The sequence below is a fragment of the Cheilinus undulatus genome, linkage group 1 (genome assembly GCF_018320785.1).
Source record: "Cheilinus undulatus linkage group 1, ASM1832078v1, whole genome shotgun sequence".
NCBI classification, from domain to species: Eukaryota; Metazoa; Chordata; class Actinopteri; order Labriformes; family Labridae; genus Cheilinus; species Cheilinus undulatus.
The window spans coordinates 35685019-35973376 of record NC_054865.1 but is presented as its reverse complement, the minus strand read 5'-3'; the positions used below and the strand labels follow the sequence as shown (position 1 = coordinate 35973376).

At 39.0% G+C, this 288358-nt stretch overlaps 1 protein-coding gene across 1 annotated transcript; it reads right to left on the bottom strand.

Moving 5' to 3' along the window:
* Positions 1 to 47254: 47254 nt before the first annotated feature.
* On the bottom strand, positions 47255 to 200609 carry galnt18b (UDP-N-acetyl-alpha-D-galactosamine:polypeptide N-acetylgalactosaminyltransferase 18b). The gene is made up of 11 exons (XM_041788138.1): positions 200069 to 200609; positions 123455 to 123650; positions 119872 to 120038; positions 101961 to 102144; positions 99163 to 99360; positions 98816 to 98930; positions 70488 to 70673; positions 65241 to 65378; positions 59773 to 59868; positions 53798 to 53962; positions 47255 to 48245 (listed from the first exon to the last, which is right to left on the bottom strand). The coding sequence occupies exons 1-11, from the start codon at positions 200304 to 200306 to the stop codon at positions 48099 to 48101; spliced, it is 1830 nt and encodes a 609-aa protein (XP_041644072.1). The 5' UTR covers positions 200307 to 200609; the 3' UTR covers positions 47255 to 48098.
* Positions 200610 to 288358: the final 87749 nt, after the last annotated feature.

Here is a 288358-nt window from a genome sequence, read left to right as displayed (position 1 = left end):
GACACTGAAAAAAAACTTTTTGTTTAGTAGCAGTAAGTTAAATCAACTCAGCTTTCCTTGTACATTTCTAATGGGCTAACCTGTTTTTTAAGTTAAGTTCCATTTAAATCCAACTTACAACAACAGCATGTTGAAGTATTTTCCTTAAAGCTACATGTTCTTCATCTGCTGCAGTTTTCCCATCTTTCTTTCACACACTTTAATCAAGAACACTTAAGCCACTCAAGGTAAACCGACTGAAGTGATTACAGGTGACAATAACTGACAGGAGCACGCTGCACTAGGAAGTTCTCTTCCATCGTGTTCAGCATCCACAGATTATTGTGGTTGCTTGCCACAGGCGAGACTTTTCTAACCGAGTCAGTAACTTTACTCATGGTGCACAAGTATCCAATGCCAAAAGGCATTCTGGGAAAACTATCCAATCCAAATTTATTTATAAAGCACGTTTAAAAACAACAAAATGCTGACCAAAGTGCTGTACAGTAAAAATTAAAAACAATAAAACAAACAATAAAACACAAGCTGTAAAACTCAGACCAAAGTAAAAACTGGAGGACATAAATGGATCAATAAAAACAGGAAGGATTAAAAGCCAAACCCTCAAGCAGAGCCGAAAGCCAGGAAGTAAAAATGCTTTTTTAAGTTTGATTTAAAGATTTTTAAAGAGCTATGCAGATTGAGGGTTGATTGTCAAATAATTTGGGTATAACTACAAAAATACTCAGAATAATCAAAAATTTAAAATGTGCTTCAACTCAGAAAAATAGAGCTGAAATAGCTTTTTTAGATTTTTAGGTTAACACAACTCATTTTTTAACAACCTTGAACTGTTCGGTCCTACAGTGAAGAACTTTTGAGATTAATCGTAAATTTAAAAAGTCTATTGTTTTTCAGCTCTACTTTAAAAAGCTCTAAAGTTCATTGGAAATCCTAACAACTTTGGTACAACCAGGCAACTCCATCAATTAAAAGGAGGAGGAATCTTTAAATCTAAGAATTTACTCTAAGAATCATCAATGAATGTTACCATGAAACTGAATGAACAAATTGAATTGTAAGTTTTAGCCACGCAACATTCAAACAGTGAATCATTCAAAGACTGTCTGCTTAAATAAATCACTCATCATCTCCACCACTTTTTATTGAATGTGTGTACAAAGTCCCCAGAGTAAAACTATCATTTCAACTTGTTAAAAATAAACTCTTTGACTTTACAAAACATAAATGAGAAATACATGTCCCCATTGTGTCACTGAATCCCAAACTCTGCCATGAGGCCCACTAAGAAGATTTCAAAGACAGGAGTTGTGATAAATCATTGATCTGGTGAGATGGATTCTGAGATTAAGTTAAATTAAGGTGTTTTGTTTAAAGGAGAACTGACAATAAGATCGAATAAAAAGGGACAGACAGGCTAGAGTGAGAGTAAAGTCTTGTTAAGCCTTCTGATCAGGCAGTAGGTCTATAGACTTTGGGAAAGCATTGACAAAAATACAAAATAATTGTGTTTCCTGCCTAAACGACAGTGAAAAGTACACTCAGTGATAAAACTTTGGCCTTATGCTTCTGGGAAGAAAAATATGAAGAAAAGTCTGGGATTTCCAGAAAAGCAAGACTCTGATGAAATGAAAGATTGTTTTTGAGCTGGAAGACAAGGGAAGATGAGACCTGGGCTGGATGGGCAATCTGGCATTTTCTTAGTGGGCTGATGACACTTTGGGACTGGTATGATTTTTTTAACCTCATTTAATTTTTCCTTTCATATTTTCAGATAAACAGTACTGTGTAAAACTTAGGCTCATGGGCAAAAATCTGAACTGTATTAACAAGTAAATCCACCAGAGGGCACCGTCTGTGGGGAAGGAGGATTGACACAACCCAAGTCATGCTTGGGATGTCCATGCATATTACAGGGCGTGGAAAAATAATTCGTTGAAAAGTCCTGATCTTTAGGCCAGATTAAGGGGTGGGTTTGACGAGTGAGCACAACTTAGGGTCCTGTCTGGGTCAGTGGTAGAGTTGCCACAAGCCCCCAGTCATTCGGTGGATGTTCCACGGCCAAAAACTTCCAGATGTCTCTGGGTGTATCTCCAGGGGTGAAAAGGCAAAACAAGTGCCATTGAGCTTGACCTTGGCTGCCGAGTGACACATGTGTTTAGCTTTACTCTGGCTGCCCCACTGCCATCGGCTGTGGCACATCAGACCTCCTGATGAATCCTTAGTGCCCTACATGCCTTAAACTTTGAACATGACTGTAAACTTCAACTGTGTTCACCTCTGACAACAAATGAGTCAGGGAGGGAGTGAATAAATGTCTTTTATTTGGCATTTAATTCAAAAGTAGTTCCGGCGGATAACATTGTCAGACCTATTAAAGGGGACGAAGGAAGAGAGTAGTTATGCCATGTTCTACCAAGAGAAAGAGGTTGGTGTGCGCTAAAAAAATGCCAGGACTAGACTTTCTTCCTGGTCGGCTGTGGATGAGACAAACACATTATCACCATTCTGCAGCTGCTTCTAATATTATGTCAAGCAGTTGGGGGCATTTTTCGGGATTAGATCTTGATATGCAGAGAGAAAGCAAAGATTAAGGCCAAAAATTCCTCTGTACACCCTCTCAAGATGTTTCTGTAAAGTAGGCTGCTGATATGATGCAGTAAAGATTGATTTAAAACCCACCCACTGTCAGATAAAGAAGTGATGCAAAGACAGTATTCTGGTCAGATGGCTTTCCATTAGGTAAGTAATTGTCAAAACTCAAATGTAATTACAAGAAGTTAATTAGAAATTTAATTTAAAGCCATCACAGAAGAATAAAAGTCATTAGGGGAGCTTTGTTAAATTAATTGTGTAACTTATTAAAGTTAATTAAAGTTAGACTCATGAGAAAAGTTTGACAGTTTACTTCCATATTTTAGTTCTAAGCAGAAAAAAAAGATGAACCATTTATAAAATAACAAAAGAGCTGTACAGAATGACAATTTAACAAAAGTCATTTATTTTTAAGGCCAAATACACATTAAAGCCAATAGATGGTGCTAAAGCACTTCATGTGTCTTTACTGTGTAACTAGGAGACACTGCTTGTTCCTCTGTGTGCCTGGGTTAAAAGTAGTTATTTTGCAAACAAAGCTTCAATCATTATCAAGCTGGTGGGGAATCAAATGATGTGAAAGAATGCTAACCTTGTCAGTTTAGTTCATAAATGGCATAATTAAGGGTCATTTATCTAGCAACCTGGCTTTCACTGTTCTGACAGCACCTACAATAAATCATATTAACATAAAGGTAACTCCATTCATCACGAGCAGGTACGTTGACATAAACAGAGCAGGCTAATCAGTCAGCATTAATGATGACTTCAGACGCATTTTATGACAGCAAAGTCTGGAATTGCACAGATTAAGATGTTAGACGTGTATTTGACACAACCAAATGCCTACTGGAAGAAATGTTTACCTCATTTTATATGTTAAGTCCTCTCTAAACCTACGCACAAAATTGTTTCCTTAAAAGTGACACAGATGTTGTAAATGCTGCAGGCTAGCACACATTTTACATCTGTATGAAATAAGCGCAAACTGGAATACTCATACAAGACGATTCATGACCAAGCATGAAGTATAATGTGCCCATCAACTATGATTCAGGCCTGCCGTTATTATGGATTTCCCTTTGAGGGCTGGATTAACGTTGTTTCAATGAGTCAGGGTCTTTAAGACTGTGGGATTGATTGAGACCCACACACACAGGAAGGAACACACAGTTGCAAACTGACTGTGAATATTTGAATCCTCTGACTTAAAATTCATTTAAAATTTAAAGAAGGTTATCTATTAGCTGTAAAGCATCTCTACTTTAAGCCACTCCTGATCATCCATATTGCCGAGACATGCAGATATCAGGATGATCAGAGCTTTTAACTTACAGTACTGAAGGAGTCAACAACTTCAGAAATCTTCAGGAAGGAAAATGTAACTGAGTCCCAGTATAGAAAGCCTGAGTCATGTTAGTTTTCTGTATTGTTCTCCTCATACAGCTTATCCAGGACATCCTTCTCATTTATTACATAACAGTTTCCGTTGCCCAGCATCTAACTGGCTCTTGTTTATCATGATGGATTAATTCATACATGAAGGAGACATTGCGTGGCCAGAGAAATCATTACAAATTAACATAAAGGACTCAAAAACTTGCTCATGCTGATTGTGTGTTTGATATTCGGAGCACACTCTAAATGAATATGCTGAGGTAGGGCAACAGCAGCTTTCCTACACGCCAAATTGTGTTGGGCTTGAGGGACCGTCTGAGTCATCACGGACGAGCCCTGTGTCTGATTCCAGTGATGCTTAGACTCCGGCTGGGCTCTACCGGAGAGCCTGATGGTATTAGCATGAGATTTGTTGGAGAGGAGCGTGCTCCCCGGGGAGAAGTTAAAGTGTTTTCTCTGCAATAAGCCAAAAGTGAAAAACAAAAGAAAACTCACAGTGAACATCCAATCCTGTGAGTTAGAAAAAGTGGTTTTGTATCATGAAAAAATACCTCTCATCAGGGATCCAGATCACTCAGCCCTATGGAGCACAGTTATTTTTTTTTTCTCTTTTAGAAGATAATCAACTGCTATTCAAGCTAGCTGCGTGAGACAAGAGACAGCATGGTTTTTGTCTAGTGTCCATTGTTACAGATTTGAAAAGAAATATGTCACCTATTTAATCAAGTAGTTTGTAATTCTGCCTAGCAAACCAGTGGATTGATCCTAGTCAATGCCGGGGCTTTAGGGATGCATGATATTGGATTTTTGCTGATATCTGATATGCAATACTTACAAATTCAATTTAGTCGATACTGATATTTAAATCTAATTCAGACCTAAAACATAAGTCCTTAAACAACAATTTGAACAATTAGGAAGAACAAATGAACAAAATTCAGTTTTTAAGCCCTTTGCATACAGAATTTTTCTTTTCATCCAACATTTTTGAAAAGAAATCTTGTGTTCTGTCAATCTTGTCTACACTTTACCCTCAAATTCCACATACTCTGTCTGTGCAGTGATTTGCTTGTGCAAAAACCTCTGCTGAGCATATTGCTCCCTCTTCCACTGCATGTACTCCGTTTCGTCTCTGGCGTGCCAACAGGGACACCTCACTCTGCTCGTCTCGAGGTACGGGCCAGGTCTCTTTTTGGCAGAGGCTGCTGCCAAAACCAACAGTCCACGTTGAAGAGATTGACCCAAACAGGAGGAAGAACATGCCAGTCAGTAAACCTTAAACACAACACAATGCATGGACTCTTGATTGTATATCTCATCCTGTGAAACACAACCAATCAGCAGGGGAGTGTGTCAACATAAGGAGAAAACATTCATTTAGATCAGTGGCTTCCAGTTTTTTTTTTAACTCTCTGCCCAATGGTGCCCTTGCCACAACTATGCCTTACTTTAGCCTTAATTTATGGACCAAACATGCTTGAAAGTTCTGCACAGTACTGTGTATTTGATCAAATAACAGCAAAATTTAGGACTTAAGTTGTACCTTGGGGTCACTGTTAGCATTGGCATGACAAGCTAAGCTAATGGTGCTAACCCTGAACAGTCTGACAGTGCAACTAAAGCATGTTAGCACTTTTACTGAGGAGGTTTTATTATGCTAATGTTGGCTTTTGGCCTCAAAGTGAGCTTTCTGAAACTACCATCAAGAAAACAAGGCGCTGGTAAAACAGTCTATAAAACATGGTCTGTTTATTTAGATCTTTAGGCACACTCACAGGGGATAGGTCAGGGGATAATGTCAATTAAGTTTCAGTGTGTTTAACATTGATAAAGGATAGGCTGTAGATCTATTTATTTTTGTCGCTGGATCACAGCTTGGCTACATTTATGCCTTCCTACATAATGAAGACATTTCAATTTGGATTTATATTTCTGGGCAAGAATTTTAGTGGCTCTGGTCGTATTCTTGAGGCTCACAGTATATTTACTTCTAAGTAGTGGTGTGGACGCATATGTGTGTGTTTGTGTGTATCAGAGAGTGTGCACGTTAGAGAGATCATGGCATCGGGGCTCTGGCAGGAATCCATCAGAGCTCGCTAAAGTGAATCAGGCGTGGCAGGAGATAGTGGTGAGTGTGTCCTGGTCCTCTGGCGCCAGAACAGCCACACAATGCCGAAAGCAGGAGAGACAGGAGACAGGAGACAGGAGAAACAAAAGTGCACCGTCTCCCCAGGCATCTGTCCCACTGACAACCATACTGACTGCAAAAAGAAATAAGACCAACATTTAACCAAGGAGATAGATGCTTAGGCCCATTCTTTTGTAGGCAACACACAATAAGCAGAATTTAAGTGTTTTGTAACAAGTGTAACTGCTTCTTCTACTGGCTTTTTCTTGGTATTTAAGTATTTTTAGAATGATCAATTTTCATTAGCTTCTATTGTATGCAAATACTTTACCCCAAGAGAAATATCAACATCAGTCATGACTAGAAATGACCTAAAATGACTCATGCTTATGCTCAAAGGACAAAGCCCTTGACTGGCTATAGTGCATATGACAGGGTTCATAAAGCTGCCTTATGCTGTTATAGAGTGACAGCAGAAGATCTGAATGTTTGTGTCCTGTTTTCTGACCTAAACTGAATATTGCTTTAACCAATGACCAGTCTTTACCACGTTTTCCTTCTGATATTAAGATCAGGAAACATTTCTGTTCGTTGTTCTAGTTAAGTGATGTTACACACGAAAAATGTTAGATTCCTTTTGAGATCTAATAACCTAGAATGAACACGGTGGTGGCAGCATCGTGCTGTGGGGATGCATCTCAGCACCTGGCCCCGGAAGGCTTGTAAAGGTAGAGGTTAAATGAATGTGGCAAAATTTAGGAAAATCATGGAGGATAGTCTTATTCTGTCTGCAACAGAACTACACCATGGGAGAAGATTTATTCTCCAGAAGACAATGACCTGAAGCACACAGTGAAAGCTACACAGACATGGTTTAAAATCAACAAGGTGAATGTTCTGGAGTGGCCGAGTCAAAGCCCAAACCTCAATCCAATGATGTGGATTGACTTGAAAAGGGCTTTTTATGCTTGATTTCTGTGCAACTTGACAAAGCTTGAGCAGTTTTGCAAAGAGGAAAAATTGCAGTGTTCAGATGTACAAGCCTGACTTAGACCAAACAGGGAAGGATTAAGAATTAGGGATTGGAGTTTATGGCTAGTAAGTGAACCCCCATCTACCAGGATATCCCTGATCAAGTTGTTCGTGCATTTGTGTGCAGTTCGACACACGGGGGATCTGGTGTAAGAGTCCTTGACAGCCTGAGACATATTGACTTTATTCGACACCAGCTGTCATGTGCACCTCACCTGCAACCTTATTTTGGAAACGTTTACCAATGCTAAGCTAGAGGGTGGCCAAGAACTCATTGTACCCAAATGTCATATTTCACTATCTGTATGACATTATACTGCAAAAAGCCCCTAGGCATTGGTGTGGAACAGACAATTTCCTCGGGTCTAGAAAACAGAGGAGGTGCTTTTTCTCCTGCATGAAACCAGTCAGTATAATGTACTGTCTGCTGCGGGTGAAGTCTGCTGGCAGCATTCTGTAAGGACCAAAAACTAATGTACTGGGCAGCACAAAAACATCTTCCCTCTACACCCAAACAAGTAATAAAGTCATTTATCAAAATCAGTGTGTGACAGCTACGCCGGAGCCCAATGCTCTAGTCACAGTCCAAAGAAAAGCAGCCAATAAAGGTCTATTATCTTTATATTGGGAGCTTTTTTGCTGCTTATACATGAGGATTTAACAACCTAACAAAGGCATCACAAACAGAAACTGACAGTATATAAAGCATGTTTTCTTTCCATGTTATACTACCTTGTGAACATTTGAAAGGCTTATTGTTGCACTTTGAAACATGCACACTCAATCACAATGCAAAGTGACAATGTATTTTTGTACATTTCTCATCTGAAAGTTCAACAGTACTGGCCTTGGTCTGGAGCTTTTAATGTCCTCCTCTGTGATTGATTTCATAATTGCTTTCAATGATAGATGATTGCTTTCCTATTGAATGTGTCTTTTTGCTGCTCGCTGAACTGTGTGTCAGGAATCATTTTTTCTGTTTCATTCATAAAGAATCAGGCTCCATTGAGTGTGTCTGGCTCATAATTGTTCAGAAAATAATATGTCATGTATTCAGAGCATGAAATAGCAATAAGAGGGAATTAATTTTACCCTACAGGGCCATCATACAGCAAAGGTCACATGAACTCAAGAAAAATGTCTATGAAAAGAAAAGGTGTAGGAAAAAAGCTAGCTCTGAGCAGTGCTATTTCTCACTTACAGCCTTGCTTGACTCTGCTAAATAATTAATTAAATGAATACATAAATAAAAGACCTTGAAGGGTTTTACTTAGACAGTGAGGATGTTACCCGAGGGGAGTTATCAGTCATGCATCCACTAATGAAGAATGCAGAGAAGCTTATAGCCGCTTTTTTTCTTCTCCATGTCGTTTTACATTTGTTTTTGTGTCCACCATTCCTCTCGACTTTCTGTCCAAATAAGGAGACAGTGTTTCTGTTTTTCAGCACATTTTAATGTAGTGGAAATAAACAGCTCAATACTGAGTATGTGCAAGCTTGCTGTGCTGTCTGCATTCATTTTCTGAGCGGCGAATCTGAAAAGGTAAAAAGCACAACAGGTAAGTGTACTGCATGGCTGGATGAACAACCGCTTTAATCATGTAAGTATTGATTGGATGTATTGGCATTTCTTCCACCTTGCTGGATCTGAGCTGCAGAAGCCACTCAGCATTAACTAACATAGAAATTTTTGAAAAGCGCTGAGATTGAAAAAGTCACAGCATCACTCAACCTCTCAGTCCCCCTCTGTAAGGAGGTCTTTTCACCAAATTGCTGAATATTCATTATCCATACAGAGCGCATTCGAGTCATCAATACTGCTGGTTTATGGCTGGATGGAAATAGCCTTGGATTCTGACATCACTGAATTTATGCTATGTTACACACCATTTCACTTTAGGACCACATCTGCAGAACTGGAATTAAAATTGCATAGCAGCTGTTGGGCTTCACAGTCCTGCTGATTAAACAATTTACAAAGACATAGTTCTGTTAATCTGTATAAAATTATGAAAAATAATTTTCCATGCTCTAGAATCTTTACTGGCTAATGGCATGTCCAACTGATTTTCTTTAGACTGGCAGTTGGTGACACAAACATACACATAGTAAAAAAACAACAAAGAAGCTGGGTGATGGGGAGCAGATGGCTTAGTGGTTTAAGGCCATGTACTAGTATGCTTGCGAACCAGGATCAAGTCCGGCCTGTGGCACCATTTACCGCATGTCTCTCCCCCACTCTCATCCCTATTTCCGATTCTGTCCACTGTTCTCCTCTATCAATAAAGGCGTAAAAAAGCCCAAAAAATCTTTAAAAAAAGAAGCTGGGTGGTGCTGGGACTGAAACACTACCTGTGTCAAGCAACCCAGACATTTTTCTCACTGTAGCTGATTGGTTGGTCCTATATTTGTCTTGAACTGTCACAACGAATATGCCTGAATGAAGAATAAAGGCAATCACACATGGCACTGTTGAATACATCTTTGTTGATGCTACATACTATAATCATTTCTGCATGACTGTCGCTTTCGGTCAGGAGAAGATGTCTTCAGGTGGTGTCCAACTCTCACTGGGCGTTTCAACCCTAAACCACAACACCCTCCAGTTGGCGGGTCCAGCAGTGATGGCCAGTCACTGCCCATCTTCTCCTGGCCCCCAGCTCAAGTCCTCCCTCCTACTCCAGAGCCAACAAGATGCTCTTTCCGCTGCCTCCCCCAACCTGCGGACAGCTGTCTTTCTCTCCCTTCCTGCTACTCCCAGAGCTGTGAGTGTCTTCCACACAGACTGTGCCGGGATACCCCTGCACCTGACCTCGACTGGGAATAGCCAGGCCTGCCAACCCCTGTCCCTGCACTGCTCGACAAGGTCCTGGTACTTTGAAGCCTTCCTCTCATATGCCTCCTCACATCCATCCTCCCACGGGACCATCAGTTCTATCAGGATGATCTTTTTGACTCCTCTGACCACAAGACCAAGTCGGGCCTCAGCGATGTTTGCACAAACTGGGGGAAGACTAGTCTCCTGCCCAGGTCCACTCTCATCTCCCACGATTGCACTGCTTGGAGAAGGCCCTTCTTGATCTTCTTGGGGGCTGATGGATTCTGCCCTTCCCTGATGAACTGCATGGATGGTTCAGGTCTCTCGTTGGTCTGCCGCTTTTTCAGTCTCTCCCGCTCCAAGGTGTCGGCCAGTGCACAGAGCACCTTGTTGTGACGCCATCTGTATCTTCCCTGGCTAAGAGCAGTCTTGAATCCCGCCAATATGTGCGCCATGGTTCCTCTCCCTCCACATAGCCTTCACAGTGGGTCCTCCCTCATTCCCCACCTGTGGAGGTTTGTTGGTGTTGGAAGGGTGTCGTACACAGCACGGAGCAGGAACGAGATGAGAAAGGACTCCAGCCTCCAGAGTTCAGGCCAGGTGATCTTCTGCTTTGGCACGTACCACTTTGTCCAGGCTCCTTGTGATCCAAGTTCCACTGCCCTAGACCTCCTCCTCTCCTCCTCCAGGTGCCGGACCTCGGCTTGGATCATGTCTCTTCTCTGACTTGGATCTGCTTTACCCCTCTACTGGAAATGGGTGGATCCGAGTCCTTGCCTCCCTATGGATGTGTTCCCAATGATGCCCTTCAGCTTCAGTGCACTTATTGCTTGTGCCACTGATGTGTCAGCTGCCTATTTGCATCCTGATCTCATTGTAACACCCGCATTTCTGACCTTTTCATCGTTGGAGTCTTGGTACATCAGTGCAGCAGTATTTACCTGCAAGAGAAAGTGGCTGCAGACATCAGACGTCTGTAAACGCATGTGCAATTACGGTACAGCCCCACTGAATTTGTCTATCCGGCAAGCCAATGGAGCATTGTGCTCCACCCACCTCTTTGTTTTCTCATTCAATATGTGAAATTCATGCCGGTTATGACAAACTCAAAATCTGATTGGCTGAAGACTATGAAAATAAACAAAATTGTCCATCTACTTCAACTGCAGAGGGACTTTGTTGAGGTCCTGAAGGCCCAAGGCATATTTTTGTAACCTGGAAACAATAGAAAGGCAAGATTTGATTGAATAGAACCTGTAAATAACACTAGCACTGGAAGCAGCGCAACAGAGGGAGAGAGGCTTTGAAATTAAAATGCTACTAATAGTTAAAATATGTATCAATAGATATAGATTGGTGAAAAATGCATATGATTTTAAAGTATTGGTTTTTTAATGTGACTGTGTGTAGGCTTGACAGTCCACCACTACTGTATAACTTTTCTGACTTTCTCTGTCTTTCCATTGAAGCAATATAACGTACTGTAGCTTCAAGATACAGTTTTCTTTCTTAACCTCATCAGCTCAAAGAAATGGTTATTTAAAGAAAAGTCTGAAACAAATGTCCGTCTTTTTCTTCCTATCTCCTTCCCAGTTTCTCTATGTTGAGATGTATTGGCATTGATGACTAACTCCCACATGGTACAGTCTTTAGTTTTGTTCCTGGAGTGCATTACACATGTTGACAGATGTCTCCAAGCATAGACTCAGACAGGGAGAGATCCCAGTGGAGTGTAGTGACAGGGCGAGGACTCGGCTGAGCAGCTGGGAGACAAACTTGATTCATGCTGAGGTATCGTGACCGGGTCTGAGTTGTCGGTTCAGCACAGGGAGAACTGAAGCAAACTCGAGTCTGCCAGTCCTGTAAATATCAGTCTGTCTGTCTGTTGCAGCGCTCAAGTCTGATAGTCTGGAAAGATTTGAAGTCCTGTCTGCAGTTTCACTCTGTCAGCACAGATCAGATTTTTCAGACATGCTTGAAATGTACCTGCAGGCAGATTCAGTGTTTATCTACACAGCCCATACCAAGAGGAAAAAGGATCCACAGAGAACACTTCACCAGTGGAAAAGAAGCCAATAAAAAGTGCAAAACTGCAGTTCCTTTAATGGCCACTTGAGGCCAGTGAAAAAACAGAGGAGACCCTGATTAGGTCCAGTGTTAAAAACTTGACTGCAGATATTCACATTGTTCTAATCCATCTAAAAAAGGAAGAAACTTGGACAAAGACTAGTTAATACATGCATGAGAACTATGTGGATATAATCATCACATATTTTAGAAGATGATAAGTCTTAGAGTTGTAAATTACGGTCATGGACACTTTGGCCGTCCGACTAATAACAGTCAAAAATAATATGCCTTGCTGTATGGTGAAATAAAAAGCTAGTGCACACACTTTTGTGCCATTGTCTTGGCTGTTACTGGGGGAGTCATTGTCTGGAGATGTCACAGTGGAACCAATTGTTTATCAGCTGGCCTGGTTTAACCAATAGTACGGTGCATCTCTTTCATGATTAGCCTGTCATTGCTTTGGTAACAAAAACAAAACAAGATGACATTAAAGATAGTTTTGACAGTGCAAAACCCCCATCCCTGCCCGTCGACTCCCACCCTAATTCCTTAAGAAGAAAAAAAGTGAAAAAGTGTGGCGTCACATGCAAATACATAAAGGCAAACATTGTAGAAGAGAAGACTGACTGTCCAAAACTTTAAACACAACTGAGAAGAGTCCAACAAATCCATGTATTGGGTAAAAACCGTGGCTAAACTGTATAAATTCTGTTGATGTTAGTCTGGTGGGATTACAGGTAGGTACAGTTGCCACCTAACCTGACACGCCAGATGGATGTGTTTCACACATCCATCTGGAAAACCTTCCATACACAGTGTTTGAGAGAGGGTAGAGCCTTTGAAAAAAAAAAATTACAAGATAGATTTACCAGATGACAGTCTGGCAAATCCATCTGGTTTGCAAGGTTAAAAAAGCAACTACAGTGACAAAAATGTATAAGTATGATAAAACAGCATTTTTCTCCTAAACTCACACATACATTGTTTTAAACCAGTAGTTCCCAGCCTTTTATCCATTGATCAGCCCCTATTTGTAGCTAAGAAAAGCTAAGTCCCCCACAGCACCCACACAATAAAATGTTGCATTGAGGTCAAAGAACTAAAATTACATCTAAGTGTTTTTTAAAATAGCCTTACACACAATCATTCTTACCAAAATACATTTATATAAACTATAAAAGAGGTTTTTCAATATCATGATTCTATCTAGTATGTGTAAATCTAATTTTAACAACCTCAGAGCAGACAGAGCCCTTCCCCTCCTACACACATGCAAACAAACATGTATAGCAGCAGCCTCACGGCTCCGTATAGAAATATTTTCTGCCTCTGCTAAATGCATGATCAAGAACAGGCTTGTTAGGCAGGCACAAAGACAATCAATAAAAAAGACTGAGGAACAATCTGGCAATCAATTTCACATCTTCAAGCACAGAAGATTATTGGTCCCATCTGATTCCCATTCAATAAGGAGAGAGGCTGAAACTTGTATATTTCTTTACAAAGTGAAGAATCAGCATGGGGCAATCAAATACTGTTTACTCTCTAAGCATAACTGATGGCGAGACTTTTAAAGAAGCCTTGAAACTAATCTGTTTTTGTCTAGACTGTTTTGATGAAAAGATTAAATTCTGTATCATTCATCTCCCTGAGAAATGCATTTATTGTAACTTCAGCAGATCTAGATAATGGATACAATTATGTGGCATATAATTAAAAAAAAATCAATACACAACATAAGCTGTCTGCATGCAGCAAGAGTACTCTAGAAAGAATGTCAAAATACCTACATATTCTATAGAAAAATACAGCACCTATAACGTGTGTTCATCCCATTGGATGTTTTACCTTTTTATTGGTTATATAAATCAATCATGGTCCATATAATTTAAATTTTTAGACAAAAATACATAAAAACTCTTCAGTGACAAAGTAATGTCAATGAAATAAAAACATGTAACATAAGTGAATGCATAAATATTCACCCACTTCAAGTCAGTATCAGATATAGTATAGCTGCTATTCATGCTGAAAGCGGATATTATCACATCTGGTCTGACAGACCTCTTCAAAAACATCTGGAACAGTAACACCATTCCTACTGACTGCTTCAAGGGTTTTATTGTCAAAATCCTCGAGTAAGGTGACACCAAAAATTGTGATGACTGGTGAGGGACCACTCTTCTATCTGTCACAAGCAAGGTTGTCTGCAGAGTTCTTCTCAATAGGATGGAGACAGCCATTGACACAAAGCTTAGAGAAGAGCAAGCAGGCTTCAGGAAAGGAAGAGGATGCATGGACCAGATCTTCACCCTGTGATGCCTGGAATGGAACACTCCCCTCTACATAAACTTCAGGAAAGCCTTTGACGGTGTCCACTGCAACACCATCTGGAGGGTTTTAAGCTCCTGTGGGGTACCATCTAAGATCATTACCATCATCAGAGCTTTCTATGAAAAGTTTGATTGCAGTGTTGTCATGGGTAACACCCTGCCTACAAGGGTGCATCATCTCTCCTGTCCTCTTCCTTGTTGCCATAGACTGGATCATGAAAAACACAACTGAGACAGACCTAGAGGCATTCAGTGGACCATGTTCTCTCAGCTGGAGGACCTCGACTTTGCCGATGACCTCGCCCTCCTTACAACTAACCACTCCAGCAAACAGGCTACAGTTTAAAGACTTAAAATCTTTGCCAAACAGGCTAGACTCAACATCAACACCATCAAAACACAAGTGATGTTTGTGAACTCCAGCACCCACCCTTGTAAATGGGGAATCGCAGCCTCATCAGTAAGGACAGCGGCACCCAGAAAGACAACAGTTCAAGGCCGGGAAAGGCAAGGTGTGCCATTCCCTACTTTGTCCCATCTGGAGGTCCAAAAAAACAGTCTTAAAACAAAGGTGATCATACACAGAAGCAATGTGAAGGCTGTCCTCCTGGATGGTTCAGAGAGCTGGAGAGGTGTGTAAACAGACATGAGGAGACTGGAGGTTTTTCACAATGGATGCCTCAGACGTGTATGCCAGATCCTTTGGCCAAACAAAGTTTCCAAAAAGCATTTCTACAAGAGAACAGGTACCCAGCGTCATTGAGGAAATTACAATCAGATGGTTGAGATGGCTTGGGCATGTGCTGAGAATGGAGCAGGATCACGAAAGTTGCCTTAAGATGGACACCACCAGGAAAAAGAAAACCTGGGGAGCCTTAAACCATGTGGCGCAGAACTGTGTCACAGGAGCTGGAACAGATGAACCTGTCATGGAGAGAGGCACAACATGCTGCAAAGGACAGAATACAATGGAGAAAGCTCTTTGAAGCCTCATATTCCATAGGGGACAAAGTAAGTCATTTAGTAGATGCACTTTTTGCTGCAATCACAGCACTGAGTCTGCGTGGATTGGTCTCAATCAGGCTTGCAGATGTGCACGCTGCACACTGCAATTTTTCTCCATTCTGCTTAAGCTCCATCAGGTTGCACATGGATCAGGTGTGGACATGTCTTTTCAAGTCCAGTTACACATTCTCCATTGGATTAAGGTCTGGGCTTTGGCGTGGCCACTCCAGAACATTCAGCTTGTTGTCCTTTAACTATTCTGTGTAGCTTTTGTTGTATGCTTCGGGTCACTGTCTTGCTGGAAAATAATTATCTTTCAGGCTGAATAAGATCATCTTCCAACCATTTTACCCTCTACCTTTAGAAAGTCTTCCAGGGCCGGCTGCTGAGAAGCAACCCCACAGCTTGATTCTGCTACCACCATGTTTCACAGTGGTGTTTAAATAAGGCAAGGGGGAAAAAGTCAAATATATGCAAAACACAAGTTAAAATGTCATCACCCATGCCAATGAAATCGGCAGGGGGTTATGTAAAAGGGTTCTGTATCTTTGTTCGTTTGTTTGTTTGTTTGTATGTGTACAAGATAACTCAAGAACAGAAAGTTGGATCTTCACTAAACTTTCAGGGAATATTGGGATAGTGACAGGAAAGAATTGATTAGATTTTGGTGATGATCAGTGCACCCGTTTGGTTTTTCTTGCACTTTGAATTTTGAACACCATAGTAATCAATGGGAGCATGAGTTCCTCGGTGGCGCTGCTTAGGTGTGGGTCTGCCGCCTCAGACGGCCATTCTAGTTCTTTGAATGCAAAGTGTTAGCTATTTCTCTTATCTCACAGTCGGTACAAAGTCTGTTTTCCTTTCTATAAAGACTTTAATATGAGTTTTTTTTTGGAACATGCCTGTTCCAATTAATCATGTCTGTTAAAAATGGTATTTGTGTGTTCAGTTGAATTCATGTTTAAATTCTTGTGAAATTTACACAAATTGAAAGGGGTTCTGTTTCAAAAAGATAATGCATTGCATAATTGTGTGGACATATATTGCTTAATCCCTTGATTACATTTTTTTTTTTTTTTTACTCCAGATCTGATGTAATCTTATTTCTGTAACAGAGGGCCCTTTGTCAAAATAATTACAGGTGATGAAATGTACTAATATTGGTAATCTGTATAAAGAAATGCTTATAAAACTCCTCCACTTCCACTCTCAATAAAGAACCTGAGATCATAGATGGAACAATGATGGGGGACGCTCTGATGTCACAGCACAAACATCCTCCCTCAGATCAGCGCTATTACTGTGTGTTTGCCTCACTGTGACATGATTTCGTAGGCTGGATCTTCTGTCACTTCCAATAGCAATCAAGTCAAACCCTCCACGTTCTGCCTTACTCATCCTTCAGAGTTGAGTTAGCACAACACACTGTTGGACATGCAGGATGTAAAGTTGTTTCCAGGCACTGTTCTGCAATTGATGTGGTCTGGCACTGACTTGTCATAGCACTTGTGGTTGGTTTTTATGGATGTTCTGCGCTTGCAGACATTGACACAGTCTAACAGGGAGAAAAAAAAGATAGAAGTCAGTCTGTATTTTTACTTTTAAAAATCTGCTCTTCTGCAGCAGAGGGGTTGTATGGGGGCAGGGTAGTCTGAAGGAAGCTCTCTTCTCAGCATTTATAAAAGTTAAAGCAGATTCAGAGCTATTGAAACTAAATGGTGCATTGTCGTGTGAGTACAAACCATTCAGTGCCTGTAGCAGTAAACACACAGCCAAAAATTTTAAAAGCTGTGTTCCTAATGGACCATCATGCTGTTAAGAAAAAATGGACAAAGAGCTCCTCCAGCTTTCAGCACACTGAATCTAAAAGCTTATTGAGGTAAAATGTCATTTTCTATGAACTTAAAACTTAGTCTTCTTTTTTTATTGAGAACAAATGGAAAGATCCAAACCACCTGAGCCTGATAAATAGCATTCTTCTGAGCCACATAATAGCTATTAAAAACACATTAGTGAGACACATGATTGTTCTGGCTGACAATCTCCTCCATGAACATGAGCTCCAGTAATGCCATCTTTCCAAAATAATCAAGAATATAAGAATGCAAAATTAAAACAAGAATCCTTTATAAATGCCCATAAACTTTTTTGTAACTTTAACTTTTGAGAGTCTGTGTCCAAAAATGCAGCTTTCTTTGTGCACTGGTGGCCTCTCTTTCTTGCACGGTCACTCAGTTTGTGAGGACGTCCTGATCTAGGCAGATTTACACATGTGCCACGTTCCTTCCATTCTTGATGATGGATATAACTGAATATCTAGATAATGTTCAGTACCTTGGAATTATTTCGTATCTATCCCCTGACTTACACATTTCAATAAACTTGTCTCTGAGTTGCTTGGTGTGTTCTTGTGTCTTCAAGGTGTAATGGTAGCCAGGAATACGTATTGACCAGTGATTGAACCTTCCAGGCACAGGCGTCTTTATACTGCAATAACTTGAGACACATTTATTGCACTCATGTGATCCCCATTTCACTAATTGTGAGACTACTAGCATCGATTGGCTGTGCCTCTATTGAATTAGTTCAGTCACTTTAAAGGGGGAGAACACTTGACGGCTATCTGTTAACACAGTACTTGCATTAAAAAAAGATATAGGAGACCTAATTTGTATTTTTTCAATCAAGGAAAGAGTGGAAGTAACCACCCCTCAATTTCTGTGACTTCTAATGAGGGAAAAACATTAAATTAAACTATACCATCTTTGCACCAAAATGTGTCTGTGGGGCTTGCATCATTTTTATATCAGTAACTCGCCTTAAATTTCACCTTCCAACCATCATGCTTTTCATTTTTTACTAGTTTGAATAATAAAAACTGCAGTAAAAAAATCACGACATACAAGATGCAAATCATGTTGCAGTTGAAATCTAAGTGCATCCTTTAGGATAACAAGTTCCACTGTGATACTAAGAATAATCTCATTTCACACCAAACTCAGCTTCCTCTGTTGGTGCCGATGCCTGTTCATCAGTAGAGGAGGAATCTACAGGGACGTTTTGGCTCATGAATAATCTAATCCATTTCACAGTGCAGTCAGTCTACAACATTTTCTTGCACTCAGTGAAAATTTGCCTTATATTTGGACAATATTAAATCATGTTTTGTTTTAAAAGAAGAAAAATGGTGCCAAAAAGTAGACTATATGATACATTTAGAAAATGACAAATCTATAGGCTTATAGTAACAGAATCAATGATGCACCAAAATAAATAAATAGCTAAATAAATGAAAGCTAGCTGACAATGTCCAGAAAATGAAGAAATCGGCACTAGAAACAAGGATTGTCAACAAATTGGCATACTGGTCTATTGGGCCTTCCAAGCCTGCACTGAACTCTCAGTTTGAGCTGATATAAGATGGTGGAGGGCTTCACATATGTGTCATCAGCTCTGTTTACATGGACCACTTGTGACTGGAAGAAATGCCTGATCTGAATAAAAATGCTTCTTATGAATACTTCATTCGGAATAAAATTCTTGGCTCATTCTGAAAGACACCTCAAGATGTTTATGCCAGTGGTCGTTTAGATCAGCATCTGTGAAAACACCTGATCTGATGCTCTCTCCCTGTTTGGGATGACTTTTTTTCTTACTGCGCATGTCTGCCACACCTGACATGATGAATTTAGGGTTCGTTATGGACAGAAACATGGCAGGAGCAAAACAAAACTAGTCAGTTGCTGAGACAACGTTTTTACTCAAAACTTTTAAAAAACTTGATCAGATAATAAAAGGTACAATCAGAGTTTTTTGTGCGAGGCAGAGTGATCTGATGGTGGTTTCTTTACAAAAAAGGTGCAGAAGAAGACTTTCTTCTTGTACGGCAATTTTTCAGTAGATTTGACCAGTGGGGTGATGCTACGCATGTCAAAGCAGTTTCATTCAGATCAAATGTATGATGCATAGGCACACATTTGAATTGGATAGCATCTTTTAGCGTCCATGAGAACAAAGAAGATTAAAGCTCTGGCCAGAATAGGTTTAATCGGACTGTGAAAAAAAATTGCTCATCTAACCGCGGCTACTGAACACTTCTCTTACATCTGTTTCAGACCGGCAGTGTGTTTTGCCAGTGTGTCCAAGGGCGTGTGTGCTGCATGTTTGATTTATCTTTTGGCTGTCACAGCAGTGTCTATCAATGTGTTTTACCTAAAAAATCTCCCTACAAGTGATTTGATTCATTGTAAAGCTGAGCTGAAAGGGGAAAAATTCAGAATAAAAGTATTCTGACTAACAGAGATATTTAAACAGGCTTTTGCTTTGAAAATCAGTGACAAAAGAGAACTTGTATCATTTATCTTGCATGTTATGTTTTTTTAGCCTGTAAAAAATGTTACAAGCAAACAGAAAAATTCTGAAAAAGTTTAGGGAAAAACTTGATTAGACAAAGGTGTTTTGCCATTTGGCCTTCATCAAGTCTATTGAGAAACAGATTGCAAATATTTTACACCAATGTGGGCATACAGAACTGCTAAAACAAGATTAACATGGCTCTCTGTCAATTCCCTTACTATTTTTGCTGAGAGATGCACACAACTTGCGGAAAAAATCGCAGTCCTCTGCAACGGGGCGACCTCCACCGTGGTGCAGGAAGTGTTGACCTTACCCAAGTAGGAACCAGAATGACGTACTGAATGACGTGTACTTTCCACTTGCTGTCAGAGGTTACGTTAGGTGGCTTTATTTCCTAAAGAACAGAATTTTTTGAATGAACATTAAAATTTTATTGAGGGAGATAAATTTAAATCTAACACACCACAAACAAAGGAAAACACAGAGAGGGTTAGGTTAAGGCAGCCAAACCCTAAAGTTTAGGGTTAGGGTGAGGGGGATCAAATTAAAAATAACACCATCAACAGTAAAAACTCAACAAGGGTTAATACGTTGCTTCCCTCCCCACGGCCGAGACTGCCCCACTGTAGAGGTCTGCAACAGGTGAGCTGGAGACACCTCGACATAGAGGTCTGCAGCACAAGCTCGGTGGAGAAACCAGCACGCATGAACTCATGTCTGCACCCAAGAAACATGGTGGGATGAGAAGTAGCCCATTAAAATTTAAAGAGACACTACGTCCTGATAAAGGCTGTGCAGAGCTGGTTTATGCAGGGTCAAAAGCCTCCTCTGGTGCTTGATCTATGTTATATTTTGACCAAAGCACGGCACACACATTTTATTTATACCTCAGGAGACTGTATTTAGAAGTGTTAAAAGGGAATGATATGTCACCTGAAGAGCAGCGTGTTTGAACTGATGTGCAGTGAATCTCAGGATATGTTGAGTTATGAAGGATGCAGGATAAAGGTAGACTTTTGGTATAAAATGGGAAACCTTCCTCACCCTACTGATATCAGTCATAAAATAGTCCTTAACGTCTTCTCTCGGTGAACAGTCCTGTTGTTGTTTTACCAATCACGGCTTCAGGGCATGATGCAAACCTCTCCTCTCCTCTCCTTTGAACAGCATTTTTCTTCTCTGTGATTTTATTCAGTGTTTGTGATCTGGTTTTGTTCTTTAACAGGTGCACCAAGCATTTTAAAGCAGCAGTTAAAGGAATCAGCTCCAGATGTGTGACACCGTGTTAATGACAGTTTAAACAATATGGCTGACTAGCAGATGTTTTAAGTGGCATTTGATATATATATATATATATATATATATATATATATATATATATATATATATATATATATCAATACCACCCTAACCCTAACCAAAGTAAGGTTTATGCCACAGCTGCCCTAAATTAACAGCATTGGTAATTACCAAAATCTTTTTATGTTTCTGCAATGGTTAATACACCAATATGTAGAAGCTCTTTAACCCAAATGATATTTTTAATGCTAAAATATAATTATTATTGTTATCCATGGATTTTCAAATGTGCTGATTTACAAAAAAAACCCTGAAAAAATAGTAAAGCACATTAATATTTCTTGATTATTATGTCAATTATAGTTATTTACTTGCATTCCTGAACAGAAAATGAGTTTTAGTTGTTGAATGTTATGCTTGATTCATTTCTGACTTCTCAGAGAAGCCCAGTGAGCCAGCTCAAATTTGGGTGAATTCAGTTTGAAATCCCTCATTCCTGTTCAAAATGGTAAAACGTGGAGAGCTCACTGAAACTGAAAGTCTTCATTAAAGCACTTCATGATGCTGGATGGTCTCTGAGACAAATATGACAGGTGGTCTATTAAATTTGTTAAGCACTGTGTATATCTATCTATCTATCTATCTATCTATCTATCTATCTATCTATCTATCTATCTATCTATCTATCTATCTATTTTTTCACTGTTGAATTCAGATTATATAGAACCATGTCACCTTGAATTCTCCCAACATTTCAGCCCTTTCAGGTTTGTTGTGCGCATGTTAAGAGTGTAGCTCCATCAGAGCAGACAGCTCCCCTCAGCAGTGTCTTCTGAAAATGTCAAGGCCAGCAACTGAGTGCTGAGGAAAGTCAGATATTTTCACAGTTTGCTCGTGGACAGGGGCTTTTATGTAAGCAGACAGTACACGAATATTTTAAAAAGGAGAGCAGAATGATTTTCCTTGATTTAGCAACAAACTGCCAAATTATTAGGTACAGCAAAAAACTTAATAAAAACTTTATAACCTTACATTTTAATAATTCCTTAAATGAAAATGTCTTATTTTAGTTATCTAATATCAAGCCAAGTGTTTTGGCTAGTGCCATGCCAAATGCCCATACTCCCAATCTTTTAAAAGAAATTCTGATAACTGGAACAGATAGTCATTAATATTTGTCAAAGGTATGAAAAGACATTATTTCATGAAGTACTGATGCATTTCCACCACTTACCTAGTAGCAAACCAACATAGATATTGTCTCATCTTTTGGGAGAGATTTGTAGTTTATTAAATGCAGGGCTTTAGTTTCAGTGAGTAAATAATCTTGTTTATTTGTCTCTCTCTCTTCATTTAGGCTTTTTTTTCTACCCTCCCAGTGGCCTATATAAAGTGTGAATAGTGTGGAGTTGGGTCAAAAGCTGCTTCGGCACCTCCCACTCATTTGGCTGTTGTGACTGAATCAGCCTCCTTCGATTAGAAGCTCCCAAGTCTGCCTGAGTTTGATGTGCTTCATTAAATCTCTAATGATCTTCTGCAGTTTGGATTAAGAATCCAATATAACTGTCAAAAACAGATGTTTATCTGCATGATACTGGGTGAAGAAAGCGGGAAAAATAACTGATCATTTCTCAGAAACATGGAGTCTTAGAGGTAAGATAAGATGTAGCTCCTTATTACAATATCAACATGTTTTTCAACTTTATTTAGCATGCATTAGTTATGCATGCTATAGACTAACATGCATATTTGGTTCCTCTTAGGGTGAAATGTATCTTTTCATCACTGCAAAGGTGTTTGATACAAGTTCACCTGTCCAGCTGCTCATTAATGCTAGTATCATATCAACCAACTACATGAGAGAAACCATAGTAAATGGTAAACTGACTTGAGCTTTAGCACTTTTCTAGTTGTCTAACAAGTGCTCACAGGTCACATTTAAACATTCACTCTTCATTCACACTAATCTCAATCATGCACATCTACATACCACCAGGAATATTTTGAGGTTAATTGTCTTACCCAGGGACACATCAAAATCTGACGTGTGACTGCAGGAGCTTGGTGTGGGATGCTCAGCCCTCTGAGAGAGTGACGGCATCTCTGCCCACTGAGCTACAGCCATCAAGTAATTGTAAACTCAGCCAAGTGTAAACTTAGAATATAAGACATGCTTATATTGATTGATGACATATATATACATACGTACTTTTTTCAGGTTGAGGGTGGGGGGTATTGAAGTTGGGATTTGGCAAGTTACACCCTTATTTTTACAGCAAAACAACTGAGCATTTGAATGTGAGAAGAGGCTGCAGAGAGGTAGCTCTAATAGATAATAAACCTTAGCAGCATGGGACCTAATTACCTTGTAGCACTTAGCAATGCCCTGGGCAAAGCTGCACCACTAGAAAATAAGCAGGTCAAAGTGTTTATTAAAAATGCATGTCTATACAGCAATTACACTTTCTTGACCACAATTTACAACATATTGATGCATTTTAAATGGTCCATATACAGGCTGCTTGACCCACTAGTATGATACATAGAGTTGTACCATAGGGATATTAGGACTAAACTGTCTAAAATTAGAAGGAGGAGATGTTTTTCATTTCATCTCTACTTGAAGGGCGTTGATAAACACCCTCAGAAATCCAGGTAAAATAAGTCAAAAATGCCTAACCAGGAATACCCAAATAATATTGAATGCTGTGTTTGTACTGTTGTGTGTATATCACATGCAAGGTGTCACAGAAAGGTAACACTCTGAAGTTTCTTCCCAAACTGCCAGACTCACTGTAACTGCTGCTGATATTGAGTAACAATGGCATGTTGTGCTGAGGTGGTTTTACCCTGTAATGTTTAACATGGTTTGAATCCAGAGAATCAGAGCTTTCTGCTGGTGTCAAGCATTTGGTAAACAGTGCTTATGAACATTCATTTTAAAAAAACTGAATGGTTATTATATAGTTATACTATGAGTCATAGTATGACACATGACTGATGAGAGCAAGGAGACCAAGTGTCTCTGTTCTCACATAACATATACTCTAGCCTCTTGAATTCAGATATGTTCCCAGCTAGCCTGACCCAAAGTGAGCTAGTTATAGTTTTTGACTTCAGCAGGATGAATGTGCAGAGGAGTCTTGAGAACGTATACCAAGAAAACTGCCATTATGGTTGAATGTCACTTGGATAGGAAGTAGCAAACAACAAATTGTTCTATATATTTTGATGACTTAAAGCACATTATTATGTCTTGATTAATATGTCAAATTATAGTTATTTACCTGCATTTCTGAACAGAAAAATGAGTTTTAGTGGTTGAATGTTATGCTTGATTAATTTCTGACTTCTCAGAGAAGCCCAGTGAGCCAGCTCAAATTTGGGTATAAAAAGGTGAATTCAGTTTGAAATTCCTCATTCCTGTTCAAAATGGTAAAACATGGAGAGCTCACTGAAAATGAAAGAATCCACATTAAAGCACTTCATGATGCTGGATGGTCTCTGAGACAAATATGACAGGTGGTCTAATAAATTTGTTAAGCACGGTAGATCTCAGTGTTTTTCATGTTTACAGCAACCTTTTCTAACATATCTAGTGTGTTAAGACACAAAGGTTGGATTTGACTTTGCAGGGACTTTAAATGATGATAAAGTTTTCTTTCTACATACATTTCAAGGCTTTTAATATTCAAGATCTCCTTACAACATTAAACTGAGAAAAAGAATAACTCCTGCTAAATATGAAATGTGTCTTTCTTCTTTACATCCAAGCATCAAGGTCATTGCTGCAGTTCAGAGGAGACAAAGCAGGCACAGTGATCTCTCTGATGTCCCAACTAAATCAGCCCTGTTCTCTCCTTCCAGCAGGGGTTGTTCTAAGTCGGGGCTCAACCCTCCCTGGCCGCCTTATCTCAGTATGGAGCAGCAGTGGCTGGATGCCAAGGTCCCCTGAAATTGCAAATTCCTCACCCTGTCACTCAGGAAATGAGTAGCTCCGTTTCACAGATATCTCACTTGAGGTGCTTGTATGGCTGATGGTCGTAAAGAGGATCAGCCGGTTAATCAAAAGCTTTGATTTGTGGTTCGGCTCTTTTTTCTCCACCAAGGTCTGATACCAGGGTGCGCCGTGCTTGAATTGCAAAACTGTCACCACACCTCAGCTATCAATCGCACAGTTCTTGCCCTCGTTAATGACCCTAGTTGACCTCTCTACCTGTGCCAAATATTGTGCAAATGTGCAACCTTTCCTGTAAGTCAAAGAGAAGGCTTTAGCTGCAGAGCTGTTTATGTAAGCACAAACAGAAGATGAAGCACAGCCCTGCTTTTTTGGAATCACCACAGGCTCACAATAATGACCATTCATCATGTAACAAATACTCTACCTGTGCGCTTTGTGCCCGTGTATTTGCATGTGTTTGTTATTCTTTTTTTCGTCTGTACATATGCTTGTGGGTGTTTATCGGTGTTCCCCTTGTGCTTTTTTTCTCCACTGACAGAGCTCATTAGCATTTCAAACAGTGCCAGCATCTGAAAATCTGTCACATCTTTCCTTTCAGGAAAACAAGATCAGAGTTGCTCACCCCTGTGTCTCGCGGCCCTCAGGTCATTTGTTTTGATTGAGGATGGCAGAGTGTGAAGCATATTAAAGACGTGATAGTTAACGCACTGCCCACTGCTTTGTTTTTTCTCCTTCTCTCAGTTTCCCCAAATGACTCCCTCTCTTGCACTGCTTATAAATGAGGCCAGAGAGAGGAGGCTGAAGTGTCAAAATCTTCTTGGTAGGTAATGATCAAGCTGTGCACCGCACTTACTCTTACATCTGGTATTTTGTAAATCATTTGTCTGCATTTTGCATTGTCATTATCATCAAAAACAAAGCTCCAAATACTGTTTTAACTCTGTTACCTTATACCATGTACAAATTTTAAACAAAAGTTGTTGCCAGTAGGAAAAGAGGGCCGAAGATATCATTAATTCTCACTACATGGTCAACAAAAATGAACACTCAAGGCTGAATTTGTGTACATGAAAGCCTCCTGTTTACTCTCTAGCAGCAATTTGAGATTATGTAGTGTCTACTTAACGAAAGTGGAAGCTAATTACACAATTAGTGCCTGGGACTATGCTTTGAAAATGAAAGACAGCTCAGAGACACATTTTTAGCTGTGGATTTGAGAGAGACCCAAAAATTCAAAACTAGAAACCAGAATGTAGGCTGGTGGTTACGAAACAACATTCACCTCAGACTTCATTAAGTCATTAGAGCATTTTCTAATCTAATCCCATTTTTTACTTATTTTACAAACATGCCCCTTCTTTAACTGGTCACTCGGTCTTTTATACCTGTGTTTTATATCTTTAGTTTGAATGGAGAGAACAAATCCAGGGAATGCAAACTGAGTTTATGTACAGGCTACTTTATGCACACGGAGGCATTGTTACACAACAGATAAACAAATAAGAAACAAAAACTTGCATTTGTGGTAATAATACAGCTGGAGTTAGTTGTCAAAGTTCAAAGTGAATAAAAACTAGATAAAAATGACGCTTCACACAGAGTTGTAGGCAGCATCTAACCTCCAGACAAGAGCTGATCTCTGTCTGAACCCCCTTTGGCAGCACATGAGACAATGACTTCACTTTTAGGTTAAAAAACAAAACAAAACAAAAAAAAACTTCACATCTCAATGATGTACTGACAAATGTGTTTCTGACATATATCCATTCACTTCCCAATTAGCACAAACCTTAGTGGAGCATCAAACCATCGACTGATCTTCTCTCTCACCTCCCACTCACCCTAACACCCCCCCCACAGAGGAATGCGTCACGCTCTCAGCCCCACAGTTAAGCTAATGGATTCTCACTTGATACAGTCATTGACTTATAGACTCATCAGCTGTCACCTGGAAGTCTCCAGCTTGCTCCTCTGGAAACCTTTATGTTAATAAATTACCTGCTTGCAGATTCCTGTTAGCGGTTGTTGTGGCCGGGCAAAGACCTTGACCTTTTAAAGGAACAGATTGACATTTTAGGAATTTCACTTGCCTTCAAGCCCAGAGCTAGGTGAGAAAAATCAATTGCTCTCTGAGCTCTGTCTGTCTTTTGTTTTGAAGCCATTGCCAAATGAGTATTAGCTTAGCTTAGCTTAGCATTTTGGGTAAAGTGTTTTTATGGGCTCAGAGATGTTGGATGGCAATATGGAGAAACTACAGAAAGTTATTTTTCCAACAAACACAGTTAGTGTGTTCTGAATTGCATATTTTTGTTAGTATACTTCACTGCAGTATACTTCAGTATCATACAAACTCATCTTGATAGGGTATCCCAAATCAAGCACTGGTGTTTGCTGTTATTGGAGATGGTGGTTTGTCAACTATCCAACTTGTGGGAGCTACACTTGCTGCCGCATTTTTATCACTACACTTAGCACAAAAACAAAGGACGTTTGTGTTTTGTAGATTATGTCTTTGTTGTGGCAACGCTTTTTGACAATAACTTTGGAAAGCCTGTTTATTTCCCTGTGCCGCATTTGTAAGGAACATGCATTCGTGCGATGAGCAGTGGAGCTGAGTCTGTGATAAATTTGCCAGATCTTCTCCGCCAGTGCCTAACAGCTTATTCTGCAGTTGCTATTGACTCTTGTTTGGAGCTTCTGGTACCACAGGTGCTGCCAATCAGGATTGGCACCTGATTGGCAGCACCTGTAAGCATGGGCCTGCTATAGTGGTCAGTAGGTGTCTGCTCCATGAATCTGCATGCCACATTTGACTGATCATGATAGGGCCTGTGCGATAGGGCGACTTCAGACTAGCGTTCCACAAAACCAAGTTGTGGCATTATTTGGCATTAGCCTGAGGACCATCTCTAAACCGAAGGCCAAGTTCTACACAACGGGGGATATCAGAGACAGACTGTGATGTGGGCATCCCACGAAGACGACACCACAAGAAGATATGGCCAACGGCTTTATGCTCAGACAATCTCCAGTCTCATAGGGCCACCAGGAGGCCTGCCATTACTGCCCTTTATCCTCAGGCCCGTTTACACTGGTGTCGGCAACACGTGCACTGAAACCTGAACATGTGGAGGAATTTTTTATTTGACGATGAGTCCAGATTCTGCCTTCAGCAGTTGGATCGTAGGGTCAAAATTTGTAGAAGATGCAAAAAAAGCTATACTGATAAGTGCACCGATAGAGTAACATGTTTTGGTGGAGACAGTGTGATGCTGTGGGGTAGCATCTCCCTCACTGGAAAAACAAGGCTTGTCAGCTTTGGAGGCAATCTCCAAAGCAGAGAGATATCGAGATGAGATTCTGCAACCAGTGGTAATCCAATAACTCCACAGTCTGGGACAGAACCAAATCCTCCAGGGTGACACCGCTTGCCTAAAAATGAACAGGCTTTGGCAGAAAAGTTTCTTCTTCCTGTACTGTTTCTCCTCTGATTCACTTTTCAGTGTGTTGGTTTGCTGTAGATGTTAACTCAGTACTCTCAATGGCATGGGTCAGTGGTGGTCTTTGCTAAGTTTTTAGTAAATACATGTGTGATAAGTGTCACGTATTATGAAAAAATAACCAAAAAATAGACAGTAGCATTAATCGAGATTCTTTAATTCTTAAACATCTGCCGTAGCTGTTTAAAGAAGGAGGAAGTTGACCAGCTGCCGCTACTGTTGTAATGTTGGAATGAAAGTTGCAATTAAAAGAAAAAAACAAAAAGACACAGAAAACAGGAATTGCACAGTATACAAACTCTTATTTCATGAGGAGTCCTCCAGTATGAGAGCGGACACTTAACACTGATTCACCAACCTCACAGAGGACTGAGATGTCCTTCAGAGGTGGATCATGAATAGTTCAATTCTCTCTGCCTCTATGAGTAAAATTTAGCCTAGATATGTTCAGTACATTTTATTAGTTATAACAAATGATGAGAGGCATCTTTTGAGAGACAACTAACAGACTCTGTTAGAACAAGTGACAAATGCCATAGACCTCTACCTCTAAAAAGGCTGTCAGTACTGACTATTTGCCACCTCTGTTCATTTATTGTCCAAATGACCCAAAAATTAACCCTGTTTCTGGCTGAAATGTGCTAAAAACATGTGTCTTATTATCAGCAATACAGAAATGGCAGAGTTGGCAACACAGACTAGAAAGAGAAACGTTCAAGCTCTGACAAAGACAGTCCTACAGACCACTAATGTGAGACCCTGTTGTAGGTACCAGACGTTCTGACGGATCTGTCCTGGGGCTGGCGCCTTCCACCTGCAACTTCTGATGACATCACAAAAACTGTTGTCATCTTCTTGCCCTGACTGCTACTGCTGTTAAGTATATAAGATTGTGTCTCACCTCTGTTAACAAAACACAATATTTCATATTAAAGACTATGCAGGTACTGATACGGAGCTGATAAAGTTCTTATTATACTTGAAAACATTTTTTGAGGCAATTTCTTCATATTTTCCTCTCATTCCTTGATAGTAGAAAAACCACATTATCCCCTTCGAGGTGTAACAGATGACATCCATACATTTTAATCTCTGAATCACCCTAATAATCAGGATTAGTGTCTCATTACAATGGAAAACACATCTTTGACAGAAAGCCCCTGATATCACACCCTGAAATTAGGCAAAGTATCATAGAGGCTACAGAGATACAGTCCACAATAGTAGGTACACAGAAGAATGAAATTCAGTGGGCCTGAGACTTGATAAGTTAAGAAAAAGGTAAGTGATAGTGCTCCATTCTTGAGAAATATGTGTCTAAAGCAATACAACAGCTCATAGAAATTCAGTATACATAGGTTCAAGGATGAATTAACGAATATAACGGGACACATTTGATTAAAAGTAGCTTTTAGAAGTAGTGTTATGCTAATAATTCATACTTCGCATGAAGACACAAGGGTAGATAAATCTTTGTATCAAATCTCACTATACAAATGCTTTTCAAAACTTTAATTGTACTGTCCCATGTGCACATACAGGTATCCGCACAATAGGTGCTGTGCTTTTTTAACCTCCTCAAAACATAATCAGCTTCTGTGTTTTTCCCAGAGAATTTGTGAAACAGCAAATTGCCTATAGTAAAGAGTGTATAATCCATGGATGGCAGGTCAGGAGTTGCAGTTTTGTGATTAGACTGCAGAGTGTCGTAACAGCAGCTTTGCAGACTGAATATCAGTAAATTGTTGGATAGACATCTGTTTCTGAGCTTCAATATTGCAAGCAATCTGTTTCTCCTGGCACTTCTAATTGAGTTGTGTAAGGACATTCAGAAATAGCCTATTGATGGATTTCTTTCCTGTAATATGCGAAGGATTAACATTTATTGTGCTGTGCGTACCCTTGATAAGTTCAGAGCCAGGTGGCTGTAGAAATGAGCCTCACTGCTTCTAAAACAAACACCGTTGGATCATCGCTCTCCATCTGCCTGACAGATGCTGTTTGCAAGAAATTATTGATTCTGCAGTCGTTCAGATTCTGCACATCAAACACACAATGACATGGAAAGTACTTTAAAGGGGGCTTCAAATGAAAGATAAAAAGGATTTCATTGTCTTTAATTGAGCTAATGCCCCCTCTTTAAATGCAGTGTTGCTCTTTTTCTAAGCTGTGTAATTGTCTTGCCATTCAGACTCAAAAATTGTAGGCCTTCTTTTCTTATGACTGATGTTGGAATGACATGATGAATTTATCCTGTTGTAAGGTATTGTATAACATGCAGCTCTTTTACCCTATGATAGTGCAGATATTTACCCTCCTGTTCAACATCAGTTCAATAAATACAGTGCATTCTGTTAATTTTTGGTCTTGAATAAAAACATAGTAAAACATGTAGTTATATGATATTTTCAAGGGATTATATGCAATATTTACAGATTAAAAGAGCAGTGGTAGTTTGCATGGCTTACATACAGAGGCTGTTGTCTAACTACTGTCCTGTCTCAGTAAATGCAGACAAGCCTAACGAAGAAACGATAAAAAAGAGGCTCAAAGATGTTCCATACATATTTTTGTCATTAGTTACCATGAGACCTCTCCATCTCCAACCATAAGCAATTAGCATCATGAAGCAGAACCTACTATTTCCACTGGGTTTGGCCAGCAGCATCCCATCCATGCCACAGTTTTGCTCCTGCACCGCATGCCTTCGCCCACTGTGCCTGTTGATGAAGCGTAGCAGAATGCTGTTCAGCTCAGCTCAGAGCAGCTGGATCACAAAATCACAAGTGCACATGGAAAAAAACAAGAAAACAACATAGTCGGCATATATTTCAACCTGTAATGGGTTGATTTGCTGTTTATTTGCTTCCTGTACTGATGTATTATTGATATAATGATGGGGTAAATGATCAGCAGTCTCTTCATCGTGTTTTACTGGATGGTCTGTTGGTTCCCATGCATGTCTTCCTGTTAGGGTCGATCTGATCTGTGTAGACTGATGCTGGCAGCAGGCTCCACTGTAAATAAACTCGGTGTGTATCTTGAGAGGAGCAGAGGAGAGGAGCACTTCTGGCATGTGCCAGCACATGACAGATTACAGTGCGTGCTGTGGAAACCCAAATCCTGACTAGAATGAGAGCAAGACAGATCGCAGACAAACTTTATGAAAACTGTGTGGACTAGAGATGGCACCACCCACTCCGTTTGTAGAGGTCTGATGATAGAATTTTTTTGCAAGAGCACAATTCAAGGGGAGCCAATGGACTTCCCAAACTGAAGAGAAGACTTTTTTTGTGACTAAAATACAGTATATGGACAAAAGTATTTGGATGCCTGACCACTGCACCAACAGGGATTGTAATGTGTGTTTCTGCTTTAATATAGAGTTGGCCCTCTTTTGAGCTTTAACAGACTCCACTCTTCCTAGAAGGATTCCTACAAGATTTTGGATTGTGTTTGTGAGGATTTGTGCTCATTAATCCTGTAGAGCATTTATGAGGTCAGGCACTGATGTTGGACGAGAAGGCCTGGCTTGTAATCTCTGTTCCGGTTCATTCTAAAGGTGCTTGATGGGGTTGAGGTCAGGACTCTGTGTGGGCCAGTCAACTTCTTCCACAATGAACCCTTTAAACCGTGTCTTTGAAATCCTTGCTTTGGGGCACAGTCATGTTGGAATAGAAAAGGGCCTTCCCCAGACTGTTGCTGCAAGTTGGAAGCATAGCATTGTCCAAAATGTCTTACTATGCTGGGGCATTATGATTGGCCTTCACTGGAGAAAGGGGGGCCTTGCCCAGACCCTGAAAAACAGCACCTATCATTACCCTTCCTGTACTAAAATTCAGAGTTGGTAAAATGCAGTCAGGCAGGTAATGTACTCCTCTCCAGTTGGTGTGCTTTACACCACTCCATCTGATGCTTGGCATTGGACTTGGTGATGTGAGGCTTGAATGCAGCTGCTCTGCTATGAAAACTGATTCTATGAAGCGACTGCTGTATAGTATTTTGTGCTTACAGTAATGCCAGTGCAGGTTTGGAACTATGAAATCAGCAGAGTGTGTCCTAGATGTCTGTGATTTTACTTGGTCTTCTGCTTCATGGCTGAGTTGCTGTTGTTCCTAAATGCTTCCACTTTTTGATAATATCACTTACAGTCGAGTGTGGAATATCCAGCTGGGATGAAATTTCATAAAATGTATTATTGCATAGTTGGTATCCATCAAAGTAGCATGCCTGAAATCACTGAGCAACCCATTATATTTTACAGATGTTAGCAAATGAAGACTGCATGGCTACGTGCTTAATTTTATACACCTGTGGCAACAGGTCTAATTGAAACGCCTGAATTCAATAATCAACAGGTGTGGCCACTTACTTTTATTCAAATACTTTTGTCATTGGGCAGCAAATCTAAATGCAGATCAGTCCCACAAATGGCCTCCCTGAACTAAAACTCTGTGTGAGGGGTTGGAGAGGAGGGGAGGTGGTGTGCTGATGGACTGTGATGGGGTGGCCAAAGAAAGCTTTGTTTTGGTCCATGAGCCTGGTGTTAAAGTGACTCTACTTGACAGTCTACTTGACATCTGTTTTGAAAGATGCTTATTATACCTTAAAAGCTTCTTGAGTCCAAAGGACTTCTTGGGTCCTTTGGTTAACTGACTCTGCTGCTGATGCAAATCTATCTGACATGACTCAGGAAGAAACATGTCATGTTATGTCATTTTATTCTTTTGGGATAGCCGTCAACAACTTGCTGTCTTCCTTTCTTACTCACTGACCTATCATCCTGTGTTTTAGAGTGACATAACTAGGTCTATTTGTGGATACAAAGCAGTGAACAACATGGATACTACATTATAACAGATACTGTGTACACGTCTCCAGTGAAAATTGTGTTTATTTTTGGTTAAGCGGCAGGACATCCTCAAACATGTCAATTAAGTGGCGCATATACTGTAACCTTTAATAACATTAAGGCATTTGTAAAGTTTAGATGTTGCAAATAATGTTTTTAGATAGATTAAACTGGATCAGGTAGGAATGATCCAAACCAGGAAAGTTTCTTTTAAAGGTGGTATTAATGCTAGGATGTTACTGTGACTAACACAGACATTCAGTTGAACAGATATACAATATATTTTCCTGGGAAATGCAGTGCTAAAAAAATAAAACTATCAACCTTAAATGGGATATAAAGCAATCATAATTCTGCAAATGTTCATTGTTATGTCCCGGCACTAACAGTTAGTTGCTCACAGAGTCGGAGAATAAAACTGACAGCCTGATTGACAGATTTTGTGTGACAGGTGCAGAGAAGCTGTCATGTTCTCAGTCATACCTTGAAAAGCTGACTTTCAGAATAGCGCACGTTTAAAGCCGATGCCACATATCTGCAAGCTTCACATGGATCCAAAATAACACACGACATCACAACTGTGATGCCTATTAGCAGGATTAAAGCACAAATCTTTCATTTGTATGCTGTGCAGAGCTCCTTGTGTTTACATACACAAACTGAAATCTCTCAGAGAGGAGAGCAGAAACAGGGAAGACTTCAGCTGTGGAAACCTTCATGATCAACTCGTCTGTTCCAGAGGATCCCGCATCAAATGCATCTCTGCGCGCAGGAGGACAAGAATAGAAGTGGAGTTTTGCTCCGTTGCTCACAAGATGTCTTTCTCAGCGGTGCTGCGGGAGACGAGAGAAGAGGCGGTGTACAAAACCAGATTGCTGTCATTTTGGCATTCTTAGATTGTGGTTTGGATGTTGCTTTATGTACTTTTTACCTATTACATGAGAGTGGCTGGCATTAATTTCTCAGGTCAGGGGCTGGCATTGTTAGTGATAAGGTCATGTGTTGTTCTTGTATTGTTTGATTTTGATTATTTTTATGAGCTAAATGATAAACTGACCCAGCCTGTATAGCTTTTGTCTTGTTGCTGATTGTTTGAGTGCTTTTTACACCACAGATCACACTTATTCATTCACACTCATTCACTTCACTCTCACACTGATGGTGAAGGCTGCAATGATAAGCCATCATTATAAACTACCCACATCCATACCTACACATTCATTCACATTCACACACCACTATTGCAGCAGTGGGACCAATTTAGGGTTGAGTATCTTGCTCAAGGACACAAAGACACGTGACTATAGCAGCTAGGGATTGTACACACTCCAGCCACCCAGTTATTTTTGATTTGATATGAGTCATTTCCAAGAGTGTTATTGTTTGGTTTGATATCAGTTATTTTGGGTATTCTGGTCGGTCATTTCTACCCTCTTGTTGATAATTTCCCTGTCTGTGCATTTGTGTCAGGGACCAAGCAATCAAAACAAAAAGACAAAGGTGTTAAAGTAGAAAATCTAATTCTTTTTAAACAGAAATTGTCAATTTAACATTTGAAATTAGAATTAAGTGGGGAAAAATGCTAAACTATGGCCCAAACTCAAAATGGTCAACTTAACAAAAAGAACTGAAGCTTCAACCTACCAAGACATAACTAAACAGACACTAAGGGTGCACTCACACTAGGCCATCCGTACCGTGCCTTGGCCCGTTTCAGCCTTAAAGTAAACATTTGGCCAGTGTGAGTGCAATCGTTGCGTGCTTCGGTGCGGCACGCTTCGTGGCATGGAAGGACGAGGTGGGCCTAGGCATGACTAGATGCCAATGAAGGAGCACAAGCGCGGGAATGTGACGTAACACGAAGTAACAACAAAAGGACCCGCCTCAGAGCACAGAGAGAACACCAGGCAGCAGCTGCACACTAGAGACAGCAGGATTTTTTTTGAGAAAGATAGAACCATATATTTTGTCTCATTGTATTTCAACAAGTTACAAGGACTTTATAAGAGCTGAAGAAATTAACTTTGCACAGCTCCACTATGACCTTGTTTTAATGGATCCCAGTCCAGTCCACATTTCTGACCAGTTTCTAGCAAAGTCAGGCATTAACCACTGTGAGAGTTTTTTTTGTTTATGAAATAAAGCTTATGAAATAAAGGAGAGTGCCAAATACGCGGACAATTACAATATTATACTATCATCCACTGAATCAACTTACCTTTAATTCTATTTCATGTTATCAAGAAGTGAAATTGTGATCTTGGTCGCTGACGTTTAAACAGAAGGTCGTTTATTAATCCTGTGGCGTTTTCACTTCCAGCTCTCATCAAATGGTTAAAATTGCTGTTGTTGCAGTAAGAAAAAAAAACTTTTTAACTGAACATTTAATCCTGCTCTGGACACAGGCTGTCCAGTGACATGAGAGCTTGTTTGGTGCAGCACTGAAAGGCATCCAAAATTAGGCAGAGAGATTGCACAGTTCACGGTGCCTAAAGGAGTGCCAGGACTCAGATAGTTCACAGACATGCAGAGGAATGACTGTAGGGGCTCATACAAGTTATAAAGTCCGGGTTTCATTCAGCAGAAGTGCTTGGAACTCTGATCAGGCTCCAGATTATACGCTGTGAGTGGTAACTCTCCGCTATGAACCGCTCTCTCTCTCCTCAGTAGGCTCTGTATAGTTAACGTAGTCTACCCAGACAACTGAAATACTTCATATAAACTTCATATAAATCTGTTGCTATTTAAGAGCCAAAAAACAACACTTGTGTATACTGAGTCATCAACACCTATAAGTTCATCAACGGTGGGGGCTTCGTGTGATGACGTCGGCTCGTGACGTATCCATGCTCAGGCCTGGATGCGTTGAGCAGTGTGAGTGCGGGCCATCGGGGGGACAGGGGAGGGGGTCAAATGGGTTTCAGCACAGTTAGAATACTGCGAGGTACGGATGGCCTAGTGTGATTGGGACTTAACACATGAGGGGGTTATATTCCCATAATGGACTAGTCCAACACAAACAAGGGGGAAACTAAAGTGACTACAAACTAAACATTTAACTTATTTAAACAGAAACCAACCCAAACTACCCTATTTATATTAACTATTTACAATAAATGTTTACTCAACTATCAGAAAGTCCAAAGCAAAAGAAATGAATCTAATTAGCAAATCATGAGCAGCTGGGCCATGGGCCGTAGTTTGGACACCCCTGCTTTAGACCACAGGTGGAAAAGGGGAATGATGCGTCTTCTTTGAATGTCTTGCATCGGCCTGCCTGCCTCTATTTGTTGTGCCAGTGTTTGAGTCCAGTTTCTCTGTTTTCCTTCAGCTTGTGAGGCAGATTATATTTGTCAAAGCTAAATGAGGCATGATTATTCGTCTGTTATAACCTCAAATCCCTTACAGCCTACAAAAGACAAAAACAGATGATCAATTGTTTATCAAGGTGCTGTATTCAGAAACAATTTAAAATGAATATACTATCAAATGTAATATTATATAGTCTCAAGGGTCCAATACAAGTTACTGAATGAGCGTATTGATTTTGGACACAAGCTGTGTGAGACTGTACTCTGCAGCTTGGACTCAGTTTCATTTAAACAGAGTAAATCATAATTACTGTCATTGTTTGATTCAGTGGCAGCTGATGCCTGAATCATAAAAGGATTAATAAAGTCAATACACATTTTCACTGTTTAATCTGATTTATGGGCTTCCTCACAGAACCTCATCCATCACTGTCAAAAACAGTTCAACTCTAATGGATATAATGTCACAATATATACATCCTCTGAGCTGTTAACACAAACTGAATGTAACAGTGAGTCTACTGCTGTAATAAACCTCATGGCAGACACAGACAGCTCAAATATGTTTACTTCAGAATCAGTGGACTGCTGGAAATAAGTGACCAGAAACGGCCTGCAGTAAAAACAAATAGCATGCTGTGTCAGCTTATTGATTACTTTAGAGACTTTAAACAAACTGTATAAGAAGAATATGACTCAGTTCATGAGTTCATGAGTTAAGTAACCTGACCTGCCAGATAGACTGTTTCATACAGTATCCACTGCATGGATATAGTTCACATTCATGCTGGAAACCTCCCATACAAAGTGGTCAGGGAGGGCAGGCCTTTTAAAAAAAATCTCTGAAGGTGATTGGATGAATGTTCTGTCACATTCATGACGAGCCAGTGACAAGATAAAATGAGCTAGTAGACATGCGTAGCAGCAGTAGTGCGAGCTTGTCAGGCTAGCACCACCATAGTGTTTGAAGATTGAAGCTTGCCAGTAGCTAAAACTCATGCTGAAGCCAGTGGGGAGAAAAGATTTCGGTGTGGTTGTTTAAATAAAGCACAGCGGTTGATGTCTGATAGAGTTGCTGCTATGCTACATCTGAGAAAATCGCTACAGATGAAGCAGACATTGTGTACATTAGCTTTCACTACCCACCTGTAATGATTGCAGACTCATGCTGAAGCTGGTCAGGAGAAGAGGTGAAACATCTTCTCTGTCATGTCTTGTCATTTTAAAGAAGTTTGTTTCAGTTTTAATAAAACTGCAGCTGTGGCTACATCCAAGCAAATGGCTCCGTAGCCAACTCCTACTGAGGGTGGCAGAAGAGCGAAAAAATTTAATCCCCAATCGCTGCCAATGCTAACAACCTCCAGTACAACTAAACCCTGCCTGTCACTGCCACATTGTTCTTCTCAAACAGTGTTGGTTGGTCAGATCTGTTTTCAAACCTGGCACAAATTTTTCAGGAAGTCTTGTTATCATCTGCCTTTGGCTATTATTATAAGCTAGGGGCATGGCCTTCATTAAAGTTGTACCAAAGTAAAGCATGTATAGTGAGCATGTATAAAATGTAACGAGCTGTAAAAACATCCAGGTCCACTATCTGGACTTTCATTTGGAAAATTATAAGCAAAAATGCTAAGCATAGCAGAAGACGCTGACGTCTGCCTATTGATTTCATGAGCTAGAGCCCAGCCAGCATGTCCATGTGGGCCCCATATGGGTTATATGCAGGGTGCGAATTAACAGTTAACATGGCCGACCAGAAGAACTCTCATAGCTGAAATGGGGCATTTAGCCACCTACTGTAGCAGAATCAGACATGCTTTAGTTAAAAATCTGTTCTGACTCTGCTACAGTAGCAGTCCAGTTAAATTAAGTAATGAAGTGATCACTTCAGCTCAACTTTGTATGTAAACTTAAAAACCTAAAATTTCTCCACACCAAAGATTTATGTTAGTCACATATTTTACAACTAAAATAGAAAAGATGGGCTTATTTTGGTCAGTGGACATTTGAAAAACTATGTCCTCTGCCAAACCTGAGACGGCTAAAAAGTTCCTCTCAGGAGCTTTGAGTGAGTAGTGCTGGATTAGCCTGAAGAAGATGGTGTCATCCCATATCAGGGATTATGATTTTTTTTAAAGGCAAATGCATGTAAGAAAGTGGTTCAATAGTAGGTTAACAACTGAGACAGAGTTAGAATTCCACTCTAAAGAATGTGGTTATCCATGCAGTATTTATCAGTATAACATCACCATCTAAGATCACTAAACAATAGCGCACAGTCTGCACCCTCTGTTTCAGACATGCTGGTGTAGGTTATCAGAGACAGAGATGGATGGTTGCTGTTAAAACTCTATTTAAATGTGGGATAGAGGAAGGGAACCGTGAATGAAACTTAAAAAAAAAACTTTAAAAATGACTGTTGTGTTGACACACAGACTAGAGAGAGCAGAGAGGAACACTCCTTTGAGTATATATGAAGACAGGGTGTGTTTCTATGGGACAACCCTCCATACCCCATCAGCACCATTTATATATATATATATATATATACCCTCAATCTGTGGGGAAAACCACAATATGACTATTCGGTGTTTTATTTATTTAACCTCTATTTAACCAGGAAAAACCTCTTTTAGATTTAAAATCTTTTTTTTTTTAAACATTTTTCCTTGCAAAGACAGACAGCAGCAGAGGACAGAATTTCAGACACAGAGCAGTCATACACAGCAAATATAACACAAGATAGTCTAAATGCAGTAAGACACAATGATAGCAAATTTAAACATTGCATATTGGCCAAGATCAACCATTTTTGTAAAATAAAGGCATGAAAAGCCCAAAAAACAAATCTAAAAAAAAAAAAAGAAATCCATCGAGAACTGCATAACGCGAACCATGGCGACTGTAGACATGTCAGTACACGGCTTTTGTCGTTTTTGAAAAGAAAACAACTCAATGTTGTTCTTTGTTCTTCTTTAAATGAAGAAATGTCGTCAAGTTCTGATAAAACTTATGCTTTAGCAGCATCCATGCTAATTTCTTCTGCCATAATTGCACCAGCCTCTTGTTGCTGCATGCTTACGTTACAACTCCGCTGCGCCCGAAAGTACTACCCCTCGATGCTGATTGGTCCTGTCACTTTCTAACAAACAGTTCAGATGGGAGCTTTGCAAGATTGATTCACTAGTGAGAAACACAGAAATGGGCTTTGCAAGGTTAGTTTCAATCACTTTTTAAAAAATAAATTACATTCTTTGTAAAAACAAGATTTGTTCCTAAAGTTTTTTTTAAGTGGGCTAATATTGATTATAAGAATATAATGGATATTCACTGAATTATTCAGTCAGTATCCAATGCCTTCCAATTTAGCTGTGACTGATGTTTTAAATTATATAGTATGACAATTTATGATTGTTTTTAAAAATGACATTGTATTATATATGTATTTATAAACTACATAGTAAAAAGATCTTCTGCTTTGAAACATGGCTATCTGGCTTGTCCAGAGATGCTTAAAGCAAAGTCTCAGGAGAAGAATCTTACCTAAATTGCTCCTTTCCAAATGTTTTCAGAAATTCATATCTGATCTCCACTTATTTCCTCACAAACCTCTCCAAGACTGGCTAAACACCACACGATTTTAAACCTGGCTATAGGCCAGATTGGTTACACACAAAAATATTTTAAACCTGACTATAGGCCGGATTGGGCCACCCCAAGAATCCAGGGAGCGTATCCCAAGTGGAGGCTCATCACAAATCATTATTAGTCTGAATAAGTGTGTGCTGATGGGTGTGTTGTACTTATTTGACCTTCTGCCTTCATTTCTCTTTCTGTACCTTCGATTGTGTTTTTAATTTGCCTGTGATTGTAAAACACATTGTGTTGCCTTGTGTATGAAATGTGCTATAGAAATAAAGTTTGAGTTGACTTAACTTCCTTTGTCAGCTTGTGAAAAGAAACCTTCATTTAGAAGAACAAATCTGTGATTGCCATTGTGCTCTTTTCCAGCAGACAGAGTGTAGATATGCACAGAAAACAAACATGCAGGAGTCCGCTCATTTTTCTACGTTGAAGTGTTGAAGTGAAACAATGAAAGGGCTGAGATTACAGTTTCATCTGCATCTGCAGGCAATTACCTCCTGTCAGGTCTTTTTAGAGGATCTGCTCACCCATAACCTGACGCCCAGGGAGTTTTGAGAATACGAAACTCTGGACTTGTCACCATAGTAACACAGCTACAACTTAGATTCCCGCTCACAGAAATCAATTAACAATGACATTTATCCACGTGTGAGGCTTTTGGGCTGCGTAGGGTATACTTGGATTTACACCTACGAGCATTGTTCTGCTTATTCTCTTCTCCTAAAACAATGTTTGCTTGTTGTTGATTAAAAGTTAAGAGTTATTTCTTTTTTTGGCAGGATTTATATTTTTCTTCAACTGTAGAAGTATCTGTTTAGTTGTACCAGTCACCCTGCAGCACATACAGCCTCCACCAGCTACCTGTGGCTCACCTGCAGCAGAGAGAACACAGGAAACTCGTTTGTTGTGGATCCTGCGGGGGCGTTCAGATATTCTCACTCCTGACAAGCTGCTTCCTTTAACCATATGGTACTCAAAACTCTACCAATTCCCCTGATCACGCTGCAGGTTCTGCCGTTAAGTTCAATGTTTAATGTCTCTGTGTTGGGGGCAGAAAATAATAACAAGACATGATGGACTGTCTCTCTGAGTCTTCTCCTACATGAGATGAAAAGATTAATAATAGAGGTAGAGAGAGATGCAGAGATACACAAGTTAGGGGGAGAGAGGTGGAGGAGGTTTAGATTTTATTTCCCAAAATTGTTCAAAACACTGAGAAGTAATAACCAACTTATTTTTTCTAAAGTAAGATGAGAAGATCTGCCTTTATTTTTGCATCATGATTCTGGATATATATTAACGAAATGCAACCCCTAGGCCCACTTATATTAGTAATGCCTTATTTGTTTAATCCATACAAAAACTTGAGACTTATTACTTTTTTATGCTGGAATTTAAGCGCAGTGCTATTTATCATTTTGGACAAGTAACTTGAACAAATCTCATCCAACATTATGAGACACCCCGTATGGATTAAACAGCTGTGATACAATATCTGAGGCATGAGCTGGGGAGGTTCTGTAAGATTGATTTTTTTTGTTTCAGACAGAGCCATGCTTCCTGTTTCCTCCTGCTCTCCACTGATGTGCAAAAATAACTAAACCTGACAGCAGGCTCTGTACAGGTATGAGAAAGGCAGAAATGTTATAACTGAGATCTTGAAAATCAAAATCGCACTGTCATAAACTGCTTGTCTAAAAAAGCTCAAAAATTAGGTTTCATATATACAACTTTATATGAGCCACTGTAAGGCTTTTTTGCACGTAAAACTATGCCAATGAAATGGTGGTGCTGATTTGTTGAAGAGAGAAAAAAACAATTAAGAAGGTAAATAATGGGAGATAAATGCCCAGGAAACCTTGGAAACATGCTAAATGGATTTTTTACAAACACTGACAATGTTGTCATATCAAATATCTGCAAAAATCAAATACAATGCATCCTTTCCCTTCAGTAGCTTTTAATCCAGTTCTTTTTCTTGTGCTTCAAGTCTGTGCCACAGCTCTCAACATCATAGTGGCCTACACTGTTATGGGTACTGTACAGATGCATCTAAATAAATGAGAATGCCATTAAGAAGTCGATTTCCAGTAATTCAATTCAAAAAGTCAAACTCATATTATAAACTGTGGATTCATTAAACACAGACTAATATACTTCAAGTGTTTATTTCTTTCAGTTTTCATGATTATGACTTACAGTTAATGAAAACCCAAAATTCAGTATCTCAGAAAATTGTGAAAAAGTTCAATATTGGACACTCATGGTACCAAAACTCAAAACACCTGCAAAGGTTTCCTGCGCCTTTAAATGGTCTCTCAGTCTGGATCAGTGGCCTACACAATCATGAGAAAGACTGCTGACTCGACAGATGCCCAGAAGACTATCACTGACACCCAAAACAGGGAGGGTATGACACAAAAGGTCATTGCTAAAGAAGCGGGCTGTTCACAGAGTGCTGTGTCCAAGTAATCTTGCAAAGCAGATGGATATGCCCGTTTCCGTGTTTCTCACTGGCGAATCCATCTTGCAAAGCTCCTGTCTGAACCGTTTGGGCCCGGTCAGAAAGTGACAGGACCAACCAGCGATGAGGGACAGTACTTTCAGGCACGGCAGAGTCGTGACATAAGTGAGCAGCAACAAGAGGCTGGTGCAATTATGGCGGAAGACATTAGCGTGGATGCTGCTAAAGCGCCAGTTTTATCAGAACTTGATGACACTTCTTCGTTAAAAGAAGAACAAAGAACAGCAGTGAGTTGTATTCTTTTCAAAAATGACAAAAGTCGTGTACTGACAATGTCCACAGTCACCATAGTTTGCATTATTCCTTGGTAGCTGCGCATGCACACCTCAGTAGCGACTACGTCATGTGTTTTGTTGCTCTGAAAGATGTGACAGACAGAACATTCATCCAATCACCCTCCCAGTTTTTTTCAAAGCCTCTGCCCTTTCCCAAATGCTTAGTATTGAAGGTTAGTAGGTTAGGTGTCAGGTTAGTATCCAAGTGCGTGGAAAGTTGAATGAAAGGAAAAAATGTGTTTAAAAAAAGGCACACAAGCAACAGGAATAACCACAGCCTTGAAAGGATTGTGAAACAAAGCCCATTCAAGAATTTGGGTTTTGGAGTTTTGTCAGCCTGAGAGCTCCGCACTGCCTGAAGAGTTTGTTTCAACTTGTCGGATCTTTCATGGATGTGTTTCAGGATTTTATCAGAGACCTTCTGCCATTTTACAGGCAAATCGTCTGTGTTGTCGCCAGAGTCACTGCTAGCACTAGCATTAGCTGAAGCTGGGCAGTGTGTCGTGATGTTTTCAGGCTTCCTGGGCATGGTGTCACAAGAATCGCACTCAAGTTGGGTCCAAGGTTATCAAGACACTATTGTTACTTACGAAGGTTTAAAAAAGCCTGCAAAAATTTTGATTTTAATGTTTGGCTCGGAGGACATCTGGAAACGCGTCTACTCCGTGCGCTGCTCACTAGCGTCCCCCATCTGTAAGTCCCTTAGTATGTCACTCAAGTAATTTTGGGTTTAATGTCAGGAGCAGGAAACAGATAAACCTGAAACCTTAAGAATGAAAGATGGTCCACAACAAGCCTAAAAGAAATATAGAAAATACAGTAAATACTTCTCCTGTACCACTTATTAACCTAAAGATTATTTTGGTATTTTTCTAGAATACTGGGAAAAGGAGGAATATATTTTCTGTGACTGTGAAATTGATCTTAAATTTGGTTGAATAACCAAATGTATCATCATAATTTAAAAACACTCAATGGCTTATATCATAGAACCTTTTCCCTCGCTGTTCTGTTTTCATAAACCTTGTAACAATAACGTTTTAATTGGGACATGATCACATTAATATTTCCATCAACATTGCAGATAATTGCATGTTTATACACAGAAATCATGCAAAGCCAGGTTCTACTCAAAAAAAAATTGTGTCATTGTGAAAATTCACCAGCATGTTTTGGACAAAGTTTGGTCCTACTGATGCTGCTCTCTAGATACAGCGAGGCAAAGTAAAAAAAGAAAAAACAAGGACCTAAAAGTAAAAGGATTAAAACAAAGAGATAGGAGTCGAGGAGAACAGATCTATTCATGAGGAGATTTCTTTGACATGGACACAAGTACAGATATTTAACTTTTCAGTTACTTTCATACACAAGGAAAAGTCAGAAAAGAAATGTCTGGAAAGTTTTAACTTAAAGAGTTCTCTCCGGAGCACACTGCTGTGATGATTGTTTACATGAAGAAAACTTTTAGAACGGTTACTGCAGAAAAAAAGTAAAGACATAAGTCTAATTAAATTCCTTTGCTAAGAAAATGACTGTAATTTTGCAAATGATGGATCTCAAAAGGGAAGAAAGACATATTATTTCCTCGACTTTTTCAAAATGAGGCCACTGACTCACGCTCATACAGACAGCTTGGCGGGACACATTTTGATGTGTTTTTTTTTTTTACTTTTTTATCTCTGCAGTTTGTTTTATTACAACCAATAAAATCTATTTTGTGGCACAAGATGAGATGCTTCATCATCAGGGGAAATAAAAGTGTTTTCAATCACTGGATATCAAGCAAATGCGCACACAGCCTCTCAATCTAGAGTTATTTTAAAGCTGAACGTTACATTCAGTGAGTGCAAAAGCAGGCAATCAGGCTGAGCGGTCATCCAAAGGAGGAAATAAGTGTGCATGGGAATTCAGCTTTGTTGGATTTGTTTGAAAAGTTTGAGCATGCGGAGGCGCTCTTATTGCATATATTAAGACGTGTTAGTGAGGGAGGTCCTTATGATGAAAGTGGGTTTCCATCTATATTTAATGCCATGGTTTGCCTTGCTGGGCTTGAATGTGGATGCTAACGAGGATTGGCATGTTGAAAACAGGCTGTGCCACTTGTCTCCTCCCCAGGTGCAAACAACAGTCGGAGCGGAAAGCAGCCCCGTTTCTCAGCTTCTGCCCATGTATTTGTCATTACAAACTGACTACATCAATTCAACCTATCTGGCTTTTCTAAACAGCGTGAGTGTGGTAGTCTGTATGGTTCAATAAAGTACATTTTAAAATCTAAATCTCTGCTTTCTTTGGGGGTATTACATGCAGCAATAGAAGGAGAAACTCTCTGAAATCTTGTCTCAGAATTTTGGTGACTTGTAAAAGTAAAGCACAACCGTTGCTCTCTAAATCCTGTTTGCTGTGTGGATTAAAAAAACAAGATAAATGTGCGTGTGACTTATGTTTGCAAAAGATGTTAAATCTTATTTAAACTATGAATGCTGTGATATTTTTACAACATTTATGCTGCATTACTTCCTGGTTCCGAGTCTGACTAACAACTTTAACACCAAACCCTTCATCATGGACCAAAACCCTATAGATAGCACCACTATCATGCATTAGAGAGACGTAATATGTAAAGCTCTGAGAGCTGGAGTTAATTACTAAATGTTTGCATGGTCTGGCCCCTTCTCTGTTTGGCAAATTTGTTACAAGACATCAGGACTCTAGTCGAGTCAATAAATGTGCTTCAGTAAACAGCAACTGTTGCATTTCAGTGCACAAAACCTCATTTGGATAGTCAGCCTTCTCTTTTATAGGAGCAATACTTCAAAATGGTCTACCACTGTGCTAAAAATGCCACAAATTTTAAAGTTTGATCCCACACATAAAACACAGTCTTGGTTTTATAACTCTGCTTGTTTTTATAACTGAAGTGTATTCATAAACATACTTTCTTCTTCTTTACGTCTAACTTTGACCTCTATAGCCCCTTAGACAGCTGTAGAAAATTAGCATTTTGCTACAAACACTCAGAGCACTGTATGTATGTATTATGTATGTGCATGGTTAATTATACAGCACCAATGTTACTGTAAGTCCATGATCATCAACAAATAAATCTTTGAGAAACTGTCAGGTTGACTTTGTTCTTCATGTAGAGGGAATGTAGGCGTTTCTAATCCTGTGAGTGTGTAACAAAAACACACTGATGGATAAAAAGGAATAATTTCAGCAAAAGATGGCCACAAATATTCAGTCCTCCAAAATAAACCACGCTGTTGTACATACACAGTAGTTTACAGGTTTACACGGCATTTGCATTGCTAACAGTACCTCCACAGCATTTTAGTCCTCCGTCTCACAGGCCTCATATCCCATGGATAAGATAAGCTTCTATTTTAATCAATCTAGTTGTTTAAACAGGCCATGTTATTGCTCTGATTATCCCCTTCCCCCCTTTTTAAAGGTTATTTTTGGGCCTCATTGCCCTTATATAATGGAGAAACAGAGAGAGAGGAAAGAGGGGAGAAACTTTGCGGTGACACTCACCAAAGCAGCAGACCAAATATTGGACCATAAAACCAGTGCAACCAGTTCTACACAACCTGTGCTGTCCTTATCATGCTTTAAGTTTCTTTTCTTTTGCTGATTACCTTGTTCATTAATTTGCTGTGTGACCAAGAGATTTGCCAAAAGGCATGTGACTTAGAGTACTAATAAGAGATATTCACCATGTTAGATGTTTTACCCTTTTATTGATTTTATTACTCAAACATGGTCAATATAATTTGGCCTTTTTGACAATAAAATACAAAAAAAACTCTTTAATGTTTAATTTCAAAGTGAAAACAGATTTCAAAAAATAAAAATAATAAAATCATGTCAGTTAAATGAAAAAAATGCAATGTAAAATAAGTAAGTACATCAGTATTCACCCCTCCAAGTGAATATTTAGTAGAGTCACCTTTGGCTGCAATCACAGCAGTGAGTCTGTGTGGATAGGTCTCAGTCAGGCTTGCACATCTGGACACTGGAATTTTACTCCACTCTTCTTTGCAAAACTGTTCAAGCTCTGTAAGGTTGCACAGGGATCAGGTATGAACAGCCCTTTTCAAGCCCAACCACAAATTCTCTACTGGGTTGTGCTATGGGTTTTGACTTGGCCACTCCAGAACAATCACCTTGTCTTTAAACCATTTCTGTGTAACTTTCAACGTATGCTTCGGATCATTGTCTTAATTAAAATAAGATTATCCTCCTCCTTTATTTCCAATTCCACAATATGTAGTTAAGATGTTGCTTGAAAAGTCTGCTGTGTTTTTAATCCAACTATCTCTGCTGCTGTCACAGTCAGCAGGCAGGAGCTGCCAACACAGTTATGGTGGTTGTCGAATTCGTCTCTTTGTTTGATGACCGAAGAAAAAAAACCCACTCGCACTCATTAGTTACAATAGTTATTTTACTGTAACTTATTACAAATATTTCAAATATTTACACATAAAAATAATTCCTTTTCTGATTTATCCAACATTTGCCCACAACTGTACAGCTGAATCCCATAATAAACCTACAAACCTGAGACATTAAAGTCAAATAATTTCAGCAGGGACAGATTCAGAAAGCTTGCTACACAGTAGCAAATATGATAAGTACAAAAAAATGTTGGACCCATTACATCGTCTTAAGTCAACCAAAATCTGATTGTACAGGATTTACCACAAAATATACTAAATTTACTACTTTGTCAACCTGCAAAATATTCGCCAGCTATGGCTGATCCTGTAGGGAAAAATCAAAATGTTTAACATTTACGATGTGATGTCGACTGCTCATCAGAAGACATTGTGGAGCCACAAATGATGTTAAACCATGCCCACTGTTCTGTGGACTCCTGTTTCTATCTTTTCACACACACAAACACATCTTGCGCTTACGAATGTGCACACAAAAGTACCCAATCAGACATGCAGAGTCGTGTGCTTTTCACTGCAGCAGTCCTTTCAGCAGTCGATCATAAAGAGCTGCTAAACAGAACATTTGTGATGAACCATTTCTGTCCAGTGCATTTCTGCAGAGCCAGTTGGTAGCCAAACTCATTGTCAGTGCTCACTACGAGCTCCAGGCATCTCTTTGATTTCCTGTTCTGAATGGATCCTCCCTGAAAAGATAAAAGCAGGATGGTTAAAATTGCGCTGTGCAGCAGGAAAACAATTTGTGTACTCAATAAAACTTTAAACCCACGCTGCTGTGAACACATGCAGATGTGAGCTGCTAAAACGCTGTGAGCATTTTGGCTGAGTTTTACACTATGCAGTGGATAGCATGGCTATGGTTTGAGGGCAGAGAAAACAACAATGCAATTGCCAGTGAAGTCATTAGTATTCTCCCTGGCAAGGCAAAGGTTTTCAGAGAATAAAACAAGTGAAAAAAATCATAGCGAAAAACATGAAAGATTAAACAAACCAGATAAAAACATCCGTTTTTTAAAAAGGAAGAGAGGCTTAAACAAAGGCATGAGGGACCCAAAAACTACATCATTAGTGTCCCAGCCATTGAGATATATTTTTAATGAATTATTAAATTTTTGGAGACAAGAAATATGCCTAAGGAAGTGCAAAACAGCATAGTAAGAAGAAGGTTGTGTCCAACAGCACTTTCCCAATCTGCAGGGAGAGTGCACAATAGCTCAGAGAAAAAAAATCCAACAAGTCTCGGAGAAACAAGGCAGGATTTTCTAATTACAGCATCATGGCCGACCAAGAGCAAGTGACTGAAGAGGAGGTCTTCAGCAGTCAATACAGCATAGAGACAGCTGAGAGGGGAACAGTACAATGAGAGGAAAGCAGAGGGATGTGGGATGAAAAAAAGACCAAAGCATTGGACGGATACGGACCGTGAAATGAATAATTCTCTCTGTATTTGCACAGGAGTGTGGTCTGTCTGTGAGAGCCAGAAGACATTTTTTTTCACGATAACAGATCAGTAATAACTGCTGAAAGTAGGCATTTATGGACCACCATGTACTGAGGTCCTGAGACAGCCTGAAAAAGAACTGAGTGGGTAATCCAAGCACTTTTAAACTTTGAAGATTATTTTTTTAACCACGTTTAAAAGAAATAAAAGCAGGACCTCTAAGATTGTTGCATTCTTAGATGTGATTATGGTGAAGAAATAGTTCTTGAAGTTGACTTTGGTGCATAACTTCACAGAGCTTTTTACAGAGGTTTTGTAAGATGGTCAAACATGACCATCTGAACAAAGAGGAGAGTGCTTGAATCAGCCAAGGTGTACTAAGAAACTGAGTCAAACAACTTGTTAAAGTGCTGCTTAGAAACATCCTCACTGGAACCAAACTTGTTTGGTACAGGGCCATGTGACCCCAATATACCTACTGTAGCTATAACTGTTATCATGACTATTTTAAAACTCGTTTCACGTTTTTCTGTTAAAAAAATGTAATGTTGCACAACTCAATAAATGACCTTTGGGAACAGGATCACAATAAGAATCAGAACTGAGATTATTGGCTAGTACAAAAATAGGGAGTTAGTAAACAGCAGTACTTCTGCTGTCAGGGGGACTTAAATAATATGAAATTACCAGTGAGAAAATCAAATACAGTGTATTCAGAAAGTATTCAGACCCCTTCACTTTTTCAATTTTGCGATATGAGTCAGTTCCAGAGGGGGGAGACTCTTACCCCCCAGGTTCTGTATTTGGTTCTTGATCGCAGAGAGAGGAGTTGAATGAATGGGGGCTACAGGTGGGAGTATTATGTTGTAGGAGGTCAGTGGCGTGTGTGTGGGTGTGTGTGCTGTGGAGTTCTGAATGTGCTGAAGTTTGTTTAAGATGTGCCATAGAAGATGCTTTTGCAGTAGGTAACTCTGAATGGGATGAAGGTGTGGATTTAAGTTTCAGCTGCAGGGAAGGAGAGTGATGGACAGATGCAGGCTATGTTTTTCAGGTGAAAGAAGGCAGTCTTTAGATTTGGTGAAGGATTTGGGGACAACGATCATGATTTCTGATTTACTGTAGTTTAGTGAGAGAAGACAGGTTGTTCGTCTGAGCTCATCACTTCCCCGGTTGCCATTGTTTACCAGCTTGTGGTAAAACTAAACCACACCCATGGCCACTGTGTTGTTCTTCTTAAGTGACACTGATTGGTCAAATCACAAACTTTTCTGCTTGAAGCTTTGTGAGATGAATCTACTTGATGAAGCCTGGCCAATGCATCAGCTTTGCAAGGTTAAGTAAGTCTTACATTTATTAAAGAATACTACATCCTTACATGGCACTACTGGGTGAAAAAGCTGCTCTGCATAGCTCTACAACTTGACTTGAACACATATCTAACACTATAAGTGTTCCATTTTAATTAGCCTGATCATTTTGTTACTCTTCAGCCTTTTTAACCATTTATCATTCTTCCTGATATAAATATTTATTTTTGATTTTGTTTATGCCGTATTAATGATTTTCTGTAAAATCATTAGTTGCCTGTTTGTCACTGTGTTTATTTAGTCTGCTGCCAGAGGGATTAATACATTTGCTGATTTGAGATGAAAGCAATCCTGTAAAGTCCTGTCAGTAAATAAATGAATGAATGAAACCTTTATTGCCCTGAGGGGAAATAATCTTACACTGAGAGCATAAGAACCAATAAAAAGGCAACAACCACAAGACAACACGCAAAAAACATGAGATTACAGTCATGGCACCCCTGGATTTTCACCAGAAAATACACCATTTCTCCCAGAAATTGTTGCAATTACAAATGTTTTTGGTGCACATATGTTTATTTCCTTTATGTGCATTGGAACAACACAAAAAAGCAGAAGAAAAAAGCCAAAATTTACCTAATTTTGCACAAAAATTTGGACCACTCTTCTTTTGCAAATTGCTCCAGGTCTCTCAGATTTGAAGGGTGTCTTCTTCCAACAGCAATTCTGAAATCTCTACAAAGGTGTTCAATAGGATTTAGATCCGAACTCATTGCTGGCCACTTCAGAACTCTCCAGCACTTTGTCTCCAATCATTTCTTGGTGCTTTTGAGGTTTGTTTCGAGTCGTTGTCCTGCTGGAACACCCATGACCTCTTATGCAGACCCAGCTTTCTGACACTAAGCCCTACATTGCGGCCCAAAATCTTTTGATAGTCTCCAGATTTCATGATTCCTTGCACACAGTCAAGGCACCCAGTGCCAGAGGCAGCAAAACCACCCCAAAACATCTTTGACACTCCAGCATGTTTGACTGTAGGTACTGTGTGCTTTTCTTTGTAGGCCTCATTCTGTTTTCTGTAAACAGTGGAATGACGTGCTTTTCCAAAAAGCTCTGCCTTAGTCTCATCTGTCCACAAAATGTTCTCCCAGAAGGATGGAGGCTTACTCAGGTACATTTCTGCAAACTCCAGTCTGGCAATTTTATGTCTCTTTGTCAGCAGTGGGGTTCTCTTCAGTCTCCTGCCATAGCGCTTCATCTCATTCAGATGACGACGTATGGTCCAGGCTGACACTTTTTGCACCCTGAGGCTGCAGGACAGCCTGAATTTGTGTGGAAGTTGACTGAGGATGTTTATCCACCATTCCAACTATCCTGCGTTGCATTCTTTTGTCAATTTTTCTTCCGTCCCCGTCCAGGGAGATCAGCCACAGTTCCATGGGTTATAAACTTCTTGATTATATAATGCACAGTGGACAAAGGAATTTCAAGATCTCTGGAGATGGTCTTTAACCTTGAGATTGTTCATATTTTTCCACAATTTTGCTTCTTTAGTCCTCAGACAATTCTCAGCTCTTCTTTCTCTTCTCCATGCTTGGTGTGACACACAGAGGCACAAACACAAAACTTTTATACATTCTAACTGGCTTCAGGTGTGATTTCTATATTGTTAGCACCTATTACTTGCCACAGGTGAGAATCACATGCTTGAAATATAATGATTTCCCACAGTTATAAAAGGGTGCCAATCATTTTGTCCGTCCCTTTTTTGAGTTTTGTGTAAAATTATGTTAATTTTGGCTTTTTCATCTGCTTTTTGTGTTCAATGCACATAAATGAAATAAACATGTTCATACCAAAAACGTTTGTAATTGCAACACTTTCTGGGAGAAATGGTGTATTTTCGGGAAAAATTCGAGGGGTGCCAATACTTTCGTCCATGACTGCAAATCATCAAAAATAGAAAAATTAAAACATTGTCTGATTACATGTAAGGGATGTTGAGTAGCAAGTAAAGTGAAGGGCAGGTTTTTACTGAATTATCAGAGCCTTTTAGGTATCTAAATGTACAGCAGCAAAGGCAGTACTGTGGGTAAAACTGTGATCTTTTTCAAAACATAAATGCTAAATTAAAGGGATTTTCTTTATTTATTTTCTTCAGTGACCTGTTCATCTAGTTTTAAGTCCATGTGAGAATCTGTGCTCTTGGCTCTTCTGACACTGAAAGTTGGCATCCATATCATCAGTCCTACCTACAAGGCTCTTATTACACCTAGTGTTTTCAAGCCAGAGGACACTGAAGTCCATTAGCAAAAAAATCAAGCATGTGGGTGTTGATTCAGAAGCTTGAAACAAGGTCAAAGTGATGACCCAAAACACTGCAACTCTCACTCAAGATTTTAGCACTGTTTGTTAAAACAGCCTCCAAGAATAATCTAATGAATGCATATGTGAACTGGAAGCATGTGGGAGGATATAGCTTATATTAGATTGACCAAGCTATATAAAGAAAAATAAACTGTTTATCATAGGAAAAGAAAAAGGCATCACCCACAGACACGGACAAAGAAGGCAGCAAGTAAAAAAAGTCATGTGTTCCCTCCCACTGATGCTTTCTAATCAGAAAATCAGCACCTGCCAACACATGACTCATCTTTACATGCTTGTATTTGAGATCTTATGCACATAAAAGCAAAACAAAGTTGTTTTTTTGTTTCCAATTTTATAGTAAAGAGAACAAATCAGTGCCTTTTAGTGGGAGGAGCTTAAACAGCAGCATGTCACTGAAGGAACGGTATCATTTGTCCATATTCTGCTCCACAGTGTTGCTGCTGATGGCTTCATCTTGACACCTTGCACATGTGCAATCAAAACAGTGTCAATAATTCATGCCATATTTTTGAGGTGTGATTTGCTGCAGCCCATCTGATATGTCCCCATCCTACTTACCAAATTATGCAAGTCAACAAAAATTATCTCTTAAAGTTCAGTGTGAGCAGCGGCAGCAGCCATCTAGTGAGAGTAAAGAAGTTGATGTATTTAGCACAGAAAACAACAATTAATTTTTGTAATTGCAATTGCAATTTTGAGTTTTAATTGCTGCTACGCTGACAGCAGAGCAGACAATAACATAAAGTCTTCTGAGCTCCAATCAAAGCATGCTCTAAATCCAATTCACCCACCTTCATGGGCCGTTTTAAGGTTACTGCCTGTTCTGTTTAAAGACCGTGAGCAAGCACGGAGCTGCTAATGAAGAAAGACAATCATTAAGTTTCAATAAGTATTTGCTACTAAATGAGCTGCAGGATAGAGGGGAGCTCCAGTCAAATGGTAAATTAAACCACTTGCATGATTAAAAAGCGGCCTCCGTGCTTGTTTTTCCTCCCCCTACCACCTTCAACAAATGACACAGGCTAAGTGAAAAAAGATGTGGATTTTGGCCTTAATTTTCTGACCGTGAGTGTGGGATGTGTGTGTCATAGGTAGTTACCTGAGTGAAGAGCCAGTGGAGCTTCATGCGTTTGGCTGTAGCATAGCTGCATTCAATGAGGCGCGGTCTGCTGTTCACGTCCACCAGGCACTTGTTGTCGTCGTCATCGACCGTGGGACTGAGGAGCCCGATGTGAAGGTGTTGAGTACTGGTGTAGTACACATTCTGCAAAAAAAAAATAAAAATAAAAAAAAATAAAATTCCACCATATTTTAATTTTTTTGATGCTATCACACAGTATAAAGGCCAGGTAAAGATTAGAAGATTAAAGTCAGCCTGCCTTCTATGCTGATATAAGAAATGTGGAGCATCTTGTGAAGCTATAGCCTTCTTTAGTATTTCAATTAATGTACTAAATGTAGGCATAACTTCCGAACACTAGTGCCTTTGCTTCTATCTTTAGAGCCTTGGTGCAAACATACTAGTCTGTGATGGATAATAACATTTTTTGAATGTTGAATTTTAAACCAGAATCACGCCTGCTCAAAAAAACACTCATTTTTTCCATGTAATAAAGAATAAGAGATACTCAAGGTAACCATAAGCAGTGCTGTAAGCAGGGTATTAGAACCTTTCTGGGATCCAAGATTCTTTTTTATAGTCCTGATCGAAATATGTGCATTTCTAGATGTTTTTTTTCAGACAAAAATGGTAACAATAGCTATAATGTCAGGAGACAGTAGCATAAACTAATCCAGCTTTCTCTGGTTATGATTTTAACTCCAGTTAAGCTGTGTGTACACTGCAAATTCTACCCGATTAAGATGTGAATTTTGAGTCGCACTGCTTGCTTTATAAGTTGCGCCGACTTTATTTTGATCATGTGATCGTGCAGATGGACGCCCATGACCTGACTACAGCATGACAAGCTTTCCTGACATGTTGGACAGATTACTGACATGTTACATGTTTGTGGTATGACTGCAGAATCCTCAACTTTGGGCCAGGAATGCCCCCCCCCCCAAAAGCAGGATGAGACCAGATACAACTTCAACCACTTCAACCTCAGTATATGAGACTTCTTTTTTAAGTAAACCCCACAGATTTTTTTGCAGTCTGTCCAATTAGAATTAAAAGATAAAAAGTCATAATTTTGACTTTTTATCTGAGAATTTTGAGTTAAGATTTTTTTACTTTCACATTTTTCTTTTTTATTTGGTGGAAATGGACTTCCGTAGGAATCCCTCTGTTTTAGCTTTTGAAAATTAACACTTGGATCATAACTAAAAACTCTCATCCTAATTTTATTCTTGAAAAACAACAACTTTTAGTCACCTTCCAAGTTAGGTGTTTGTTTATGATATACAGTGGGTTTCTTCTCTGATGAGTAGTCTTGTAAATTTGGGACTTTTTGACTTCAATCCTGAAATTTCCTTTTATGTCACCCTAATACTTCATCATATTATAATATAATAATAAAATATTAAATGCCTTTAGATTATGGGCCTTCCAAAGCTTGTATACAACCATACAAACACCATACTGTGATGAAAATGAAGCGTCCTATAGTGTTATTTTTGGCTACGATAAAACCTCATTTACATACACTATCCATTTGAAAGGAGGGCGAAGAAAGACAAAGCAATGCACTCAAAATATGCTTATAATTAATTCAGGACAGGGAAGAAAACAAGAATAATCGTGCCCTCTTTGACAGAATCCCTCCTAAATTGGTTTTATTTTGCAGACAGTTGTTTGCATAATAACCTGACAAAAGCCCCAAACCCTTAGCAGGAAAGAAGCAGGAGGAACATGAACATGCTCAGTTTATAGAAAGGAAAAGGATTAGTTCTATACACATGAGAGAGAGGGAGAGAGAAATGGTTGGATATATTTTCAAACGATGCAGTAGTCACAATCTTCTGCTCATAGTTTCTTCTGCTCTTAGTTTTGTGTAGTAAACATGATTTTAAGATCATTTCAGGTTACTCATTTTGATTCATACCGAGGTGGATAGTAAGTGTGCTGCCGTTAAGAACAACTTTAGGAACATTCACTCTTCTCAGGTAAACGTTCGGTCTACAGTGTAAAAAAAATGCTCTCTCTTTTCAAAACCACTTCATTTACAGCTGCAATAATGACTGGTAGATTGATGTCATTGTAATGCACATTTAAAGTAGCTCCTAATCTGTAAGAGCTGTAACCACTTACAGATAGACAATGGCAAATTCATACCCCCCGCATGATTCAATTTCAGTAACTGTTAAAAGCCTACAGTGGTGCAGCGTTTTATTAAAATATCAAAGCAAAGATTTGGTTTATTGAGTCACTGAAGTCAAAGTCATACTTCAGCTGTACCCAAAAATTGAAAAATTGAAAAAAGAAAAAAAAAAAAAAAAAAAAACAGAATCCGAATCATTGCAAAGGAGGATGATACATGCAATAATTTTTCCCCTGGAGGTTTGAAATGGTTTGATAATAATAATGAAAATAAAAGCAAGTATGTTGCAACATTTAAGCAACATAAAAGAATGAATTAGAAAAAAAATGACCACAAAAAATTCCTTTAATGTGAATGAAAGAATCATTTTCAAAATGGCATGAAAAAGCTCCAGGGTTTTTGAGGGAATATATAAATGAACACAGTCTAAATCACAAAGGAAATGCTGAATTAGTGCCCACAACAAAAAAAGGTAGTTAGCTTCAACTTTACCTGCCAAACAGCAAAATGCCAACGAGGGATCACTACTAAGTCAAATCAGGCAGTGTCAGCGCTGTCGTAGATTGCATTACAGGTAGATTAACAGCTTAACCCTCTTTCTAGTTGGCTTTTCCTCACTTCCAAAACAGTCTGTCTGTCTGCACTAGCATGCCTTTCACTGACCCTCTCTCCTTTGGTACTGACGTCCACATCACTTTGACAAAGATTAAAATGTGAACGTAAGCCATCTTTGCTGCTTTTAGCCATAAGTGAGTGTTCTTTTAACCGTTCTGGATTGAATGAGGTCTGTCTTTTTGGCATGCTAATGTTCTGTTAACATGACCACATGAGGTGGGGGTTTACGTTTTCAACCAACTATATATCAGATAAACATTTCACACCACTTTCAGCCAATCATATTTGTTGGCCAATAAGCATCCGGGTAGAAGCTGTGCCGGATGTTCAAATTCCAGACTGTCTGGCCTTAAGCCGGACATATGGCCACCCTAGTTACTACATAAGCCAATGTAGCTAAGTTAGCTTTAGCAATGTGAGTGTAGAGAACATAGCCACTATTTGTGCCTACCTTATGTAGCTAACGCAGCTAACCCAGCTAAAGCTAAGATCACAAAGCGGCTATGTAAGTTATGTTTGCTGCGTTGAAATGTTTTCACAAGGGCAAGCGTTTTTTTTCCCTGTTTAGTTGCCTTTAATAAACGTTTTGTATTCAGGTTTTGCAGGTTAGGTTTTTAACTTATATTTTTGTATCCTAACCATTACCTTAACCCTTAGTATTGCCCTAAACAGAAGTTTAATCAGATTTGATTTCAAAAGATTTAGCTTGTATTTTGGTTCTGAAATAGACGTTCGGATGAACTGTCTGTGAGAGTGGCTGTCAGAGATGTACGGTCTGCAGCCAGATCCCTCTCCCAACTTATATATTTAATTGAACTATAAGACTATAATACTTTCAACTTGCTCCCCTTTAGTCCTCTAAAGTTTTTTTTCCCCATTGAATCAGTTTTCATAGCTTTCAAGCTTAGCCCATCTGTAGACAAATCTTCTTGTCAATGATGTAACAAAACAAGTAAACCCGCTTCTGTATGGCAGCAAAGACTTTTTAAACAGGGAGCTATATCAAACATAAAATATGACAGAAAATAATGCACAGCGATAGACGTTCAAAGTTCACTTTAGAACATCTCTGTTTATGTGTGAATGCATGTGGTTATCTCATTAGAGGCAGACAGGCAAAGAAGGAGGATATATCACCTATTAATCAACCTGAGATGTTGTTGATCTTGGGATAGATTAAATAATACATATTAAGAGCAAAAAGAAATATTGGCTTGTGTTTAAACATATTTTCTACAGTGAATGTCTGGTGGCATCATGGTGTGATTTATCGGCACATTTTAAAATCAGGTTAAATTCATCTGATTCATTATTCAAAAATAATTGCAACTTAAACTAACAAGCTGCCTCAAGGAAAATAGAGAGGATGATCGATGAATGTTTAATTAACACAATCAAAATGATTAAGATGTGTGCATGATTGTTGTATGTGAATGAGGAGGTAGATTTATTTTAGAGAAGATTTGCTTTGAAGCTAAATATTCAGCAGGGACTCTTTCTCCATCTGGGACAAAGATGGTCACTAAATTAGCACCCCAGTTTGCTACCAAAAACACTCCAATCATTTTAGCTCCGCAAAAAAAAAAAAAAAAAAAAAAACATTTTGGCCATGCTTGGTTGTTGTGCTGCTTGTGCACTTCTCTGTTTACTATAATCTCGTATTATTTGTCTGAAATGCCCAGGAAAAAAAGCCTCCCATCCCCTACAGAGCAGACATGACAATGTCTGCTGTGATTTTTGTATTTCTTCTGGAGCGCTGCAGACTGCCTGTCTGTTCTGTGACTGTTTTTTATTGTCGCTGAGCTTAAGTTGGTGTGTTTTATCACTGCTTGTGCTGAAGTGCTGTACTGTAAGATCGCTGACAACATGCTCTTATAAAGTCAGTCACATGCTGGATTGTAAGCTTTTTATTTCTTTTTCTTTCAAGTGTGCCTGTGCTCTGATGTACAACTTTTACCACAACACCTACGACACAGAGTGCATCTCAGCCGAAGCAAATCTGGAAAAAAAACCCACAGCTGGCATTCGCAAAAGCATGTTTAGCAGAAAACAGCAAACATTCACACCTCTCTATTTGCATGTTTTATTATAGAGGCAATCCAGGGAATAATTCCTCCCCATGATGTAACACGGAAACACAAAAATAGAGCAGACTGGATTTGTCTTGCACAGATCCCTAATCTCATTAGAAATGCTGGAGCTGCTCCAATCCGTTGTTTGATATGCCTGGATTTACAGAGATTTATAGCATGAAACAGATTTGTGATTAGTATGTTAAAACATTTTCTGGGTCTCAGATACAGCTTGAGAAGTTCACTTGTGTGTGTTTTTTAAGGCAAAAGCATGGTAAGATTATCTAGCTTTCTCCTGAATCAGTTTTATTTTGTGCTGTAGTGTTAATATCAATAGAGGCCTTATGAGTGTGAAATGTCCAGTAGATTTATTTCAATTGAAAGGAATAATGTGAGATCAAGTCTCACTCCATAAGACAAGTTTTCAGCTGCCACAGCAAGGTTAAACAATCTCTGAAAGCAATCTGCTCAAACATAATGGGATGGAGGGATCGATAGAAGCTGGAAGAGCAGGGAGAAAAGTAAATGATAATCAGGCTGTGCTAACATTTAAAGACACTTGAAGTGCCTGTTATTTGAACTGAAATATATCCTGGACAAGTGGTCTGAAGATACACTTTAGGAGGCAGTGACTGACTGAAAACATGGGAAAATTAGACCAGAGGTGTAACTGGCTAAATCTGAACTTTTAAATCTTTTAGCCTTTACATTTTTCAATATCTATATGTGTTTAAAAGAAAGTAAACACATCAATGAAATCTAGGGATACGGACAAACTTTTAGCTAGAGTCTATCTTTGTGGTGTGTCAATAACATGGCATTTTATTTGAGACGCCTCGGGGAAAAGTGTGAAAAATTGGAGACGAGTTTTATTTGTATTTAACAACATTGAGGTCTACTTCTTTAAAGGGCAAAAAAGAAAACCTGATCCAGTTTTATGAGGCAAAGCTCCTGAGTTTGATCCAATCTGAAGTCAGAGGAAGGAGAAGTTATTTTTCTTAAAAATGGAGCTGGGTTTATTGAGTGAGAAGCACCCAAGATGGAAATAAAATACAGACAGGATGTATTAAATCTGGCTTTATGCTACAGGAAAGCGAGACAGAGGGGAAAAGAGAGCAAGCTCTAACCTGAGGTGTCATCCCGTGACAGAGGTACAGGATGGGCACATTGTCATTGTCGGGCCCCTGGTCCAGACACAGATCGATCTTCAGAGAGTTCTTCAACTGACAGACAGACACACACATTAACACACAAACATATAAAAACACAGACAAAAAGAAAAAAGACACATATAGTCAGCAGGTTTAATCAGCGCTGTTAACTTAAAATTTACAAATATGTTAAGTGTTTATGAGTCACTGTAAATTTCAATACAAATCCATCACAATGTACAGTGCTTAACAAATTTATTAAGACCACCCTAACCCGAAGTAAAGTAAGGCTTAAGCCACAGCTGCCCTAAATTAACAGCATTGGTAATTACCAAAATCAATTTTTATGTTTTTGCAGTGGTTAATACACCAATATGTAGAAGCTCTTTAACCCAAATGATATTTTTAATGCTAAAATATAATTATTATTGTTATCCATGAATTTTCAAATTTACTGATTTACAAAAAAAAAAAAACTGAAAAAATAGTGAAGTACATTAATATTTCTTGATTAATATGTCAAATTATAGTTATTTACTTGCATTTCTGAACAGAAAAATGAGTTTTAGTGGTTGAATGTTATGCTTGATTCATTTCTGACTTCTCAGAGAAGCCCAGTGAGCCGGCTCAAATTTGGGTGAATTCAGTTTGAAATTCCTCATTCCTGTTCAAAATGGTAAAACATGGAGAGCTCAATGAAAATGAAAGAGTCCGCATTAAAGCACTTCATGATGCTGGATGGTCTCTGAGACAAATATGACAGGTGGTCTAATAAATTTGTTAAGCACTGTACAACTTAATGCACTATTTACAGAACTGAAAAAGACACTTAGTTTAAGGTCTACACCACAAGGATTCTGGGTCATATGGTCTCACAGGTAAGGCCTAGAAAATTTTACCATCTGACCTACAAGCTCCTGCAATAAAAATATGAAGATTCTGCCAATACTACCTGACCAAACTTGAGCAATAAACATAAAATCCTAACACATAAACTCCAGCTTCAATGTTATGAAAATGTGGTTAGTATCTGATCTTGTATTTTGTGGGTTGGTCTATAGAATGTCCTAAAAACTCACCTGCAGGAACCTTTGAAAAAAACACTACAGCATAACAATGGAGGGTGAATACCGCTGTTCTACAGGATCTGTCCACCTCTACACAACTGAGCAACAACAGAGAGAATCAGATTCCTGTCATGACAGGCAGATGGTTCAGTGAGAGTTTATTTTAACATTGTGCATATATAAACAGAGGTGGTAGTATACAACTTTTGTAGTCTGGTTAAAATCTAATTAAGTACTGATCCATAAATCTATTCAAGTTAAAGTAAAAGGTATTTGATTTAAAGTTTCCTTTAAGTACTGAGTAGCTACTGCACAGTTTCACAGTAAAATATCATCTTTCCTTATCAACAATAAGTGAAAGGATCTCCAACCAGGTTGTTCAGATAAAGTATGATAAAGTGTTATCTTACAGTGTTAATTAAACTCATACAGATTTTTATTCAGCACTTTAAAGTTGTCTATATATTTGCCACATATATACTACATATACTCTTTTGAAAATGTTAAATATTTTACAATATGACAGAGCTGCAGTAACTCTTCAAAATCTGTGTCAAGGTTGGTCTCCTCTTGTACGAACAAAGCAGAGTTAACTTCATAGCAAGGGATTGCATACTGATGAAGAACATGCACTATGCTTCCTGTAGGAGCAACCAAAGTCATGGGTGGGAACTCAGTGGATAACTTCACTCAGGGTGCAAATGTGGCCCACATCTAAAAACAAAAACACATCTAAACACTCTGCCCAAGGGCATGATTGGAAACTCTGCCCACACATCCCCCAGGGTTTGAACTCACAGTAGGCGGAGCTTAGATCGGTTGACTCTTTACAGAGTTACACTAAAACTGGTGGATCAACAATATAAAATAACTCCACATTGCACTCAGAATGGAGTTAAAATAATATTTTTTGAGTTAAAATCAACTCTGAAATGTTTAACCCTGAGATATCAAAAATCCAGTTTCTGATGTGTACAGCAGCTGTTTTGGGATGCAAAAAGTACAAATCCACAAAGAACTCAATAACATTAATCTGAACACATGTAATTAGTTACTTTCCACCCCTAAATGTATGCCTCTTTTCAAAAGTCTTGCTTTTCCCACTGATTTTGTGTTTTCCTCTTCATTCTTCTCACCTTTCTGAAGTAGGCGGAGCCACAACTTCTTAAATTCAAAGGATAATTTCTTCCTGTTGTAAAAGTTTGCAGGGAAACTGTCAATCAAACAGCTCGTACGTGCAAAGTTATCATGAAGCACATTAATACTTGCTTTTAATTAACATGTGTTTGAAGATTTAAAGCAGCTTATGAATTTCTAATAATATAAAAAGACAGATATTTCTCAAGGGTGTTAAGAAAGTGTTTGGAACAAAATTGTAAGAGATAATAGAGAAATGGATGTTGGGTTTTAAACAGTGTAAGGTGAAAGGAACAGAATTTTATACTTTGAGCTGTAAAATGGATATCTGACAGTTTTTCATATTAAAAGACTAAAGATCACATATAGAAGGTAAAAGCAGTTGCTTTGATAGAAATGATGTATTTGACATTCTTTGGGTACATTTTCTTTTTCTGGGATAGCTATTCTTAGGTCATAATGTTATATGAAACAGAGAACATCCTTAAAAAACATCCACATGAAGCTGAAACTGTTATATTAGTTGAAACTTAGTGCTCAGGAAAGGTCTTACTCACTTTTTAATAAATAAAGAAGTACATTATATTTCCTTCAGGGGAAAGAAACCATTATCAAAACATTAAGTACTGCTGCTGCAGTGCTTGCTGTTAATATAAAACGTATCCACATGCTTGTGTGAGTGGACAGACAATATGAGGAAAGGAAAAGTAGCCACCTCACATCATCATCAGATGATAAATGAGCTGTAAATAATAAATATATTTATAAAAAATACAGAAGACGTTCAGCATGGGCGGATTGAAACATCCAAGAACCTAAATCAGAATCCTGCTGAATTCATTCATCTGTGTAAAAATGTAAATCAGAGGCGTTAGGCCTGATGAACATTACTTAGACTGTGAAGCTGAGCCAGAGGGTTATTCATGTGCATCATGACAAAGGTCTGGCTGATTGGAAACACAAATCTGTACCGCAGGGAGCTAAGGGGATGCTGGTTTGTGTGGGGAGAGAATAAGATAAAGATGTGAGATCAGAAGAACACAGCTAGAGATGATTCAGCTCCTGTTGGCTCCTGAGACGTAGACTTTTATCTCATAATCAGTATATCTACAGGATAAACATGGTCCAGTGCACCAGCTCAGGAATAATTTCTACTTTAAGAGATGGGCATGGGCAGTGGGGGGTGTGGGGCACGACAAGATACATGATTAACAACAGTAATTTGTATGAAAATTAATTGATGATCACCCTTTCATCTTTGTAGTTTCCCCTAGAATGCCTTTGGGCATGAGACACTTTTGCACCATGAGTGAAGTTACTTACTCAGTTAAAGAGGTCCCGCCTGTGGGAGCAACCACAATGTACAATAGATGGTGTAGTGAACATGTTGAAGAGGACTTCCTGGTTCAGTGTGGAGCCTTCAGTTAGTATCACTTTAATACGTGGTGGGAATGTTCATGATTAAGATCTGGGAAAACTGTAGTGGATGAAGAACTTAGAGCTTTACAAAAAGTTCTTAAACATGTTTTAAGTTGGATTTAAACAGAATTTTAAGGTAAAGTAAAGTTTCCACAATGTTGTTTGATTTTAAAACAGAAATGTACAAGTAAAATTGAGCGGATGTGACTTAAATTGGTTAAGTACCTACAACTAAACAATTACTTTTCCAGTAAGTATTACTTACGTTTTTTATGTAATGTTCTGAGTTCTATTAACTCATCACTTCTTAAAAACATTGACATATTGAGTATAAACAAATATTTTGAGTATTTTCAACTTGTTCCATTTTACAGTGTTGGTAGATTATAATAAACACATTGTAGTTTATAAACTTGTTTGATTTATATTCCTGATTGTATGGTAAGTAACTGAATGAAAACTAAAAAATGTCCCTTAAAGGTAAAGTTTTCATGTGTTTATCCATGCCTTTTTGTTTGCCCAAGTAACTATTGTTCCTGTTACATGCATGTCATAAACCTCACCATGAAGAGTCATGGAGTGGTGATGTGATAAGACAAACCGGCAGCAAAATCTGTTTGGATTTTTTCATCTTAAACTCAAACTTAAAATACTGATATTTGATAACTGAATCACAAGATTCAGAACAATGGTATATATTTCAATGCTGATATTTTGTCCTACACCACATAAGACAGTAAAATAATACTCAACACAACACAGACACACCATGAAAAAACATAGTTTTAAATCACAGTGGGATTGTATTTTTAGTCCCTCATGTGTATCGTGTTTAAAAGAAACATAGTAAGGGAAAAAGAGCGGTTCAAAGGAATCTTTGGATTTGATCATATTGCTCAAAATGAGACAGAGAGACAGGACATTTGGCCTTCACCCCACCTCCCTCATCCTCACTAGACATGGAGGAGAGACAAACTCAAACACACGCCTCTAAAGAGTAAACTAAATTTATCGACGATCCTTAGTGCCAACTAATGAATCCTTGAACCACCACCGCTGACTCGCCCGTCAAATATGTGTCACAAATACAGAATAACGAGGGCAGCCAAGTCACAGAAATGAATGTAATGAGGCCTGCCTATTTCCTTGCTACATCCCATCCCTATTTTGTCAGACTGTAGAGGAAAAAACACAACATCTAGTCAACATAAAAATCTGGAGCTTAACACTGTGGTCTGCGTGTCAGTGTGTGTTTGGGTGCAGCACAGTGATGTGAGGTGGGAGGACCGTGGAAATGAAGCTGTTTGAGGACGATGAAGAACACCGCCAGCCGTTTTTGTTGCTTTTCTGACTGAAATAAAATTTTGCTGCAAAACCCTCCAGTGGAATAAATTCCATCTATATTTAAATCCAAATAATATATAAAATAATCTGTGTATCTAACTAAATCTCACATTCCTGGAGAAGGCCGTTTCTTCTGCCACACATTGGTTATGATTTCCTTTTAAAGATATTTTTAAAACATTTTTTGCCACAATATACCCCTCTGAGAAAAGGCTTTTACTTAATCTAGAAGAGTGCCGCGATTTCCCCCCTTCTTTAAACCAAATCAGTATCTGCAGTGACTTCTAAAGTAAGAAAGACAGAGCCAGAGTCTGTGCAGCACCTCATCCTTGTGAATTGTTTGTACTCCTGATAGCAGCCATCCGCATCCCAACACAGAGGATTAAAATGATTTGCTCAGCCTCTGTTTTTTTGTTCTTATTTTGGTTTTTCCAACATTGAATTGAATCTGGGATAAAGATGCAGTTGGCAGCTTACCACTCCATACGCGATGGTGTCGCTGTACATCCTCATCTCAGGGTAGATGTTGACCAGGTACCATCGGAAGGTTTTACACTGCAGCCTCTTCCTTAGAGCCTTCCTCTCGCTTATATCGCCAATATCAATCCCCGAGTCCTGGGCAAGAGAAAAGACACACACAAAGACACCCACACAATGATAAATACAAAGCATAAAATTGATTAACCATGGCTTGTGGAGAGGCAGATCAGATAATGGGCCATTGTGGAGCATTGTGCAGTCATTTGTTGTGTATTTGAAAAGCTTCTACTGGCTTTGATTTTTGTCCAGTTCTGCCTTGAAAATCACTGAGCTGCTCTAGCTGCCATGTCATTCAGACACACAAAGACACACTGAGGTTCACTGTTGCCTTACAATTAATTAGAAGAAACCTTGAACTGTACTTAGAAGCAAGGCCGCCCATAAGGGGGGATAAAGGGGAGAGGTTTCTGGGACCCTGCCAAATCAGGGGCCCATGGAGGTCAGGAAAATCATGGTCCATTGTAAAGTTAATCTTAAAACAAACAACAAAAAATATTTATTAATGCCATCGTAATCTAGGCAATAGCCTTTTTCAAAATATTACTATACTAAACGTTTACTAAAGCAGAGGCTTAAAACCCATTTTACTTATTAAAAAAAAACAAAATAAAATAAAAAAAATCAACAACATTAAGGTGATCTCTACTTCTGTGAAATGTCGGCATGTCCACGTTGCCAATTCAGTCTGCAATTTGTATGTCCCTGTGATGTCTCACTTTCATTGTAAATATCATGAAGGCATAATGGTGGGCCAAGTCCCCCTAAAGCTGAAGTCATAATGTTAACAGTTTCCATGAACTTCGATTAATCATTGGGGTGAAAAATGTGATTAAAAAGTGTATCCTGATTAATCGCACTCTGGTGCCATCACACAACCAGCTAAAGCAGCTTTGATTGGAACACACGTAAAAACTCTCTTTGCTTTTAATTTGTTTTTCCATTGTATGAATAAAATTTACAATCTACTGATTAACACCATCCTAAACTGACTAGCAAGTGGACAATGTCCTTGGTTCAAATGTCTTTTTTTCCAACTGCTAGTAGAAAGTTTTGATGCCATTCAGACGCATGTCCTTTTAATCTACCAGCAATGTGATCTTGCTCAGATTAATTAATTACAATGCCTATAATTCATAGATTAATTTTTTGTAATTGACAGACAACACTATAGATAACATGTTTTCAGCATGATTACTGCCTGACCTGATGGTCACAGGTATTTGGGACCCTCTGGCTCTGGAAATCTGTCGTTTCATCTTGTGAAGTGTCATAGTGAACGTTAATCAAGAACAGATCTGAGCCGTCTCCTCGACCTTCTGACAGAACGTCTAGCCTGTTTGATTTTTGTGTGCCTACTACGCTTTGTTCCATGATGTTAGTGACTCTGACCAATAAGAGAACAGAGTACTCTGCATGCGCAGCTGTCACAAATGTAAACAAACCAAATGGCGAAGAGAATGATGAGTAATGAAGTTAGTGCGACATGGAAACTTATGGTATGACACCAGCTTTGTCAACATCTGTGGTGGTGGTAATACTAATCTGACTCATCTTTGTCTGGCTGCACAGCTGCTACAAATGCACGCATTTCCTTTCAGTATTTTCACATTTACTGTTGGATAATTCCTTAAATAAAGGAAATACATGTAGTGGTAGGAGCTTTTTAAAAATAACCCTACAAATTCAACCAAGGAAAGCAGAAGTCACCATTGTAACTTAGCAACAATAGGCACTGGTAAGAAGTGCTCTAACACTGAGACTTTACACAGCCAGCACAAAACTACTGTCTATGGACACAGACTCTCTGTACAGATGTTTTTCTACCTACAAACAGTAGCAGCCTGCTAATACGTGATTGGTCAATAATCCTCAGACTACAAATGCAGTACAAACTTAAACCAGCACTAAAATTCACACCCTAAAATACCGATTTGACTCTTCTACATCAGTGAGTAGAGATTAACGACAGTGACCCACCAGATGTTTCTGTGATCCTCCACAGTGTTGACCCTTAAACAGCTGGCCTTAACTACCTGTACTGTAATTAAGGAGCTGTAAAACAGCTGCTACCCTAAAATGGCACTTGATTCCAGTGGATCAGTAACAATATGTCAAATGTTACAGTATCAGTTACAGGTATATTTCATTCATAATGTGACCTTTATTTTGAAAACCTAGGTACTTTTTGTTGCTAATAATTTGGGTTCTTTCATTCAAGTACTGTAGTGTTTTTACTTTGATCACTGGTTTTCTCCCTGCATGGCGCCATCTGCTCGTGTTGTCCGCTGACTCTCATCAAACGTCACTGAGGTTTCCCTTTAATAACTCAGAACCTCTGAAGGGTCAAAGTATTGCTGACAGGGCTCTCTGGTGCTCAAAGCCATCAACAACAGGACTCAGATGGGTGCAGAAATAATTTGAACATTGGCACTGTGTTAGCTTTTCACCCTCAGAGGTAAATTAACTCTTACAATTTTGCTGTGTGGTTAATTCAAGAGGCTAAAGCTGCGGCTAGATTTCATGCTTCTTGAGTCCAGACTCTGTTAAACGCCTCATTATTGACAGAATGAATTGCCTGCAGATGTTCATCTATTCATAACGTGGATTTACATATTCAAACTGATTATGCAGGAGGAGGAAAAAAAAGCTTCAGTGAGCAAACATTTGACTTCGCCTTTGAGGGGTGCTACATTTAACATAAGATGACACAGTGCAATTATTTACTTAAATTTGCTGAATCCAGATGAATACCAAATAAAAGCCCCTGATCTAGAGTGAAAGCATCTTCATTGGACATTAGTTGAACCACAAAAATAGATGACAGCATGCAGCATTTGAAGTTTGCATCCTTTGTATTCACTGTGAATCTGCAGGCATCCATATTCTGTTTTCTATGAGCTGTTGACTCTGCAGAAGTATCTCAAATAGTGCAATAAAGCCTGAGATTTAAAAGACTAAATGTTTGCATTTCTACATAATGAATACAAAAATTAAATAAGTTCAATTTTCTGCCTTTTTTGTCGCTGCAGTTTCTATATTAGTCATTATTTTGCTCCCCCAGTCTCAGCAGCAGTCCAAATTGTTTCTTTGAGTTGTTTAATCTTCTTCTCTGTCTTGAATATCCTAAGTCCTTACTTATCTATTTGGACTATTTTGTTGATTTATATTTAGCATTTATTTATTCTGCAGCACGTATTTAATTCAGTGCATTCTGTAAGTGATGAGAAATAATCTAACCCAAGCCTTCAGTGGGAGTCGGTGCCTGATTTAAGCAAACATCTGCGCTGGGAGGAGTTCAGCTCATAGCAGGTGACACTCAACACGGTTACATTAAGATTATTTGGATGTACAATAGAGCTGCCTATTCATCCTGTATGCTTATGATGATGTTGTCTTCCACACCTGATTTGACACGTGTGTATTCATGTTCCCTGTGGATTATAACATAACGACTACAACAACAAATCCCCCATATATGACGCCTAAAAATATGTTCTTTCTATAAGGGATGGGACAAATAATCAATATTGAAATATTAAAATGATCTGTTATGTGGGGATATTGATATAATGACACCTATAGTGTGACATGCTGAGTGATGAAGAGGTGTTTTCTTCCCTTCCTGTAGAAGTAGATGGATCCAGTGTTGACATGTGACATTTGAAAAATGGAACTCATAACACATACACATACTGGGAATTGATTTTAAAGTATTCACAGTATTGTCTCAGCCATCTGTGAAACTGTGAAACTGATATAACACATAAGGGAGGCATGATCTTATGATCCAGCTCTGTATTCAGAAACACTGGTGTGCAATATAAGGGCTGCACTTTCTTTCTCTTTTTTTCCTTCTCTGGGTAAACGGATGCAGTTTTATGTTTCAGACAAATTCACCAAAGATTTTTTTTCACCTGTTTAGTGAAATAAGATAAAATAAAAAATAAAATTAATGTAAATTGGCATCAGAACTTTATTGCACTTTGTAAAAGAACCTACTTGTGCCCATGAAATTTTTTTTTGCTGTTCTATTGTTGCCAGTGAAGAGTCAATAGCAACAGAGAAAGGTGTTTAACTGAAAAAACAAGGCTTGTCATCATTGGAGGCAATACCAATGCAGAGAAATACTGAGATGAGAATCTGCAACCAGTGGCAATCCCATGTCTCCACAGTCTGGGAAAGAACTCTGTTCTGCAATAGGTACTCTGTAATACTCTACAGAGCGAGGTTTATCAGAGACTACCTCCAGAGTCTGGCAGTGGAGAGGATGAAACGGCCTGCCAGCAGTCCTGACCTCAAACCCATTAACCACTTGTAGGATCAGCTTTGGCGTGCTGTTGGTGCCAGACAAAATGCTGGTTGAAGAATGGGATGCCATCCCACAGCAGTGTGTGACCAGGCTGGCTAAAATGTATAGTATATGAAAATATAGTAAAAAAGACTGCCTTCTATTCTCTAGATTTTCTAAACGTGAGGCTCAGGTATTAGGCACATGAGATGCAGCACACACATACAGACAATCTGAGATAGTGGAGTTGGTAACATGCACACTACAATGAAAATCAAGCCACAACACAGCCGTGACGCACCCTATCCAAAATGATGGTCACCTTGGCTCTGCCTTACCTGTCCTCTTCCTCATGACTCTATGGATTCTTCACTCTGTTTTTTGTCTTCTTTTTTCTGTCATACTGGCACCATGTGTTGTTCTCTTATGTTTTTTTGTTTGGTCTTTTTACATGAGAATAGGCTAATATTAAGAAGTCCTGAGGAGGGGTATGATAGGAATTGAGAGCTAGCATGGAGGAGAGTAGCTCTAGGAGATGAAGCTTGCTGTTGACCCTTCCTAAGGGTGCAGGGGACTAACTTGATGAAACACCAGAGGAGAAGGGTGCCTATCAGATATCCTCATTAATGTGCTGACTTATTGACCTGCAGCTGGCAGAGACTGGGTCTGTGAAAGGCAGAATTTCTGTTTAATAATTGTGTGTGTGTGATCTGTGGATTGGTTTTCCCTTAGCGCTTATTTTTTTTTTATTAGTGGCACATTATCTTGTGGTTATTTTACATAAATAATGACTCATTCCAAGATGTATACATCAAACTGAGAGTTACCATAGTGGCAGGTTGATTGGTGTAATCTCAAAGTTGTATTTTTTCTAAAACAATGAAACTGTCTCTCACCTCCATGGGAATATTCCAGGCCATGTAGACGTGGCTTCTAAACTCATCCATCCAAACTTCTGCAACTCTGAGGGCATTTCTCCTCACGTGAGCAGTCAGGTCCTCGGTGTAAGGTTTGTGGGCACGCTCTATGTGGGCAATCCGAGCACAAGGCAAGACCTCCACACTGCCACCGCACTGCCACACCTGTGTTGAAACAGGAGAAGCACAAAGACAGACATTTACTTGTTACAGTAATAGCAGTAAGATGAGTTTTCTTCCCTTCAGAGGCGTGTTGATTTTTTTTCTTTTTAAATGGCCAGTGCACAGCACAGCTGTACCTAAGGCTGTATATAGATGTGTCACACTGCAGCTGTAGAAACCTGCTTCTGCTGTAAAGCCCTGAAACAAAGTCTGGAGTAGAAAGAAGAGCATTTCAGATACGATAAGTCCCTGAACTGGTAAAACCTCCAAAATATTTTCTGATTAATTTCAAAGCTAATAAAATATGTTCTGAAAATTAAATTAGAGCTATGAATCCATGTCCTTTCTCACACTTTCTCTTCACTAGTGTATACGTTTGCTTTTTTTTTTTTTTTCAATTTAAAAAAAAATCTTTAACACAGGTACCTCTGCTCTGATTATTCTGTTTCTCAGGTTGGAGAGCAGGCCAGGGGCTCTCCTCACAGTCAGTGCATTGGGCAGGGACTGTTTCACTTGGAGGCTGCTGTAAGCACCACTGTGGCTCCAAGCAGGGGTCCTTCATCACTTTTGCAGCCAGCTGTGTCCTCCGCTGTGAGGACGGAGTCCCTCTGGTGGAAAACATTAATGTCCCAGCGCCCAGTAGGAGAAACTTGAGTCCTAAAAGCTTAAAGCCAGCAGCACTAAGTCCTCTCTGACTTAATGAAGACCTCTGGGAGGCTCAGGACTCTGGTATAGGGATCTGTGCAAACTTTTTACAAATGTGGGACCTCCATCCAGCAAAGGGTAACATGTAATGACAAAAGATTCCTTTATAGAAACTGCACCAAACTGCAGCATCATGCGCACGCTTTTCATGATGTCAGTATTATGCAAATCTCTGTAATGACTTCATGAAGCACAAGAACAAAGAAACTAATAGAGCTTTCCTTTATCACTCTGTGTAATTTTAAACTCCCTGCTTACACACTTTATCACATAATTAGCCTGATCTGAAACATACATCCCTTCATACATTCATAATCAATGTGCAGTCAAGTATCATAATTGTAGTTATGCTAATTTATGTAAAGCTACTTGATTTATATTTCTGTTTATATTATTTCCTCTATTATTTAACAGCCTTAATGGCTCATAGAAGTCAGTGAGTTAATGTTTACTATTATTTTTTGCTAATAAATGTTGTGATATATATCAAAAGATATATGACCTGCTACTCACTGAAGCCAAAAAACACAAGATTAGAGATAAAACATACAGGAAATTAATAATAATATGATTTACTCATTTCAATGCTGCAGATTAGTGTCTGAGTTATATAAATGCTATCTCCAAGTAATTCAGAGACTTCATTAAAGCAATGTAGATGCATTCATCTTTAATATGTTCATATTTGCACTGGAGTCATTGCCATAAGAGCATCTGAAGATGGTCAGACATCACTTTGAGGTACAGTATGTTGATTTTTCTCACTGACATGTCTCAGAAACAAAGATGACTACTCCTATCTTACATATAATTTTAGTTGAGTACTTACATTATCTCAAGTATTCCCAACAGTTTTCAAAGCCAACAACATTCTCAATTTTCATAGCTGTAACAGGACATCTCTTGTAACTGATGACAGAGCTAACCTGACAGTGATGATACGTTAATTATGATTTGAAAGCACAGAGGAAGAGTGAAGTGCTATTGGAAGCTGCTGTTCTGTTGCTGTATCTAATTCATTATTTGCGCTACTTACTTGTGAGGAAGCATGATTATTATTCTCTGCAGTAGGGTGCAAGTTCAGTTGCAGAGTTACACCCCATGACGTATCTCCCCATCCCTGGACTCCCATTGTAGCCCAATTAGACACTTCTAGGTCAAGTAGAAACCAGACACACTGTCCAGCTTGATTGCCGCTTCTTGTTTTGAATAGAAGACCGTTTCTAGTTAAAATTGCACACAGTAAGGTGTGATTACACAACAGTAAACCACCTCTTTTGTTTGATGGATTAGTTTTACACAATGAGGGAGAAAAGCTGTTTAAGTGTACATTTAGTGTTTGAAATGTTAGTAAACCCCCAGCTCAACTCTGATGTCGGAGCTGGCAATGACATCACACCCAAGTTGAACCCATTTGCTTTGAGCTCATAACTCGGTACTGGGGATAGTTTGACTTTCTGAGTCAGAATTTCAAGTTCAGGTCACATTTTTGAAAATGTCAACAGAGTTCTGAGATTAAATGGAATGCACCACTCATTTATAACATATAAAAATGTTATAAAATAAAAATTTAAAATGATGAAGTAGAAAGCTACCACTGTTAGGTTTCTACTTAATCGTTACATAGGCCACACCTTTTTCAGAAACGATTTTACAAAGCAGAAGTGTGTTTGACCTCATTTCAAGCCTTAAAATGCAGATTTATGGCTGGATGTCAGATATAAGACCAGCACTGATGTGTTTTATCAAAGTAGAGTCAAATACTTCAGTTTACAGCTGACAAAAAGTGTTTAATACCTTTTCATAGAGTATACATGATTGTTTGGTCAATTCAATTTTAGATATAATCTAACACACTTTAAAACACTCCATAAAGGTTACTCCTCCAGGGAATATCGGATTAATTATTTAAAATCATGTTTCACCTGTTTGTAATAGCAGTAAATCATCCATCAGCAATTTAACACAGTCCTTTTGCCACATAGTCTTCACATTGGTAAGAAAAAAAAAAAAAAAAAAAAAAAAAAAAAAAAAAATTCTGAGGCATTTGGAAAATGTCCACAAATGTCGTGGTCCACATCGAGCAGTTTTGTTTGTTCTGATGGTTGAAACAGTCTAACCAGAGTTGCTCTGTGTCGTTTCTCATGTTGATATTTTTAGTTCATTTTTAACATAGTTTTACTAAAGCCATATTAAGTACATTTTGTTAGTCATTACAAATTCATTTTGGTTATCACTCACATGCACTACTAATACTCAGTATCAGTACTGGTCAGGAAAAAAACAGTATTAGCTGACCATTATAAGGAATGATGATGAATAGAGAAAAAGACTTCAGCTGACATAGGTCTGTTGGTCTAGCCTCAATGTCCATGGCCTTTGGTTGGTACAGCCAACATTTACAGATTTTTATAATCAAATTATTGGTTGCAAATAAAGGCAGATATTTGATATTATATCTAATTTGTCTCTATTTGTTATCTTTTGTAATTTTTTCATTGAGAGCCTGCTGGCAGTAGATTTTGCATGCCGTGTGTGTGTCAGAATGAACAAAGCTAAAACCATCAGCACCACCAACAGATAATAAAAACTGATGTGAAATTAACAGTGAAGATGATAGGGACAAAAATAATGGGACACCTCTCACACTGAACAGGCTTTCACACAGATGTGTGATAATGTCAGTTGTGATAATGTGTGTCTGACAAGTGCTTTATTCACATCTAGATCTAATTCAAAAGCAGTTCTTTGGCAGCAGCAAACCCTAACTCATTTTTTAAATAGGGAAAAAATAGTGATGTGAGGAGAATTTTGACATATGATTCACTGTATAATTTACACTTACAGATGCACCTTTATAAAGTCTGATGTGAGCAGAGAAGGTGAAGGTTCTATGAGCAGTATACCATGGGGTTTCTCAAGCATAAAATCAATCCAAACATCACTGGAACAGTCCACACATCAGGTTTTTCTAGGAATGTGAAGTACATTTTTTCTAACAACTTTATAGTAACTTCACCTTTGAATCTCATTCTGAGAGGATCTTCCTCAGCTGAATTAATTGCTCATTTGGTGTCTGAGTTCTGAATGTATGAGGCTGGTTATGTGTTGAAGCTGCAGTTGTATTATGGCATCAAACTCAAACTTTAATGAGATTTTTATTCAAGTGCATTTTAAAATCTAAACACACGTTACAGTGATGATAGCAGGGAAAGACAGTGAGGTCAACAGTTTAGAAAAACCCTGACTGTCTGATAATGAAGCTACTCTGTTTAACCATTCAAAGGTATAATATGCAAAATTTCAGACATATTTATGGTAGACATATTCTAACTGAATACATTGTTCAGTAAAGACTTTCTAAAAAGTGTAGTCAAACTCCCTCTTGGTTTGTTGTTTTCAGCTCTGTGTTCATGCTAGCAGGATGGTGCGTCCTTCAGCTTGCTTATTTATCACTCAGAGGCTTCAGCATATTCCATGAAGGTTTTTTTTTTTCTTTTGAGGCCCTCTCTCTCAAATCCTTAGCTCTGTCCTCTAAGCCAAAGAAAATAGTGGTCAGCTGGTTCTAACAAACAATTAACTGCTACTGACAATAATAATATAATAATAATATAAAACTCGATAGTCAATAGCCATACAAGTAGCTGTAAATGATTGACTTTGTTAGAGTTTTTGTCTTAGCTTTGATGCAGACATAAACCTTACAACTCTTCTGCCAACTGAAGTCAAGTTTCTGTGGCCTTTAACCTTTACTATGAATGCCAAAGAGGCATACTAGGGGTACAAAGTGATTCCCTATGCTGCTTTGGTAGGCAGTAACAGAGGCCCTTCAGCGCATCACTTTAAAGCTGGGTGTATACTGTGCAAATTTTATCCAATTCAGACACAAATTTTGAGACACATGGAAGTTACGCCGACTTTTAGTTATATCAGGTGTTGTCTGATCAGCTGCTCCCAACAGGTTGGTTGGATCTCTGACATGTTTGATATTTTGGTCGTATGACTGCTCACACTCCCACAGTAAGAGGAGAAACATGAGCAGAATCCTCAACTTTGGAGCATTTTTCCCTTGTTAACTGTCAGACACCATCTCAAATCATCATGAAAACAGCAGGAATGACTTTTTAATGCTGCACCACCAAAAATAATAAAAGAAAAATGAGCAGGAAATGTGTTTTACAGTGGTGATGCTGTTTGTATGTGTGAAAGAAGGAGATAGTGAGAGAAGGAGAGAGAGAAAATATGATTAGATAGAACTTTAACCTCAGTATGTGAGACTTTTTCAAAGTTAGATTTTTCTGACTTCACCCTTGCAGCATGAGCGATGAGGATGTGCATGACTATCAGACTTGATATTGTGAGCACATTAATCACGCATGATGGTCATGTGTGGCAAGCGACTCAGTCACACAGTATGAATTGACATTCCACAACAACTATCATAGAGTTGGCATGAAATTGCAGTGTGGGTTCCTGCCTTAAGAGAGCGTAGTCAGGGGGTGAGAGCAGCGCAGTCATCTGTGCATGTCTGAATGTACATTTATGTGGAGCTCCAACACTGTACTATCACACTTTAACAATCCTGTAATGTATTTTAAAGTAAAACAAATAAAAATCAAACCAAAATTGAAGCATTCAATTCAATATTATATATATATATTTATTTATATATAACTATATATATATATATATATATATATATATATATAGTTATATATTTTTTGGATCTGATAGTTGTTTCATGTCTAAAAGGACATAATTAACAGTAATTATGATTCCTTCTTTAGTCTGTGTGGAGCTCATTACTAGAACAGATAGCAGTTAATTTGACTTTTTTGTACTTTCCTGGTTCTCTGGTTGGAGGACCGCTCAGGGATCTCCCCACTCTCAGTTTGTAGACTACTTAACATGCATTTTGGGCAGTGAACTGAGGGCCTTCATCACCTCTGCAGCCAACAGTGTCTTTGACTGGGAGTCCCTTTGGTGGAAAACATTAATGTCCCAGTGCCCAGGAGGAGAAGCCTGAGTCCTTAAAGACTTAAAGCCAGCGGCACTAACTCCTCTCTGACATAATGAAGACCTCTGGGAGGCTGGGGACTCTGGTGGAGGGATCTGTGCAAAATTTTCACAAGTGTAAGACCTCCATTCAACAAAAGATGATGAGTAAAGATGACAGTTTTCTTCTTTATGACATAAAGCTGTGAGGATCTTCTGAGTTACATAGATTATGGCACATCCTGTGGACAAGGTGTTTTTTCTTATCTTTTTTGCTGATTTGTACTGTAAAAGCGATGATTTGTCAAGGAATCTCTGATTTCTTTATTTCCAGTGTCCTTTTTGTAATGCACTTTGAAAGCAGTTTAGCCTTTGTGTGCTTGTATGCCCCCCCACAAGAATAAACCACACCTGTATCACAATTATCTGTTTTCTTGTTGTTAGTTATGTTTGCTGTTGTTGATCAAACAAAGGCACTGGAGCTCTAAATCTTTTGGCTTCACTCCCTGGCAGTTGTTGCTCCATCCATCTTAATAAACCCTCTATGCTTTCCACTTCTCTGCTGTCAAAACTTTGTTAAATAGCAATCAGGTTTAAGGAACTTCAGTCACTTTGTCCCTGCCATTAAATAGGTTTTAAACTTCCCCCACACCGGCCCACAAACAAATCAAATCCTCCACTGCTTTTAGTCGATTTTTGAGTCCACTCTTTATTAAAAGTCAGGACCTCACTCCAGAAAGTCTCCCTGACTACACAGCGAGGGAACAATCTCAGTCAGGACGACACTTCCACTCCCTTTAAACTCATCTCCTGCTGAAATATCTCACATCCCACGCTCTCATTCATGTCTCGCCGCTCTCTGCCACATCCTCCTGCAAATATGTTGCTGTCTAAATCTGAGCTTCTCCCTTATCAGCTTTTTTCTTCTTCCTGTAATTCCTTTTCGTAGAACTTTTCTGGCAGAAACGTGGTCTCATATTTCAGAAGTGTTTGCCCAGATCTAACATCAGGGCACCATCCGTCTGAGCATAAGCTCATTTTACTGCTGCCCTCATCATAATTTGCTTTGGATAAGAGCAAGAGCTAAATATCCTTAATGTAAATGTAATGTGAGTGGAAGTGCTTTATTCATTTTTCAATCCACACTGGTGCCAGTTACACAAGCCCAGCGTCTAGTGGTTTAAAGTGGATTTTGATGGGAGTATTCACAAGGTTATTCCACCAAGGCTTTGAGGATTTACAGCACTGACATGAAGCAGTTTTATGGTGCAGTAGCATGTCAAGTCAAAACACAGAAAATACAGTTTTAAGCTTGATGAGTGGATTGTCGGTGTGCTTAATAAACTTATGAACTTTTTGCAACCTCCAGCTTGTGTTTGGCTCGCTGCCCTCAAATACAGCACCAAAAATCTATCTTTAGATTGTCAAGCAGTCTGGCCCTGCAGGCTGGAAGCGGCGTCTGTAATGTGTTTGTACGTTTCTTCTTCACAAAGAACAGCAGCAGCTTTAAGTTGTCACTCTTGCAACAGATGCACAACCAAAATAGGATCATGATGCAAGTAAAATGTCTCTAACACCCCATATATATATATATATATATATATATATATATATATATTTTTTTTTTTCAATATTTCAACACTACTCTGATTTTCTTTCCTTCTTTCTTTCCTTCTAGTCAGACAATAAAACTTTGTTTTGCTATTTTTAAGTTCTTTATTTCTAAGACAAGCAGTGATTCTATATGTTTTTACATAATTATACCCAATTACACTACAAAAGTAAATGAAAGCCTCAGTCATTTTTATTTGAACATTGTACTTCAGATGTCTTTCACTGGAGTGTAGTGCCATTAAGATTTGATAGAATATTAAAGAATAGAGCACTTCACAAACAAACACCACCCTCATATTTTTCAAGCTTCATGCAACTGACAAAAAAAGCTCACTGCTCTGCTACAAAGAAACCGCATCACAGTCGACCTCATTTATTTCTCCCTCTTACCTCTTCTATAAAAGACTTCCTAGTGGGACCAACAAATTGCAGGTTTGAGTTCAGAGGAGTTTCAGCACACTGGATAAAAGGTGGACCAGTAGATGAGTTTACATGTGTGCTGTGATTATGTTTCATGTCCCTGACAAACCCTGTAATGGAGTTGCATGGTGACGCTGGGGCTAGTGTCGTTGCTTCACAGCAAGAAGATTTTTGCATTGAATTCTGGACTGACGGGGAGCTTCTGGTGGAGTTTGCATGTATTTCTCATGCATGGGCTCTGTCCAGCTTCCCCCCACAGTCTAAAGACATGCTCATTAGGTTGATTGGTGACTATGAATTGATTGGTGCAAGTGTGAGCATGGTGAGGTTGTTTGTCTCCCTGTGCCGGCTCTATAACTGACTAGTGACCAGTCCAGTGTGTACCCCACCTCTTGCTCAACGAAAGCTGGGATTGCCTCCAGCCCCCTGTAGCCTCAAACAGGATAAGCAGTGTAGAAAATGGATGGATGGGAAAATGCTGTTCTCCTGGTGAGCCCCTTGTTAGCATCACCTTTTTTATTGGGTGTAAATTAAAAATGTACAAATAGGGCATCTAACCAAAAATAAAAAATCCCAAAGCCTTCATGATGATGGACCAGTTTTAGTCTTAAGATCTTTGCACACTGAGTCTGTTATTTTCAGATGTTTTTTTCCCGGATACCTTAAAAAAAAACCAAACAAAAAAAAAAACATCATGCACTCAAACCTTGCACACTACGTGCAGTGTGTTCAGTTTTATACATATTAACTGCAAGAATTTGCAGATTGTGGCAAATTTTTACTGCAATGAAAATCAGCAGAAAGGATGAGCATGTGGCTGTCACTCCTTAAAATCACTCTGGATCCATCCATCCTGACAGAGATCTTCATCTGGCACCAGCTTGCATGTCACAGCTGTGCCAAGTTGGTAAGACAGAGAGCAACTTTTAATTCTGTCTTTGTTAGGCAGCTGTGAGAACAAACTTAATTTATTTTTTGAGTGTTCCTCTATATCTACAATATTTTACCATTATAACATGGTTATTATCCATGTTATCCCATTAATAGGTTCTTTACTGCACAGATGTTACTATTTCTTAATTCAATAAGATAAAAAAAATACAAAACACATTTATTATTGCAGTTTTTTTTCATGCACACTAAGTGAGGCAAACAAGGTGCAGCGAGAAAGAAAGAGAGAGAGAAGATAAGTTCCAGGTTGAATCCGGGCCGATTAAGATCTGAAGACGTGTGAGTTCATGCATCAGTCATGCCATGAGTCATCACTTCAGGCTGGGAGGAGTGATATGATGGGGTAGGATGTATTTCTATGATAAACATCATGAATCTTAATAAGGGCTGGCAGACATCTGAATACTGATAGATGTGAGGGGATGATAAAAGCCCAGCTTCTGTCTTATTTTGCAGAATACGACCAGGAAAAAAAAACACAACAGAGAGGGCTGATAAAAATGAGCCGTTCTTAAGCTGCTCTCAGCACCTTTTTAAATTGAGACGATGACTAAAAACAGTGAAGTGAAGTCTACAGATTGTGCTTTCATTGAGCGCCAAACAATGCGAACATCAGATGAAATGAGTCTTGAAAAGTGGAGTCTATAAAGCTTGCACATCTGATAAGATCCTTCGTGCTTTAAACTTAGAATAAGTGCTGTTACAAGCATCCTGACAGTTCATGATGTGATGTGCGGTGACACCTTGTCAATGAAAGCTGTCAAACTTGAAAAAGAAACGCATCAGCAAAGGAAGTGCACATCTCCTGTCAAGAAAAAGCAGAACCTCAGGAACTTTTGGACTATATATTCCTGTGATTTACTATGCTGCTTTTGGAATTTCCTGTTTTTCATTTCAAACTCGATGTCTGGGTATCTGCTTTCATCTTCCTGCACCTTACACCTCACCTCTCCTGCCCTCTGAAAACCATAACTGGCTTTAAATATACCCTAATATTTCCCCCACTGTATTCATTTCCTATTTCCACACTGTTTTGTGATCATAAAAGCCTTCACATCAAAGCACAGAGTCTCTTTTAAGGTAAATCTGAGTGCCCTCTTTTGCTGCCCAGAGCACAGAGTCAGAGCAGTGCAGACAATTGTGTAGAGTTTCTATACTGTATCAGCTCACTCTGTTTGTAGTCTGAAAGGAATATGCTTCCCCTCCTTTCCACTTAAACTACCTACAGACTCCTCTAAGCAGACACAAAACATCCACCTTACTTTTCTCAGGAGCTCGACTTAAGATGCTGAACATAATGAGCTCACAGGAGTCACAACCTTTCATCCATTTTCTTTCAACTGTCGGATTCCAGGCAATAAAATAGACACCACGATGATATGCTCTATAAGTGTACAGTTGATGAGAAATTTAATAGGGGGTGTTCAGGCCTAATTAAACCAGAAGCGGGTACAGGCGTCCCTCTCTCTAACCATGGCCGTTAATTATTCCTCAGAGATAAACAGTCATTCAACTGCAAAATAAGTTTTAAAATCCAATCACTCCCTCATTATTTCAACAAGCTGCTCCTGCTCTGCAGAGGTGCCACCACTCACTAAAGCACACAGGGTGCCAAGGTGCTGTGACCCTATCAGTACAGTCCTGTCATGCTTAAATAGTTTTTATACAACAGTTATGCACCAGAGACCTGAGTTAAAAAGTCTTAAAGCCAGCACTTTATAATGTACAGAATAAAAATGTAAGCAAAAAGCAAAATTAAAATGCATAATATGTGATGCTCTGAATATCAATATAGCTGATGTCAAATATATCCTGACCGAATATGTTGTTGAGTAATAACTTCCTCAGAAAGAGTAAAGCCAAACTTTGGCAAACCTAAAAAAAAAACCTTCAAATAATACAAATGAAACTAAATAGAGACACATATCTGAATGTAAATCATACAAGTAGCGGCAGTCCATGAGATCAGTGAGGGCAGTAATGCACTGGTGGACAGCTGTGATTGAAGAAAAGCTTTGTGGAGGCTGGTGCTAAAGTGTAGCATCTACTGCACATGTGCTCTGGAAATCATATAATATACCCAATGGTGCTTTGAAGCATGGGCTTGCTGAGCTGTAGCCTGGAGCATCTAGATTTGAGACCTCCATTTGGGGCCTCATGCTTGAGAGATGAAACATGTAGCATTTATTTTATGCAACAACCACCTCACGATGGTGCAACTTAAAAAAAAACAAGCAAAATGTTAATAAACTACAAAAAATTAAAAATCATGATATTCTACACCACACGTCTGAAACATGCATTGTATTTTTTCATAATATTGGCCTCTAGAAAGTATTCACCCCCTTGGATGTTTTACCATTTCACTGACAAAATCAACAAACAAAACAACAAAAAATATAAGAAACTTCTATAATTTACGAGTAAAAACAAATTTCTATAAAGTAATGCAATTGAATAAAAATACAAAAGGTAAAATAAAAGACTGCATAAATATTCACTCCCTTCAAGTCAGTATTTTATAGATGCACCTTCAGATGCAGTCACAGCACTGAGTCTGTGTGTATGGGACTCAATCAGGCTTGCACATCTGGACACTGCAATTTTACCTCACTCTTCTTTAGGAAACTGCTCAAGCTCTATCAGGTTGCATGGGTCTTGGATGTGAACAGCCATTTTCAAGTCCAGCCACAGAATCTTTGTTGGATTGAGTTTTAAGTTTTGACTTGCCATTTCAGCACATTCACTTTGTTGTCTTTAAACCATTTCTGTGTAGCTTTTGCTGTATGCTTCAGGTCATTGTCTTCCTGGAAAATAAATCTTCTCCCAAGCCATCGTTCTCCTATAGACTGAACAAGACTGTCCTCCAGGATTTTCATACATTTCTTTCTACCTTTACAAGCCTTCCAGGGCTAGCTGCTGAGAAGCATTCCCACAGCATGATGCTGCCACCACTGTGCTTTACAATGGGGATGGTGTGTTTGTGGTAATGTGCAGTGTGTCCATCAAAGGTAGCTTTTTTTCTGATGGCCAAAACACCATTTTCATCTCATCAGACCAAAGAAAATAGAGTCTCCCACATGCCTTTCACCAACTCTTGCTGAGGTTTTACGAGTTTTCTTCAACAGTGGCTTTCTCTATGCCACTCTCCCATAAAGCTTTGACTGGTGAAGAACCCGGGCAACAGTTGTCGTATGCAGAGTTTATCCCATCTAAGCTGCTGAAGCTTGTAACTCCTTCATCATTGGTGTTTTGGTGGCCTCTCTCACTAGTCTGCTTCTTGCACAGTCACTCAGTTTGTGAGGACGACCTGATCGAGGTAAATTTATACATGTGCCATAGTCCTTCCATTTCCTGGTGATGAATTTAACTGAACTCTGGGGGTTGTTCAGTGCCTTGGAATCTTTTTGTATCCATCCCCTGACTTCTACTTTTCAATAATCTTTTCTCTGAGTTGCTTGGAGTGTTCTTTTGTCTTCATGGTGTAATGGTTGCTAGGCATACTGACTAACCAGTGACTGGACCTTCCAGGCACAGGTGTCTTCATCCTTTAATCACTACATCACTAATTTGAAGATTACTTTTCCCCTGTTTGTTGTGCCTTATAAGAGGATGAAGATTTGTTGAATACATTCCTCCCCTTTGTATTTGTGTTGAAGCAGAACTCTGAGTCACACTTCTCAACACACTGACCAATTAAACCAGAGCATGTTCATGCCTGGTTGCTATGGCCAACCCATGGGAGTTTTTCACAAACCCTCTCAGCACATTCAACATGCAAAAGATTTTTGAAAATTTAGATTAACATAGGATAATACATCCTGTTGCCAGTGATGGGTGTAAATGTTCAACATGGATGCTTCCCTCATCCTTATTTTTTTTCCTTCGCTGACCATTACAGGGCTCTGGAAAGCTGCCCTTGAACATAAATGACTAATGAAGAATAAATGCATATAAATGTAATTCTTTGGAGACTTTGCTGCAGTAATCCGTGCAGACAGCCATGTGACGAGTCGTTCCTCTGCATTATTAATGTGCCTCTTTACCACCACATCCTGCCTAATGAAAAACATGGACTCTTTCCTTTTTTTCTAGAAAGCAAGTGAAACTAAGGAGTTATTGTCCAGGGATTGTTAATGTCTAACCAGCCTTCCTCTGCTGTCTTATTATTTTTACAGCATATCTGTAGAGGCTTGGCTCTATCTGCAAAACTTTGTTTTATTACTGACGGCTCCAGATATGCTCAGACTCTAATTAATGTAAATCAAATTCTCTGAGGATTTAATTTAAAGATCAGATATTTCACTTTAAGATCAAGTTCAAATAGTCTACAACTCCACAGAACAGTTTCTTATGAAATATTGCTGTGACTTTTGTGGACTTAAGAAGCAAAAAAAATTTAATTCAGCAGACATAACGAGTGTCTCCTGTACTGGCAGAATCTCACCTGGTTCATCACTGTAGAGTAGATACTACAGGATGCACGACTGCAGCCTCAAAAACAATGAGCATCATTTGCTTTCAATATGAAATTGAAAACACTGAGACCAAAGATATTACTTTAATATGGGATTTGGTTAAGTCTCTTAACACTTTATTTCTTTTCTATAATTGTCATGCCTCTGTGCTGGTGATAGGAAAGGCTGAGGGCATGGTGTATTCCAGATGTTTGTGCATCTGTCCATTGGTACAGGCCTCTCTAGTGCCCCGGTGTCTAAAAACCCTTTGGTGGTCTACTTTCAAATTCTGTTCAAATGTTCACTCTGTCTGAGGTCAAGGGCATTGGGCCTCATGTTCATCCCTTAAATGTGAATGTGATATTGCAAGCACACTGTGGGGAACTCTCTTCAAACTTTGCACAAAAGTCCACCACTGCTCAAGGATAAACAGATTAGTCTTGGGGGTCAAAGGTCTTTGGACCTCACATTCATCCTTAACTTTTGAAGGCAACATCCCAGGAACAGTTTTATGGATTTTCTTCAAACTTTGCACAAACATCACATATAACTCAAGAATAAGGTGAATAGCTTTTGGGGATTATCCATCAAAATTCAAGATCTCTGAGCCTCAAGTTTATCATTTGCTTGTGAGAGAAAAACCCTTCATGGGATCTTCTTTAGGCTGCAGTGATCAACTCTTTTTGTGATTAGGTATTCTCTAAAGAAAATATATTGTATAAAGTGCAATAAAGTTGTCATGGCAGAAAATATTTTTAGAGTCAAAAGCAGAAGAAATTAAATAATTAAATAAAACTATGCCATGATTGGAGTTTAGGTGTCCTCTTTAAAAAAATGGAGCACCAATACTTTTTTTGCTGTAGTTTATCTTCATGCTCCATTTTGTAATTAAACAATCTATATTTTTGTATTAAAATAATTGTATCATCCTTTACTTCCTGCATTCAATAACATTTCACATTCTAGCTAGAAATAAAGCTCTATCATTCACATGATCTATTGATGCCTGAGAGCTGTGCTCTGATGTTACAGGAACATGATCTATTTTTCCAACGCCCTTCACATTTTTGTTTTTGAGTTGATCAGCTCTGAAAATAAGACTTTTTAACACCATCTCCCAACCTGAGGGCACATTTTTAAGGCGTAAGGATGCTCAGAGTATGACCTGTTGAATCCTGACTGATGATGAACTCTGACCTCTCTGTCTCTCTCTGCCTCAGTCATGGTTTATGGCAATAGTGGGTTTCTGTTTGATTAGTAACTATTAATTACCAATATGTGGTCTTCAGGATGCCAAGACTTAAAAAAAAAAAAAAAATGGAATCAAGACTTAAGGGCGCTGAATTGTAAACATATAATAATTTACTGTTCCACCTGACATGCGCATGCACCAAAACAGGACTTTAATCATGAAGCCTGTTGGTGCTCTGTAGGGTCAAACAATGGCGTTTATGAAATCCTCTGAAGTCTGTAGACATAAACTGACCACTTCCTCAAGAGCCAATCCTGCATGAGGCATGTGCAGCGCTTTAACTCAGAGATGTGTGTAGAACAACCTGTGCAGTCTCTTTAATTTCTGTAGAATTTTTTTCCCTTTTTAAAAGCCTTTCATTGCGACATGGTGTCGCTTAAAAGTTGGCGTAACGCCTTAATTGCCACAATCCAACAGACAGTGCATTCATCAAAAATGCAGGACGCGTACCTTTCAACATCACTGCAACGTCTTGTCTCTCTCTTCCTTCATGATTTTAACACCTCACATCATCTTTACCGCATGTTACGTTATGGCAACACTGGCAAAAATGCATTGTGCCAAACAGATCTATGTAAAACACAGCACGCCATGCCACACACGGTGTAATGTCTGAGCTTACACCATGAGCATGTATGGATACCTGGCTGAATTAAATCAAACCTTGATGGATTTTTGAACCTGCTTCTAAACTTACACCAATGTCCACTCTGACACTCGGTTGATCTATTTAGATTTTGGAGGTAACAGGTCAAACGTCAGGGTCACTAGACCTCATGTTTACACTTTGCTTGTAAGTGTGATATGTAGAACATTCAGAGGGATAATATATAAGATAAAAAACAAACACCTCCACACAAACCAACCCAACCTTTCATCCCACCACTAACCAGTAGTCTAAGTATGAAATAAAACAAATCAAACCTGTTGGTAGATATATTCAGTATAACAACTTCTGGGTGAAACTTTTCACTCAAAAGTCAAAATAATTCTGCAGCTACACAGCATCCTTCATTTGCATTTCATACATAAGACCATGAGAATTTACAACAACAATGCTGTTTGTTCATGAGAACAAAGAGCCCAATCTGGCTCTTATTTTCATTCTTACTCCCATATACTCCAGTTACACGGTTAGCTGTGTGAGTTTTTAGACAGCATATGGCCTTGATATATATTTCAGTAGATATGCAAATCAAGATATTTCAACTTTATACCACAGTGCACTTGATTTAACAGAGCAGAATTCATCCATTAATAACAGCTCAAGAAAAAGTGGTATGTAACATAGCAATGTGCATTTTCTACCAGGTCTGTCAAATGTGATCCTTCTCTCTATGTCTGAGCTTTTGTATTCACCCTGTGCTTCCTGGATCTCTAATCCAGAGGGTATCTTCAAAAACTCTGCAACCACAACTCATCCTCTCTGCTGCAGCCTCTCAGAGTCCTCCTTCTGTTTATTACTCCCCCCGGCTCAGGGCAACATGACTGTAAAGAGAGGACGTCTTACTTTTCTGGATGAGGTTTGTTGTTGCTCCAGACAGTCTGAATTTTATCTCCCAGAGCCAGGTCAACAGCTGAGCTACCAAAATCTCTGTTTATGAAATCAGCCAATAAAGAGCTATATCTCAAATCTTGGGTGTATTTTTGACCATCAAGGGAAATAATTATATGATGAGGTTAATTGCTCCCAAATCTATTGTTGAATTTGTTTGTATAGTGAAAGTGCGTACATTTTTCTATTTTAATGTATAGCTGTAGCTGTTAAAAACAATAATGACAACATGCTTATCTGGTACCTTTAAAAAACCCCAAATTAAAGAATTATAATGTTTTAAGTAAAGCTGTATGAATTGTCTGTAATAAATGTATCAGCCCCAGGAGATACTGGTGATAAGGACTCAATAAGTGAGATACACCTGAGTAAGGTGCAGAAGCTAGGCTAGATGTTGCTGCAGCAGAGTTGGGTTAAATGTAGAGAATATTCTTTGCACTTCACTTGTCCATCAGCAGGCCACATTGTTCAGGTACTATTCTGCAGTTGCAGCATGATAGATGACACAACTAAATTCCTCCTACATTGTCTGTGTAGTGCTCTCTCCATGCCACAGTTTGCTCCTACTGACATGTGTGCCCTTGCCAACTTTCTCTGTTTATTTAGTGCAACCTAGCCCAGCTCGGCTCAGCCTAGCTCATAGCACATGGATTAGGAGGCCAAAAGGTCTTGCATAATTGAGAGAAAAACATACAAACAGCATGCTACTTTTTCCGTATGAGGTCCATTTGCTGTTCATTTACTTTAGACATTCTGTAGGCATAGTGATGAGATAATTTAATTTATTGAGCTGATGCTCTGTGTGTTCCTGTTTGAGTCGATATAAACAATGCTGATTGATGGTTATTGAATGCCGGAAGTGGAATCCACAGAAAATGGCAATACAGTCTGGCTGCAGACGTCTCTGATGGCCACTCTTGTAGTTCACCTGAGATGCCGTCTCCTCCAAAACAGAAGTGCTATAATTTTACAGTAGGAGATATTTTTTAATTCAACTTTATTCATAAACAAAGTCTGACAGATACATTCATATAAATAACCACAATTCATGCATTACAGACTAGGAAACATTTCATAAAAAAGAGAGAAAGATCAGAGGTCTTCATTATGTATTAATAATTAAGACTTATTAAGACTGTTTTGGAGTACACCAATGGTTGCTTGCCTTTGCTTCATTAGCCTAAACTAGCACACTAACTACAAAATCAGCGCTACTACTAGTACATATGGCAATGTACCTGAGTTGGCTTTAGCAATATGAGCTTTGGCAATATCAGCTTCTGCAACGTTACCTTTAGCAAAAGTAGCTAAAGCTAATGTAGCTACGTAGATGCTTTGTGGGTATAGCTTTAGCAACGTTAACTACCTTAGCTACCCAGCTACATTAGCTAAGTTACAAACATAGCTAAAGTAGCTAATGGAGCTACGTAAGCCAAGCTTGCTGTGTAAGAATGTTTTCATGGAGGACTATTTTTTTTTCCAGTCAGCAGTCTATCTGCTTTATCTTACGATCAGGTTTTGTAGGTCAGGTTTTTGACTTTTGGCATCCTAACAGTTAACTCAACCCTTACTTTACCCTACATGAAAGTTTAATCCAATTCGATTTTGAAAGTTTTAGCGTGTATTTCTGTTCTGTAAGAGACAGCATCTCAGATTAACGGTCTGTGAGAGTGCCTTTCAGATGTACGGTCTCCAGCCAGACTCCTCTCAAAAATGGACTTAGTGCCCATCTCAAGCAGAGCAGTGGGGAGCAGTATTTCTTGCATGCAGTGGAGACGGATCTCAGTGCCTGCTGTGGCCACACAAAGTTAAACTAGAACGGGTGTACAGACAGAAGCCTGTGCAGATGGACTAGACGGAATCTGGGGGCAAGGCTGTGCAGATTTAAATCTTTAAAAAGTACTCTTTGAGTCCACTTTCTGTAATTGATTTAATTCACAACCAATCCTCAAACAAACAATCCTTTTTTTGTTTTTTAAGATTTATTTTTGGGCATTTTTGTGCCTTTATTAGATAGAGGAGGACAGTGGATAGAGCTGGAAACAGGGTCAAGAGCGGGGGAGAGACATGCGGAAAAAGTCCTCAGGCCAAATTCGAACCCGGGCCGCCCGCGTACATGGGGAGCGCCCCCAACCACTAGGCCACCTGCTCCCCTAAACAAACAATCCTGATAATGAAGCTCACTTGAGGTCTGTTAAGGTATTGTTTTTCAGAATTAAGTTTTTTTTTTCTATCACTAGATTAATGTTTCTGTTCAGACTAGGGCTGGGAAATTACTTGCAAATAAGATTAAATCACAATTTGGCCTGCTGCTACTTTTAAATCACAGAGGATGCAATATTTCTTTAACCTGCAATCTGTGTCTAAATACCAGTTTAAAACATCTTTACAGCAGAAATGCTATGAATTATATATCATGCAGTCATTCTAGTGGTGTATTTTTAGACTGTTGTACAAAAAAAATCTTATTTTCTCTTTTATTGTATGTTTTTATTGTTATATATGAGAATTATACTAAAGTTATCATTCCCCTTAATACAACAGTTCATATGTCATTCGCAAAATGAGTCGAAATCATCTCATTTAGATATTTTTTCAAAATTGTCCAGCCCCAGTTTAATCCAATATTGGGATGGTTATAATATAGAATGAATTATCGCTTGTTTTTATGTGAAAATACATGAGATGAGGAACTTCAGAAATAACTGCATATTAAATCGCAATCGCAATACTGGGTAAAAATATCACAATTAGATTATTTTCCCAAATCGTTCAGCCCTAGTTCAGACCACCAAAAGAAATACAGTGATTAACTTTATCATTTTACCTTTGCAAGACTTAATTTGGAATCAAACAACTTCAATACAATTACTTTCAGATTTAATCCTGCATGCAGTGGTGCTACATTTGTCACACTTCATGTAATCTCTGTCAGATAAGAGTCTTTGTCATTGACTGTCCTGCTGGTCTGAGATTATGCTCTGAGGTCTGTTACATTTCTAGCAGTACAGAGGTCATCAAACTCATTTAGTGCTCCTCTGCAAGCACAGACTGAGTTATTACAGTAGAAGTTAAAGTCCTGTATTATACAGAAGTCTGTGTGTCTTTCAAGTGACAAAGAAGGACGTAACAGTGATAAAAATGGACTCATTAATAACACATTTAAATGCAGTGTTAGGATTTTTTTAGCCTGTCCTCTGACAAAACACCCATAAGAAACAGATAAGATTGTCATTTATTTAATGTTCCTGTTAATGGTACAATAATCTTCTTTTTGAGTTTCACCTGCTTTGAAAAAAGTAATGATAAAGATTGATTAATTATTTTAAAAACCTAATTCTGAAAGGTTTAGCATTAAGCAAGTGGCAAGCCCTAATGTCGATAAGTGACATTAAAGAAAGTACCAGATATTGCTGTTTCTCAAAGGAAACTGAGCTTGTTCCAAAAGGGTTTTAATTCCTACTGTGCAGGGAGTTAAAATTAATATGGAAATCTGCTGTTAAATTTAGAGTTTCAGCTACTTTAGGCAGTGGACTTGACCTTCATGGGTATCAAACCTCTTGTCTAAATATGGTCACTTCTGTGTCAGTGATTAGAATACGTGCTTTAGTAGTAGAGTTGACTGGCTTTCAATAAGAAGTTTGGAGGTTCAGCCCCCAGCTCCTGCTGTCACATGTTGTAATGTCTTTAGTCAAGATGCTGAGATTGCTGCATTGTCAGTGGTGGGTGAATGGAGCAACACTGATGATCGCAGCCTCCGCCATCAGTGGATGAGTGGGTGAATGTGACAGTTATTACTGAAACGCTTTGAGTGGTCAGGAGACAAAAGAAGCGCTGCAGTCCATCTGAGCATACAAGTGTAGATGTTTAGATATCTTAATACTGTGAATAGATAACTCCAGATAAACTGTGCATGTATTCTCAGAGGGTGATTGGATGTCTGTCACATTCATGATGGTGACAAAAATAAATATGATCACAGCCTGGTGAACACGGCATGGGGTGAATTCTTTATTACATCTGTTTTGATTATATTAGGGCTAAGAGTTATTCATAATCAGAGCTGTGGATGAGTTGACCAACTGTTTTCTAGTTGGGTGAGCATAAACAGTTTGGTGACCACCGTCATCCACCTTTAAACACTGCTTCATAAACCCTCTAAGTAACACCACTGTGACTACGCCCATGTTTTAGACAGTCTCATAAGACTCTATATCTTACTTTTATGTTTTTTTTCTGTGTAGCTTCTATACTCACAACCTTTCTTTTTAGAGTGGAAATTTTATTACACATTGTTTTCTGAATATAAATTACACCCTGAATATTTGACTGAAATCTAATGTGTAAATCGTTAATATGACAGTAATGGTGTTTTATCGACACTTCCATAAACACTGTGCACAAAGCCGGCCTCATAATTGTTTTTCATCACTGATCCTCATTTCTCAACACAACCTTCCTGGCACTGCTAGAGAGTGATGATGTCTGCTTTGGTCTCTCTGTGATACATTGCTGCAGGCTGGTTTCACTGGCACAGCACCCAGTATTCACAGGTGCTTTGGGAAATCATTTGTATTATTATTCAGTTTCAGAGCCCTGTTCAGTTCACTGTGTGTGCTACCGTCCAGTGCGACTTAAATGATCGCATCACAAACAGCTAAATCATGCGTCTGCTGCACATCCATAAAGCAGAGCTAAAAAAACAAATCAGCATGTCGTGATTTGAGGCTTGACCATTCAGCCAGTGCTTTCATGCAGACATGAAAGGCCAAAGTTGAGTGTTTTTAACTCTGCCTTGTGTTCAGGGTGGACAAGGACTCGTGCTTTCAAGGTTTATCTATCAATAATTTATGGCAAGATGCCACACAAAGTTACGTCACAGCTCACTTTAGGTTTAGAAGAAGGGTAGAGAAGTAGAGCTGGTTTAACTGCACTGCATCCACTTTTTTAAAAGAAGAGCTAACTTCCTGCTAAAACAGCCGCCTCTAAGGACGAATTAACCAGCTGGTTTATGTGTCAAAGCTGCCAACATTACTGAAGCAGCAAACACAAAAACACCGCATAGACTGGCAATGACGGCACAGATTTTGGGGTCATTATGGTTTGTAATCTATGTAAATGAAAAGTTTTTGAGCCTCAAATCACTGGTTTGATTCTGTAATGGCAGATGAGGGGACCTATCTATTTTGTATGACTGCCAATGGCTATTTTTTTCTATGTAATTAAACCATGCAAACATTTTGTGTGTACTGCCAAGTGTTTGCAACAGCCAGTGCAAAATGAAAGAGTGCCTTAGTGCCTGTATGGTTCTTGGAAAGTGCATGATTTCAACATTCACACTTGTACTGTTTGTTTATTACCTACTTTAAAAAGTGATTTATAAAATATATCCTGATTACTTTGTGTACGTGTGTATTCTATGCCATGTTAATATGTCTTGTCTATGATATGTTGTATTATTTGACTGTTTTTTATTATGCTTTCTGTGGGAAGCACTTTGGTCAGTTAAAAGCTGTTTTAAATGTGCTGTACGAATAAAGTTTAATTGCTTACTTACTTTATTACAATTGCATCCTGATAACATTATAATACTGCTACAGTAGGGCTGCTACATTATGACAAAAATCATTATCACATTTATTTAACAGATACTAAGATCATAATTATAAAAAACACAATCACATGGTGATTTACAACATCTGCAACACATGCACTTATTAAACTTGGACACTCAACGCTTTGAAAAAAAAATCTCAAAACATTAAACAGCTTTTACATATGCTTTTCCTTTGTCTTTCCCTCTTGATCAGCCTGTTAAAAGTTTAAATCTGAGCTGAAATCAAGCTTTTATCAGACATTCCCCAAGTCATTAAGGAATTTATGTCAACCAAAGCTAAAACAACTTTAAAGGAGCATTGCTGGTACATTTAATAATCACGAGTGCATTGAAGTGTATGGGGAATGTTGGATTTAATCCACCCATGGGAAGTCTGAACACATAACTTGATTAAAAAGTCTTTTTCCTTGTCATCTTTTCTTATTCAAAAGCTCAGTGTCTCTTCTTTTCGTTGACTCATTTTCTCCGCTGTGTTTCAGAGACTTACCTAATTGGCCGTCACTTGTAGCTAATGGTAGGACAAGAGAAGCTGCACAAGTCAAGACAGATCACTGTAAATGTAAAGAATCTGCACAGGTTGAGATAGGAGTGGTTGGCTCCGGATCAGTTGTTAAATGTATTGTATATTTTGTTAACTTTTTCTTTTTTACACCTTTTATCAAGATGATAGTTTTTGCAGCGGGAGTTTTATAACCTGACATGCCAGATGAATTTGTTGCACACATCCATCTGGAAAACCCCCTATAGACTTTTTTAGACGTTTTTGAAAAGAAACCAACTCACTGCTTTTCTTTGTTCTTCTTTTAATGAATGTCGTCAAGTTCTTATAAAACTGGTGCTTTAGCAGCATCCACACTAATCTCTTTGCAAGATTAGGAGTTTTAGGCATTATGCAAAATTTAAAATGTCAAATTTGTCCTGAATATTTGCAAAAATTTGACCCCCTTGTTTTTGTTATTGATCTATTATTACATAAAAATAATCATTCCCTTCAATATAACAATTCATATCAAATTTGCAGTACAAATATATATATTTCAGAATTGTTCAGCCCTAGTTTCATATTCCTAATACTGTCTTGGGTTAATCTGACACGCCAGATAGTGTGTGAAACACATCCATCTGGGAAAGCTTCAATAGGAAACGTTTGAGAAAGGCTGAGGCTTTGAAAAAAACTCCGAGTGTGATTGGGTGAATGTTCTGTCTGTCATATCTCTACGGGCCAATCAGAGCAACAAAACATGTGACGTAGCCACTATCAAGCTGCGTGTGCGCAGCTACTGAGGAATAACGCAAAACATGGCGACCATAGACACTCGACTTTGGTCGTTTTTGAAAAGAAAACAACTCACTGCTGTTCTTTGTTCTTCTTTTAAAGAAGAAATGTTGTCAAGTTCTGATAAAACTGGCTCTTTAGCAGCATCCACACTAATCTCTTCCTCCGTAACTACACCAGCTCTTGCTCCTGCTTGTTTACGTCACGACTGATTTATTGCCTGTGGGTTTTTCAATATATATGATGAGGAATTTAAAAATAACTGCATATTAAACTACAATCAAAATTCTGGAAAAAATATCACCATTAGATTATTTCCCCAAATCGTTTGGCCCTGCTATGTACCAAATGGGATTTTTTTATTGGTTTTACAATGTATGTCAATGTAGTTGATGTATTTGTGTTGACTATAGATGGAAATTAGCAACTCACTAAATCTGGTGCAACAGTTTTCACCATAAAAGCTATTAAAGTCTTAGTAATTGATTAATACTAACTCCTTGAAAATATACAGCCATGATAAAAGGATGAAAACTGTGATTAAAAATCAGGGTTTTTCTGTGTAATATTGACTTCTGTGCTTTTCCTGAGTTCAATTAGTATTCTGCTGTTTACAAATGAATCAGAAGTTGTTTTTATTGCATTACTCACAGTCTAAAAAAATTCAGCATCTTTTTTGTTTTCATAGTAAGTTTTAATTTCCAAAAACGATAACAATTTGTGAATATTTAATTTAGAAGAACTTGGTAGGAATGTTACCAATAAAAAAACAAAGCTGTTCATTTATTCAAAGACAAACCTTTATGTAGTACTAGAAGGAAAGGCATACTCTTTAAATTATTTTAACTTTTTTTCCCTAAAGCTATATAATAAAAAATGTGAATCAAAAAAATACCAAATCACACACAATTCTATAAAATACAAGTATAAGATCTATGTGGTATCTCTTCTTTATATCTAGTTTCTTACTTACATCTGCCCTCTTGCTTTATCTGTTACATTGATTTTTAAACATGCTTTCAAAAATTAAAATGTAGGGGTTTATTTTATAAGTTTTATAAAAATGAAGGTAATATCATTATACATTGTCAAGTGTCATGGCATTCAAAAATAAATTACTACAGTGAATCACAAAGGATATTAAACTTATTTCTAAAAGGACTGACAGTGCTCTGCGTGCCAATTTAGTGGATCATCACATACATGTGCAGACACAGACACATCAGTATTTCATTCATGTCATTAAGCCAAATTTGAAGATCATTCCTGTGCATTATGACACAAACATTCAGCTTCCTCTCTGTGGCAGAATTTCAGAGTGAATGCACCGGCTCATTTCTCCCTCTCGCTGCACAGGACAGCCCTTTCAAGCCTCAGCCAAAGCCTGAAGCTGCTGGCCTGGTTTGAGTGTGCCTCTGAGGATCCGTCAGCAGCCTGTCTGTGTGCTGCCAGGTGGTCCAGAGGCATGACCAATATGCTGAAGCCACACAGACAGACAGACAGAAGCAGACAGACACAGACAAACAGACAGTCCCTGCTGGGCCTCTACGGAACTGCTAATCTGAGGTCCAGCCAAGGTCCTGCAGTCTTGTAGCTCTAGGCTCACTGTGTCACCCTCTGTTTCAAAACATTACTAAACCCATAGACTACATTAACCTCTAGGCAAGGGCGAGTACATTCAGTCTTACACAAGCAAGCGAGTAAACAACCCAGACTGTAAAAGTGAATTCAAAAGTAAGACACAGAGAGATGATCCGCCACAATTTATAACACTCTTTATACGCAGGGACAGGATGCTAGTTTATAATTTGTGTGATAAAATCATCATTGTGTCTAACTGTAAAGCAATCAGCAGGGCTGTTATCAGACCCATGGATCCTTAAAGCATCTCATTGCTACAGGAAAACACTTACAGGACTGATCTCCTGTCTCTCTGATGACTGAAGCGCTTCATTAGTGAGGATGGATATTTCTATGCCCTCTTGTAGGCTTCTCTCACCACAATTTACCATTCTAGAAACCTAGTCAGAATAAAGGAGGAGACGTCCTTTCTCTCGTCTTCTTGTTACTCTACAGCTGCATTATGGCAGTGGCATAACAGGTTAGTTCTGTTCAAGTTACCCCAAACAGACACACATGCTTGTTTGCACAAATATGTATTGACACACGCACCTTTTCTAGATATTTCTACAACAGATGATGAATGTTACCAAGCAGAAAACAACATCAAAATGTCATCCAAATCCAAGATAGTCTAGCTGCAGCCTCTTCATTTCTGACAGGCACTCTCACGACTGTTCATCTGAGATTCTGTTTATCTCAGAACAGACATGCACGCCAAAACTTTCTAAATTAAATTGGATTAAACTTCTGTTTAGGGTAAGGAATAAGGAAAGGGTTAGGATACCTAAAGTTTAAAGTCAAAAACATGTAAAAAAACTGTCCTGTCAAGACATGGTCACAAAATGTTTAATAAAGCCAAGTTAACAGTCTGCTGACAAGGAAAAGGTCTGCCCTTCATGGAAACATTCTAACACAGCAAGCATTGCTTTCATAGCTACATTAGCTGGGTAAGCTACATTGCTATGCAGCTAACAGGGCTATATAGTTAACAGAGCTAGGTAGCTAACAGAACTACTTAGCTAACGGAGCAAAGCTAAGTCCACAAAGCAGCTACGTAGGCTGCATTGGCTACATATCTATGTTGTCTGAGTAGCTGACTTAACTTGAGCTATGTTTAATTAATTGTGTTAGATAACTGAGCTACTTAGCAAACAAAGCTAATGTTGCAATGCAGCTAAGCGAAGCTGCTAAAGTAGCTGAGTAAGCTACATAAATATTTTATCTAAGCAGTTAATTTAGCTTTAGCTGTGTTTGCTAAAACTCACATTGCTAAAGCTTCGCTATAGATAACTGAGCTACTTAGCAAACAAAGCTAATGTTGCAATGCAGCTAAGTGAAGCTCCTAAAGTAGCTGAGTAAGCTACAACTACATAGCCAGCGTAGCTTTGTTAGCCTTAGCCAAAATTGAGCCATTGTTCATTCGACTAATACTAAAACAGATCTATGCATACTTTAATCCCAGATTAGACCTCTGACCTTTTTCTCTGTTTTTATTTATGGAATGGATTTATTTCATTAATGTAACTTCCAGATAACCTGACACGTCAGATGGATTTGTTTCACACATCCATCTGGGAAAGCTTCAATAGGAAATGTTTGAGAAAAGGCAGAGGATTTGAAAAAACTCAGAGTGTGATTGGGTGAGTGCTCTGTCTGTCAAATCTCTACTGGCCAATCAGAGCAACAAAACACATGACGTAGCTGCTATCAAGCTGCGCGCGTGCAGCTACTGAGGAATAACGCAAAACATTGGAACTATAGACATGTAAGTACCCAACTTTTGTCATTTTTGAAAAGAAAACAACTCACTGCTGTTCTTTGTTCTTCTTTTAATGAAGAAATGTTGTAAAGGTCTGATAAAGCTGGCGCTCTAGCAGCATCCACGCTAAGCTCTTCCTCCAAAACTGCACCAGCTCTTGCTGCTGCTTGTTTACGTCTTAACTCTGCTGCGCCTGACAGCACTGCCCCTAATTGCTGACTGGTCCTGTCACTTCCTAACCAGGCCCAAACGGTTCAGATGGGAGCTTTGCAAGATGGATTCGCCTGTGAAAAACACGGAAATGGGCGTATCCATCTGCTTTGCAAGGTTAACTTCCAGACATTGTTTGTGAATAAAGCTGAATTAAAAAAAATCTAAAACTCAAAATACATTGCACTGGCAAATTACAGCTTTCCATGATTAGAAATACTGTTCAAATTTTAATCATAATTAAAACCATTTGCGATAATCCACTTTTACATCCCATTATTCTATATCACATGTCCAAATAGCATGCAGTGAGGGTTTGTTTACCAAGCTGATTTGAAAATGAGTCCACATGGGACTTAAAGAAAAACTTTTTATGAGCAGGACATATTGCTGTCTCTCTCCTCTGCTCCCTGTCTGTTGGAGGACAGAACAAAACAACATGCAGTGGTACAGGAAGAAGCACTTTCAAGCACAAAATACTGCACCTTTCTGAACAATTGCAGCATGATTAATCTTGGAAACTAAACACAATTAAAAATTGCAATAATTGACAGCCTTGGTGAATTTACTTCAGTTAGACTATCACTACCTTTTTGAGCATTTTCAGCACATTTTAACAGTACTGAGATAATACCAATAAGTGTGATTATTCTTGTTTAATAATGGTGAAATGACATTTTTATTTTGTTATATTTCTATAAACAACACAGAGGCCTAGTTTAATCACAGACACACATAATATGTCTAGGCCTGGGTCATGGGCCCCCATGCAGCCCTGCCCAGCTGGGACACAGCTGTACTGTCTGCATGGTCTGTCGTTACACCACTGTGTCAATGACTTTGTATGGTAAACTTGTGCCTTCTTGAGCTTTCCCTATGGAGGCTTTGTTCTGTGTTTGTACTGAATACACACCAACCAAGTTTTTCATCCAAGTAAGAGCTAGAGATGGTTTGCACATTATTTCAAGTACTGCAGTATAAGAGGAACATTACACGACTACAAACAGTCGACAATCTCTTCACACATTGCTGCCAAGAGTAACAATGACTGAGTGCTACTGCTTCCATGCATGCTTCAGAGGGATCATGAAGAGTTTGATGTGATCATTCAGTCTTAGAAATTAATCAGTGATTATTTGTTTTAGCTTTGACACAGGTTAGAGCACGTCACAGTGTGTTCTGGGTAGACATGCTACAGTATTATTCCTCCACCATGCACATTTGGCCCTGGTAAATGTGGCTTAAAAGAAGTGTTATATTTGACCAAAAATTTAGACTCCCTCAGATGTGCGTGTTTGCAGAGTGAGGATATGCTCATCACTATTGCCTTGTCACCTGCTCCCCTCAGGGAGATCAGCCCTTCCACTATATGCCAAATTTTAGCCAAACTATGCCAAGCTCCCTAATTTAGACAGATCAGGCCACTGACCCTTTAAAGAAATTAAGAAATACACAAATTGGCTTGCTACTTTGCATTCACTTAAGCTCTTCCATCACTTAACTTGCTGCCACTTCATCTCTTCATAATTATTTTTCACTTCAGCCAAGTGACACTTTTCCAATGAGTTTAGTATTTCATAAAAACAAGAGAATGAGGCCTTCTGTGACCTTGTTCTCCACAGCCATTAAGTGTCATTATCACAGTTAATTTTCCACAGATTACCTGCGTGAACAATGGCCCATGTCCACAGGGGGAGGCAGTATTACTCACCCTGATGCCCAGCTCCACATTTTCTCCCCCGTACACCTCCATTCCCTCGTCCAGCAGCCCAATCTCCTCAAAGTACAGCCTATCTACCACAAAACAGCCAATCAGGGCCGGGCTCCTGAGGGATTACAGATGATGAAGATCAGTTTTGTTCCTCTGCACAGGTTATATATGTTAGCTTGACACAGTTGCTATGGTAACAGCAGGGCTAAGAAAAAAGACCTTGCTTAAGTAGAATTTGTCCATAAATGCTGCATGAATTAGCAGGGCTGACATATGGTTGACTTCATCTGCATCATACTATTATTACTCTGTGATTCAGGCTTAATGGCACAGCAGTGCTCACTTACTGGATTGGTGCGCTCTTGTTGCTCCTGTGCCACCAGGTTTTGGGTGGGTTGAGGTAACGACACCATAGCTCCCAGTCGAAGCCGTGGGCTGACAGCGGATACTCCTCAATCTCGAATGTGTCATACTTGATGTTATCAAAAGATGGAGAGATTATTCTGGTTCTGTCTTCTTTTATTCTCTGCAGGATGGGTTCAGCCCTTCAGACATGGAGAGAGAAAGTGGTTTTGCTGTGAATGTTCGTCTTGACAGGATCTCTTCATTACCTCTGGATCATGCCCGTCATGTAGAGGGGGATTTTATAAGAAAATAATTTCAACATGAGTTCTATCCAATTTATAACTCTGACAAAGCACTACTTCTTATCTGACAACTAGATGTTTTTTTTTTTAAATTCCCATTAATTTAGGTAGAGAGAAAAATATCTTCCTTGTGTTGCAGATGGATGAATCCCAGCAATAAAAAGGGTGTTCATGCAGATATGCATCTCATTTTTCTTTTTCCTAGAATAAATGGCAAATATGAATGAAAGACAATGTGAGATCGTCTGATTATTTTGCTGTAAGGAAACTGATTTCCAAATCTCCTGCAAAGAACTTTCCCATAAGGTAGGGCTTATTTCTCTGCTGATTCTGTTGTGTATATGTCAATGAAAACACCTTCTCAAGATGATCACCCTACTTTATTCTAACAGTCAAGAAAGCATAACACGAAATAAGTAAGTAAACAATGCACAGTAATAAATAGAAATTCATGTACTATCTTTTAGAAGACTCTTGTAGCCAAACTGTAACAACAAACACTGAAACATTTCCAAACATAATGAAAACTATGGACAAAATGAGCAGCTATCGTTTTATCTTGATTGTCTTGTTTCTCATGATCATGGGAAGCCAAAATCACAATTGATGTTGAAACCTGATTTATTTTCCAGCACTCAGTTATTGTCAGCTTTGTTGGGAAATTATGTTAAAAGGCAGCATTCTCTTAATGTTTTCTGACAACATTGGTGCCAACCCACATACTCAGCTCTGCTGCTCATCCCATAAATATATGTTCCTTACTAATGTGGCACCATTTACAAGGGAAATAAACAGGCATTCCAGCAGTATAGGATGTATTGTAAATTTTTGTTGTAATGTAAATAATCTACCAAATACTTTTTTGTGTCAAGTTTAGTTGTGCTAGTAGGCAGTTGGAAGTCAGAAAGGTCTTTTTGAGTCCTGTCATTATTTTTTGTCATAACAAGAAACGTAAAGTGTCATTTTTCAAATTCATGCAGTCAATTATCTGTTTAGTTTCTCATTGAGTACTCTGTTACTGAAAAAATTGCCTATTATCCCTCAACTTTTGTCACAAAAAACGAGTGTGTCTAGCGCATGCCCACGTAAACATAGCTGTGTCAGTGTGTGAAAGTGGCTGGCTGATTGAGCTGGTGAGATGGCAGAGAGCATGAGATTACCGTGTAGAAATATGTCCATTATGTTGAATAGGGGGATGAAAGGGAAATGAACACCATGGGGAAACTTATGTCCAAAAGCTTGTGTTATATTGTTTTCATTGAAATGGCTGAGCTGCACATACAGTTTTACCCACAGCCTGTGTGTAATGTTGTATGCTTCTGCCTAATTGATTGTTAGAGCGTGGGCCTATTAAATAGCTGTGAAGGTTTTCACGTTATTTTGATATTAGGCACCAGAATTATAAAGTGTATTAATTCTTGGTCAGTAGGCAACACAGTAATATAACAATTTACTTTAAAAAGTTTTGGTACCAAATGAAAACAACAAACACTGAAACATTTACCATACATGAGAAAACACTGACCATTCAAGCACAACAATGCATGTGGCACAGTAATAATGATCATGAGAAGCCAAAATCATGACTGAGATCATAACTCTGCTAAGCGCCCAGAATCAATTTATTGTGGATCTTTACTGTGGAAAAGGTTTCAGGCAGCTTTTGGCAGTGTGTTGTTAATGATGTTCTTTGACACAACCTGGCAGAGGTTACGGGCTTTAAAGTGACCACACAGACACTCTCGGTGCAATCCTGATGATCTAGTTTGCTTTAGGAGGCTATAAAAAGCAGCAGCTTTCATTTCAGTCTGTTTCATAAACTAAAAACTCCTCACAGGAGCCAGAGACAGTGGAGAATACTATGGAAACAGCTAACTTGACTTGGTTGTATAAAAAATAATTTGCTTCGCCTGTAAATCTCACTAATTATTTAGGATTAAAATTGATTAGGATTTTGTTAAACCAATATGTCGAGCTAAACTGACTGGATGCAGTCTGCTATTTAATTCACAGCTATGAGGGAGGTAGCAGTCTTCTACTTTCATTCTTAAGTACATGGATGAGAAAAATCTCCAAATATTTAACTATCACATAATCAGTTCATGACTGAATCGAAACAGAAGATACACATAAATATTTAAAGACATATATTTTAAGAGTTACATTTGTACAATGAGGATTTTGCACCACATGAGCTCAGTGCTGGTATAAGTTTGGATGTTTTTCAGTTTCTCATGACAGATTTGGGACGAAGCGCAGAGTTTCTGGGGGAGTTTAGCACTCTGACAGTGATGGTTAGGATCTTGTGCAAAGAATCCTCTGTGTGTTTTTCAGGATCGGCTCAGGCAAAGACACAGAATACATTTACTAAAAAACAACCACATCTTATAAAATATAATTATTTTCTGTAAACCCACACAGAGTGATATGACTAAAGATTCAGCGTCCTCGTGATGAGCTGAGCTGACCTCAAGCTGCACATGTTGGGAGTGACTCACCAGCCAACATTGAACTCAACGTGGGCATCAAACAGGGCAACAACTGGAGCACTGGCAGCCCTCCACCCGCTCACTCTGGACCGGATCAGCCCCTCTTGTTTGGCATGCCGCACCACCTTTATAAATCCTGGACGTTTGCTGTTGGTCTCCTTTACAAAATCCTGCAGCTTCTCCTTCAGCTCATCTGCAAACAAAAACACAAGCAGTTACAATTGATTGTTGATTCATTTTGGAGGATCCTGTGTCACATAGGTGGGAAAATTGATACTTCTGAACAAACTTCCTCCCACAAGACACCGTCATGTCCTCCTCCAGCCTGCAGAATTTCAATGGTAGGAGGCCAGGAGTGCTCATGCTTCACTGCTCTGATCAGTGGACCTAACAGGCAGCAGCTTGAGCTGCCACAGCAGACCTCCATGGGGCTTACCGGTCGTAACGGGATATTGCAATATTGAGGACTCAGCCAGCAACGCTTTTGAAAACACTAAGGGGGAAGATGGAAGAAGTCCATTTGTTTTATTGTTTGGCTTCGAAGTTTACCTCCATTATTACCTGCGCTATATCCTGCATGATGAGTCACTGCCTGAGGGATAAATGAGTCAGAGATACTTATATGAGAAAGAATAATACATTCCTTGACAGGTTATAAGTTGTATTACTATATATGATCATTTCCTTGAAGTGGAAAACTGAGGCAAATAAAAGTTTCTTCCACATGAGGCAACACGTTGGAGCCTTTTGATAAATTGAAGCTTAAGTCAGTGAGGGCACCACCACACATTTCCACTCTACTGTACAATTAAGGGGATAAAGTTAAGATACAAGAAAACTTTCATCAGCTCCTGTAAAATAACACCTTCGGCTATGTTCACACACGTTCACCTTTTACTGCAGTGACCTTTTGAGTTTCTGTGAAAGGAAAGCCGATTCAAAGACAGAATCTCCGGCCTGACATCATGCTGTTTTTTTTTTTTTTTGCGTTAGAAGCAAGTCGAGCTCTTCATGAAGGCAAAAGGTTTGATTTTCTAAACCGTCTATGAAACTAAAAAAAAAAAGATCTTTTAAGAAGCCGTTTCATCTGATGGTGAAGTTTATGGAGGCTTTGAAAGAACATGAGACTCACCTTTGATCAAAGACAAAAAGATGATAAAAGCAGTGCCTTTCCTTCCAACAAGTCAGGTTTCTGCAGGGAACCAACATATCAGCCCACTTCACACTTGATTTAAACATTTACTGTTATTTATATATATGATTTAAGCTTTAGTTTTACTAACTTTACTAAAAACAGAGGCTGTGTGGCAAGATCATTGTTGGTACTTTATTTTAGACTCCTTATTTCAGTCCATGCAGCCATTCTTTAAGTGACATTATATTCAAGCTTTTCAATACAGATCATTTGGTCTCAGTTAGAATTCCTTTTCATTGAAAAGTAGATATATTTGTAGCATTTCTGATAGGTGAACATTGGCCTGAGTGGGATTCAAAGCTACATAAACCTACTGCATATGATTTGATGTAGGTCAATGCAGAAGCTTAAGCTTTGCAATGTTTCATCCAGTGCATCTTGGCTAAAAAACAGAAGGTAAGACTGTACAGGAGTAAATGTATTCACAGCATCAACAACTCTTTCTGAGATTAGAAATGCAGCAACTATCCCATTCTTCACCAGTGTGATGAACAGCTTTACCTCATTCACATAGAAACAACAATACATGCAAAAATGATTATATGCGGTCCAACATAATACTAGTATGTATTATTGATTGATATGTGAATTTCACAAAATTCTTTGGATAGTACATCAAGTTTGAATGTACGGTGCCTATAAAAAAAATGTTTAACCCATTGATTTATTTTATAAACTAGAAAAGCAATCGGAGAGCGCAGACCTCCGCCATTAGCCCTATCTCCCAATAGTACAGAATCCTTTAAAAAAATTCCTGGATCCAGATGGTGATCCGGATCACTCCCAAAATCTAATCAATTCTTCCTTATGCCATTTCTGACATTTCCTGAAAATTTCATCAAAATCTGTCCATAACTTTTTGAGTTATGTTGCTAACAAACAAACTAACTAACTAACTAACAAACCCTGCCGATCACATAACCTCCTTGGCGGAGGTAATAAAATCATTGCCTATATTATTTGGCAATAACAAAAAAAAAAATCTTTAATGACAAAGTGATAACAGACTTCTACAAAACAATGTCAACCAAATAAAAATATGTTATAGCATAAATGTTCATCCCCTTTAAAGTAGCTGACCTAATTCAACAGAGGTCTAGCCAACTGGTGCTAGTAGTCTCACAATTAGTGAAATGGGGATCACCTGAGTGCAGTGAATGTGTCTTAAGTGATTGTAGTGTAAAGACACATGTTTCTGGAAGGTCCAGCCACTGGCTCATCAGTATTCCTGGCTACCATTACACCATGAAAACAAAAGAATGTCAAGTCAAAGCTTTCTGTGAGAGTGGCATAAAGATAGCAACAGTAGAGGAAAACTCACTCAATCTCGAAGAGAGTTTGGCAAAAGGCACATGGGAGACTCCGGTCAAGTGGATGAAGTTTCTTTGGTCTGATGAGACCAAAGTGGTGCATTCTGGCCATCAGACAAGACACTGTGTTCGGCGGACACCAAATGCTTCACATCATCTCAAACACACCATCCCCACTGTGAAGCATGATGGTGGCAGCATCATGCTGTGGGGATGCTTGTCGGCAACTGGATCTGGAAGGCTTGTAAAAGCAGAGGGCAAAATGAATGCAGCAAAATATATGAAAGTCCTGGAGGATGATCTTATTTAATCTGCAGGAGCACTACAGTTTGGGAGGTTTATTTTTCAGCAAGATAATGACCCAAAGCATACAGCGAAAGCTACAAAGATATGGTTCAAAGAAATCAAGGTGAATGATCTGAAGTGGCTGGGTCAAAGCCCACACTGTAAACCCGGATTTTGTTTCTACTTAAACTTGTTAGTAATCATTACTTATTCTTCCGTGTTTTGACAAAAAACATTGACATTACTAAAAAATATTAGTTGTTTGTACTATTCAGTTGAAAGATGCAATGCAATGATCATGTTAAGCTGAGATAACTTAGTATGTTTAGTTCTTTCAAGGGAGGGGCTATTTCAAAATTAAAAAAAACATGGGTGAGACTGTCAGTGCATCTGTTGGCACTGACAGGCAATGCTTCCATCATGACTTCCACACGTGGCAAAGCCAATGCTTTGACTCACCGTGTTTCCTTCCCACCAGGGAGGGAGAAATCAGCAGATCTGGATCACCGTCTGGATCCAGCAGTGTTGTTAAAGGACTCTTCACTGTTGGGTGATAGGGCTAATGGTGGAAGTCCGCATTTTCTGAGTGCTTTTCTAGTTTTATTTTGCGGCAAGCAATAATGAGAAATGGCTCCCAGACATGTTGAATGACTTTGACAAGCTTGTGCACATGAAAAATGAGCAGCTATTATTTGTCCTGAACCACAGATACACTCACATATGGACAGGGTCGTCTGCAACATTGACCCCTTCACTCATGGTGTCACACTTCAAAAACACTTCTCACTAAAAACACAAACTAATAAACTAAATGCAATGAACATGAACATTATAAAAACAATATAAGAAAAAATTCTCACACACAAAGTACTCCCAGAAGTCCCTGCTCCAGGTGACTGCTTCCTGGATCGCCACAATATATTTTTATGGAAGTTAAACTTAGCATTGTTATTCATACAACTTAGACTTCATTTATGTGAACTAATGATTTTTAGTAAGGACTATTAATATACACTTAATATGCCTACTGCATAAACTTAAGGTTCTATGTTAATACAACTTAACTTCTTTAGTTTTAGCGTGTGTTAAAACTAAAATGGTTTAAGGCAATCGGTTAACTCGTGCTTATTAGTAATGTCAACTAATTTGGGTTTAGAGTGCAGACCTCAATCTGACAGAGAATTTGTGGTAAAAATTAGGACTTGAAAAGGGCTGATCACACCTGATACCCTTGCAACCTGACAGAAGTTAAGCAATATTGCAAAGGAGAATGGAGTAAAATTGCAGTGTTCGATTGTGCAAACCTAACTGAAATCTATCCACACAGAGTAAGTGCTGTGATTGTAGCCAAAGGTGACTCCACAAAATACTGACTTGAAAGGGGTGAATATCTATGCACTTACTTATTTTACATTACAAACTTTTATTTAATTGGCATTACTCTGTAGAAATCTGTTTTCCCTTTGACATTAAAGAGTTTTTATTTTTTTGGTAAAAAAAAAACAAACAAAAAATGGATAATATTGACCATGATTTATGAACTCGATTAAAGGGTAAAACACCTAAGGGGGTAAATACATTTCATAGGCACCATATTTACTGCAATATGACATAAACTAGTACCAATATAACAATTAAAATCAAATCAATGTGTGCATTTTTGACTCCATCACAACTGTTTTTGAGTAACCATTAAGCTGACTTCAGATGTCAAGTCTTTTCTTATTTTTAAATGCACTTTTTTCCAATAAATATTCCAAACCATGCTTTCTTTACTTTGTGACCTCTTGATTTAGCTGGATGTGTGATCATACCATCTGTTTTTTCACCAGGGGAAATTTGAAAAGTAGGGGGTAAGGTAACATGACACATGCATTATGAAACTCTAGAGAACATGATTTTCTATAAATAGACATCTCACACTTTGTCCAGCTGAACTACAGCTGAACCCAAACTAAGGGGGAGAACACAAGTATTATTTCTTTATACCCATCACAATTATCTTGGAAAGAGGGTAAACCATAGACTGTAGAAAATGTTCAGTGATGCTCCAAAACCATTTTTCCCTTTGCGATACTGGTAAACTTTCTAGACCGACTGTGCTCTGGAAAGATGACACATTATGTAAGCCTGGCAGTGAACTCAGAACATGGTTCAACAAATAGAGTCATCATTTACAGCCTCTCTGTGACACTTACAGTTGTTTTCCTGCTAATTATGAGTTTTACTGCTAAATTACTGCTAAAACAACAATGACACAGAGGGCCACTTCTCAATCTCTCTAATTCTCCATTTTGCTCTTTTCAGACCGTCTCCATAGTGATCTGTGTGTTTAAGAAGGCAGTTTCACGCAGCATGGTGTGATGATGGAACAACCTGCCATTGGTTGACAGTCCCTCACATAGTATTCTGAGAAAATACTGCAGTTAGCATTCAAGCTACAAGCAATACATTTTTGAAGACTGATAAAAAAAAAAAAGATCAAATATGTTTTATATTGGATTCAACTGTGTTGATTTAATTTTTCAAGTCATCTGAATTCCAGGCTCACTAGAAAAACTTCTGTAAGGGCTATGAAGGCATGAATAACATCAATTGAATGGCACAGTGGCTAGCTTCAAGAGAACAAAAGTAAAAGTAAGTAATTGATGGTTAAAAAGTAATTTAACTTTTAATAACCAAAGCCACTTCTTGTCACCAGAGAATAATTATTGTCATGCTGCAACTTGCATACAACTTTGCTACTGCAGCGGGGTCCTTTCTTTCTCATCTGCTGCTCTAAAGATGGTTGTTCATGTGAAAGAAGACTGCATTTCTGGTTTATCACACCAACATAAAGCATGGCTTAATCAATAATAAGAAAAAGTTAAACAAATTGGGATTGGACTTGTTGTACTTGTAGATTTCAATGCCTGTATATTCAGCAGTATTTGACGTATTTCCATTCCTGGTATCGGAAACAGGACAGCTCTTAAAATACTGAAAGAAGCCTGAATGTCATCAAACCTTTTGCTACTGAAGAGGAATTTTTAGTCCAATCCACGGCAGATGCCATATTGAAAATACTGTCTCATACTAACTACAAATGGCTACATCATGCCAGCTTGCAGTTACATCAGCCATGTCTCTAATTACGCATAAATCATATCCAAAATGGACAAGTTATAAAAAAACATTTTGAGCCCATAAAGACATAAATTATTCTGGCCAAGATCATTTTTCAAAGCAGGCTGCAAAAATGTTTATTCCTGCTGTAAAATCTGCATTTCAACATGGTGTCAAATAAGTGACTTCTGGTGCATCTGCAGGCATCTTCAAGTGCACACTGAAGGAACTGCAGTTTTTGCACTTCCATATTGGCTTCATTTTTCATTCACAGAGGTTGCAATCTATACAAAAACACAGGTGCAGTTGCAGTGCAACTCTTGCACCTCTTAATGCAAATATTATATCATGTTCCATCCTGACACTTTTGCAAGCCCTGACATTAAACTGTCTGCAGAAGGAAACTTCTCATGCAGCATTTAAAGATGCAGCATGTGCACAACTTAGACTGATAAAAAGACAGAAACATCATTTGATCATCTTAGTTTCAGTGCTGAACCAGAGACTAGTTGTGTCAAATAGCCACGGGGATTAAAAAAAAAGAAGATAAGAGAAGGGGAGGGGATCTGTTGTCTGGAAAGGTTCAGGCTTATACACACACAGAAGGAATATTAATACATTGAAATTACAGTGAGTGTGATAGTTTCCCATTGAGATGAGCCAGCAGTGACTGCTTCTTATCCGTCTTTGATAAATTGCAATCAGCAGACATCCCAGGTATAAATCTGCCTGTGATTAGTGATCCAGAACATAAAGCAAAGGGGGAATCTAGAGATGAGAAACACTCACTTTTATTAATTAAAGTCTGAACATACGTGTAGAAAAACGTCCTCCTCCCTGTGGACTCTTAACTCTGGTGAAATGATGGCTCCTGCAGTTACTCGTGCGAGCAGCTGCTGCTGACATTTCACATCCGATTACTGTTGAATTTTTAATTCATCAACAATTAAGACATTGTGATGTGTTTGTGAACTGAAAATAAGAATGGTGATGTATAATGCTTCATAACAAATCATAATAAAGCCCAGTTCATTACACCAGGAATGGCTGATGGCCAGCAGTCATGGCTCCTGCTGAAACTCTGCAGGAGAGCAATGGGCTTAGGGATGGAGTTGGACTGAAACAACAAGTAAACAGGTTTCTCACACTATTGTGCAGCCAAGAAATAAATCCTGTTAAATATTCAAAATGAAACAAGAAAACTGTTTTCTCAGAGGAAGAAAAGCCAATGGTGAGCTGCAAATGTTGAATATGCTATGAAGCTCTTCTCTAATCCTTAGTGTGACATAACAAGCAAGCGTTGCCTTTAACAGAACACATCAGACTGAGCACGGACACAGTTTTTCTAAATCCACATCAACGAAAGCATTCAGCATTCAAAACCAAATATTCAGGTTTTCATTTTAGCATGGCTTCAAATCCTCTTGTTTATGGGGCATTGGTGGTGTAGTGGTTATGTCTGCACACCCCATGAAGATAGACTGTTGCCCTTAAAGAGAGGGGATCAAATCTGGCCTGTGGATCTTTTCTGGAGTGCCACCCTACTCTCTCTCTATTACCAGGTCTATCCACTGTCTTATCTGAATTAAAGCATAAAAGCCCAAAAATAGGTCTTAAAAAATACATTTTTAGTGCAGAATACTTGAAGAAGGAGTTATAGAGTTTAACTGTACTTCTACAAACTGGGAGGTAAAAATACACCTGCCATCAAATACAAATCAAATCAAGGTGTTTGTCAGAGCTGTGCTGGAGAGGTTTGGATGACTTTGCAGTTTTACAAACATCTCAGGGTTTACTATTAACTTAAATATTTCAGACAGTCTAAAAAGGAATCAGAGATTTGGGCAGCAACTTTATTTCAGAGCCCACTGTTCCATATTTATTATACTTTCTGCCCTTCTGATTTTATGAATGAAAAAGATCTGGTGTCACTCGCTGAGAGTTCTGCAGTTTTTATTTTACTGTTTTTTTTGGTTTTTTTTTTGCTTTTCTGCCTTTATTCAGATAGGGCAGTGGGGAGAAAAAAAGAAACTGGGAAGATAGAGTGGGGTATGATGAGTGGGGAAAGAGACAAGTAGCATTGGTGTTTGTGTCCTAACAACAGTTACCTTTTGCCTGTCTTTTTTAAAAATCACTTTTTACCCATTTTTGTCACTTTCTTTGTACCATTTTTTATCCTGTTTTTTCCCCCCTTTTTCTTGCACATTTTTGCCACTATTTTGCCCCTTTTCTTCCATTTTTACCATTTTATTTTTGGCACCATTATCACATCTTTCCACTTATTCTTTTTGTCACTTTATCCTGCTTTTGTCATTTTTGTCCATTTTTTACCAATTTTTGTTGCTATCTGCCAATAGCACTTCAATTTGCTACTTTTAACCCATTTTAAACCCGATCATGTAATTGTTTTCTATTTAAGTTAAATTTATTGTGATCCTTTTTAACCCCTTTCCACAATATTTCTGCCCATTTCTGCTATTTCCTTAAGCCAATTTTAACCAATTTTTTGCTGTTTGATGCTCCTTTTTTTTTTTTTTTTTCCAATTTTCACCCATTATTGCCACTTCTTTTTGGCACATTCCTTTTTTTCCCCACTTTTTGCCTATTTTTGCCACTCATTTTGCCCATTTTTGCCTCTACTTTATTTTTGGCAGATCTATCCTATTCACTGCATGAAAAGTGAGATATGTAGAAGTCATCGGCACTGGAAATCTCAGTGGGATCAAAACATTTAGGCTGTTTACGGCTTCCAAAAGGGAAAACTCCCATTTATCCCCTAAAATAGCAGCAAAAATATTTTTGCTGCTTTTTTTGCCTTTTTTTGCCCAAGCCACTCCTTTTGCTACTTTTAACCTATTGTTGTTCTTTTTGTTCTCAAAAATAATGCAATTGTTTTTCATTAAGTTGTTAAAGTTTTCTCTGCTTTCTTTGTGGCATCCTAACGTTTATGTACATAATGGCCTTGATAATAAAGTTTGACATTACTTTCTTAGTTGCTTAGTTCAGAGTGCCCATCCACATTGTCAACATCACCAATAACAAGGTAAATTCTGCTTTAAGAAAAGGGGTTTATATGTTTTAAAAGGTCATACTGTAGTACAGCATAAATTAACTGATGTCACTGTTTGTTGCTTTGATAAGAGTGGTTATAATTCAAGTTAAAAATAAAACATCATTCTTAAGGGTTAATCCTACAATGAACCATGATTTTGCTGACCTTCATGAGGCCCATTCTGGCTGGGCTGCAGAAACCTCTCCCTTTTATACCCCCTTATGGGTGTCCTTGTATGGGACTCATGGATGCCATCACTAGGCTACCTGTGCTCCCAAAGTTCTGCTTTTTAAGGTCAAAATAAACTGCATTCAAGCTGAAGCCATAACCTTTCTGCACAATGTGATAGAAAGAAAAGGTTAAAAATGCCTTAATCATAAAAAAATCACATCAAAAAAGTAAGATTACAGCTGAAAACAAAGACATTTTCTGAAATGTGGATATCAGTGATGAATGCAATGCCTGCACTCTAGTCAACTCTTTGATTTATTTTGTTTGTACTTTTACTGGTGTTACTGCTCTGTCTCTGAAATAGTTTGATTCAAAGAGAACAACAAATATGTTGGCTGATATTGTTCAATCATTAGAGAACAGCAAGAAAAAGGAAGATCATGGGTGAATATGAATTTCAAAGATATGGAGAAAGTAAGAAAAGAAGCATTCATCTACTACATGCTGTATATCCTGTGTTAAATAACAATAGCATTTGAAAATGGTCTTCTTCCCTCTTTCTTAGTGTGTGGAGAATGTATTTGTGATACTGTCAGGTTTGCAGATATGTGCTCTATGGGGTAATGGAAATGGGGATTGCAGTAATGTTTCCTCTGATAAATAATAGTCGGTACTTTGTAGCGGTATGATAGTGTACATCTACTTGAGCCTTCCTATGAAATCTTGTACTGTTTGTACATACTTACCACCTTATATTTGCCCATCATCCTCTGTAATTTCACTACTTTTTCCGTTTATTTAGTCTACTCTCCTAAATTTGTGTTCTTTTGTATTATCTGTGTTTTGTACATATTTAATAAGCCACTAGATCCTAACATTTCCCTCTGGATCAATAACCATCCGTCTATCTCTCTGGCTTGTCTGTCTAAGCCCCTCATACTGTTTGTTCCTGTCATACATGTTCAAACTAATCACCATTTATCAGCACACAGGCATCACTGCTTGCACAGCAGATGGCAAATCGGCATGAAAACAGGTCTCACAAAGGCTGTGTAGTTTGCACTGCACTTCTTGGCACTTTCTCCCCACACAACGCTGCAGGAGTGAACATTTCTGTTAAAAATTACACTCTGATTTTTGCTCTTCCTACCAATATTGTATCCATATCCAGAGGCTAAAGTTTAGACAGGAGACAGTTTGTTTATAACATATCGGACACATGTTGATGAAGATCCAGCACAAATATGCATTGTGTGTATTTTATACTTGGCAGAGCAAACTGTACACTCAGCTATGTTGTTTTTTTTTGCGTGTATCATCCCAACTTTTGTGTACCCTCCAGCTTACACTGGCTGGACATGTTGCCTCTGCTTGCTTGTTGGATGTACGCCTGCTGTCAAAATATCGCTGAAACTTCCCTGGACTCCTGAGCTGTCTGGATCTGTGATATACCACAAAGCTCACAGACATGCACAAACTTTCTCAGTGAATAAAATCAGGCGGGGGGATCAAGATCCAGCTCTTGGTTCAGTTCAGTGCCTGAGTCCTTTGAAAGTCTCAATAACAACAGGGAGCTCATTTAGGATGACTCTTAGATTAGTAAGAAAAATGTCATCATTTTGATGAATGGCTCATTTTTTAACAATACATGTATTGTTTACAACATTTTTTGTACTTTTAGCAAGTGGAGATTGGCATGCAGGAAAGGAGCCACAGGTCATCCACTTTGAGAAGAGCATCTGCATACAGGATGCGCCAAAACCACTAGGCTACAGGTGTCTCATTTTCACATTTTAAGTACTTTATACTAATGAGGGCAGGTACACTTTACTTAAATGCCTCTCTCCCATCATTCTCCACCTAAAACAAGAGTTATGTAAATAAAAGATTAAAACAGATGACCTGGAAAGCTAGTGTTGTTTAAAGCATAGCATATGAGAGGGGTCTGGCTGCAGACCATACACCTCTGACTGCCACTGACCATTCATCTGAGACAACGTCTCTGTTGGAACAGAAATACACCCTAAAGCTTTCCAAATAAAACTGAATTAAAATGAAACGATGCCTGCTAGATAGTTCTGCCAGTAATCTCGAAAATAATCATTCACACCTGACATGCATCTTAATCAAATCACGTGACTCTCCTCCTCCTAAACTAGAGGGCTATTTAAGCTGCGAGATTTCCTTTCTTTTGCCTGGATCAACACTGTGCTCCCGCCTTCAACCCACCCCCACCCCAGCATCCACCTGCTGGCTCCAGCTGGGGGTTAAAGCTTTTATATTATCACTTGTCAAATTCTGCATGTAAAATCTGTGAGGAGTGATTAAGTTGGAGCCTGACGCCAAACATAATATGTTGCATAATAAATGGTTAGACAAATTTCTACATGAGATTATTGGCTGAACGTCTGTTTAGGGTAAGGGTAAGGTTTAAGGTAATGGTTAGGATACCAAAAGGTAAAAACCTGTTACCTGACACGCAAAACTTGATTACAAAATGTTTAATAAAGCCGAGTAAACAGTCTGCTTACAGAAAAACTTTGTCCTCTATGAAAACATTCCACCACAAAAAGCGTGGCTTACTTAGATGTGTAAGCTACATAAAAAATGTAGTGCTAAAGCTAAGATCACATAGAAGCTATGTAAGCTACATAGCTATGTTTTCTGCATAGCTATGTTAGCTTTTCTACATTTACTAAAGCACACATTACTAACTTAGCTACACTGGCTTATGTCATAATGTTTATTATGTAGCTAGTGTAGCTATGTTAGCTATACATAATTTAATCCCAGATTAGACATCTGATGTTTTTCTCTTGGATGTTTTTCATCATTTTGTGAAATGTTTCTTAGTCTCATGAATGTAACTGCCAGATTTTGTTTAGTGTAATACAAGTGCAAGTGTACAAGTGTAATTAAAAAAATAAAATCTAAAAGGCTTCTTACAGCACTTCTGTTTTGGCAGAGGCATTGTCTCAGAGGACCAGTCTGTGAGAGTGGCCGTCATAGATGTATGGTCTGCAGCCATTCTGTCATACTAAAGAATTTGCAGTAGTGAAGAGAAAAATCTAAGTTTCCACATCAATAAAAAGTTTCCACATCTTGCAGTAAAAGTCCAGTTTGCCTCTGAGTGTGTAAATAGCCACACATTAAACTATTTTTTAAATCTAAGCCCGTATATTAGGCCTGTCTGTTAGGAAGTCAATGCAAACAGAGAGCATGTACTAACAAATACGAATGATTCCTTTCTCCACTGAAGATTAGGAGGATACAATCCCAAGATAATTCTCATAGGCACCTCAAGACATTAAATTGTTAATCAGTGCTACTTATATTTTATTATTCAGTTCAAATCAGAAAAAAACAGTCTTCTGCTTTTCCAAATTTCACAAATGGAGTCTTCCCTACAAGATTGTTCAGGCAGAAAAGTCAAGCTGCCCTGATTTCATACTGCATGTACCATTATCCACAATCACCTGACAAACATTTTCCCAACTGGCAGACTAATGTAAAGTTTCCCTCTTCTTTCAGACACTCCAGCATCCACCTGCACGCTTCGACTGGAGGACTACGGTACTACCTCTGATGTATATCCGAGCACCTTAGTTCCCAGCCTGGGGCCCCTAGGGTGGAATAAATTGGCCATTACAGTTAAAGTACCTAAGGCAGATAGTAGAGGGCTTATGCTCCATCTTAACAATCTAGAACATTTAAGTAATGAAAACATGAATCCATCATTATTTGTACAATATTATCATGAAATTCGGTTTTGCTTTGTCACATTGAGTATATTTTGCTTGTCATAAATATACTTTTAATATTTTGACTTATACTTGTATTTGGACATTTTAACACTGAAGTTTAAACTGCTTTTACTTGACCTGGTGGCACTAACATAAATTGGTTAATACATAAATGAACTGTAAAAGGTGTACAGTCATCAGAGATAAAAACTCACCTTTATCACTGTCATTCATCTATACCAATTCAAATTCAGAGTTTTTACTGAAAGATTTTCATTTCTGCTAAAAAATAATATCAGTTTCAAACATCAGTTATGAGTTTCATGAGCATCTAATAATCGTTTCAGTATTGGTCACAAAAGAACAATATCGTGCAACCCCTAAACAAGATTGTACATAGCCCTGTTGCACAGAATCTGCATTGCAGACATGTTTATGCATGTATCAATGCACAGGCATAGTATACATACGTGCATCTATGTACTGTACATGTAATATACTGCACAAAAGATGCACACGTTTGTACACATGTGTCTCTTAGGTTACTCTGTTTTATATTGTTCCTCCATGAACTACCCTTTTGTTTCTGTGTTTACTCCTGTGTTGTACTTAATTGATACAAAGCAATTTGAGACCTTGCTGAAAAGTGCTGAATAAATCAAGTTGACTTACCTATCTAATTGACCAAATAGTTATTTAAACACTTAATGATAGGCATCTAAATCTTCAGGTCTCACAATCAGACTGAAAACGTCCCTGTCAGCTGATGATTTGACATGGACACCATAGGAGACAGGAGCTTTAATAACAGCACTCAGTTCTTCCTGCTGACTATATTAAGCTTCAAATTTGCTGCCCATCAAAAAAATCCTTCAGTTTTACTCCTACCCAGGACTCCTTGGTGCCATTTAAAGTAAAGTATGGACTCATGTGTCCTCCAACAGCCTGTCTAATAAGTAAACCCTTCTCAAAAAACCCACTTTTACACAGATGAGCCTTTTCTCAGGCCGCAGCTTGGGACATTATCCAATTAAGGAGGAATCAGCTAGGTCAATTTGCCCTTCTCTCCCTTGATAGCTACACATTCTCCTGCATGCTAATGCCTCTCGGAGGGGAGCTGTGACAGTGCTAGATGACTAATGTAAAGCTGTGGGTGCCTGGAAGGTTCGCTCCGGACGACGACCCCTTCGACAATCTCAGCAGCATCACGGGTCAACAGGCTAACGACATTTAGCACAGATAAGATTCACAGTCATGGTGGTAATGATAACACCAGGCCTATCAGACGCTGTGAGACAGAGTGCTCGGGCAAAACAGGGTGAAATGCCATCAGCTAAATGTCAACGCGTGACTTGGGTCCCAGACAGAGCCAAAGGCGACTGCTCCCTGGATCTCAATTACGTGATGAAATATGAATTCATGGGGCCTGATGTAATAATCCATTGATGGCCTAGGAGGAGTTTGAAAAACTTTTTGTGGTTTCTCTTTTCATTTCCTAACAGAAAACTTTGGAGATAAATTCAGCTCTCAGGTCAATAATAGCCCAAAAGACAGTGATTCTTTTTCTAGTGTGTTTAAATAATTTACACGGACACTGATCTATTTTCTTTTCCAGCAGGCTACAGGCAATGCTACATGTTTTGCATTATCGACTTTGGTACACACACTCCTCCCAATGCTAGTATTTCCCATGTTGATTGCCCCTAATGGCTGTCTAAGTCCTTGATACAAGCAGCACAGCCTATTTAAGTGTGTATTGCCTATAAATGACCTTGGCACAGAATTGTTGCCGTTTATAGCCTGCTTTCTGCCCTGTAATGTAGTTAAGTCTCACAGAAAATTATAGGTCCACTCTTCACAGGTGACTTGAAGTCTATGTCTTGTGCTTTGCATTGCAGTTTAAAGTCAGTGCAGTGATCGCAAACATCAGTCATCTCAGTAATAACAAGGGAACAGAGCACCGCAGCCACACATTGTCAGCATAAACTGGATACCTTTTCAAGCCGACTCTGTTTACACAACACCCGATGCATGCCGATGTAAGAATTAGGCTTGCAAATGCAGACAAGATATGTACAAACACTTCATCACCTTGCTGGGCTGCTATCTACCCCTGGGCAAATTTCCTGATGTTGCAGCTAATTAGTGTTATTCATCCACCGGTTAAATCCAGTGAACACAGTCCCTAATTAAAAAATGTGAAAACAGTCTGGAGGCTTGTAGAGGAGTGGTAATATCAGAACCACTAAAGCTAATGGTTTTAGCATGTTAGCTAAGTTACTTTCCCCTTAGTAGTTTCTATACCTAGCGAGCCTGGCATGCACTCCAATTCTCATGGTACCTTCAAAAAAAGAGCAGATGTATTCCCAGTTTTGATAGTGGAAATTTTTAAAAGAGTAATGAGTTATAAATGTTGCTGAGGGTCTTAAAATGGGCACCTGATGGCCACATACATGATGTTTAAGGACTGAAGCTTAAGCTAGCAGGACAAACTTGATAGTTAACACCCAAAGGTAAATCTATACTGAAAAGAAAGAAAACAGTGTCATAGTAATTTGGATGAAAAACCAATATTTGGCTGCTTATTTCCCAATTTTGAGGATTTTTGTACTTGAGGAATTAGTATTTGTTCACTTTAATCTGATGAAAGGGTGCTTAGATTGAGGACTTCCCAAAATGTGGACGAAGTTACTAATGCTAAGCTAGCCACTACACTGATAGCGTTAAGGACAGGTTTAAACACAGTGGGGAAAATACACCAAATAATGTGTTGGCCATAAACTGCATAAAATTACCAGCAATCTTACAAAACACGATACTTAAGTAGGCATTTCCAGAATGAAGGGGAAGCCTGGTTAGTTTCAGGAGGAGATTACTTAGCCAAACATGCTAGCCTATGATTGGGAGAATAATGCAATGTTCCCAGTCATTTAAATTCGGCTCCTGTTTTTGGTTTGATAACCAAACCCCAAAATATTTGAAGGGACTGGGTTAGGGTTTTGTATTCGTCCCGAATCGTCACAGTTCGGGGGTCACAGTTCGGTGCACACAGTCCCACGACAAATACGTCCGAACCATTAAAAAAACAAAACAAAACAAAACAAATGTGACAGTATCATGACCACTCATCTGAGACACCAAATATCGTAGAACAGAAATACACACTGGAAATTTCTAAAGAAAATTGGATTAAACTTTAGTTTTAGATTTAAGGTAAGGGTTAAGGTAATGGTTATGAAACCAAAAGTTCAAAGTAAAAAAACCTGACCTGAAAAAAACTGATTCTAAAATGTTAAACAAAGCTGTGAAAACAGCCTGCTTACAGGAAAAAAGCTCATCCTCTATGCAACATTCTCACGAAGCATGCATAGTTAACGTAGCTCCATTAGCTGCAAAATCTAAATAGCTAACAGGCTACATAGCTCACAAAGCAGCTAATTAAGCTATGCATCCATGTTATCTGCATAGCTAAGTTAGCCTAAGCTATGTCTGTTAAAGCACATTTTGGTACAGCTAACTTAGTCTGAGATAACATAGCTAACATGGCTAAAGCTGAGCTCACAAAGTAGCAATGTGAGCTATGTATATACATTATCTATGTAGCTATGTTAGCATAACTACATTCGCTAAAGCTCACGCTGCTAACGCTTACTTATCTATATTGGCTTACGTAGTAACTATAGTTAGAGTAGCTATGTTAGCTTTAGCTAAAGCTAATGAAGCTAGGGCTAGCCCCCTTTCATGTAACTACTTCTAAAACATCTTTACATAATTCAATCCTTTTTTCTGTTTTTTAAGGAAATGCTGCTGAGTATATGTTGAAAGTTGGCAGGAGAATAAAGCTGTCTGGGTATCATAAATGATATCTGTAATGCTTGCAATGTATTTATTTTATGATTATAACTGCCAGACTTTGTTTATGAATAAAGATGTTTATGAAGCTGAAACAGAAAAATACAGCACTTCTGTTCAGACATAAACAACATCTCTGATGAATGGTCTGTGAGAGTGGCCATCAGAAATGTATGATCAAGGTGCAGGTAGCCTAGTGGTTTAAGGCACGCCCCATGTATGCGGACAGCCCGGGTTCGAATCCGGCCTGAGGTCTTCTACCACATCTCTTCTCCTGCTCTCATCCCTGTTTCTGATTCTATCCACTGTCCTCCTCTATCAAAATAAAGGCACAAAAATGCCCAAAATAAACCTTTAAAAAAGAGAAATGTACGGTCTGCAGTCAGATCCCTCTCAAATGACCAAAGAAAATGTCACAGTGTTTTGGTTATTTAAACTTAGCTTAAGATCCATTGGTGAAGCATTACAAACAGCCCCAGAGATTGGTTGTTGAATGTAGTTTATCCTTTTTAACTACAGTGGTGAAGTTAGAAGCATTGTTTTATTTGCCATAAAAGTTTTTGACTGTTGAACTTAGTATAATGCTATAATTTAATGGAACTAGCTAACACAAAAATAGCCACCATACAGCATTACATTCTCAGCAGTGAAAACAAATAGGTTCAACTAAGCTTCTGCTGCATGTTACATGTTTCCTTGGAGCAAATAGCAAACCATTCATCAACTCATCATTAAGGACTAATTAGAAAGGATAATTTTCTGGTTTGATTACATGAAACTGATTTTTCACAGGCTCCTTTGCTGCGTGCAGAGGCACAAACATGTCAGTCCAAGCACAATCTGATTCACCCACACAGTACTGAGAAATGATCTATAGAAATGAATGAGACCTGGATTGACAAAGCATCTTCTCCACTCAGATGTACGGATGCTTCGGTTACATATGTGACTTTCCAAAGTATTTGGTATTCTTCATATGCTTCATATTCATATGCTTTTCTTGTACATCAATGAGACTCACAACTTAGATAGAATTGTTACTTTTTGACACAGATTTTCAGAACCTTCAGTTTCACACTTCTGCCCCATACACAACTCTTCAAAATGGAGAGAAATGCAAAGATTGACAGACCTGTCCTGCCTGATTATGTATGCCAAGGCACAGTATAGTATGTTGTATTGTACTATATATGAAGATGCTACTCACTGTTATTGCTGTTGTCGTCCACCAGGATAATCTCTTTGAGGAGGTGGGAGGGTGTTCTGTTGATTGCAGAGTGGATGGACCGCAGGATGACGGACAAGGCTTCATTCACAAATATGAATACGATGCTTACTTGTGGGAGGTTGAAAGGATAACTGATGTTTTTGCACCTGTGGAGGAATAGAATATTCCTTTGTGAGGCAATATTAATCTGCAATTCTTCTGAAGGATGAACAGATACATTTGACTTTGATTCCTTAGGAGAAGGACACGGTCAGATTTCATGCCAAACCTTTTTGGCACTCAATATCTCAACCTCACTATTATGAAAAAGAAAACATACAAGCACCAGCAGCTGCAATGCAGCTTTAAAAGGGTTCAATTTATGAGGAGTAAACTATTGGCTTCATGGTAAACTCTTCCATCAGTCATGCCCATCTTTTTACCTTTAAGAATACTGTTTTCTGGCACCACATTTTGACATTTTTATAGTGAAAAGGATCCAGCCTCTTCCCCTGAGAGGAGTATATGCCAGGTTTTAGAAAATGTGGGGAGACGAAGCAGTAAAAATATGATTTAAAGCTGCAGGTGATATCCCATTTGTTTTTGAAAGGGGGCTTTACAAAAGAAAATCATTTTAAAACCATTTTCTGTGTGTGATGATGAGGACAATTACACTTTCAATGAAAAATGTGGGTTGTGGACAATTCCCTGTAATAATCCTCTGGACACGACCATGTAATTCAATTGTGAATTGTATCAAAGATGTGTTATTTCACCCATTTCCTGCTGTTAGCGCATAATGTTGTTCATCACAGCTGAAAACCCAATGTGTTAACTCATGGCGTGGCCTGCACACTACTTAACACACGGTGCAGACCCTGTGTGATTAATGCATCCCCAGATCAGTACTGGATGAGTTTTCAGGGGCCGTAATAGTGAGCGTGGTTGCAAACGGGAGTTTAGTGTGTAAAGAAAATCCCCTGAAGTTCTTTGAGCTGTGTAATCTTCCACACCAGGATGCCACCTTGTACTCTCTGATGACCTTGGTATTTTAACATGTAAGTGCTGAACAAACAAATCCCAGCCAACCATTATTTACACCTGGCTGTGAAATAATTTTACACAAGTAAATGTTCATTACATTAAAGGCCTTTTTTTGGTTTTTTTTTTGGAACTTTACTCCTTATTTGATAATGATAGTTGGGAGAAAAAAGGAAAGGGGAAATGTGTGGAATAGAAACAAGGGCAAATCATGCTGCTAAATAATCTCCTCTATGTTTGTGCCATAGGGCGTTTGTGCTCATGTGGTAATAGCCACTTACAAGACTTTAAAACCTGCATGATTGCTAAATTTGGATCTGCTGATGGAGATGTGTGTACTTGTTGGGTTTTGACAAGTGTTTCTAAAGTTAGATGTGCCCCTTAGTCAAGAGTACTACAAACAAGTGTTTCCCTCAGCCTACATAATATGATTAACTCAGCAGCAGGTAATGCTGTAGGCAGAAATTAACTCCCTTGTTGGTGTATTTGTTTTTATCAGGGACTCAGACCTTGATTGGGAACAACAATGCTTTTTTTCTGCGTGACAAGTTTTTCAAGAGTGTCGAGTTTATTACTAAAATGAATTTGATCCTCAGAGCTCACAGCACAACAATGACCATAATGAGAAAAGAAATGGAAAAGATGAAAATTAATTGTGCTACAGAAATTTAACAATCTGTTATTCTGTTAATATCTTTTATTGTTAAAAGCAAAGTCAGACCTTTCAGATTGGTTCAATACAGTTTTGTCATGTTTGAATGAATGTTTAAATTAAACAATTATGTTCGGCCAATGTATTTATGTAATTAAGACACTGTACAGGACTGCATACAATTATTGCTAATTAACAGCATTGAAACAGTCAATAGCATTAAAAGTACTTTATTGTATCATCAGTGTTGGGGTAAAACAGCACTGAGAGAACTTTTAGTTGTAAGGAGTAAAGAAAGGCCTTGGTTTTGCCATTAAGGTAATGTTGAGTTACTTTGAATATGAAAATAATATGTTACTGATAAAAAGCCTTATCTCCCCTTTTCTCTGGAAAATTGGCAAAAATTTACACATATGATGGGGAAAGAGGGTATAAAATGTGTCAGTTTTGTCCCTTTTCATTTTTATATTAGGTGTTTTGGTCTAATCATGCTCCAAACTGCATTAGATTCAATTATCCAAACACGCATTGTTGAAATTTTTTTTGGAATCTTGGGTCGCAATTTGTCGTAAGACAGATTGGTGGGTCCTGAGACCTGATCAGTTGAGAACCACTGCTCTAAATGACTAATTAATATATTTATTTCATGTTTCGACCTTTCCATCTCTTAACTCTGACTTTTCAGCCCATATTTTGGCCTTTAGAACTCATAATTTTAAATGTTTATCTCATATTTGACCTCTTAAACTCATGATTTTGACTTTCTCTCTAATTAATTTGCCCTTAAAAAAACATCATTTTGACTTTCAATTACATGTTTTGACCATTTGAACTACTACGCTTCACTTTTTATCTCAGATTTTGAGCATTTGAACTTATTTAGATTTTTATTTCACAATCATTTATCTTCAGTGCTAAGCTTTTTTTCCCATAAATTATTACTGGTGAAAATGAAGTTGAGAGTTTGTGGATGAATGTTAAGCCTGTTTGGCTCTTAGGTTAGACCTAAATTCAGAATCCAGTCCCTGCTAGGATTGAGTTTAACACCCCTGGAGTTGAAGAATACAGGGACAGAAGTACAGCTGGCTTCATGTCGTTTTAACCACTGACATGTGAAATGAGTAGTTCAAGGGTTTGAACATTTGGTGACCAAAAAAATAGTGTAGTGTGTAACTTTTACATTTCATAATGCAGAAACAAAGCTGTTACTTTTAAGTAACAAAAATTATGCATCATATTGAAACTAAAAACTCTAGCATTGTGACAGCTCTAAAAGCTTACATGCTATAACAAAAAAGTAAATATGGTCAACATGATTGCACAACTTTAATAACAATAAGTTAATAAGGCTATTACCTTACATCAAAATAAAAGCAAAGCCTGAAGTGGGGCTGGTGACTCAGAGTCAGCAGTGTTTCAATTATTTTAGCTTTTTATCTTATGAATAATGTCCCATCAAATGTAGGAGTAGGTATTAATATTACAACATAAATTACTGACACTGTCAAGGCAGAATAAACAACCTAGCACATTTCTATGTTGGACCAGAACAATTTGTTGATATGCCAATTATACAGCAGCACCTGCTGGTTTTGATGCTTTGATATGGCACTCTAAATATTTCATGGCAGGCAAAACATCCAAGAGATGTTAAAGAGAAGAAAAATCTGTGTGCAAACAGCCAAACTGCCACTTTTGCAGCTAAAAAATTGTCTCTTGCAACACAATCTCAATCTGTAACTTCAAGTGTTTCAGAAAACAACAGAAAATGAGTTTTTTCCTCAAAGACAGAGCTCTTTAAGGAGTAACATCAACATTTTTCACCTGGTGTTTGCCGACAGTTTGCAGAAAAATGACATTGTTTGAGCACCGGTCTACCTGCAGTCTTACCCATCAGGCCTGAGGTCTGGGATCGGCCTGTCCAGTGGGAGACGATCACTGAGGTAGCCGTTGTATCCATAGTACTGGAACATCTTCAGTGCCACCCTCCGATTGTCTGGACTAAGCTCCTGACCCCAGTGAGCGAACAGAGACGAGTCGGAGAAGGATGTTTCCGCCTGATCGTCCTCTCCCCTCCCTGGAGTTTCTGCGGGGCACAGCAAGACAAATAGCATGAATATTTGTCTGGCTGGTGTCGCTGAGCGTAAGGAGACATTTCAGGAATGTTAAAAATGTCACAGCATTAATACAATCAATGTGATGAATGTGGTTTTATTTCTATGCTAGCAGGTGAAGGGTGGCTGCTAATTTGAAGAGGATGACTGGCTGTCCTTCAACATACAAAAGCATGGGGCCATACACATAACGAGGAGCTCTGGAGTCCTTGAACAAAAGATGGAGTCCCAGACGCTGGTGTGCTGTTCTGGTGCTGACATTGCTCTTTGACCTAAACTGAGAGGAGAAAATGAAACTAATTTCCCTGAAGTATTACTAAAATAAAACATGCAACCTTACTTTAATAATTAATGGAGTGGTCATTTTCTCCATGAGTTTTCATGCAGTACAGAGTTTTGTAAGACTCAGTTGATTCAATGCGTGAGTACAAATCGGCCCTGTGTACAAATATCAGCTGATTGCCAATTAATGTAGCATGATTATCAGTTACCAACTTTTATTTGTTGTGTCTTATTAATTCTACGCTGACATGCTGTATGTCTTCAGTGGTTACTGAATAAAGCAAGGTAGGGCAGAAGCAGTAGTCAGTCAGACAATTTTTGATCTGTTTTCATGGTCAAATGTGACAGAATATGTTGGCATACTAGGAGGAGAAAAACATCAGTATTGGTATCAGCAAAATTTTACTGTCTAATATTATCTAGCCTTGCAAAGAAGATAGATTTGCCAGACTGTTATCAGGCAAATCCATCTAGTAAAGCTCCAATCTACAACGTTTGTGCCAAACCAAAAAATGGTTCAGAGCAGTCAGCGTCATTTTTTTGAGGAGAGTGATGCTGTGGTTACAGGTGGGGTTAAGTTGTACTGACAGCTAGTAGCAATGGCTGCCACCCATGTAGCTGTTAGCTCAGATGTAGCTATAGTGGCAGTTTAATCAGAACAGGACCACATTTTTTAAACTAGAATGGCCATCTGAGGCAGCAGACCCACGCCTAAGCAGCGCCACCAAGGAACTCTCGCTCCCATTGATTACAATGGTGTTCAAAATCGAAGTCTGACAAAAACATGGGTGCGTGGATCATCACCAAAATCTAATCGATTGTTCCCTGTCACTATCCCAATATTCCCTGAGAGTTTGGTCAAGATCCAACTTTCTGTTCTTGAATTATCTTGTACATATACAAACAAACAAAGAAAGATAGAAAGACACGGAACCCTTTACATAACCCCCTGCAGATTTCATCGGCATGGGTAATAAAGAGCAAAAAGCAGCACTAAACTTTCATGATGGATAAAGATGTTCTAGCTTTCTGATGACCTGCATGAGTTTACTATCATTATAGGTTTGTCTGAGTTGTACTGTAAGCCGGTGAATACAATGGCTTCTGCTGGAGTTTGGATGTAGCTGTCGAGAGGTGGCACTTAAATCAGACCTCAACCACATTTCGTTATCAGAACAAGAGCAAAGAGCCATGATTTGAGCTTCTTTAGCAGAGAAGATGTTTTTTACATGTTTCCTGATGGACTTCAACATGCATTTTAGCCACCAAGAAGCTCTATTGTTCAAGCATTACAGTAGCATTAGCATGTATAGCACATTTTTTCTCGTTGCTCTGATTGGCCTGCAATGAATGTGACGGACAGAAAGTTGTCCAATCATCTTCTGAGAATTTATTGAAAAGTCCTGCTCTTCCCAAACCCTTTCTATGGGAGCTTTCCCAGATGAATGTGAAATATATCCCTGCAGCGGATGAATGAAACAATCTTTCTAATGTGTGTCAGGTTAATCAGTATCTGTATTGCCCCAAATTTTCACAATCTGTGTGTCTCTAATCCAACACTAATGAATTTCATAGCTAAGCAGCAGGCTCATCCGCAGAAAATACTGGGCCCTCCTCAGATATGCTCTAATAATAATCATGGATCAACAACATTAGTGTAAGCCTCCTGGATCTGTAAGTATAGGCTCAGGTCAACTTTGACACTGACTGAAAAAGTCCATTAAGTCATTGTTGAGGTTTTCAGCACCTCCTTTTTTCTCTTTTTTTTCTAGTATCTACACTTTTGTTTGGGTGCTCCTGCTTTGCCTATCATATTAATTAGGGGCCATCAGAGCAACAAAACATGCGACATAGTGGGCACTTTAGCTTTGGGAAGTACAGGAGCTCTACAGGCAGCCGCTATCTTTTTCCATCCATCAGTGGAGTTAGTAGGTAAATCTAACTCATGCTGAGGTTGGTAGGGAGATGAACAACAACATCTTTTCTACCAAGAAAAGCCTTTTTTAATAAAGAAAGATTTCATTTCTTTAAAAACCTGCTGCTTTTTGCTGCTAAATCCAGGCTAGCCACTTAACCTGTCGCCACTGTTTACCAGCTTGCCGTTGGACCAAACTATCCTCTGTAACTGTCTGGTATGCAAAGACTATTTCACTTTTTGATGCAAATTGGTCTGTTCTCCCTAGCCTGGGTTTGAACATTTCAGATTGGAGCTCTGCAAGATGAATCAGCCTGATGACAGACATGGAACCTGGCCAGTCCAACAGTCTTGCAAGGTTCAAAATGAAATGACATGATAGTTATTTTAGCCTGGCCCATCATGTTAACATACTAAAAAGTAAGAAAAAAAGGGCTCATATCATTTTAAGAAGGGGATTAAGATTTTTGCAAGAAATAAAATGTGTTATGTTGTTGATTTAGAAGTAATGTTGAGTATTTTTGTTAATTATAACATTGGTTATCATTGCTTGAATTTACTATGGACCATGTTTTTGCTAACCTTCATGTATCTGTCCTCCAGAGAGCGTTCCCTTTTTCACTCCTTATGAGCAGCCTTGCTGAGCCGCACTGACAGCACTGAGACACTCACGCTTGCACACTGAAAAACTATTTATTAGTGCTTGTGGAGCTTGTTGATGGTCTCAGTTCATGTCCAGACACCATAAAACACCAGTGGCTTCTGCTAAATATTCTGTCCTGCCTCCGAGAGGGTTTAATGTGCTTTAGAAGCAAACTTCTGAGAGTACTTAGGAGTCAGGCAGCTTTACTCTCAGGCGTTTGCTTTAAATGCGAAACACCAACGCATATAGGAGGAGATAGGAAATGAAGTGATATAATCTCGATGAAAATGTAATAAAAGTTTCTCCACGGCAGCTTGAAGCTCTGAAATCTTGGAGATTAAGTCTCCTGGTGATGTGTTCTTGCTGTAATGAAAATAAAAACATGTTGAAAGTGCAAAAGCATTCCCACGTTTCTTACTAATAACAATCATTTCATTAAACCTGCTGTGATATTTTGCAAGGATTTAATGATGTGCAAAAGTCTGCTGTGAATGCTGCAGAGCTTTAGTGTTATTTAACAGCACAGAGATATTTATGAACTGTGAGAAAAGGGTGTGAGAGGGAGAGGATGGTGAAGCTGAAAAAATCTTTTATGTGATCAGAAAATAGAAGCAAACACTGAAGGCAGTAAAATCTTTTGAAATAGGGCAATATCACATACAAGCATTTATTTATGGCTGCTAAAAGACAGCCTTCTGTGTGGAAAAACAAGAACGTAATGTACTTCATGATAATTTACCTGATTGAAATAGACTGAGCAAAATTAACTGCAAGTCAGGGATAATAATTGCACATTGTAAATTAAAATGTCCTAATCAACAGGAAATGAAATGTAATGGAAGTGGCTGCTGCTATCATCTGTTATAGAAATTATTTCATTAAAAGAGAGAGCATCGGTCCCCAGCAGCACACTGAGGTTATACGGCAATAACAAGGGGACAAATTTCATTATAGAGCTTCAGTATTTCAGGTTATTACTGACAGACTGAGGTTATCAGGAATGATTCACTACCTTCCACGAATGAAAAAACGTTTATTTGTTTTTCAGGGTAAAACACGCTGCAATCCAAAGAGATGGGAAGGATTTTTCTTTAAATTAATATCATTTGTCATAACAACATTTGCTGCTGCTTTTAGATACACTGTTTTAAACTGAATTAATGCCATTCAAAAATACGGACAGGGGATAAAGATGAACAGTATGGGTAAATAAACAATGACTAAAAACTTATTAAAATTCATAGAAATGAAGTAAGAAGAAAAAGAAATCAATGGTTATAGATTTAGAAATCTCAAAGGCCCAAAAGGGGAGAAAATAGGCCTCGTCCTCAGTGACACTGCCCGGCAAAAGACAAGGTTATATGTGTGTGCAGTATACATGAGTTTTAAGCAGATTGGGGAAGGTTAATATTCATGAGCAGATTGTTTTTATGTACAAGTGACAAACAGTCAGCCAACTATGAACTTGGACAACAATATGGGAGGAGGTGTGAAAGGATTACTTTATAGAGCAAAGGAAAAAGCTACTGAAAAGGACGGATGTTCAAGTCTGTGGAAGGTGAAGAAAAAAATCTACCCATATTTACAGAATGTAAATCCCGTGTCATTATAACCTCCTAAAAATTCTTCTCATTAAATAGCCATGTTTATATTTACCCAAACACTCTGTCTGACCTTTACAAAGGCTTAAAAGTAGCACAGTTAAAAAATGTGTTTATGCCATAAAAGTAGCTTTCAAAGGCTTGCAGACATCTCAATGAATATTATTTCTGTTAAAAGTTTCCACAAAAAGAAACTTTAAACTTTAATGATGCACTTTCTGCTTTGAACCAGACTACAGTAAAATATCGTCAGAGAGAAGCTAAGGAGCATACTGTAGTGAATTAGCAGCAATATTACCTGATACTTCCTTAAGACATTTGCAGTGATGAAATACCAAGCTCAAACAGGTCAAATTTGCATTTACCAGAAGACCACACCAGAAACAGTTACAAAAGTCTGTAATGCAAGATGGAAAATTCACCTTACTCTAATAACAAGCTTTGGAACTTGAGTTTGGAGCCTTAAGTTTGCCATTTTAGCCATAGCTTTCATGTTTATGAAACATGGGATGAATAACGGTTGAACAAAATAGTGTTTTCAGGGTTGATTTCATTACCGATTATTAGTGGTGCATGTGACTGATAAGCGATATGCATTTATTATAACAATATTTACTTAATGTGACAAAAGTAAAACTGCATGTTAAAAAAACATAGACAAATAAACTATTTAGCACTAGCTCTGTCAACATGAGGAACAGCACAGAACAGCTCTGTAGCAGCAGGAAACAGGAACACTCCCTGTGTCTGTGCCACCCAGGTCTCAGTGTTGATTGGCTGGTAGTTGTATGACATCATCAAGTTAGTCAGATAGGGTTTGGGTGTTAGGTGAGACTGTACAGGGAATAAAAACAAAGCAAGAGGGGAAGACGCACCTTGCAGTGAAGCCAAAGTAGCCACATTTGAATTAACTGATTTTGGCCAATTATTGGTAAAATAAAATCCTGATAATGGTAATCGGCTAAATGCTAAAAATCTGCAGCAATAATTTGCCAGACCGATAATTGGTCTCCCTTATAATGGAAGGTATAATGTGTGACTTTTGAGCAGTGGAGCAGTGTTAAAAAGAAACACAACCAGGAGATGATTCGACTTATTGCTCTTTGAGACCAAACTAATCTAAACTAACTTTCCTTATTTTTGATTTGTGCTCTTGAGAAGAACTCTGCCTCTGTACCTCTGTGCATATTACGACCATGAATGGGTGGGCCTTCCTGCCTCCCTATGTGGTGTCAGGGTTGACAGTAGGAGATGACGGGGTCCATGTGAATAATCACATGGATGATACATAGTTAAGCCTCTATGTGAAACATAAACAAACTGAAGGAAAACATTGTTCCACCACCGTGAACACAGAGCTGATGATAACAAACCCACAGGGAGTTTGGCCTTCATGAAGTATTTAGCTAGGATAGTTTGTAACCTGCTGTATTAATGTTCAAAATATAACATATTGTACCTTAAAGAAGAGTTATGTTTACAAAATTTTGTCACGTTGAATAATGTATACTTGAAACTGTCTATTAAACACATTAAAATGAGTACCAAGACAGTCTGTGATAAAAATAAAGGATTATCTCATGATCACACCAATCGAATGTGTTTTAATAAGCTGTTGGCCCCTGTAGGCCATTATGATAGAAGGCACTTTCTAAGAAGCTCATCTCTCCAGACCCAGAGGCCACGCCCCCTTTTCCATCCAGTGTTTGTCCCTAATTTAGCTCATGTTTTTCTTATTCCTGCAGGGTCTGACTGAAATAAAAGCACCACTCCATAAACAGATAGTGATGTGTCAGTGAAATATGTTTAATTTAATATCAGTATTATGGCTTTGCACTTTTGAATTTTATTCTGGTAAATTTGGGGGTACCAAAGTATTAGTTTTTTATTCATTTGTTAATTTAAAAGATTATTTGGGGGCTTTTGCCTTTATTTAGACAGGATAGGTGAAGAGAGATAGGAGCTATGGGGAGAGAGGGTCAAGACATGCACCAAACATCGTCAAGACTGGGAATCAATGACCCAACCAGTGCATTGAAAACTACAGTCTCTATATGTGGGTGCTTGCTCTATTAACTGAGCTAAACCGGGACCTGAAAGTTTTAGTTTAAAAGAACCTAAATGTTTAGCTAGATATAGTTTTTTTCAGATTTTTCTTAATTATCCAACACATGACTGAAAGTTGTATTTATCTTTTACTCTTAGGCATGGATAAATTATTTGTATAAAGTGCTCAATGAAACATTATTCAATCAAAAATCCGACTAACTAAAAGCCAACTGCAGTAGTTAAGAGAACAGTGGACAGTTTGAGCCTGAGGCAGGAAAAGTTCAAATCCTCACTATTGGCGCACAGTTGAGAAAGTTTCACGGCTGTTAAGCTGAAGAAAAGGGTCTTAGCTCCTGAAAAAAGAACAACGTGATTATACAGAAAAGGATAAAAACTCTTCAGGTGTTTGATCCTGGCAGGTATGCCTGAAGGTGAATTCATTTGTCTACTGTTGGTGGTGATTAATTAACCCCATAGAGACACTTTCCTCTGCGGTGGAGCCGTGAAGCAGCACCAAGGCAAGTTGGTGTTGTTTGGACCTTGGCAACAATGTCTGTTTGGTGTATTTTTCACGGCTGCAAGCATGGTAGTAAAAATAAATCACATGACTTGCTTTTATCGAGTAGGTCATGTGGCTGACTGTAACCTTGTGTTTGGAGAGCGAATTTCTTCTTGAGTGCACATTGAGTTGACTAACCTTGGTGGTAACTCAAGTAAAGAGGAGCCAGATACCTGAGGCAATAAAGACTGTGTGCCTAAGTGTATGTGGAGACAGGTGAAGCATTCCCCGTGCTTCCCAGCAGCACTCCTGACGTGTGTGGAGTGCAGCATGAGTCTCTATTGCGTGCACAGCAGAGATCTAAGTTATAGCTGTTCTCTTCCACAGTCACTGATGATAAAAGGGAAAAAAATATGCACATACAACATGTAGAAAAAAAGTTCATAATTTAACTTAGCCACCACAAAGAAGTCAGTGTAGAACAATAACCCCCTAGGTCCTACACTGACTCACTTTTTAGAGGCACAGCAGCACATGTTGAATTATTTAATATGATCCCATAAAATATAGTTCAGAGAGTTAAAACTGTCCTACAAAGATTTTTATCAAAGCATATTTATTCACAGCCTCCTGCCTATATTCCCAATTTTAAATGCTAATCATTATCATTTTTGACACCTCAGAGATAAATCTGCTCTATGCGACGCTAACCTGCAGAGCACAGATGTAGACTTTTGATAAAATAGCTCTGGGCAGGCATTTTTTATCCGCCTCTCCATACTCCATTATACCCTGAGAGGAAAGTGAGGGAAGCATTTGGCTGTTGTAACAATTTTAGTGGAAATCAATACAAGTGTAAAATCCAGGCTGAAGGATCTTAAGTGTGTGGTTACGGTCAAGTGGACGACCACGGCCATTTTTCTCTGAGAGTGGAGGCAGAACATCCTCAACTATTCAGGGCAAACCTCAGGTCTTCCTACATTTAAGTAATGTGTTTAATTATTCATTCGATTCAAGATCAAGCCTCAGTCTGCTTCAACTTAAACTTCAAATGATCTTTGTGTCAGAATAATGGGGAAGTCTTTGCTTTATCTCATCTTTATGGGGTTTTTGGGACCTGAGATGTGTAACAACGTCGCTTCAGGTCCCAGTAGCAGGTGGTTAGAGGTACTGTTTTATTTCTTAATGCCAGCCTAAAGGCACAGTACTGGAATGTTTCAATTTTGATGTCATTTATATTATAGAGCAGCATTTCTATTCCCCTTACTTTTATGAATACATCCCATCATCAGTCATCAGCAGCCGGTTATAAAGACATCTGTCACATATGATAAAAGGTTTATTCCAGGAAGTGACTTATGTCTGTTCATGAAAAACAAGCTATTGAGAAGGGTGTTTCCCCCCATAAAAAGCCCATCTAATGGCTAAATACAAGATAATGTTGTCAGAATATTCAGTACTTTTATACTTTATAAAACAGAGTTCTAAAAATTTTAAATTTGTTATTTCAATAATCAATATTACTGAAAAGTCCCAAAGCATTTTTAAAAACCCTTTACAGCTTGACAGGCGTATAGGAGAAAAGTGAGTCCTTAAGAGATGAAGGGCTAACTCCTGCACATCAGTTAAAAAGTATGTAAATATTGCCAGTGTTTTTGTGCTACTTGGAAAGTGTATAGGAGTTTGCTTTTTGGTAATTAAAACAAGAAGATGTACAAATACTGGGTACTGGGAAAACCATCTTATACTTAAACAAAGTAATGCCGATTAAATAAAAAATATATGCAAAATAAGTGGTTGCATAAATATTCACCCCCTTCAAAGTGACTGATCTATTTCAACAGAGGGTAAGCAAATTGGTGCTAGTAGTCTCACAATTAGAGAAAAGGGGATCACCTGACTGCAGTGAATGTGTCTCAAGTGATTGTAGTATAAAGATACCTGTGCCTGGAAGTTCGAGTCACTGGTTAATCAATATTCCTGGCTACCATTACCTGGGTTCTTCACCAGTCAAAGCTTTATAGGAGAGTGGCAAAGAAAAAGCCACTAATAAAGAAAACTTCACCAGGAAACAGGTGGGACATCTAGTGGAAAGTTCTTTGGTCTGATGAGACCAAAATGGTGCTTTTTGGCTATCAAACGCACCATGTTTGGCAGACACCATCAACACCGCACATCACCACAAACACACCATCCCCACTGTGCAGCCCGGTGGTGACAGCATCATGCTGTGGGGGTGATTCTTAGCCTGAAAGGCTTGTAAAGGTAGAGGGTAAAATGAATGGGTCCATATAGGAAAATCCTGGAGGACAATCTTTTTCAGACTGCAAGAGAACTACTGCTTGGGAGAAGTTTTATTTTCCAGCAAGACAATAACCTCAAGCATACAGCAAAAGCTACACAGAAATGGTTTAAAGATAACAAGGTGAATGATCTGGATTAGTTGAGTCAAAGCCATGACCTCAATCCAACAGAGAATTTGCCGGACTAAAAAAGGGCTGTTTTCGCCCTCCCTGTTCAACCTGACAGAGCTTGGGCAGTTTGCAAAGAAGAAAGAAAGTAAGACTGCAGTGTCTAGATATGAAAACCTGATTGAGACCTATCCATAGTGCTGTATTTAAGACCACAATATCCGAGACCAAGACTTCCTGAGACCAGAATGCACAGAGACCAAGACAAGACCAAGACTTTTGGGTGTCAAGACTGAGTCAAGACCGAGCCCGAGACAAGCCGAGACAGCTATGAGACCAAGACCATAAAAATCAATTAAAAAACACATGACAAGGTTGAACAGTTAAAACGCATTCTCTCTTTAATTTTAGTTTTTTTTTTTATGCATTTGACAGATAAAAACAAGGGGTCTGCAACGCTTTCAAAGCACAACATGCAAAAAAAACTAAAATCTTAACAAATTTGCTCTACTGACTTGTAAAAAAATAAATCCTTAAATTAAGCAGCGTATTAAAAGCCGCTGACAAGTCCGAAATTATTTTAAATATCTGAAAATGAGATGTTTATCTAGATTTGTCAGGTGAGTGAGGTCTCAATCACTTGATTGCCAGCTCTGACTTGTTAAAATCCCCTCGCTTAATAACAACACATAGCTCCACTTGGGTTCCTCCCACACACTTCAATGTACAACCCCCTCCAAAGTTTTATGGATTAGACTACTGAAAGCTAACTGTGCCACTGATATGTATTGTGGCATGTAAAGCAGTACGGAAACATAACCTTATTAAAAGTTACTGATTAATGGAGTGGGTCATCATCTGCCTCAGGTAAATCTATCAAAGTTTAATATTCCAGACTACATTTCAGCCCAGGAACATGAATAATAAAGAACAGCAAGCTGTTGCAGTATAACAATCACCAGCTGATAATCAGTATTACATCACTCCCTCATGAGAGTGATGTTGTGCTGAATATCAGCACTGCTGTGATTTGGTCATAGGCCCAGTGCAGAAAATAAACACAACAGTGGTGATAACTGGCACATTACCTCAATCATGAGAGCAATATTTCCTTTAAACAACAGTTCAACAACATGCATATAGAAGAAAATAGTGTAAGAAAATGAAAGAATATAATGTTTTAATCAATCAGTAAAACCACTTCCACTTCATAACTGGAACTGACCTATTGGGATTAAGTCCAAACATCCTCCTGCTACTTTTTGTTTTTGTGTCCATGGTTTCCACAGATGAACTACTTTCTGATGTACATTTACTTCTTCATTTATCATACGGTGAGCTAAATAAGAGGCTGTTTAGTGATTCAGTGGAACCACCAGCCAGTAATCAGGATGTACTCTGTCATCTATAATGTTAACTTACTGCACCCATCTGGCTCGGATAGAGTGATACACAATGTGAACCATGCCTGTGATGTTGTACTCAATATCAGCACATATCAAATGCATCTTGTCCAACCTGAATACTGAGTTAAAACTGGTATCTGACATAAATCAGCGCCACTCACTAACAGTGTGAGGTGCCTTAGAATTTCTGGCTAGTTAACAGAGATTTGAGAGTTTATGTTTACAGTTGTGTAAAGCCTGGGCAGGCTAATTTTGGGCTTGCACGTTGCTGCACTCTTGAGAAAGCCAGATCCACTTCTCTTCTGTGTGTTGCTTCAATAATTTAAGAGCACAGGAATCCTGATTGAACTCACAGAGATAAAGGGCAGTATATTCTTCACTATCACATGTAGAACAAGGAAAACTTTAGGAAGCTCCTGCAGGAACTCTTACCTACAAAGTCAAAATGACAAGAGAATAATGTTTCAGTCAGATCCTTGTTCGACCTTGATACCAGATAGATGTAAAGAAAAAAACCTGAGTCTTTAGCTTGCTGTCTGTCTCACAGATATCACTGTCTGCAAAGCCCCCCCCCACCTCCAATTCGAGCAGACAGCAACTTAGCCTCAGTCTTTGTGTCATTTTACATCCAATATAATGAGAGAGGAGCATGGAGCCACAACATCAAACGATGTGGTGCAGTCAAAATATTCATTGTATATGCATCCTGACACCATCTGCGTGGGAGGAGAAGACCTTGGCGTAGACTTGAAACTGTTTATGGGGGGAAAAAAAACAACAGGCCTCATCATCCACATGAAACTTTCAGGACACTGTGGTGTTTCTACAAGTTGGTATCAAAGAAGCTGTCAGCTAAAAGAGATCAACAGTTTTAAAACTTTCCTCACTCAAAGCAGCTTTGACAAAAAACAGAAAATCTCCAGCAAGCTGCCACCATCACATTTAGCACTTTCCAGATGAATTTCCTCCCAGAAGAATGACAATATATCTTTACAACAGCTTTGTCTGTTGATCTGGAAGATTTTTGCATCCTGAACATTTAGGAAATTTTTATTTGAATTACCGTTTAATCACTTGGTAATATAGCTTTTGATAATACTGCATTAAATACTAAATAATAAACGCAGTAAATAGTTACAGCATTACTTTATCCTAAACCATGGGTCTCAAACTCACGGCCTGCGGGCCAGTTGCAGCCAGTGGGAAGATATTTTGTGGCCCCCCACATCAAAGTGTAGTGTTGGTGCGGCCCTTGCCTTTTACGCACCCACACTACAACCTCAGTTACAAACCTCAACTAGTTTCTGCTACCAATTAACAACACTGCAGCTTCACAGCCAACAAAAGGCTCAATTCATATTATATCCATAGTATGAATAAGCATTGAGAGATAAGAACAAGAATTTAAAATATGTGCCTTAATCCCTAAATGCATTTAATTACACACTGCAGCCGAAAAAAACACGCTCTGATTTGAACAATCTTCCGGTTGTTATGGCTGAGGGCAAAGGCGACAATGAGTTTTGCTTGGTCCAGGGCTCAGGTTCTGTCTGGGTTTGGTGCCAGCAGCACCAGGTTGCTGGTCTTAGAGTCTCCGCTGCTGTTCCTCAACTCATTCTTTAAAGACGCAGACATAAGAAACTGCAATCACAGCTCACTGATGTGACAGGAAGGGTCAGAGATATGGATAGGAGTTTAAATAAGTATAAAGGCATCCAGAGGTTTTTGCCTTGTATAACCAAACTTCTTCCCCGGAGTGGGATTAAAACAGCTGCGCTCGGGATGACAAATGTTTTCCCTGTGTAATTGTCCATCAGCCACAGCGCAGACATCGTATTTCGTTTTGGTCAGCGACTCAGTTCAATCTCCTGACTGATTTGATCCCACATTATAACAATCTGTAATGCCAAAATAATATCAACTAATTTTATTGTCATACAATTTAATTTTATGTCAACAAGAAGTGAAATTGTGGTCTTGATCACTAGATCAAGTTGATCACTTGATAAAGTGATCGACTTGATCAACTCTTTAAAAATATTAAAATCTGTAAAAATGGTCATATATTACAAGGGCAGCATATTTTTGCCTGACCTGTTTAGATTACTTGCAAATAAATTCTCTCTCCAAAGTAGCTGATTAACCCTTTTGTGTGCAAACATGCAGCACTCATTAAATGTTACCTGCAACTAATATTGGATCATTTCCCTTTATTAACATTACAGCAGCCTATATATCAGTCTTTGGTCATATTGATATTGCTTGAAAAATTGTCCAGCCTGCAGGATGTCTAGTTGGAGCAAATCCGGCCCCCTACCCTAAATGAGTTTGAAACCCCTGTCCTAAACCCTCTGTGGGTTTTGTCTTTCTTTTGTCTTGCCTGGACTTATTTACTTAAAAAGCTTGTAAAGCATCAACTCTGTGGTGCACAGTCAAGCTTTAAGCATCCTTTTTCAAAAACTAGTTCTCCCATCTCTTTCGGACGAAAAAATAAAAAATCACTATATGACAAAAAAATCTTAAAAAAAAAAAAGATCACATATTTACATAAAAAGTCATGGTGCTTCTTTGTATTGGCTTGATTTGAACTATTATTCAAATCCTGTCTGCAGTGACTCAGAGGGCCACATCATGGGCTCTCTGTCTCTCTTTCTCTCCATTATGAGCTATTTAGGCCATCTCCTCCAGGATCTAAGAGTAAAGATGTGCAGTTTGACAAAGTAATGACAATGACAGAACAGCTTGCCATTGGTTGTCTTTGGAAGATACAAAATGGTGCATAGCACAGCAGAAATGATCAAAAAATTGATTAAAATTTATATAAAGGACATTTAATGTTGGAGTTACTGATGTGATCTTAATCTTGTAATACCCAAAAAGTCACCCAAGTTCCAGGCTCACTAGAAAAGCCTCCATAACGACTACAAAGGCATGGACAGTGTCATTAGAACGGCACAACGGTAGGTTTTAAGAGGAAAAATAAGTGGCTATAATTTTTGGTTCACAGCTTTTTGCAACCTGAGGCTCATCCTGTCAAATATGACAATGGTGGTCTCAGAGGTTAAATTAAGGCAGATGTTTTGTCAAAAGTTTAGTCCTCTTTACAATGTGACTACCTGAACATAACAGTGCACACAAAGTCCTGTTGTCTAAGTTAATGATTAAGACTAATTACAAAAAACTGAAAATAATTTCCAATGTTTTGGCAGGATGTAATTTATGACACTGAACTAGTTAACATATGCATTCATGCATTAAATGATGTGATATGAATTTCAGCCTTACAGCCAAACATTAGACCCCCTTTTATGAAATCTGTCCATGGTTGGGTTAGCAGCTGACTGATGGCCATTAGACATGACCTTCTCCTTCATTTGGGTCTATGTACTCTAAAGCACCTGCTACCTGTACTTTAAAGAGAGGATTTGTTCCCCATGATTTTAATAAACTGCACATACTGTTGCAGCATTAAACAAAGAGAAGTCTTCTGAGTGTTATCACAGTTACAAAGGCAGACAATAAAATGGGGCACTAATAGTTTTCAAGAGTATTAGGGGTGCCGTGGCTCTGCGGTAGAGTTTGTCATTTCTCAATCATAAGGTTGGCACTTTATTCCCTGCTCCTGCAGTTAACATGTCAAAGTGTCCTTGGGCAAGGTACTGAACCTTGAATTGCCCCTGGTGGCACAGCCAGCGGCATGTCAATTTGTATGGATGGGGAAAGCTAATACTGATGTACACTTTGCATAGGACTCTGCCATTGGTGTATGAATGTGTGGTTTGTTTTGTAAAAGCACTTTGAGTGGTCAGAAGAGATAAGACTGAATTTAAAGTCCATTTACTATTTTACTTTCGTTCACTAATTTAAAGGCACTTTAAGTTATTGGGTAAAAATCGTATTGTCTGTACATGGTAGTGAATTTACCATTTATTTAGGATGGTGGTCTGTAAACCCAATAAGACCCCCAACTGTTCGAAATGACAGCCAGAAATCCCCTTATTTATTTAATGTATGTATCTAAAGGGGACATGTTACGCAAAAATTACCTTTTCAGGTTTTTCTAACAAAAACATGTGCCCCTTTCCACAATTCCCTTCTCCCCTCTCTTTCTCCACCTTTCAGAAAATGTGTGCTGAAACAAGCTGTTCAGATTTTCCACTCATGACTCATGTGGGGAGTTAGCACCACCCCCAGGTTTGGTTGGCCCTCCCCGCTTGGAAGAAAGTTCCACACTCGTCTCCTGATCTTCCTCTCAGCTGTCAGCTGAGATACTGGATAGCTCAGTGGGTTATCCTGCTGACTCTGATCTGGGAGACTGATGGTTCAAATCCCAGTCAGGTCCTTAAATTTGGATAAAAGTGTCTGTAACATTGTAACATTGGAAGTGCCACATCCATTTCCTGAGAGGGGTGTGGTCAGGACTGGAGTCAGACAGCTCATTAACATTTAAAGCCACAGACACAGAAATGGCTCATTCTGAGAAGGGCTGAAACAGAGTGGTTTTTAGACATGAAAAATATACAAGAGTGTTTTTTTTTTTTAGAAAAAACTTCACATGCATGTTGCTGCTGCTTGTCTTAACAGTAGGGGTGTGACAAGACACTTATCTCACGAGACGAGACAAAATTTGGGCCAAAGAGACACGAGACAAGACGAGAAATTAAAACTTTTTTTTTTTTTTTTTTTTTATTTTGGAAAAAAAATACTTGGGTGGGTAATATGTCCTCTATACAACTGAAAGTCATAATTGCAATGCATTCAGGTCTATTAAAAATGTTTAAACTAACTCCTCTTGTACTGAGTAGGCTATCAATGCTTTTGAAACAGTTTGTCTTCTCTAACTCTGACTTAAACTGTACATTTTAATGCTCTTCAAATCAGACCTTTTGATTTAACAGTTTACAGAATCTTTAATTTACCACACTATGCAGTCATTGCTACAATTACAATAATTATATATAGTATCATATTTAATTGTATGAACTTGGCACAAAAAGCAAGGAAACTTGTGTTTGGTACATTATTTCTTTGTTGTAACAATGCTTCTTGGCAATAAATCTTATACCCTTGGAAAGCCTGTTTATTTCCCCTGGGATGAGCAGCAGAGCTGAGTATGTGGGTTGCGCCCATGAAAAATTTGCCAAATCTTCTCTGCCAATGCCAGACAGCTTATTCTACCATTGACTTTTGTTTGGCGTTTGGTGGGTTGGATGATTGAAGTTTGACAGCCTACGGTACCTAAGTGCTGACAGGGTGAGGAAACGGTCTTCTTGGGGTGTTGTCTTCTTGGGACGCCCACTTCGCAGCCTGTCTCTGACATCCCCCATTATATGGAACTTGGCCTTCAGTTTGGAGATGGTACTAGGGTTCACTCCAAACAATGCCACAACTTGGTTTTGCGGAACACCAGCTTGAAGTTGCCCAACCGTTGGGCCCTATCCAGATCAGTCAATCATGGCATGCCAATTCTTGGAGCAAACACCTACTGACCACTGTAGCAGGGCCCATGCTCACAGGTGCTGCCAATCAGGCAGAAAAAAAGTTGCAGAAAACAGTTGAAAAGTTGTTGAAAAGTGGCACATTAAATAAAACTCAATGAATCTATGTCAGTCAAAGAAAAAAAAATATTTCTGAGCAAACTGAATATGAAATTAAAAAAAAAAAAAGCTTGAAAAAGAATCGTGAAAAGTTTAGTTATTCAAATAGAATAAGGATGTTTGGACTTCAGAAAGTATCAATGAAAGCAAATGCTTGAATGTTGCAGCTAACTGTGTATTGGTCAACACAACACTTTGCCAGGGAATATTCTGTCTCTCTTTTTTCACTTTGGACCCTCTGAGTGGGCAGAAGTAGAAGTCCCATTCAAATGAATGTGAGGGCTATGCTGGAGACACATTCCCACTGTGGTGACTGCTGGTTTTCATCCAACAGCCATTTACAGTTACATGACTCCTCTTCACCACATTGGATCCTCTTAATGGATCTATACTACAGAAGATCTCAGAGAAATCAGTTTTTCACTAACAACCTGACACAGATGGCTCTATAAGCCCCCGCCTCACTGTGAAGCTTGTGTTGGGCCATGTGAGAGAGCAGTTCGACTGTGTTTGAGTGCAGAAACGTTGCTCTTATCTTACAGCACCATAAGGTCAGCTGTGCTTTCATCTCTTTAGGATTGAGCTCCATCTGTTTCTGGCGTTTCCATGTAGGTTCCAGGTTGAAGGAAATATTGCTTGTTTTTCTCATAAAAGCACCTCAGTGACACAATTATATTAGACCTGCTTTGTCATACTTGCACTGGCTGTCTCTAAGGTTTCAAATCAATTTAGAGATTGTAAATGATTACCGCCTGGTTTCAAATCAGATCACAAGTTCTCCCATGAGTCTCACTGTGAGAGTCGATGATCTTCAGGAAACAACCTCCAAGGCTACAGAGAACTCTGGCCCTTTCTTTTTCATGGACTTTGATGTAACACTGCTTGTTATCCATCTGCACTTCAACAATTCTCAGTTCATGTTTAGTTTACTGTGAACAAATAGTGACACAGATACTCCTCAGATCAGTCAAAATCAATGTAAACAATAAATAAAAGAATTACAGAGGTGTTCTGTCCCTCAGTAAGACAACATCTCAGTTTTGAAGCAGCATCACCACTAATGACTGAAACTAAATGTGAGAGGGTACTTATTCACTTCAGTGCATGTGGTCAGTTTAGGGATTTTGACTAAGTAACCCTAAAACTAGGAATTTAACTTCTTCAAATTCAGTAAAGATTGGTAAGGAGCAAAACATCTGGACAAGAAAACATACAAGTGGCACCATATGGTAAAGAGAAGTTAATGGGATTCTAAGGGCTGACAGGAGCCCTTAAAAATACATCAAATGAGAGGGATGCACCAGTGCATTGGTTTAACCCTTCAAGCCCTAAGCCATTTTAAATATTCTGCTTTACCTGGACTTAGTGTCTTGACATGCTTAGATTAAACATTTTAATTCTTTTATTATAACTTTTTCCACATAAATAAAGCTATTACTGGTTTTATGTCTTGTTTTGTTGTCTCCGAAGTCTAATAAAAAACAGTCAATGAAAGCTTATGAAATAACTTCACACTCTAAATTAGAGCCTATAGCATTAGTTCAGGAGGCCACTGAGTCGAGGGCTGCCATGTAAGATTGAGATCCGGATCAGCTGATCTTACACAGGCTATCATCAGCTGACACCCAGCTGGTTTGCTTTAAGCACGCTATTGGCTAACTGCACTAATGCTGCCATATTTAAACTGCTCTACCCTGGCAATGCTTTGCTGATCCCTCTGCAGGCAGATTTTTGCAACCCTCCTCCACTCCAGCTCCTCCTTTATGCTATATCTGACTTAATCAATATCATCCTGTTGTCAGTGATGCCCGCTGTGCCCTGGGTTTATTGCTGCTTCCTACTTGATGCTTCCAATAGGCTTGTGGAAGGGCAGGGGGATCCAAGAACAGCCACACAACTAAATATAAGTAACAGCAATACAAGAAGATTAAGAACTGCTAATAAAAAAACAAAAATTGATGAGAGCAAACCAGGTGTGTTTCATGACAAAGTGGTCCTGACTGAATGGGTTAATCCACTTTTATTTTGAACATTTTATCGTGTATTTCCATTCTGAAAGAGACGGCGTATTACATGAATGGTCTGTGAGTGTGCCAGTCAGAGACGTCTGCAGTCAGACTGCTCTGTTTTCCACTAGAGCTTTATTTTTCCCTGCTGGCTTTCTATTAAAATTTCTACATCAAGTCAGGTTGAGCTGATGTAAAACTGTAGCAGGAAATGTTCAGGAAAATTTACCAGGCATGATGGGTAGGTGGTAATGATGTTATATCCTATGACTGACACATGATTGGTGTGATCTTGGTGCATGTAATGAAGCTGTTTAATCCTGTTTCCTGTTCGCTGGTCTGTGCTTCTCCATTCTTATTTTTGATACTGTGAATATTTCGAATCTGTATGTGGCACTGATATAATGGTTAAAAACTGTCATCATAGCAGAGGACTCTCGTGCGTCTTCTATTTCTGGGTTATCCTTTCTATGTCATGTCCTGCCTCCTGAGACCACCCTGTGCCTGCCATCCAAAGGAAAAGTCTCCTGCTGTGAGGAGCATCTGTGAACAGCTAAGGAAGATTTAAGGGGTGGCCTGTCTGAAATTTTCAGGAAAGTTCGTATGAAAAAGGCCACCCATTCATAAAACTTTTGTACTTCGGGCAGAGCTGGCCCGAGGCAGCCCTAAGCAGCAACCAGGGGGCCCCCAAGAGTGAGGAAGTGAATGTTCACAAGCAGTTCAGAAGCAAACTATAGTGAGATCAGGCAGTCTGTGAAGGGGAACGAGGTGCAGGGAGTAAAAGTCAGGAAGAAACAGTGTCCCACCTAAGATTTAATAGTTTAAGCCGATGTTTTACATCGGTGGATTCATACTATGCTGTTTTCGGCTGTTTCTCAAGTCTGTTCATTAAAACAAATATAACGTAATATTCTTGAATGCACCACACAACAGTCAAACAGTGTCTCCGCACGCTCTGCACCTTAGCAGTACAGGCACACTTAACTCTAACTAGGGTTCCGTTAAACTCCTGGTTTTCTAAGTTTTTGTTACCAAATTACTCCACACACAGTTTAGTCTCTTTTTAGCGGGAAGCTGAGCTGTGTAGGGTCTGACTGTTTTAGTACGGATCGGGAGAGAGGACATGAAGTGGATAAAGTTAGCAGGCTTGTAATCATGCCCTCCTGCACACAGACAGCATCTGCAGACAACATGGATACATAAATACGATCACAGGTAAGACACAGTTCAATGAATTTATCCAGATTATGATTAATGTAATTATAGATTAATGATGTGATTTTATAGATCTGTGGCCTATTATTTTTGCCTTTAAAGAAGAAAATGAAGGTTATATCAAATCAGTAGTCTATGTATAATATCTGACTATAGGACAGGATTTTATGTTAATACCTATCATTAAAGAGCTGTAAAGTAAATGCTTATTATATAAAACTAGCTGACTGTTACTGTAATAGGGTTTTTGGTTGAGGTTAAAAGCATGTAAAATAAATGAACTACAAGCCTTCTGTATTGTGTTTTATGGATCCAAATTCTTCTAAAGTGTGACATTTCAGAAGAGGAGGATGTGTTTTAAAAGGAGGGGTGTAGGACATCAGCAGGTTTATTTCTGACAGAGGTGGAAAAAGTACTAGACTATCAGTAAATGTTAAGTTACTTTGGATAAAATACACTAGAAGTAAAAGTAGTAATTTAGTAAAAGTAAAAAGTAAGTCACTTAAAACTTACTCAAAGCACTGAGTAGCTACTTTTGATACCTGAGGTAGTTATACAGTAAATCTGATCTTTTTTTAATATGAAACCACTACAAGAGAACATGAATGTATAACCAGGTTGTTTTAATAAAGTGACACTTAACCTGAAAGCAAATGTGACAGCTGTTTTAGGAGGAAATGTGGAATCACTCTCTCTCTGCTGACTGTCACGAACTGTGAAAGTCAAACTTCTGGCCATTTTCTTGTTGGCTGAAAGCTAGAATCTCCTCATTTTGGCTTTTATTATTATTTTTTTTAAGTCAGTACTCAGTGCTTTTTAAAATGTAGTGAAGTACAATACTTGTCTCAAAATGTACTTAAATAAAAGTAAAAGTAGTGATTTTGAAAAGTACAAGTACACAAAAAAGCTACTCAAATACAATAACTTGAGTAAATGTAGTTAGTTACTTTCCACGCTGGTTTCTGTGTTTTGTACATAAATGTAAGTTATTAACATTAACGCGTTAAAACAATGATTTTTTTTTTTAGCTTGGATGCATGCTGACGAGGTGGGTCTCCAAAAGAATGACTGACAGATAAGAAAAAGAGGAAGAAGTCCATCTCCTTCACAAGTGTCCACTCCTACAGACTCTGTTCCCAGGACCTTAAGGGGCTCCAACACAGCCATCTGCTAACAGACAGTCCAGAAACAATAAGGGAGACAGGGAACTTTGTTTATCTGTGTGTATACAGGTAAAACCCAGAACATCCCAGCAGAGACAGAGGAGTGGAGGACTTCCTGATCTCCCAGAGACAATCACGGTCCTTTCCAGATCCACAACAGTCCAGCTCACAGCTCAATGTACTGCATGCATGCCAGTGGGCCCAGAGTGTGAATCTAATAGTCACTACCATTATGTACAGGGATAATCATCAATGGACCAGAGTTAATTTCATAAACTAAAACTAAAAATGTCTGTCGACAGCCTTTTTTTTCCATTACAAAAACTAGACTAAGACTAACAAAAATAGATCTATGATGATTAAAACTGACAAAAAGTAAGTGCAGTTTTTGTCAAGATGACTAAAACTAAACTAAAATGTAATTTAGTTTGCATCGGACATTCAAAAATCTTTTATATTTCTCCACTGTGGGTAAATCTGTCAAAAAACAATGCATTTGTATTTCTTTTTCCCCTTAGCAGTAAAAAGTAGGGACCCCAGGTCAGGGCAGCGTGCATGGAACACACTACTGTGATTTGGTACCAGATTCAGGCAAGAAAATAAATACTTGGACTAAAAGAAAAGACTAGAATGTGAGAACTTTTTATGGACTAAAACTAGACAAAAATGTTTTTTTTTTTAAGTTTTAACTAACTAGACTAAAACTATAAAGGTTAGAAATGACTAAAATGTCAAATCGAGAGTTGACTTTAACTCATTTAAAGAATCAACTGAGACAAATCACTTCAGGTTTAACTAAAGTGTATAACGTGACGTTACATGTTGAATTTCTCTCAATATCTATAATGTGGTTTGAAATTAAATGAACAAAATCTCAAGTTCTGTTGCCTCATTTTTTCTCCACTGGGGTTTAGATTAATTGTCTATGTACAGGTTTTCTAGCATTGACTGCATCAGTAACAAAGATCGGCGGTTGGGGGGCCCCCAATCAAATTTTGCTTAGGACCCCAAGTAAGCTTTGGCCGGCCCTGACTTTGGGGTTCTTACACTTGGAGAAGCTTTAACATACTGAGCATGTTTAGCTGTGCACACTTACACAGCACAGTTAGAGTTTAAACCCTGTTAGTCCTCGTGTTTCTGAGGGAGCCCCCTGTTTCCTGACAGTAAATACAGCTAATAACCAATTAGTCTGTTTACCGAGTCCAGCACAGTATAGGTGCTGTATGGGCCTCTGGAGGAGGAAGAGGAGGGAGGGGGACTCTCTCATTAGGACGCATCAGTAGCTGGCATGTCACACTGACATTTCCTCTTTAAAGAGCAGAGGAGTGTGTGGCTTTGTCTTTTCCTTTGTTTATTCCCAAGAGGGCCAGAATTTAGGAGGAGGGTCATGTTTACTCACAGCGGCCTTTGTCATCTCCACGTCTTTTGTTCATTTCTCCTCATTAAAGCTCTGAAATAACCCGTGCCCTTCACAAGGGTACAAAGGCTTTCTGTGTGCTTTTTCATCATTTAGGAGCTGAAATCTCCTCCAGAAATTCAATGTCATTAGGGCCAACAAATTCTGAGCAGCTAGCTACAGTATTCTTCTCCATCTTTGTGAACTGTAGCAGACAATGTGAGACACTGCCGATGATACTTGACTTAAAGCTCTGGATGTTTTTGTGCTGGAGCCACATTTCTTATTCCCACTGTTCGACTTGAAAAGCTGGATTTGTTATTCTATTAAATTCAGTCATCTGAGATGCCTTTATATAACCTCCTATCTGATCCGGCTTTCCCTGCTCTCAGATTCTGGAAAAAAATAAATACTTCTTTGCTGTATCTTTTCACTTTTTATCTTAAAATTTTATCTCTTTTCTGCACTTAACATCATTTGTCCCTTACAGAGAGGGTTGTTTACTTCATAAACTGGAGCCTGGGGTGTTCCACTTCTCAGAAAACCTCTCGTCAGTGAATGATAGAAAAGATTTCAGAGTGTACACATGACAGCAGAAAAATAAAGTGATGTGGCTGTGGGCATCTAAAGCCCAGCGTAAAAAGTGTCATCAATCTATTTCTAATCATATTTCTTATTATATCTATCTTTCTGAGTCGATGCTAGTCATTTACTGAGAAAGATTTTTCTTTCTTGGCATTTATTAACACCAACTTGTTCTATAATTTACTATTGTTTTGATTTGATACTTCTGGATCTAGGCTCCACAGCATTGATAAACACAACAGGAGACACCGTCCTGGTAAACAAAGCAAAATTAAGAAGAAATCAATGACAATTAGTTCTGAATGGCTTTTTTAAACAAACAGAAATGGACTTTGGCAGTGTTTGGATTGAATTTTTAATAATAAAAAACACCACAAAAAAAAAAGATCTTTCTGAAAAATGAATGAGTAGCAGACTAAAAACAGAGGTCTTGAAATATTTCAGCATCCCTCATGATCCAAACAACAGCAAAGACATGTCTCTGTCCAAACAGTGAATGAACCTAATAAACCATGAGCCCAGAATCTGTTTGCCTGTCTATTATGAACTAATTATGATAATGATGTTTGTATGTAGCAGGAACACTCTGTTGTTGGCCAGTAATGTTAATTTTGTTGTTTGTCTTTTTGGTTGTTTGTGGGTCCCCTTTGAACCCAACTGTGTTCTAAAACTTTGATCAAACTGAGGAGTAAACATTGTTGCTCTGGCCCTTTAAAATCTTAATATTATGGGTATTTCCAAAAGATAACAAAGGTATGTCAAACAAGAGCCTAACGCTGCATTCAAACAACACGCCAAAGCAACCTGAATCTGAGTTTTTGACTCAGATTTTTCATGTTAGAGTGAAGTGCAGAAGTCAAGCTAATCTTTTCAAATCTTATTTGAGTCACTTTTTTATCAGAATCCATTAAAGTTATCAGAAAGACTCCGATAAAGGCTACATTTTGAACATTAATGCAAAAAGATGTAATAAAATTCAGATATAAGCAAAAGTCAGAAAGTTCATTAATAAGACTGCAGTTTGAGACGGTGTTAACACTGAGACAATGCAAAAAAATTATCCTTTTCTTTAAAAAAAAAAAAAAAAAAAATCTGTTTTCGGACATTTTGATGACACATCAACAACTACAAGTGTTGTGTCGCCAGGCCAGTAGTTGGGGGTGTGTCTTTGTGATTAAAACATTCAGTGCGTTCAGAAAGTATTCAGACGCCCTTCATTTTTTTCTATTTTGTTATGTTGCAGCCTGATGCAAAGACAGTAATATTGCAAGGCACAGATCTGGGAAAAGCTACAAAAAAATTCTTCTCAAATGGAAGAAGTTTGGCAGAATCAAGACTCTTCCCAGAGCTGATCACTGGGCAAACTGAGCAATCAGGGGAGAAGGGCCTTAGTAAGACAGGCAACCAAGAACCTGATGGTAACTCTGACTGAGCTCTGGAGATCCTGTTTGGAGTTGGGAGAGGCAGCTCTTAACTGATCTGGGCTTAAGAAAGAATGGCGAGATGGAAATCTCTCCTCAGTGGAAAACACCTGAAAGCCCACTTGGCTATAACATGGACTATTGTGAAGTTCTTCACCATAAAAGCCTGTAGTTATTATTTGTCTCTAGGGCTTTTATTGTGAACACTGACATCAGGAAATGTGTTGTCAGAAGCACCTTGGTTTACCTCAGCAGGAGAGAAATCAAGCTTATACAACAGGTGCAGTTACAAAGGAGTGAACACAGAGGCGGATGCAACTCCAAGTGACCCAAAACTTCAAAAAGAATATATGTCAAGAAAATGTGGACTGGAAGTGAGTGAACATGACAAACAGAGCTCCAGTTATAAGGTCACTAATTCATGATTTGAAAAAAGGAATTTATGAGGGGGCATTTATGAGAAAGATAAAATCTTGGTTTATTCATCCTGCTTGAGGCAAAATTCTGCCTTTCAGAGGAATTTTGTGGATGTGGAGCTACACAATAAAATTATACTATAATATATTTTTAATTGAAATATTTAAAAAATGTTTTAAATTACTAAGATCACTGGACATTTCATTCACAAGTGTAATATTCACCAAATATAATATGTTTCAACACCAGCATCTTTTCAGTACCCTAGCATTATATTCCTCTAGTGGTGCAAAATGTATTTTTTTTATATATTTTTGGGCTCAAGTGTCTTTGACTGTAAATGAATGCATGTCATGCAGTTTAGGTTTAAAGCATTTCTTGAAGTCATATAAGACAAAGTACAATATCCTCTGCACTGTTTGACTCAGGATTACCATCAACTTAAGATTCAGTAGGAAACACTGACCCCTCCTCATCCATCAAACTAAACTTCAACGTATAAACCCTTAGCCAAGAAATGTTCAGCAAATCCATTTATTAAAGGCAGCCTTAGCCTCTAAAACAGGGTTGTCCAAACTACGGCTCGCGGGCCATCTGCGGCCCGTTTCTTGTTGGCCCGTGGCACATTCTAAAAATAAAACAAACTAGAATGGCCATCTGAGGCGGCAGACCCACGCCTAAGCAGCGCCACCGAGGAACTCACGCTCCCATTGATTACTATGGTGTTCAAAATTTCAAGTCGAGAAAAACTGAACGGGTGCATGGATCATCACCAAAATCTAACTGATTCTTCCCTGTCACTATCCCAATATTCCCTGAAAGTTTGGTGAAGATCCGACATTCCGTCTCGAGTTATCTTGTACACATACAAACAAACAAAGATACAGAACCCTTTACATAACCCCCTGCTGATTTCATCAGCGTGGGTAAATATGGCCCCCACAAGAACATGAAGCTTGACTGTATTGTACTTCTTAGTTTGGACACTAGGTGGGGCAGCTATGTTGAAGGGGCAGCTTATCCATGTCAAAAGACAGGTGCCATCACTCAAAGAAGAGTTGATGGGTGATGAAACAAGGCAGAAGCAAAGAAACGCAAGATAGAAAGTGAGTGCAGGGAGTTTCAGACGCGGTGGGAAAACAAATATTTCTTCACTGAAGTCAAGGGGAAGTGTGTCCGTTTAATCTGCAACTTTTGCATTACAGAGGAGCTGCTTGATCTGATGAGTTTATAAGGCACAACAACGGGTAAAGACATTTTTGAAGCCATGTCAGCAGTTTCACTGATGAATAAACACCAGCTTCTCTCCTTACCCGACGTCTACCGAAGCTTGGAAATGGAAAAGTTTCCTCTGATGACGCGCCACGCAAAAAGAATGATGTGTCTGTTCGGCTCAACATACATATATGAGCAAACATCTTCCTTGATGACTTTGAACAAAAGCAGACTGAGTACCAAGATAACAGTCAGCTATCTCTGTGATATCCGTGCCAGACATCCTCCAGTCAAAAGCGCAGCAGCAGTGCAGTTTGCTCTTGTTTTTAGTCTGAATGTGGAGATGAGCTGTCACTGTGAAAGGTGCGTCTTTTCATCCTAAGCAGGGGCGGATCTAGAGGGAAGGCCCCCTGAATTCTGACTGGCAATCTCAAAATCCTTAACAGTTATGAGCTTTTGATTTTAAAAAGCCATTAATGGAAAGCTGTGGTGTAGGATATTTTTCCATAAATATTTTAAACATTTTAATGTTGGATTCACTTTCTTGAACACATTATAACTGAGCTTTCTCAATGTGGTCCAGCCAGCCTTCAATTTCTCTGCATGCAACCCTCGGTGGAAAAAGTTTGGACACCCCTGGTCTAAAACATCTGATTAAAATATGGACTTCCTAAAAAGCAACAAGTCAAGATCTGTCAGTGAGTATAATATGAGCATGATTTATGCCACTTATAGTAGAGCAGGAAGTGGCCAACACAGGGCCTCTTTAATATTTTACTTTTCAATGCCGCTCTAACAGTGTAAATAATTCCAGCCTAGTTGTAGAGAAATGTTAACTCAAAATGACACTACAGCATGCAGAGATGTTTCTAATGAATAGGAAAAGATCTAAAGATGTGAGAATGTTTCTGATACACTCTGGTTAATATTTTACCGAGTAGTAAGAGAATCTTCAGAACACCGTCGCGTTTGTTTTTTTTCAAACCCGCTGCATGTAGAAACAGAAATCTCTGCTTTATATTAATGAAGCCTACATGGGTTTGGAAAGCAGACATCCAGTGTTTCATGTTTTATTTCTGGGTTTTGATCATGGCCTCCGTTGCGAGCTGGTACGGGGCAGATATCAATTATTCAGGTGGAGAACTCCTTGATTTTCAGTCTGGGAGTTTTGAAGGAAATAAAGGACAGGTCACTTTACAAGCACGACGACTGTAAGAGTCTCTATTCAGAAAGCCGCTTCTCTTCCCTGGTTTATTCTGAGGTTCTGGTTAGGACTCTGCCTGGAAAAAATGACACAAAGCATATGGTATACAGTTGTGTGAATCACAGTCATTAAATCATTTTGGAACTGAACAGTAACATTCTGGTTGGTTTATAATACTTATTTTTACATGTATTATCATAACATGGCAGTTATCTAATCATTTACATGTATGCTTACAAGGACTCAAACCTTCACTTCCTTAATTACCACCTGATTTCTCTGTTTATATTTTTGTTGGCCCTGCATACATCTTTTCAATTTTGCCATAGTAAGATGCAGCACAAAAGTATCTGGCAACCTGACCATAACACCAACAGGGACTATAATGGCATTGTATTCAAATACATGAAATTTTATATGGAGTTGCCCCCTTCTGCAGCTATAACAGCCTCCACTCTACTTCGAAGGCTTTCCACAAGATTTTGGTGTGTTTCTGTGGGAACTTGTGCCTATTCATTCTATAGTGCATTTATGAGGTCAGGCACTGATGCTGGATGAGAAAGCCTGGCTCACAATCTCTGTTCTAGTTCATCCCAAAGGTGCTCCATGGGGTTGAGGTCAGGGCTCTGTGCGGGCCAGTCAACTCGTTCCACACCAAACTAATCAAACCATATCTTTACAGTCCTTGCTTTGTGTACTGGGATGCAGTCATGTTGGAATAGAAATGGGCCTTCGCCAAACTGTTGCCACAAAGTTGGAAGCATAGCATTGTCCATAACTACAGTCACATAGTGCATGCTAATACTGCATGTTAACACAATGTCTAATCATCTGCATTATCAAATAAACCACATTTTAAAAAATGTGCCAAAAACAGCTAAATGCCAGTTTTACCTTGTGTTGACTACAATCAGCTGCACTGAAAAACGCCTGGAGACTGAAGTATAGAGAGCACAGTAGACATGTAATCATTGAACAAGTCAAGCTAGAATAGGTCATTAGAGTAAGTTTTGTGGTTAGAAACACTGACTAGACAGTGATAGAAGAGAAACTGATACAAATCTTGGAGAGAAGAAAAGGTCTCTAGGGGTAGAACAGACTCAGATAAACAATGGCCAAGCTTTAAAGAGTAAACGCAGACTATCTATTCTTAATATCTGCAAATTCAGTGAAAGCCTGGACAATGAAATCAATCAAGAGCTCACTGATTTTGTTTAGAGGAGGAGAGCTGACCTGTGGGTGAAACTGCAGGACTGCTTTAAAAGTATTGATAAAACCAGAATGAAGCATAATAACATTGTTGTCAAACCAAGGAGCTACAAAATCCTACCAAATGCCCCCAAATATCTAGCCTTTTCAAGAGTTTATTCTCATTTTAATGTTGTTCTGCTCTACTTTGTGTGTCACACTGGACTGAATCTGTCACACTTTCCTGGGATCCTGCCTGACTCGGCATGTCACACTGCTGATGAATTAAAGCTGTCAGCTTTGATTATGGAGAGAATCATTATGTAAGTTCAAACATCCATATAAGGCCAAAGTAGTCAGCTTTTCACTTCAACCAAACACTGCACCTACTAGTGTGTTTTTTTCCATTAATGATGAATCATTTCAAGACTCAAAGAGACTATAAATAGATCAATGTTTCTTATCCAAGGTCTTAGTCATTAAAAAAAACACAGATCTTAAAGTAATCCTTTTCATAGAGAAAAGCTTGATTTGTCTGTTAGTCTTGCAATAAAATTATAATGATGAATGTTTGACAGAAGCCTTATGTCCATGACAAAATATGATATTAAAGCTACAAATTTAAATGCATAAAAGCTTAGATAATAACATTGTGTGTGTATGTGTATGTGTGTGTGGTGGTGGTGGTGGTGGTGGTGGGGGGGGGGGCGCTGGGTATTTAAAGTAATTTGATAACTATGAAGCTATTGAGAAAAATAGATTGGAATATTTTCACATAACACAGCATCTTTATTGTCATGAAAATGAAGCTTTCATTGAGCAAATCAAGCCATTGAATAGACATAGTGCACTACCTCAGTAGTGAAGCTAATGCCAGCAGGTGAGGAGCAGGAAAGCTTGCCCCCCCCCCCCCCACCCCAACCCCATGTTGCAGATCTAAGACCACAATGGTGAGACACTGCATCTGTCCAAGAGGAAGGGATGTGATTTGCTGGTACAACATTTAAAACATTTTTTTTTTAATTCAACTTAAACAAATAAAAAGTTTGGAAGTTTTATTCATGAAAATCCACCTTACAAACATGACAGACTAAGTATCATTTCATAAATAAAACAAAAAAAGACAAAAGAAAAAAGGTCTAATCTTTAAAATTAAATTAAATTACTCAGAGATCCATATTGGAAGTAGTTATGTGAATGGTGGCTCACTTTAATTACTTTAGCTTTAGCTAAAGCTGTTAAAGCTTCATTAGTCCATAGTAAACATTACTATGTAAGCCAATGTAGCAACATTAGCTTTAGATAAAGTTAAAAAAAAGATAAAGCAAGCCACCGCTCACGTAATTACTTCTAAAATGGGTCTAGCTCTAACAAATGTAGCATAATTTAACCTTGCTAACATAGATTCATTTGCATTTGCTACGTTATAGCTATGTTATAGCTTTAACAAATGTAGCATAATTTAATGTAGCTAATGTAGATCCATTTGCGTCAGCTACATTATAACTACATAACTGTGTTACACAGTTATGTAGCTACATTACCCACATAGCTAATTTAGCTTTGTTAGCTTTTGATTTAACAGCATTAGCTATCCTAGGTATGTAGCTACATTATCTACATAGCTAACAGAGCTTCATTAGCCTTAGCTACATTAGCTGCGCTACAGTGTTTTCATGGAGGACAGGCTTCTTTAAGCAGGTTGTTTACTTGGTTTTATGAAATGTTTTATGTAGGTCCGTTTTTTTACTTTTTATCTTTGGTATCCTTACCAAACATTATTAATCCCTACCCTGACCCTAACCAGTTCAATCATATATACAGTGCTTTACAAATTTATCAGACCACCCTAACCCTAACCAGAGTAAGGTTTATGCCACATCTCCCTAAATTAACAGTATTGTTAATTACCAAAATCCTTTTTTTATGTTTCTACAATGGTTAATATACCAATATGTAGAAGCTCTTTAACCCAAATGACATTTTTAATGCTAAAATATAATTATTATTCTTATCCATGAATTTTCAAATGTACTGATTTACAAAAAAAAACTGAAAAAGTAGTAAAGCACATTATTATTTCTTGATTAATATGTGAAATTATAGTTGTTTACTTGCATTCCTGAACAGAAAAATGAGTTTTAGTGGTTAAATGTTATGCTTGATTCATTTCTGACTTCTCAGAGAAGCCCAGTGAGCTGGCTCAAATTTGGGTGAATTCAGTTTGAAATTCCTCATTCCTGTTCAAAATGGTAAAACATGGAGAGCTCACTGAAAATGAAAGAGCCTGCATTAAAGCACTTCATGATGCTGGATGGTCTTTGAGACAAATCTGTCCAGAAATGTTCTCCCAGAAGGATTGAGGCTTACTCAGGTACATTTTTGCCAACTCCAGTCTGACATTTTTATGTCTCTTTGTCAGCAGTGGGGTTCTCCTCGGTCTCCTGCCATTGTGGTTCATCTCATTCAGATTACGACATATGGTCTGAGCCGACACTTTTGCACCCTGAGGCTGCAGGACAGTCTGAATTTGTGTGGAAGTTGACTGAGGATGTTTATCCACCATTCCAACTATCCTGCATTGCATTCTTTTGTCAGTTTTTCTCTTCCGTCCACGTCCAGGGAGATCAGCCACAGTTCCATGGGTTATAAACTTCTTGATTATATTACGCACAGTGAACAAAGGAATTTCAAGATCTCTGGAGATGGTCTTGAAACCTTGAGATTGTTCATATTTTTCCACAATTTTGCTTCTTAAGTCCTCAGACGATTCTCGGCTCTTCTTTCTTTTCTCCATGCTTGGTGTGACACACACAGGCACAAACACAAAGCTTTTATACATTCCAACTGGCTTCAGGTTTGATTTCTAGATTGCCAGCACCTATTACTGCCACAGGTGAGTTTAAATAAGCATCACATGCTTGAAATAAGATGATTTACCCACAGTTTTAAATGGGGGCCAATAATTTTGTCCGGCCCATTTTTTTAGTTTTGTGTAAAATTATGTCAATTTTGTCTTTTTTCTTCAGATTTTTTGTGTTGTTCTAATGCACATAAATGAAATAAACATGTGGATACCAAAAAACATTTGTAATTGCAACAATTTCTGAGAGAAATGGTGATTTTCTAGAAAAATTCCAGGGGTGCCAATGCTTTCGTCCATGACTGTATATATGAATCTGATATCTTATTTTGAAATTTTTATGAAGCGTATCTGTTTTTAGCCAAGGCAGTGTTTTACAGTAGTGATCTGCAAGGGGGGGTATCTGAGATCTGTGGTCTGCAGCCAAACTGTCTTGGAAAGTCCTGGGCTATCTGGATGCATTCTCCAACCAGAAAAGCACTCGGAGAGCGCAGACCTCCGCCATTACCCCTATCTCCCAATAGTAAAGAATCCTTTAAAAAATTCCTGCATCCAGACGGTGACCCAGATCACTCCCAAAATCTAACCAGTTCCTCCTTATGCCATTTCTCACATTTCCTGAAATTTTCATCAAAATCCATCCATAACTTTTTGAGTTATGTTGCCAACAAACTAACAAACAAACTAACAAACCCTGCTGATCACATAACCTCCTTGCAGCAAACAATCAAATACTTTGTGGTCGTGTCCAGGACATTGAATACTTAGAGGACAGTATTCAGGATCCTGTTGTTAGCTAATATTATTGTGTGCAACATTTTACAGCCAATGGTGAAGAAAAGACATTTCCCTCTCTGACATCTGCCACAAAGTTTTAGTCAGTGACCTTATTTGTTGTTTGCCCTTGCCTCCCTAGAAGATCTATTTGTAAAGAGTCCTTTGAGGTTTCTCTTTATCTCATCTGCTTTTTTAAAACCTCCCTCTTCCCTCTCTTTCATTCACTCGTATTAATATAAACATGGCTTTCAGAAGATTAAGGGCTGAGAAAAAGGCAAAGGCAGAGTAAGGACAAAGTTCAGGACCAGAATCTTGTAAATTGGTTAAAATTAAACATTTAACAGGAAAAAGGAGGCTTTCAGTGTAACTGTGTTTAATGTTTTAAAGGGGCAGTGCTAGCATTGCAAATGTGATATGGAAAGTTTGTTTAAACTGACAGTGACCTCATACACTGGCTAACCAAACCTCTTTAACATGTTGTGTTCTGGTGACAAATAATAAACACAATAGGTGCCAATTCTGTGGGTGCTTTGGGGTGTGAGCAAGCCAAGCACCCACAAGTGCCAGAATGAATCACCCATTTACTAATGAACCCTCCCCATGCATTGTTCACTTTGCACAGTCCAAATTTGTGATTAAACAAAATTATCTGACCATGTTGCATTTCCCTGCTGTGCAACTGCTTCCACAGTGTCAGTTAACACAACCAAGGACAACTGCAGATTCTAGGCTGTAACTGACTGTTCCTGCAACATTGTGCAAATCAGAGTTGTCATTTTATGGCCTGTGAGACTGAGAATGCATCTGCAGTCTATGATGCAGTTAGCACGATTACACCACATTGCTATACTGATCTGTCACAGACTTTGCTACAAAACAGGAAGCTGGATATGATGGCAGTCCGTTTCATAAAGCCCACAAGACAGGACAACTCTGTCCTCATCAAGAACAAACAAGAATGATGAGTGACGACAGTCTATTTTTGTGTTACTTATGAGCAATGTGGGCTTACTGTATGTTTTAATGGTTAATAGGCTGACATTGACTGGATGTGCTTTGATTTTGCTTTTTTGTTAAATAGCCAAAATTGCGGTATTGGAAATGGTTTTTTTTGGGGGGGTGGGGGGGCATTTTTATGCCTTCATTGACAGAGGATGACCATGGATAAAGTCAGAAACAGGGATGAGAGAGTGGGGGGAGACATGCCAGAAAATAGTCGCAGGTTAGATTTGAGCCTGGGCCACCTGTGTACCCCAAAGTTAATTTAAGGCAACTGTAATTAGTAGGACAAAGCTGAGGAATCAGACAGCTTTCACTAGGTGGTTTCTGTGAGTCTTTCTATAGTGTCTATGATAAATACTTTTCTTGTGTGTGTTGGTAGTTTAATTTGACAATCACATCTGTTTCCTTAAAAGCTCCATAGTGATTATTGATGGGAGAGTTAACATCAGTTTGTGATTAATGAACAAGTGGAGCAGGTACTATAACAACAATAATAATAATAACTTAATTTGTATAGCACCTTTTAAGAACAGAGGTTTGCAAAGTGCTTTGACAATAAGCAGAAACACAAATGAAAAGGTTACAGTATGTCATGGTTCACTGACTTTCAGCACCATGGGCAGCTCCACATCCATGAATATACACTCACTGGCCACTTTATTAGGTACACCTTTTCAGTGCTTGTTGACACAAATAACTGATCAGCCAGTCACATGGCAGCAACTCAATAAGCATGTAGATGTGGTCAAGACAACTTGCTAAAGTTTAAACAGAGCATCCGAATGGGGAAGAAAGGGGATTTAAGTGATTGTGATTGTGGCATGCTTGTTGATGCCAGACGGGCTGGTCTGAGTATTTCAGAAACTGCGGATCTACAGGGATTTACACACACAACCATCTCAAGGGTTTACAGAGAATTGTCTAAAAAAGAGAAAACATTCAGTAAAGCAGCAGTTGTGTGGATGAAAATGCTTTGCTGATGTCAGAAGTCAGAGGAGAATGGGCAAACTGGTTAGAGACGATAGAAAGACAACAGTAGCTCAAATAACCACTCATTACTACCAAGACATGCAGAATACCATCTCTGAATGCTTAGCATGTCCAACCTTGAAGCAGATAGGCTAGAGCAATAGAAGACCACACCGGATGCCACTCCTGTCAGCTAAGAAACTGAGGCTACAGTTCACACAGGCTCACAAAAATTGGACAACAGAAGATCAGAGAAGTGTTACCTGGTCTGATGAGTCTCGATTTCAGCTTTGACATTCAGATGTCAGGGTCACAATTTGGCATTAACAACATGAAAGCATGGATTCATTCTGCCTTGTATCAACATTTCAGGTTGGTGGTGGTAGTGTAATGGTTTGGGGGATATTTTCTTGGCACATTTTGGGCCCCTTAATACCAACTGAGCATCATAAACATGCCACAGCCTACCTGACTATTGTTGCTTATTTTTACGAGCTAAACCCAGGTAAATAAACACATACACAATCTAAAGCCCAAACATCCAGTGTACTACAGAAAAGAGAAGGTAGGAAGAAAATACTGGACTGGTTTTCAGGATAGGAAACACAGGCTGGGTAAGCTCACCTGCATGCTTGTGCTTTCTTGGCCTCGGGCCCGCTTCACTCTTGGAGCTTTGCGATGATCAGCAAGCCCAAGCGTTTAAGTTCCATCTTAAGTTTGGTTGGGTTGTAATTAAAAAAACAATGTCTAGTTTCATTCAAGTCCATGGAGTGGCTTCACAGTAAAGTCCGTTGGCGACTTGGCGTCTCCTCATTCTTTCAGTGGCAGCCCTCGCTACCTGAGTCTTGTGACATTAATTAAAGGTGACACAGTCACAGCTTCGCTCGTACTGCTGGCATGGTGCATTCAAGACTGTCGGACATTCCAACACAGCTTAAACCAATGTTTACTTCCCACATGAAAGCCAGTCCAAACAATTCACAAAGAGAAAAGAAAGGAAAAGAAAAGGAACTCTATCACGCTTATCATTCCTAACACTGATCATGTTCATCCCTTTATGACCACAGTGTACCCATCCTCTGGTGGACACTTCAAGCAGGATAATGCACTATGTCACAAAACTCAAACTGGTTTCTTGAACATGAGAATGAGTTCATTGCACTCCAGTGGCCTCCACAGACACCAGATCTCAATCCAATAGAGCACCTTTGGGATGTGGTGGAATAGGAGATTCACATCATGGATGTGCAGCTGATAAATCTGCAGCAACTGCCGTTACCATGTCAATATGGACCAAAATCTCTGAGAACTGTTTCCAACACCTTGTTGAAACTAAAAGAGGGTCCAACCCAGTACTAGAAAGGTGTACCTAATAAAGTGGCTGGTGAGCGTATACAGGCCTACAGGGTGTCAGTATGTTAGTCTTTTGCATTGATCAGGTGTGTGACTGCATATGTGCATACATTCATGTCAAATTATTGCTTAACTTAAAAATTGATGCAAAAAATGTGCAATAAAGTAAAGATAATTACAGCAACAGACACATTCTGCAGCGAGTCAAAGCAAATGGAAATGTCCACAGAATACATAAATGGTGCAACATTAAAAAACATCAAAACATGACAAAGGAGGTGCTACAGGCCTGTAAGTGAAGCGCTAAGTGGAAAAGCTTTATTCTCAATGACAGAAAGATCAGCCACTTAGTTTTGTAAATTCACTGTTTATCAACCCCTTATCTTAACATTGCCTATCATTTGGTGACAGTGGCAACGGTAGTCAGCTTTTAGGTGATTTTAGTGTGGACAGAGGTTAACATCAATTACTTTGAATGAAAATTTCCCCCAAGTCTGGCACTGAATACAGTCCAAATATTATCCTGTGTGTTCAGAGTAAAAGGCAAAACTCATCCATCCAGGTAAGTCTAAAATATAAACACTCTGTTCTGTTACATTTCATCCCCTAGAGGAGTGTTTGTTCATTTGTTTCTGGGGGTTGTCAGGTTTCCCTAACGTTACTGTGTGGACTTCTTCCTTTGCTTACACCAAAGACTGCTGATACATGAATGTAGTCATGACTTGTACAAACTTACTTTAAACTGACAGAAGACATGTTATTTTAAAGTCTGGTCCACATTTACTCAGAATGATGGACACATCTCAATTTGATTTTCCATTGGGTGTCTCACTATCCATCTGTCCACCCCTCCATCCATCATATAGTGCCAGTTCATCAATCACTAATCAACAACTACTAATAAAGAAATATTTATAACTACAATTACACTACTCAGATAATTTGATATAAAGGCATGCATCTAATATAAAGGCTGCTTTAAATAATGGTCAAGCACCTTTTAAACACTCCAGTTGTAATTCTGGGGATTCACAGCATAGATAAAGCATATACACATGGACACATCTTATTTTATGGTGAAATCATTTCTGACAAAAAGTTTATCTTAAGTAAATCATTCTTTTTAGTGTAACTATTGTCTCTCTCTCCAGCAGTTCCAGACGCTGTGAGCAGAGGGAGATTTCAGTGTTACCACCTCTGACTAGCAGCTTTGACCACAGGGAGGTCAAAGTTATCAGGCATGACCTTGGCCTCAGCTTGAACTGATGGCAAAGCTTGAAGTCAGAAATGTCAGGAATTAGTAAGTGCCCACCTCTGGAGGTTTATATGGGGGCTTCTGCAGGGTCAGCCTCCAGGTTGCTGAGCCAAACCAGGCAGGAAAACTACCACAGTGCTACTTTCCCTGCTATCAAACTGAGCTCTGTTGGTCTCAGGGGCTGTGATCTCACCCAGCCCTACTGTGCCCCATCCTCCACTTCCACAGCCCCCTCCCCGTCTCCCCCCAAACACACTGTTCACTGTTCAAGTGTTTGTTGAGCTTTCTGCAGCACATTTCTGTTACTGTATTTGTCTGTGACTTTTGAGTTTTGAACATGGCAGTGTTTTTGCTGTAGACAACATTGGTAAACAAACACAGTAAAATGACAAAAGAGGAATAACAGAAAATGAAGAAAACTGCAAAAAATAAAATCAAAATATTACACAAAACACACTGAGATTGATAAAGATGTCTATCATTCACACTGGTCATGTAAGACCTCACAGGCCTCATTCAAGTGCATTACTCTTAGCATGTTCATGTGGAAGGAGACGTGAAATAACCTGAGGCTGTCTGCATTAGCAAAAACAGCTGGCTTAATGTGTCACACCTTTCACATCAGATGTGCAGGGCAAAGACATGAGCCAAAGGCCAGTAATGAGGCTAAGTAGGCCTCTGGTGAGCAAAGGCAGAAGGTGATAAACAAGACACCAGAAATATCACGGCAGAATCTGAATGAGGAACTCTTATTATTTTGACAAGTTGAAGTGAGAGTTTAATTCAGAAAACACTTTTATATTGCAGACCAGCTATTGTGCATATGTTATCTCCAAAAAAAGGATTAAAGAACTTCTCCAAAAAGCTTCGCATCTCAGAGCTGTTGGTGACATGCTTATTGCTGTTCTCACACATAGGAAAGCCTTTATTCACCTGACATGCCAGACATAGGTACTGTTCATAAGTGCAGTTTACAGGGTATATTTTACATCCATCTGGGAAACCGCCCGTAGTCAGTGTTCAGGACAGAGTCTGAAAAAAAATATTTGAAGTTGACTGGAAAAACATTCTGTCTTGTCACATTCATTCTGGGACAATCAGAGCAATCCAGTGGGTAAACTGTAAGTTCAACAGACAGCCGTTCACATTGTTCACTATCAGTGGAGCCAGTAGAAAAATCAAACTGAAGCTGACTGGGAGAAGAGTAAAAGATCTTTTCCACTGATAAAAGCTTTCGATGTGTTTTTTTTCTTCTTTTAATTCAGAAATGTCCAGTTCTGATAAAACGGTGAACTACAGCTACATCCAAGCTGACTGCTTCACTGGCAGCAGCTGCTGTTTACTGGCTTGCAGTAGCCTTTAACTAAACCACCCAGTAGCTACCACCCCGTTTTTTCTTAAATGACATTAGGGCCAGACTGACATGGAATTGTGGGCGCTGATGTCGATATTTCAGGATAGAAAATTCCAATAACTAATATATCGGGCAACTTAATTTTTACATAAAAATAGCTTGATTAATAAATAAATAAAAATAAATAGCTGCTTCTAATCCCAAGAATATAGTTAAAACATGTTACAAAGATGTACATTGGTGCAGAAAATTTTACTATTTCCAGATACTTTTATACTTAACAAAAAAACTATCATGAACAAAATGCCGTGCAAAACGGCTGTAGATGTTATTTGTGTGCATTGCATTGCAGAGATGTGTCTAATGAAGTGATCAATGAGTTTATTCAGGAATGATGAATTTATCCTAATTCGTTGTAGGTAATAGATAAGTGAAAAGAAAAAAAAAATTTGAAAGGCTCCTCTGATGCCCTCTACATATGCACGAAGATTTTTCCTCTATCTTTATAAACAGTAAAGTCATCATCAATTAAACTCCTCCCCATCCACCCACCCCCCGCTGGTCGCAACTTGTGTGACTAATTTGCTCTGGTCTTATCTAGCTGCATGCGGCTGCCTGAGTGAGCATAATATTACTGTGAGATATTACACTGTTGTGTTCACTGTGTCGCTACTGACTCAGCTAAAGTTTATAGCTAGCTATTGTTAAGCTAGGTTATCCTCACTTTAGCTTGCTAACATAAACAGATAAACATGGCCAACACAATGAGGCATGTCATAACTCATGGTCAAGCGGGTTGAATCGAAACAGGAACCTTATGGAGTTGTTGTTTATCACACAAACTAGTTATAAACTTACCACTGAGGCAAATCTTTCTCTTCAACAAATTTAAAGCTCAGCCAAGCTGCTCTGAACTCCAGTCCCCCTCACTGTAAGGAGGTAAATATGGAACATGTGACATGAAAGGAGCCAGAGCGCCCTTTACTGGATAAATAATAGAACACAGATATCATGTCTAAGTAAAACCAAGTCATATTCATTTCACTTTATTAGTGGAAATACAGTGTAAGTCTATCAACAAACTTTTAGCCTATTGACGGTTATTTTTAATAGGCAATAATCGCCCCTTTAAATTGGTCAGGCCCTAACAAAAACTGACGGCAAAGACAGCAGACTCCATGGAGGGGAACTTCCCAATGTATGAATAAAAGGCTTATTCTCAGAGAAAAAATTACAATATCCAATGCATTCAGAAACTATTTAGACCCCCTTCACTTTTTTTGTTTTTCTTATGTTGCAGCCTGATGCTACAGCAAAAAATACATATATCCTCTTAATCTACACTCAGTACCCCATCATGACAAAGTGAAAACGGAGTTTTTGATTTTTTTTAATCAAATTTATTAAAAATAAAAGACTGAAACATCCCATTCAGACCCTTTGCAAAAAAACTTGAAATTTAGCTCAGGTTCCTTCCATCTCTCTGGATTGTTGCTGAGATGTTTCTACACCTTAACTGGAGTCCACCTGTGGAAAATTAAATTGATTGGACATAATGTTGAAGGGCACACCCCTCTCTATAGAAGGCCTCACAGGCGATAATGCATATCAGCAAAAGCTAAGCCACATGCTGCTCCTCTCCTCTTCCTCCTCCAACTTTTCTGTCTTTGGAGAAGCATGAGAGGTACAGTGTGTAAAAAAAACAGCAGGTGCTCCATACAGCCTGGCTCTGATGATCATTTCTGGTTCATTACACCTCTTTTTTTGACCTCTGGCGCCAGTTCTGCAGTGGAAGAAATTTACCAAACTATGCCTCTGTGTGTTTTACAATACAGACCTGTTGTCCCAGAAAGTTTCGCCTTGAACTATCAATGTAAAAGGGCTAGGTTGTCTAATCACAGGTGGAATTTTCTGAGAGGTAACAGTCACAGTTTCCTGCTGTTTCTTTGCCTGAAGGTACAAAAACTAGTGTGAGGGGTTTCTATGCTGCAGAAAAATAAGGAAAACTTAAATTTAACCCCTTTTCTGATTACAATGAAGAACAAAAAGCAATTACCCACAAAAATTAGGATTTCCTTTGTTATATCCTCCTCTAGATCACCAAAAAACAGCAGGGTGCTTCTGAACACAGTAAAGCATAGCTAAATGTTCCAGCTGTGTGCAGCTGCAGGGATGGGACCACAAGCTGTTCATGAGCGAGGAACCCAAAATGAATCCACTGACCGGCAGTGAATGTTCTGTTGTGTTTCAGTCTGAAAAGAAGCTCAGCATGTCCACGTGTTAAACCTGCGGCCACAGATTCAAAAGAAGCAGACTGGGCAAACTCTAAGAGGGGCAGAAATATAAGGATTTAGTTTCTTTGTGTCTCAGTTCTTTAATCAGAGCACAGCAGATGTGATTTTATTTCTCACACATCAGTTTGATAAAGGCTTGTTTGAGTCATGACTTGGCTCCTTGCTGCTGCCTTTAGGTTAGGAAAGAATTTTATGTAACATTTCTTCCTATAGCAACACAATGAGATGTAAAAATAGCTGAAAAACTCAGCACTAGGTTGCAAAAAGTTAAACCGCCCTGTCCTTATCAGCGCGCTGCAGATGCCCCACAAAAGCACATGACGGGAGTTTTTGCACCGTGATGGTTTGCACCTCGAGCCAAGCAGACTGAATAGCTGCTGGCCAGTGGCTGATGGCAGCTGCTGCCCTCTGTAACACACTGACAAAGCAGCGCCTGACAGCTGTATCCGCCTATCAGGTTCTGTCAGAAGATCCAAAAAGCTTTCCAAAACCTTTTAGGGTGCAGTGGTATGGAAAAAGGGGAACTTTGATGCAGTGTTTGAATTTCAACATAAAGGTGATTTTAACCAGCCTTTGAACAAGTTCCCTTTTTTTAGCCCTCTTTCAAAAAAAAAAAAAAAATGAAATTTTCTGTTCTAATACTGATGCAACTTAAATACAATACGATAGTTTACCTGCACCCGCAGTAGGCAGGGCCCTACACCGCACTGAGGATAACTGAGCATACATTTTTACATCAACAAAAGTAGCACGTCAGCCTTCAGAGGACTACAAATAGGAAGTGAACGTGTTGTAAGGAAATAATTCTGCTGTGATGCTTTCTTGTTCTCCTCAGAGTGCGATTCAGCTGAGACATCCTGATGCAAACACAAACAGGGCTCCTCAGAATGGACTGGATGTACTTCTGTGCTAAAGATTTGCATTAGATGCATTGTGAATATGTCATTTTTTGCACTTGCAAACAGGAAGTAAGGAGGAAAAACTCAAGACATCAACTGCTGAACAATAACAGAATAAACAGAATGAAGTGACATTTTTTTTCTGCAGCCGCCTTCTTACAATGTATCACTTCCACTGGTGTAGTGGTGCATGCAGAAGAGGATAAACTCTTAATTTATATGCTCTTTATTGGATATACTGCCCATTTAGAAGTGGGTATACTCTTAATTTATATACTCTAAATTGAGTATACTCCATATACCCATGTACACCCTGCACTACACCATTGATCACTTCCATTTGTTCTCATTTTTAAGCTTGTTGTGTTTTTAGCAGGTCTGTCTTTGAGCTTGCAGCTTACAATGTACATCTGCTTACATTATAAATTAGTTTAGTTAGTTTAGCAATTAGTTTTTCACATCAGTTGTTAACACAGCCACTTAAACATACAACTGCCAGTCACCAGTAAACACGGTCACCTGTTAAACCATAACACCTGCTACCCTGCAGTGTCAAAAACAACTAAGTCTTTACATTTATGACCACATCTTTTATCACCTGCAAGATCTGGCTTTAGCCTATATTTAATTCAAATCACAATACAACGCAAAATTAAATATTATTTGGATTCATGTTTTCCTCAGTGTATTTATATTGAAGACTGGTAAAAATGTTTCAAATTGCTGGCATTGGGCCAAAACCTCAAATCCTCCAAATCATTCATTTTCAGGGTATAAAAACAAACATTTTTCAATGAATATAGCATTGAATGTTCATAGTCAGTATCTTTTCAACACTAACACTAAAATGTGAAGGGTAACCGAAAACACTGATTTAAGAAAAAATGAAATAAAATCATGAAAAATGTAGACATGAGATTTCAGCCTAATGCCAGTGAAATACAAAAGCTGTTTTATCATTGACACATTTCAACAGGCTTTTTATTTTTTTTTATTTTTAATTTAAGCTTCTTAGTGCATTGATGACTGGAGTAGATCCTGTCTAAATAAGTGTTATTTTGTGAGTTGGGAACAGATTTGAATCAAAAACTGATTTTCAATCAAATTATGGCCTCGAGAATCAAAATCAAAATTGAATCAAATTGAGATGTACTGTAATATTCACATCCCTAATGAAAAGCATTAATTAATGCAGAAACAAATGTTTCACTTGCACTGAACCATATATTTCTCTTTAGGGATATTCTCAAAGCATCATTAAAAGCAACTTGCTTGTTTTCTTGTCCACAAGTGTGATTCTTAGATGCAAGATTCTTGTGATCTACAAAAGGATCAGCACTCAGTGAAGAAATCCCTAATCCATTACTATTTGCCTTCACAAGTCAACCATGCAGACCAATGGCAAAGAACCAGCACTTCGCCAGGGTGGTCAAGTGGGAACCCTCCTTTCTCTGTGTTTCATTTAGTCAGTCCCATGACACCTCCAAAGGGCTGAACAGTGATCTCCAGCTCCCAGAGCCATCCTCCTCCATGCCGGCTCTCACCACCCACCATGCATGAAGACATCATAATCTTACCTACCGTACCACATGGCTCACGCAGCCTAAACAGCATGCCACCTTCAACAGAACCAGGCTCCATACATGCTCCAGTTAGTGACAATGTTTATACTACCTTCCCTAACACCACTCATAATTGCAACTAAATAAAGACAAATATTCCTGGTACAAACATCACACATAAAACAAAGAAGGTACAAAGAGAAAATGAGAAAGATTGGAAGAGACTGAGAGAGAGATTGGCAATAGGGTGGGGGAGGTAGAGCTCAGTGTGAGGTGCCCAGACGTGGGCTAACACCCCTGCCTGGCGTGGCTTGGCACTCTACTTCCCCCTACCCTGTCCTTTTCATGAGGGAATAGAGAAAAGAGGTGCAGTATGAAGAGGTGCACAAAATGCTTCTGACAAAGGTGTATTCACAGCTAACCTGACACACTAGATAGGCTGTTTCATATATGATCTGCATACGTTATATTTCACATCCATCAGGGGAACTGCCCATAGAAGGCGTTTGGGAAGGGCAGGGCTTAAAAAAAAATCTCAGAAGGTGATTGGACAAATGTTTTGTCTGTCACATTCATCACAGGCCAATCAGAGTGACAAGATAAAATGAGGTAGTAAGTCTGCCCAGCTCCAGTGTTAACCCAAGCTCAATAGACAGATGTTGCCATAGTTTATGAACAGTGGAGCTAGTTGGTGGATAAAACTCATGCTAGGGTCGGTCAGGAGAATTTCAAAAACATCCCCTCTGCCAAGAGAAGCTTTCAGTGAGGCTCTTTGCTCTCATTTTAACAAGGAAATGTGGTCCAGTTCTGATAAAATGCAGCCATGCCATAGTTTAATCAGATCTTATCGCTACATCAGGGGAAGCCACTGTACGTATCAACTTACAATCCAACTAGATGCCACCCGTAAGTATCCCAAACTCATGCTGAAGCAGGTTGGGAGAACGTTGAACACATCTTTTTCTTTATGAAAAGCTTTCAGTGCTGTTCTTTTTCTAAAATATGTGATAGAGTTCTGATAACACTGCCACTATACCAGAGCTACATTTGAGCAAATCAGCAGCAGCCATTGCTATTAGCTTCCAGTACAATAAAACCCTGCCTGTAGCCTCTGGTTACTTCTCCTCAAATGATGCTGGTTTTAAGGTCTGTTTTCAGATCCGGCACAATTGTTCCAGACTGGAGCTTTGCAAGATGGATTTGCCTGATGACAGACATGAAATCTGGCCAATCCATTTGCTTTGAAAGGATAATTCACAACATCTGAGCATAAACTATGTCAGTACGTGTTGGCTTTTCAGTACATTTCAAAAAATTGCCTGTCAGTGTTGTCCACATTTTTTAATGTTTACAATAAAATGACACAGATGATATACTTTATTACAGACATTAAGAATATTGTTCCCCAATTATTTTAAACTAATGTTAATCCCATGAATCAAGTGTCTTTAGGGCATTATTTTGACTGATTATCTAGATCATCAACTTACAGGACAAATATGCATTCTGTCAATCAGTTCATTGTTTTTTAATATCAATCACCAGTTTTAAGCTGACTGAGTACAAAGTGCTTCTATTGACATGCAGGTCCAATGTGTGTGTGTGTATATATATATATATATATATATTGGTAGTTTTTTTTTTCTATTTAAAAAAATTTAGCATAAACACCTTTTTTCAAGATTATTTGTTGAAAACAATAACACCAATCAACTCCATTTATCAACTGTAAATCATAAGACTATTCATAATGGTAAGAAATGTTTTAAAAGGCCAAACAACAGGCTCCTCACACAGCAGCATGAATGTGAGGAATCTCACACTTCTGTGCCAGAAATAAATGTGATGACTAAAATATGGTGAAACTTTTCTTCTTCTTACCAAACCCAGAGATGCCTTAGACAGTGACTGCTCATCTTTAATTCTATCCTGTATGGAAAAGGTTGAATGGCTGGAAATTATGGTAATAAAACACTTTTTATGAGCTCTTTATTTCAGGAACATGATCTTAATATTTTCACAGAGATTTAAAACTGAACAGAGACGTAAAAGTTTAATGTGTAAAGGAGGAGAATCCGGCATGGATGCTGCATTTAGACTTTCAGTACAAGACAAAGAGCAGCCTCTGGTAAACTCACAAACAGGCTCACACAGCTTTCATTTAAGTAATGCAAGAGTAAATACTTTTGATAAACAGCAATCTTTTTATTCCTTATAATTCAATATCCAACAATTATCACAGCACATTCATAAAGCAACGAGAATATTTCTCTTTTATACATTTCAAATCTGTCACTGTCTAAGATGTGTAATTCCTTTAAGTTGATTTTTGTTTCCTGTGCATGTCCCTGGAAACATTTTTGAAAGCATTCGTCTTTTATTGATTCACTTTAGAAGGAGAAAACATGAACTCTTAAGGTTTCCGGCTTATTAAAAAAACATCTTCGGATCAGCCGGAGTTCAAGTAGCTTGTGAGTATTTTCCACTTAGTCAAACATTTCAACCTTGGTTAAAAACTAAAGACATAGTCCTCTGAAAGGCCTCACCAAAAAACATATTTAAATGTAACAGAATTTTAAAGGTGCTCAATATAAAAGTAGATTTTCTACAGTGTATAACAGGGGTGACCTCAACGGTCCAAGGTTGACAGTTTCATTTTAAAGAGCCAGTTGAACACCTTCTTATAAAACAAAGATCACCATCCCAGCTATAGAGAGACTTAAATGTCCTACAACTTAAAACGGTAAATGGCCTAAAGGCTCACAAAGATCACTGTGCTTTAAGTCTTGTAAATGTGCATGTGTGATGTTCTAAGGTCATAATAATGAGAAAAAGGATGACTCAAGTCTGTCAGAATAAATAAGTCAAGAAGAAAATAGTTTAATTAGATGGTTTATTTCTTATGTTAAAAATAACTGCAAAAAAAAAGACTAGATGGTTAGCAGACAACAGGCCTAATTTGACAAATCAGATTCAAGTAGGGCAAGTTGGGGCAACCAGAGCAGTTGGCAGCAAGAAAGAAGCACTCTTGAGTCATATTTTTGAATTGTAGTGTTATTTCACAATTAAGTTGACAACATAATGTTGTAATCTATGACAAGAAGAAGATGGATGGTCCAGGACACCTTTGAGAGAAAGGACGGGAAATTTCCATCCAAAAAAAAAAAAAAAAAAAAAAAAGGACAAAAAAGATGACCTCAGTCTCAACTACAACTCCTAGCTAGCTTAAAAGCTAACAACAACTGCCAGTAACTGTCATGGAACACTGGCTGATTAACAGGAGACTACTGAATGCTACCTACCGAGGTAGCATGGGGTGGCACGTACGAACGCAGCGGCCCGGCGCTCCATCACTAGCAGCTAAACAAAGCCCTACATTTACACCAGGACTGACATTCTGTTTATAAGAGGCTGATTGTTCGACTACTAAGGAAGCGTGCCCATGGAGTTTACATCTTTCCTGACAAAGATTATCCAGAGAACGGGGCACTCAGGGACTGAGAGGAGGAGGACGTGGAGCAGCAAAACACCTACAGCCAGACAGGAAGGAGGCAGCGACAGCGTTGTGCAAAAAGGCAGAAGAGGGGCAAACAAGCCGGGCTGCAGGCTAAGCTAAGAGCGGCCCCACACAAACCCGTCATACCAAGCATCTTCCTCTCAGGTGCCCTCTCCCTTGCCAGCAGGATGGATGACGTGAGGCTGCGGATTTCTGACCACTGCTTGGATGACTGTGTTTGCTGCTACAGAGGAGACTGCCAAATGTAATTTTGTTGTGTTTTTACAATGCAACAACAATAAAGGACTATCTATCTAAGTATGTAAGTTTTTAGACGGGGACACCCCTGTATGTGTTCATAAACATTATGAAACATTATGTATAATCACATTTGAAGACCAGATTAAGGCTATTATACAGTTCAATTCCTTCTAACATTCTTAGTTCTCCTATTTTTTCAATCATTACCCTGTACAGAAATGTGTGCTGTGACTCATTCCCATTAACCTTTTAGCAGAATTTCTCTTTGGATGGAAAGTCAACCTGCTAATTTAATAATTTTTCAGTATCAGCCGAAAGCACAGCCAAAATTTCCTGCAGACCTGTGTGACTAAATGAGCCTTCTGCACCTTCTATGTGACACATTTTTACAGTTTGCTTGTGATCTGTTGTGCACTCTGCCTGTCAGAACAAAACTGTGCTCCTGTCTTTATCTTGAATGTGCATTTTGATGGAGGACTGTAGAAAAAAGCTGGAGAAGAGAAAGGCCAGCATGACTGGATTAAGTATATTTCAGGGAATTAATGTGGCACCGGATAATGAATTTCTCAGACTGAAGAAAAAACAGAAAGGTGTAGTTTCAGAGAAATCAAGCTTGCTTGAAGTGTGATTCTGTTGACCGGAACTCAAGAAATACAAGGTGTAAAGTTGTTGTTTGGTAAAGCTGATGTCAGAGGGCAAAAGCCTTAATATAGCGGGAAATGTGTCTGCCGTCAGATGGGAGCAGAATGAGTTCAGGGGGATCTAGATTTATTTTTACAGTGGGCAGTTTCCGTGTTAACTGGTTGAGCCTCATGGCCCACTGTCACCTCCTTACTGACTCATTACAACCCAAATCTAAAATATTTTTCAAACAATAAGACTTACTTAACGATAAATATTACAGTTTTGACCTCATACAGTGCAGAACGTGAAGAATTAAAGATAAAGGACAAGCAAGTATGTTTTACAAAGAGTTTCATGGACTTTTTGTAGCAATTTTTGTTTCCTTGTACACATTTGACAGACCACTGGAAAGGGCTCCACCAGCAACTTGAGGATAATGAGGCAGTAGCTACAAGTGGGGTTAAGCTGCACCTGAGCTGTTAGCAATGGCTGCCTCCATATCATAGCTCAGGGGTAGCTATGATATAGCTGCAGTTTTAACAGATCTGGACCAGATTCTTTATTAAAATAGAGCAAAAAACAGCACAGAAAGCTTTTCGTGGCTAAAAAGATGTTTTCACTCTTCTGCCTACCTGCATGACTTTGTCATGCTGAAGCGTGATTGTTGTGGGAAGGGGAGGGGCTTGTAGTGGCGGCTGCTGGAGTGATAAGCTGGGATGTAGCTACAGTGGCAGTTTGATCAGAACTGCACCACATTTCTTTATAAAAACAAGAGCAAAGAGCTACACTAAAACTTTTCATGAAGGAAAAGATGTTTTCACTCTTTTCCCGACCTGCTTTGCATGAGTTTGCAATCATTACAGGTGTTGTTTAACTGTTGAATATGTGATTCAAAGTAGCTGGCACAAGATATATGAGACAGTTAAACTAATTACCTATCATTTTTTATAAACACAGGCTTGTAGCTCAAGCTACAAATGCTGTAGTGTGTGGCAATGGTTTACTTGCTTCATACTTGTCCCTATACAAATAAAAATTTAAAAAAAAAAAAAAATCTGGTCTAATGCTCTTTTAAACCATAATGAAGCCTCCCGCTACAAGACGCTTCTGTAGCTTCAGTTAAAGGCTGCTGCCTTCCTGTCAGAACCGGACATAAATATGAGAAGCTTAGCAGTTTGTGTGTAGTAGGAACAGCGTAGTATGACAGTTTTTTCAAGTAAAAAATGGGAGATTGGTATTCAGGCTGTCGAGGGTGAAAGCTGGTATATGCAACAGCTACCGCCACAGTAGCGGATACAGTTAGCTTGGATATAGCTGTAGAAAAGCAGTAGTCTAATCAGACCACATTTCTTCACTAAAACAAGAGCAAGGAGCCACACAGAAGCTTCTCTTAGCAGAAAAGATTATTTTGCTCCTGATAGGCTTCTGCATTAATTTAAGCCACTGCCATGCTCCTATTCAAATACTACAGCAGAGCTAGCCTGTATAGCTCTCGTTGGCACAGGAGCTGATGTCTTCAACCTCATTTTGTCTTGTCCCTCTGATTGGCTCATTAAAAAAATGTGACAGACAGAACATTTGTCCAATCACCTTCTGAGATTTTTTAACTGCCCTTCCCTTCCGAAAAGCTGGATATGAAACAGTCTTTCTGGCATGTCAGGTTGGGTGAGGCCGTGGTGGGGCTAACAGTTGGAAATGGAGAAGTTAATGTGTAAAAAAACATTCATAACATCAAATGAGCTCTGGGTGACAGACTGTCACGCTGACAGAAGCACCGTCCCATCAGCTGAGAGCTGAAAACAACAAACCCCGAGGGAGTCTGACTTCACTCTTTTCTGATAAGGAAGTAATTACTCAAGATATATTTTGATAGGATTTATTCGATAATGGCTCTGTAAAAGTTGAAATGCTGAAAGTTTTATCTTTATAATCCTTTAATAGCATTGCAGTGAAACCAGAGGTAGTGCATAAATCATAGCACACATGAAGCATGTGTTTTTAACATCCCCTGAAGAGACCAATGATTGCAGCAAATCAGATCAGAGTGCATTTATTTGGCTGATGAGGCTGCCAACTCCCTTAATAAACGAAAACATCATAAATGTTGTATTCTAGTAGACATTCAAAGAAAGAGCAACATTTTCTGAGTAAAGATAAAAGTTAATTACTGTTGGCTATAATTATTAGTGTAGTGGTGCAGGAAATATTAAATTATATATGCACTTTGTTGAAGCTTAAAATCTCTATGATTAGAATCCTGTTACATTATATGGATCCATAACTCTTAGGCAGATTTTAGGTGGGTTAAGAACACAGAAAACCTCTGCAATTTATCACATAACACAGTATAAACCCATGTGAATACTCGTTCATAAACTGAGCTACATAGATTAGAAATAACACTGGGGATGCATTCAATAACACTGGGATAGTTTTTCAAGACCACCGACAGTAACCTTGTTTAACAAAGAAACAGGACATTCACGTTTCATGGCTTCTTCTTGGAGTTGAAAAGCAACGCTGTGTGGCAGAGAACTGCAGTCCAAGTTTCTGTTATATCAGCGATGGATTAATGATGAGTGAGAGCTGGGAGAATTTATTTTGATAGATCTAAATTATAGATAGCTTTGATGAATCTCGTCTCAAGGCCACGATAATTCTCCTCTGTCTCATCCAGTTTCGCCTTGTAATCTATCTCCAGCCAGAAACAGCTGATTCAATAAAGACAAATCGAATGCTGACAGCTAAAGTCCACTGTCTTACAGATGGACCGATCTGCTGAGAAGAGAAAACGCAGCTCCTGCTGAACATATGAAAAATTATCTTTCTTGTCAATGTCAGGTTAAACAAGTTAGCTACAATTTTATTGTTTTTGTTGATATTTTTTAGCTGGGGTATGAACAGATTGCTCAGTGGACTGACTGCACATTATCAATATGACATGCTGGAAGCACACATGCACACCACACAGTGGTCCATGTGGAGGCAAATCCAAGCAGCTGGCAGCTGGACGCTAAGGGAACATGAACTGTCAGACAGACAGTGAACACACCAGGAGAACACCACAGCCTCATTTCTCCATAGCAGCTGACGGCTGAGATGATGGTAAAACACAGGCCTAGATTCCCAAAATACTAAGGACACTATTAGAAACTATCCTAGTGATGAGTGCTATAGGTAAGGCATCTTAGAGTCCAAGTATAGCAAAATCAGAAATTCAGATAAACAAGACATAACATGCTGGAAAATAGCTGTTTTACACAAAAGATAGAGGACTACATGAGTCCAAGAGCTGAGATAATGGCTAAATATCCTATGACCTTAAAACGTGATTTAACATACCAAGCCTTTTTCTTCATGGCTAAAAGTTTGCCTGTTTGGGAACAACACACTCCTCTGTTACATAACAAACTCAATCCATTTTCTTCTACTTTACTAGACTGTTCAACCTGACACAATGAGGAAGCAAGAAGGACACAATTTCTATTGCTTCTGAGAAATTTTCATGACCTTCCTCTCACTCTTGCCTTTAAACATATAAATCTATTGAGGCAGAAATGACACTTTATTGTTGGGCTTTGAGGTTTTTCTTTCAACCTCATCTATCTTGCATCTGTTGCACTGTTAACTTTGGCAGCTGTTTTAAATCTAGTTTCAGTCTTAGTCTTCAGATTTAAAAAATAGATTTAAATAGTCTTGAGTTTTAGTCTCATTTAAGTCATTTTAAATCTCAAAAGTTTTAGTCTACATATAGTCAATGAAAACACAATAACATTTTAGTCCAGTTAGGTCAATAAAAAGTCCTTACATTTTGGCATTTACATTTAATGACAATATTTATTCTCTTTGAATTAATTTAATCAGTAAAATCATAAAATTGCTATCAAACACACACATTAAAGCACTATCAATACATTAATTGCACAGTATGTTAAATTCTGTAGCAGAGACCAGTGCGGCTGAGCTCTAGCCATCTCCACTGCTCACTTCTTGTTTTAAATCGAGGACTCTGTTCATTAACAGCAAATAACAAGACCAGAAATCGACATTTTAGTTTCCCTCATAAATTCATGAATTTCTCTGACCTGGTAAGTCAGAGGGATTTGTTTCACACATCCATCTGGAAAACCTCTTATATACAGCGTTTGGGAAAGGGCAGAGCCTTTGAAAAAAAACTTGGTGGTTATTGGATGAATATTCTGTCTGCTCAGAGAGGGCTGCATAACACAAACCATGGCGACTATAGACATGTCAGTACACGACTTCCGTCGTTTATGAAAAGAAAACATCTCACTGCTGTTCTTTGTTCTTCTTTTAACAAAGAAATGTCATCAAGTCCTGATAAAACTGACGCTTTAGCAGCATCCACGCTAATAATCTTCCGCCATAACTGCACCGGCCTCTTGTCGCTGTTTGCTTATGTCACGACTCCGCCGCACCTGAAAGTACTGCCCTTCATCGCTGATTGGTCCTGTCACTTTCTAACCAGGCCCAAACGGTTCAGATGGGAGCTTTGCAAGATGGATTTGCCAGAGAGAAACACAGAAACGGGCGTATCCATCTGCTTTGCAAGGTTACGAAATTCCCATACTGTAGCTTGAACTGATTTAAAGTACACTAAGGAAAATACTGACTTACCTTATATGTTTGGTGGAGAAATATCAAGGATTTTGCATGTTTTTGCATGTCCTAACTTTTTGTCTTGATTTAGTCTCCCTGAAAACTCAACTTCTTTCCCATCAGAGTTTTGTATTATCAAGGGCCTATTTTTTGTTAGTCTTAAGCACAGTTTGCACAGGAGTAGTATTACCTGGAGACCTCTGGTAACTTGTGAATTACCCCTGACATTAGTGTTTGATGCGGTGCATTTGCACAAGATAGGCAAAGTCTGTAATGTACTTAAAATGCTTTGCAACAGTGGCAATGAAAATGCATTGTGAATGTAATGCCGTGCACATTGCGTTTTGCGAGTGAGATTGCCTTCATGTGTCCTTTACTTACCTTTAACCAAAGTTTACAATATATGTGCCAAAGTGTTTTTAGAAAAAAACATATTTTTTTACATTTTTATAAACTGTAGTAAGCTGTCCAGGAGCAATAAACTAGTAAACAATCACCCCGTCTCTCATTTAACATAGCTTCTGTAATTTTTTTAACAGTTTCTATGCAGCAGATGCTGTCGATGTATCCTGAACTCTATTCATTCTGGGTCTTACGCACCAGCAACAACCCTTGTCACACAGATCAGCTGATGTCACCAAATGTTAAGTGATTAATATTTCCAAGCATAAACTGTGTTGTGTATGAAATGTACAGATAAATAAAACTGATATAAGATCAGGCACAGGTTAACAAGGAGCTGTTGGAGGGAGAGCAGATGCACTGGACATCTGTGAACATAAGCCTTAATGAGCCGAAAGAAAAGCACTATTAGTAACTTATCTGTTGACAGAGTCCTAAACAGCCTCTTTCATTTTTTCAGTCAGGAAAAGGAGTAAAAAAAAGCGACATGGGTTCTAAAAAACATTATTAGCACCCTATATTATAGAGATGCCAATTCGCATGGTATTAGTATTACCATTAGACCTATCCTGAAATATGGATGGTAATTTGCCCTGGAAATTATACTTCACAAATTACAGACATGGTCTATTAGTATGGGATTAAAAACAAATCTTATTACCAATTACCAGGTCCCCTGGTAATACTAATCCCGTGCAAATAGGGCTTTAGTCAGGCAAATAGGTATATATCATTTTTAAGCAGTCTTAGTCAATAAAGTTAGCACTGATATGTTGTTTTCAACATGTTTATGTACAATTAGTCAGAGGCAGAAATGATGGCTAACAAACATAATCAGGAAACCAACATATTAGGGCAGAACGAAGCTATTTCCATACTAAATGTGGATTAAAAACATGTTTGTGACTTTAGAAACACTTAACCTTTATCATACATATTTTAAATGTATTTGTGTGTGTGTGTTTATGTTAGGCATGGCTCATAGACATTTAAGCACTGAAGAAGACTCAGAAGGGAAACATAAAATGTTTACCAGTGTTAGTTTCAGCTATAGCTCTATCAAAATAAAAGCTGTCAAACATCTCCTCATGGATAAAAATTAATCATGTATATTTCTTAGAAGACAAGTGTTGAATTTTCTAAGGATTACCTCAAATATTCTTTTCTTGAAATAAAGAACTTGGAAAGGCTGTTGCCTAGAGGTGTCTAAAAGATGTCTCCTGCTTTAAATTCAAGGCTGCAAAGCTGCAATTTTAACTAAATCAAATCAGCAGAGTTGAAATCAATGCGTTTCTGTATATTTACAGATAAATAAATTGTTGTCATGTGAAGCTTTGATTTCATTCATAATCCAGAATTCTGGGTGACACTAGAGAATTCGTTTCCATATTTTTAAGGCTGCAGAAAATCAGGAGGGGAAAAATACACAGCGAATGTTTTCAAAAGTGAACTGATCTATTTAGTAAGACGCGTCAGGGGACAACCTTTGAATCGACACTCTTGTAAGAAGCTTTTACACGCCTAATTTATTCTCTTCATGAGGATTTTGCCCTCTGGAGTCAGAATAATTAATTGTTTTCATTACCAAACATTCTCCAGTGCAGTCACATCCCTGTATTTCAATAACTGCTTCATTTATTGGAATTACCACCCAGAATATCCTCATGTTTTATATCTCTGCCCCCAACACCAGACTTTCTCTCTCTTACACGCCATCTGCATCCCAGCCCACAGGCTGCAGCCTGCAAGCGCTGACAGATGAATCAGACTTTTATAAATCTACAACAGAGTGTTTAGAGATGCTGTGGTTACAGTGAATTTGTGTTTATCCATTATAAAGAACAGTTAAGCCTTTTTTATTTACTCTTTTCAACAGATGCCAGGATCTGAGAAGAATTCACAGTTACAAATAAAAATATTCTGGCCCACACAAAAATACTTTTTTATTTTCACAGATGTTGTGAGACCTCACACATGACAACAAATCATAAACTGAATTGTTTTGTCCTATTCATGTGTGGAGGGCAACCATGTGAAAAAACAGCACACAACACACAAAAGTTTAACAAATATGTGCTAATGAAAATTTATAGAAAACTTTCAGGAGAACGGCCCCTGAAGTCTTCTGTCAGTTGTTAACACATGCATGTGCAGTGGGAGACTATCCCTGTCAGACAGGAAGTAAGACAAGCCGCTGAGGAGCTAACACATGACCAAAAAAGAGTGATGCAGATGTGGTGGACATAAATTTAGTAACAGAATCCACTGTGCAACACTTTGATGAGATTTTTATGTCTCCATTCCAGCCATAGATGGGGCTGTAGCCATTCTGTTTTCAGGTTATCCGTAGGTACAGATGTCAAGCCATTCTTGTGAATGTTAAAGCTCAATAATGCTTTGAGGAATTTTCTTCAAATTTTGCCCAAATTTCCATTAGGACTTGAAGACAAATAGTTTAAATTTTGAAGGTCAAAGGTCAAGGTCATTGGCCTCCTGTCAGCCCTGGCGAAATCACATGAACCACAGACAAAAACCCCAGCCCTTCTTTGTGACTCAACACTATTCTTTCACAGTCCAGTACTGGAAACTTTGCAGAGGCATAAAATCACCAGGTAGTTCTAGTTTGGCCTCAGTGTCATTGTTTGACACCTTCAGAGTATCAAAAAACAAAACAAAACAAAAAAAAAACAGAAAACACAATGAAGCCTTTTTTAAGACGTGCTCAGAGATTGTTCTCCTCCATTACTGTACAGTCCACGGCTTTGTGCTGGATGCATGAAACAAATGCCAGCAAATCCACCTGCTCACTCACAGCCTGAGTCAAAGATTCAGATGCTTTCATTGACACATGAATCTCACCTGAAAAATTGGTAAATTATTACAGTTTTTAGACATATGGGGTTTTAACAGATTCCACTGACTATCAAGTCTCTAATGGTCAAACATGACTTTACAGTCAACAGACATGGCAGAGGACAACAGGTTATATTATAAAATCAAACATACTTAATAATTGCAATACAGAACAGATGCTGCTGAGGTTTCTTTCAAGCTAATTAGGTAACTCTTAACAGAGCTCTCACCACAGGTAGATAATGTTTAGAGAAAATAAAAAAATTCTGCAATGCATTTGTTAAAACCTAGCCCAGCTAAACATAAGTTCTAATTTATGAGTTTATGCTCTACCTACATCTAAGGTGTTAGACCAGCTCAGATAGTTTAACCTAGGCTAACACCTACCTTCTAGGAGGTTGTTATGTGTGGCCCTGTTCTCTTTCCTTGCCTTCCTGAACTCCCTCCATCCACTGGCTGCTGCACACCTGAGTAACATTCATAATCACTGGAGGTTGGGTATAAAGAGGATCAGGTAGAGCATGCACCAGCAGACCCACACACTCTGGACATGGCAGCTTGGTCAGCTTTCAGTTTGCTTTCTATTTTAAGATTCTTGTCTTTGCCTTTTGTACTTTCCAAGCTGCTGCTCTTCTGTCCCCATACATGTCCAGATTGCTGTTGTTTTAGTTTGTTGTTTGCCGGTCCTGTTTTCTGTGTTTCTTTTCACTTGTCATTAGTTAGCTTTTTGACAGGAAGCTTTACCCGAAGGTGGGGTGGTGGGGTGATTTTGTAGTTTCTACACTGCTTCAGGAGTGTAGCTCTGTGTCTCCCCGTATGCGCTCAGTCAGTATCACCTGGTGCACAATAACTTAGTCATGTCATTCTTCCATCCTAGATTATTTGCTAAATACATCTTCCTTTTTCATTCATTGTTCTTTATAACAGTGAAACAAGTCTAGTAAGGGCAGATACAGCTGGTCACACAAATATGCAGTGTGAAAATGGCAGCCATGTTCCTAGTAGTCTAAAAGCTTAATCCTCCTTCAGTACTGTTACTGAAAGAAGAAAATGAAAAATAAAATTCACTCTTCTTATATGGGGTGATTTGTCTTTGTGCATGGCCAAATCTTATCTCTTAAAAGAGTTTGGACATGCATAAAATGAAATAAAAAATAAAGTCAAAAGTCTAACAAGATATGATGGAGAAGTAATAACTGAGGCTGGACTGAAAGGCAAGCTTTCTGTCACTCAATGTCACTGTTGCCCTGGATACAGAAAAGTGACAGCCCTCAGTGTGTCCCAGGACACATTAGCAAGCACAAAGCAGAAACAAAGTGGCCTTTTGCATCCCAGACCAATTCCAAAGTTGTTGTGATTGATCACATCTTAATGCTTTTTGCTCCATTCAAACCTGTGATTAAGGCTAGCCACGAGTGACAGCAGGTGTAAACAGGGCCTTGGTTATTGTGCAGCGCCTGCAGATCAGCAGATAATGTGACACCATTAAAAAGGATGTGTATAAAATCACTTTAATTATTGTGCAGTTAGCTGCTTATGGCCTGGGACATGAAGGGGACTCACTCATTGATATGACACCTGGTAAGGTACAACCAGGTTGACCACCATTTTAAGATGATCAACCTGGCTGACATTTGGCCAACGAAGTTTTGGCTTGTTAACGCTATTATTCTTAATATACTCGCAAATATTTAACTTAATGCACAGTACAGTGGTAAACTGCATCATTAATTGGGAATTTGCCACTGGAATACAAACGGAGACTGTTTCTTCACCAAAGATCAACAGACACCTGCCAGACTGCTGTGGCTATATGTACATAACAGAAAAATAAATTAAGACATTTAGATCAGTCAACAGATGATGGTTCAAAATTCTGAATAAAAAAGCACACCAGATAAGCTCACATTTCGAGCATTTATTTGGAACAGGTGAAGTTTTGAGCCAACAGGCTCTGAAGAAAAGCATGCTGAGTTTCTGTGACATCTTGTGTCCGTGGAATCACCAGTGTGAAGTACTTAGTGCAAATGACTGGTGCTCTCAAGGTCTGGGTGAATTAGAAAGTTAGGACCTTTGGTAGTCAGCTTTGCAATCACTTTAGTTAACCTATTTCTGTTCTGTTCAGCACCACAACCCCAGTCAAGTGCTCTGTCTTAGCACAGACATTAACGCTTATCTGAAAAAGAGGATCAAAGGCTAGAGATGCAAGCACTGCTAATGTTAGCCACAATCTACAAACCAACTTCACATTGTTTAGCCAGTGCCCTGTGATGCTGTCTTATATAAATTGTGATTGATTTTGACTGTTTTCTGGGTGATTTCTTGACTACACTTGCTGACTAAACACAGTGATGAGTACTTATCAAAATATGAAATTATTTGCCTTTGATCATAAAATGCTTTTTTTTTTGCTTAACATGGGATTGAAATTTCAAAAAGCATGGAATTAATTTCAAAGGAAAGATTCTTCAGCCATCACTCAAAGAATGCTGATTTTCTCAAAAAATGAATTATATAAACATGTTGACAAGTACACCTTATAACATATTTTTGACTCTTGTAGGAAGGCTTGTATATTTGCCTTAAAATGTAGGGCCCTATGAAATCCATTTTATTACCTGCGCCAAGGAGGTTATGGGATCAGCAGGGTTTGTTAGTTTGTTAGCAACATAACTCAAAAAGTTATGGGCGGATTTTGATGAAATTTTCAGGAAATGTCAGAAATGGCATAAGGAAGAATTGATTAGATTTTGGTAGTGATGTGGATCACCATCTGGATCCAGGAATTTTTTAAAGGATTCTGTACTATTGGGAGATAGGGCTAATGGCGGAGGTCTGTGCTCTCCGAGTGCTTTTCTAGTTTTTTTCTGAATTCTGTTTACATTTCTTGGAATTATGTTTCTTAACCTTTCCACTAATTTTACCATAAAAAGAGTGTCCTGTTTATGTAAATGAATCAAATGTTCACTAATTAAATAGAAACAACCTTAAATTAATTGAAAAAGAGCCAAAGTTGGCCTAGGAGCCATTGTTTGGATAACCCTGATATAAAATAATTATAACCAGTGTAACAGTCAGATATTTCCATCATTTTATGACGTATCCACGTGTATAATCACATCCTGACTGATGTTCATAATGTAAATAAAGAAATCCTTCTGTTCTCTCAGAGAGTGATAGTAATTTGATAAGAAAGTAACATTAAAGTTAAATGGTTAAAAGTAAACCTATTACCAAAACTTTTCTTAACTCTCACAGTCTGTAACAGTCTGCAGTGTGATGCTTCATGTGTTCTATCCTGACTGTAACGGTTCTCTCCTCATCTCCCTCCATACATCGCTGTCTGTCTGTCCATCTGACTCAAATCAGACCGCTATGTTAACACAGACACATATCGGCTCGTTAAGCAACCAAAGGGAGCTACAGTATCTACAGGAGGAATTATTAAGCTAATTGATACTCGAATGTAGCATTATTTAGACTGCGGGACTTCATAAAATCTCGAGTTTGTCCAACTTCACCTCTCTCTCTGTAACTCTCTGGTGTGGTGAGGTCACTGCAACAAACCGTAACAGACCCAAGACTCTTTTCAATACTATCAACTCTGTGATTTATCCATCTGACAATTCTATCCAAGTCTCTTCCACCCTAACTTGTGAGAATTTCAGAGAATTCTTTGTAGACAAAATCACCGACATAAAAAACAAATCAAACCTTCACTCAAAATTCCACCAGACCTGCCACGAGTGATGCCTGTTTTTAATCCAGCATTACAAGAAATAGTTTGTCATCTTAAGCCCTCATCCTGCCTTTCTGATTGTATTCCTCCTCGTCTTTTAAAAGAATCTTTTCATACTGTTGGCCCCAGCATCCTTTCCATCATCAACAGTTTCCTCTCCTCAGGATGTTTTCCCTCTGATTTCAAACATGCAGTAGTCCGGCCTCTTTTAAAAAAACACCTACTTTAGACACAAATCTTTTATCAAGTTTTAGACCCATTTCAAAACTCCCGTTCTTATCTAAAATCCTTGAAAAAATACGTCATAAGCAATTGACTCACTTTTTCACTGAAAATGGACTACTTGAGAAGTTCCAATCTGGTTTTAGAGAGAACCACAGCACAGGAACTGCTCTTTTCAAAGTTCTTAATCACTTGTTTTTAGCAGCAGATGATGGCAACTGTTCAATTTTACTTCTTTTAGATTTGAGTGCAGCATTCAACACAGTCGACCACTGCTGATCGCCAGGCTCAAAGATTGGGTTGGGATCCAGGGACAAGCTCTAAATCGTCTTAAGTCATATCTGGAAAACAGAAGTTTTAAAGTATGTTTTAATGATTTATCCTCCTCTTCGGCCCCCCTTGTCTGTGGGGTTCCTCAGGGGTCTGTTTTACCTCCCTTCCTGTTTTCAGTGTATATGCTGCCACTTGGTGCTCTCATAAAAAAACATGGCTTAAACTTTCATTGTTATGCAGATGACTTACAGCTGTACCTCCAACTAAAAAGCCATAGCCCACAGTCACTACAATTACTTTCCAACTGCCCCCAAGAAATAAAAGACTGGCTGGCTCAAAACTTTCTACTACTAAATGAACAAAAAAATGAAATAGTCCTATTTGGCCCACCAGACTCCACCAGCACCCAACAGAAAGACCTTGGCCCACTATCATCCCAGCTTCAACATTCTGCAAAAAAATCTTGGTGTGATTTTTGACTCTGCTTTTAAGTTTGACAAACAAATAAATTCTGTATTGAAAGGCTGCTTTTATCAACAACGTACCTTAGCAAAAGTTAAACCGTTTTTATCTTTTACAGACACTGAAAAAATTATCCACACTTTTATAAAATCACAGCTTGACTACTGTAACTCCCTCTATCTGGGGATCAGTCAGTCCGCTTTGTCCTGCCTGCAATACGTATAAAACACTGCAGCCAGATTTTTAACAGGTACACTCAAACGGGACCTGTACTCGCCTCCCTTCATTGGCTCCCAGTTGATTTTAGAATACATTTTAAAATTTTATTGCTGGTATTTAAATCTCTCTATGGTTTAACCCCCTCCAATTTATCAGACCTTTTAACCCCATATACCCCACCTCGGTAGCTCAGATCCTCTGAGCAGTCCTTCCTGGTTATCCCTAGAGTTAAATGTCAACTCAGGGGTGACTGTGCTTTTTCAGTGGCAGGTCCACGTCTGTGGAACAATCTGCCTCCTCAAATTAGAGGTGCTAACCTCATACATTCATTGAAGACCCAGCTCAAAACCCACCTGTTTTCCATGGCCTGCAATCCCACTTAGAGACTTCTCCAATCAAAGAAACATTCAATTGAATGTGTAATCTCTGCCATGTTATTGTGTCTTGTCTTGTCTATGATCTCCTGTAATGTTTGGTTGTTTCTTATTATGCTTTAAGTGTGAAGCACTTTGGGCAGCTGAAAGCTGTTTTAAACGTGCTATATAAATAAAGTTTACCTACTACTTACTTACTTACTAAAATAACTTGAAACACGGATGACTTTTCTTGTTGGTGCAACATTATGTCACCCTGTAGTGCCCCGTGTTAAGCTACGTGATGTTTGCCGGTGTTTTGTGCAGCTCCTTTTACATGCTTTGTATTGTTTAGGAGGGGCAGGGTGAGTGTTTGTGAAGTGAGGCACAAGTTGTGCCACATTTTAGTGATCCCCCAGAAAATATTCCCCAGATATACAGTGCTTAACAAATTTATTAGACCACCCTAACCCTAAGCAAAGTAAGGTTTATGCCACAGCTGTCCTAAATTAACAGCATTGGTAATTACCCAAATCATTTTTTATGTTTCTGCAATGGTTACTACACCAACATGTAGAAGCTCTTTAACCCAAATGATATTTTTAATGCTAAAATATAATTATTATTGTTATCCATTAATTTTCAAATTTACTGATTTACAAAAAAACTAAAAAAAAAAAGTAAAGCACATTAATATTTCTTGACTAATATGTCAAATTATAGTTATTTACTTGCATTCCTGAACAGAAAAATAGTGGGTGAATGTTATGCTTGATTCATTTCTGACTTCTCAGAGAAGCCCAGTGAGCCAGCTCAAATTTGGGGGAATTCAGTTTGAAATCCCTCATTCCTGTTCAAAATGGTAAAATGTGGAGAGCTCAATGAAAATGAAAGAGTCCACATTAAAGGACTTCATGATGCTGGATGGTCTTTGAGACAAATATGATAGGTGGTCTAATAAATTTGTTAAGCACTTTATGTTCCTCTCTAAAACAAACAAAAAAAAACAGCATTTCAGTCAAATTTCCACGTTAAATAGTAGATTCTGTTTTTATTGACCAATTCCACGATTTCATATGCAATTCTGTTAACGCAGAAATTATAGGGCCCTAAAAATGTTAATACAAGTCTGCCTTGGCTTTACTGTGCACACTGCAGAGTTCCTCAGCTGTTCCCTCCTAACATTATCATCACCTGCCAGCACACCTACCTCTCATTTACATTAATTAGCCACTCAGTTTGTGCCCACTAACACATGTCCTCTGACTCATGGCCACAATAGAAGTTAGACCCAATTAATTAACGAAATGAAGGCATCCCTAATTTCTAGTTCTGTTAAATACTTCCAGTCAACACAACACACCAACAGGCTTAATGATCATCTACTAAATTAGAAAATAATTACCTACCATCAAGAAGCATTACAGAAAAATTAAGAAAAAGTAAATGAGGTGGTCGCAATTTGGCAAATGAATGTACAATGCAGAACAGGATACACAAAAGAATGAAACGGACCAATTAGCACTGCAGGTGAATAATGGAGATATTTTAGCCAATTTATCACGATTATGCCTCAATAACTTTGCATTCAATTCACTTTTAATGCCTTCATGACAACTATTTAGAGATCCTATATTTAGCAACCTTGAGCATCATATTTTCATGGTAACGAAGAAGAAGAGAAAAGTATATTTAGCTCATAAGAAGCCAGACTTCCTTCCTGTAAAACTATTTCAGAGAGTCTTTAAACTGCTCTTCCTCCCAGAGGACCAAACACTTTAGAGGAGCTTGAAGCATGTGAGAGTGTAAGTTGTACTTCCCCGAGCTGCATGCCACAACCTGCAAGTTCAAGCATGCACACAAACACCTGCACACTTCCATGTGTATGCATGCACTGCTGCTCTTTTCACATCTCTCTCCCTCACACATTTATTCCTACTTTGCACGCATTCGGAATAACACGTCTGATAAAAACCCAAATATAACTGTCCTCAGAGCATCAACACAAACGCTGATTTATACTCGGCTTCTCAATTGACTTGACGGCTAAATTTGCTCAGAGCCATCTTGGGAGCTGTCGCTATCATTTGCAGCTAAATCAGTGCTGTGTTAATGAGTAGCTCTCGCAGGCCTCGTGGCCGTTCAGTCAAACTACAAGCCGCTAATACACATCCTCAGAGGTCGGAGTAAGTCATGAATAAACAAGCTGCCTCGTCATGAACAACATCCTGATAAAACCGTCTTTCACACATTTATACAAACATTCCAGACTACATATCTCCAATATTAGTCTGCTATTTCTGGTGATGGAAACACGGCATCAACAAAACCATTATGTCTATCCATTTAGCACATAAAGATGCCATTGTTTTTAGCTTTACTCGCTGTTAAAGGAATCACTGACTTACTCAGTGAGCACTAAGTATTGAAACATCCTATTAGTGGAAGTAGAAGTACACAGATTCTGCACATAAGTAAAACAGACAAAGTATAACTATTACATGAAAAAGTCTAGGGGTACAAACTTTCAGGGTAATCTCTATTTGTAAATGCAAATGCTTTAATTTTTCACCCTGACTTCAGCTGGACTTCTTCCTGTAAGCCCTCCAGTTATATTTTTGTAAGAAGTGTTGGGTGAGCCAATGTGTGGAAGCAGCAGGTAATATTCAGGGAAACTCAGTGAGCAGGCAGGTAAGGGAGATGATTTTTACATCAGTCGACTGTTGCGAAACCAATTTGATCTTTTTGCCTGTAATGAAGCAGTTTCTTACCCTTTTCTTCTAGCGAATACTTTTCTGCTTGGCTAGTGATTTGAAGCATATAAGTGAATTTCTTCATATTTTCGGAGGAAATTACTCATGGTGAGTGCCATATTAAGACTCATGAAAGAAAGCATGATAAATTTATACTTATCTGAAAGAGATGTGCAGGTACAAGTTAGGACGCTTTCACACTAGGGGCCCGGTCCCAGGATCCAAGTGCACTTGAGCCCAAAGTACAGTCTGTTTTGGTCAGTGTGAATGCAGACAAATTGGGCTTGGTGGCAGTGTTAATTTTGACAGCTAATTTAAATTTAGTCTCAGTCTTAGTCTTCAGGTTAAATGCCTTTTAATTTTTATAACATTTTAGTCTTTTCTAACCTTTAAAGTTTTAGTCTAGTTTAAGTCAACGAAACTCCAAACCATTTGAGTCTAGTTTTAGTCCATAAAAATCTTCACATTTTAGTCTTTACTTTTAGTCCTAGCAAATATTCTCTTGCCTAAATCTGATACTGAGTCATGGTAGTGTGTTCTCTGCACCTGCCAAACCTGGGGTCCCTGCTTTCTACAGCTGAGAGGCAAAAGAGATACAGATGCAATGCATTTTGAAAGATTTATCCACAGTGGAGAAATATCATGGATTTTGAATGTCCACCAAAAACTACATTACATTTTATTGTAGTTATAGTCTTCATGACAAAAACTAAACTTACTTTTAGTCAGTTTTAGTCATCAAAGGTTGATTTTAGTCTTAGTCTAGTCTTTGTCATAGAAAAAAGCTGTCGATGAACATTTTTAATCATAGTTTCGGTCAACGAAATGAACACTGCTCGGTGGTGTCGGACCTGATTCAAGTGGACTCTGGCGCATTTCAACTGGATATGGGCAGGGTGTCCACTTAGCTATATGACGTCTTCGTAAAAACTAAACAACTCTCCCCAGCTCAACAGTTTGTTGACATTTTTCCTCAATAAAAGGCGTGAATCATCAGAATGAAAACAACAAACAGCTGAGCAGAGGCTTTTTTTTTTCATCAGTCTATGGGACAGATGGAACAATATCAAAGTAGCTCCTTGAGAGACAGCGGCCTCGAGTGGAGTAATTTTCATCACCACTCCAACATAACAGACGCGTGGTTAGTGTAAATGTACCATGTTTCTATGGAATCATGTGACAGCTAAAATTATGAACCTCTAGGGCCCTACGGATTGGGTGAAAGAGAAAAATATATAAAAGGGGTGGGAGGGAGAATTGTGGAATATAAGAACGAAAGAGGAGGAGATGGTCAGGTCTGAATTACAGAAATGCAGGAAGAGGCATGGTTGAAGCGTGGTCCTGCTCATGTAACTTTGCTACGTAGCATCGTTAAACTGATAAGTGGCATTGATTGTGTGGCTTGTCATTAATTTAGCTGATTTTCAATATTGTACTGTGTCGTTATACTTTATTAAAAATCTGTATTTCCTGCACATTGATGATACTCAAGCTTTCACTCAGGTAGCATTTATTCACAGCTAAGCCGAGAGAGAGAGAGAGAGAGAGAGAGAGAGAGAGGGAGAGAGAGAGAGAGAAATGCACTGAATGATCTGTGATGTCTCATTCTTAAAGTTAAGCTTCTCATGCTGTCACTTTGATCATTCTGATATATTCTACAGCTGTTTGCTGCCACTGCTGTCCTACACTCTTGGTTTAGGATGGTCGTTGTGATACCAGCATCATAATAAATCCTCTACATATTCAGATCAGGTGTGTTAAGAGAATAAAAGACTTCATGATTTATGAGTTGTTTTGGAGGGGTTGGGAATTATTTTTAAGGAAAGTTTATCAGAAACCTTAAGAAAGAGCTTTGTAAAATGATTTCATTCACTAAATAACTGTCTCAGACAAAAATGCAGATGTGTAAAACACAGAATCAGCAGTGTTACTGTACTTTCTATCTTCATTTTTCTTGTCCAGAGAGGATCCTGCATATTGGAAAGAGGACATCACAGTTTGGCTTTCCTACAACATAGTAACACTTTTGGAGATAATTGTCCAGCATGTCCACTAAAGTTTAGTTTTGGACAAAGTTTGCTTTTTTTTTTTTTTTTGTTATTTTCATAAGAGCTTAGGAAATTTGTTCGGACTTTTGAGGAACTTGTTTAGAATTTTTCCAGGCATTTTCATGGGAATTTGGGAAATTTAATCATAATGTTTGGGAATTTGACTTGAATATTTCAGAGAGAATTTGATTAGAATTTTAGGCATTTTCATGGAACTTTGGGTACGTTATTAGTGATTTATAGGTAATTTAATCAGAAATATAAGGGGGGATGTCATTTGCAATTTCCAATAATTTTCAGAATAGTTTCAGGGAATTTGTTTGGAGGAATTTTCCAGTATTTTCATGGAATTTTGGGGAACATATTTGTTAATTTTAGAGTAATCTGCTATACAATTTGGGGTAATTTACTTGAAATTTAAGGTATTTACATGAAATTTGGGGGGACAATTTCTTGGAATCATTGTTATTTTATGGAATTTTTAACCTTGGAAACCTCTTGGAAAGCTCCAATACACAACATTTGTGCCGAAAAATCAGCGTAATTTTAGGAGAACAAGGCAGTAACTATTGGCGGGGTTTATTTTTACTAGTCGATGCCTCCAGTACAGAGACATAATGGTAGTTTGATCAGAAATGGACCACATTTCTGTGCGAAATAAAGAGTAAAACAACACTTAAAGCTTTTCTTGATGGAAAAGATGTTTTCGTTCTTCTGCCAACCTGCTTCAGCATGAGTTTGGGATTGTTACGGGGTTGGTGGTTAGTTGTACTGTGAGTGGTTATATACAATAGCTAGTGGTGTGGCTCGGATTTAGCCACAGCAGCGGTTTTGTCAGAACTGGACAACATTTCTTTATTTAAACAAGAGAAGAACCACACTGAAAGTTTTTCATGACAGAAAAGATGTTTTCGCACTTCTACCAGTCTGCTTTGTCATGGGTTTTTGATTGTTATGGGCAGGGCCTGCCAGTGTATCCTATGGCTGCTGTTGCAGTGGCTGTTAGCTCAGATCTAGCTGTAGGAGAGTGGCAGTTTAATCAGACCTGGACCACATTTTCCTTCGAAACAAGAGCTAAGAGTCACACCACAAGCTTGTGACAGAGAAGATGTTGTTGCACATCTTTCAACCAGCCTTGGCATCAATTAATTCACCCATGAGCTCCACCATTCACAACTACGGCAGTAGCAGCTGCTGATGGACAGAACATTCCTCCAGTCACCTTCTAAGAACTTTTTGAAAAGCCCTGCCCTTCCCAAACCCTTTCTATGGGGGCTTTCCCAGGTGAATGTGAAATATATCCATGGAGTAGATATATGAAACAGTCTATCTGGCCTGTCAGGTTGGGGAATTTTTGTGGTTTTTGGAAAGTAACATTTCCAAGAGATTCAGAAATTCACTTTCAGTGGAAGCTTTGTTCAAGTTTGGCTTTAACATGTCCTTGTGGTCCATCATCAAAATAATTAAAAAAATGACACCACCATACCTCTCTAGATGACTGACACCATTCCAAACTTCCAAAATATTAAAGCATATCAAAGTCAGTTCAATAAACCATTTAATGTGATTGCCATTTCAGAAACTTGGCTTGACCCAGATAAAGGGATGGATTTTGAAATGAACGGGTATGAAATGAACCAAAACAACAGGAAGAACAAAAAAAAATTGGGAGTATTGCTTTATATGTAGATAAGAACATTAAATATAAGGTAGTTAAAAGTATGAAAAAGACAGTCGATGATGTAATGGAGTGTATTACGATATAAATCAACATGGAAAGCAAAAACATATTTTGGTTAGCTGTGTATATAGAGCATCTAGCTCTGATGTTGACACTTTTAAGAGTATCAGGATATGGAGGATATGTTTGCAAAGTCTTGTCAGAAGGTTATCTTCATCTGCGGGGATTTCAACAAAGACTTGCTTGATCTGAAAAAACATGATGACGGATGAGTTTGTTGCATCCATGTTCAGTGTGAGACTGTATCCACTGATTACAAAGCCAAGTAGAATAACACCTCACAGTGCGACATTAATAGATAACATTTTTACAAACAATATGGAAAACAATTCAGCGAGTGGTCTGCTTCTGAATGACATCAGTGACCATCTACCGGTGTTCACAGTGTATGACCGTGACTGTACAAAGAAAAATGATGAAGGGTAACTAGATTCAGGAGAGTAAGAACTGAAAAACTTTAAATGCATTTAGAAGTGAACTTTTATCATAGGATTGGAAAGAAGTTTATAAATCTAATAATGTTGATCAAGCTTATGAGACCTTTTCAAACTTATTTACAGCACTAGACAATAAACACTGTCCCTTGCAACAATACAAAACTAAATCAATCTATAAGGAGAGGCCTTGGTTCACTGAGGGATTATCAAATGCCTGCAGGAAGAAAAACAACGTATAAAAATTTTATAAAACTGAGATCAATTGAATCAGAGAATATATATAAAATCATACAGGAACAAATTAACTAATATTATGATAACATGCAAAAAGCATTATTATGACAAAATACTAGGAAACAATAAAAATAATATCAAGGAAACATGGAAAATATTAACAAGTATCACTAAAAATAGATCAACTAATAGAACTTATCCGGATTTTTTTTATTGATAAAGATACAAAAATTGAGGATATGCATAAGGTGGTGGATGGGTTCAGTGAGTTTTTTGTAAATATTGGAACCAAACTAGCAGGACAAATAGCGACTCCACAAACGGGAGATGGAGGTTGGATGTGGGTTCAGGAAGAAAAAAATGGGAGCTCAATGTTTTTAAGAGCTGTAGAAAGAGAGGAAATAATAGAAATGATTACAAAATGTCAGAATAAAACATCTAAAGATTGGAATGATATTGATACAACCCTGTGAAAATCCTTTTGGATGGCATCATTGATCCACTAATGTATCTTTTTAATTTGTCTTTCAATACTGGTACATTTCCAAGTAAAATGAAGGTTGCCAAAGTTATCCCCTTGTACGAGGCAGGAGACAAGCACCAGTTTACCAATTAAAGGTGCGTGTCTTTACTTTCCCAATTTTCCAAAATTCTAGAGAAGCTCTTCGTTGCAAGGCTGGACAGTTTTATCCAAAAACACAATTTGCTTATGGACAGTCAATATGGTTTTAGGACAGAAAGATCAACAGCACTAGCATTAATGGACTTAACAGAAGAGATCAGACCAGACTGCAGCTTACAGACTGGGATGACTTATATCCCAGATATTATGGTAATTCTTTGGTAATGTATTTAAGTAGCAGAATATCTCCTTGTGAAAAATGATTTATGACAAATATAGAGAAGAATGTTGCAGTTTCTTTAAGGATTTTTTTTTTTTTTTGCTGAATTTTTGCGCCCTTTTGCCCTGTTCATGTCAAAGGAGCAAGGTTCTTCTTCTTTTTTTTTTTTTTTAAGATTTATTTTTGGGCATTTTTGTGCCTTTATTAGATAGAGGAGGACAGTGGATAGAGTCGGAAACAGGGCCAAGAGTGGGGGAGAGACATGCGGTAAAGGGCCTCAGGCTGGATTCGAACCCGGGCCGCCCGCGTACATGGGGAGTGCCTTTAACCACTAGGCCACCTGCTCCCCAGGAGCAAGGTTTTTCTGACAAAAACATCTCACACCACTCACAGACATACTTCTCCTATACCCACTGTATCATGAGGCATTTAGAAGCGCAGCCTGACTGAGTCTTCTGCAGTGTCTGAGGTCTAATAACATACAGCTGCTAGATTTTTCCCTCATTTTTGTCTTCCACACAGCAAACAGCCCTCACAGTGGGCATGTGTGAACCTGCTCAGTACGACTTGCCAATAAATTCTCCTCCTCCTGACTGTACTTAATAGAGGAAAGAGTTGCTGCTGCCTGCTGCTCTGTCCTGGTAACAGTCCACTTAGCTTCATCACATAGTAAGAGGAGTGGAATAATACTTGTCTCATCCATGAGTGGGAAGCTGACACCAGAGACGCCTCTTTTGACCGTCCTCAGTGAGTCAGCTAAAGTAGATTTTTCATTTTGCATGCAGTAATGCTCTCTGGTGTGGGAGCACTGCTGGTCTCACAGTGCACTAAAACTAAGTGCAAGTGGATCTGTGTTAATAGCAATCCTTCTAGATGTGCAAATCACGGTGCTGAATTTAAATATGCAAGAGTTAGAATGTACAACTCTTGCACTTGACTCATGATATATGAAGAAAATGTATTTTTAGAGATGTCAAAAGTGCACTAATGACTCTCTGAATGCGCCCGGAGCTTGCTGAGTGTTGACGCCGCCGGCCACTTACAGGCTCAGATTATGGCTCTATATTTGCAGCGGATGCATTCACAGCAATTATCAGGGAAGGGCAGACAATATGGCTTGTACTTAAAGTGGCAGGTCATTTTGGAGGAGCAGCTTTTTTTATAGTTGCAAATGTGCGCTGATACAGAGTGACACCAACAGTCGCCTCCAGCATTAGACCTATCAGGTTCTGCACGGTGCCGTCAAACTCTAAAAAATGACAGGCACTGAGACTCAGTTTTGGTATGACTGTTACATCTGTCTTCATGTCGCTGCACTTTGTGGCAGGAGCCTGGAATCAGGATCACCAGTGAAATGAGGACAAATACCCAGAGCAGATGATAATGATAGTGATGGCTGACTGTGCATGAGAAAATAAGTGACAAAACTGTGAAAAAGAAGGAGTTTTTGATAATTACCAGATGGCTGTCCTAGTTTTAAAAGTGGCATAAAAAACACAGTAAGCCACACTTTTTAGATAACATTTTTGGAAACATGCCAATTATCTGTCGGCGAGAGTTAAGCCTGGCACACATGAACAGTTTTTTTAAATAAGACATTGGAAAAAGGAAACATGAACACACATAATTATTGGGGTATTTTGCAGATATCCAATATGCCAATATCTCCAAACTCATTTTACTCTATAGTGCCATTGATACTGTTATATATACACATTTTAGTTCAGACCACAAAGTCTCTCCTTCACTACAATTTAACTATCAGTCTCAATGTGAATGTTTGTTTTTAGAACAGACATAAAACAAGACAGATTATATTTGATTTTACTTTAAATGACAGCTTTAATCTTTTCACATAAAGACATTCAGTAACAAAATAGATTATTTGTATTAAATGTATATTTTATATAATCAAGCTTCGTGTGCTTTAAGTGAGCCAAAACAGCACTGCTAACTGACACTGACCTCTGCAGAGTGCTGTATAGGTACGGTAGTGGTGCACTTAAGTGTTTTAAGGAGCCATCAAACTTTTAAATTAAAAAGAATTCCTCTGACTAAAGAACAGGTTTGCAGGGTAGGTTTCAGAGAAAGCGCTTGTTTTCAAATTAAAAAAAAAACTCAAGCTCAATGTAGAAAAAAATGTTGCTCAGACCTTAAAAAAAGAAAAATTAATAAACCTACCTTAGCGTATTTATATATTCTGCCAGTTTGTTTGGCCATTATACTGGCTGTATAACCTGACACACCAGATAGACTGTTTCATATATCCATTGCATAGGAAGTATTTTACAATCATCTGGGAAACCTCACATACAAAGTGTTAGCGAAGGGAGGGACATCTCCGAAATTCTTGGAAGGTGAATGGATAAATGTTCTGCCAGTCACATTCATTACGGGCCTGTCAGAGGAACAAGGCAGGCATATGCAGCTCCAGTAACCTGAGCTCAACAGACAAGCGCTGCTGTAGTTTATAACGGCACAGCTGGTCGATGGATTTCAGTGTGGCTCTTGATCTTGTTTTAATAAAGAAATGTGGTCCAGGTCTAATAATGTGCTACTATACTATTGCTACATCTGAGCTAATTGCGGCAGTCATTGTAGATACAAGCTTACAGTTCAACTAGACCCCGCCCAGAACTATCGCAAAATCATACTGAAACAGGTTGGGACAAGACGGAAAACATCTTTTCCATCACAAAAATCATTCAGTTCTTTTTTTTTTAATGAAAAAATATGGTAAACAATTATAGTTCTGATAAAATTGCTGCTATACTATAGCTACAGTTGAAACCAGAAGTTTACATACACCAAATAAAAATGCACATAAACTTTTTTTTCTCACCGTCTAACATTAAATCAGATTAAACTTTTCCTGTTTTTGGTCATTTAGGATTACCAAAATTATTTCTATTTGCTAAATGCCAGAATTATGAGAAAAGGATTTTTTTAGACAATTTTTATTACTTTCTTCAAAGTCAGAAGTTTACATACACTAAGATTACTAGGCCTTTAAACAATTGGGAAAGCCCAGATGATGATGTCATGTCTTTGGAAGCCTCTGATAGGTTTATTGACAACATTTGAGTTAATTAGAGGCACACCTGTGGATGTATTTTAAGGCACACCGGAAACACACTGCTTCTTTGTGTAACATCATGGGAAAATCAAAAGAAATCAGCCAAGATATCAGGAAGGGAATTGTGGACTTGCACAAGTCTGGTTCATCCTTGGGTGAAATTTCCAGATGCCTGAAGGTGCCACGTTCATCTGTTCAAACAATTATACGCAAGTATAAACACCATGGGAATGTCCAGCTGTCATACCGCTCAAGAAGGAGACGGGTTCTGTGTCCCAGAGATGAACGTGCTTTGGTCCGAAAAGTGCATCTCAACCCAAGAATAAAAGCAAAAGACCTTGTGAAGATGCTGGCTGAAGCTGGTAAGAGTGTGTCATTATCAACAGTCAAACGAGTCCTGGACCGACATGGGCTGAAAGGCCACCCTCCCAGGAAGAAGCCATTACTCCAAAAGAAACATAAAAAAAGCCAGATTACAGTTTGCAAATGCACACAGGGACAAAGACCTTAATTTTTGGAGACATGTTCTGTGGTCTGACGAAACTAAAATTGAACTTTTTGGCCATAATGACCATCGTTACATTTGGAGAAAAAAGGGGGAAGCTTGCAAGCCTGAGAACACCATCCCAACTGTGAAACATGGGGGTGGCAGCATCATGTTGTGGGGGTGTTTTGCTGCAGGAGGGACTGGTGCACTTCACAAAATAGATGGCATCATGAGGAAAGAATATTATGTGGAAATACTGAAGCAACATCTCAAGACATCAGCCAGGAAGTTAAAACTTGGGCGCAAATGGGTTTTCCAAATGGACAATGACCCTATGCATACTGCCAAACTGGTTACAAAGTGGCTTGAGGATAACAAAGTCAATGTTTTGGAGTGGCCATCACAAAGCCCTGATCTCAATCCCATTGAAAATTTATGGGCAGAGCTGAAAAGGCATGTGCGAGCAAGGCGGCCTACAAACTTGGCTCATTTACACAAGTTCTACCAGGAGGAATGGGCCAAAATTCCTGTAAACTATTGTGAGAAGCTTGTGGAAGCATATCCAAAACGTTTGACCCAAGTCATACAGTTTAAAGGCAATGCTACCAAATACTAATGAATTGTATGTAAACTTCTGACTCTCAAGAAAATAATAAAAAATTGTCTAAAAAATGATCTCTCTCATTATTCTGGCATTTAGCAAATAGAAATAATTTTGGTAATCCTAAATGACCAAAAACAGGAAAAGTTTAATCTGATTTAATGTTAGACGGTGAGAAAAAAAAGTTTATGTGCATTTTTATTTGGTGTATGTAAACTTCTGCTTTCAACTGTACATCTGAGCTAAACGTAACACAGATGGTGGCAATGGCTTCCAGTACAACTCACCCTGCCTGTATCTACTGCTTCATTCTCCTCAAATGACACTGATTAGTCATGTCCATTCTCAGACCTGGCACAGTCATTTCAGATTAGAGCTTAACAAGATAGATCTGCCTGATGACAGACTGATAGTGGCAGACATGTTCATATCTGCCAGTACTGATAATCTGAAGTTTGTAGATATTATCTGCCGACAGCAATAATATGCTGATAATATGCATCTAGGGAGGCACAATATTATTGACATGTTATCAGCATGGGCAGATGTTAGTTTAAAAAGTGAGTTATCATATGAGGTCAGGTCAAATTCCAGTTCTGCGCTTTATCACACTACACCCTGTCAACTTTGGTCCTGTACAGTTTTGGCCTCCTGATGGGCACCCTGCTGGATCAGGCCCGGGATGGCCCGCCCATATCAGGCAGCTGACCCTTCCCATCCCTGCCCTCCCGAGGACGTCAGCGTTAGACACATGGTCTTGTCAATGACACCCAAAAAGAGAAGTAACCCGAAGAGAAGATGTCACAAAGGAGTCCAGCCAGTGCCTCTCAACATCCAGGCCTTACAGGAGTATAGTAGGACCAGAAGGACCAAGGACTGAAAGAGTCTGCCTTTCATCTGCCTGGAGTGCCACACTGTCTAGCTCCAAGTCTGTAGTTCATCTCAGCCTCACAGTCAGCGGGTCAATGGATTACACTGCAAGGATCATGGCATCATCAGCAAAGTCCAGACCAGTGATCTGGACATCCCCAAATGACACCCCAGTTAGCTGCCCCAGTTACCTGCATGATTATCCGTTCCATACAGGTACTGAAGAGTGTAGGGGCTAAGATGCACCCCTGCCTTGCCCAAGAATTAACCGGTAAGAAGTCAGAGGCAAAGCTATCACACTTGACAGCACTCTCTGTACCAGATTATAAGACAGACATCAGCTGGATGAGCAAACGTGGTATCCCACGTTGCTCCAGATTCCTCCAGAGGGCATCTCAACGCACTGAGTTGAACGCCTTCAGGAAGTCAATTATCAGTATTGGCAGACATGAACATTTCTGCCAGTATTTACAATCCATACTATGGCTGGAGAAATCTGCCAATATCAGCTAAAAAGAACAAATGAGTTGGTGGAGTTTTAGGCTGGACCAGCACACCTACGTCACCTGAAGTCTTTTTCTTTATTCACCATCATTCCTTACATTTTAAAGTGTGTCTTCAGGACTATAATATGGTGAGGTGATCATCCTCAAACTTTAAATTGTGTGTTTTGAGGACTGAAGTTTTAGGTCTGAACTACATGAAAAAATCTTTATCCATATTTGTATGGGCTATAATTAATTTGTGGGCATATCGGATGTCAGCATAAATCTAATATCATTCATGAGAGCAAAAAATTCACAAACTGGTGTCAGACACTCGAAACCTAAAATTTGCAAAATCTCCTGCAGGTAGATGTGACTTAATAGTAAACAAACATGGCATATAATAGACAAGTAGAAGTGGCAATAGTTTTTGGGCAACTTTTAACAGAAAATATAGTAAGAATAGATTAAAATGAACTATAGAAACCATGAAGACTGTTTGAATATGGGATGTACATGTTACGGTACAGGTGGAGTAAACATGCTTCCTTATCCAGTCAGCTCGTTTCACAATTAGCTATCCATTTGTTAACTAGATAATCTTTCAAGCATGTGCTTGGTTGTTCTCAGTTTTTTGCTTGATCACAGCTTGATACCTGATCTGAAAATGTCAAACATACTGTATTTATAAGTTTAGATTAGTGTAGCCCCAGCATTAATTCAAGAAGAGGAGGTCATTCTAAGCACACTTCACACCACAGGAAAATCTGGAAAGATAATCTTAAGAACCATAACGAAATCAGGATTTAGTTTACTTTACTAAGAAGGGGGAATTGGGTTTGTACCATGCTGTAGATGGTTAAGTTGACCCCACTCTTTCACCAGCAGCAGGTTGGCTCAACTGACCAAAAAGACTGTAAAAACAGGGAAAGGTGTCGGCCTGGATCTGATGAATGAAAAAAATCTAGCACCTCTAACGCTCACTAATTAACCAGTTACATCTTGTTTGTTTAATTTGTACAAAAACATAGTGTGAAAAGAAGAAGAAGTGGTTTTACGGGGTTATGTATGGAACTTTTTCTTGCCCTCAGATGAAACGTGTTAATTAGTGAGATTTTAAGGGGCTGCAGGCTGTTTTTTCACTTGTAACAAAACTAGGCTATCTTTGATTGTTTTAAGACTTTTCTATTAAAACATCACCTTAATGAGTACAATTAAGAGCTGGTTGAGTCTTTTTTTCATTTTCTGCTTGTTTGCCTTGAAATTATCACACTTATCAGGATGCAGAATGTGCAGCATGTATGCCAGATGATAGATCATTTTTTAACTTTCTTAAAATAAAGAGCACATTAAATCACTGATTGCTAAGACAACAGACAAAACAAAGTGCCCTTTATAGAGTAACAAGTGTTTATGCGAAGCTTTTACATCATGAGCCTTGCTTTTCTTTGGCTTTGGAAATTCACTGTGGAGGTGTTCCCTGTCATAATGATTTGTTCTCCTGCTTAACTTGACCATGAATGATCTTTTTTCTGTTACAGCTACAGAAATAGTTGAAACATGACTTTGGGGGGAAAGTCACCAGGGGCACCTGAACAAAGCTCCGCCCCGCAGACGCCTACGGGTGCCAAGCTGAAAGTGAGACCTGCCTCCAGGAGGAATGTTTACCCAAGCTTAGCACAGAGCCTTTATTGCTCACAGCAGCATGAGTTGATTTCTGTCTGCATTTCACTTCTTCTGCTCCAGCTCTGTGCCATTTCATATCGGGGCCTGCCCAAAACGAGACCCCCCCCCCCTCCTCCTCTGATGACAAGAATAGCTCCTTTAAAGACACAGAGTGAGAGAGTGCAGGGAAATCAACCGTGTGTGATCAAGTGTAAAGTAACTGTACGCTGGGAGAAGAGGGAAGGCTTAGAGGAATTTGAGAAAAGGGATTCCAGGCATTCCTAGGAACTACTCAGAGTTAAATTATGGAAAAGGAGCAGAGATATAAACTGTTATTTTCAACAGCATTCCCAAACACATGGAGTTAAATAAGAACCTATTTAAGAATGAATGGCCTTGGAGAAAAGGGAATTTTCCCAAGTTAGCTCCAAAAAAGGAGACAGACTCCAGCTGAGTGGAACAATATGTGTCATAGCTGTATTCTGTGTGCTGTTTACTGCCAGGGCTGAGTATTTAAGTGGATTTAGACTCTGAAAAAGGATGCACAATGTTGCATCACTCTACATTTTCAGGTGTTGTGCTATTCAAGGTACAAGGAGCTGCATGTTTTGCACTTCTCCACAGAATGCAAAGCTTTTTTCAACACTAAAATTAACCTTAGAGTAGAAAATAGCATATCCATAATAAAAGAAACACGATTCTTTGACTGGCTGCACTTCTATTTGTAGCCCAGAAAATTTATACCAGACTTTATATAGACATGAATTGCATTTTCCTGAAGAAATAAGTTACCTTCATGTACCTGTCTACCTGGAGCTCCAGTACATGCAGTGCCATTTTTAAATATGTAAGGTAACACTTCACTGATCTTTTTCTCGCTGTCTCTTGTGCTCAATCACACCCTGAAATAACCTGATCTTTAACACACAGTTCCTGCCATATCCATTTTCAAAACCAGACAATGCACACACGCAACAGCACCTTACGCACACTTTGCATTGAAATCAAAGTAGAGCTTGTGCAAACTTTTTTATGGAGCTCAGATGTTAAAGGCATCGGAAAAGGGAGGTCTAGAGGAGGTTTTACCTTGTATGTGCTGGTTGACCACGTTCTCCAGCCGGTCGAGCCTCTCCATGATCCGAAGTGTGTCTCCTCTTTTGTCCCCCTCTAACTTTCTCTCCGGTAAAGGCATGGGGACTTTGATGTAAATGTTGGCGATGTAGTTCGTAACCCATCCGACATAGAGCAGGCACACTATGTTGGTCATGCCGCTAAGGATCACGCATGTGGACACCAAAGTTTTGGTTCTCCTGGTGCAAGCCATGCCGACATCCCTCCATACAGCCTGCAGGATCCCGACTAGCCGGAGCACAGGGCGACAGACGCCCGTAAAGAAAAGGGAAAATTAAGTTATTTCCACCGATTGTACAGCGATGGAGAATCCAAAGCGCGGAGCTTTTAGTCTGGAAAAGTGCCGCGAATTTACGCAGGCTGCTGTCAAAAATCTACAGGTGAAGGCTTCCTCCCTCGCTTCATTGCGAACCACCGTCAGCTCCAGTCGCATGTGAGGATCAAGGAAACAGGCAGCATCCTGCAGCAGCCAATGAGAGGGATGGTGAGGACTGACAGCCGCCCCTGCTGCACGCGCCTCGCTGCGCACTGATTCACTGTGGAAGTGGATCTGGCCGGACTATTTCCAAAGCTCAAAGTGTGATAACCCAATTCTGCCTACAGATATCCACCCCAGTCCACACATCTGATGTGTGATACTCTCCTTCCTGCAGTGAAACTAATCCAGCTGAAGGTCCGAGAGTTGATGCTTATTATCTACCTCGTGCACGAGCAGAGGGACTGAAAGAGTTGCCAGGATGAGACCTTTCCTCATGAACAAGATGAATTGGATTTCTTGGTGCAGTACTGGATGAAGCCACGAGATAGAGACAACGAGACAATAGGTGCGGTGGGGTCATGGACACACATGCAGGGAAGAGGATCCACGCATGCACGTTGTGTAATTAAACCTGTGTGTGCAGGTAGAGATAGCATGGCTAGACTAATGACTGTAAATTTCATCAAAAGGGCAAAGGCATGGGACAAAGTATGATAGACGTAGCCTTAATATGTTTCCATTTTGAGCACCTTTGCATTGCTAATTTCCCTGTAGAGGTTCTTTTTGTGCCATAAAGTGATTATTGGATTCTCAATTTGGAGGTGAAAGGCCCATTAGCATGCAGCACAGGAGGAGGAAATAGACTCATTATATGGTGCAGCATAAATGGAGCAAGGCTTAACATGTATCTGTTTTTAAGGAAGTTTTGGTCCATTTCCACTGCCTGATTCTCATATCTGTGAAGAGCCAGTCGATTCTGTGTGTCACAGCTGTTTCTTCTTTTTGTTCCATGCATGGCCACCCTGGTTCCTTCAAATCTTCCACCTACTCTCATCACATCATGCTGCTTGTTTAAAACTATCCAGCTTTTGTGCTTAACAAAGATGATCCCTCAGATGAGCATGGAAAAGACAGAATCATGCTGAGTCTTTTACAGTGTTTTGACAAAGAATCTTGATTGTGTTTTGACAGTGTTTTTCACAATCATCCTCATACATGATTATTCACTAATGACAGACTTTGTCATTCAATCCGTCTGACTCAGCTACAACACAGCAGGCTGCCAGAGTATAACTTTTATTCTCTATGATGACAGAAAATGATCACACCAATAAAAGAGGACTTGTTTTTAAACAGCTTTATTGTCATGCTTCATGTCCTACATTTTCACAAGATTAAAATTGATTTTGAGTTATGATGAGAAACGACACATTTATTTGTGGTAATGCCAATAACCACTGCCTTAGTGTAAAATAAAAAGAGCTTGCTCTTGGTTGCTATAGCCGACTAATCAAAACCAGAAAGCTGCTACTGTTTTAAAGATAAAACAGTCAAAATGTGCATCTGTCGCCTTGTCAAAAAGGCATGCTTTGCATCAAAAGTGTCAACAGTCTTTCAAAGAGCATCAACCCGATTTAGTCTGTCCTCTATAATCCAGATTTAATGACAGCCTACGTCATCGAAATGCCTGCTCAGCAGCAGCCATTTATGGCAGTCCGATGATCAATGCAGGAGAATGTGGCCCATTCATCTCCTCTAACAGACCTGCCAGAGTGCAAAAGTTTGCTGTATGTGAAGGCTTTTCTATTATCCAGCTGCGAAGAAATGTTATTTTGCTCTTTTTGCTCATTTGATCTCATCTTAACACACAAGACTCTACTGAAAGTCGATAAAAGTGTTTCACCATCCAATTTCAACTCAAAGTACAACTCTGCACATAAACGGTATAAAAGTTTGAAATAGTGACCATGGATTCATGAAGGTCTGCCATGGCTGAAATGGAAAATGGATTATTGGATGAATAGACATCTAAGTCAGATTTTTTGATTTAAAAAATCATTTGAATGGATTTAAAGAAGCTTCTTATACTGTTAGGTCATTTATAAAAAAACTATCAGCCATTCCTTTTATGTCCTGTTTCTAATGATTTTCCACTGCTTTTAATGACACTATATCAGTAGAATGATCAGTCAAAACAGTAATAAGGAGATTAAACATAACTCACATGTAGTGACAGTGTAGGCATGCTGGTTAAATAAACCTAACACAAAAAGTAAGGAAATTTGTGTTTGGTAGATTATTTATTTTTGCAACAATGCACCTTGTCAATAAATCACATACTGTTGGAAAGTCTGTCTATTACCCTTTTAAATGGTGCCACATTTGACAGGAACATGCATTTTTGGGATGAGCAGCAGAGCTGAGTATGTGGGTTGAGACCACAAAAAAATGCCAGATCTTCTCTGTCAGTGCCAAACAGCTAAATTTTTCACTGACTCTTGTTTGGTGGATTGGGTGCTTGCAGTCTGAAGAAACAAGACATATTGGCAATTAAACAATTTATTCATTGAACAAACAAGAGCTTCAGTAGGATGTAGAAGAACCATACACATACACAACAGCCTGATACCTCCTCCTCATCCTGTTAACCAGCCTGGCCTTACACTGCTGTGGGATGGCATCCCATTCTTCGACCAGCATTTGTCGCAGATCAGCCAATGTGTTCGTCACTCTGGCACGAACAGCACGCACAAGCTGATCCCACAAGTGTTCAGTGGGGTTGAGGTCAGGACTGCTGGCAGGCCATTCCATCCTCTCCACTCCCAAATTCTGGAGGTAGTTTTGGAGGGTAGAGTTCAGGTTCAGACTGGGGAGATAATGGATTGCCACTGGATGCAGAATCTCATCTTGATATCTCTCTGCATTGAGACTGGGAGATGCCACACCACACCATCGCTGCCTCCACCAAAACATGTTACTCTATCGATGCAGCAATCAGCGTAGCATGTTCCATGTCTTCCCTGGTTGTCAGCTCCTGGGGGTACCAGAAGCTCAAAACCAGAGTCAATAACAACAGCAGAATAAGCTGTTTGGCAATGGCAGAGAAGATTTGGCAAATTTTTCATGTGTGCAACTCACATACTCAGCTTTGCTGCTCATCCCACAAATGCATGTTCCTTACATATGTGGCACCAGATGTATTGACAAGAAGCATTGTTACAACAAAGAAAAAAATCTAACAAACACAAAATTTCTTACTTTATGTGCTAAGTTTAGTTGACTCTCCTGCTGTTTCATGCGCTCCTCCACACATGCACACATACTGTCATGTAACATCAACTGTTTCACTGGGTCTCAGCTATCTGGTAGCACTGCTCCACTCTCTCATTGTTTCATTGTTAACCTATAGTACCACTGCCTTTTTATACATGAGTTTTCCCGCCTCTAGTTTATTCATAACATAGTTGGGTTTAGCCAACTATTTATATGACATCATCAGTCCCATATGACATCATCAGTCTCAGAAGACATCACTAGCCAACACCTCTACCATCAGTGTCTGGACTCCACAAGGGGATTGATCTTGTTGCCGTCAAGGCCTTACACCCTTTCATAACCCAGTGTCCCAATAGAGTCCAAGTGCCAAAGACTCTGTGATGCTCATCTTTGAATCATTTAGTAGTCTCTTTTGATTGAAAAAAATATATATATATAAATATATATATATATCTTCAAAAGTCAGCATGACACTTCATTTTCATTTTATTTTATGCACATGGTCTTCTTTGATGCTATTATTCTATGTCTACATGTCAACAGTCTTGCATATGTTACATCATATGATACATCAGATACCAAACCAGCCAAATATCTAACCTTGAACAAGGTTCTTCATCTTTTTTTCAGTCAAAACAAGTCTTTGTGGACTTCATTTTTCAGATCACCAAGGATATAATTTTGCAAAGTTAACTAGTGAAATATCTTGTGAAAATTTCAGAAAATGAATCATTTGAATCAAAATTTAGGATAATGGCTTGAAATTACTTCAAATGGGCTGTGTGGCCTGTGCTACCCTGACTGAACTCTAATAGAGAGAGATGAATGAAGAGACGAGGCAATGGGAAGAGGAATTAAAATGAGATTTTGGCTTAGCAATCTGACAGTCATATTGAAGGAGTCAATGCAAAAAGAACTTAGTTTCAACATTCTCGATGTGATATGCTGCAGCAAGAGTTAGCAGGGTCTGAAGTCTTTCTTTGAAAAGGTCAATCCCCTCTCCCCTGAATAATGATGTGATAAATTACATCCATGGAGTAAGAACCAAAATATATACACATAGGATGGATCAAATTTAATTAAAACTAACACAATAATATTTTCTATTTTTCTTATGAAGTTGTTGACATGAGTGACCATACCAGTTGATCACTGAGTGATGATTAGATTTGTGAGAGTAAATTTGTGAGACCACAGAAACACGTCATACTAGCAGGTCTCTGTCAAAATCTTGATGTAAATTCATCATGTTTATGCTAATCAGTAGATTGATGCTCACTTGTGTTATCAATAAGAAACAAAGGAGACAGAATGATGCCAGAGAAGGCTGATTTTCAAATAGGAAGGCTAACACATGGATGGGTTTACCACGAGGCAGAGGCAGGCAATCGCCTAGAGCCTCATGTTCCAAGGAGTCACAAGATATAATCATTAAGTTTCCATCGTTTATGAGGCATATGTCAAAAATATTTTCAATGATTAAGACATGCATTTTGAATTAAAATAAGCTGTTAATAGTGAACAAAGTTACATCAAAATAGATCTTAATGATCCCTAAAAAATCCTTAGGAATGACCTCTGGCAGGTCATCAACCAACAGATACAAGCCCCTTAAAATTCTTGAAATGTCTTTATTCAAGTAAATTACATTTTGACAGTTTCCTGAAGACATGCAGGTTTGCAGTACATAAAATGATAGATAATATACAGTGCTTAACAAATTTATTAGACCACCTGTCATATTTATCTCAGAGACCATCCAGCATCATGAAGTGCTTTAATGCAGACTCTTTCATTTTCAGTGAGCTCTTCACATTTTACCATTTTGAACAGGAATGAGGGATTTCAAACTAAATTCACCCAAATTTGAGCCGGCTCACTGGGCTTCTCTGAGAAGTCAGAAATTAATCAAGCATAACATTCAACCACTAAAACTCATTTTTCTGTTCAGGATTGCAAGTAAATAACCATAATTTGACATAATAATCAAGAAATAATAATGTGCTTTACTATTTTTTCCGTTTTTTTGTAAATCAGTAAATTTGAAAATTCATGGATAACAACAATAATTATATTTTAGCATTAAAAATATCATTTGGGTTAAAGAGCTTCTACATGTTGGTGTATTAACCATTGCAGAAACATAAAAAATGATTTTGGTAATTACCAATGCTGTTAATTTATGGCAGCTGTGGCATAAACCTTACTTTGGTTAGGGTTAGGGTGGTCTAATAAATTTGTTAAGCACTGTAGATCTGTGGCAGAAGAAAATATTTTTTTTAAGTTACAGCTGGCTTAGAAACGTGAAAATATTAAGTGAAGTTAGCTATTTGGAATTTTTATTTCTGATTGGGAAATGTCCTGTAGTAATCTGACTTTGTTACCTTAAAAGAGATGCTTCAAAATATTTTGCTTACTTGCTGTGATCGCTCTTACTAAACAGAGAAGGGCCTCTTATTGGTATTAGCCTTGACCCTTTTAAAATTGACTGAAAAAGCTTTTTCTGCCCCACCCTCAAGACTAACTCAAGACTATTCAGCTCTGTTTTCCCTTTCTTAACTGTGTTCATGACCCTCTCCTCAGTTTAAATGGCAGTTTTAGAAGAAGGAAGCTTGTCCTTGTAAGTGTAATCACTGGATGTTCCTGCTACCCCACGAGTTGTCATGAAGATGACCTCGAAGCCATGTACACATTAATTGACACACCACAAACACCTGCAGGTACTGGACCTGCAACTTGCATCGATTGCTTTCTGAGTGTGAGCCAGCCTCAGGGACAGTCTGAGGTTGGTATCTTGGACCTTTGATCCTCCCTCTGAGTGATCTACCCAGCCAAGCAGCTGTCACATTTATCTGAACCAACAGTCTCCTTGTGGGCTGATTAATTACTTTGTGTAAGAGGTTATCCTATAATCATCTCTGTGAGGTCCCAGAGACAAAGACGCCACCACTGAAAGTTACTCAGCAGAGACAGCCACCATTAATCTACAAAACACACTTGTGAAATGTGGGAATTAGGTCTGACAACCCCATAAAGATAAGTGAAAAGAAAAAACTTAAATCAAAGCTTCTTTGGAAACTTTTTCGCAACAATAAATGAGAGAAAATTCATTGATATTTTTCAATGTTATGTTGGATAAGACACTAAATCCTCTCCAGATTCATGAGGTGCCGTTCTGAGGCTGACCTCCTGATTGTCTCACAATCCTCCCATTAAACGGTAGAAATGGCTGACACAAACCCAGCCTTCATGTGGTGTGGGAGGCTGACCCTTTCTTCTGAACTCTCAGTGTGTGGGGGAACCTACTAGAAAAAGGAAATTTCCCTCGAGACGCGGGATCACTTTCAATTAACTCACATTTAACTGGTGCACACTGCTTATTGTTGTACAAAACGCTGAAAAAAGGCAAGTAACTCTAGTTTCAAAGAATCTAATACGCCTAATATGCCAATGCCAGCACAGGCTTTAGATTCACCCACACAGAGGGATCTATGAACATATGTGCATGCAGCATACATGCAACAATACTGAATACACAGAACTTACAGTACATTTATTCCCAAAAATGAAACTTTATGCATTTTTTATGCAGCAAATGTATGATTTAGAATAGTCTATATAAAGCAAATGCAATTCCTGATCACTTGTCTTCATAAAAGTACATTTGCACTGTTTAAGATTTTATTCTTTGAATTTATAACCCCATATAAGCATTTACACAAGAAACAGTAAAGAAAAGTTTTCACTAAGCAGATTGCAGCTTCGCTTTTAATCTCCATCTGATGTTTTATCACCTGCACCTTGTTAAAAAAAACACTTGAGTGGATTGAAGAAATATTCCAAGTCTTTACAGCAAGCAAGCTGAGTGTTTGCACTTTCAAATAAGCCCATATATATCAAGGTTAGAAGCTGCAAAATTACTCCTCCAGACGTGGACACAGAGGTTGTGAGATAACAATCACACTGAATTAAAGCACATTTATTTTTAGAGGCTTTCATCACACATTTGTCTCTGAGGAGTTCACAGAGGGAAGGCATGATCCTTCCTTGATCACTCTTATCGTTATCACTCACGATAAAATGAAGTGCTGTAATGTGTGATGAAACAAGTGAAATAGGCAACCAAAGCAGATGGCGGCGACGAGCTTCACGCATCAAATTTATTTACGAGAGGTGAACATGATTTCACAGGTGCCATCTAATGCAATTTTATTCTACAGTCTAGGGGGATACACTCATTTTAATGTTACTGTACATTTGCTTTTTTTTTATAACAGAGACGAAAAAATATGCTGCATCTTATAATTTATACCTTGAAGTCTTTCATATTTGATAGACCCATTTGATAAAGTATTTTACTAAGTTTATGAAGACAATAAAAAAGAATCACCTACTTTGAAAAAGTATTTATAGTCTCATAGTATTATTATCATTTCTATGATCATTTTTAATATAAGGCTGATGATTCTTTTAAGCCTAATAACCCCGTATACTATGTGTCTTAAGTGTCTGGTTTATCCAATTTAGTAATTCTTAGTATATTTTTCTTTTTTCCCCAATGATGTACTTTTATTCATTCACGCATTCATCGGTCAATCAAGATAGAGTCAAAGCAAACCAAGGAAAGCAGAAGGAGCTAACTCAAGAGTCACCCAACACAGAAACCCTGTCGGCTCATACAGCTTACAGGGCTCAATAACAAAGATATTTGGTCTTTAAATTGACTCTTGTTTCAGGATTAGGATTAGGCTATACTACAATTAGCTCAGACCAAGCAATATGAGTAGTAAGCATCAAGTCATAGTTGGGGGTAGCCCAGGGCTGATATGACCTCAGATGTTTTGTAAATGAATCCATGGTTTTAAGTTTAATTTCCTTCTTGCTGAGGTGTCTCAAGATGCTACAGACTATATCATATTTCCTGATGGATTCATTCATCAGACATATACTGTGAAAATGTGTGTTTATCATTGATTTAACTTAGCTATAGCAGAGGTGCCAGTGACTTTACACAACTACAGAGTTTATAGTTGCTTCACGGACCTGGTTAAATGCCAAAACCTGCTTCTTTTACTCATAATGGACTTTTAAAAAAGTACGTTATGTGTTAAGACACACCTTTAAACTATTTTTAAGCTGTTACGAGATGAATTGCTGCAGCGCTTAAGACAAAGCAAGTCGATCCAATGCACAGCTTGTGTTAAAGCCCCATACAGGCCAACAGAGATGCTCTGCAAAGTGAGGACACTTGCTATTTCGTTATTACAGACAAACTTGGACAGGAAAGAACACGTTTTACCTGTTCACTGTGCTGCACACTAACTATGAGTGGGTGATGTTGGGTTAGATACCATGCTAGAGCGAAACATGCTGATTACAGGACTCAGACTGAGCTGTTGTCTGTCACATATCACTCTGCTAAGCTAACGGTGGTATCAGTTATGCCCCTTGTGTGCACTACAACACAATGCATGCATTTAAACTGGTGTTGCAAAAATCCATTCTCTGACAGAAATTTTTACCGGTGTTTTTTTTTTTTTTTTTTTTTTTAACCGGTTTACTGCTCTCCACTTGCTGGGGAATAAGAATCCTTTCAAATAGCCTGCAATGCTGCAAATGCATAGATTTTAAACTCAGATGCTAATGCTAACAAGCTGTAATGTCCTACACTGAGCATTGACAAAGAATGATACATGAACAAAAATAACCAGAACATGGTCAGATTTCTGTCCATATGTTCTAAAAGACTGGATGAGAGATACCACTTGGTGGCCCGATGTTTCATTCCGTTATCTTTTCAAGAGGGTCTGGCTGCAGACTTCAACAAAACCTCTACGCTAGGGTGTTCAGCCGCAGACATGCACACTGGGGTGGACCTCTATGCTGGGGCATGCAGCGGCAGACCCCGACCGCTGGCGTATGGGTCTATGCTGGGGCGTGCAGTAGCAGACCCCGACCCCTATGCTGGGGTAAAGGATTTTAGGGGTCTATGCTATTAAAACCCGAGTGGTTCGGTTTAGGCATTAAAACCTGAGTGCTTAGATTTAGTGTAAGCCAGTGGGCAAGCAGCTAGAGCAGAAAATTTGGCTCAGGCAATATATGCCGCGCCCCAGCACAGAGGTCTGCCCCTGCATGCAGGTCTGCAGCACCCCAGCGTAGAAGTTTGCTCGAGGTCTGCAGCCAGATGCCTTTCTATCTTTTGCTGCCTGGTTTAATTGCCTGGTAAGAGATATAACCACATTTACAGTAGTTATGATGATTAAATCTTACTCATTATCAAATAATCCAACATTCATGGTACTGCTGACAGTATGTGGAGATACATCACATTGTAGTTCCATAAGGTAAACTGCAGACACATGTTTGGATTCTGGATCCAAAGGCTGGTCAAAGCTTGTCCTCTGGCACCACCAGCATTCTCCTACTCTGCTCTACACTTCAGCTTTGTAAATATGAAACTAAATTTAAAAGATGTCATGTTAGTTTATTTGTTGGGCAGAAGGCCACACAGCAACTCTTCAGCATTGTGGTTGATGGTCTACTCTCCCCCTTAGCAAGAAGCAGATGTGACATTTTGTCAGTGTTCCCCTTGATGTCTGCTGCATGTAGCTGCATGGTTAGGAGACCTTTGATATAGGAGAACAACATCACTGGGACTTTCCTCTGCCTATAGTTCAGGATATTTTTAATTTGCATTTACAGCTGACAGTGTTTTTCTTTATTAACCAGTCTGATCCCTTAGAGTCATGCAGTCTCTAATTTCACTGCTTTCATGAGCAAAATCATCCATTTTATCATGCAAAGCAATTTATATGCTACAAAATAGCTGATCAGTGGTTACCATGGGTGCAGAACTACTCTACTGTTTTCTGTTTTATAACTAACACTATATGGACAAAAGTATTTAGTCACGCCTGTTAATTATTATTATTCAGGTGTTTCTATCAGACTTGCTGCCACAGGTGTATGAAATCAAGCGTTTATCCATGGAGTCTCCATTTACAAACATTTGTGAAACAAAATAGGTTGTGCTAAAGAGATCAATTACTTTGAGCATGGTACTGTGATGGATGCCACCTATGCAAGACGGTTCGTGAGATTTCATCCCTGCTGGATACTCCACAGTCAGCTGTACGTGATTTTATTAGAATGTGGAAGCATTTAGGAAGACCATGTAATTCACAGAGCAGGGTCAACGACAGCTAAGGTGCATGGTGCATAAAAGTCGCCGACGATTTGTAGAAGAGTTCTGAACTTCCACTGTCATGCAGGCCTCATGTCACCAAGGCTAAACGACACTTGACTGTGGAGCAGTGAATGACAAATCACGTTCCTCTGTTTGGCGGTCAGATGGGTGAGTCTGGGTTTAATAGATTCTGGGAGAACATTACCTGCCTGACTGCATTGTGCCAAATATGAAGTTTGGTGGAGGAGGGTCATGGCATGGGGCTGTCTTTCAGGGTTTGGACTAGAGCCCAAATCTCCAGTGAAGGTCAGCAACAGTTAAAAGAAGTCCTTTAATTGACTGTGCCCCAGTGCACAAAGACAGCACTATGAAGACATGTATTGGTGAGTTTGGTGCAGAACAACTTGACTGACCCGCACGGAGCCCTGACCTCAACCCAAGACAAGTACCATTGGGATGAACTGGAACACAGATTGTGAGCCAGGCCTTCTCATCCAACACAAGTGCCTGACCTCGTAAATGCTCTACAATGAATGGGAACAAATTCCCTTAGAAAAAATCCAAAATCTTGTAAAAGCCTTCCAAGAAGAGTGGAGGCTGTTCCAGCAACAAAAGAGGGGGCATCTGTGATTACCTCCATCATTCAGCTTGTGGCCTTTTGATAACAACCAATATTTAGCACAGCTTAACTCCATCTGGTGTGATATGGCTTAAATATATGGCAGCTATTAATCAAAATTATAGAAACTGGAGATGTGCTATTCAAGGTATATTATCTTCAGCTTCTTGTATTCTTTACAATAATTCATTCAGATGGACTCATCAGAAAAGAAAAATGAGCAACAAAGGTTCTTAAATCCTTATATGAGCAGTAAAAAATAATTTATAGCCTAAACCACATGACAGAAAATGTCTTTTTCTTTCAGGGTGACTGATAACCCTGCCTTTCATAGTTAATGGTAATGAGTTTGCACTGTGCACACAAAAGTCTGGATTTTTTTGTTGAGTTCTGCTCCACATAAGGATTGGCGCAGCAGTGACTGTTGCAGGACTTCTGTACAGGATGTATTTGGCTGCAAAGGCTATGTATACAGGTGTCTATATGATCGTTTCTTGCCAACATCCCCAACTGTGGAAGAGAAAGTCTGCTTTGCTCTGGTCACAGTTGAAGCAGTGTCCACCTGGTGAGATCTCATTTGCAGTGTGCATCTTTTCACCAAGATTAATTTCTTTAATCTCCGGTTTCTGTGTATTTTGAGGTCAGTGCCCAGAGTTTTGATAAAATGTAGTGCTCTGCAGACACCTTGTGAAGTATGCAACTCATCATTTTTTAATAAAACCATCAAAAATAAGAAACCAGGGGTCTTAACACAGCTTTAAATGAGATATAATGCAATACCTGTGTGTGTGTGGGGGTGTGTGTGTGTGTGTGTGTGTTTACTTCTGGCAAGTACACACAAAGTAAATGAGCTCAGAAAGATGTCAGAAAATGAAAAGCTGAACACAGGGGGTAACTAATTTGAGGACTGGTTTGCATTCAGGAGAAAGCCTTTTAACTCAGAAAAATGAACTGATGAATAGGAAAGTGAAGGTGAAAGGTCTGAGGAGCAGCAGCAGTCAGGTGAGGCAGAAAATTAGAAGAGAAACACTGATGGGCTCACTCAGGCTTTAGGAGGAAATGGGGTTCAAAAGCTCAGTTTGGTGCTCTGAATGAAGGACTGGGCTTCTTCAAGGCAAGTGGTACAAAGCAAGGTTAACATCATCAAGACAAGGAGACAATACAAGATGATATATTTTAATTTTAATTGTTAGCAGACTTTCTCTGGTGCTGGCTGTTTTTCAAATAAAAGCTAAGGGGAAAAAAGACAAAGGAAGAGAGAAAAGAACAACATAGTGTTTGAGTTTGAGTACTTCTACTGACATGAGAGAGGGCCAACACTGACAAGGACTAATCTCCAAATGCACTACCTCTGCACTTATACTCTATTAATATCCTGATGTCTGACAATAACAATAAAAAAAAATCTTGACTGAAAGAAAGAGTTCTTAAATTATGCCAGATGACTCAACCTTATTATAAAAGCATCAAAATACACTTTGTGACAGGGGTTATAGGGGAGCACTGCGAAACCGTTTTATTCTGTTACATTAAAAGAAAACAAGAACAACAAACGACACTACTCTCTATTCAAATTGATGCCGTCCTTGTTTTTCTGGGACAGTGCTGTCCATCCATCCATACATCCATCCATACATACATCCATCCATCCATGCATCCTTTCATCCATCCATCCATCCATCCATCCATCCATACAGTAATCCATCCATCCATCCATCCATGCATCCTTTCATCCATCCATCCATCCTACTACTGACAACGAACTAGCCAGTCATCCTGCTTTCTAGCCATCCAGGGCTGAGTCATTTTGGCAGCAGTGTAAACTAGATTTTATTCTCCACAGTTCTAGCTACTCCTAAGAGACTTAAGGGCATTCTTGGGCCAAATAAGGTCTATGTGTACGTACAAAAGTTAATTTTTGTGAAAGCGAAACTTGTTCTGTCTTTCACTGGTTCAGTACACAAAACCACAATCATGGGAAAGACTGCTGAATTGGCAGTTGTCAAGAAGACAATCACTGACATCCTCCATAGGGAGGGTAAGCCACAGAAGGTCATTGCTGAAAGGGCAGGCTATTTTAGAGGCTGTAACAAAGCATGCTCAAGGAAAGTTGACCGGAAGGGAAGAAGTATGGCAAGAAAGGGGATGTGTCCAACCTTCAGAGGGTTGTCAAATAAAACACATTCAAGAACTGAGGGGATCTTCACAAGGAGTGGACTGAGGCTGGAGTCAGTGGATCAAGATCCACCAGATGTGTCCCTGAAATGTCATGTTCTTAGTGTTGAGCCAATCCTGAGCCCCAAACAACATTAAATGTGTCTAAGGACACCAGGTCTGAGGAGAAAGAGCTGGGCCATTGCTCAGCAGTCTGAAGTCCTGTTTTCAGATGAAAGTAAACTTTGCATTTTGCATTTCATACATTTCCATCTGTTGAGAAGCTCTATGGAGATCCTTATTTCCTTTCCTAGCAGGACTTGGCACCTGCCAACAGTGAATCCAAAACTACCAGCAACTGTTTTTCAGACCATGGTATTACTGTGTTTGATTAACCTGACCACCATAGAGAATCGTCAAGAGGAGGCCAGACTCAACAATACAGACGAGCTGAGGGCTGCTATCAGAGCAACCTGGGCTGCAGTGCCACGGACTAGCTCCATGCCACGCTGCATTTTTGCAGCAAAACCAGGTACTGAGTGCATAAACAAAATAATTTTCCAGGGGGTTAGATCATTAATCACAACAGAGATCTAAGATGAACTGTTTTGAGCTAGTTTATACCGGGTCAAAAACATCAAGTGCTTGATCCATATATTTTTGACCAAAGCATGGCACAGATCTTTCATTTATTCCACTGAAGACTGTGTTACAGGCTAGATATGCTTTAAATAAAGGGTATGATGTGTCACCTTTAATGCCATTAAAGACTTTTTTTGGATACTTAGACCTCACACTTTTAGTGTGAATTTTGCCACACTGACAGAGTGTTTATTGGTAACATTAAATCAATTATGTCAAAACGTGATGTGGAATGAAAGTCAGCACTGCCTTGATTATGCTTTCTTTCTCAGGAGTGGGTCAGTGTAAAGATTTAAGGATTTCAGGAGGTAGCATTTAGTTCATTAATGGTGCAGAGGTAATAGTTTGTGCTCACTGCTGTTCAGGTTTCAAGTGGGTTTATGTTAGTGGTGGAAAAAAGCAAGAACACTTGACTAATGGAAGTAAGAGTTTGGGTTTATTTTGATGTTCTGCTTGTGTTAGTGTGAAAAAATAAAGAGATGAGAGGTTTTAGCTTTAGTGTGATAGTGGCCTTTATAAGGCTGACAGTTTCTGTCAAACACTGCTGCTCATGGTTCAACATAAATGAGTAACTTTTGGTCTTTTATGATTGTGTGTGGTTGTGTGTTTGCGTATGGATTGGTTTGATTGTATTCCTGTGAGTGTTTTTGTAGTAGGGAGGGGCATGCACAGTTTTGTTGTATTTATGCAATGACAATGAAGGCTTTTTCTTCTATCTAGTCTATTGTCTTCTCTGAGGGTGAAGTAAACACCTGGTAAGTGTGCTCTTAAGCCCCCTGCTTTTGGAGTCTTGCCGTTAACTTAAGGGACCTCCAAACACAGATTTCATCTGTGAGTTAGCTAAGCTAACATTTGTTATTTGAGTTGGTTGATAACACCATCTGTGGTTAAAACGTTTCATGTTTCCACTTCATGGGAAAATGTGTTTCAGTGCCAAAAGAGAGACTACAGCCAACAAATAAACATTGGCTTCTTGGTTTCTCATTTCCCACTTTTAGAAAAGGGGACCAGTCACTCTTCCTAAGAAGAGTACCTAAAAGTATTGATCCCCTTGGACGTTTCACCCTTTTTATTGATTTTATAAAACAATCATGGTCAATTTAGCTTTTTTGACAAAAAAAATTTAAAAACTTCTAATGTAAACATGAAAATATTTCTGCAAAGTATTATCAACAAAATCAAAACATGTAAAGTAAGTGACTGCATAAAAATCCTCTATCGGATTGCAGTCTAGGCTTTTACTTTACTAGAACATTCACCTTGTTGTCTTTAAACCATTTTTGTGTAGCTTTGCTGCCTTGGGTCATTGCTGTGCTGAAAAATAAATCTCTCAAGCTGTAGATCTCTTGCAGGCTGAAAAGATTGCCTTCCAGGATTTTCCTATATTTTGCCACATTCATTCTACCCTCTAACTATACAAGCCTTCCAGGGACGGCTACCGAGAAGCATCCCCACGGTGTGATGATGCCACTGCCATGCTTCACAGTGGGATTGTGTGTTTGTGGTTATGTGCAGTGTTTGGTGTCCACCAAACATAGCATCTAGTCTGATGGCCACAAAACATAATTTCCCACTTGACTATGGAGACTCCCGCATGCCTTTTGGTGAACTATAGTCCAGATTTAAATTGAGTTTCCTTCAACAGTAGTTTTGTCTTTGGCGCTCTCCCATAAAGCTTTGACTGGTGAAGAACCAGGGCAACAATTGTTGTGTGTAGAATCTCTCCCATCTCAGCTGCTGAAGCTTGGAACTTGTCCTGAGTAGTCATAGGTGTCTTGGTGGCCTCTGTCACCAGTCTTCATCTAGCATGGGCACACAGTTTGTGAGGACAGCCTGACAGAGGCAGATTTACACATGTGTTATAGTCCTTTCTTTTACTTGAGGATGGTTTTAACTGAACTCTGGGGGATGTTCAGTACATTGGATTTTTTGTATCTATTCCCTGTCTTACACCTTTCAATTACCTTTGCGTTGATTGGAGTGCTCTTTTGTCTTCATGGTGTAATGGTAGCCAGGAATACAGGTGTCTTTTTACTACAATCACTTGGGACACATTCACTGGCTGGACCTCTGTTAAATTAGGTCAGTCACTTTAGAGGGGGTGAATATTTATGCAGTCACTTATTTTACATTTAATATTTTTATTTGATTGAAATTACGTTGTATAAAACTATGTTCACTTTGACATTAAGTGGGTTTTTTTGGTAAATATTTTTGGAAAAAAATCAAAATTATATCGACCATGATTGATTTATAAGATTGATGAAAGGGCAATACGTCCAAGAAGGTTAATACTTTTTATAGGTATTGTACATCACTACAGATGTACTAGTTGGATACCGTTTTATCACTGCAGTTCCTCAGAGTAAATATTTTGCTGTAATGTTGATTAGCTTTTGTAGTTGTTAGCTGCTCAGTGACTGTTTTGACATTTAAACCAACAGAACAGTTTAGCTAGCTTCTTTACAAAAGTTAGATACTGATATCAACATTAGAGTGCTCTGCATTAATAGCTTAACTTTTCCACAGCCAGGTGCATTTTTGATCACACAGCAGGATTTGTTCATCTAAGGCCTTCAGATGGGAATTTTAATATCGGCTGGTCTTTTTTCTGAGAGACTGAGGAGCAGATAGGAACTCATCATCACTGACCATTATAATAGAGGCTCTAATGCCTCACATAAATCTCTTTTCTTTGCCCTACTTTCTCCACTTTCGCTTTGGATGCTTTTCATCTCCCATGCAGGAATGAAGCAAATTTTTCAAACTCAGCAGTTCAGCAGGGGGAGAGAAATATCCAGTATTTGACATCATGCATATAGATCTGTCACACAAAATGAGAAAGCCAAAGTCTATTCAGTGTCTTTTTTTATTTTGGGTAAAGATGACTAAATCCCTTCATGGCTGTGACAAAAAGGCATTGTGTTGGCTCGGATGATTTTTAAGTCAATTATGACAATTTGAGCTCCTACTCAGCCACCCTTAAATAAATATTCTTTGTATATTTGCTTTAAATGCTTCAATATTAAAAGCTTCCCTTTTGTCATTACCACAGTAAAAAAGAATAAAGCTAGTCTCTTTATCCCTTGACACCCTTTTTCTTTCAAAATTTGTGTGTCCTCCATTTTCTCCTCACCCTTGAGTGTTATAAATTTAATCCTGATAGAAAAAAATTAATCCATCTTAAATCCCTTTGTTTATAAGCCTTTAAGCCAGGAATGATTCACTATTTCTAACAAGCTGAAACATTTCACAGTGAACCTCAATTTGTCTGTGAAACTCCAAAATTAAGGCGTAACGAGCAGAAAATCAGGCAGAAAATCCACTTAAACAAGTTTGACTGATATTAAAGGAGATATCTCTTGGCTGTGGGTGACTGGCTTTAGTAATGAGAGCGACACCAGAGAAACTCTTTATGATGCATCTGGTTCATAGCTGTGTGTGGATTTGTGTGTCTTTCTCCCTCTGTAGTCCTGAATACCAAAAGAATGATGTCCCACAGAGATTTAAATAACACAACCTTTTATTTCTACACAAATAAGCTTGCAGGAAGATTAGGAATATTACACTGAATGAGTTATATTTACCATGCTGAATAAAAATCAGGGTCCTCTACTAATATTAAGGACCTACGCTCACTGATCACTTTATTAGGTACACCTGTTCAGCTGCTCATTATTGCACATATTCAATCAGCCAATCATGGGGCAGCAAAAAAATGCATTCAGGCATGTGAACATGGACAAAAAATCTGCTTGAGTTTGACAATGGCACCCCTTTAAAATCTTGAAAAAATTTAAGTCACCTCTATAAAATGTATTGAAAAACAAGACTAGGTTAAAGCCTAGTATATGGCTGACCACAGCTATCTGGGATGCCTGTTGAAATGCCTGACTGGTAGAGTGATTTTGTCATTATTGTTATTTTGTTTTGAGCCAAATGTATTGCGGCTTCTTATATGTACATAGCTACATGCTGTCCTCTCTCTCTCTGTCTCTCCTCTTAATAAAGTTCTTCTCTGTGTACATATGAAACTCTACAGAGGCATGTGTCAGACTTCACTGATAGAGACAGACACTGAGTCACCGGAGATTAAATGTTTTTTGTCAGATATAAGTCTTTAATAGAAGTAAGTTCATACTAAAATTAAATCATTAACTGTTATTAAACCATTTATTCTAAAATAAAATAAAAACTGCAGCAGGTTTCATAAACATTTCTAATTCTCCTCAGACAGGTGTGTAAGGGTCTTTACATGTGTAAAACTAAGCTAAATTTCTACTTTAGTGTTCCTATGGTTTTTTATATCCCTTAATTATCTATAAAAAGCACATTTATCATATTCTCTGCCAATAAGGAAGTGCCAAACGTTTAAGTAACGTTCTCTTAACAAATGTGGAGATTTTAACATTTATTTGTTCCCCATAAACATATAGTATTAAAGAAATATTTACCAAATTTTTTTTTTAACATAGCGCATGGCTCATGCGGGCGACACAGACATACACAGCTGGAGCGCACACACACAGCACTGACGTGCTGATCCTCTGTGGTCCGAGAGGAGCTTTAAGAGGAGAAAGTTCTGCTGTTTATCCTTCAGTATTCTGAAACTTTTACCCTCAACAGATGGAAGCCTTTAGTCTACACTACCGACATGTTAGCGTGCGTTTCAGTGTAGGTGTGTGTGTGTGAGCGTCGCGTTTGTGTGTGTCACTTGAAAGCGGACGAGGAGGAGAGGAGAGCAGCGTGACGCTGCTGCTGTGCTCTGGATTCAACAACAACAGCGGTCCAGTTCGGAGTAAACAGCAGCAGTCTTACAGTGGCATCCAAGCTAACAGCAATCGGCGGACAACATGGACAAGCCCACCACCATGATTGGAAAGCCATGCCGAAACAGACTGGAGTAAAGCAAGAACATTTTTTTCTGTCACAGAAAGCTTTCAGTGTTGCTCTCTGCGCTTGTTTGGCTGACTCGACATCTGGTTCGAACAGAAGCGCCGCTGTGGCTCAGTCCCAGCTAATGACAGGCCTGCTAGAGTCATAAGCTTGGACACAGCAACTCATTAGCTGTTTACAACAACTAACCCTTTCCCGTAACTATCACACAATCATGGGGGATCTGTTGCTTTCCTTGTTGCTCTCAGTGCTAACTTTGATGAAGAAATGTGTTGGTCTGGCTAAGGCCACATGCTAACGTTCGGTTAGAAGCCGTAAATACAGGTACTCCTTTCCCCCTTTAACTATCACACACTTACGCTGAAGTGGTTTGGCAGATGAGCAAAAACACCCTTCCTGTTACAGAAAGCTCTTAGTGTTGCTGTCTTCACTTGTTTTAATAAAGAAATGTCCAGTTTTGACTAAGTGCTGCGGTGACTTAGAGCTAATTGCTACACAAGCAGCCATTGTGTACACAAGCATTCACACAAGAAGTTACCTTTTCCCCCTCAACTATCACATAATCATGCCAAAGCAGGTCAGCAGAGGAGTAAAAAACATCTTTCCCAACATGAAAAGCTTATAGGGTTGTTTTTATTCTTTGTCATACAGAAATGTGGCCTAGTTCTAGTGAGACAGAGGCTTAAGCTAAATGTGAGGTATTTAGAGCAGTGGAGGCAGCCGTTAGAGGGCTCTCCCTCTAAACCCCACCCAAAGCACAACTCTGTATGTATGGCTCTAGTTACCACAGTGGAGGCAGGCATTAGTGACAGCATTCAGTACAAACAAACGCAACCCTGTTATGTAAGGGCCTTCAAAGTAGCATCACTCACTCAGGCACTCAGTCAGTCAGTCAAACATGGACAGCCTCATCTGTAGGGCTGACCTCAGCGGTCAGCCAAAAACCCCAACAACTTACTGTCTATTCTTATGACCGCCGGGGGGATTCATGAAGTAGAATTTAGGAAACAGTGGTTCTTTTTTTCTTTTTTCTCAACATTTCAACTCATTTATCTCCTTTTCTTGGGAAAAATTTGAAAGGGGTTGTGGAAATGGGGTGTAAAATGTACTTGTTTAGTCTTTAGAATGTGGTGGGTCCTGTGACTAGACCAGCTGACAGGCATAAAAACCCATTTTGGTGGATTTAAGTCAACCTGCAGAACTGAACATAAAAGAAAAGCACAGTTCTTGTTCAGGCATGAGCCTGGCTCAGAGCAGTACAGGACCAAGGTTGATGCAGTGAAGTGCCGAACCAACGTATGCTCCCATACTTAACCTGACCTGAGTCACTGACATACGCCTATTTATTTGGTGACTCAGATGCTGACGAGAAAAAAGTAAATGAGACCATTTTGATCCTCAATGGCAAGATGGCTAATGATCTGTCATATTTTCCAGACTATAAGTCGCACTTTTTTTGGCTGATCCTGCGACTTATAGTCAGGTGTGACTTACATATCAAAATATATATAATTCAACATGTTTTCAAATGTTAATTCATACTGACTTACATGAACCAAGGAGTAAACATTACTGTCTACAGCCGCGAGAGGGCGCTCTAGGCTTGTGACAACTATGCTGCTCCTGTACGACTGAAAGAATTAACTGAAACATTAACTTAAAGACAACTGAGAAAGACTGAACACAAACAAAGTGCCCCCAAAAAGAAAATGCAACTTATAGTCCAGTGTGACTTATATATGTTTTTTCCCTCTTTATGACACATTTTTTGACTGATACGACTTTAGTCCGGAGCAACTTATAGTCCGGAAAATACGGTACACATTCATGGTAATTCTTCAGTGACTTTAAAAGCATTTTGAAGGCACCCCTGATAACGCCAGAATGCACCCAAGTGTGCTACAGCACCCTATGTAAGTGATTGTTAGTGTGTCAAGGCTGTGTGGGGTCTGGCAGGCTTACATGTTTTTTTTTCCCACCATATTCAGACCCTACCATTCAAATATCCCAGCAGAAGTCAAGACTCATCATGCCAGGCAACGTTTTCTAATATTCTACTGTCCATTTAATGAGCCTGTGTGAATTGTAGCCACAATTTCTTGTTCTTAGCTGAGACCCAATGTGGCCTTCTGCCTCTGTAGCCTATGTGTATTAAGGTTTGACATGTTGTTCCTCATACCTAAGCTGTAATAAGAAGTACTTATTTGATTTACTATTGCCTTTGTACAACACATTTTGAACCAGTCTAGCTCTTCTCCTCTGACCTTGGCATCAGCAAGGCACCCAATGCACTGCTTCCCACTGGATAGTTCCTCTATTTTGGACAGTTTTATATAAACCCCAGAGTTGGTTGTGCCTGAAAATCCTGGTAGATTTCTGAAATAAAGACACCTGACCATCTGGCACCAACAACCCTGACACCTTCTAAATCACTTGAATCCCCTCTCTTCTTACTAACACTCACTTTGAACTGGAGCAGATTGTTTAGACCATGTCTAAGTGCCTAAATGCTTTGGTTGCGGCTACTTGATTGGCTGATTAGAAATTTGCGTATATGCCCATTACAAAAAGAGTACCTAATTAAGGGATGAGTGTATGCTGAGCTAAAATCTAACTTTTATATCAGTGCTGAATCACAGAAAAAAGTGTGCTGATATGAAAGAGTGATGAGTATGTAAATTATCAAATGCAGGCGTGGTGTATTCAACACATACTGCTGACTGCACAGCTTTGAGACATAAATCAAAGTCTTTCATACTGTACAAATATGCAGTGTAGTAATTCTGATGCATGTTAAACAGCAGTAGAGATGCTGAAACTAAACCTACCACAGGATAAACAGCCTGGATATATTACAGCCAAGTATCAGTCATATACATTTCAACATTATTCTGGCTGTCTTTGAGATTCATGTTATGCTTGAAATGCCAGTCTAAGTCAGAATTTTACAAACAGCTGTAGAATATACCCCATATAGAGTAAAAGCAATAGAAATGGAGTAATGAGGAAAACGCTTTAATGGATAGACCATGCTGAGAAGATGAAAACAAGCTTCCTGTTGCTGCATGTAGAGAGGAGATCAATCAGCAGATAAAAGTTACCACAAAATATGTAACTATATATGATTTATATATAATATCATGATAAATACTCATATACAGTATATCATTCTTTTTGTAATTGTTTTTCTGTGACCTAAAACCTCTTTGAATCCAAGCAGGTTGGTTTCATTAAAGATTCAGTGACTTTAAAGACCTAAAAGTTGAATAAGGTAATTTGACTGTACTTTGGACTGTTGGGTTTGGTCTGTAGCGATGCATCTTAGGGTCCGTTTCACTGCTATACAGGGGTCTGGCTGCAGACTGTACAGCCACTATCACAGACTGTTCATCTAAGACAGTATATCTCAGAGAAGATATGCCATAATTTGACAGTACAACATTTTTCTACTTATATTTTTAAAACCAAACTTTATTCATAGTTTTAAAAAGTTTGACAGTTACATTCATGAAATAACAACATTGCAAACATTACAGACAAAAAAACATTTCATAAATAAAACAGAGAAAATGGTCGGAGATTATACGCACACATGCATTTAAGAAGTAGTTTGGCTCGCTTTGGCTTAGCTTAAGCTAACAAAGCTACTCTGGCTACATAATTGATGTTATTACATAAGCCAAGTATGCTGTAGCAAAATGAGCTTTAGCAAATGTAGCTAAAGCTAATGTAGTTGTATAGATAACACACCTATGTAGCTTACATAGCTGCTCTGTGAGCCTAACTTTAGCTACATTTGCGCTGATGTGGTACATATGTAGCAATGTCAGGGGTTCTCTGATAAGAATGGAGAAAAGAGCCCTATGCAGAATTGAAAAGCATCTATCTATATGAGTCAACTCAGTGTCCTTACTGTAGACTAGACCTGACTGCATGTCAGAAGTCTGTGACTCAGTGCACAATCTCACTCATATTGCAGATGTGTCAACATCAAAAACAACAATTATCCACCAAAAACATGAGCAAATGAATCCCAGCAGTGATAACTGAAAAACAGGCAGGCAACACACAATGCATGATGGGAAAACTCTGCAACCCAGATTTGAAGTGGCAGTGTGAAGTGCTTGGATCAAGTGACTCTCTACAGAGTTGAACTAACACTGAAAGCATTAACACCGTCAATTAACTCCAACACTGAAGACCATTTCACTCAGAATTTAGTTAAAATTACATTTAGGTGCTTAAAATCAGCTGTGGAATGTTTAACACTGAGATTTCAACACTTCAGGTTTTGCTGTGTAAGTTTTGCCTTACCCTAACCCTAAACGAAAGTTTAATATGATTTTATTTATAAAGCCTAGCGTGTATTTCTAGATATGTACAATGTCTCAGATGAATGGTTGCCATCAGAAATAAACAGGCTGCAGGCAGGAATTTGTGCTACCTCAATGGGCCATTTAATATTACCTGCCTCTCACCTGGTCTCCACCCTTGGAGACCATGGAGCTGTACTCACATGGACATGCAAGAGATGGATATTCTACCAAACCAAGTGTTTGAGAAAGGCTGTTTAGAGCTGGTCAAAAACCTCCACTAGTTCTTCAATCATATTATTTGGACCACAGCATGGCAAAGACAATCATTCAGACCACAGGGGACTGTGTGCTAAGGTGATATATCAGAAACTTTTTGTATTTGTTTTGTATTTTTGGCACGTCTTGTGGACAAAGCTTTGCTTTTTATCAGTTTGGTTATGTTTTCTTTTAAAAAACACATTACGATTGTTCATCAGAAAGCTCATCCTGCTCTCTTTTAACAGCAAATGGTATCATATTCATAGAGCTTCTCAGTGCAAAAAGGAAAAAGGCTTAAAGGTTAATCACTTCATCTAACTAGTTCTCTGCTGCAGTGGGTTCAGGCATTTAAAATTCGAATTTTGATGCTATAAGTCATTTTCTTTTGGTCATAAAGAGACATCAGTTCAATTCTTTTAATTCTGTTTCATAACTAGATTAAAATTCTTTAGGGTGGTCGGACACATTTTCCTTTTTTGTACTATAAGAAAAAATCATTGGGGGTAGTTCAAACATCTCATTTGTGTCAGAGTTACACAGCAAGTAACAAAAGAAAAGGTTTCCTGCTGTAAGTGATAATGAAGGACCACATCAGTGTCTTGCCAGACCAGTTCAGATTTGTGACTTTTTATACGTATTTTAATGTGCAGTAGCTACTTTGATATTGAGCCTGCAAACTGATGTTTAAATTGCACCAGTGCCATCGTGTTCAACAAGCTCTTGTTTGCTGTAAAAGCTCATAAAGGAGACAATCACAGGAAGGGTACTGTAGTTGTTGCAGGCTGCTGTCTGGGTCAGTGTGACCATCAGCTTTGCCTGTGATAGAGGTCTGACCTTACTGCTTTGTAGAACTTTTAATTGGCTGTCTCCAGATACCATCTCCTCTCTTTGTGGACAGATACAGGAACCGATGATGCCTTTGGATGCGGTTGTGTTTATTTTATTAATGAAGAGAGTCTACAAGCGTGGATGGTTTTGGATGTGGAAATTTGTAATTAGCATGAATGGGATAAAAAAGAAACAAGAGCAGGGGAAGCACACAGAAGCAGGCTATAATGGCAGAGCTGGTGTTGACAATTTACCAAAAAAGGCAGTATCTAAAGGCTTACAAAGCTGAAGGCAGGCTGAAAGGGAAGCAGTTCAATGTAAACAAACAATTCTAATGGGCAGGCAGAAAACCAAAAGTCCAAAGGCAGGGACTGGGTCCAGGAGAACAAAGCTTGGGTAAAAAAAAAAAAAAAAACAGGAAAGCTTGATTACTGGGTATGTGGTACAAAGTAGAAGTGGCACAGATTCACAGGGAGGCTGAGGCTAATCACACGCAGGTGAAACCAATCAGAGCAGAGCACGCTGTCAAGGCAAAAACCCACAAGTGACGGGTGTTAAAGAAGAATTTGAAGTAGAACAATGCATGAGAGTTGAACACAGAAATACAGTTTATCACCCCCTCGGCTGTTTGATCTTTTTATTGATTTCATGAAGCAATCATGGTCAATATAATTTGGCTTTTTGACTAAAAAACCTCCTGAATGTCAAAGTGAAAACAGATTTCTACAATGTAATTTCAATTAAATAAGAATATGTAATTCAAAATTAGTGACTGAATAAACATTCTGTGACTGACTTCATGCACCAGAGGTCCAGCCAAGTGATGCTAGTAGTCTCACGATTAGTGAAATATGGATTACCTGAGTGCAGTGAATGTGTCCCGAATGAATGTAGTATAAAGACACCTGTGTCTGGAGGGTCCAGTCACTGGTTAATCAGTATTCCTGGCTAACATTACACCATGAAGACAAAACAACACTCCAACCAACATAGAGAAAAAGTTATTGAGAAGTATAAGTCAAGTGATGGACAAAAAATTCCAAGGCACTGAACATTCCCCAGAGTTCAGCCAAATCCATCATCATGAAATGGAAGGAATATGAGACGTGTAAATCCACGTCTATCAGGCCATCCTCACAAACTGTGTGCCCATGCAAGAAAGAGACTAGTGAGAGAGACCAGACACCTGAGACTACTCTGAAAGAGTTACAAGCTTCAGCAGCTGAGATGGGAGAGACTCTGCATATAAAAACTGTTGCTCAGGTTCTTCAGCAGTCAAAGCTTTATGGAAGCGTGACAAAGAGAAATTGACAGCTGAAGTAAACTCAGATTAATTCTTGACTAGAGTTTATCAAAAGGCATGTGGGAGACTCCATGTTCAAGTGGAAGACAGCTCTTTGATCTGTTGAGACCAAAATGGTGGTTTTTGGCCATCTGACAAGACGCTATGTTTGGTGGACATCAAACACCACACATCATCACAAACACACCATCCCCACTGTAAAGCATGGTGGTGGCAACATCATGCTGTTGGGATGCTTCTTGCCAGCCAGCCCTGGAAGGATTGTAAAGGTAGAGGACAATCACATTGGACAATTTTACTCAGTCTGCAAGAGAACTCCAGCTTGGGAGAAAACTTTTTTCCCAGCAAGACAATGACCCGAAGCATAGAGCGAAAGCTACACAGAAATGGTTTAAAGACAAAAAGGTGAATGTTCTGGAGCAGTCGAGTTAAAGCCCAGACCTCAATCCAACAGAGAATTTGCGGCTGGACTTGGAAAGGGTTGTTCATGCCTGATCCATTCTGACAGATTGTGCAGTTTTGCAAAGAAGAATGGAGTAAAATTGCAGTGTCCAGATGTGCAAGCCTGACTGAGACCTATCCACACAGACTCAGTGCTGTGATTGCAGCCAAAGGTGACTCTACTAAATACTGACTTTAAGGGGTGAATATTTATGCAGTCACTTGTTTTACCTTAGACATCTTTTGTTCAATTGACATTAATTTGTAGTAATCTGTTTACTTTGACATTGGAGAGATTTTTTGTAAACCAAAAATGTCATAAAAGCCCATTTATATTGACAATGATTGATCAACAAAAGGGTAAAACATCCAAGGGAGTGAATACTTTTTATGGGCAGAAGAAAGATTCATTCAAAAGGAAATACCTTTGTAAAAGCAGAAAGTCTTGCAGCAGCAGGAATACACAACTCAGTATGGTTTATTCTGATGTGAACAAGAGCTAAATCATTATGTAGACCACCAAAGTGGAAGAGACAGGAAAGCCTGGCCAAATGACTGTATAGCTCTATTAAAACTCTTTTCATGAAGATGATTCAGGTGAAAGCCATTATCGCTTATCACACTGATTTCTTTATTAAATCTAACAGAAAGGGCAAGATGTAAATGAAGGAAAGCAGAAGGGGTGCAAGATAAGCGATGGGCTTTATTCAGAGGGATTAAATTGTCATTTAGCAGACCTACTTTTAAGATAAAGGCCCTGTTAAAATAGAATCTGTTTCTGTTTATTTCACCTGCTCCATCTATTCATTTGAATCTCAGATCAAAACAAAGTGATTATGAGATAATTGAAGGTCAAGTCAAAGCATTCATTCAAAGGAAGTGCAGTTATTCTGATTTTTGCCTAGAAAGTATAGAAAATGTAACATAGCATCATAAATTTTCATGAGCAGCTCCTTTGGTAAGTGGTGTTACATACAATAGACACACACTGGCTGTTATCTGTAAAAAGTGTTATTGACCTATAAAATGTTTGGTGTACAGATGCACTTACATCCGGTTGCACCCTGCATGCCCTCAGAGCTGTAAAACGGTCTCTGGTGTGCCGTCTGCACTTTACTTTCATACATCAGTAGAATCTGATTTACACTTCAAAGCAGCACAGCCGGGGACACGGGGAAGGAGAGATGGAGCGCGAGGAAGAGGCAGAGAGGGAAAGAAAGAGAGAGAGAGATGGAGCGGCCCCTGGCTCGGTTTTGATTTGATTTTCATTAAGCTAGAGAACATAAAAGTAAAATGAATTAAAGTGAATCTTTGTTCCCTCTGGTCACTCCAGGTTAACGTGTCTGTGGCACTGGGGCGAACAGGGAAGAGCTTTCCACGCCCTGCTGCTGGAGATACTCACAGATCCAGGCGAAGCTTTGATTAGAGGCTCCATCTCCAGCCTCCAATCACACCTCCTGCTTATTTTCTCCATTTCCTTTGTTGCTCAGGGGGGTGAAGGAGGATCTAACCTTTTGCCCTGTTAGAGAGCTATAAAACTGAGAATGCACTGCCTCCTTTTATTAGACAGAACAAGGAAGTCAGGGCAGAACTGTGGACAGAAAACACAAAAGTAAGCTCAGAGATTGAAAGGTGCTGCTTAGCACGCCTAAAATAGCTCCGACCTCTCTTCATGAGCCTAAAATAGCAGGCATAATTAACTTTGTATAAAAACGGATCATGAAAAACATCCAACACACACTCACATCATGCACCATCATCTCCAGAGATTCTCATTTTGCATGCTTGCAGGGAAAAATCCATATGAATAATTTAGTTCTTCATTGTTTTTTGTGCCTTTTTTTAACAATACACAAATGACTAACATGGTGAACTCACTTCATAAGCAGCTGACCACAAAGAAGAGCCTGCAGAAAACAGCATCACTCCACAAATCACAAACAGTCCCTTATGGAAGCCCTTGAAAGACGCTTTATAGCCGCTCTCTGAGTTTGTTCTTTCATTCTCTAATTCAGCATCAGCCCATGATATAAAGCAAAAGCACTCATGCCTGATGAACAATACGGGACCATATGTTGCTCGACTCTTCAGCAAACAGCCGGGCACAGATGTTCAGTCTGCAGGAAGAGGTGGATGAGAAGGACCGGCTCATTTGGAGAGAGAGAGTGGGATTTGGAGGGAAAGTCTACCAACCAAAGGGGGCTTCAGAGGGAACACAGAGGAAACAACAGGAGGCTATTAGAACCTGAAAACAAATGACTTACCTTTCAACATGTCTGCAGAGCTCATTAATTGCAATTATTTTTAAATTTATGATCCAAGAGGTTTTAATGCTAAGCCAACAGGAACATTAAATAACAAGCCCTCTTCCTCATTTATCTTCATTATAGGAGAAAAGATGAATACAGTACCAGAGTTCTGTCTGTTCTGATCTGGTGTAGATTAGTTTAACTCCAATAACTGTGTTAAACATTTGTATCCTGTATCTTTCATCTCTGTCATTAGTATGAATTTATCAAACTCTAAAATTAAGCACAACGTATTCAGAGGCAGACTCAGACTGAGTGTTCAGAAAGGACAGATTGTTGAATGACAGTCCAAATTTCAGTACACAAAAAAAAAAAAAAAAAAAAAAAAAAAAAGACAGAAAAATTCAGAGAAGCAGCAAAAAGGCCTGGTTAAAAAACAGGCATAATCATTTACTAGAAGGAAAACAACAAAGAACACGAGATCAAGGAAACATGAGGGATAATGCTACAAACTGGAGACATGAGGGAGGAAACACACACAATCAGGGGGATACAGAGACACAGGTGCCAGTCATCAGGGGCTGCGCTGATTTCATTTTACTCTCTTCTTTTACAATTCTTCCAGGACCAGGTGTTGATAAGCATCCCAACAGCATGATGTTTCCATCCCCGTGCTTCACAGTGGGGATGGTGTATTTGTGGTGATGTGCAGTTATCTGTGTCTGCGAAATGTGTCTTGTCTTATGGCCTAAAAGAACTACTTTGGTCTCATCAGACCAAAGAACTTTCCTCACTTGACCATGGAGTCTCCCACATGCTGTTTGACAAACTCTAGTCCAGATTTGATGCTGTCCAGTTTTCTTCACTATGGCTTTCTCTTTGCCACTCTCCCATAAAGCTCTGACTACAGGGCAACAGTTTTTATATGCAGAGTCTCTCCCATCTCAGCTGCTGAAGCTTGTAACTCCTTCAGAGTAGTCATAAGTGTCTTGGTGACCTCTCTCACTAGTCTCCTTCTTGCACGGTCACTCAGTTTGTGAGGACGGCCTGATCTAGGCAAATATACACATGTGCCCTATTCCTTCCATTTCTTGATGATGAATTTAACTTAATTCCAGGTTATGTTCAGTGACTTGGAATTTGTTTTTGTGTCCATCCACTGACTTACACTTTTCAATAACCTTTTCTCTATGTTGGTTGAAGTGTTCTTTTGTATTCATGGTGGAATGGTAGCCATGAATACTAATTAACCAGTGGCAGGACCTTCCAGACAACAACAATCACTTGAGACACATTCATGCACTCAGGTGACCCCCATTTCACTGATTGTGAGAATACTTGCACCAATTTGCTGGATCTCTGTTTAATTGGGACAGTCACTTTAAAGGGGGTGAAAATTTATGTAGTTTTTTCACATAACATATTTTATTCAGTTGACATTACTTTGTATGAATCTGTTTTCACTTAAACATTCAAAATTTTGTTTTTTTTTTGTTCAAAAAATTCTAAATTATATCAACTATTAAACTTTCATATGTACTGCATTTATTTTGTCCTTTGTACAGCACTGTACATGTCAGCCCCTTCTTAAACCAGGAAGATTGTGAAGTGACAAGCAAAATGATGACTGAAAACAAAAACAAAGTTTCATTCAGATGGTCTCTCCAAAGTCCTAGTGGTGTATGCTGGCTCAGTGGCACAGATAACTGAGTCCTTTGATGAAACTGTCATTGTGGATAGAATTTGTGTCCCCTGTGTCTTTCCTGCAACAATGAGTAAAAAAAATTAGATGAAAGATGTTAGTAAACTGCCTTTTTTCACCTTAAATGGCCTTTATGCAACCAAATGTGTTTATGTTGCCAGGCAGCCTGCCCCTGAAATCTGTTAATCCTTCACACATGTCTCTCACAGCGTGAAGTTTTCCCTGTTAGATGGTGAGAGGGGGGGATCTCAAAAGGCAAGCCATGAGATGTTGGCAGACAGACTGCAGAATCTGACACAATCATGACAGTTTCCAGGGTAACTGGACATAGTCACAGTATTAACAAAAGATGCACTCCCATCACGTGACATAAACATCAACTACCTCTTCCTCTGACTCTGAATTTTCTTGTTTTTTACCTGCTGCATCCACACATTAGCCCCGCCCATGGATCTTGCAGAAACTTTCAAGACAGTCTGGCTGCAGACCATTCATCTCACAGACCGTTCATCTGAGATGCCATATGATGCATAACAGAAATACACACTAAAACTTTTTAAATTAAATCAATTTAAACTCTTGTTTAGGGTCAGGGTAAGGGTTTAGATAAAAGTCAGGTTACCAAGAGATAAAAATCCAGACCTGCAAAACCTGATAACAGAATGTTAGATAAAGCTGAATAAACAGTCTGGGTATGGTAAAAAAAAAAAAAAAAAAAAAAAACTCATCCTTCATGAAAACACTCTAACCAAGCAAGAATAGCTGACATATCTCCATTAGCTGGAGCCAATGTAGCTAAAGCTGACAAAATAGCTACATAAGCTATGTACCGACATTATCTACGTGACTAAATCAGCTTTATCCAAGTTTGCTAAAGCTCTCATTGCTAAAGCTAACTTAGCTATAGATAACATAGCTACATAGCTTACATTTCTGTGTAGTTAACATACCTAAAGCTAAGCTCACAAAGCAGCTATGTAAGTTCAATAGATATGTTATCTACTAGCTACGTTAGCTTTAGCTTTGTTTGCTAAACTCAGATAGCTGAAGGTCACTTAGGAAAGGTTAGACATCTCACCATTTTCTCTAGTATTTTCATGAAATGATGTTTGCATGTGGTGATTTCATAAGTGTAACTGTCAGACTTTGACTATGTTGAATCTAAAAACAAAATCTATGAAGGTATATGCTGTACCAGCTTATATGACACTTCCTTTCTGAGATATACTAGTATTGTGTCTCAGTCCAGTACAGTCCAGGCCCCTTGAAACATTATAAGGTGTCCAGAAAAAGTCCAATAAAGTCATGATGACCCATACCTTAGCAAACAGGGAATCATAACTTTCAAATAAAGCCAACTCTAAAGTGGATTGCCTGTAAAGAGGTCAGGTTTGCTGAAGTGGCTGTCCTCATTCACTACTTTATTTAACAAAGTTAACAAAGTTAAATATGAAAGCGTGTTACATAAAGAGTGAAATGATGTTGAAAAGGGTGTTACACTAAAGGAAATTCAACAACATAATTATGACCTTTGTTTACTGAGGATGTTTCTCCTCTTACAAGGTGTCTCTTATTTTTTTGTAAATTCTCTGTTTGTCACAAGGATGTCACGAACAAGCCTTCAAAATTATGTTTTAACTGAAGTCCCTGTGACTCACAGCTTTAAGTTATGCAAGTAAAGCACCAGCTGTGTCAAAACAGCCTTGATTCTATCCATAAAAGACAAAAAAAAGTCGCATTTCCTGCTGTGAGCACCCTGCTGGTCTATTACCAGGGATCTGTATGCTGCTAATGTGTGCAGATATGTGAGAAGTGCAAACATCTGTCCACCTGACAATCTGTCAGTGGGTCACATAATCAGACCTACCTGAAGTCCAAAAGTCAATTACACCTTTTGTATAACAAATAACCCTTTTTCCTGTTAATAATATGTTTAAACATTTTCCTATGGCTAAGCTTAAAAGCTGCTCAGATCTTGCTTAGAAGCAGCGCTGAATGAACAAAGTGTTAGATGTGCTCTCTCCTGGAGTCATAAGGAGCAGTGTGTGCACAAAGCGTAGGAGTTCAGAGATCTAGGTCACATCCTAAGTCCCATTAGATTTAAAGGTTAAATTTTGATAAACATGGTTCACATACTTCAAGTCACCATAGATTTCAGAGTTAAGTGAAGAGTTTCTCTTTGATCTCAGCCTGAAAAAAAAAAAACATGCAAACCTTTTTGAATGCTGTAGCCTCAAAGAGAGACTACTCTGCTATATTTCTGTGCAAAATATTCAAATCAGTGTGATATAAGCATTTTTGTGCTGTTTTAGAATCTTCAATGACAATGTATCTACATATTTTATTCTGGCTGTATGGTTTTCTGTTCTTTATATCCCTTTCTGTTGTCTTTGTAGCTCTGCAGGTGGAATCGTGGTCTCTATGGGCCTCATTCAACTGTTAGGAGGAGATTTTTTCTTTAAACTCTCTTACGCAGTTTTAAGAAGATTCTGTCATCCACCAAATTTTTCTTATCTGTGATTTGTTTTAGCAATGAAAACAAAATCTAAGAATGCAAATTTGAGTGATGATATGCCAGCGCATCACGTTATTGTATTGTTTTTATTAATCAAGCACATTTATATTATTATAAAACTTAAGTAAACACATGATTTAAATGTAGTCAACTGTTATTTTGCTTATGCAATGATTGATATAAACTGCAACATGTTAAATGATGACTATAACTACTCTTTACACTTGTGTATTATAATGACAAATCTGTTCACTGGTCCATCATTTTACACTGATTTTCAACTATTTCCCACCAGATTTAACCTTTTCACTACATGTGAACGTCATTTTCCCATCACAGTGTGATGTACGTCAGATCTAATGACAGCACTATTTGACCGAGTGAGATCATCCTATCTTTATATATATCCTTTTTTAGCGTATACACCGCAAGCAAATGACATTTTTCTCTTTGATGTTAGGAAAATTTAGGAAAATAAGAGAAAAATGTCATTTGCATAATAATGCGGAAAGCGGTGTATGCACCACTGGTGCTAAATATCACCCAATAAATCAGGCTTTTCTAATTCATTTCAAGCAGCACTACATCTCCTTTATAACTAGAAATATTTGAACACTTGGAGTCTTGTGCATGATTGTTTTATTTCAATTCAGGCAAATCTGACCCCTCAGTTTGATCCTATGTGCCTTCTGTGTTTGCATACAGCCCTGCAGTCTCATGCTTTGACATTAAAGGAGTGTTTCTCTATGTTTCTAAGTATGCTCACCCCCTTATTTTCTCAAAGAACACAGTTTCAAAGAATCCACCAGTTAAAGAATGGTTTCATAAATCTTTTTTTAAGTGAATGAGGCCCCGCATTGAGAATGCATATCTGTCTTCTTAAATTGTACAGAAGCAATGCCAAAATACCCTTCAACCCCTGCCAGATTGCCCTGGTGACACAATTTGGAGCCAGGATACATGTACACTATATTACCAAAAGTATTCACTCACCCATCCAAACAATTGAAATCAGGTGTTCCAATCACTTCCATGACCACAGGTGTATAAAATCAAGCACCTAGGCATGCAGACTGTTTCTACAAACATCTGTGAAAGAATGGGTTGCTCTCAGGAGCTCAGTGAATTCCAGTGTGGTACTTTGATGGGATGCCACCTGTGCAACAAGTCTAGTCATGAAATTTCCTCGCTCCTAAATATTCCACAGTCAACTGTCAGTGCTATTATAACAAAGTGGAAGCGATTGGGGACAACAGCAACTCAGCCACGAAGTGGTAGGCCATGTAAAATGATGGAGCGGGGTCAGTGGATGCTGAGGGGTATTGTGCGCAGAGGTCGCCAACTTTCAGCAGTCAGTCGCTACAGACCTCCAAACTTCATGTGGCCTTCAGATTAGCTCAAGAACAGTGTGTAGAGACCTTCATGGAATGGGTTTCCATGGCCGAGCAGCTACATCCAAGCCATACATCACCAAGTGTAAAGCACGCCACCACTGGACTCTTGAGCAGTGGAGACACGTTCTCTGGAGTGACGAATTGTGCTTATCCATCTGATAATCTGATAGTCTGAGTTTGGCGGTTGCCAGGAAAACAGTACTTGTCTGACTGCATTGTGCCAAGTGTAAAGTTTGGCAGAGGGGGGATTATGGTGTGGAGTTGGTTTTTAGGATCTGGGCTTGGCCCCTTAGTTCCAGTGAAAGGTACTCTGAATGCTTCAGCATACCAAGACATTCTGGACAATTCCATGCTCCCAACTTTGTGGGAACAGTTTGGGGATGGCCTCTTCCTGTTCCAACATGACTGTGCACCAGTGCACAAAGCAAGGTCCGTAAAGACATGGATGAGAGAGTTTGGTGTGGATGAACTTGACTGGCCTGACCTCCTGACCTCAACCCGATAGAACACCTTTGGGATAAATTATAGCAGAGACTGAGAGCCAGGCCTTCTCGTCCAACATCGGTGTGTGACCTCACAAATGCCCTTCTGGAAGAATGGTCAAAAACTCCCATAAACACACTCCTAAACCTTGTGGAAAGCCTTCCCAGAAGAGTTGAAGCTGTTATAGCTGCAAAGGATGGACCAATGTCATATTAAACCCTATGGATTAAGAATGGGATGTCACTTAAGTTCATATGCGAGTCAAGGCAGGCGAATACTTTAGGCAATATAGTGTAAGTGCTTTATCATAACATGGCAAAGAGCCCTCAGGTCAGTATTTCTTAAAGCAGTGTTTTTTTATGTTTTGGTTTGAAGCAGACTCTCAGGATTATCAAATGCTGAAAGATTTTTGTGTTAGTCTCTAATGTTTTATCTCCCTGTTCCCGTGCTTATCCAGTGAAGACTGCAGTAAGAGCAGCATTTGTCAGCTGAGCTGTCAATCAGACATTACCTCTGTTTCCCATCAAATAACTGATTGTTTTTAAACTCGTAAAAAGAACCCACTTCAACATTAATCAGCATGATGGTAACTTGCTGTCCTATTAGAGAAAAATGTATGTGTGCTTTGATTTTAAAGTTAGACTTATTCCCATTGGTTAACATGGAGGAGGAGTTTCCAGCCTATGATGCAGCTAGTCAGCGGGGGCGGGGGGGGGCTCTATATTTTGGCTTCACCTCTCTCCCTTTCTTATGCTATTTATATAATCTGTAGGGAAGCTTGTTAACATTTCATGTTAGGTGCTGCAGTAAGGAGAGAAACTTTTGGATTGTTTTTGGACTGTTATTTTTTTCCATTTCATGATTTTTTTTTCTTTGTGTATAAAGTATTTAAAATCATTTGGATTTCAGTGTTCAAGGTGACTAATAAGATTTACAAGCTCTTGGTCTTATTGTTTTTCATAGCTGATGGCTTCATAGGGCCCAGTTAATCTGCATTGCAGGTTCTCGTCCTTTTTTTTCACTTCTTTACGCTACAACAAATCACATGTAATGGTTCACTGGGAACATTTTCAAGTAGTAGAAACTACCCTTGAGATGAACACACGTCATAGTGAAAAGCCCAAGGTAAACACTGCATTAACAAAGTTCAGGGCTCTTAATGCAGAGGCCAGGGTTAATGTATACACATAAAAGGACATTGTCATTATGGAAGTATTGTTTCTTGTCCAAGAGGCACTGGACAGTGTTGAAAAAAGAAAGCTAAAGTGGAAGAGCAGCACTGCTTTAAAATCACCAGTGTTACAGCAGACACAAACTTGTTTACTGTATATCCATTGATCCATCTTCCTCTTACTGCATCTGAGTTTAGGTTGTGGTGGCAGCAGGTGAAGTAAGTCAACCCAAACATCCATCTCCCCAGCAAAGTTTTCCAGTTCCTCCTGAGGAGTTCTGAGGCACTCCCAGGCCAGATGGGGTAATCCCTCCAGCTAGTTCTGGTCTGCCCCAAGGTCTCCTCTCAGTTGGAAGTGCCTGGAAGATCTCTACAGGGAGGCAACAAGGAAGCATCCGGATCAGATGCCCGAACCACCTCAGCTGGCTCCTTTTGCTGTGAAGGAGCAGCAGTTCTACTTTGAGATCCATCCATGTCTGATCTCCTTACCCTTTCTCTAATACACCCTCTTGAGGAATCTCATTTCAACCACTTGAACCTGCAATCTCATTCTTTCGGCCACTCCCCAGGGCTCATGACCATGGTCGAAGATTGGAACATAGATCGACTGGTAAAACAAAAGCTTTGCTTTCTAGCTCAGTTCCCTCTCCACCACTGTGTGGTACAGCACCTGCAAAACTGATGATGCTGCACCAATCCCTGTGTAGATCTCAAGTTCCATTCTACCTTCACTCAGAACAAGACTGTGAGATACTTGAACTCCCTCACTTGGGTAGCAATCCACCTGTTTCTGACAGAGGACCGTGGCCTCAGACTTCGCAGTGATTATTCTCACACCAGCTGCTTCATACTCAGCCATAAACTTCCAGGAACTAAAGGCTGTCTGGCTACAGCTACTAGCTGCTGTTTCCACAATGGAGGCTTTGAACATGGCCCACTCCATGTCTCCAGCCCCTGCAAGAAGCACAAGAAGGGAGCACAAGAAGTGCTCCCGGAGGCGGGAGTAGAAGACCTCACAGACAGGGGCTTCCACCAGACATTCCCACCCGCACTACCCATATAGGTTTATCATGTCTGTCTGGCAGCCTCCCCTGCCATCTGTTCCAACTTACCACTAGGTTGGGATCAGTTGACAGCTCCACTCCTCTTTTTAACCAATGTCCAAGTGTCTACTAGGTGCTCTAGTACCAAGTACACTTATGAGCACCCCTGTGTTTAAACATGGTGTTTGTAATGGCCAACATAGCACCACCTGGGTATAGATCAGGCAGTCCCCTCCAAGTGTTGCCATCCCCAAGAAATACAATGGAGGCTCCTGGATGTACCCTGTCCAGGACCCGACCCAAAGAGTCCAAAAAGGCCTTGTGCTCTGTGCTGGTGCATAGGCACTGATGCCATGCAGAGTTTTCCTTGGACTTGTGGCCACAAAGAGGCAACCCTCTTGTTCCCAAGGGAAAAACTTCAACACTGCCAGGGGCTTGTGAGAATCCCCACACCTGCCTGGTGCTATTGCCATTGCAACTCCGGAGATAAAGAGCATACAGACCCTCTCCAGGGGTGCAGTTCAGGAGCTGGCGCTGAAAAAAGCCCAACTATATCTAGCCAGTAACGCTCCACCTCCTGCACCAACGCTGGCTCCTTCCTCACCAAAGAGGTGGCGCTTCATGTGCTGAAAACCAATCTGCACTGCTGGAGGTGAGCACGCCTAAGCCTTCACCCATGCCTGTCGCCTGGTTTTCATTGCTCCTGACCCTAAAGACAAGGTGGCAGGTGGTGGGCCCACTAGTGGGCCGCTCCATGTTTCCTTTATAGGCCAAGCCAGGCATTCGCCATCATCCGGGGGGGCACCTCAATTTCCCTTTAACAGGCAAGGTAACTCCAGAATGTGGACTCTGAATCATGAGAATTTTATAAGGGTTTTATTTATGGATATAAAGAAATATCCATAGTGATTATATTTGGGCTAACCTTTAGACATAATGAGATATATTGAGAGGAGTGGCTGACTTGACTGGAAGGTAGGTGAGTTGTAGCTGTCCGTTGTCACTGAGTTGTCACTGAGTTGTCACTGACCTTCAACTGTTGGCTTTGTTCACATTATTTCATCTTTTGGAATAAGGTCACAAGATGACAAGCCAAGTAGACAGGTTAGAACAAACATGATATTCACCCAGGCTGTCACAGCACCACCTTTCTTGTCTCTTTCTCCTTAAGCCAGAAGTTTGAGTCAGCAACAGCCATTTTTAGCCTTCGTAACACCTCATCAGAAACTTCACCACGACTGTACCAATGTTTTATAAAATCTATGATCCTGTCTGTAGACTTTTAAATTTTTAATAATCACCAGTGAACTTTCCTTCACCTTATGGATGTGTAAGACGATATCACACTCTCTGACAGATTCATTAGTTATATTTTCTGTTTTTGCAGATACACTTGTTCAAAAAGTGTTTTTCCTGTGATGACTAAAACATAATTCAAGGGCTACCAGTGGTATACTACAGTATTTCTTAAAGTTGTGATAGAGAAAACAACACAAAGAAGAGGTCATGGCAAAAGAAACATATCCATTTTTTATTAATTATTAGTACTTATTCACAAGCTGCAGCAGAAGTTGCCTCAGATATTACAATTTATTGCAGGCCTTTCTGTAGATCTATCTATTATATCTATATTTCTAATCTAAATTAAATTCCTGATGAGAATTTAATCATGCATTATTAAAGTTTCTTTTTACTACACTTAATCTGTGATAGGATTTTTCCAGGAGAGAGTGTGAAAAGAAAAAAGCTTTGAAATTATTTGCACGCTAACTGCAATATGAGATTGTCACATTATCCCATTATAGTCCTTTATTTCTCTCCTTAGAGCAAGATTGCAAGATCTCCCGGCGATATTGGTGTCTCATTATGGTTAAGAAAATCTAATAGAAGAAATAAAACTACATATGACATTATTATTATTACAATGTAGGAGCAGCACAAAGACATTCATGTAGACGGTGTAAGTATCAGATATCTTCCTTAAGGCATTCTAAGCAGTAAAATTAAATTGGCTCCCTCAAACAACAGCATCTAATCTAAGTTTCTATGTTTGCAAATGGGCTGTAATAGAGCCTGCTTGGTTTACACGCTGAGATCCCTGCTGGGTGACTACGGGTGTTTCACAAAGCTGCAGCACGTTCAGCAGCAGCATCAATGAAACCCACAGGCTGCGCTACTTAACAGCCTCGGCCTCGATAAAGACTGTCCGCCTTAACTCCCTCTGATCACACAGCTAATGGCCTCTGCAGGAGCCAGTCGGAGGCTTTTTGCTGAGCAGAGAGAATCTTCATAGTTTCCTGTGACCGATCAATGAAATCTGTACGAATGCTGGTGTCTCCGCTAAACTAAAGGAATCAGCAGGGACCTCAGGGGACACATTCATTTCAGGAGTAGATAAAAATCTGGTTTCCTGGTGCACAAACTGGGAGAAGTAAAGGGTCTTCTAAGTGGATTCTCCAATTGAAGGACAACATGTGGGAACAGATGGAGAGGAGGAGTCGATAAATTCTAACCTCATAACCTCAGTGACAGAGGATCGCCCAGACAAGAAGTCTTCAGAGCACTAGTTAGATTGGGGGACACAACTTTATCATTTTTGGAAGTAGATTTTCTTAAAATGATTTTCGTAATATTTTTAGAATAAATATAAATCACAGGTCTACTTGTGCCTTAAATTATAATATTAACTCAGACTTCTACTGCCATAGATAGATAGATAGATACATTTCCAAGGTGAACGCTTAGTTTTATGCTTTGTAAAATAATTTGCAGGGATCTGACGTTTCAAGCTTTCTAAACTTTCCGTGTACAAAATGTGCACTACATAGATATGCAGTCAGGCGTATTTATATAGCACTGGCAGTAACACACTCCTTTTTGCTGTCCAGGCAGAGGCAAGGTCTGGGCTGAACAAACTATGTGAAATGCAAAAGATTAGAACAGAAGTGGGGTTTCCATCCTAAAGTTTCTGCAAAAGACAATGCAAATTTACAATTATCACTGTTAAATAACTGTTAGAAGACAACAGGTCACAAGGGGGCAGCACTTATGACAAAATATCAAGAGAAAACAACAAGAAGAGGGCTCAACGCTGTATTGCATAATGGTTGACATACTATGTCTTGGAAGCTACAAAATATACTGAGATGCCTACATTTTACTCACATGTTTAATAGTTATGGAGTATAACTGACAGTCAGACGTTGTTTTACAGTACACTGGACCTGCCTTTGCTGGTTTCTGCTCTTGGAAAGCAGAGGTGGCCCACTTTAGCTTCATTAGCTTTAACTCAAGCTAACATAGCTGCATTAGCTATGTAATTAGTGTAACTACATAAGCCAAGCTAAGTTAGCAATGTGAGCTTTAGCAAACATAGTTTAAGCTAACAGTTATGTAGATAATGTACGTAGCTTACATTGCTGCTTTGTGAGCTTAGCTTTAGCTACATCAGTTATGCATCTATTTTATCTATGGCGTGCTTTTATCTATAGCTAAGTTAGCTTAAGTAATGTTAGCTTTAGGAAATGTAGCTAAAGCTAACTTAGCTATGCAGATAATATAGGTACGTAAGTCACGTTTCTAGTGAGCTTAGCTTTAGCTCTGTTAGCTATATAGCTCCTATAACTCTGTAGTTTACACAGCTAACAAAGCTAATGGAGCTATGTAAGCTACACTGGTTGAGAGCCTTTTTCTGAGAGCAGACTGTTTACTCATTTAAAGTTTTGTAATCAGGTTTTTAACGTTTAACCAAAGCTTAATCTGATTGAATATAAAAGTTATAGTGTGTAGTTTTCTGAGATACTCCAGGTCTCAGATGCATAGCCGCAAGAGTGGCCAACAGAAATCAATGGTCTGTAGCTAGACTGTCTTGTTGTTTTTTTTTCCTACAGATATGTAATTTAGAGTTTTCCAAGTCATCATGGCCTCTTCAGAACCTGGATCTATCTACATAGCAAAAAGCTGGTGTTTCCTTTGCTGTTTGATAATAGCCTACTGGTTATAATTAATGTTATCTTTCTGATTGACCAACATAATAACTGTAGCTGATTTACTGTAAATAAAAAGACGATCTTTGTTAATGGACTAGCAATGAATTAACTACATTTTTAATAAACTTTGCCTACCCCTGAATAAATCCCACCCTGGCATTGGCAGCAGCTTTAGATCCTGTTGACAAGCTGATTTCAGTAGTCCCCTTCTTCATTTGATTACTCGGCGAGGGGAAAGTGACATTGACAAGTGTGAAGGTGTTCCAAAAGATGAACTGTTTTTATCTGAGAGGGTTGATTTTGAATTGAATTGAGTGGTTTTGTATGGGAAATTGGCCGTTGCAAGCCTAGTGGGCATAGGCCCTAATTCCCTTTGTATTTGTTGTAAGTACAAAATAGATTATAAAAGATTCAGGTGATACATTTGTTTGAAGTACATCATGTAAATGAGAACGAATAATGGTGTTTACATTTTCTAAAAATGTTATGTCTTTCGGCTTGTGTTTTTTAAGCAGTCTTAAATAAAACTGAAACATATTGGAAGACAATACATCATGATGTTAGCAGTTTTTAAGCAGCTTGATGATCTATTATCAGATTTCCAGTGTGTGAGCAGATGTATGGGAATCACGGACAGTGACCTTGAGGAGAGCATCTTATCAACCTCATTAATTCTTTACTGTTCCTCCAAGTCCCATAAATCAACGTCACTCCCTAACAGGCAGCAGATGTAGGGGACATTAAACAATCTATTATGCTCATGTGTAATTGCTGATACGAAACACCGTCATGTTGTGGTGGATGGGAGCACACGCAGGCCTGACAAGCAGCAGGGTGTTCAGCATCTTTCAGCAGCTGAGTTTGCTTATAGGGGGTTTTAAACTAGTTGACAGTTTCTTGAAACAGAGCAAGGGAGAAAAAATAACTAAAAATGTTTATTTCCATACAAAAGAAACATAAGAAATCTATAAAACAACAATTAACTTAATCACTAGGAATATTTTAGAACCGTTACATGAAGAATAAAAAACAGTTATCATTTGCAGTGTAGTAGTTAAAAAAATAGTTTTTGTGATAGCAGAGTATTCCTGCAGAAATGTATGAAATTTGGTACAGAGAAGTCCACATGTCTGCAGCCTCTAAGAGGATAACAATCATTAAACAGGTTTAAAGGTGGCACATCATTCCTCTGTTACACCTTCTAACACAGTCCTCTATGTTCTAAATGAAATTTATGTGCTGTGCTTTGGTCAAATATAATAGGGATCATGTACCAGTGGAGGTAGAACCATGAGTACAGTGGTGGGTCAAAAAGGAGGGTTGGGGTGGTCTTCACAAGAGGGGTCTGGCTGCAGACAGTTCATCTCTTACGGCCACTCTCACAGATTTTCCATCTGAGATGCTGTATATCTCAGAAAGAAAGTGTGGTCATTTTCCAGCACAATGCTAATCCAGTTTTAAACAATATAATACATAAACAAGGTTTGACAGTTACATTCATGAAATAACCACACTGCGAACATTTCAGACTAAGCAACATTTCATACATTAAGTTGGGGGAAAATAAAGGTCAGTGGTCTAATCAGTGATTATATTTTATTTACACCCATTTTAGAAGTAGTTACTGAAACAGTGGCTTGCTTTAGCTTTGTTTGCTAAAGCTAACATAGCTACACAAGCTATGCAATTAATGTAAAACCAATGTTGCTAAGTTGGCTTCAGCAATTTGAGATTTGGCAAAAGTAGCGAAAGGTTACGTAGCTATATGGCTAATGTAGATACTAAGCTGACTTTGCTGCCTTGTGTGTCTTGGTCTTTCCTGCAAAGTACTCAGTTTATCCTTTAGTAAGTTTGAACATTTGCCCAAAGTATAAAGAAAATCCATCCAAGCATAAGTGAGATATCACATTCACAAACAAGGGATGACCATTAGGCCCAGGGACCTTGACCTCTGACCTCCCAGAATCTAATCAGTTTATCTTTAAGTCAGAGTGGACATATGTGCAAAGTTTAAAGATAATCCCTCAAGGCCTGCCTGGGGGATTATCAAAATCAAAAGAATGGCATGGATGAATGAATAAATGGATGGATGGATGGATGGACACAGACAGATGCCCAAACAGACAACTCAAAACAAAATGCCCTTGGTCAACATAGCAGATAAAATCTGACTGAAGAATCCTCTAAAGTACACGTTTTTGCTTTTTCAACCAGATAATCCCATTATTTTTGTTTTTAAAGTACATGTCTTTTTGCCTTTGTAGAAGAAACTTTCAATAATTCAAATAAGGTAAAAAAAACAAAGAATAAAATTTTAGACAGGATGTTTTTGCTGTTTGTCCTCTGTGTTTTCAGAGCAAATTTACTTTCACCTTCCTTCTCTTGAAAGCACACACTGCGCACCTAAAATCAATAACATCTGAAATTTCAGTTTGACTTTAAGAAAAGAAAAACAAGCCAAAGTTAGAACAAATCACACTGCCTACTCCGAGCTGTTATCACTTTAAAACATCACCTGAGAGTCTCGGTCGTGTAACCAGGCCTCCTGTGAGCCCTGATACTCCTGCAGGGCTGTTCATGCAGCATGTCACCGCCCAGTACCCTGTGTCTGACCCAACATTGTTTTGTTCAGGTGTGGACCTCTATGACCTGCATAGTCTCACTTTACTGACTGCACCCACCCACACTCACAAACACAACCACACACTCCCTTAATCCTCTAAGTGTGGGGTATTAAAGCTCAGCACCCTAACAAAGGATGTCCTTTAAGCCTTGTGCTGAATGCCTGTGTTCACTGTGTGTTTCCTAAAAAGTAAAAGGTTATCAAAATATTCTCCTTTTACATGAAATTTCAATCAGTGAAACACAAAACCAAACTCAGATTAGCTCAGATGAGTGTGAAGACATGAGGGATCCATGTTAACCCTTGTCCAGAGAGGACAACACTTACCACAGCAAAGACAGCTGTTGACAGCTTACACCACTGCAGTACCAGCTGACTGCTGCTATGATGGACTTCTTTAAGGTCACAACAGGAGAATGACCGAGACAGAAAATAGCTTGATTCATAACAGTGTTCTAGTCACCATCATATTTTATCTTTACCGACAGTTCTGTCTCAGTAAGATGAGTAAACTTTGTTTTAACCAAATCATCATTGATGAAAATGGAGCTAAAGCTCAAGAAAAGGCCATTCTATAAAGGTTTTTCTGGTACTATATGTTTCATCAATGAGGATGCAACACCCAGGTGCCCTGCATCTTGCTGAAGCACGATTGCAACCACTGGCCTGTACTCACATTGCAGGCCCTGATGAAGCCGAAATGCGTTGGTGTGTTAAAGTTGTTCTCTAAATTGCAAGTGTGCCTGGAGCGTTCTATTTTCTTCCTTCATACTCCTTGAAAGTTGGTGAAGTTGTGCCAGGAAACTCAACTTTATTTCCACTGCACTCACACTGCTGCAGGACCAGGTGGAACTGAGTACAGTAACCTTTTGTTCATACATCATCACGCCATCATATGACACCTGCATGGCTGTGTTTACTACTTTTTGTTTGGCTGTTCACACTGCAGCCCAATCAAGAGCTGATCAAATCTGATTCAGAATCACTAATGAAAGTGACCTGAATTGAAACAAAAAGATCTGATTCAATGTGCTGTGCTGTTCACACTGTCAGAAAAAAACAGATAGGAGTCACACATAAACAATAAATCAGGTTTGGGTCAAGCCTGCAGTCTGGAAAGTGGGAAAGATTTAACATGGGTCAAGTCAATTTTATGGTGTCTATAAATAGATTTACAGGCTGTATTTGTGACAGATTGCGACAAGTAATCATTATTCAAGTAGTTTTCACTATAGACAGTACATTCACTGACAGCCAACCGGCTTTATTATGAAGGTCTGTCCTGACAGTGTCTGAATGGAAACACAAGTTTAATTGTACTGTAGTTATGATTGTTTCTCAACAATGGTTGATTCTTCCACCCAAGAAAGTTTAAATAGAAAGACATGAAGCTCAATAATTAAATGAGCAAAGATGACATAAGTAAATAAGTAAGAAAAGGAAAGCTTAAGAAGCTGGCATGGCCAGATGGGCTAAACTTTAGTCTAACTAAAACAAGCTGACAGCATGATGTTAACGTGCTGGAGATGGCACAGGTAAGCTAGCAGTGCAAAATGCATTAGGCACAAAACAAAATACAAAATATAATGTTCAAATCACCATCCAAGATGTGAATCAGGTCAATAAATTGTGATGTTATTACAATGTTACAGCCTAATATCTACCAAATGAATAAGTTCTTTGCAAACAGTATACATATGTGGACATGCTACGTTTGAAAAGTTCCCAGAAAAACAGAATGATTTTGCACTACATAAATGTTTCACTATGTCTCGCTGTGTATGTGACATGAGGATGTATGGATGCGTATAAATGGGATAAGTAATTCTGATGACTACCTTCACCATCAGGATGTACAGTCATGGACAAAAGTATTGGCACCCCTGGAATTCTTCCAGAAAATACACAATTTTTCCCTGAAATTGTTGCAATTATAAATGTTTTTGGTATACACATATTTACTTAATTTATGTGCATTGGAACAAAACAAAAAAAGCAGAGGAAAAAAGCCAAAATTGACATAATTTTACACAAAACTCAAAAATTGGGCTGGAGAAAATTGCTGGCACCCTCAACTTTATATTTGGTTGTACACCCTTGGGGAAAAAATAACTGAAACCAATTGCTTCCTCTAACCATCAACAGGCTTCTTACTTCTCTCAACTGGGATTTTTTTGACCACTCTTCTTTTGCAAACTGCTCCATGCAATTTTGAGATCTCTCCATAGGTGTTCACTGGCATTTAGATCCAGACTCATTGCTGGCCACCAGAACTCTCCAGCGCTTTGTCTCCAGCCATTTCTTGGTGCTTTTTGAGGTGTGTTTTGTCCTGCTGGAACACCCATGACCTCTGACGCAGACCCAGCTTTCTGACACTAGGCCCTACACTGTGGCCCAAAATCTTTTGATAGTCTCCAGATTTCATGATTCCTTGCACACAGTGAAGGCCCCCAGTGCCAGAGGCACATGAAACAAACATGTGTATACCAAAAACATTTGTAATTGCAACTATTTTGGGGAGAAATTGTGTATTGTCTAGAAAAATTCCAGGGGTGCTAATACTTCTGTCCATGACATGTAAATGTGAAGTGAATGGGTTAATTGTGACCTGCAATGTAAAAGTGCTTTGAGTTGTCAGATTACTAGAAAAGCATTGTACAAACTCAAATCCTTTTAGTCCATCTACGAAGATTGTAAAACCGTACAAGATTTATGAAACCTCCCCTTGATTATAAACAACCCCATGGTAAGTGGAGATGACTTTATGGCTACAACTGCCATAAAGTTGTCTTTTATTTGTTGTTTCCTCAGTCCCTCTCTTCTTCCTGCTTTCTCTCTCCTACTTTCATAGACATGTAAATTTCATAGAAAATAATCACAACAATTTTTAACATAATTTTTGTTTCAGATTTTTTGTTTCAGACAATGGTTAAAATGAATGATAATAGTGAACTTACAGTTATTTGGGCTGAATTGGAAAATTGATTTTGAAACGCTGAGAAAATGAGAAATGAGAAAATAAAATTGATGCCAGGGCCAGGGAAGTGTACTGTGCTTGAGCACTGTGTGAGCACTCACACTGTTTAAACAAGGGTCAAACGTGCAATGGCATAGTACGGATCACCTAGTCTGAGTGCCTCCTTAAACTATTACCAGCACAGCTCCAGCACTCCTGTGTTTAAACTACCAAGTCATAAATCACACATTTAATCAAACTCTTACCAATCTGATCACATTCAAAGCTGCTTAGTTGCAGTCCTTTGCTAATGAAGCCTTACCACTGACAAAGCAAAAACTTCTGGTCAAGGAGCAAGAAGATAATTTCTTAAGATCTCTCTGTGTCTGCTCCAGGATATGAATGATATTAAAAGCTAAATCCAACACTCCAAGACTCATTAAAAGATGTTCTCATGCTCAGAAGGAATCAAACTTTGCTAGAATTATTTCTACATTACAAAGAGGAAAGGAAGCGAGGAAGAGATAATTTAGAAGTCAAGCCATCCTCTGTTTCCTGACAACATCTGTCTCACACCGACTGACTGAGTGAGCAAAACTGTGTGATAAAATGTTCCACACACGGCCCGCCTCTGTTCTACAAATCACATCAATCAGTGCGTACATCTGCTTCTCCGCTTGAGATGTGTCATCTGCTAAGTGAAGAAGAAAGAAAGATGGATTAATGATGATGAGCAGCGGTGACAGCCGCAGATGAAAACCTGACACGGCTGGTTCCTCACTGTGATTTCTTCACAACTTTGTTAAGAAGATTTAAAAGTTGTGCCTTGACTTTTGTTGATGCTCTAATAAAGGCATTTCTGTAAGTAATGATAAAAATACATCATCTAAACAATTTGTCTTTTTTTCTTCGCTTTCCTGCCTCTGTAAAAATTAAGGACCTAACTTAATAACCCACGCTGTTTAAGACTTATCTCTGGCTTTTCAGTATTTATATCTTTTGTGAGTAATTAGCACTGTCAGCGATTTTAGCAGCAGATCATAAATTTCTTTGGGAGTCTATTAATGTCTGTTCCTTAAGGCCATCTCTTTTTGCCTGCTCTGTATTTGGAAACTAAATATCCCTAAACTGTTTGGCTCAAACACCTCATTTGCACCCATCAACTCACACAACTTTAAAGTCATTTTGCTCCACTGTAGTCAGAGTTGAAGTTTTCTTGTTGACATCAGCTACAATGAAGAGATGAACAAATGAAAAATACATTGAAGGCACTGGCATGTGCACACACTGGTTCTTCTAGAGCTTACTGAAAACTTTAAGAGGATGGCCGACACAAGGGCCTAATGATGACTCACTCAGGTTAACTCAACATGACCCTTCACACTAGACTGTAAATTTTGTATTTTTGGCTAGCCAATGTGAAACTCAAAGGAACATGGCCATCAGTTTTAGTGCTTGTGAGGTAGGCAGCTAGCTTGTTAAAATGTCTGAAAGAACCAGTCATTATTGTTTGAATATTCAGTGTTGGGCTGTAACCACATCACAAATGGTGATGTTAGTAGTTGACCTACATTGGATCTGTGGTAGCATCACTGTTTTCTGAGTTAAATAGCTTCTCAGTAGCTGAGCTGTTTTACTGATCTGGTATGACAGCGTCCGAAAGAAGCTGTTAGGTCACAGTGCAAAATCAAACCTCCAAGGATGAGTAGAAGACACCAGCCTACTAGGACATGTGTTTGACAAACCCCAGTCTGCACTTTGTGTTAATTGAAAATGTTTATATATTTATGGAGGGAGAGAGACGCATCAAAAAGTTCTTAGTATTAGCCTAATTATACTCAAAACATTGTTTCGGCCATCACTGAAACAATTCAAAACTGTATAGCCAATGAAATCTATTAGGGCCTAGCACCGACCTCGGAGTGATGACCCTTATTGAAATTGCCCAGATTATTCTTTGTTTCAGCCCTTCACAGTTTGTTTTGGGAGCGTTAACATGCCTCAAAACTCACCAAACTTTCCCCCAAAAGTGTGTCCTAGTGGAAATACCTGTCTGGTCATGGAATTTTGCAAATATAGGTATAATTGCTATAGGCTTATGATTTTGGGTCAGCTTATGGATCATCATGAAACCTACAAAAAAGCCTCTTGGACCCAAATCCCAACAGGAAGTCCACCTCGGGTTTTTGACAATGCCAGTGACACCTTGCCAATCTGACAGAAAGTTGGCCTAACTTACAGATATCATACAGTGTCGTGAAAAAGTATTTGCCCCCTTTCTAATTCCTGATTTTTTTATTTATTTATTTTTTGCATTTTTATCACACTCAAATGTTTCAGATCCTCAAACCAATGTTAATATCTCACAAAGATAACCAAAGTAAATACAAATGCTGTTTCCAAATGATGATTTTATCTATTAAGAGGAAAAAAATCCAAACCTATCAGGCCCTATATGAATTGCCCCCCTTTGTTAAATCATGAGTTAACTGTGATTAACCACAGTTCTTGGAAAGCTGAGTTCAATTTAACTGGTCACACCCAGGCCTGATTACTGACAGATTTGCTGAAATAGAAACTGTCAGACAAAGTGAAGTAGGCTACAAGATCTCAAAAAGAAACACATAATGCCACGATCCAAAGAAATTCAAGAACAAATGAGAAACTAAGTGATTGAAATCTATCACTCTGGAAAAGGTTACAAAGGAATTTCCAAGGCTTTGGGACTCCCGCAAACCACAGTCAGAGCCATTATCCACAAATGGAGAAAACTGGGAACAGTGGTGAACCTTCCCAGGAGTGGGAGTGGAGGTCACAAAAGAACTCAGAACAACATCCAAACAACTGCAGGCCACACAGGCCTAAGTTAAGGTCAGAGTTCATGACTCAACCATAAGAAAGACACTGGGCAAAAATGGCATCCATGGGAGAGTTTCAAGGCCAAAACTACTGTTGACAAAAAGAACACAAAGGCTCGTCTCACATTTGCTAAGAAACATCTCGATGATCCTCAAGACTTTTGGAGAAATATTCTGTGGACTAACAAGACAAAAGTTGAACTTTCTGGAGGGTGTGTGGCCCGTTACATCTGGAGTAAAAATAACAGCATTTGATAAAAAGAACATCATGCCAACAGTCAAACATGGTGGTGGCAGTTTGATGGTCTGGGGCTGCTTTGCTGCTTCAGGACCTGGACCACTTGCTGTGATTGATGAAACAATGAATTCTGCTGTTTACCAGAAAATCCTGAAGGCCAACGTCCGGCCATCAGTTCATGCCCTCAAGCTCAAGAGCTCTTGGGTAATGCAGCAGGACAACAACACGAAACATACCAGCAAGTCCACTTCTGCATATCTTTAAAAAAAAAAACAAAATTAAGGTTTTGGAGAGGCCAAGTCAAAGTCCAGACTTAAATACAACTGAGATGCAGTGGTGTGACCTTAAACGGGGAATTCATGCTTGAAACCCTCCAATATGGCTGAGTTAAAACAATTCTGCGAAGAAGAGTGGGCCAAAATTCCTCCTCAGCGATGTCAAAGACTTATCACCAGTTATTGCAAGCACTTGATTTCAGTTATTGCTGCCAATGGTGGCACAACCAGTTATTAGGTTCAGAAGGGGCAATTACTTTTTCACACAGGACCAAATAGGTTTGGATTTTTTTCCTTTAAGAAATAAAATCATTTTGTATTATGATAGTCCTTGAAGGATGCAGGATTTGCAACAGCCCAACTACTGCTACACACCCAGACATTGTAGTCTGTCCTTGTAGACATGCTGCTTGCAGCCCTAGGTCTTATTTGACTTTTTTTTTTTTTTAAGGGGAAAACCCTGTTGAGATTCAAAAAATCTTTATCAAGAGTGTCCAAGCCAAGTAATGAAATATTTCTATTCGAGAACAAAGAAGTTCAATTAAACATTCGTTAGAATCGATTAAAAATACAAAGCAATAAAACTGACAACAATGTACTACTCATAATACATTGCTAGTGGCAGTGTTGTAGAGTCACCAAACCTTGAGTCCAAGTCGAGTCCCTAGTGTAGTGAGTCTGGACTTGAGTACATCACAGCATAGTGAATATTTATTCCTATCAAATGGTAGTGAAAGCTTTCACAGAGTAGACAGAGTGCATGGGAAACTTCAGAAACACAATGTAGCCAAATTGTTTCATATCTCCTGTATGTCCAGTTTATCTGAAGATTCTGCAGCACTTGACGTGGGTGTTGACTGTTTTGCTGGGCTCTGCAGTTCAGTAAAGTGCATTTAGTCAAGGTCACATTTATTTATAGAGCCTTTTTTTGGCAAACCAAAGTGCCAAAGTGCTTTACAACCAACATAGGGGAGAGAGGATGAACAAAGCACAAGACATAAATGCACACATAAATACATACTGATTACTAAACTTTGTATTAATACAGATAGTCGTCATGGGGGATGCAGGGGGGTAAAAGTGAGTCTTAAGACATTGTTTTAAGGAGTCGAGAGTCTCAGCAGTTCTTATAATCTGAGGTAAACTATCCCAGAGTGGGATTATTAAGAGGCCTTGATGTGAAGATCTGAGAGGCCCAGCTGTACTGTCAGAAGAAAGTCTTTCTGTAATGTAAGTCAGAGCGAGACTGAGCATGACTTTAAATTCAAATGGAAGAATTTTGTAAAGGATTTTGTATGAACAGGGAGTCAGTGCTACTGTGGGATGGCAGTAAAAGCTAATATGATCCTTTTTTAACATCTGCAGAGGAGTGTGGTTGAAGAATGCTTTACCAGGTGTAGGTGACTGCTGTATGATGCCTGGTTTAGAACAAATACCAGGAGTTTCAGACATAAAGATATGAAGATATAAGAGAGAGGAATATCTTGTTAAGTCTGTTATAACAGAATCATTGATTGGGAAGTTGCTGAAAATGAGTGGCTAGTTGCTATCTTTAAATGTAAGGAAGTTACTGTATTATAAGAAATAACTGGTACCTTGGGAAAGCATCTTTCACTTTACTTCTTTTTGTTCAGCTCTTATTTCAGGGTATAGATCATTGAGAATGGGAGTGAATCACTCCTTTGCAAGACAACTTGGTTCACATATGATTCACTGATGATTTATTATTGTATACTGTACAAAATTTCAGTTCAGTTCAGAACAGTTCAGTTTGATCAGATACTAATAATACATGGAATAGCAGCTACTTTTTAAACTTTATGAATCAAAGAAAACGGAAAAATGGTATCCTTTCAAAATAAAATGTCTTTGAGTTTGTCATTTGTAAAGGGACAAAATATCAGTCCTCTTTAACAAAAAATATTCTTAAATGATGTTTGTGACCTGGAGCACTCACCACACACACCTGGTACTCGTTTTGTCGACCAGCTGGAAGGACAAATCTGGAAGTTTGTATTTTCCTCAATGGTACAAAAATCTCTTGTATAGACTGGTTAGCTGAGCTGTGATGAACACAAATGTCAGTATACAAGAGAATAAAGTAGAAGGAACTAAAATGCCTTTAAGGTGAAAATAACAGAATCATTGCAAAAAGAGAAAAAGGTGAAAATTCATCAAAATGGGCTAAAAGTGGCAAAAATAGGCCAAAAAAGTGGTGAAAGTGGTTACAGAGTGGAAAAACTGGGTTGAAGGAAGAAAACTGGAATAAAAGTGTTATGAAAGGCAAAAAAGGGTCAAAAATGGAAGGACAAAAATGGAAGGAAAATGGTGAAAAGAGGTTAAAAAGATGCAAAAGTGGGTTAAAGGTTTTAAATTGGGCAAAAAGGACAAAAAGTAATGACCTGGAGGTTTGGTTTTATCCCATGTATGCAGGCAGCCTAGGTTCAATTCTAGCCTGTGGCTCTTTTACCACTCTCTCATCCCTCTTTCCAGCTCTATCTCTATCCCTCTCTCTGAAAAAGACAAATAAAAACAACAACAAAAATGTGGCAAAAACTGAACAAATGTGGGAAAAATGTGACAAAACTAGTAATGAAAAGGTTAAAAAAAAAAAAAAAGGAGCACGAATGATTGATTTGAACATCAGACCCAATAATAGCTTGACACACTTTTCAGCTCCAAAATGAAGTAACTGTTAGCCAGGACGCTAGCACCAGTGTTACTGATCAAACTCACAACATCTCTGTTATTTAGTTTTGCCATATTAGTGTGAGAGGATATAACTCTGAAATTTTGTATGAAGTTGTAGCCCTTTTCAAATACGTAGGTGTTTTGTTGATTAGCTCTTTGAAAGCAACAGACTCAAAGGTTGTTATATGAAGCTTAAGTTGCAGTTATTCTGTTCATTCCTGGCATCATGCCATGATGCTGTTGGTGATTTAAAATCAAACCTTGTCTCTTTGGATGGATCAGATCCTCCCTGGTCTGCATAGTGAAAATGGGCTGCACCTGGGTCACCGGTGTTTGCAGTGCCAGGCTCCCTGGCAGCTTGTCTAGTAGAAATGTGCTGTTTGGCTAGTTGCTTTGTCAGATGAGAATTATTATTCTGTGGACAAAGTTTTCCTTCCTCACAAAGACTAGAACTCACCACTATATTCTTGTCTTTTACCCTGCAGAGGGGAACATACAGTTGGTGTATCCAACTAATGCATTTTGTGTTTGTAGAAAAAACAAAATGTATGAGTGATGATTTCTATTTTCTTTATAATATATAATGTAAAGTAGATTCATCACCATGCGCATCACTGACAGGCTGCTGATAGCATTGTCTTTGCGTTTATAATGAAGACGTGTTTCAATGCAACATCAAATCTTAAGATCCCCACTAATTAACCACAACCTAAGATGACAAGTGTTTCATGTCTAAATCCTTAATTGCTTATTCCTACAGGATTTCATATTCCAGCAATGTTCAATTAACAAGCACGATTTAAACACGCATCAGTTGCTTTGCATCAGTTTAAGTGTTTGTAGATAAAGATGGAGACACAACATGAGCAAATTGAGCAGAACAGTAGAAATGAAGAGCATATGGATGAGTATTTGATGATTTGGAACATCTTGTAAGTTCCTTTTCTGCACAGATTGTTGCTGTCTTGAGAGAAAAACACAGTAGCACTGGGCGAAGAAGCTTTTCTTAATACCGTGCACACTGACTCTACAACTCTGGCATGAAAATGAAGTCTGAAATTCTGCTCAATTTTTGGACGGCAAAGGCTCCCAGCACAGAGGAATGAAAGGCTTTACCTTATCACAACACCAAAGTTCTTCTTCCCCGCATGAACGAGAGGAAGTACTGAGGCAGGACATTTCTTTTTCTCTGTAGAGACTTCTAATTCGTTTGCTTAATTGCATTCAGGGATTCCATTGTTAAGTTTTTATCTGCCAGCTTTTTTTTTTCGCCTTCCAAACCATTTCCCATTTACCCAGGGATCCCTGGCAGGCTCCACACAGAGCGTGAGGCTGGGCAGTTTACCTCAATAAAGATAATTAATTTGGGGAAACAAATGGCTGGGTGAGAAATAGTGGGGAAGTTGGCAGGATTTGCAGTCATCTGGAAAAACCCATTTGACTTTAACATGGGACTTGAGAAGAGTTCAAGTGATGTGCTCGACAAAATCTTAATATTTCCCATGCTAACTTTAAGAGGTTATGTGGAATATTTCTGTGCATCCTAATGGTTTGAGAATACTGTACTGTATTTCAGGACACTTTACTTGTGGTAAACAGTTGCCAGTTGTTTTCAAATTTGCCAAATCTGACAGAATATTATTTTATGGTGCCTAACCAGAAGTTTGTTCATCTATATGTGATGTGTTTTAATCGTCTGCTGCATGAGATTTAATGAAAATCACACAACCACACATCCACACTAAAAACTAGTGATGATTTTTTTAATTACTCCTTCAGTTAGTTAGAGTTGACAGCGTGCACATATTGCCAATTTCATCTTCAAAGCTGCACAAAGCTGCACTAATTGCTTATTTTAAGCCATGATAACTGCTCTAGCTCTGGTTTTATCAGTCTGCCTGTTCACCGCTTTGGTCCAGACTGATGGAACAGCAAATTTTATCCCTGAAAAAATACTAAAAATTCTACTGCCTTTCAGGATCTCCTTACTTATCCTGTAGAAGAACAGGCAATCTACATTTTTTACTTTTAATACAAAATTTAAGTATTTAAGAAATGACAGAGGGGGAAAAGGGAAAAGAAATTTAGATTGTGTCTTGGGTGTCTGTCAACTTTTATAACATTGACTCTAAATACAAATTTAGTCTCTTTTGTGTACAATCACAAATTTGGGCTCAATATATTGCCCAAGAGCACACTGGGCAACAAAAGCAAGGGGTCTGGACAGCAAAAACTCCAATTAGACAAAAAACCTCAACACTCCTCAACCGGCATTCATGGCCCCTTCACTTTTCTAAGTGCCTTTGTGTGAGTTAACATTTATGCTTTTTCATGAAACCTCTCTTTACACATTCTGATTGGTTTATTTACAACTAATCTAAACAGGTCAGGCTTAAATATGCTGTCCTTGCATCAGGTGGCAATTTTTTCACATTTTTAACATTTTTATACCCACTGATGTTAAATTTACAAGAATGGAACATTCATTATAAATATACATTCAACATGGCTGTTTATGGCTTTAAAACGGCAACCTGTTGTACACAATATCTGATCCGACCCTGAGATTATTTCACCTGACCTGGGATCAGTGCAGAGTCCAGAAAGAGAGAGAGAGAAGGATCCTGCTGAGATGTTTCCCTGACTGCTGCATTATTACTGCTTAACGAGCTACAAACCCTCATCTGCTGAGTTAAAATCTGACTTATAACCTCATGTCTGAGCCATAACAATCATTCTTCTGCATGTCCGTTCTCTCTGAGTCCCCCTTACATCCCTGCGCACATCATGAAGTGGCGCATCTCCGTGCGTAATTATGTCTTTTAGTGCTGCACCAAGATCAAAAATGCCGATCTCTCATGTCATAGGACAGCCTGTGTCCAAATGTTCAGTTATAAAGAATTTGTTATATCGTTATGAGAGTATTTTTAGCATTTTTTAACAAGACCTGGGGCCAAATACACGCAGGATTTATAAATGATGTCCTGTTTAAACGTTAACGATCAAGACCATAATTGCACTTCTTGTTGACATTAAATTAATTAATTTGGCATTACTGATTCTTTATAATGAGGGATTACATCAGGCTGGAGATTGAACTGAGTTACTCAGCAAAGTGAGATAAGATGTCTGCGTTTGGGGCTGACGGACAATTATGCAGGGAAAGTGTTTGCTATCCTTAGGGCAGCTGTTTTAATCCCCCACAGGGATAGAAGTTTTGTTTTACAAGGCAAAAACCTCTGTTTTTCCTTAAGGTCTGAGATGCAGAAAACTAGTCAGAGGTGCGGGCAGGGCTGGACTCAATGAAAGTCCGTGCAGCTGCGCACAGTGGTTAAATTCTTCATCTTATAAAAAGAAAAATCAAAATTAGACAAAAAAAATCCCTCTCCTTCAGTCTTAAAAATCATGCAGTGTAACAGCTGCTTTTTGGACAGCATGTTTGCAGAGCTGAGGTGATGAAGGAGCTGCTCTGCTGTACGCTACATGTTACATGTTTCTCCTGCTGTAAAGAGAGTTAAATGTTCCATATAAGTCATTTATTGCACCGTATTAAGACCTCTCCTTGCTATAATTATAGAAAGATCATGATAAATGAGTGAAAATTTGTATTTTAAACACCCAAGAGGGTAAATATTGAAAACTAATGTATTTTTTTTAATTTCCATCTTTTTTCCCAAGTGTCTCACGGGCCAGATGACACCTGATGGCGGGTCAAAAGTGGCCCGCAGGCCGCCATTTGGGGGTGGCTGCACCAGGAGATATACCATATGCTATGATACAATATGCTGCTACACTGCAATACAATACAACGCAATGCAATGCAATGAGATATGCTACAGTTTGATATGATGTAAAATATAATGTGATAAGTTATGATACAATAAACTACGATAGGATGTGATGTGATACATTAATATACGATACACTATGCAACAAAATGACACGATAAAATATGATAGGATAGAACACGCTACGATACGCAATGCTGTGGTGAGATACAACACCGTATGATACAATATGATTCACTTTATCAACCCCTTGGTAAAAATTTGTCCTGGACTCTGAGTGCTGTATTCAGTTACCTGTCTACATAGTCATATATTTTTACAGTTAAAAAAAAAAAAAGAAGAAGAAATTTAATCAACATCATGCATAAAAAGCTCCGGACCTCCTCACACATGTGGATTATGTTCCAGCTATTGCTCCTGACCTAATTCAACCCCTAGTTATATCAAAGTTTTGTCAAACTTAAATCAACACTCTATACTGTATACTGATAAACATTTTTAAATTATAGAGGGTCATTTCCTAAACCCTGGTAAGTTAGGTTGTGATCTATCAATACAGTAGCAAAGTTACCATAGTCTTAATAGTGTTAGCATTTCCTCATAACTACTTGAAACTGATCAACTGCTGAATTTGTATTGACAGTTTGCCTTAAAGAATGAAATAAAACCTGGTTTAATCAGTTTTCCTTTTTCTTTTTTGGATTTACACTTCATGAACTCCACCTAGACCAAACTGTTGCAGGACTTATCCAAAAAGTTTTGGAGACTGTGAAACCATTAATAATATGCATCATGATGTATGAACCACCAACTCTGGCCTGAAAAATGATTCCTCCTGGCTCATGCCTTGCTGTTGATAAGATTAGAAATGTGCAGGAAAAGTTGTATTTTCTCTGTCCAGCCAACAGCACACTCAAACCAATTCCACCCTTTTTGACCTGCTGTGTTCATCATGCAGGAAGAGGAGTTGGTGTTTACTTCTTCTGAGCCAAGCAGCCTGGAGTGGAGAGAGATATTCAGATGGATAGTCCAGTAAACACTCCTGGGATTCATCTCCCTTGACTCTTTGTAGGGTGACTGACACTGAGCTGTTTTTATCAAAACCTGCGAGCGGATCTTCCTGAGTTTGATCTCACACCTGCTCAGCGCTACGCAGTCTTTCCTTGTGTTCGGACTGTAACAGAAGCATAATGAAGTCGCAGCAGAGTCTTTTTGAGCTTGGCTCGAGAAATTTGATTCCTTTGCGAGAGCAGATGAGGATGAAAAGCACACTGTGATATTAAAGTGAACCAAGACATGTACAGAGAAAACAAGAAATATGATTGACAGCTGGATATGCACAGGCCAAAAAAAGAAACTGTTTTTTATTAATCATGTTTTGCAAAATACAAACACAAAACAGTACCCCAGTAGCAGAATTTTGAAGCTTTTTTTGATCAGTTTTGCTTGAATTTTATCAAGAGGTCCAATCTCTAATCCTGGATAAAATTATGTATAGACCTGTTTAAGAAGTAGTTATGTGATGATGCAAAATTCAGCCAACATAGCTCCGCTAGCTATGTGGTTAACCTTACAAAATAACACTTTAGCTAATGTAAGATAGTTTTAGCTTAAGCTAACCAAGTTAATGCAGGCCACCGTTCGCTCAGGTACTTCTAAAATGGGTCTAGCTCCAACAAAAGTAGCACAATCTAATGTAGCTAATGTAGCCTCATTTGCTTTAGCTTTAGTTAAATTGGTTTAGCTTATTTTTAGATATAGCTACATTTTCACTGTAGCTAGCATGGCTAACACAGCTTTGTTAGCTTTAGCCTCAGCTACTTTAGCTGTGTTAGAGTGTTTTAATGGAGGAATAGCGTTTTTAAACAGACTGTTGTATACTTGACTCAACAGGAAACATTTGAGAAAAGGCAGAGGATTTGAAAAAAAACTCAGAGTGTGATTGGATGAACGTTCTGTCTATCACATCTCTACGGGCCAATAAGAGAAACAAAACACGTGACGTAGCCGCTATGGAGCTGCACGTGCGCAGCTAGTGAGGAACAATGCGAAATATGGTGACTATAAGTACACAAATTTTATCGTTACTGAAAAGAAAACAACTCACTGCTGTTCTTTGTTCTTCGTTCTTTGAAGAAATGTTGTCAAGATCTGATAAAACTGGCGCTTTAGCAGCATTCACACTAATCTCTTCCTCCATAACTGCACCAGCTCTTGCTGCTGCCTGTTTACGTCACGACTCCGCCGCGCCTGAAAGTGCTGCCCCTCGTCGCTGATTGGTCCTGTCACTTTCTAACCAGGCCCAAACGGTTCGGATGGGAGTTTTGCAAGATGGATTCGCCAGTGAGAAACAAGGAAACGGGCGTATCCATCTGCTTTGCAAGGTTAATGCAGTAAAACTTGCCCTAGGATAGTGTGGACGTGTCTGTTGAATGAGCTGAGGCCACACCCACACACGGGAACACTTCTGTTAAATTTGAAAATGCTACAATCTGAATGGGGAAAAGGACTCACGCTTTTATCCTGCTTCTTGACCTTATGTCGACCTTCTGATCAGAGTGCAGCTGTCTGGCTCTGGTCCAAAGAAGAGACAAAGTCTGTTTTCTGGCTCAAATCTCTGTTATGATGCTTTAAATGATCCATAGACCACTGTGGCTGATATATTTGGCAAATTTACCTCATAATGAAGGGAGTGACATCAGATAACACCAGACTGCACTGAGATGAACTTCTCTGTGATTTTATGTAGTGTTAGAGGGGCGGGGTCATTCCTTACCTTGGGCTGTTGACATCACCTGCCCACATAATGGCCCCACCCTAATTAACCCCAGCTAGGAAAGAGGTGAAAAACTTTCTAATGGTCTAAAACCAAAATTCAGTTACATTTAGATCTCAGTGTTTTTAACCTGTTTACAGCAGCATCATTTACATTGCTAGGGACTTGATGCAGTTTGATGCTATTTGTTTTTTGAGACAGAAACTCGATCGTACAAATTCTGTTACAATAAAAGAAGAGAAAGAGAAAAGCAGACATAAAAAAATAAAAGGTCCTGCTAAGTCACAGCCTTTACACTGTCACGACCCTGTTCAGCTTGAAATTTCGATTTTGTTCTTAGAGTAGCGTTGGAGTTAAGTCTATTTCAGTGAAATCAGATGATTTCTACTGAGAGCAGGAATGTCAATAAATGTTGTTTCTGTGACCTGAGGATGATGCCAGAGGAAAACCATACACTACAGTATGGTGTCCATTCAAAAGAGGTCATCTTTTGATAAAGTGAAAGGGCACATTAAACTTGAGGTCAGACCAACCTTAAGGACTTTTAATTATGTATTTATTTATTGTTTTTACAACAGATGTGAATATTTTAGCCTGACAGCAGTGGCTCAACAGGAAAGGTGAAGAAACTATGAGTTACATCTAAAGCCATGGAAAAACAGCCTGTAGTTCATGGAAAATCTTCACTCTTTTTTTTTCTTAAACGATAAAACATCAGTCATATTTTTGGGCCCTTAATCTAAGCCAGATATCTTAAACAATTGTCCAATAATCCAGGGGTTCTCAAACTTTTTGGGGCTAGGGACCCCTTACAGGGCAGAACATTTTCCAAGGACCAGCACATAACCCTCACACTGATTTAACATATGTTAACTGCCAATTGTACTCCTAGATGCTGTATTTTAAACTCTTCAACCTAAATACAAGCTCTTTTCCAGTTGAGTGTAGCTTCTTTTGCTATCCTTTGAGCAGCCAAATAAGAAGGCTTCTGTGTTTTTTCTTGTGCTTCTTTTTAATCATGACGAGTGATAGATTTACGTAATATCTCGTAGTCATATCTGAGTTTTTATTGGCCGAAAGCTGAATTATGTTGGAGTGGTTGGTTTAGTATAGTTGTTTTATGGCGCTGTGGTCCATTTATGTATCTGTTTGATTTTTAACTACATGGCATTACTTTAAAAACTTATTTTGAATTATTTTGGGGGCCCCCAAGCTGTGGATCGCAGACCCCCAGGGGTCTCTGGACCCCAGTTTGAGAACCACTGCAATAATCAACAGGATCAGCCTCCTTTGGTCAGAAGCCTTTTATGTTGTTTCTTTATTCTCTGAATGTCTGATCCTACAAACAGGACTTTGGAGTGTCATATTGATCAGTGTTATTAAGCCTGATGGGGAGAGTCATCCTCCCTGCAACGGCGACCAATATTATCCCTACTTACACAGCATGCCTCAAGGGCACTGAACATACATATTATTATAAGGAAGCTCATTACATGGCATTAATGCACAACAGAGCACACTGAATGGTTGAAAAGCAGAGCAAGTGTAGCATGAGATGTGATTGCAATGATTTTTTGTATTGCCCACAGTGAGGACATCATAAGGTCTGATACAGAGGAAAATAACATCTCCCTCTGCAATTTACAGTTTTGTATGCATGCCTGAGGTTATTTGCATTGTGGGAGGAAGTAAGAGGAAGGAAAACATGGCTACAGTCTGGACAATGGCAGTGAAACTCACTTATCAGCTCGAGAATGAGACAGCTACACAGCAGAAGATCAGTTCAATGTAACAGGTAATCAAAAACCAAATAGTTTTATCAGCTCTTCAGTCAGAACTGAATCCTCTGAGACTTCATGACTTACAGTTCAGAGAGGCAGCGATATCGCTGGTATGGCCCTCGTTCTGCACAGTAAGCACACAGAGTCGACCTGCTGATGCAGAAACTTGTGCTGTTCAGACTGTCATTCACTTATAATACAACTATGTTTAATATTCTGGATGAGGAGTGCAAAAGCATAATTTTAAAGCTTATTCCTTTTTTTCTGTATGGGGAAAAAATATTGTCTTCAACTTGGAAACATCCCAAAAGAAATTTATTTCAGCTGCTTAGTTCCTTGGTTTAGTTTGAGAAGTGTTAACTAGAGACAGCACCAGTCATTTCAGATGTTTTTACATCCAGGGATGAGAGTCTCTACAGCTATAGATATTCTGTATTTCTATGGAAAGATAAGGTGGAAGATGTTGGAATATCTCAGCTAGTCCATCACACATCTCACCTTGTACTGTTGTTTTTCACTCTTACATAAATAGGTCAGTGACTTTTTCTTTTTTTTTTTCCTTTTTTTACATGTGTTGGAGCAATGAAGCTAATGTTAGAGTGCAAAAACTGCAGCTCCATAAGTGTCCAATGGAGGTTAACTGCAAGAGCCCTGAGGTCTTTTTTAAAATCCCCATTTTTAATACAAAAATTAACATGTTCAGAGCCTGGCATTTAAAAAAAAAATTGGCATCAATAGCTCATTTCTATATTGGCACACATTGCACCATGGGCGATTTGTCTCTGTAACTCACCCACTTTAATGATTTTTAGGCTAAGGAATGCATAAATTTGCATGAGGATAGTCTGATGCTTACAGGCACTTGCATTGTAGCCATTTGCCAGGAATCATGAGGCCCACGCACTACATTTTTGTGTGTTTCTAGGTTGACTAAAGTCAGCCTGAGACAGAATTTCCAGTATAGAAAATACCTCCACTGGGGTCTAGAGCTCTGCTTCAGAAACCAATGGCAGGTGTCACTGGCTACATTCACATTGCAGCTAAAAGTGACCCAAATCTGACTTTTTTCAATAAATAAAAATAATAAATAAATAAAAATCACTGCAGTGTGAACAGCCAAAAAAAGAAAGAAAAAAAAATCAGATCTGAGCAAAAATCAGAATTTAGCAACTTCAGTGACTGTTAAGTGACTCAACTGAATCCAACGTTTGATTTTCTGTTGAACTAACAAGGTTAGTTTTTGCCTTCAGCTAACCAACAGGTGCACCAACAGCATCCACTGATGTCATATGTGCACGCACCGTGGATATACTGTTTCTGAACTGTACCATGAAAAGTCTCCCAGCCCCAGCTGGTTAAAATATTTTGTCTTATTATGAGGGAATTCAGCCTGGTCACTCACAGTGTGAGTCAATCAGTGCAATGCCAGGTGTTTGTGAGCTGACTGGTCCTGATCAAGGCCAGGTGTGGCAAGCTGATACAGACACCTGAGCTGCAGCACTCTGTGCTGACCTATTAGCTCAATGTCAGAGATACTGAGCGCATCTCTCTGTGTTTTCTTTTGTGTGTGTGGTAAAGAGAATCTGCTAAAGCAATTTTGAGAATATTTCTGGGTGGTTAGAATTACCTGTTATTCCAAGATAGTTGTGAATCAGTGCTGAGTTTCCTTACTCATCAACTTTTATTCTTCTTCTGACATGAGCCTTGTGGCCTTTGAATTCTATTTAAAGAGAGTTTCTCAGTGTCCCTAGAAGTTTAAGTTAGTAGTCAGCTGCGTGGCAGTGGTGATTTAGTTCTTAGGGGTATTTGTGAGCGGGAGAGTTTGGTTTATTGTTTATTTTATTTCCCTTTCCCAACTGATCGCTTAGTGGTTTTCCTTTTAGGATAATTTTGAGAAACCTTCATCTGCAATTGTGTCCCCAAACCCCCCTCAACCTGACACTTACCCAGTCAAAGTTTGAAACATGGATTAATAGACATAGAAACGAGGGCAGAATAACACCCTCAGAGCTGTCCCTGTTGTAATGGCTGTTTGATGTGCAGTGTTGAACATTGTGTTGATGTTATAGTTGAAGGTGTTACTTACTTGTCTTGCTCTAGAAACTGACTGAAGCCTAAGACTTCAAATGAACTGACGTTTAAAGTGTTGGGCTGCAGGTCTATCTGCTGTCATTGAAAATTCAGTGTGAAAGTATACTGTAAATAGAAAGTATGCATCAAATTATAGTCTTTTTTGAAGAAAAAAATCCTTAACCATTCAAATGTCTCGAAACAAAAAGACTTACAGAATACTGAGTCATTTAGCAGATGCTTTTATCCAAAGCGACATATATCTAACATGTTCCAGGAGTTAAGGACCTTGCCCAGGTGCCCCCAATGGATACTGGTCATGCTCTTACTGGGATCCAAACCAACGAACTCCTGTACCAAAGTCACCCACTGAGCTATCCAGCCTCAATTCAATTAGCCTCAATCATTCAGCCTTGAATCAGGATAATGATAATCAAATGCCCAGCCAGTTACTAGTTTCTGATTTCTGGATTGTATGGGGACCAAAACTGTAATAGCCTCAAGTGGACAGTCAAGGAAGGTTTTCCACTCTGTCATTGGCTTCTTTCATCAACACTGAAGGTTTTCACTTTGGACTGAAGTCCCTCCTCTGACAGTCAAAAAAGCCAATCATAGTCTTTGTAGTGGCACTGGGGGTGCCCTAATTAACTTGTGATTCTATACCAATAGTGTAACTATCTGGTAATTTCTCAAGAATAAGGTGTTCATTACCTTGTAATAAGTTGGCATTTCATTAAGTAACTCGATATCATTGAGGAAGTATTTACAAAGGTACATTTGACTTCCTGATGAAGGCTTGATGATGAGGTGTGTTTTTAAGGTCTACACATGACCATGCCTTGAAAACAAAGGCATTTTAAAGCTTGAAGAGGATGCCTTGGAGTTTTCTTCTTGTTTGCCAGTAACTACAATTATTTTGGCAATTCCCTGGTAATTAGGTGGTTTTTTACCCTAACCCTTTAACCCCAACTCTTACCCTAATCCTAACCCTTGTAATACTAGGCAATGCTCTGGTAATTAGGTAGGTTTTTTCCCGACTGCTTTCTTGGAAATAAGATGAGAATTTTCTTTATTATGTTGCTTGATAATTCCCAGGTAATTTCTTTAGCCCTCTAAATTAAAGTGCATCCTTCATAAATAATCTTAGGTCATTTTTAGGGTTAGGGGCTAAGGTTAGGGTTAGAGTGAAATACCACCTACTTCCCAGAGAACTGATGGGTTAGGGTAACCCTAACCCTAAAAGGAAATACTTGATAATTAATTCATAATTACTTAGTAAATACTTCCTTAATTTAACCATATTTCTGAGTTAATGCTTCGTAAAATGCCAGCTTTATAGAAGCAATTACCACCCTGTTTATGAGAAATTACTAAAGAATTACACTTACATTACTAGGTAATTAGAGCCCACTAAAATAACATTTTACCTACAATTCTGTTCATTTCCCTTAGATAATAGTCTTCATTCAAATAGAAGTTCAGTGGGACTTGCAGGGTTTTTTAAATCCCTTTAAACAGGGTGGAAATTAAATACTTTTGACACTTCAGTATGTTTTTCAGACTGCTTGTCTCTCTGATATTTCAGCGAGTCATTATCTGCTAGATGCTCTGTAATCTGCATGCAATCCGTGCGATGTAATGTCAATTCGGAGAGACAGGTTCTGTCTGCCCCAATTAATTAGTTTACTCCAAGTTTGTAATATCTGGCAGGCTGAGGGAAGCAGTTTCCATATTAGCATTAATTGAAGGGCTTGTTAGCTGCAGGAATTAGCCATGCTGCTGAAGTTTCCATATGGCACACCTTTCTCTTAAATGATCTGCCAAAATATCTGTTTACTTACCTGCATTTAATTAGTAGCTTATTACAAGCCTCATCCTCTGCATGCTAATGATGCCTGTTTCTTTTCCATCTTGATGGTTTATCAAGCTCCTGCCAGTGTGAAAGAGTCCCAGAGGAAACTGATTCCAGAGTGCAATAAGTGCAGCCATGGTATGAAAAACATGACAGCAAAGCTGGGCTGCTGTGACACCTCATGATGATGTAGGAGGAGGTCTTACTATTCCGTTCTTTTCACAGCTAAACATGCTGCTGAAATATGGACATAGATCCAAAAAAATCATCCATTTCACTGCAGACCATCTGAGGCATAAGCTTGGAGAGCAGCGAGCAGTCAAGGGTTGTCCATGCTCATAAACGCAACGATGCCATGCACCAATATGTTTTGACAAACTTAAGCTTAAGAGATATAATTAGAAGAAGGCACAAACAGCCAGTTATTGGTGTGAGAGAGAGCAGATTGATAGCTAAGGAGAGGCAAAGCGGCATTAAAGATCAGCTCTGTCAGAGAGCTGGGGACACAGCTCAGTCATCTCTCCAGAGCCCTTGCTTTATGCTTTTCATTTCCAGGTCAGCACTGCATGTAGGCAAGGAGCCAAAGTGCCTAAAAAGGGGCCAACTTAAGACAGCAGGTCCTGTTCCATTTTATCTGAGGCTCAGGGAGAAGAAAGAGCAGAAGGGCTTTGAGCACAAGCCTTCACAGATGCACAACTTGAATAAAAGAGCAGCAAATCCCACCAGTAGCCCGAGACATGAAGGGAAAAACATCATCTAGCTTTGAAGTTTTAGTCTGGAATTAAATTATCTTACAAAGTTTGTTTTCTGTCGGTCTCTTCTCTCAGTGCGATGATAAAAATCAACCTTTCTCTCACAGGCTCTAATGTACTGTGGGATAATAATAAAGGCTTGTATTCACTCTTGGCTAGGGCCTCTTGCTCCCACTCGCTCATATAGATGTCCGTGTATGAGGGCGCATATCGGTGTCCCATGGCCGTCCCCCAAACCTGTAAGTACAGCTTGTTGTCAAAGGTAAAATCATAGTTTTTAAGACAGATCTCTTATAGGCGTAGGATCTCCCCGTCCGGTCTGGATTTATCTGGGTACCTGGGGGGGGGATCACAGGTAAGTAGGTGGTTGGTGGAGGACCCTGCTGGGCAAGGTAAGTACCTGTCTGGGGACAGGATTTTGGCCAGGTAAGTAGGGGGATGAATTCGAGGGGTATGGTGAGGGTCTCCTGGAGCTGGGGCGTCCTGAGGCCTCGCATGGATCCTGGAGGTCTGTGAATGACAAGGCATGGTTATAAATTTAGCTGCCTGCACCACTGGGAGAACATTTTTTTGGCTGTGCCTGTGGACCAATGTATGAGGTCCTGTGTTATGTGGAACTGAACTATGGGAAGGGCTTTGAGATGCAGAAGATCGTCCTGGATGTGATTGTTAATGGTGTCCAGGATTTGTTTTTGTTCCTCTGGTAATGACTGGGAGAAGTTTATTACTGGAATTCTAATTTCTGCATTCAGAAAGGCCGTTCTGGTTTTCCTGTGGAGGGACCGCAGCTGCTTAATTGATGTTTTGTTGGGATTCTGGTCTGTTATTGATACCTACTGAGATTATTTCTATTTTTGTGTCTGGGTTTGGACTGGTTAGGATTGATTAATGTCACTCTGAAAACACATCCTTGGATACTCAAGCTGCTTAATCCAACTTCTGTGCTCTGTGCTCGGGTTCATGCCCAGATTTGGTGCCTTAAAGATAGTAAAATGTAGCAGGATTAGCCTAAAATGCTGTGTACCATCAAAAATGGTCCTTCATATCTTTAGTCAAACACACCTTCTGCTGCTTCAGATTGACTTATCAGTTTCTGAATCAGTCATAGACTTATACAGAACTCATCCAACATACTGACTGGCTTTACTTCACCTACTGACTACTAAAGTCACTTTTATTCAAAACTGCATGTACAAATACAATTCATTTAACTATTTTCCTCCTTCCCTGGTGGTTGCTGTGAAAGGCTCACCTGTGTTAGATAAGAGCACATGTGATACCAGCTGGTCTTATCTGATCTGTTTCATGTTACTACACCTGCACAGAGCCAGATTAAAACAGAGCAGATGTATCTCACGTGTCTCAGACATTCTGGTATGTTAATGAGGACAGAGTATGACTGTGTGTGAACTGATACAGAAACAGAGAAGACTTTGTGTGCTGAAGAAGTTGAGCTGGGGGTCAGTGGGATATTTCTACTAGAAGCCATTGTTTATTGTGATAACATTAGAGGTGATTCAAGCAACACGGAAGGAGATCTTGATAAAACCAACATACAACAGCGTGCCTTCAAGCTCATGTGGGGTGGTTTGCAGGTTATGAAGTGGACTGATATTTATACTGAAGCAAAACAAGATCAGAAGCTTAAAGACTGGCGGACATTGTGTCTTACTTTGGCGGTACTATTTGCAAGACCCAGCCCTCATAGCCTGGGTAGAACAGGATTCAGCCCTGTAATGCCACCAGCTGTCTATACCTTTGCCTAGCCATTTCAGACTAGTTGCATGTTTTGCTGCACATGTGCCCGCTCTACTCCTGTCACTGCAGCTTTCACACTAGGCACACGTGTGCTGTGTCCTTGCCATGTCTCCCTGCAGTCAAAGTACTGTCATTACGAGAGAGATTTTATTTTTCAATGTGCAAAAAATTTAACCTTGCAAGCAGATGGGTTCGCCCATTTCCATGTTTCTTACTGGCAAATCCATCTTGCAAAGCTCCCATCTGAACCATTTGAGCCCGGTTCGTAAGTGACAGGACCAATCAGCATCGAGGGGCAGTAATTTCGGGCACGGCAGAGTCGTGACCTCAGAACTTGATGACATTTCTTCGTTAAAAGAAGAATAAAGGGCGCGCCGGTAGTCGAGTGGTTAAGGCGGGCTCCATATACGCAGGCGACCCGGGTTTGAATCCGGCCCGTGGCACCATATCCTGCATGTCTCTCCCCACTCTCTTCCCTGTTTCTGACTCTATCCACTGTCCTATCAAATAAAGGCAAAAAGGCCAAAAATAAATCTTAAGAAAAAAAGAAGAATAAAGAACAGCACTGAGTTGTTTTCTTTTCAAAAATGACAAAAGTCGTGTACTGACATGTCTACAGTGGCAATGATTTGCATTATGCAACTCTCTATTAAGTTTATTCGTTGTTAGTGGCGCACCGCAGTTTGGGGCTACGACATCACATGTTTTGTTGCTCTGATTGGCCCGTAAAGATGTGACTGACAGAATGTTCATCCAATCACCCTCTGAGTTTTTTTTTTCAAAGACTCTGCCCTTTCCCAAATGCCACACATGGAAGGTTTTCCAAATCCATCTGGCATGTCAGGTTACAAAAAATGTGGACATAAAAACAGACCTGGCCTTCAGGCCAGATCGAGGTTGGTTTGTGTTCTCACAACAAACAAACCGCACCAAAGTGTGAATAGGCACACCCTAAGAGAATACTGATTCTAGAGTGAGCAGAACCAAATTGAAGCATGACAACAATAATTCAAAGTTTGGATTTTTCTGGATTGGCCTTGATGATGCTCCACATTTCGCACAGTATTTTGTGAAGAGGTGCTTGCTAATGGCAGCATGAGGCCTGTAAGTAAGGCCTTGTAAACTCAGGTATAATGTAATATTAAGACTAAGCAGTCATGTTTGCTGACTAAGCTGTATGAGTTTTTTTTAGATGAAGCTAAAGGAACTGAAGTCACAGAAAACAGATTCCTCTTGAACCAAACAGCAAGATCATCAGAGATAAAGACATATGACTTTATTAAAGCAGGATGCTAATCTTGAAGAAAATACATCCTCTCAGGAGCTAATTTTAGCCTGACTTGTAGAGGTAAGGTAATGAAAAGTTAGAACATAGCCACAGCATATCATCTGATGGCTTTGGAGAATGAAAGTAAAATATGTTTGGGGGAAAAGTCTATCTCTATGTGCCATTTCTGTTCTTGTAATCAAATGCAGCTCAGTAGGATGTTATGTATCCATTGCTCTTATTTTAGCACTTCACAATTCCTGTCCTGTTGCAAGATTTCCAGCCTATTTCAGTCCTTCCACAGGCGTCTTGTGAGGCTTATTTATGTACATAAACTACAAGCTGTTAAATTTTAATTTGCACCCACGGTTTGTAAACATTTACATAGAGCAGACATGAGTGTTAGGGGGAGCTATGAGAGATGAAAAGAGCTTATTTTCTCTTCATGGGTTTAACTCTGCTCTGCAAGCAGCTACATGGAGCTCAGATGAAAAGAAGTTTGTTCAGAAGGAGACTTCTGGGATAAGATGTGACATTTAGATTTTGTTTTAAGGGCCCCTCTCACGAAGCAGGATTAGTGGGTTGCCGAGCTAAAGTTGAGCTTAGCCCGGGTTCTTCTGTGTCACGACAACAACTCAGTTTGAAGCTAAGCTAACCTGCTTAGGCTGTGAGGATCAATGCACATAAAGGGCTGTGACCTGCAGGGGAAAGTGGACCCTAAGTGGGCTGGTTTTGGTGGTCAAAGAAGGGAACTTGATTTGTGTGCAAGGATATAAATGCTTTTCAAGCGATAAAAGAGAGTTGCTACTATTTACTGTACTGAATTTCCTTCGTTTGATTCTCCATAGTCACTGAAGTCATCTTCACATCAATGCAGCCTTCAGGGCACACGGGGCAAAAGGAAAGCTTTGTGAAAATGTTGCCACAGCCTCAGTGTGAAGATATTAATGAAAAAAATCCCCACCGTGCTGTAATGACCTGGCAGTGATAAACCTATTTACTTACACATGCAGTTTTCTTCCAGCTATCTTTTTTCTTTTCTCAGCTTGGCAGAAGCTGCTGTAGCATTTTTTCACTGGTGTTGCTCATATTTATTCATTATGATCATTATTTGTTCCTCTTTGCAGACAAACACGGTGTTACTGATCCACGTCTCTCCCATGTGTCCCACTTTTACTGCCTGCTTAACACATTTCTAAAGGCCACTATGACAGAAATACCCTGACTTTGTTGTTCTCTCCTCCTGAAATGGTCCTGTATGTTTGCTTATTCTCCTCCATAAAGCATCTGTGTGTAATTTCAGCTCTTTTATATCTTACTGTGATAGCATTGGCCTCTTTTTGCCTCACTAAAATCTTCAATTCCAGTGAAAGACAGAGGAGCATTTACTGAATCCATCTCACTGTAGATCCTCTCATTTTTCGTATCCGTAATCCGTTGCAGCCTGGATCCACTGGGCTGCATACGGTAAAACCCCTGGATTCATGTCATCAGAAACTCTGATTTTCTGCTGGGTTGTATTTTGCTGCTGCTCATGTTTTGCATTCTTCTTCTCCCTTGTTTTCATTTTGATCTCCCGCTGAGAACAATTTGGATTTTCAATCAAAGATTTCTCATGTTCTGCAGTGTCATTTGCTCTAAATGTCAGATGGTTTTTTGTATTCTGGGCTGTGTTTTATGGGTAATAGCAGTTTTTTGTAATACAAACATAATGATATTTTCTGTCACATCTCTGATGTGATGCTGATGTCTCTGTCTACATGGTGTCATCTCAGAGATATTTTCATATTTTCTAAGTCTCAGCATAGCTGTTGTTGGGTGCTAATGGGGTTGGGTGACTTCATTATACAGATGACACATGACAGTTTAATAACCCAGTGCCACACACTTCCAATCATTAAGCATCCCTTTTATCCATTTGTTAACATTTGCACCATGCTATTAGATCAGTATTTTTCTGTGGCACTCAGTGCTTTTTAAAGCTATTAACCAGAGTAATTTGCTGCTAATGCAGTTTTTGAGGTACGTTTTAAAACCAGAACTTGTACTGAATTATACAGTTCACTTTAGGTGCCATGTAATTCATACATTCCGAGTTTAAAATGTAGTTGAGTTAAGAAAAAAGTTGATTTGAAAAGGTGATCATCCTCAGCTGCAGCAGAGAACAAACATTCGAACATTTACACAATCGGGGCAGAGGTATTTGGCAACAGGACCATTTCGCTAACAGGGACTATAATACATTATATTTAGAACTATGAGCTTTAATATGGAACATCCTGCTATAGCCTCCACTCTTCATCAAAGGCTTTCCACAAGATTTTACAGTTGTTCCTGTGGGAATTTTGTCACACTGGCATAGCATTGTCCAAATGTCTCGCTGGATTATTTAGATTGCCCTTCAATGGAGATAAAGCGCTTAGCCCAAACCCTGATAAACAGCCTTATACCATTATCCCTCCTCCACCAAACTTCACAGTTGGCACAGTGCAGTCAGGCAGGTAACGTTCTCCCTCCATCCACCAAATCCAGACTAACCCATCTGACTGCCAAACAGAGAAGTATGATTCATCACTCCTTAGAAAATGTTTCTACTGCTCCGCTGTCCAGTATTGGTGTGCTTTACATCACTCCATCCATCGGATCTGGTGATGTGAGGCCTGCAGCTGCTTAGCCATGGAAACCCAATCATGAAGCTCCCACTGCTTAGTTTTGTGCTTACATTAATGCCAGTGGAGGTTCAGAACGCTTAAGCTATGGAATCAGCAAAGCGTTAGAGTTCAGCTTCATGGTTTCTAAATGCATCCACTTTCTACTTTTATACACCTCAGTAGGTCTGATTGAAAAACCTGACACCAATACTCAACAGGTGTGGCCAGATACTTTTGTCCATGTAGTGGACTTCTCAGGGCAGACACCCTTTGATCACGCTGTGTTGCTGTAGAGTTCAAGCACCAAAGAGAATCTGCCAGTAAGTCAATATCGCATCTAAGCAAATGCTTATCTCGAATCACCGACTTATCTCCTGATTGAACTTTTTTTGTTAATGGATAGACACAATAAAGGCAAGGTCTTTTCTCCACACCACTCCACCACAAGCATACCACATACTTATGATGCTTGATGGTAAAGCATTAATGCTTTCCATCTGGTGTGTTGTGTTCTGTCAGTACCACCGAGTGGTACAAATCTTGCAGTTGTAGTGTAGAGGAGTTACACAACAATGGCAGACTGATGTTTACACCTATAAGAACAGCAACCACGCCACTGATGGATGTCCCTCACTCTCCAGAAGAAATTAAATCAACCAGCGTTGCTGAGCAATGTAGCATTAGGTGCCTGTATCACAAAGACTGAGCATGCTTTTGTTCTGTAGCTGTTGTTAAATTGATCATACAACTCCAGTATCACTATCTCTCATACTGCCTCACCTCTGTGCGCACATTGTGTATTTTTCAGTGACCTGAGTTGCATTCACTTTTCACATTCCAGGTTGTTTAAGTAAACATGGAAAATGGATAGACTAGAAACAGAGTTCAGTACTGGGTACACATGACAATTTTGTAATGTGATCCAGTAGTTGTGTTGAATTGTTATCACATCTTCGTGTAGCCTTACCATGCTGTGGCAGGTGTGGGCAGCATAAGAAAACAGGACCCAGAGGTGTAAAGAGGTATAAATTATGGATTTATTCACATAAAGTTTGAGGCTTTCATAAACAAGGCAAAAGCAAGTTGGCACAGCTGGATAAAAACGCTCTTTACATGTTAATCGAAACGTATTATCCAGTTGCTGACAAACTAGTTCAGGAACAAAGGGTCTAGTGAAATTTTTAGGGAGTAGGTAGAGATGGTTGGGGAGTTAAAAAATAATGATTGCAGGGATTCGGCATAAAAGGATTCTGAGGGCATCTGGTGGACTCCTAAAGAATGGCAGAGATCCCTGGTAAGTGGAGAAGAAGGAAGAAACTTTAGGAATAGGGGCAGGACAGCTTGTGAGGATAAGGATGCCAAGTTTTAGAGCTGTAGAAGGTAGCCAAGAATCTCAGGTAGACAACCTGAAGGCTGGACAGGGTGGATCAGGCAGATGGCATTCACACAGGGCAGACAGAGTAGGAACTGTTTGGCATACAGCCTGAGGATAAAGCAGATAAGAGCAGAAATTCTTGGCTGATTGAAAAGTGGTCAAATGAATGGGGTCACGCTGGTGGCCAGCACTGCAACTGGTGAGCTGGCCACAGATCAAAGCAAGGCAGAGAATGGATGGGCTAGTGGAGGGCTGTGCAAGAACTGTAGCTAAGGAGCAGCCGATATGTGCAGCTTAGGAAAAGAGCATTGCAAAAGCGCTGCTGGAAAAAAGTGCTAATGCTGCCACTGACTGAGGCCTGCCTGGACATCAGGAGAGGTTCTGGCTGTGTGTTGGCAGGGACCGCAGACCGGTGGTTAGGCAAAGTCTCAGTGGGAATGGATGGAGGCAGCCTCAGTTGTCAGCTGGAATATTGTACCCAGAAGTGTTGGCCATAAAAGTGCCCTCTGGGTCAGCTACTGGAAACAAAGAACAAGTGTTGGCCATACAGTCAAAAGAGCCTACAAACAGACATTGGCCATGCAGCTGATCGAAAGCTTGGCAGGTCTGGTGGAGTTCTTTGGTGCTGGCAGAGAGGACTGATGGGCAACAACGGAGTTCCTTGAGTTCCTTTCAATGGTGGATGCTCTGAGGTCAGGGCCTATTAATAACATACAACAGATTTACTCCAGAAATCATATTGCAGGAGGTTTTTATGACAAAAAATAAATATATAACAGAGACAAAGACGTAAGCTTGATGGGCTAACTCAGCTGAAGCCTTTGTGAGGGACTTTACCAAAGTTAGCTGTCTCTGCTACGACAGGCTGACAGCAAGTGTTGAACGAAATAAACTTTACTATTTGTAATGCTTTCTGGAACTATGGCCTATTAATGGCCTTTGTTTACCAGTTACTATTTCTTATTTATAGAGTTGAATGAAATTGTTGGAAATGTACAAATTTGGTGCTGAAAAACTACAGCCAATGTTTTCATTTCTATCTTTCCTGTGTTCTGTAAAGTCTTAAATTGCACAGGATGCCTTTTAGTGCTGGGATTTGGTTGTGTTTTGTTAAGTCTAAGGGTGGAGTTCATGAAAACCAAAAATGACACTTTGAGCACCTGGGGCTGGTGATTTTAGCTTGGTTGGCCAACTGGTGTTAATTGAGCTTTTCCTGTGTGGAATCAATGACGAATTGTGCTCAGAGTTTTACATTTACCGGAAATTGAGACCTGCCCAAAGAATTGACTGGGCCGATGGAAACCCGGTGAATGGGACCTCCAAAGTGGTGATTTATTGATGATATCAATGCATGTGTGCTGGATCTGTAGCACTGGTGCTACAACCTGGCTAACAGTTTCCTCCTTTTGGAGCTGAGAAGTCTGTCAAGCTATTATTGGTAAATGGATCTAAGTTATATATAGCACTTTTCTAGTCATCTGACTACTCAAAGCACTTTTACACTGTAGGTCACACCTAAACATTTATACCCTTTCACTCCTTTCCCTCCTCATTCACACACTGATGGTGAAGGTTGCTATGGAGGGTTGGCCATCAGTATTAACTAATCCCATACGCATCCGAACACATTTACATGTCACTGAAGGAGTCGGAGCAAATACGGGTGAAGTGTCGCCCAAGAACGAAAAGACGTGACTGCAGGAGCCAGGGATCGAACCCACAACCTTCTGTTTGAGAGACAACCCACTGAGCCGAGGTTGCCCCCACTGAGCTCTGATGTTCAAACTATCTACTAATGCCACTTTTCATCAGTGTTTCCACCCAGTCTGCCACATTTGTTTCCACATTAAACACAATTTTGCCACTTTTAGCCCATTTTTCAACTCTTTAACTGCTTTCCCCCATTTTACGTCCATTTTTATCAATTTTCCATTTTTAACTCATATTTGCAGCTTTATCCCATATTTTCCCTCTTTGTAACCTTTTTTGCAACTATTGGACCATTTTTGCTACTCATTAACCACTTTTCAACACTTATTACTGCCAGTTTTATCACTTTTAACCCATTTTAGCCAGTTTTCACCTTTATTTTGCAATTATTTAATTATTTTCCCCATCAACTTATTTCATTTCCTTCTGCTTTATTCTCTAGTATCTTGGTATTTGTGTACGTCATCTCTTAACTATGAGTTCACTATAAGCTTTGGCCTTATGGGCGGCCTTGTGTGACTGTGTGTACGTTTGTGGGTGTTGGCGCATTCACCAATCTGATCATTAAGGGCCCAAATGTGAGACCACATGCTTTTTTAAATATTTGAATCCATGATGATGTTAAAATGTTAAATACTGTATATATAGTAGTACTATCTTAGCACTTCTCCAAATGATTCACAATTACATTTCCTCTGGTAAAAGTCAAAGTAAGCCAGTAAAAATGTACACTGTTGAACTGATGTATTGTTAAATCATTTTTTACTATTATGTGAAAACCACTGCCAAGCACAGTGCCACCATACCCTCAGTCACCTGTGAGGGAGGGTTCAATGCTTCTGTCTGTGAATAATGATAAACTACAGACAGTTCATAAGGCTCAGGAAGCATTATTTGTATGTGTGGTGAGCACCTTTACTCCAAAATCAAGTTAGATTTGACTTTAAACAGCCTCAGTAATGTGTAAATCATTCCAAGTGCTTAGCAGCCTATTTATCTGACCTCTCCTTCCCCTCATGTCCGGAGGGGGTCTCATTTTTCTTGCTGTCTCAAGAAATCAAGAAGAAAAATAAGGAGGCGCTGAGCATTTTCCTGCCAAGCTCCATAAATCTGGAGCCAACCTCCTCCAGCGAAGTCTTCAGAACTGAAAAATCTTCAAGCCCCAAACTCAAAGGCAATCTATTTTCCCTGTCATATAACCAACCTTATCCCTGACACACACACAGCATTAATACAACCACCGACTGTTGGGAAGCCAGGTCGTGGCTGCATCATTACACTCGCTGCCTGCCTGCTGTCTGTGTGTGCTGCTTACATAAGACTCCTTTCACTGTGTTGGAGCTGCACTGTGGAAGTGTGTGCTCAGCTGTCTGTTTGTCTTCCCTCTTTTTTCGACACCTGCTGCATTTCACCGATTCACCGAGGCAGTGGGAACCTCTTCTGGATAAGGTGTCACCTTCACCTGGGCTTGGCGCCACGGGGGGCATGACTGGGGCTTAGCTCTTTCAGATAAATGTTCTGCCCCCTCAGTTTAAGTCCTATACCCCACCCTGTTTAATATCACAAACAACAAATACATCGACAGGAATAGACTGTAAAATAAAATACAATAAACTCACAAATAGCATTCAAACATGGTTGAACACTGCTGTCAGTTTGACAGCTCTGTCTGTTCTGTGCCGTCTTCAGCTTCATGGAGTTGATTTGAACCTCAGAGTGCACTGACTTTAAAAAGGTTGACACTCCAGTATGCTCTTCTGCTGATTTTCAACAGCTTTAGAAATTGATATCTAGATAAGGTTCTTTGCAAAAACTAAACAATACAGCTCCAGCAGGAGCAATGAATTTGGCAGACTTAGCATGAAGATGCACAAAACTTTGGAGTGTTTCTGTGGGAATTCATGCCCATTTATTCTGTAGAGCATTTTTGAGGTCAGGCACTGATATTGGATGAGAATGCCCGGCTTGTGTTGGCAAGTAGTTTTGTCCATATAGCACATGTTTCAGGACTGCAGCACAGAAATGTTTCAGTAAGAGAGAAGGGGAATGCTTTTATGCAGAGAGATATTATTTGTGCTGGTTCTAGCAGTTATCTCTGTGTTTAGATTAATAAACTGTCACCTATATCAAGGTGCAGAAACAGACAATGTAGGATGATGGCCTACCTTATTACAATATAAAGGGTCTGCCCCCTCCTCAGTCACTTCATCTGGGCACTAGGCCTGCCTTCACCTGCCTTTGATTTTTTCGTATTTCATTTTTTCTACCACTGTGACCACATTATTGGGTTTGTGGGTTAAGTATGCCAAATCTTTCAATAAAAATTTGAATCCTCAACAGCGGTCTGATCAGGAAGATGCAACATTATGAGAGTGTAAGAAGGCTAAGTCAAGCTGATAATCACTTACATTAGATTTTATCTATATCTTGTTATGTTGAAAACCTTTACTTGAAAGGTTTTTCCTTTGCAGAGGTTTGAGCAGCATTTAAATGTTGCACCCCCAACCAGCCAGCAAAGGAGAAGTGACACTGACAAGTGTGGTGCTTTTCCAAAATTTGAACTCTTTTAACTGTAAGTGCTGGGACAGAAAAGAGCTGATACTGAGTGTGTGAAAATCCTACTCTACATTTTTGTATAAAGATGAGAGCTGTCAGCTCAAAGAGATGGTGGCTGTAGATACATGATCATGGAGCTGGTGGTGATTTTAAATGAAGCCTTGTCTGTTTGGATGGAGTGGCTCCCTCTTGGTCTGCAGAGCAAACTTGAGCTGCACCCGTGGTCTCTGGTGGCTGAAACCCAGTGCTCTCTGTCATCATGAGCCTCTTCTGAGCAGGATATTCTGTCTCCCAGGATGCTGTGCTGATGTTAGCACAACCTTTGATTCCAAATTGATTTTGTGTCGTTGTTGGCTATTTAACATAAAGTCATGAATAATGAGTGATTTTATTTTTTTATAATTCTAACAGCATTATTGAATTTGAAAAGTAACTAGATACACTATGAGTTTCAGTCCATACTGATCAATTGCTCTGACATCAGCAGGTAATTCTAATCACTTCGTCCTCACTTGACATTCAGAGTGAAGGTGAAGTGTCACAGTGGCCATAAATGTCACACCTTGAACTGTCAGTCTGAACAGGGCCTCTGTCTTGAGTGTCCAGTCTTCCTGAATGGTCAAACCTAAATTGCTTTCTTTCAGAGAGGTCACATGTACAGAGCTGGTGTTTGGGCCTTTTCAACACTGTAGACCAATCAGCCTCCTGCCCACTGTCCACATCAACCTTGCTGCCCTGCTGATTTTGTTTCCAGGACTGCATTTCTAAATGCGTCCACCTACTCATCTGTTCACCCAGAGCCTTGGCAAACCTACCCACTGACCCACCCACCCATTATCTCAACACTGCACATGTCCAGTTTGCCAGACCTTTGCTGCTTTGTCATCCTGTCGTCTTTCACTTGTATGTTCAGCAAACTTACAGCTCTCCTGCTCCTGAATTTCTCCCACCCCAAATTTGGCCCGCTACTTCTTTATGACCTGAGCTGCTGGGTGTTTTTAGTTGCTTGGACAGCCTTCTTGTGCCGTGTAAGCTTGTTAAATTTGCCATTGATTCAGCCCGTAGGATCTTTGACTTGTTGTGTCTCAGTGTCTACATTTGGGTCCTAAAACCTCCCACACACAACCGAACAACCCTGGCATTCATCCCAGTTCTTCCGAAGTCTGTTTCTGCAGAACATTTTTCCATATTTTCCAAATTTGTCAAAATCACACATTTCCTAAAAAAACTTTGGCTTAGGGTTCAAATAGCTTTTTACCTCATTCAGGAATACCCTTGTCACATATTTAACCAGTTTATTGCAAAATTGATAAACAGTTTTACTTGATGGAGAAGTCTCTGCTCAAATGAAGCTCCTTGGGTTAGTCAAGCAGCATGCTTTGACTTTCCAGGGAGAGCATGTCTAGAAACCCCCATACAGATAGAAACATTTATAAAAATGTGTACTGAATACAACAAAATTAGTTCAGAAGCAATTAATCCATAGTAGCATGAATCTAAATATGAGAGTGCAACAATATTTATGCTATAAAGGAGGAGGCTAGGGTGGAGGAGGTTAAGCTTTGCCAGCAGCAGCAGCATGGTGTATCTGCATTAATGCAGGTAGGGATTAGTAAGAAGGGTGTCATAGGTGTTGAGAGAAAGAGCTGTGATTGGCTGTGGGAGCTGGGAGGTGATCATTGGGATCAGTTGGCCATCAGCTGATCACAGCTGGGGTGTATGACTACAGTGCCCTGCATGAACTAACATTCAGGGTAGAAAGAGCATCCTTCCAAACATTTACTTTTTTCAGTTTCTTATGCAACGCATGGCAAAATTCTTGTTTAAGCAAAAAATAAATAGATACATGCACCGGATATAAAAGTGGAAAAAAAGAAAAAGTAATGCCTAAACATAGCGGTCTTCCTCAAGCAACTTCACCAGTAAGTTTCTTTAATCTGCAGCAAGGTTATAGTAGTTTTGAATTTGACACAAGTTTTAATTTTGTATCTCATTTTGGCCTTTTGTTTTCAGTTTCAGATTAGTTTTATTTCATTTAAATAGTTTTACTGCTGTTTTTTAGTTTACTTATTATTTCACAAAAATGCTTTGTTTTAGTTTAATTTTTAATGGTTTCAATGTTAGCTTTTTTATGTTATATGAGATACATGCTAGAGGTAAGACACAAACTGGCCAGAAAAGGAGACATTATACAGTCTTAAAAAAATTATTTAAATAGGCTACACTTCATTTTTCCATTTTTATTTTAAATTAAGTTTCTTTAATATTAGAGATTAAAGTAAATAATTGTTGGAAACCCCAGTAATACATTCTCTTGCAGAAGTCCATGAATCAGTGTCCCATGCACCCCAAATTACCATGACTGATCTGGTGTTTAGTCTGTGTGTTTCTTACCTTCTGTGCCAGCTTGTTAGTCTAGCCCTCCTTGCCTTATTTGTCACGTGGATCCTCCTGGAGTTTTTCCTTTCTTCTGACTTTTGTTGGACCTGAACTTTAACATGGAAAGCTTTTGTTTAACTCCATTTGTTAATCTCCATGTTATTCAGGTGGTTCCACCGACTTGGCCAGACTATAAAACAACCTCTTTTTAACTCTACTCGCCTTGTTTCATTGAGTGTGATGATCTTTTCTTTTCTTATGACCAGGCATTAAAGGTCTAAACTTCAAATTTAAGTGTTTATTTCCTAGAGCCACCACTTCCTAACTATGTGGTTATCTACTCTGCTCATTAACTAGAATCCCTGTAAGAAAAAGCTGGAAATAGATCCCCAATATTAATGAGCAGTTTGATAGGCATTATATATGAGCATGTTGTACCTGCACACACAGCACTTTCAGTCCAGTAATGGTCGTCATCTTCCTCCAGCAGGATAAATGACTGTCTCTGATTAGGTCTTATACTGCCAGTGTGATGTAAGAGAGGAAGGTCTTGCCTGGGACTTAGAGTGAGCGATGAGGCCATTTAAAGGTGCACAGAGCGCACATAAGTTATTTTGAATTATTGGTGTCTGAATCAGTGGAATTTACACAGAAGTCTGGTCAGGGCGCTGCACTGTGAGGTTGGTGGTACTTCTCTTCTTCCAGCTTCATTTCAATAAAGAGATTACACATTAGACAGCTGAACATAAAACATGACACAGATGACAAGATTTAGACAGAGAGGAGGTTGGAGATGTTGTTTACAGTTGGCCTTTAAGGCCTTTATTTTATATATTTGATACAAATCCACCAAGCATGGACTCAAAACTTCTTTCTATGCAAATGTAAACAGCATGTTGGCACAGAGGCTCTGCATTATCTACAGTGTAAAAGATGTTATGTGAATATGCTTGAACATCCATTTCATTATTTTAAAACAAGTGGTTTCAGGTTAAAAAAAGACACTGAACACTGTTAAGTGCAATAGTGTCGTCTCTTGGGATCATGAGAGTTGTTGTCTTTATCACTAAACAAGCACCTGTTGGATGTTTAACCCTTTTATTGATTAGATAAATCAATTATATACCATATAATTTTGCGTTATGGCTTTGACTCTCCTGAACATTCCTCTCGTTGTCTTGAAACCATTCCTGTGCAGCTTTCACTGAATGTGTCTGGCCATTGTCCTACTGGAAAATAAATCTCCTAACCCACATTCATTTTACCAAAAGACTTTCTCCCACTTGACCATGGAGTCTCCCAGATGCCTTTTTGCAAACTCTGGACAAGATTTAATTTGAGTTTTCATCAATAGTGGCTTTCTCTTTGCCACTCTCCCATAAAGCTTTGACTGGTGAAGAACCCAGGTAACAGTTGTTGTATGTAGAGTCTCTCCCATCTCAAGTGGTAAGGCTTGTAACTCCTTCAGAGTAGTCAAAGGTGTCTTGGTGGCCTCTTTCACTAGTCTCCATCTTACGCGGTCACTCAGTTTGTGAGGACCGGGATGTTCAGTGCCTTGGAAAATGTTTGTATCCATCCCTTGACTTATAATTTTTCAATAACTTAGACTTTTCTTTGAGGTTGCTTGGAGTGTTCTTTTGTCTTCATGGTGTAATGGTAGCTATGAATACTGCTTAACCAGTGACTTGGCTGTTCCTCTGTTGAATTAGGCCAGTCACTTTAAAGGGGGTGAATTTTTATGCAGTCACTTATTTTACATAACATATTTAGGCTCTTTTAAAGGCTTGTTATGCTTCATTCTGAATTTTAATATAAGAAGTTAAGTGAACCTGCCCCCATGTAGATATATCATGGAGTAAAGGCTAAAACAAACATATTTTGTTATATGAATGTTTCTCTATCTTTAAACATACCACCACTCAGCATGATGATGTTGCATTGCTAGAGCACAACTTACAGAGCAAACTCTAAATACTAAAGAAAGACAACAAGATAAACAAATCAACTATAACATGCATATCATCTCTTGAAATTGGCCACAGAGTCTTGTTTTAAGAGGTTAATTGGCATTCAGACAATTAAAACAAGAAGGGAGAGTTAGGGAAAATGTGCAGACAGGAGAAAGCGGGACAGGGGAATGAAGGAGATGTGTCCAAAGAGAGCTCTTGTTTGTTGTGGATTTTGCTCTGAGATCCGCATAGTAAGCCTTTGATCAATCAAAGGGATACGATCTAAAGCACATGCTGCCATGTCATCAAGGGGGTTGTCAGCTTATTCAGTACCACACATTCTGGAAAGATATTTTTTGAGGGGACATGACTGTTGGTGGCACTGTTTTTATGTTTGAAGCTTGTTATATTGTCATACACACTTGAATGCAATCTGATTTATGATTGCCACATACTAAGTCATAGCAGATCTAGGTGACATGTCACTGAGCATTAAGAGGAAACTGCCAACTCTGTGTTGTATGTTGCTTTGTGCAACGGGGTCTGTTATGTTAATTTCTTTCATAAAGTAGCCACCGGAAGCTTCATATTTTGACTGACCTCCTTTCTAACCTTAAAAAGTATCATGTTTTTTCAGTGTAACCATGTAAGAGTTGACAAAGAAAATGTTCTGTAACTTTGCTAAAAACATTTTGAGCATCTCTTTCAACTTTAGGGCTGAATGTTGGATAACTCAAGTACACAGGTCAGCAAAGGGCAGCATAGATCTAGTCCTTCATAGACAGTTTATGGTGGAAATATTACATTATGACTGATTCGGACTTAAGTTACAACCCCTCATAGAATATAAGCACAAAGGCTTCAGTCTGTCTGCTTTCATCTCTCTGTAAACTTAAAGATGCAGTTTGTAAAATTGGGAATATTCGCATTATTTAACAGTTAGATTCTTGCTCACTTCTTGTGATATCTGTGGCAGGCAGTGGTATCAAAAAATAAATGTGCATCTGTGATTTGATCCCCTTATGTGGTTCTGTAGAAACATGCAAGATGAAAAAGTCCAAGTTGGTGGAGTCCATGAAGGGGGCCCTCCCTGTGTATGAATAAAAGGCTTGTTCTACATTAATAAGATAATTGCATATATTTAGGAAATTAAACTCCTCTTTGAACAGACCTACTTTTGAAAAAATGTTTCATTTACTAACTTTGCTCTACTAAATATTACAGACTATATATTTTATTTTACACTGAAATCTATCCATCTTCCACCTCATCTTCTGCCTACCTGGGGCTGGGTGGCACTGGTGCTTGCTGAGCAACCCAGCAACTCTTTCCAACTCCTTCTGGGGGGTCCTGAGGCATCCCCAGACCAGACAGGATACATATAATCCCTCCAGCGCATTCTGGGTCTTCCCAGAGATTTCCTTCCAGCCAGACAAGCCAGGAAGACCTCCAAAGAGAGGCCCCCAGGAGGCATTCTGATCAGAGGCTGGAACCACCTCAGCTGGCTCCTTTCAATGCAAAGGAGCAGCGGATCTGCACTTAGAACTCCTCACCCTACCTCCAGCCAACCTCTGGAGAAAACTTTTCTTGGCTGCTTGTATCCACAGTCTCATTCTTTAGATCATTAACCAGAGGTCATGACCGTAGGTGAGGGTTGGAAGGTACAGTGCTTAACAAATTTATTTGACCACCTGTCATATTTGTCTCAGAGACCATCCAGCATCATGAAGTGCTTTAATGCAGACTCTTTCATTTTCAGCGAGCTCTCCACGTTTTACCATTTTGAACAGGAATGAGGAATTTCAAACTGAATTCACCTTTTTATACCCAAATTTGAGCCAGCTCACTGGGCTTCTCTGAGAAGTCAGAAATGAATCAAGCATAACATTCAACCACTAAAACTCATTTTTTCTGTTCAGGAATGCAACTAAATAACTATAATTTGACATATTAATCAAGAAATAATAATGTGCTTTACTATTTTTTCAGTTTTTTTTGTAAATCAGTAAATTTAAAAATTCATGGATAACAATAATAATTATATTTTAGCATTAAAAATATCATTTGGGTTAAAGAGCGTCTACATATTGGTGTATTAACCATTGCAGAAACATAAAAAATGATTTTGGTAATTACCAGTGCTGTTAATTTAGGGCAGCTGTGGCATAAACCTTACTAGGTGGTGGTCTAATAAATTTGTTAAGCACTGTAGATGACCCGTAAATCAAAAACTTTGCCTTTTGGCTCAGTTCCCTCTGCTAACACTGCATCAATCCTGTCAGTCTCAGGCTTAATGTTAACATTAATGAAAATTACATCCTATGTTACATTTTTTTTCTAGCAGCTGCTACAGAACTCATTCATGCTACGTACTGCTGACCTGTGATGGAACAGGGCTGGTCGTTTTACCACCCAAACACCTGACCCCTGTAACATTATGGCCACACTAGACATTTCCAGGTCAAGTAAGGACTGCACATGCTGCTTCTCTCCGCCCAGCTCTGTTGCTTACTTCTTATTTCATATCGAGGACTCCATTCAATAAAAACTGCACTTCATGAGATGTTTTAACTGAACAGTAAACCATTGTTTTAATTCCATTGATAATGTTATATAATAGTGGAGAAAAGCTGTTAAAAGTGGCCCTACTGGTCAATGCTGTGAGCAACATAAAAAAACATCTCTCGCACAGTTAAACAGGGATGCCCCTTTTAACAACTATTCTCCCACACTGTGTAAAATCTTCCATAAAATGAAAATGGTAGTTTACTGATTGTAAGTCCACTTCATGGAGTGCAGTTTTTAATTGAAAAAAGTCCAGAATTTAAAATAAGTATCAGAGGTGGACAGTGCATCTCTCCTAGTCATCTTTTGTTATTGTTCTGATTGAGTGCCCCCTTGTGGAATAATTTACAGACTGTGCATTAAATGCATCTGTACCTACTTGTGCACATTTTCAGCTCAATAACTAACTTTTTTAAACTCTCCAAAAGTAACTTGAATGCATGGTGTGATTTCTACGTTATTTGAAAATTTCTAAAGAAAAAGTGCGCGTCACCTTCTCCTGTTTCTTTCTTTGACTGTCTGTGTTTCACCCTCCATCTGACCTCTGACTACAGTGACACCCTTGAATAATTCCAATCAATGGAAAAGCTCTCAGGGGAAGGTCTAATTACTTTCCTGCTGCTCTGCTCTGATGTTTGTGGCAAGTTCCCCCTGGGCTTCTGTAAATAACAACATCAACCACTGTCTGGAGCCCCTCTCTCATTTATCTGGATAGTTTGTCTCCAACATATTTTGTCGTGTTCATCCCCCCAGTGAGAGCAACTTGTTTGCAGGCAGCAACTCGACCCTGAGGCATCACTTATCTGTATGAGATCTCTGCTGAGGCGTCTTCCACACAGCACAATTACACTGTTCTTCTGGGATTATGCTTATCAGCAGATTTCTGTGTTCGGCCCAGTTTTTCATAATCTGTATTGCATCTTTGTTTTATCATCCAGATCCCAAGGTGCATTGTTCGACACAAGGGGCTGAAACTCAGCAAGTGTGCAGTCTGCTTTATGATGATCATTTGCTCAGAGCCTCTTTTAGTACATGGTTGTAGCCTTCTTATTTAGTAGAGTGCTGTATGAGTTAAAATGTCACCATCTGTTTTTCTCAGGTACTGGCGCTGCTTAAAATAATAGATGAGACAGTGCAGATGACATCACTGAAATCACTGAGATCATTTTGATCTATAAGATCAGCATCATAAAGTTGAATGAAGAAGATATTGAGAGGTATCATTCTTCCTTGAATGTGTGCTCATTTATAGAGAAACAATATGGTGGCCTGGGAGTGAAATACAAAATAATGGTCTGAAAAGCTTTACATTATCAAAATATTTTCTTCAATATTTTTTATCTTCTACTTCAATTTGACTCATTTAATGCAAGTGTTTTGTGTTTTGTAATTATTTTTTAACAATGTCATTTCAACATTTTAAATGTAGTTTGTGTCATGAAATGTAAAAATGTTTTTGCTAAACGTTTTTCTGTAATTTTGTATCTGACTTTGTAAATTTGTTTAAGTTTTGTAAAAGTGTTTCACACTTTGTAATTTTGAATTGGACTTTTTATAAATTTTTCTATAAAATATAAATCTGTTTTGTTATTTGTAAAAGTGTTTTTTTTTTTTTTCAGATGTACAGTAAGTTTGTTTTATGAAATATAAAAACGATGTGGTTAATGGAAATTTGTTTCAAGCTTTTGTACAAGGGATTTTAAATATCTGTGAGCATGCTTTAACAAAATGGACAAATTAAGGAGCCTGGGATCTGTAGTGCATGTCATCTCTTTCTTAAAATTAAAATCTTATCATCACTTTTATACAAAAACATAGATGGCCTAAGCGGACATGCATCAAATCATTTTTTATACTTAGTTTTTTATCCGTAACTTGTGATTTTTTGTTGTTTTCTCATGTTTCTGACATCCTGAGATAGCAGTCCTATTTTTTCAGTGATAACTGGGGAATTTCTCAAAGTCTCAACTTACTTCTCTTCTTATCTCAGGGGAACAAAGCTTGTTTTCTCTTATCTTGTTTCCTGCCAAACAAGAAAACTAAATAATAGACTGGCCACTGTTGGTCAGACCACTGCCATTGTCCACACTAATGAATAAAGTCTTTTTATGTCACTCTAGGGAAATTAGATAGGAAAGTCTTTCTCAAAAAAAAAACTGGAAATTACTTGCAATCACTGGAAAACTGAGTAAAAATATGCAAAAACAACCACTTATATGGTGTTTTCATAGAGATATGGATAAAACATATGGAAAATGTGTGAAATGAGTGAAAATCTGATTTCTTTCGTATTTGTTGCAGTTATTATGCAGAATCCTTGAAGGGTGCTGCAAGGTTTTTTCTGGATAAGGTACACTGTTAGCTCCCCTGTGGTTTTCTATTAAAATGCTGGTTGAGCTTAATGCTGCCATACTGAATAGAGAAGCAGGAAGGTAATAACCTTCCCCAGGGCCTTTTGAATGTTACTCAGTGCCAGCACTGCTTATGTGCTTCTTAAGGAACTCGATGAAATGGATGTTTCTGACGAGCAGCAAACTTGTGCTTTGACAATCTTAACTCAAAGTCTACTGATGAGCTTCTCCAAAAGCTTTCAATCACGCTGCACTTGTAAATTTGTTTAAAAAGCTTCTTAAGATGTAATTAGATAAACTTGAGCAGAGACGAAGGTTACAATCCTGAATTGTAGGATTGTGTGACTTCTTGTTTCTAACTATGGTTCTGCATGCAAGACAACCATTTCTCTCTGTATGGATAAAATAGCTGCAATTTAGGGGGAAAAGCCTGATAATCAGGTGTGCAGATTATATCCTGCTTTCCAGGGTCTGATATTAACCAATAACATTAAAAGAAGAAGGATTTTCTTCATTGACTGAGTGCCTAAGACGGCTGCATGGTTGTGCAGTGACTAATATCCTGCCCTACAGGAACACGGCTTCTGTTTCCAATCCCTGACCAGACAGAGGTTTGTCTGTGTGGTGTTTACATGTTTTCCAAATGCATGTGTTGGTTTCCTTTGGTGCTCCAGCTCCTTCCCACAGTCTAAATGCATGATTGTTTGGTTAAATAGTGACTCTAAATTGCAGCATTAATGATTGTCTGCCTCTGTATGTCAGCAGTGTGACTGACTTGTGACATGCAGGGTGCACCCCGACTCTCATCCAGTGACAGCTGGGATCAGCTCCAGCCTCTGCAAGCCTTAACAGAAAAGCAAAATAGGAAATGAGTGAGTGGAGCGATTGAGAAAAAAGGTCAATGGCTGTTTCAGAAGTCATTTAAATGGTAAAATCAGCTTCTGTTGAGATGTCAGAATCTGAGTTTGATCAAACTTTCTTCACTTTCATAAAAATAGATTTTTTTCAGATCATTAAAATTCTACACAATCTTTGGCATTTTATATTATCTTGGATGTGCTGCATATCAACAGTATTGTATAATCTAACTCTGCCAAAGCCACGGATAATATAAAACTAAACCAACAGGTAACAGAAGTGGGCATTTGATAAAATCCAGACAGTCAGCAGTGTTTGTTTAATTCTTCTTAAGCTTTTAGCTTCAAAGAGGAGTCATCAGTCCACATAGCCTGGACCTCCAGCCCCCAAAAGTCACATCCAGCTCTTCTTCTTTTACGGATGGAGCAGAAGGCCTCAGGATACATGACAACCTGTAAGCCTCCCAGCTTTGACCACAGTTGTCTTGTCTGCGAGGCACATAGAAAGATGAAAGCTCTGTTTTTGTGTGTGTGTGTTTGTGCCTGCGGCGCTGTGTGTTAAACTGAGCAGCTTGAGGTCCAAGTAGAAAATAATGGAGTTATTATTCAACCTGTGATTTTTTTTGAATAGCTTGACAAGTGGTGATGTTCTGTTTATTTATTATTTTTTTTTGAAGGCAATTTAATCTTTTCCCTGCATTCACCTTATCATGGGGCAGGTGGAGTAAGAGGTAGACCTGCAGAGTCCAGTGGTGTAATGGAAGCTGGAGAAGTGTGTATGATCTTCATTTATGCCCCACTATTTTCAAAGCAGCACATTAAACAGAATGATAACCTCTTTGTGTAAGAAACAAGGAAGTAATGTAAAACCATGTCAAATAAGGAAACATCAAAAAGGCCTGATATATCCAATAGAGGGCCTTGTCCATGCTTGACTGACATCTCCATCCTGCCAGAGGAATGAGTGTCAAAGCCAATAAACTAACTGTGTATCATCTACACGCCATGGGGAAAACAGCTTGGCAGTAAAGAGTTAAAACCACACCAGTGTACTAGATAGAAGCAACATGAGTGGCTAATTGCAGTGCAGATTTCCCTGGTGAATGTTTATTTAGTTGCTCATTCACCCTCTATGTAAACAAATATCTAAGTCCCTAATTAATGCAGAAATATCAACTTTAAATTCCTCCCTTTTGCATTCTGATTTTCTCAAAGGATAACAGTGGAAAGATCATTTATATTTATGTAAGTTTATATAGATATATGAGGAGAGAGGGAGAGAAAATGCTCCGTAATTTCTGGAGACTTCAACCCACAGCTCTGACAGCCTCATCAAAGAATTTGCACAAAGGTAAAATTCACTGCTTCTCAGTACCCACTGTTGGTGCTGGACTGAATGATCCATGTGTTTACGTTATTGTGCTTTCCCTCAGTACAAATCAC

Excerpts from the sequence above, each read along its gene's own strand:
- galnt18b (XM_041788138.1), bottom strand. The coding sequence starts at position 200,306 with ATGGCTTGCACCAGGAGAACCAAAACTTTGGTGTCCACATGCGTGATC. Across the intron at positions 123,651-200,068 it reads GGTCAACCAGCACATACAAG|AAACTCCAGGGAGGGGAGAG; the intron begins GTAAAACCTCCT and ends TGTGCCCCGCAG. Across the intron at positions 99,361-101,960 it reads GTTGAGTTCAATGTTGGCTG|GGCTGAACCCATCCTGCAGA; the intron begins GTGAGTCACTCC and ends CCATGTCTGAAG.